The sequence below is a fragment of the Cottoperca gobio genome, chromosome 15, assembly GCF_900634415.1.
Source record: "Cottoperca gobio chromosome 15, fCotGob3.1, whole genome shotgun sequence".
In the NCBI taxonomy this organism is placed as follows: domain Eukaryota; kingdom Metazoa; phylum Chordata; class Actinopteri; order Perciformes; family Bovichtidae; genus Cottoperca; species Cottoperca gobio.
In genome coordinates this window covers 1,242,915-1,486,767 of record NC_041369.1, presented here as the reverse complement: position 1 = coordinate 1,486,767, position 243,853 = coordinate 1,242,915, and the positions used below count along the sequence as shown (strand labels likewise).

At 40.5% G+C, this 243,853-nt stretch overlaps 6 protein-coding genes and 1 pseudogene across 11 annotated transcripts in view; 4 read left to right on the top strand and 3 right to left on the bottom strand.

Annotated features, from left to right (window-relative positions):
- Positions 1–670: 670 nt before the first annotated feature.
- On the top strand, positions 671–4,570 carry vax1 (ventral anterior homeobox 1). Its single transcript, XM_029450170.1, has 2 exons — positions 671–682; positions 2,394–4,570. Exons 1-2 carry the CDS (start codon positions 671–673, stop codon positions 2,976–2,978), a joined length of 597 nt encoding a protein of 198 aa, XP_029306030.1. The 3' UTR covers positions 2,979–4,570.
- Positions 4,571–15,300: 10,730 nt separating this feature from the next.
- Positions 15,301–61,615, top strand: atp6v1ba (ATPase, H+ transporting, lysosomal, V1 subunit B, member a). Its single transcript, XM_029449472.1, has 14 exons — positions 15,301–15,519; positions 32,522–32,577; positions 32,834–32,932; positions 40,367–40,460; positions 40,869–40,946; positions 44,263–44,402; positions 47,644–47,745; positions 50,688–50,785; positions 54,224–54,347; positions 57,318–57,468; positions 58,150–58,232; positions 58,488–58,592; positions 58,795–58,924; positions 60,476–61,615. The coding sequence occupies exons 1-14, from the start codon at positions 15,411–15,413 to the stop codon at positions 60,616–60,618; spliced, it is 1,512 nt and encodes a 503-aa protein (XP_029305332.1). The 5' UTR covers positions 15,301–15,410; the 3' UTR covers positions 60,619–61,615.
- A 13,089-nt stretch (positions 61,616–74,704) lies between these two features.
- On the top strand, positions 74,705–111,365 carry shtn1 (shootin 1). The gene is made up of 13 exons (XM_029450167.1): positions 74,705–74,799; positions 83,115–83,286; positions 88,272–88,369; positions 89,541–89,622; positions 89,835–89,929; positions 90,290–90,436; positions 99,862–100,015; positions 100,244–100,361; positions 101,129–101,211; positions 103,113–103,216; positions 104,998–105,048; positions 105,518–105,638; positions 110,404–111,365. The coding sequence occupies exons 1-13, from the start codon at positions 74,713–74,715 to the stop codon at positions 110,433–110,435; spliced, it is 1,344 nt and encodes a 447-aa protein (XP_029306027.1). The 5' UTR covers positions 74,705–74,712; the 3' UTR covers positions 110,436–111,365.
- Positions 111,366–114,792: 3,427 nt separating this feature from the next.
- On the bottom strand, positions 114,793–133,468 carry eno4 (enolase 4). 3 transcript variants are annotated; one of them, XM_029450599.1, is made up of 13 exons: positions 133,450–133,468; positions 127,445–127,573; positions 125,944–126,128; positions 123,987–124,129; positions 121,622–121,791; positions 121,409–121,537; positions 121,128–121,196; positions 120,479–120,643; positions 120,167–120,292; positions 118,548–118,722; positions 116,589–116,650; positions 115,668–115,785; positions 114,793–115,178 (listed from the first exon to the last, which is right to left on the bottom strand). In XM_029450599.1, the coding sequence occupies exons 1-13, from the start codon at positions 133,450–133,452 to the stop codon at positions 115,108–115,110; spliced, it is 1,545 nt and encodes a 514-aa protein (XP_029306459.1). In that variant the 5' UTR covers positions 133,453–133,468; the 3' UTR covers positions 114,793–115,107. The 3 variants fall into 3 exon arrangements, with proteins under 3 accessions (XP_029306459.1, XP_029306458.1, XP_029306460.1); XM_029450598.1 differs by lacking the exon at positions 133,450–133,468 and adding an exon at positions 129,104–129,334; XM_029450600.1 differs by lacking the exon at positions 133,450–133,468 and adding an exon at positions 127,709–127,821.
- Positions 133,469–151,452: 17,984 nt separating this feature from the next.
- LOC115020213 (general transcription factor II-I repeat domain-containing protein 2-like) lies at positions 151,453–175,516 on the bottom strand (annotated as a pseudogene).
- A 1,788-nt stretch (positions 175,517–177,304) lies between these two features.
- On the top strand, positions 177,305–232,662 carry hspa12a (heat shock protein 12A). Of its 4 annotated transcripts, XM_029449825.1 has the most exons (14): positions 177,305–177,405; positions 177,494–177,605; positions 202,621–202,697; positions 203,463–203,590; positions 207,726–207,912; positions 214,833–214,937; positions 215,207–215,323; positions 220,795–220,966; positions 221,165–221,179; positions 223,048–223,134; positions 224,193–224,297; positions 224,385–224,643; positions 226,727–226,830; positions 227,926–232,662. In XM_029449825.1, exons 2-14 carry the CDS (start codon positions 177,563–177,565, stop codon positions 228,555–228,557), a joined length of 2,031 nt encoding a protein of 676 aa, XP_029305685.1. In that variant the 5' UTR covers positions 177,305–177,405; positions 177,494–177,562; the 3' UTR covers positions 228,558–232,662. The 4 variants fall into 4 exon arrangements, with proteins under 4 accessions (XP_029305685.1, XP_029305686.1, XP_029305687.1 ...); XM_029449826.1 differs by having other exon boundaries at positions 177,355–177,605; positions 203,466–203,590; XM_029449827.1 differs by lacking the exon at positions 221,165–221,179 and having other exon boundaries at positions 177,355–177,605; positions 203,466–203,590.
- Positions 232,663–238,894: 6,232 nt separating this feature from the next.
- Positions 238,895–243,853, bottom strand: part of LOC115020198 (inactive pancreatic lipase-related protein 1-like) — an 18,219-nt gene continuing 13,260 nt past the window's right edge. Inside the window, exons 10-12 of the mRNA XM_029450146.1 lie at positions 242,973–243,087; positions 240,654–240,821; positions 238,895–238,964 (exon numbers count right to left, since the gene is read on the bottom strand). Of these exons, the coding sequence (XP_029306006.1) occupies positions 238,895–238,964; positions 240,654–240,821; positions 242,973–243,087 (353 nt within the window). The remainder of the gene's footprint in view (positions 238,965–240,653; positions 240,822–242,972; positions 243,088–243,853) is intronic.

Genomic DNA, 243,853 nt, shown 5'->3' with positions numbered 1-243,853 from the left:
AATTGCTACTTTTCTTTTTTTACATAAATTCAATACAAGTTAATTAAGTGTCTGAAGATGTTATTTTGCTCACATAAAGGTAATATAGAAAACGATCTTTGCTCCCTACTTAGGCAGGACAAAAGCTTCAGGATTTTCTTCCAATGTCTGCTTCTTGTCCTTATGAAATGCCTTTTAACAACAACATGGTGAAATTAACATTTTGTTCCCTGGTACTCATGGTCTGTTACATTAAGGAGTGACAGCCATTTGCGGTGTGCACACCTAATCGTCTTTGTTTGAGCTACCAGCTTCACTTTTTTTTCTTTGCACTGACAATGTAACCTCTAAAATGAACAAGATGTTCCTTGTGAGCAGTCTTTGAGCGGCAGAGCTTCTTGATGTGAAATGGCTGTTAACATGGTGAAGAGTGGAAGTACCTACTGAAGTGTTTGGACTCACAGTAGGATGAGATGGTGGCTCGCTGCTGATGGGTACATACAGTTTACATGTAGTTCCATACGAAAGCCGTCAGGTGTGACAAATCACAGAAAACGTATTCAATTAAGATTATGTGAAATTGAACAATTAATAAATCAGAATAACTAAATTATCTGTTGAGTCTGATGAATTACTTAAGCCTAATCGATAAATGATCACTAATAGTGCATTATTTTTCTCATGCTTAGGTATGGGAATACAGGTAATCTTCTCGTTTATCTTGATACTACATTAACTGCTAGATGCACGTATACTGTACATACTTCCCACAAAATCTCCAAACTGTGAAAAACATTTGCAACATTTCTATAACAAATGGAGTAGAGGAACTTTGCTATCAGAAACTACAATCACATGTTGTCATTTTCCAAAACATAATTATGGCAGCCTTATTAATTCATTTAGGATTTCTCAGTTTCTGTTGAGGTTGAACCTCCATTTTAAGGGCCAGTAAATCCATTGGTGCGAAAAGAAGGTACAAGTCATTGAAGTTATGGTGGCCATTTTGAATTTGGAGTCAGAGATATTAGTGAACTTTTAGTAAAAGTGTTATTTAGGTTTTTCATGCCTTTAAAATGTATATTCTATCTTTGAACATCTACTGTAGAATAACAACATTAGGGCTGCAATTTACAATTAGTCATCTAGATTTCCAATTAAACAATTGATCGTTTAGTCTATAAAATGTCAGGAAATAGTAAGAAAAGGATTTTTCTTTAAAGCATAAAGTTCCCAGAACTCAAGGTAACATATTTATATTGGTTGTTTTCTTAAACCATAAAGCCTACTAAGATATTTAATTAACAATAATCTAAAACACAAACAAAAATGCAAATAACTAGTTAATATTTAGATTTTTTTTGTTTTGCTTAATATTTAATTTACACACTATCAAAACATAAAAATTATCTGCTTTAAATAAATAACACCATACTACAAATTTGCAACATGATCACAACAATCAATAAACAATAAATGTAATAAACAATAAAATAGTTGGATCTGATTTTTCTATTGGCAGATCCATGTAGGTTTCTAAAACAAAATTACCCATGAGAGCTGAGATTTGGATTTGGGTTCATGCTTGAACCTTTTGATGTGAAATAGGTTCAGAAAGTTTAGCGGTGTTTTACATATAAAAGGCTATCTCTGAGTTTTGATTGAATTAACCTCCTGCCTGCTAATGTATCACAGTGAGCCCTCGCCATGACTGAATTCAATCAGCTTTCGATCAATCACAGTCTGTGTGTGTGTGTGTGTGTGTGTGTGTGTGTGTGTGTGTGTGTGTGTATGTGTGTGTGTGTGTGTGTGTATGTGTGTGTGTGTGTGTGTGTGTGTGTGTGTGTGTGTGTGTGTGTGTGTGTGTGTGTGTGTGTGTGTGACCATCCCTGCATATAGCTCCAATGCATTAGTGAGCATCTGAAAGTGCATGTGGTTATTGAGTAGGGGATGGACAGGCGCTTTGCTACTTTTGATTTGTGAACAAAAGCTTTGGGTAACAGCGATCAACTCAATCTGTGAAAACACAATAATCTGATAATCTCAGTACTTGGGGCAATTATCTCCAAATAATCAGATTATCAGATTATTGCAACACTATGATCACTTTTAAAGATATGTGTTTGTAATGTTTGCCTTTATTGGACAGTTGACAGTGAAGAGGCAGACAGGAGAGAGGGGGGGGGGGGGGACAGAGGGAGGTATGGCATGCAACAAAGGTCCCCGGCCGGATCCGCTCTGACAATGTTGCGCTGTAAACACAAGGCACTACGTTCAAAAGTATTAATGAAAATGATTGCAATTTTCTGATTGCTCCACCACCAACATCAGAAAAAAAAACTGTAACCTAAAGGCAATGTATAATAATACATGAATTACACTCTAATGAGCTACATGCTACACATTATATTTAGCATGAGTCTCTAAAGGCTCTTTCTCTCATCTGTCTTCCTCTCCAGGTGAAGGTCTGGTTCCAGAACCGGCGCACTAAACAGAAGAAGGACCAGGGGAAGGACTCTGAGCTGCGTTCAGTGGTTTCAGAAACAGCAGCGACCTGCAGTGTCCTCAGACTGCTGGAGCAGGGTCGGCTGCTGACGCCTCCGGGCCTGTCAGGCCTCCTGCCCCACTGCGGCAGTGGCACACTGGGCTCTGCCCTGCGTCCTCCCTGCATGGCCATGGCCAGCAACAGCAGCAACAGCAGCAGCAGCGGCGGCAGTACTGGCACGGCGGGGGGCAGCCCTCCTCTACCAGCCGTCACCAGCTCAGGGACAGTGACTGGCCTGCAGAGCTCATCAGCGGCTCACGGCCTCTTCACCTTCCCCATGCCCTCCTTACTCAGCGGCGTCGCCAACCGCATTTCCTCCAACCCCCTGTCCATGGCTGGCTCATTGGCTGGCAACCTGCAGGAACTTTCCGCACGCTACCTGAGTTCCTCTGCCTTTGAGCCTTACTCTCGGACCAATGGCAAAGAATCCATGGATAAGAAAATTCTGGAATGATGCTTTTATAATTTTACATAGATGGATTCCTGTTTCCTCTGGACACATTTTGGTTGTTTTTCTTGGCTTTTACTGTCTTTGTTTGGTTTTGCTCATTCTCTTTCATCTGTCTGTGTCATGTACTGTAGCAGTTCATGTATTCCAGTTGCACATCTTGTCCAAGGAAGAAAACAAAGACCTACACAAACTCATCTAACAAAGAGAGGGTGGCTGTGGAAAGATTTTGCACAAAATGTTAATGTAGGACTTTGTTACAGAGGTTTAGAATGACACTCTGAGGAGATTACTGAGGGATCTTTCAGCTTTCTGGTAAACAAATGTTTAGTCCTATCTATTATTCCAAAAAGAACAATATACAGAGGGCCCCGGAGAATATGGCTGCTTCATACCACAAAAGTTCTATCGCCGCAAGAGAAGTGGTAAATAGTGTATAGCGGGAAGTATGGGATTGGTGACAGAAAGTGTAAAGTAATGGTACCTTTCTGAATTGTGTTTTATTATTTGATTGTGTTGGGTAGATGCATGTCACTGAAGTGAGTAGATGTAGAGAAAGAAAGCGGGTTGTCAAACACCTGAGCAGCGGTTTGGTAGATCCAATAAGCAAATAAATAAAAAAGTAAATTTAAAATGCAGCATTATGAATGAACAAGCAAGGCCAATTTCTCAAGATAGAATTGGGGGAGAAAAAAATGCCTCTGTTTGAAGGTCACTGCAAGGCCAGTGTCAGAACGGAACATGCATCTGACGTGTGAATGCAATTTGCTTATGCAGATGCCTCGCAAAAATTCATCTTACAAAAAGATCTTTTGTATATCCATTTGTATTAAGTTTGGACCAGACCAAAACATAATCCAGAGAAGGTGTTGTCATACAGTATGATGGTTCAATTGTTCAGTGTTGTTTTCTCTATGGTTTGGTGAGGATTTTAACATTTTACAAGAAAATCCTTCACTTTGTGGCATTTTTGTCTTCAAGATGCAGTACCTGACTTTTGTTTTTGTCTGTGATTTTAATACCACTGTGAGTTTTCAGAGTATTGGTGTACAGTTTCAAATCCATGCAGGAGCTAAGCACATGAATGAGTTGCTGAAAGGAGGAGTTCTGAAGAAAAGCTTTTCAGCATTAGTAAGCTGCTTGCTTTGTGGAACACTACAAGGTAACAGGATATTCAATTATTAAGACAATACAATAACCTTTCCTTCCTATGTGAACATTTCAAAATCCACAATACAAGACTTTAGGCAGACTGATGCATGTGGAGACTGAATGGAATTACTGTAGTATAAAAGTAATGGAAATGAGAAATGTACCTTAAAATTGTTATTTTATTGTAAATTATTAACTTCTGTATCTAATAGATTATTAGTATATCTGGAAAATAATGAATGAATGAATGTATTTGCGGGGTTGAGGAATCAATCAAAAGCTCTTTGGTGCTGTTGTTGTGAAATATCTTGAAATTTGTGTAACGTGTGGTACAAATGTGCATATATATTATGTATGGCTACAGACAAAGACAAGTGTTTTTCATTTTCTTTCATACATGTTACTGTGAATCAAGTTATGATAAAATTCATGACTGTTATACCTCATATACCGCTGCCTGATGTGTATGCTCCTGAAATGTATTTTTACTATATTTACTGTAGTATTGTAACTTACGATGTTATCACCAATAATCTTTGACTAGAATGGAACGATATGTAGACCTTTTGGTTAAAAATCACGCTTGTAATATCAGCAGCATTACACATTGGAGGTTAAAAAACAAAAAAAACAGGAGTACTAGCAGTCATGACATTGTGGTCAATGGGAAGTTTAAAATAGATTTCATTAGGAACGCAGCTAATTATTTGTATTCGTCAATTAATGCAGTCTATAAAATATCAGAATACCAATTTCCAGGGTGTCATCTTCAAATTCATTTTTTTTTTTTAGAGCAACAGTCCAAAACTCAAAGATTTTTCATTTAAAAAGATCACTAACAGAGAACAGCAGCAAACCCTCACATTGGATGAATTGGAATCTGAGAACGCTTTAAGAATAACTAATAATTATTAATAATTTATCTAAATAGTTTGTTGATGAATTCATTATTTGTATCACCTCTAGGTTTAATATTTGCCTGAAATGGAAGAGCCACTAGTGGAGAATAAATGTGACACTGGCATGGTATAAGTCCAATGGGAAAAAGTACCTTGATCTTGCATGTCTTAGGGTAAAGAAATGACACACTCTTTAATTGAACATCTTTCAAGATAAGGAAGTGTTCTTAGTAAGTATCAGGTCTCTGTCAATGAAACTAAATGTGATTTTAAGTTACAGCCTTTTACTCACATTTTTATTTTATGTTTTGTTGGACAGTCCTCCTGAGGGAAAGAACCAATTTCATCCTAAAGTGTAATTTATAAGATTGATATAAATTCATATAAATGCAAGAAACATTATTCACAAAGTTTGTCCAAATAAATAAATCATAACACAAGGTCCACTTTCCAGAGCTTTCAACCGCATCTCATGGTCACCGTGAGATGCGGTTCAAAGCTCTGAGGAGATTTCTTTTTTTCCGCAAAACTAATGTTTCCAAGGTCAACAATGAACTTTTGCACACAGCATGTGCATTTTTATTCAGCATTAGTTTACTACGCATACGTAATCATGTTGGACTGAGCGAGAGAACGTGACGTTTCAAAGTGTCTGGAAAGGTGCTGTCCCCTGGCCAAGGTATGCAGCAGGAAGCTTTACTGGTTCCATCATTAAGAACACCTCCAATGGACAAACATAAAACACACTGCATCTGAAAGCAACTCACTAAAAAAACTTTGTCAGGAATAAATGAAGAGCAACAATAGTGCTCATCAGCAGTGTACCGTGGTGTGTATCTGCTGCTTCCACTGGTGGAAGTTAAGCATCATTTTTAGGTACTTCACATTCAAGTTATGCTACTTTACTTTAATTCCACGACATTTCAGAGGCACATATTTATATATTGGTATGAATACATTTTATCCTTTACAACTATCAGATAACTATATTTCATTTTTAGACTAAGATTTGACATATAAGACACACAATTAGTTTATCTAACATGATGTACTGTTGAAGATTAAACTACATTAGTACACTTTATTTACATGTTGATGATAACACTTCAGTACGTTTACTAAAGTACAGGTTGTACAAGGGATTTCACTTGTACAGTAGTGTGACATTGCAAGTTTTACTTGAGTAAATAATCAAAGTATTTCCCACCGGCTGTTGCTTTGACATAAAAATGGACTTGCATTGTGGCACACAATGTTTTGCAAATATTCTACCAAAAGTTTAAACTTGTTCAGCATACAGAACATTTTCTTTCCTTTTTTAGTTTAGTTGAGCTTCTTCTGGCAGACTAATGACAGTAGAAATGTAGGGACTGTCCAGTAACAGAAAACTGCCGCTCTTTTGTGAGCAGACCCAAAGAAACCAATCCTCCCCACTGTGTCTTGGGAAGCTCCCCGGAGGAAAAAAAAAAAGGTCACATTTACGCCGCCTACCCCCTCTCAACCCCCACAGCCACCCCCACCCATTCACTCCCTTCACCCCAAGTCCAATTAGAAGGAAGGTCGGGGAGGTTTTTGTAAGTGGGGGGTTTCGGGGGGGTGAGTGTGTATGTCTGTGTGTGTATGCACGCGCAGGGCTGTCATAGCTGCAGACCACCAACACGTTTTCTCCCATCACATGCTCCGGTCTTTAAGCTCAGGTCTTAGGAGGGGAAAGAAAGGCTACTTCCTGTCAAGACAGGATATTTAGTGTCTGTTTTTTTGGCCTTGTCCTTTTTGTGCCATACTGTGGATTAACATGTCTTACTGAAGAAGCGACCCTCTTCTAGCTGACTGATCCAGCAACTTTAAGCTTCGCAGTGTTACAGATCTACAGGTTGTGTAAAACCTGCACAGTTTAGTCACTCTGCTCCTTCACAGAATAATTAATCCCAATAAGTAATCAAAGAGTGAGGGGAGTGGAAACCCCTCGAAACCAAGGGTTCCACTTGTGTATTTTATAAAACATTTAGCATAAAGCCATGAAATAACTGTAATTACCATATGTGTTGAAATACTACATTGTTTAACTACATTTGCAGCACCCTTGCTACTGTATTGTATTATTGCACGTAGTTAGCAATTTAGAATACCAAAATACTTTCATGTTGCTTTTACAATTTCACCAATGCTTACACAGAAGGAGCACAAAATCCTAGTACATAGCACAATAAGCTGTAATATTGTTTGCATTGGAAGTATGAAAGTAAAAATGAGCAAAGCCACTGTCATTTTGCCTTGTCTCTATTCTGTTGATTTATTATTTATTTACTGATTGCTTACTTACAGATGGACTTATGGTTGTATTTAACTACCAATCATTTTATATTAATAATGGATCAAATGACATGTGTAAAGATGAACCCAAAGTGAATTATCACCTGGCTGCAGTTCTCCCCAGAGCTATGGAGCGTTATAGCCGTTTTGAGTTCCATGTTTTTTTTTTTTCGTCCCGCAAATGTAGTGTTTGGTTCAATCTCACAACTCTGATAAGCACCGTTTCCAGCAGCACCATGATGCTGTTTTCAGTGGCAAAGTTCTAAGAACTACCTTCCCAGCACTAAACAGACAGAAAAAGTTAGTGACAAGCTTGTGAACATAATGGAGCATTTAGCTGATACAGATACAGATAGATTAAGAATATTTTTACTTCTAGATATTTTATGGAGGTGTTTGGAACAATTGTTGGTGAGGATAAATAAGATACATACACCATTGTTTTTTATAAGAACAGGTAACAGAAATAACAAATGACAAGATACTGTATGGCTGCAATCATCAAGTATAACATAGAAAATAATACCGAAATAACAAGGGATACTTTCTAACAATGGGGTATAGCCTGTGCTGTACTTAAAACAAAAAAGGTTAGTAGTGTAGCAGCGGTGGACTAGAACAAACGAGAAATCAATGTGGAGCTGGATGTCATTGGCGTAGCAGTGGAACTAGAGGCCATGGCTGCGTATGATGTTACCAAGGGGAAGCAGGTTTATCAAGGAGCTGAGTGTGTGAATGTGACTGTTTTGGTTTTAATGAGAGCAAGCTGATGAAGACAGGAGAGTGTGTCATTGTAATGTTGCAGTCTAAAACATGTACATCCCTTCTGCCTATAATCCCACAATAGAAGGCTTTGCCTTTCTTCCTGAAATGATAACATAAATGAAGATTATGTGTTAATGTCCAGTGGCTGGGTGTATGAAGCATGTTAATGTTAATAGCTAGTTTGTGGAACAAGACAAAGAAGAAGAAGAAGAAGAAGAAGAAGAAGAAGAAGAAGAAGAAGAAGAAGAAGAAGAAGAAGAAGAAGAAGAAGAAGAAGAAAAAGAAGAGGAAGATAACTAAATAAATGATTGTTAACCACATATAATAATACACAATATAATTTGTCTTTAAAGGAACATAGAACAGCCAAATGTAATTGAACTCCTGACAAACAACGTAACAACACCGTCAGATGGTTTGTCATTACCGCCAAATTGTGAGGACTATATTATGCATACTAAAGCTCTGCAAGGTAAATAGATTAGCTGTTTATTTTGAGATAATGAGGTAGAAGCATGCAGTAGCCATTAACCCTATTCCCCGGTCAATGGTAGGTCAAAAAAATAATCCAATAAATGTAAACTTAAAAGAGGCAAAGTCCATGATAGGCTTACACATTTCTATTAGTTGCATATTTCTGAAACAGTAAATTATTTTGACACAAACACTAAACATAGAATAAAAGGCAATTTAATTACTTATACTAATAACTGATTATTTAATAACTCTTCAATTCTATTAATAATCAAATTAATATTTCTCATAACATAAACTAATTGTTTATTGCTAATAAATAAATAATATATGTCCTGAGAACATCTATTAGTTATTTTTCTTTTATTCTTCCCCATGCACAACTGCAAGACTGATCGCACCAGCATTGACTGGTACTCTCATTTTATTATTTAAAAGGATGTTCTGCATATTCAAATGTATTTTTTCTATACTAGGATTTTCCCTCTGTAGCTCCACTTTCTTATTTAGAAGCAGCATTTCCACTATGCCAATGGTACATCCTGGCTCCTTGAACACACACACACACACACACACGCACACACACGCACACACACGTACGTTAGTAGGCTGGTGTCAGTCCCCTAGGAATAATAAATTACAGCTGGGCTGTACACCTTGGCATCATCATACTTTGTGATGAGAGAGGCTGGTGCAGAAACATGCAACATTATTTATTTACGTTCTCAATCTATTTCAACATTTGAAAGTCAGAGTTATCACATCTCTGATATTTTTGTAAATATCTTCGACAGTTTTGTAAGAATGACCGATTTGTAGCATTTTGTTCAAAATCACACCAGTTATATTTTAGTACAAAGTATCACTTCTGTAAAAACATTAAGGAACTCATTAACTGTCACATCTTCAAATCATATCCTGTTTGTACAAACACTAACTTTGTAACATCAGAGAGAGTGGAGATCACATCGGAACCTTTCTTCAAACAGTGTTTTCATTAACCATCATTGCACCTTTCAAGACCTCTCCGTCCGAAAAGGCTTCCTTGTACTTTATTTAAAATGTGCAGTTCTAAATGAAGCTCCCGATGCTTTTTGTGACTTGTTCACCGGCCTCGTGAAAAGAGATGCTGCTGCCAAAGCTTTAACTCCCGGCTGGTCCTGCCCGCAGTGCTGCAGGTGGGTAGTGTGGGGTTTTGAAGCCCAAAGGGCGCTGAGATATTCTTTCAATTGAATCCAGTAAACTTCTAGTTGATCAAGATACTTATTTATTTAAAGTGATGATGACAGCAATGTCAAAAAATACCCTCAGCCGAGGACACTTTCACACACCAAGTCCACATTCCGAATCAATGAAGAGCCAGTTAGCTGTCTGTTGGTACAAGTGAAAGTGGTACAAAAACATCAGAAACATTTTGCTATATTCTCTACAGAAGGGTGTCGTCGTCCCTCATTGGTCCATGTTGGCGCGGTTATGCCCCTTGGTGGGCCGTCTTGTTGTGGCGAGATGGAGGTAGACCTGAAACTCTTTGAAGAGAACCTACAGTGCTTCATTCATAACTAAATAGTGCTCATTATACATTTGTGCAGAAATACATGTTGTGCAATAATACATTTTGATTGAGGTGGACGAGTACATGTGATCATCATTAAATGTGACACAATACATAATACATTTTGATTGAGGTGTACGAGTACATGTGATAATCATTAAATGTGACACAATACAATCAGGAGTTTATTTACTTCACAGTAGTTAGTTAGTTATCATGGTAGCTTCTGTGACACGTACCGAAGTGTCTCCACAATGTTCCGCTTTGCCGTCGCCACGCAAATGAGACATACACACTTTTCTTTCATTGTTGTAAAAACCAATTCTTCCTCCCAATCATTGTGAAAATAGTTCGTTTTCTTTCACTTTTCTGCCATGTTTAGCGTAAAAAACGCACCTAGCGCCGCATCGTAGCTGCTCCCGCTAGCTTGTCTCAGCGAAAAGGGAAATGGAGATTTAGCTTACAGGGTCAGAGTTCATATATACATAAAACATTTTAATTTTTAAAATTCTATATTCAATATTGTCATTTTAAAACAAAGAATAATTCAAGTGTTATTGATTTTTTTTTAAACAGCAAAACAATTAAATACAAATTTTAGACTGAGACTAGTGCTATTTTTAGAACATGCTCTGCGGGCGACTCACGTAGTCCCTGCGGGCACCAAGTTGGCTAAAAAATAGAGAAAAAGTTCAAATGTTCCATTATAGTTAAAGACAATGCAAAAATAGTAGCCAGGCTAGCTAACAACATAACAAGCTTGCTTTATGTTAACATAGCGTTAGCTGACAATCAACTGTCATGTAGAAGATAACAGTTAATTGAATAACATTAACTTACTGACATACTATAAATTAACATTAGTTAGATAGCAACACTGCACAATTCAATCAAAATCCTCACCTTTTTTTTTCGCACGTCCTTCATGTGAGCGCTAATCTTTCTTGCCACGTTGTCACGGTGAGATTTCTTAAATTAATTTTTAACCGTTAATTCTTGCCACAGCCAGTTTCAGTCCTGATGTACATTTATGATCAAATGTACTTTTTAGAACATCTTTTCTCTTTGCATATTCATATTCAACTATTGTGAGCTTTTCTTCCTCAGTCCAATTTGGCCTTCTTTTCCTTTTATTTTCCGACATTATGAGCATATTTATTTAGTTTCATTTGGGTAAGCAAGCATCTCCATATTCATAAAACTCAACATTAATAAACTTGTATTTACTAAAATTAGATTAGCTTTTATTTGTGCAACAGAGCTATGCTATTCCTCATTTTAAACCTAGTTTTGCTAAACTTTGATCATAACTAATCTTACATTAAATGAAGTGTAGTTAGTACAACCCCGCCTAAGAATGACATATCCTTTTTAAACATTAGGCTATATTAATTGTCAAAACAAATAATGTTTAAAATGATACACATGCAACAATAAACAGTTCACTTATGCCTTTATGATCAGTCTGCAGATGTAATGTTATACTGAATGTATTGTTATAACTGCTGCCTCATTACTTTTCTCTAACCTGTTACATCCCTGTTATCTTTTGAACATATAAATTATCATTCAACGTAATTCTCCAGAAAGGGGGAACACCTTTGTATTCCCCGCACCTGGCCCACACGACCCATTTATGATTGTTATTGAGCACAAGGTGAGTGGTGTTGTTTGACTTATGTGGTGTCAAAACCTACCAGTTTTCAACCACATAGCACCACCCTATTTTATTTTAATTTAATAGCTTTGTTTGGACCACCACATTGTTTGACCTAAAACAACCCATTGGAAAGCCTCTTTCTATTTGGAAAAAGCATCTAATCTTTTCACTTTAAGTGAGAAACCCTTTTTCTTCTGAAAGTCACAAAGGCAGATTGGAATCCAATTTATTTTAGCAAGTCTGTGCAGCACAACCATCCCTTATGTTGGGAAATCTGATTACGTCCGCCAAGATAGATCTGATTTTGTCTATTTGTCAGTATGGAATAACTATTGGCCAGATTGACATTAAACTTGGTAGAAGGTGTAATATGGACCAAGGAAGAACCCATTACTTTTTGGAGCACATCCAGCTCACGGGGCGGATACACAAATCATTTTTCTTGTTCGTTAACGTTGGAGATAGGGTATTTGCAGTCTGCGTGGCCTGCATTGTTTGGTGCCCCTGTTGTCCTCTGGCCTTTCTCGTGCTTCTGCGCAGGGTTTCCCCGAGGCGTCGGGTTTCAACCAACTCCCATAGTCTATGCCTCGTCCCAACCGGACGCCCTGTAGAATGTGATCTTTACAATGTATTCCCAAGGGGAAAACCCTTGATTGTATTCAGTTTAAAAGAAAAAAATAAACATTTAATGTCACAGTTTAAGACCTACAACATAACTAATTATTATTTTATTGCAAAGTCTCATTCAACAATCATGCCTTAGTGGAATCACACACTGATAAAGTTGCTGACAAAACAGTATGTTGTTGCTTGACCTGTTACTCTACCGTTAATACAACGTTCTGTCTCAGTTAATCAATAATTCACTAAGTATTAGACAAGAAGCAGCCACATAACCGCTGGGACCAAATACTAAAACTTGCCTGCAGCCCGCCGATTCATAAATAAAGTAAGTTTACATCCCATTATCAAGTGCTGTGGATGTGAAGTTAACGTCAGCTGCTGCTCATGTTGCTACTGGAAGGAATGAATATATTAAGGTCAGCAGTCCACCATCTATCTTCCTCTAACGTTAGATGTTAGCTAAAGAAATATCACTACATCATGAAACGTTTTAGTTTCTGCTCTCAAGCTAAACCCAGAGAGGGAACAGTATTTTAGTGAACAGGTGAGTTGATGATTCGCTGCTCTGCAGTCGAGAGAACAGATGGCTGTGCTAATGCTAATGCTAGGTGAGCAAGAGCAACAGAGAGAGAGCGGCTCAGCTCAGACAGAGTTTGGAATTTACAACTTCCTACTGAGTCAGTCTGTTGTATTACAGAGCAGAGAAACATGACCTGTGTGTGTGTGTGAACAAGGTAACAGTGTCTCTGCCACTATCCTTGCCATAGACCAGAATGACACTGAGGCAAACTAGTTTGTTGATTATAATGACTAAAACTAACAAAAATCAGGTGCCAAAATGAACACTGGTACTTAACCGGTGCTTTCTCACTGAAAACAATTGCATGCTCCTGCTGGAAGCTCTGTGGAGTTCTGCGGTGCCTCGGAATGACGTTATGAACCCGGATACGACAGCGTTTGGTTTCTTGACATATCTGGGAATTCCACAACATGTACAAAGCGGCAAAAGTGGTTATCTCGGCCATGGTTGATGAAATGTTGTTGGCATGTACATGGAGATAATCTCATTAATATTTGAATTTGAATTTTTTTCATCCTGTTTCTTTGACTATTATATTATTATATGCACCAAACAGCAAGGCAAATTCCTTGAAAGTAAAAACCTAATCTAATAAACCCTATTCTGATTCTGGGTTTATACATCAGAACACTTTGTGAGTCCTTTAAGAACAGCAGCGACAGACACAATTAATGCATGAATATTATGATGCCTATTTGCCTCGAAGGGTGGATCTGAGGAGTTTGAGGGAAATCATATCCCTTTGAACTCATAATAAAAGACTCTGGATAAATCTGGTATTTTGAAAATGAGGGCACTGCTCCTTTAGGCAGAAGCCCTTCACTTACATTAATTTGCTATTTTTTGCATGCGGCCTGAAACGTTTGGATGAGCTCTCTAGAGGTTGCCGTCAGCCTCACCATGGCAGTGCTTACCACTTCAGTCTGTAGTGCTTTTCCACCATCAGAGAGCTGTGCGTGTCTGTATGTGATGTGTGACTGCCAGTGTGTTGGTTGTGCAGGGGGCATGGTTCAAAATTATCTTCAAACAGTCGATTACAAGCTATTGTGCAGAACATGCTGCGTCAAATGAGAATGGATCAGAGCTACAAAAACGAGAAAACAGCAAACTAAGAGTCTTTAAGGGGAAAATATGTGCAATCATGTCATTTTACCTGTCAATCAACAGTTTACTCACCAGGACATCGTGTTGGTGAATGTGTGAGCGTGTGTGTGTGTGTGAGAGAGAGGCAACGATGCAATTAGGCTACCGTGAATTCTCAAATAGTGGCTGTGGTCTTTGTTTACATCAACTGCAAAGAGAACCAGGCATTTATTTCTTTAATTTACATTTTATTAGTATATTTTATCATATTCTAGTGAGAAGACTCCGTTTCTCCCATTTTAATATGTGATGTGTTCATGCACATTTACTCTGTGTTTAGCCATCTTCATGAAAAATTCAGCATCATGTACATTTTCACTTATTATTTCCATAAGAATAGCAACAACGTCATTACATACTGACAGATCTGCTGTTGAGATTCTCTTTGAACAGAAACAATGTTCTCACTAATTATTTCCAATAAGTTCCGCTCCTATTTCTTTCTGTCACAGTCAGGGAATCTCAACGCTTCCTGCAGATGTTTCACATTAAAAGCCTTCCAGAGCAAATTTAGAGCAAGAGTGGGGAGTATGCATGATGGGGTGGAATTAATGTTGTGGAAATGTGGGATTTCTCACGACGGCTATTAGAATTTTAGGTTTTGCAGTAATATTTGCTACTGTGACAGTTTGAAAACATATAGGTACATGTATTATATCCCAATAACGACACCAAGGACTTTAATTTCAAATCTTCCAATGAAAATGAGTTTTTATTCAGCACCAACTGGCAACTTGTCATTAGTGATGACAAACGCATTCAAGCTGTGATGTTGACAAAAAATGAAAATGAATTGGTAATAAGTCAACAATGTTTGCTGTGAAGGCCTGTGTACCTTCCAAATGCAGCAAGCAAATCACGAAAATAAACTAAGACAAAATAATAACATCGTATTTCCTAAACAATCCAGCTCTCAAGAATACTATACTTGCTTTTCCCTTTTAATGCAGCAGAGCTGGCATCTAGATGTAATAACGTAATGCTATATGCAAATGCTTATATTTTTATGTATTGTTATATCGTCAAATGTTATACCTACATACTATGATTTTGCAACGTGTTATGATTAAAATGTAATGCCAAAAGCCCTGTTTACCCATATTTTGCACATGCGCGTCCATCGTTCGCGTGATCGTTCCGCTCCATCTTCTCTACATCAAACATCCGGTTCCTCCGTGTCATATGACCAGGGCTGTCATTTATGTCATTCAGCAACAGCTAGAAAAGCACATCGACCAACTTTAGCTTTCTGAGGCTTCCTGTTCTTTATCCAACGATGGCAACATTGGTGGCAAACAGGCCGATGGACGTCAATGGCTTGGCAGCAGCAGCGAGGACACACACCCAGGCTGTGACAAGAAATTACATCTCTCAACCTAGGCTAAGTATGTAACGTTAGCAGGCTGCTGGAGGTAGCTGCAGCTGTAGCTAGTGGCTAACAAGGTTGATGTGCTGCATTCAATGACAGGGGAACGGGGAGGAATCCTCATTTTGTCTCGAGACTTTATTAGTCAAATACACCGACAAAATATTATTCTTTTTACGATTCAGATAAAAAAAAAGTTAATATTTTATCCATGACAGCAGTGCATTGTATTAATATGTAGTATTTGGGAAATTACAGGGAAATTGAAATTGGGTGACCGCATTTGATTTAAATGGTTTATTTTTCTAGAAGTAATAACGTTAAATTCCAGTACTGGGAGTGTTTGTTTGTAAACGTATTCAAAAGGTGTGCTTAATGTGACAAGGTTGAAGAACAAAGTACAAATTCTCAGCCATTTTCATACAGAAGTGTGTTTTCCCAGTGACCGGAATGCAGCATACGGGGGCTGTGTTTGCTAGCTACCTATGAAGCTACAAATTGTGGATCACGACTATAAACAAGCGACCCTTGGCTGTTTTAACGCTGGCAATTAAGTGCAGTTTATGGTTGCAATTTGGAAGTATAACTGCTATCACAATTTTCTTTACGTGCTGTATTTATAAAACTAGCCACACGTACGTCATTCGTGACAAATAGCAAACCAGTTAAGCTAGCATGCTAGCTGTAGCTAACAGTGGCTAGTCAGGCGCAGAGTCGTCGTTAACGATTTTAGCTACACGTAACTCAAAACTGTACTCATCCGTTTTACTAAGCATATTGTATTTACAAATCAGGTTAATAGGTTAATTTCATATTGAGACAATCGCATAGTTGTCACTGATGTGATTACTGCGTACAAGCTCAGCGTTTCTACAACCCCACACAGCTAACGTTAGCTAAATGTCACTAGCACAATGAATTAGCCAGATCTGCAGACAAGTCAGCTGACTGGTGAAGCCACACAAATAAATGAGACACCGTGCTGTGTGTTTTTTTTATTGAATGTATTGAGTTGATTTTGGAACATGTAACGCAAACTTTACTGCCTTGTTTATAGCCTCCTTACTGCCGTATTGTTACTGTATGGCGCTATAATTGGTTTTCTTTAAATGTTGGTAGCCTTAGCATGTTTAAGAACAGACCGGTGATATATGGGATGATCTCTCATGTGACACGATCACATGAGTGGTGCAGCCTGCAGTGGTGTTGATGACACCTTCAGTTTCTGTCTCGATGGAAATAGAATCCCATTTTATTTTGTGAACATTACATTTGCTAAAAACACTTAGTAAAGCTTGCTAATTAAATACTACAGAAAATATAAAACCACACCTATTGGTTTACAGGCACATTGACCCACAGTTGTTTGCCAGATGGATATTTTAGTACAATAAAAATGTGCATGCTGTTAAATTGGAGTGTTGCTTTAAAGGTTTAACCATGCTGATGAGAACATAATTATTAGTTAACATTAGTTAAAAACATATATTTCTAAATGTGTTTGTATTATAACACTAACACTACTTTAATTTATCACCAAACCTTGTAGAAAGTGTCACATTTATAGTGTGGCTATTGTGTTGGGTGAATCAAAACTTAAATATTTTTAAGACAATAATGCAATGCTATTGGCATTTGTGATCTCATATTTTTTTTCTTGTATTATATTTATTAGATCATGGGAGATAAAGGAATGAAAGGTGATGTTGCCAGCTGATTAAGTAGTTGTTTGGTCCATACAATCCCAGTTACACAGTATTCTGTGTTGATAAGGTGTAAATAATTATTCCATTGTTTCCCTTCTCAAATGAAACAAAGGCATAATTTATTTAGCTTAATCTACCTTGGTTACCACTGTGATTTAGTTGAGTTCATGTAGTGGTCTTCTTGATCTTTTTATGGCCATGCTGATTACATTATTTCAATCAACACAGAGAGTTTCACAAATGTTGGTGTTGTTTGGCACTTTGCTCTGTGAGTCTGATGATGAGGCTTTACTGTGACTTTGATTATGCTGTTGAGCATGGCTCAAGCTATGAAGCCAGCAAGGTGATGTTTTTTTATTTTGTATAAGTGTCAGAGAGGCAAGCATGGACTAAAAGCCTCTTAGCAAACTAGTAGGAAATGACTTAATGGAGCTCAGGGAGTCTGAGAGGTAAGCAGAACATTCAACATGTGATAAAACCCTTGTCCTGAAACATCTAACCATCCTACTTCTGAAATTCTCTAATTTGCTGAATGGCTCACCTTTTCTCTCTCACAGCAACCACATTACTAAGCAGCAGCGGTCGATTGTCATGTTAAGGCAGCAATTTAGATCCAAATTATTATCTCACGTAACTGTTAAGAAACTTATGTGCTCCTCAAATACTGCAAGTGCTGCATTTACAATATGCTAAGCAAGACCCTGCTGGGAGCTAGAGGGAGTCCCTTATACTGCTTTTTATAGGGGAGAGGCATACACAGAGATCCCTGGTCTGCAGGTGTAGTTTTATTTACTTTACTGCAAAACCATAGAATTTACAATGGTAAAAGGTAATATATTACATGAGTGCCAGTGCTAATATAAATAATATATAATGGTGGGACTTTGAGTGTGCCGTTTTCGAAACACTGCATACATTGTATACATTGTAATGATGAAACAGGAGTGTGGTCTCATTGAACATAATTAAACCATCGAAAGTGACTTTGTTCGGCTATATTATTTGTTCTTAAAGCGCACTGAAGTAGCATATTGACATAGTTCAGCTATGTTTGACAGTAGAATATGATCACAAATATTGATGTATTAAATATCTTGTACAATTATTTGATTTTGCTGGCTAAATATTATTTGCGTATATCAATCAGAATCAGAAATCCTTTATTAGTCCCACAACGAGGAAATTGACCTTGTTACAGGAAAAATGACACAAAGTAAAGTGGCGAGTACACAGTAGTTAAATAGATTAAAAATAATATAAGTACAAAGTGGTTGATAAAAAGTTGTGAAAGTGAATATTGTACATGGCAGATAATTACAGAAGTTATACAAAGTGAATATTGTACATGGCAGAGATAATTACAGAAGTTATACAAAGTGAATATTGTACATGGCAGAGATAATTACAGAAGTTATACAAAGTTGTCCAATAGAGAGGACAGCTTGGCCGTCATTCTCCTGTCTCCCACCAGCTCCACAGTGTCCAGAGAGCTGGCCTTCTTCACCAGTCTGTTCAGTAGTTGTAGATCTCCTGCTTTTGAAGCATTACAAAATGCCCCCTCACACAAGACACTTTTATAAGTTGGTGTATCTTTTTATATTTATTTGATTAGTTTACTGCTTTTATCAGCATGTGGTGATGGCTGAGTGGTCTAGTGGTACGGCTTCCAAATTCAGTTAATTGGTTGTGAGTTCAATACCAGGGCTGCCACCATTGTGCCCCTGAGCAAGGTACTTAAACCGTAGTTGCTCCAGGGAGACTGTCCCTGTAGTTAGTTCGCGCTGAATGACCTCTAATGTAATTTAAGGTAATGTCATGTTCTCAGACTGGCACTTTACAGGCTATTGTAATGATGATCATTTACAGATGTGCTTTGAACCTTTGCGTGTCTTCAAAATCTTCAAACAACTGTATTTATTCAAGGATCTCTGCAAAAACTAAACTTTACAAGACTGCGATTGAACACATCAGAATAACGTTATGATTTACCTTCGCCCAGTGGTCATTTTTAGTGAATAGAGCTTGAACGCACCATAACGAAACTGTATGGAAATTTAATTTATGCCAATTTACAACACAGATTTGTTGACAATGTAGCATTATCAGGGGGAAAATATTGAGCGTCCCCTTGACGTGACCAAACCATATTAAAACAAACATACTAAATATACAACCATTTTTAAAGAAACCATTAATTCTCAAGTAAAATTATTTGAATAACTCCGTACAAACGCATAAAAGTCTGGTTAAAAAACAAACAAAAAAACATTCAGAGTGGATGGCATTACCTGTACAATAATGGTTCATATGGTGTGCTTGCCATTTGACTAACATAGTTCGCTTCCCTCCCTCAGGTCTCTTCTTCACGTCTTAGCTCTTCCCAGCAGGGATGCGAAAGAAAGACGCGAGGCATGAGGAATTTGATTTACTGCTCATTGTTTCATGCAGAGTTCAATCAGATCCTCGACTCTGAGGAGGAGCATAGCATCGAAGAGAAAGATAATGTTAACGTGGATCTCCTCTGCTATAAGAATGATGATGACAACAATTTGTTTAATTGCCCTGAGGGTTCTGAGCCAGTGTGTCAAACCCTATGAGAACTACGGGACTCAGGGTTTTTGCATAATTTCTCTTATGCACTCCCAGCTGTGAGGAGACGGAGAGAGATGCTGTTAGGCTGCCTTTTCGGCTTCAGTGTAAATCATGAGAGCGTTTTATATCTAGAATATTTGGGCCTCGAAATAATGGCTGTTTCTTTTCAAGATTTTCGATCACAAGATTCAATTGGAGAAATTTGTGTTAGAATGTCTTAGAATGAAGACCTGACAGCAGCTACAGATGACAAATGGCCTCAGAATCAGCCATGTCCCTGTTAGGTTAAAGCTCCCTGTCACCTCAGTGTGTAGTGTAGGAAACTTTGTTCTCTGAGACTTTGTTCAGTAAAGCCAGTTGCCAGGCATAAAACAGTCTATAAGATCACGATGTTGAGATGGTTTTTCACTACCTTATTGACTTGACAGAGCTCTAAGAGAGGCAGCTATTGAAAAGCCACACTGACGGAGCAAGAAAATAAACAAATAAAGAGATTTCTCATCAGACCAAGTCTTTTCTTTAAAGAGGCCTTTGTCTCTCTCATGTCAAATGCGACAAAAGCTATTAGCCTACGAAATGGCTGTTCTTTGTTTTAGTAGTGCATTCTGTCATTTAGTGCTATGAAAAGACATAGAGCAAGGCACTATACTTCTTTGTGAAGATTTAATTAATGGTAATAATGTAGTCACGATAAACAAATGTCTCATCTGTCACCATGAAAGTAATTTCTATAAAATCAATGTTATTTTTGTAACAGTTCTATAATCCACATTCTAATTAGGCTTAAGCAGCTAGCTTGTCAGTAGAAAAAAGACTCTCCCGTGGGCGTTTGCCATTCTTTTCATGAAAGAACATTAAAATGTAGGCTAAGGATTTGACACCATTTCTGTCTGTTGCATGAACAGAAACCAATCCACATGAGCAGCACGCTTGTTTTGCTGACCGCTCATCATTAATTTCCTGACATTCTTCTTCTTAAGAATGGGTGGGTCATTTAGAGAAGTAAGTGTGTATTGTCTAATAAAAAAAAAAAAAATCCCCATGACACTTTATAAGTCAAGTAATTTCCATAGCAGCAGTGATGATTAAATCTGTGCAGTGAGCTGAGTGTTGGGAAGGGTCTCTAAGTGGTTCAGCCTTTTTATGTGCTCACATATAAATTGGCACTAAGACACACAGAACATCTTTATCGTGTTTGTTCTTTATAAATTTCTTTCTTTTTTAATACAATACAATTTTCCTTACACCTCTTACACAACAACTATTCTATTCATGCCGATTGATATAGATCAATAAGTATGGATGCACCGATTGGGAATTTCTGAGCCGATACCGACGTTCTAAACAACAATTTGGCCGATAGCTCATAACATCGAAACAAAGACATCTTACAAAAAATTACTTTCAGCTCTTCGTCAAGGCCCTGTCACACAGTGCCGTAGGGCAGAAACGTATGCTGACGCATATGAAAATTAGCATATACAACGTATATGAACGTATACAGAGCCTATTGATAGTGTATCACGTATTTATACAAAACGTATCGGAGCGAATGGCCAACAGATTACATTACAGGTCATTTAGCAGACGCTCTTATCCTGAGAGACTTGCAGTGAACTAACTACGGGGATAGTCTCTCTGGAGAAGCTCAGGGTTAAGTACATTGCTCAGGGGCACAATAATAATAATACTAATAATACATTTTATTTGTAAAGCGCCTTTCAAAGCTAAAAGCAATCTCAAGGTGCTAAAATGCAGGACATGCATAATATTTTACGGAAAGGCTTTTTTGAAAAAGGTTTTTAGTTCCTTCTTGAAGGAGTCGGTGGCCTGTGGAGCCCTTAGGTGTTCTGGGAGGGAATTCCACAGGTAAGGAGCGGCTGAGCAGAAGGCCTGATCGCCCATGGTGCAGAGCTTGGTCCTGGGGGGGTGGAGCAAAGTTTTTTTTTTTTAGAGGAGCGGAGGTTGTGTGTAGGTTTGTTGAAGGAGGAGTTCCTTGAGGTACGGAGGAGCATTGCCATTTATGAATTGATGGGTGAGTAGGGAGATTTTGTACTCAATCCTGAATGAGACAGGAAGCCAGTGGAGGGAGTGGAGAATGGGTGTGATGTGATTATATTTTCGCACCCTCATCAGGATCCTAGCGGCGCTGTTTTGGATATATTGGAGCTTTTGAAGGCTCATGCTTGGGATCCCGATAAGGAGAGCTTTGCAGTAGTCCAACCTTGAGGAGACAAAGGCGTGAACGAGTTGTTCAGCATCTGACAGGGAGAGTGGGGTGCGGAGTTTTGCAATGTTCCTGAGGTGGTAGAAGGTCCAAGTTTTCACCGGAGCGTGGAGATCCAGGATATTGCTCAGTGTTCTATTGTAGAAATCCACTGATTCACTGACTGTTGTGAAGTTTGCAGAAGGGATTTGCTGGAGGTCCAACGTCATGATGTCTGTGTTGATGTTTTTAAGATTTATGAAGTGAATTTGGTGTTTGGGCTTGGTCTGGTGAGACAATTTCAACTCCATTGAGATGACCTTGTGATCAGACACTCCCAGATCGTACACCAACAGATTTGTAATGGGGAGTCAGTGATGACCAGGTCGAGCGTGTGCCCCCTGGTGTGTGTGGGGACATCAACGTGTTGTTTTAGGTTGAGAATGTCCAGTAGTTGTAAGAACTCAGCTGCAGGGTGGCGGGAGGGGGTGTTGACGTGAATGTTCAAATCCCCAAGTATGACAGTATTTGCAGATGTGGTACAGAGTGAAGTGAGAAGTTCATTTATCTCTGAGATGAAGGCTGCGTTTGGCTTGGGTGGGCGGTAGATGAGGAGACTGGTCATGGGGAAGGGGGGGTTTGCATTTAAATGCAAGGCATTCAAATGAGGACAGGTCAGGCAGAGAGACGGGGGTCAATTTCAGGTCACTGCGGTGTATTATGGCTAAGCCGCCACCGCAACCAGTATGGCGGGCTATCTCCAGGTACTTATAGCCAGGAGGACAGGCTTCATTTAGGGCAAAATAGGCCTCAGGCTGATGCCAGGTCTCCGTAAGACACATGAAGTCAATCCCCTTGTCTTGGATGTGATCATGTATGAGACAGGATTTATTTGTGAGAGATTGTGCGTTAAACAGTTCTATTTGGTGGCTTGACAGAGTGGTTGACTGTAGAGGCAGGAGTAGACTGAAATCCACTCCACGTTTTATGTCCCACTTGGTGTTTAGCGATCTCGCGGCGTTTCCTGTGCTACTAACACCGAGAGCGTCAGTCCTCTGATGACGCGGCAGACGTGCGACAGTGGTCCATATGGAAGGAATGGATGACACAGGCGGGCCAGGCTAGTGGTAAACAAACTTTCTACGGGAGCCTCTGTGGGTGTAACGAGGTCTGCATAGGAGTCCAAGTTGTTTAATGGCTGAGATGCACGTTGGAGTTGTGTAGTTGTTGAGACTCAGCAGTTGCGGGATGGAATACTTGGACATCATGCCGGTAGCCACAGGTTTTAGTCTGGGGCTAGCCGTTAGCCATGGACAGAGATGGAGAACTGTTAGGCAAGGCAAGATGGTTATCCGTAGCATGGCAGGAGGAGATGAAGCAGAGAGAAGCAGTCCGTTTCGAAGCAGTAGTTAAGCCAGCAAGCTAGTTGACGGCTAGCTGTGGAGGCAACGGTCCTAGCCAATAAGGGCTAATCGCACCGGGAGAGCTGAAGGGATGTCCAGGGGATACCTCACAGTAGCGGTGATGAAACAGTGGTGGACGTATTGTGGCCCACTGGCAACAGCAAGCTGACCGTAGGAGCTGACTGGCTCGTTGGAAGCCGACAGACTGCTAGCTAGCCAGCTAGCATTAATTGTCCGGGAGCTGTCGATAGCAGTGGAAAGCGCCAGTAACAGGTAGCAGCGGTTATCCAAACATGGTTTATAATTCAGTAGAATCCTAGTAGAACAGACTTAAACTAAAACTAGCAGGAGAAGCGGCGAACAAGCAGCGCCAGCGTCCTCTCCCCCGCCAGCGAACACAACGGTGGCAGCCCTGGTATTGAACTCACAACCATCTGGTGTTCTGTTTGGAAGGCGTACCACTAGTTTACTAGGCCACCCCCACCCCTGTCAAACGTTTTTGAACATGCTCAAAAAACGTTTCACGGCCTCAGCGTTCAACAACGTACACCAGCGTATTGCCGATATTCCGTATACACCGGCATACGTTTCCGCCATACGGCGAAGCAATACGCTAGGAATGCGTTATGCATCTGTTTGGAATTCATCAAATACGTTGTCCATTCGTTTTGTATAAGTACGTGATACGCTATCAATAGGCTCTGTATGTTCATATACGTTGTATTTGCTCATTTTCATATGCGCTATTATACGTTTCTGCCATACGGCACTGTGTGACAGGGCCTGTACCCTCAACAACCTTTAATATAACTTTCTTTGGTGTCTTTCAAACTGCTTGTTGCTAATCTTGCTCCGAAACAGTGCAATACTCTCACATGGCTGACATTTTATTTTTATTTGTAAAAGACGTGCACATGGCCCCTGCTGCGCTATAACGGTGCGCCAGAGTCGTGAGCAGCCAGTGGCTTCTGCTCCATAATCAGCCGTTGGGTATGCCAGCTTTGTCCTAGTCCAAACGCAAATAACTAAAACATTTAGTGGCCGCAAAATTGATAAGACTCCATGAATGAATATCGGCTGCAGCCATCGGCAAATGTCATCTGATTTGCCGACAGGCTGATGGCAGTCAACAAGGCGAATATCGGCCAATACCGAGGTTCAGCCGGTAAATTGGTGCATCACTAGATTTAAGATGAGTTAACCTGTAGAGCTGTGTCCATCTCCTCTACGCTGTTCGTCTTTTTTGTGACAATTTAACTGTTGCTATTTTTCATGGATTTGGATTTCTGTCTCTGGCACAAAGAAAAGATGACTTCTCCATTCTTATCCCTCCTACAAACTAGTCGCAGCCTTCCCCTTGCTTAAAGTCTTTCCAATGCTTTCAGAGGCACATATTGGAAGTGTTGATGTAGAGTAGTTTTACACATCACCTTTAGCTCAGCAAATAATTGGCGCAGTATAGACAACAATGGAGCTGTGGCTGTGCTGTTCGAGTGACAGAATAACTGTTGACAAGTTGTGATACAGAAGAAAATATTATTCAGAGGTATTTCCATAGTGCTGAAATGCAGGCATGCTAGGCTGCCACAAATGAATGAATAAGTATTTGGGTTAGGGTTAAGGTACCTCTCAAGTTTGCCATTAATTGACACTTTTACACACAGATTCCGCAACACTGGCATAAAGGAGGTCCGCCATTAGGCCGGCCTAGCTTTTTTTTTTTATACTGAACCAAACAATGCCGGGCCAGTGCGTGTTTTTTAGATTGCTAGTGACGCGTACAACAACAGCCTGTAGTGTCTGTGTACGTGTAGTCCTGCCGTGCCGGCTTGTCTCTTTTTACAGACTTAGCACTGGAGCAACAATGTCCCCCCTTTCTCTGTGTACCTTTTTTATATAGAACAGCGATGCAGAATAACTGCGCAACAATCCTACCTTGAACAGGCTGTGTGAAAGGTGCTAATGATAGTTGAGCCTCCTGGTTCCGGTTTCAATGTGAAACTAGAGCTAGTCTTGAACAGTTATGTGGTTTTAGGTGATATGCTCTAAATCAATAATTCTATGTGAAATTGAAGATCACTTATGTTTTAAAACATAAACTGTGTGTAAACCAGTTTGTGCAAATAGTGACAAAACCTATAACTTTGTACCTTGTCTTAATGAGGAAATGTAATACAAAGATTTGTGAAGTGAGCAAGTTATTTGGTATACCAAAATGTGCCTGAACCTCAGCAAATGACTGTAAACTGTTGCCCTGTCAAAGCCTGCGCTAATTACTATTGTAACCATAGCCACCTTTTGTAATGAAGCTGTTGTTAACCAGCTGCCTATTTCTAGCAGAAAGTCCCTGCAGACAAGAGGCTCCAATCTCGCCAATTTTTTGCATTTGCTCAAAATCAGTGCAGTAAGGTAGGGAGTCCTCTTTATATTGTGTACCTGCAAACCTACAGGGTTAAAAGCCAGTCTCATTTTATAGTGGTGTCAAAACAAAGATTGGTTGGAAAGAGGGGAGTCTGTCCTGGCTGCCTCTTATGACCCTCCATAATAAAAAAAATACTTTCTGCGTGTTAAAAAGCTATTCTTAGACGTGTTAACAAAACATGACGGTTTCTTTCACTACACAAATCAAATGGAGCAGATTGTCCTGTGTGGAACTCCCAAACAAATAATGATTGGTATTACTGTATCACTGTTTTTTAATTTCTGCAAATCTCAGGGATAAGTTCTTCATCTTATTTGTTATGTTTTCTTGTTGAAGGTTATCAGCATTATTGAAATGATAAAGATGTAGTAATGGAAAGAAAAGCATATTCTGTCTTCTAAGTGTTGGAGGATGCATTCAGGATAATGGACTGTATGTTTAAATAGGGAATACCTTAATTGCTTATAAATCACTATTAGAACAAGTAAAACAGGAAAGGGAGAACATTGGATGCAGATCTAGCTGATTGCCTTCTTTGGCATCTTAACAACATGTTGCCTTCAGGAACCATCTACTTCTACTGCGCTGGAATACTACCCGGCCCTAGGTTTTTAATTTGTAAGCTTAAGACGGGGCCTCTGGAGTGAGCTATAATTCAGCACCTATCCTTATGATTATTGTTGATATTGTGCTTTTGTGGTCCATATTTCCAGAAAAAAATGGCACGTAATCAGATTATCATAAGTTAAAGATTTACCCTTACTCTGTTAATGGAGTAGTATTTTCCCCGTTACAAGTAGTAACATACAAAATAGACACATCGGGTACTTAAACTCGTGTTTTCACTTGTCTGATTGTCAACTTGGTCCCCATTTTATTAATTTCATTGCTTTAAACAGGGTTTCGCAAGTTCTTAAAAAGTCTTGAAGTCTTAAATTCAGTTGTTTGAAATTTAAGCCTAATATGATTTCATAGGTATAAATAATGCTTTACTGTTGTGTTAACTGCAAATATGCAAAAGGCTTATCGGAATAAAAAAAGCCATTATCAATAAGATGGCAAGATTTATTTATTGACATTGTTTCCGAAAAAACTCAATATAAAATTCCAAGTCTCAAGACGTATGGTGCTGTTGTATTACACCGCACAGGAAGATGTGTATATACAGTTTAGAAGGGTAAAACACTCATACCGACCACAGAAGTGTGCATTACGCTACACATGTTTAAATTAATTCGAACAAATGACGTGTTAGTTCGATTTCATTGGAACTGGACTTTAGGAAAAAGCGACAGCCCTACTGTGGATTTTGTCCACCATCCTCCTCACCCCTTCATAGAGCGAATAAAACAATGTGCATGAAATCTCAACATATACTGTATATGGTAGACTTGGAAACAAATGAACCTATCCTTTTAATGATTAATGGTGATCTTAGCTGGCCTTGCTACTTACCCCAGCCAATGTTCTGAGAATTTTGCATTATGGTTTGTGTTTTATTCAACCACTGGAAGTGTGCATGAGAAGGTAAAAAACTAATCCTGACCTGCTGCATAACTACACAGATATGTTTGGGGCCTCGTGGTCGAGTAGTGTTATCCCATATCCCTTAGATAGTGTAATGCTACCTTAAACTATCAACGTTCAATGGAAAAGTGGCAGTGACAACAACATAGAAACAAAGGCTGTAGAATGAATCTGAGGATTATAAATAATTTTATCATGTTGGTTTATTGACTCACTGTTGCATGATTGTGTGTCTGTGTGGTGAGTGAGGGCTGGTTGTAGGTTTAAGGCAATTAGCATTCCCATGTCCCGCGGGACTGTGGGAATCCCTTGAAGTAGAGGCTAAGACGTGATTGTGAGGCTGCACATCACAGCAGCCACTGCTTTGTAGCGCTCATTTATTGTCAGAATGATGATGCGCCCCATCTCCATCCCAGCTCTGACCCCCCGCCTCCCCTCCAGTTCCCCCCTCTTTCAGCTTGGAAATTGAATTGTGTAGGAATGCTCTGTGCCTCTTTTCTCTGGAACTTGAATGGGCTCTTTAGTATTTCACACCAAGGTGTCCCTCAGGGTGCGAGGTCAGGCTACCAAAACAGCTTCTAGTGGCGGATTAGGACCAATTAACATCTTTGTACACAAAGGGCTCTGGCAGCTGAACAGGCTGCAGGGTGACCCACACTGCGGTTGCATGCCAAGCCAGGGGACTGCTGCACTTGAGCTGAAGTAGCGAAAGATGGGGTGGAGAAAGTTTTCCAAACCTAATGGGAAATGTTGCTACTTCACACCTCATGGCCGTATAGCCCATTGAGCAATCGTTATCTTGTGAAATGAGAGAGCAAACCACTTTTATTTTTTATCATCACAGTTATACGTAAGAGGGCACCATGAACATTTTTTCTTGCATACAATAATGGGCCACCATATAGGGCCGGGGTTGGGCCTTTAATCACTCTGGAACTACACAGTCAAATATTATACACACTTCATACATTTTCCTGATACATTTGCTTAAAGGAATCAATCATAAGAACAAAAACAATTTTAGGAAGTAGCAACTGATGTACTGAATGCTGCATTTGACATTTTCTCATTTCTTCTGGTAGTGAAGATGGCAATATTTGAGAGTTTAAAAAATCCAACAATTATATATTTGCCGATTTTTCATATATATTTTTGAATTTGTTTTTTAATGCCCAACATACAGTATTTACTGAAAAGGACATTTATGCAATGGCATCACTGTTTCTAAAACATGAAAGTCTTTGCCATTTCAGTACTGTAATTCCTAGTTACTTATTGGCCAACATGTACACAGACGGATATCAGCGTGTGCGATACATGTTTAACATGACGATAAATAAATGGTTTGGTGTTGAACATCTTGACTGGCCTGCACTCAACCCCATCCAACACATTAGTATTGGACCTCCCTAATGCAAATTAAGGGAACAATGTTTGATTGCAAAAATGTTCTTTTTCGTTTAATGTCATTTCTTTGTTCAAAGGGTAAACGGTTTGATCTTTTTATATTTTCTGTATCATTTTCTGTATGCATTTCTCAGACGTTTTGCTTTGTGGTTGTCAAATATAGCTTGATGGTCATGACAATTGAGGGAAAGCAGAGTTACTTTAAATGTCTTAAAATTACATTTACCTCGTCTTGTCACTGTTACAAATATCTGCGATTTAAGATGCAGTAGACTTATGGATTTTTAGGGTTCCTGTGTAATTATGTAGCCCGATTTTTCCCTGCATAATTTTTCTTATCGCCCTTCAGTTAATAGCCATATGTCTTTTGAGACTTACAGGCTAAGTGTAGATCTTAAGTCCTTTTTATAAACATGGCCAATTTACCATTTGTTGGTGGGGGAAAGGGATGGCCATAAAAAAAGAAAGTGAACATTTGATGGAATTTCATTAAAAGCAGTTTTTGTAAAGGGCATGTGGTTATGGTGAGCTGTCGCGGCCTAAAAAAAGCACCTTGTTTATGGTAGTTGAATGAACATTAAAGCAACACTCATGCATATTCTAGCTTAGTGCTGTCACAATGCTCAGACGTATCATTTTTATATATTTATACAGACGGGAACAGCTACAAACATTTCTATACAAGAAGCCTATATTTTTTTTTTTATCTATACAGATGTGAACAGATAATTTGAGTAAAACTCTATGTTGGCTATTGTAACATGACACAATATTAGTACAATTATTAAACCATGTTCTCATTCAATAACTTGCTTCCTGCAAGGTCTTGTAGAACAAACAAAGACGTGTGTAAGAACTTGAGTCATTCAGCAGAATGTGGGTCCTGAGGCAGGAACTGAGATAAAAGAAGGCTGTTTAGAGTAAAACTCATTTTATTTTGTAGAGGAAAATGTATTTTTTGTATTTATGGTGCCCTTGGTTTTCAAACTTGAACCATCTTTTCTCTTGCGCTCTCAATTGTCTCTGACACACACACACACACACACACACACACACACACACACACACACACACACACAAAATACGCACGCATATATACACACATACACACACAGAGCCTGTCTGGCTAACAGAGGATGAAATGCAGGTGTTTGTGTGTGGGAAATGGCTGCAATACTGTAGCGCATTGACAGGTTATTTTGTTGGCCTCTGCCTAATTAGTGGCATAGTGGATGCACCCCGCTAAGCTTTAGTGCTTTATGTTCTTACCAGCCTGCTCTAATTTCCTAACGCCTTTGATATTGGCCCTGAGATTGACGGTTCGCACATAAAGAGGAACACCAGACTATGATAGAAAACCCAGTGGAAACAATGGCGTGCTGCAGATGTGCACAGGGATCGTGATGGGGGGGTGTGTCGTCATCGTCATCGTTGTCAATGGATTTCTTGCAAACTCTATGTAAATTGGCTTCCATGTCAGCAGAGTGAATGTTACTGCTTCATTCAGAAAGAAACATGTTAGGTCCAGACCCTTTGCTCTTCCGTTTGTCTCTAACGAGGATCTTCTGATGCTTGTCAGTCAGTTAACACTCCAATAATCCATTATAGCTGTCTTTTTGTTTTGCAGTGAACCTTAAAGTAGCTCTGCTCTTTAAAAGAGATGGGACCTGTTGACATGTTAGCACAATTTCATTATTGCATGTTCTATGTTTGCTCACTTAGGTCAATGAGATGAAGGTCTGTTATGCTTCCTGCTCAAAGGAGGCATCTGAAGGAATGTAAAAACAGTTATAACATAGTAACAACATAATGTCTTTAAGGTTGCTGAAAAATGTAGTTTTGTTTGTAAATGTATGTATTTTCCTTCTAATTTAATTACAGGATAAACCCATTGAGATGCATCATCTGGCTTTCAAGTGTGTCCTTAGGCACAACAAATGGACGTTAACAAATATCGAAGCACATAAATAATAATTATGATAATAAATTACAACGACAACGCAAAACGATCAACACAGAAACATCAACAAGTAAGACGCACATAAGGGCTGTCCCTCCATCCCAAAGCACATAACAAACAAACACAACAAACAAAAACAATTCACATAATCAGGAAACATTATTATACATTTATTTACAGGTAACATTTATGTACTCTACACAAGCAACCTTGAGCTTTCAAAGATTCTCTAATGGTGAAGTATCAACAGGGTGCAGCGTAACTGACTTAAAGTGTATCAAGAAGTGGCAGACAACCTCTCGTATCACATTCTTTGAAAAGAAGAATAACAGAGAAATTGCTTGGTGGCTTGGAGCATGCCAGACACTGGATTTATTTAAGTCCATAGCGATAATACAATGATATATCAGCCGATAATATTATTTTCTTTCTTTTTTTTTAACAAAAAAGAGCACAAAATAAACCTGTTTGATTAAAAAAAATCTTCTAAATTCAGTTATTAAAGCTTTATGACCAAGATGTGTACTGAGCAGGACAATACACGCGTAGTAAAGTTGTCAGTGCCCTCAGGTGGTACAGAGACACTGTCTCTAACTTCTGCTCTTTAATATCTTGTTACTTATGGTCCAACATATACACATGCATGGATATATCTGTGATCAGCCCCTCTATTGTCCTGGTTGATGTTGTTAAGTGTGCTTCCATTGGTAAATAGCCTAAATAACCAGTATTCTAATATGCTACTGAGCTAGAAAACTCTGCATGCCTCAATAGGAAATTGTAAGGAGCCTTTTAGTAAAACTTGCTTTGGACAGACGTCTTTCTCAAACTCCACTTTAATCCGTTTAAAAAAAAATCCATTTTGGGTGTGCTTCTGGTTAAAGTATGTGTGTTTGTACAAGGGAGGGCAGGATTTTCCTACTAGCTTAGGCTATAAATGTTGTTTGGCATAAAAATAAACATTTAACACAAGAAATAATAATACAATTATTGCTAAATGTAACCTGAACCACTAGTTCCACTGGAAGTTACATCTCAACTGACAGTGTATCAGGAGGTAAATACACTTTTTAAATATGTCATTTAAAGTTTTCACATTGAATTGAACTTAAATTATTTCAGATGTTGATAGAAATACTGCCTTGCCTGCCCGTGTGTGTGTGAGAGAGAGTGTGAGATGGTGCTTTAATCACAAATGGAGAAGCAAATTGCTGTTAAATCTTATTGATGAATTGAATAAATACTCAGCTGCTGAAGTTCAGGGAAATGGCAATGTGTAATGTTTTCCGTGACATTTTTGATGTGTAGTTTTACTTTACATTTAACTTCTTTCTGTTACTTTTTGTACATTTTCTAGAGCCAATATGTTCTCTCAGTACATTGTGCTGCAGTTATTATGGTTTAATGTTTGGGAAGGCCACAGGCTATTTCCATTAACCTTCATCAATGATGACCCTTCAATTAGTGTTCTATTATTGCAAGGCTCAGAAGTAATCACATGCCCGTGTAATTGTACTCGCCATATGTGAATTTCATGCATTTTCTCCTGACATTTGCCTGCCTTTGACATTTGGGCCTTGAAGTGCATGAAGCGGTTTAAATCTCATCGTGAAAGGTCAGCTTGTGATTATTAACAGTGTTGGTTGTAAGGATGTCTACTTATTCTTAAGTGGATTGGGGGCTTTCAGCTGCACAAAGAAATGTGAATATTGTCAGTATTGGCTGCATTATTTTCCTGTCTTGTGGCCTGTTGAAATATATAGAAATGAATGAACTATGTAATCCTCCTCTCTTTCAGCCTACTCTACTGTGTCGGGTGTAAATGGACCTCTGGTGATCCTGGATAATGTGAAGGTGAGGCTACTAAAGACTGATATTTTTATTCATCTTTATATCCATGATTGAGTTATCATATTACTTCTACTGTACTAATACTATTGTAAAAATTCACTTTGAGAATGTATTAGTAAAGTTAAGATTGATAACACTCACCAAACTGTAAAATAAGTGTTTTCATGATATACTGTATTTGCAGATATACTCTTGTATTAATTATATTTGTGTAGATTTCAGGCAGCTGAAGTGAAACTGTTGAATCTCTTTGAACTAGTTCCCCAGATATGCTGAGATTGTTCACCTGACCCTGCCCGATGGCACCAAGAGGAGTGGGCAGGTCCTGGAGGTGATTGGAAGCAAGGCAGTTGTCCAGGTGAGAAACAGAATCCTAAATTGCTGGCAGGCTGGCATCTGCAGCACCTATTTTTTGAGAGTCCAGCTATACATACTTGCTAGAGCACTAAATTTATCCACAGTCCACATCAAATTCAAACTTTCTTTATCCTGAGGTAAAGTGCAATACAAAGTGGGAAGACAACAACAATAATGTGCAAATCCAAAATATATATATGATATATACAAAGCCAAAGTCAGGTTAACAGGATGGATCATAAAATATAAAAAGATCTATTTTGAGTAATAATTTCTGTTTTTCCACAAAAGAAAAACACACAGTTAAAACAGCTAGTTAACAATTATTTCTCATTACTCTTTCACATCTCAGTTTAACTGGTTGATGCAAGAAGTCTCCTACTCCACTGAAAAGTCCCTTCTTAGTCTAAGTGGCATCCCTGATCAAGTTGTTGCACCTGGCGTGCGGACTACGGGACAGAGTGGGGGAAGCGGGGTGTGGGGGAAGCGGGGTGTGGGGGCGTGGACTGTGTTTACAGCTCAAACATAGTCAAAGTTGATGGACATTGTTTCCCTGATGTAGAATTTGTAATGTTCAGATGCCGCCCATTTTATCTGCTTAGAACAGGGGTGTCAAACATACGGCCCGCAGGCCGGAACCGGCTCGCCAAAAGGGTCCAATCCGGCCCGCGGGATGATATTGCAAAGTGTAAAGATTACAGAAAAGGCATTAGCTGCAACTTTTCAATGAAAGTAACTTATTTCAAATGTGTCCACTGGGGGTCGCACACAACACTGTCAAGCAAGCAAACTGTTGATGCTGGAGCTGCCGGTAAAATAACTTCTGGAGCTGGCAGGTTCTGAAATAGCATTAGCATCAAAGCCAGATTGTGAGGGTGAGTTCGTGAAAACATGCATGCTGAAGGCTGCAGGACTCGTGTGCCCTGAGAAGCGACAGGCTTTTGCCAACATTAGCCTGACGAGAAACACTGACGGATAGGATTTCAGATCTTTCGGCAGAGTTAAACAGCCAGATGAAGCACAAAGTCAAGTCATTTGTTGCATTTTCGGTTGCAATTGATGAGAGCATGGACATTTCGGATGTTGCTCAACCAGCCATATTCATTCGTGGTGTTGAGACTTTGACCGTCACCGAGGAGTTCCTTGAGTTGGTGCCTATGACGGACACCACGACAGCAAATTACATTTTCAACTCTCTCGTTGGAGCGCTGGACCGGGTCGGAGTGGACTGGGCCCGTGCTGTTAGCGAGGCTACAGATGGTGCGCCATTAATGATCGGGGAAAAAGCAGGTGTTGTGACAAAATTCAGAGAGAATGTACAGGCTGCAAATGGAGGACATGGTTTTTGGACATTTCACTGTATTTTGCACCAGAAAGCATTGTGTTGCAAATCGTTAAAAATGGATCACGTCATGTCAGTGGTTGTCCGAACTGTTAATTTCATCCGAGCCAGAGGTCTGAATCACCGTCAGTTTGACAGCCTTCTCAGTGATAAAGACGTTACCTATAGCCTGCCATACTACACTTATTGCAAATGCTGCTTCAGACACTTTTGCACCATGAACAATATATTTCTGTGAAAATGAATACTTACTTTGGAAATATTTTAAGACATTGAACATTGTGACGTATAATGTCTGTCAGCAGCTTCAGTACAAAGAGCCACAACTTTTATGTATTTTTTATGTTTACATTTACAAGGCAGTGGGATAACTTAACCTTCTTCCTTAATAGTTGCCACTTTAGTTTATGTGGTGTGGTGTCAGTTCAGGTGATCAAATCAAATGTATTTATATAGCCCAATATCACAAATTATACATTTGTCTCGGTGTGCTTTACAGACTGTACAGGTTACGACACCCTCTGTCCTTAGACCCTCGCATCGCACAAGGAAAAACTTCCTAAAAGAAACCCCATAATTAAAGGATGAAAAATGGAAGAAACCTCAGGGAGAGCAACTGAGGAGGGATCCCTCTCCCAGGACGGACAGACGTGCAATAGATGTCGTGTGTACAGGATAAACAACATAGTACAAATACAACATTTGACAGAAAATTATGTTGTGTTGAAAAAGAGAAAGTTTGGATGAATCCAGGAAAATGTCAAAAAGGCTTCCTGGTGTCCAGCAGGACCAGGGCAGCAGGCGCAGCCACGATTCCTGATTCTGACGTAAACTTTATCAGTGGCAACCTGCCACATGAGACACAGAAACTCCGGGGATGATACCCCGGATGATGAGTTAGTAACATACATTTACATAAATGCATACAGATAGAGAGGGAGAAGAAGAGAGGGAGGAGAGCAGGGAGGTGTCCCCCGGCAGTCTAAGCCTATAGCAGCATAACTAGGGGCTGATCCAGGGCAAACCTGAGCCAGCCCTAACTATAAGCTTTATCAAAAAGGAAAGTCTTTAGCCTACTCTTAAATGTATAGAGTGTGTCTGCCTCCCAAACACGAACTGGAAGCTGGTTCCACTGGAGAGGAGCTTGATGGCTGAAGGCTCTGGATCCCATTGTACTCTTGGAAACTCTAGGAACCACAAGTAACCCTGCAGTCTGGGAGCGCAATGCTCTAGTTGGTTTATAAGGTACTATGAGATCTTTAAGATATGCTGGAGCCTGACCATTAATTGCTTTGTAAGTCAGGAGAAGGATTTTGAATTCTATTCTGTATTTTACCGGGAGCCAGTGCAGAGCAGCTAATACAGGAGTAATATGATCCCGTTTCCTTGTTCTAGTCAATACACGTGCCGCTGCATTTTGGATCAACTGAAGAGTCTTAAGTGACTTTTTGGGACAACCTGATAACAATGAGTTGCAGTAATCCAGCCTTGAAGTAACAAATGCATGGACTAGTTTTTCTGCATCATTTTGAGACAGGATGCGTCTTATTTTTGCAATGTTACGTAGATGAAAGAAGGCAGTCCTTGAGATTTGTTTTATGTGGGAGTTAAACGACAGATCTTGATCAAAGATGAAGCCAAGATTCCTTACAGTGGTGCTGGAGGCCAAATTAATGCCATCCAGAGCTTCTATGTCATTAGAAAATGTGTTTCGGAGGCATTTAGGGCCAAGTATAATAACTTCAGTTTTGTCTGTGTTTAACATCAAGAAGTTCATAGACATCCAAGTTTATATGTCCTTAAGGCATGCTTGAAGTTTAGCCAATTGATTGGTTTCATCTGGTTTAATTGATAGATATAATTGGGTATCATCCGCATAGCAATGAAAGTTTATAGAGTGGTTCCTTATAATATTGCCCAAATGAAGCATATATAAGGTGAATAGAATCGGTCCAAGTACAGAACCCTGTGGGACTCCAAGACTGACTTTGGCTGTCATGGAGGATTTATCGTTAACACATACAAATTGAGATCGCTCAGATAAATAGGACTTGAACCAGCTTAATGCGGTTCCTTTTATGCCAAAACAATGTTCCTCTGTCTCTGTAGTAGAATGTCATGATCAACAGTGTTGAAAGCAGCACTGAGGTCTAACAAGACTAGAACAGAGACAAGTCCTTTGTCTGATGCCAATAGAAGGTCATTGGTAACTTTCACCAGTGCCGTTTCTGTATATCGGCCTATAGTTGGCTAAAACCTCTGGATCAAGACTAGGCTTTTTAAGAAGTTGTTTTATTACAGCTACTTTAAAGGATTGTGGTACGTAGCCAGATAATAAAGACAGGTTGATCATATTTAATAACGAGGTGTTAATTAAGGGTAAAACTTCTTTAAACAGTTTAGTTGGAATCGGGTCTAAAAGACAGGTTGATGCTTAGACAAAGAGATTGTTGAAGTTAGTTGGTTAAGGTTGATTGGAGTAAAACAGTCTAGATATATTTCAGGAGTTACAGCTGTTTTTAAAATTCCGGAGGTTGTAGTTATGTCATTACCAATTGAGGTCAGGAGGAGATTAATTTTGTCTCTAATAATTATAATTTTATCGTTAAAGAAGCTCATGAAGTCGTCACTACTGAGAGATATAGGAATAGAAGGCTCTGTAGAGCTGTGGCTCTCTATCAGCCTGGCTACAGTGCTGAAAAGAAACTTGGGGTTGTTCTTATTTTCTTCTATTAAGGAAGAGTAATAAGCTGCTCTGGCATTACGGAGAGCCTTCTTTCTACGTTTTAAGATGATCTAACCAGACTAAACGAGATTCTTCCAAATTAGTGGAAAGGCATTTACTTTCAAGATTTCTCGACTTTTGTTTTAGTTTGTGGATTTGTAAATTAAGCCATAGAGCTTTCTTTTTCTGTTTTATGATCTTCTTCTTTAGAGGAGCGACAGAGTTTAGTGTTATTCGCAATGAGGCTGCAGCGCTATCAACAAGATGATTAATTTGGGAGGGACTAAAGTTAGCATTGAAGTCCTCCATTATATTGATATTGAGTCCTGGTATTGAATTAAGTGCTGATGGAATCACTTCCTTAAATTTAGTCATAGCACTTTCAGATAAACATTGAGCGTAGGATATTTTGCCTACTGGCTTGTAGTCCAGTAACAGGACTTCAAAAGTTATTAAAAAATGGTCTGATAAAAGAAGATTATGTGGACACACTGATAAACTTTCAATTTCAACACCATATCCCAGAACAAGGTCCAGAGTGTGGTTTAAACAGTGAGTTGGTTCATGTACATTTTGACTGAACCCAATTGAATCTAATATTGAGATAAATGCATTATTAAGGCTGTCACCATCAACATCCACATGAATATTAAAGTCACCTACAATAATTACTTTATCTATTTTAAGGACTAAAAATTCTGAGAATTCAGATAGAAATTCAGAATACGGACCAGGAGGGCAGTACACAGTAACAAATAAAACTGGATTTATTGTTTTCCATGTTGGGTTTGAGAGCGTAAGAACAAGGCTTTCAAAAGAGTTATAGTTTAGTTTAGGTTTAGGATTGATCAAGAGGTTTGAGTCAAATATGGCCGCAACTCCACCTCCTCGGCCAGTACCTCGAGGAATGTGAGTATTAATATGACCAGGTGGAGTGGATTCATTTAGACTGACATATTCTTCATGTCTCAGCCAGGTTCCAGTGAGACAAAATAAATCAATCTGATATTAAATCATTTACTAATCCAGCTTTCGTTGATAAAGATCTGATGTTTAAGAGCCCACGTTTAATTTTTCGATTTAGTTGCACTTTTGCAGCGGTGGTGTTTATTTTAATTAGGTTTTCATGTATAACTCCTCTTCTGTAACCATAGATTTGATTCATTTCCGTGGTCGTGGGGCAGACAGTCACTATGGGGATTTGAGTGGGTGACTGCCCGGAAAGAAGCACAGAGAAGTGTGTAAGACTGCAACTCTTTCTCCTGGTCTCAACTCTGGGTTGTCATGGATTAGGTCCACTAATAAACTTTGTAATATTATTCGATATGAGATCTGCTCCAGCCAAAGTAGGATGGATGCCGTCACTCCTAATCAGACCCGGTTTTCCCCAGAAAGTCCGCCAATTGTCTACGAAGCCCACATCATTATCCCGACACCACCATGAGAGCCAGCGACGGAATGATGACATGCGGCTAAACATGTCATCATTCAAAAGATTTGGCAGAGGACCAGAGAAAACTACGGAGTCCGACATTGTTTTGGCAAATGTACACACCGACTCCACATTAATTTTAGTACACTCCGATTGACGCAATCGCGTGTCATTACTGCCAACGTGAATAACAATCTTACTGTATTTACGTTTAGCCTTAGCCAGCAGTTTCAAATGTGCTTCTATGTCGCCAGCTCTGGGCCCCGGAATGCACGTGACTATCGTCGCCGGTGTCTCAAAATGAACGTATCTCAAAATTGAGCTACCAATAACCAGAGTTGGCTTCTCAGCTGGTGTGTCACTGAGTGGGGAGAATCTGTTAGAAACAGCAAGCGGTTGGTGGGGAACCGTGGGATTCTGATAACACTTCTTTCGGACAGTCACCCAGTCTCCAGGCTGCTCGGGCCCCGCCGGGGGACAGCTAACAGGAGATACCACTGGTTGGCCCGCACCGGCTATAGGGGGCTTGCTAACAGCTACACTTGCTAACCGCTGACTAGCCATGGTGCGGAGCCGCTCATCTATCCCTCTAAAACTCGCCTCCAACCCTGCGTATAAACTACATTTAATACACGTACCATTATCACTAAAGGAGGCAGAGCAATAGCTAAACATGAAACACACCGAGCAGGAGAGCATAACAGGAAGTGGAAGATTTCATCGCTAGCTGCCGAGCTACAGCAGCTAACGTTAGCAGAGCCGAAAGGAGCGTAAAGAATTGAGGATTTAGCGAGAGTCGCTAAGAGAAGGAGGATAAGGAGAGAGTTGTAAGTGCTTAGGAAGTACAAGTATAGGTTTAGATAGATGACAGGTAATTAGCCGATGTGATCAAGAATATAACAACATTAACTGGGTCAAGCTGGAGCTGCCGAAGTATGCTACCAGCAACACAGAAACATTAACAACCGGAAATGACGCGCTTACCGTAAACACGCCTACTGGCCAATGGTAAGTGTGAGGAAGCTGAAACTTCTGATCGGGATTACTACACAGATGTGGAAATGAATGTACATTTAAAAATAATTTCTATAGCTTGACGAGTTGTTTTGATCATAAAGTAAAATACTATATTGTTCAGTTCCAGATACCTGTGACTAAATGTGTTGTGCCTTTGTAGACACACTGTGATGTGTATGTTGTACACATGTGTAAATGATAAATTGAGGCATAATATTGTTGAATTTGCACTTATTTTTGTTAAGAATTTTCAGGTTGTTCATAATGTTTTGTAAAAATATAGTTAATTAAATGTGAATATTTTCAGAATGTACTTGTACTTTTTTGTACTAAAACAAAGGGGAACATTTGGAGTTGTCGTTATTTACAGATTATTATGATATGATTTTACTGGTCCGGCCCACTTGAGATCAAATTGGGCTGCATGTGGCACATGGCCTAATCTGAACTAAAATGAGTTTGACACCCCTGGCCTAGACAATTCACTAATATTTTTGTTTCTGCTGTTCACATTCCTCCTGATACAAATTCCCCTGCCGCAAATGAATTTGAAACCAGCCTTCTGCTTTCAAACAGAAAGCAAAACACATTTTTCAGTGGAGGGGGACTTTAAAATGTCTTCAGTAGGAACCAATGGGCTTGTAGCTGAGAGCCACAGGCGGTGTGTGGAAGTGAGAAAGTATTGAGACAGAGAGAAATGACAATAACTGATGTTTTTGTCTGAAATGTTCAATATAATCAGACTAAAGTAAATTTTAATCAGGACTAAGACTAAATAAAAAAAATAGATCCAACAAACATTTTGACTAATAAAGACTTTTTGTCGACTAAAAGTGGTAAAGTAATATCAAATACTAAAACTAATAAGTATTTTTGTTTAAATTGTTTTGTGTCTTAATGGCTTCTCATCATTGTTCAGGTGTTTGAGGGAACATCAGGCATTGATGCCAAGAAGACGGCCTGTGAGTTCACTGGCGATATCCTGCGTACCCCAGTGTCGGAGGACATGCTCGGTAAGTGGTCAAAGCAAAACAGCACTGAATCAAACCTGTTTGTTTGAATGTTCTTGAATGACTCAGTGTGATTATCTCAGTACAGCACAAGGTTACATGCATTTCAATAGCGGTAGAAAGTAAACCTGCCTTTGTTTTTGAAGTATCATTAATCATGTCCATGAATTTATAATTACTTGTACTTGTTACTTGTAGACTCGACAAGAGCCATCAGATCCACTCTTATCTGTTTAGAGTTTGATACAAAACAGAATAGATCAGATGTGGATGGAAGCGTCATCTAATGAATTTCATTTTATCTGTTTCTTAGTAATTATCCCTCAATTCAACTTCCTGATAAACCAAATAGTTATTTATCAAATAAAAGACTATATACTTGGCTCAAAGGAGAAATTCTTCCTCTTTCAGGGCGTGTGTTCAATGGCTCAGGCAAACCCATCGACCGCGGGCCCAATGTTCTGGCTGAGGACTACCTGGACATCATGGGTAGGACTTCCATAACCTGTTGTCGTCTTGTTTTCTATAATATGTTCTAAGCTAAATGGATGTCTTTAACAAGAATGCTGCACGTTCAATAATAGGGGGAAACAATGCTGACAGCACGTGTTCGCTCACCTGTTAATTGTCACACACAAGGTGTGCATACAGCACCAGGACTGATTATCAAAATGTGTCACTAACACTGACACATAAAAACTGTCAAGTAGTGGAATTTGGCAGCACTTTTTTGGCTACATCAATAATTTTTGTTTACTAGTTTTGTTTCCTGATTTTAAATGCAATGTTTGCCAATTTTATTCAGGCAGTTTTGATTTGATATAACATTTGAGAATGTTGGCTTCTTTTGTTGGATTGGGGGGGGGGAGGGGGAGTAAGTAAGTGAAGTACTGAGAAATCTTTTTGGTATCTGTGCTGAAGCGATATCCAGTTTTTCTAAACACACATAATTGGGACCTTGTTGGCCACAGTGAGCAAGCAAAGCCTATATGGCGCTGTATATATAGTCTGGTCCTTGAAGAGTAAAATTAGGTGCTACCTGGAAATAAATGGTATAAAGCTGGTTTTGGTGTCAAACGAAGCAGAATTCTGAGTAGAACAACATATCCAAAATCTGCAAAAATCCCCTTTGGGGAATTTCTTTTATATGTATTTGCAATCGCCTCTGGGCAGGAATATGGACGGACCTTACAATTGAACAGGTCATGATGCGATCCAACAAAAGCAGAGGAGGATTGACTAGAGGACGGGGTGTGACGGAGACTGTACGCCTTCAGTGGATCTACAGCATGCCCAAGTGTGCCGGGGTCCATGATGCTATGACATCCATGACAAATGTAAAGCATAAAACCAGTGAACAACACATGGAACTCAGGACTTCCAGGAGCAACCGGGATTTCGCTGACCTGCACAACATTCAAGAATGGTTCAACCAACACGAGCCATTTGATTTGAATGAGCCAAGACTACGGTCCTTATCTTCTGGTTTAACGGCATCTGATGGTGATGGCATAAACTGCGACAAGACAGAGGAGGTTGAGGCACACATCCAGAAGAAGCTTGACAATGTGAGCGTCGTCGAAGCATCTAATCAAAGAAGTGGTCAAGTTCGATCTTTAGATCATCTGTATCCAGGAATCCAGGTTGAAAAACAGAAAGTTCATATCCACCCAAATCATCTATTTTATCGCCTGCTAGCTATTGTACAGAGAGAGGAAGACATGGCTCCATACTTTGGCTATGAGCTTACAACAATGCCAACTTCACTATTCAAGGACAATTTAATGCGGCACAACTAGCAAAATCCTTAGGAAATGGTGTGCAACCGTGTGCGGAAAAAGTGCAAGCTATGCATGTTCTTGATGGCCGGGTTCTTATTCATAGAGTGAAATGTTCCCTTCAATTTGCAAGACAAGGAAGGGAAGTAAGTGTAGTAGCAGATGACACAGATGTATTTGTCGCCTTGATGTACCACTGGAACCAGAATATGGCTGATGTATACTTCCATTCAGAGGCAAAGAGATCAAAGAATAGTTTGAAGGTGTTGAAAATTCAAGACCTTGTTAACAAAGCTGGCAAAGTAGCTACATCCCATCTCCTGTTCATCCATGCATGGAGTGGTTGCGACATCACCTCTGCAACATATGGGCATGGCAAAACCAGTCTTTTGAAGAAGATAAAACAATCAGAAGAATTGCAGCAGATATCCTTCTTGATGACCAATCCTGAGGCGACAGTGGAACAGATTGGCAAAGCTGGTATCCGGTTATATGTTATCTTATATGGAGGCAGAGTAGATGATTCTTTGAACAGTCTAAGGTACGCTAAATACATGGAGATGGTGTCAACAAGCAAAACACCAATTGATCCACAGAAGCTTCCACCTACAGAAAGAGCAGCATATTTTCACAGTTTGTCATACTTTGGTTGAAGCTCACAATCAATGACCTGGTTCCGATGCAATGGGATTGGAAACTTGCTGATACCATACTAACACCAGTTCTGACAGACTTGGATGCAGCACCAGAGAGCTTACTGAAGTTTGTCAGATGTAAATGTAAACTTTCTGCCAGAAATCCATGTGGTTGCTCTTGTCGTAAACATGGACTGAAATGTGTAACAGCCTGTGGAGACTGCAGAGGAGAACGTTCTCAAAATGCTGAGTAGGTTACCCTTGACGATGAAGACAATGTTGACACTAATGAAGAAATCGTGTTTCACTAGTTAATCAAAAGTAAACTTACACCCTTTTTATTTAAATTTTTTGCCCTTGGCACACTTATACAATTTTGAGGGCACCATTGCTGGGGGGTAGGGGTGGGAGGATTGTGCTTATACCAGAGGTAATGACTTATAGTTCATAGTAAAGTAACAATTTTCAGCAAGTTAGACTTTGCATTTTCTACAATGAAGGTGAATGAACCGTCAAAAGTAGTCATAAAATCCTTACTTTTTTTACCTTTTCCATACAAAAACATGCAAAAATGACTAACTATCCGAATTTGATCAATTCAGTGTATTAACATTTGGAACGAGCCACACGATATATTTACTTTCTCCCCATTCAAGTTAGCATAGGGCTATACCGGAAGTCTCTGGTGCGCACTGGCGTTGACATTCTGTGAGTAGCCTGCAGCAGTGACATGGCAGAGCATCTCCAGTGGACACGCCCGCAGCGTTCCAGAGCAGAGACTATGGTTTGGTGTGACTCAGAACTCTGAACACCATTTTACTTACTATAACACTTATTTTGGCTTTACTCAGACTTTAAGTGCTCCTAACAACTGCTGCTGCATCTTCTGTGTCAGTCACTTCAGCTGTAATGCATATCTCTCTACAAAATACCATCACAACAGAAATGAGCTCTCATGAACATGTCATGCTTCAGGAATCAACTGAAACAAAATAGCACTTCAATCTTTTATCTATTTATATTTATTTATAGCTATTTAATCTCTGGCTTTGTGCTTCCAGTCCCAACACAACAACCAGCTGCAGCATTGCTTCATGGAATGTGAATTGGCATTTGCACACTGGGTGTACTTACAAAATGAAGATTGAAAAAGGCTACAGAGCTCCTTGAATCTTGGAGCCAGATTAGTGTGTTGGCTAATTAACTTCAGGTTTATGTTTGCAGTGTGATTTGTTCACTTTGTCAGAAATACTCTTTTTAAAACAAACGGCAGTAAGTAAGTAGATCAATAATAAATATATACAGTTTATAAATTGAACTGAAATCTCTTAATTACGAACAGGATTCCTGAAAGTGATTGGTGTAATCTAGCCGTTTCTGTGTTTTTTCCAGGTCAGCCCATCAATCCTCAGTGCCGTATCTACCCTGAGGAGATGATCCAGACTGGTATCTCAGCCATCGATGGCATGAACAGCATTGCCAGAGGACAGAAGATCCCAATTTTTTCTGCTGCTGGGCTGCCCCACAATGAGGTGAGACCACCAAACTAGTTTATTTCATCAGTTACAGGAACAATTCCACCAATACCTGATGAAAGAAAGTTAACTAGTAGCATTGGTTGTGGCTAGAGACTACAAGTTTGAAAAGTAAAAAACATGTGGCGGTGGGGAGTAAGAAATAATTGAGTTTACCAGACCTCTGTAGCTCCTCAGCTCTGCTGCAGGCTACATTAGACATTACTAGCATAACACACCTGAATCTCCAACTGACCTGTCAGCGGTTGAGTTGTACTGCACGTGTGTCCGTCCTGGGAGAGGGATCCCTCCTCCGTCTCTCTCTGAGGTTTCTAACATGTTTACCCTTTAATTGTGGAGTTTCATTTAGGAAGTTGTTCCTTGTGCGATGCGAGGGTCTAAGGACAGAGGGTGTCGTATCCTGTACAGTCTGTAAAGCACACTGAGACAAATGTGTCATTTGTGATATTGGGCTATATAAATACATTTGATTTGATTTGATTGAGGGTAATCTAGGCGCCCAGGCTTTGACAAAGAAGAATATGTGAGGAATTAAAAAGATGATTTTGCGGCATTGATTTGGACCCTTTTTTTTAACTGTCCATCACAATTGAGTATTCTATTAATGCAATCTTTGGCTGTGCCTTGCATTAGTCTGTGAATTCATCTTTGGATATTTTTAATACTGTGGATAACTGGCCAAATGTGGTGACATCACATCAAGATCGCTCAGCCACAACAGAGTTAAATTGACGGAAATGTTCAATGTCATTGTGCAGCAATATTCAACAGTGGAACAACTACAAACAGTAATCCATCATATCAAAGTCACATTTCCACTCACACTATGCTGAGTATGCATTATAGTTACAGGACATAAAGACAGCTGACACTACTGTACTTTGTCACAAAATGCAATGCTTTAATTTGCCAGATGTAAATAAAATGTAATCCTTTTTATGTTTTCTGTTGATAATGATTTCTTAAGCAAATGGCAAACTGACAGTAGACTAAGCTTCTTAGACATTCCTGAAACTAAGCAGGTATAAGTGTGCCCAAGGTCAAGAATGTTTTCCAAAATGTAAAGATAAAAGCATTCAGATCATTTAGTGTTTATTTCTGTGGCAGTCTCGCAATGGAAATATGTAACATTGGTGAGTCGGGTCGTTCATGCGAGTCGGCTGTTTTCCTTACTGTCACATGACAACTATTAGACTTCTGCTTTCTTTTTTTAAGGTTTTTCATGCCTCACAATGGAAATGCATGAAATATCAGACAATACTGTTACATACTAGAATATCTCATGTTGTATAACAGCTGTTTGGTTAAAGTAAAACAATCGACAGAAGTTCATTGGTAAGTGGCGTAGTTCTAGTTACTACAAGACTTGCCCACATTTAAAGAACTGCAACATTAAAAACACAAAAAGAAAAGGTTGTCTGTTTATGGGATTGGTACTTCAACCAAACTCATTGTGCTTTTATAGCATTCACTGAGCATGGGCTGTCTGTTTTAATCATCGTGAGAGACAGCTGTGCTGCGCACACAGCTTTATTGTGGCGTAGTAGAAAGCCAACGAGATCAGGTCGCACTTAAAGAAGGAGAGTGATTTGTTATTTCCAGCAAAATAGAGGTTTTTGTCACAATACACTAGTTTAAGTAGGACATTTTTGGAAATCTTTCCAAGGCAAAATAATTAAATAAACAATGGCCACAAAGACAACTCTATTGTATTTGGTGAAACAATATTGATTGATTAAATTCTGTTCTTGACGCGCTTCAGCTAAAAAAAGGAGGATTTGGAAAACAACGCACACAACGGTACACATCAATGCTCAGGGACAAAATGTAATGCTTTGCCAATGTCAGTCAGTAATAATTCTTTCTGTATTTTGGGAGCTGTTTTGATATGAAATCTTATTTTTAAGCTATGACAGCCAAATATAATGCACCTCGAACCAGGGTGCATGTTTACATACAGTTTCTAATATTATGTAAAAATATCTCTTATAAATTTTATAATGTTTCTTTGTAAGTATTGGACGCTCCTATGTTATGTTAACTATTCACAAACTCGGCATTAATGCAAAGTATATTTAAGATTTTACTGTTTTCTTCTGAGACAAATTTATATTTAAAATGTAGGGGAGCCTGAAAACATTTTGATGAGCTCTGGAGAAAGTAAAGATCACTGCTCTCATCAACATAATTTCCAGCAACAGCAGGCAGCTTTTTTTCAGTGTATAGCCACCTGCACTCTACCTGCTCCCGCAGACATCAGACAGGCACAGTATGCAGCCAGCCAGTAAACCTAGTGGGACATTTAACAACACATCAGTTAATGCACCTGTAATATCAGAGTGGTAGGCATAAACAATGAGGCTCCTATTGCTTGACTTGAACTAGTATTATAGTAAAAATGTACTGAGCAGATCTGTCATAGCATCAGTTTCTTTAATAAGTTATTGTGTTATGAGCATAAATACAGCAGTCAACCTCAATCCCATCCGCAGTCTGAAAATGAAGGAGCAAAAGGGTCCCACTGTGGAACTGGCCAAATAATCCAGGCGTCTGTTCTTCCACTAATGATGACCCGCCTGTCGTGCCATCGACGTGGTGTGAAAACATGGCTCATTCTTTCATTAAGCACATGTCACAGAGGTCATTCATGTGGTGGTGTCCTCTATGGGCCAGGTGCTGAACTCAGGGTGCATGAAGAGGTCAGGTCGGATCAACACCGCAGCCATGACATTATGTGATGAGCGTGAAATTCTTTTCATTCCACAAATTCATGAAGTATCGCACCTCCTCTTCACTCTGCTTGGTGTATTAGTTTCACTACAGAAAATGGTTGTGGTTAATTGTTTAGCAAATGTATTAAAGAATTGAACACTAGATACGTTGTAAGGTGTACACTTATTTTTCAGTGTGTATTTTGTTGCTCATGTAGTTTCCAGGTTGTAGCTACAGGTTGTGAACATGCATTAGGCTACCACTAAAAGCTTTAGTGCTATAGTGGAAATCGTTGGAAGCGATTCAAAAGGATTTTGGTTCGTACGTCTCATTACTAGATTCAGATTCAATGAAATGCTGTCGAATCCCAAACGTACTCCGCTTACACCCTCAGACAGAACTACAAATGTATTATTCACATTCCAACACAAATGCACGTTTTTTCATTAAGCTGACATTTGTTATGTTAAGGTCTGTGTGTTGACCTTGACTGTCTAAATCTTACTCTATGTTTTCTTGCTGCCAGATTGCTGCCCAGATCTGTCGCCAGGCCGGCTTGGTGCAGAAGTCCAAGGATGTGATGGACTACAGTTCTGATAACTTTGCCATTGTGTTCGCAGCCATGGGGGTAAGCAGACTAACTTCAGCTGATTTGTTCAAAGCCTCCCCTGCTCCCCCCATCTGTGTCTCTAATCCCCTTTTAACCCTGACGGACACCCTGTCCCTTCTCTCCCGCCCTTCTTTCTGTCTTTTATTCACCAGGTGATTTAACCTTTAAGTCCCTCTTGTTACTTCTGCACCTCTGAGCATATCCCCTGACCATGTAGACACGTTACTAATTCAACAGGCCCTTTAACGCTGTCAGCCTCGCAGTATCAAGTTCTCTTCTCCTCAGCTGCTCCTCCTGTCTGCTGTAATTCCCCCGATTGTGACATGTTGACCTCTCTCTCACACACACACACACACACACACACACACACACACACACACACACACACACACACACTGCTTCACTTTCCTAATACTAATCCGTTCCTCTTCCACTTCTCCATCAATTCACATCTCATTGTGGTAAGTCTAGCAGGAGAGTTGTAAAGCTGTGTTAATAGGGATTTATACAAGTCAACACATGGATATACATTTTTTTTAAAGGACAAATTGAAGGACATAGTGCACACAGTAATGGCAGTGCATCTGTTTAATGTAAAAATGTTTGCGTTTACCAAGACTCCTGATGGTCTTAATCCTGAGGGTAAAAATCAATGTGTTTAGTCATATTTCCTATTTTTAGTCAAAAATGACTATACTAACCAAGGAAAACCAAACCATTTACTGAGTAGTCTATCAAAATTATTATTTATTATTACTATTTTAATAATTAGAAGTAAGTTCCAGCTTCTCAGTTTTGAGAATGTACTGCTTTACTTAAGCCAATTCAGACATGTACCTGTTACAAAAACATGTGCTAATATGAGCCTTCAGCTGTCTGAGTTAGTTAAAAAAAAAAGTGGGGATCCAAGGTTACTGTCTTTTTAGGACACAATTGCACCTTTTTATTTCTAGCTGTCTTCACCGCACGGCTCTGCGCCCTACCGGGCCGCGAGCAAAAAGTACATTTCTTATCCTGTGAAGGCAGCGTAACATTTAAAATTCTATTGAGGTTTTCAAATGTCTGTCAGCATAATTTATTACATCATCCTAAAACAATTAGGGGGAAATACATTTTATTGTTATTGCAATTATATAAATGCAATTTGTGCTGCTGTACGTTAAAGGTTCTCTTTGTAACTTGCAAACAAATCACTGTTATTAATGACACTCTTGGCCGTTAAGTGAACAGCAGTCAGCATCCCCTTCTCATGCTCAAATCAAATCAAATTATTTATTTTATATAGCCCAATATCACAAATTATACATTTGTCTCAGTGTGCTTTACAGACTGTACAGGTTACGACACCCTCTGTCATTAGACCCTCGCATCGCACAAGGAAAAACTTCCTAAAAGAAACTCCATAATTAAAGGAGGAAAAATGGAAGAAACCTCTGGGAGAGCAACTGAGGAGGGATCCCTCTCCCAGGACGGACAGACGTGCAATAGATGTCGTGTGTACAGGATAAACAACATAGTACAAATACAACATTTGACAGAAATTATGTTGTGTTGAAAAAGAGAAAGTTTGGATGAATCCTCATACTTGTGCTTATACAGTATGAGACTGAATGGCATGTTGATAGAATGCTGGTAAATAAATGACTTGGATATATTTAGAATAACATTACCATCTGTAATGTTCCTATATTTTATTTGAATAATAGCCTTAAAGAACGATCAGAACCTATCAACACGTGAAATATATTGTGTATGTTGTATTTTAGCTGGCTACTGCTAATGTTACCTTGCTTGCTAATGCGGACACATTTCTAGCTAGCTAAGGTTAGAAAAATACGGTCTTGAGTGGATAACGTCATCTAGTTCATCATAAATTGTCAAGCTTGTCGTTTGCAAATCATTGTATCAGGTAATTCTTACAAAGCAACCAACTCCAAATCCATGCAGCATAGTTGCAGCTAGCTGGCTAAGTTACGTTGCAATCTTTTTACCCATTGGCAATAAATGTTGACTTTTTGACTTTATAATGTTCTGGAGTTATTGGAGATATTTGGATCAGACGAGTCTGAAACAATCCTATGCAGCCACCACTGGAATCTAATTCTACAAATATTATAATATTAGTGTTGCCTAATCCTTATATGCAAGGGTCCACAAATACCGGCACAGATGATGGCATTAAACTGAATTAATATGCAAAAAGAAAAAAAGCTGCGTAGCATTCAAATGTTGTTTTTTTTTTTATTTTTTTGTTTTTTTTATTAAATACCATGAGAGCACCTACAAACCTGTGAGAGAACAACTCCTCACTGTTCTCAGAAGTGACTGCTCCCTCTGTGCAGCACGCTCTTTTCCACATTAGTCGTGTCATTGTACAGGCCATCACCAGCATTTATGTAACAGACACCTATTCCTGAAAGCTGTGACTATAATGCAAGGGTTTACAAAGTCGGCCCCCCTCACTCAAAATTGGGACAACTGCTCAGGAATTGTAAGTTACACTGAAAACGTGTATCATATCTGTGTGCTCTGATTTGACTGAGTTATGACTCCCAAGAAGGAGTAAGATTTTGACGCAAATTGCTGCAATCAGGTAAAAGTACCTTAACTGCCTCCATAAACTGTGTAATAGCCTTTACTGCAGCTTAACTGTGTTGATAAGCTTGTCAAATCATCGCTACAATAACTAACATCAAGTTGCTTTCAGAACATTGGTATGCACCTGTCCCTTTCATCACACTGTCTTTGCCTCATGTCTCTCCCTCGGTGTTCCCCTTTCCACTGTCCCTATCCCCCATGGTGAAGATCGCATCATGAATACTTGTGCAGTAACAGCCAGTAATGTTGCATATTAGACATCTGAAAAGGTCTTCGGATTGATTTTTGTTTTTATGTAAATGGTCTAAGATGTGTTGCCTAAGGTGCCTCTGTATCATTTACTTGTATCATTTGTCTGTCAGGTCAACATGGAAACTGCCCGCTTCTTCAAGTCTGATTTTGAGGAGAATGGCTCCATGGACAACGTCTGCCTTTTCCTCAACTTGGCCAATGACCCCACGTAAGATTCATTCAGAAATTATCTCATCAATGAAAAACCGTTCAAAAACGACTTCATGAAAGAAAGGAAAAGGAAAGGAGAGACCCTGCCCGGAGGAAGCCCGGGGCCCCCGTCTGGAGCCAGGCCCAGAGGGAGGGCCCGACAGCGAGCGCCTGGTGGCCGGGTTTGCCACGGAGCCCGGTCGGGCACAGCCCGAAGAAGCTACGTGGTGCCTCCCATCCATCCATCCTGTGGGCCCACCACTCATGGGAAAAACCGCTGGGGTCGGGTGCGCTGTCACATGGGTGGCAGTGATGGTCAGGGACCTCGACGGACCAGACCCGGGCAGCAGAGGCTGGCTCTGGGGACGTGGAACGTCACCTCTCTGTGGGGGAAGGAGCCGGAACTAGTGCGGGAGGTGGAGCGCTACCAGTTGGATCTGGTGGGGCTTACCTCCACGCACAGTCTTGGCTCTGGAACCGTACTCCTGGATAGGGGTTGGACTCTATTCTTCTCCGGAGTTGCCCAAGGTGTGAGGCGTCGGGCCGGGGTGGGGATACTCACTAGCCCCCTGCTGAGCACCGCTATGTTGGAGTTTATCCCGGTGGACGAGAGGGTCGCCTCCCTACGCCTTCGGGTTATGGGGGGGAAAACTCTGACTGTTGTTTGTGCCTATGCCCCAAACCGCAGTTCTGAGTATTCGGCCTTCTTGGAGACCCTGAATGGAGCCCTGCAGGGGGCTCCAGTAGGGGACTCCGTAGTCTTGCTGGGAGACTTCAACGCACACGTGGGAAACGATGGAGACACCTGGAGAGGCGTGATTGGGAGGAAGGGCCTCCCTGATCTAAACCCGAACGGTCGTTTGTTATTGGACTTCTGTGCTAGCCATGGAATGGCCATAACAAACACCATGTTCGAACATAAGGATGCTCATAAGTGCACGTGGTACCAGAGCACCCTAGGCCAAAGGTCAATGATCGATTTCGTAATCGTATCATCTGACCTGAGGCCGCATGTTTTGGACACTCGGGTGAAGAGAGGGGCGGAGCTGTCGACTGATCACCATCTGGTGATGAGTTGGATCAAGGGGTGGGGGAAGACTCTGGACAGACCTGGTAAACCCAAACGGGTAGTGCGGGTGAACTGGGAACGTCTGGAGGAAGCCCCTGTCCTGGGGATCTTTAACTCACACCTCCGGCGGAGCTTTTCAGCCATCCCTGTGGATTTTGGGGGCATTGAACCTGAGTGGGCGATGTTCAAAACCTCTATTGCTGAAGCTGCGGTGATGAGCTGTGGTCTCAAGGTCTTAGGTGCCTCAAGGGGCGGTAACCCTCGAACATCGTGGTGGACCCCGGTGGTCAGGGAAGCCGTCCGACTGAAGAAGGAGTCCTTCCGGGTTATGTTATCCGGGAGGACTCCGGAAACAGTTGCAGGGTATCGAAGGACTAGAAGGGCGGCAGCTTCTGCCGTGTCAGAGGCAAAGCAGCGGGTGTGGGAGAAGTTCGGAGAAGCTATGGAGAAGGACTTTCGGTCGGCACCAAGGTGCTTCTGGAAAACCATCCGGCACCTCAGGAGGGGGAAGCGAGGAACCATCCAAGCTGTGTACAGCAAGGGTGGGACCCTGTTGACTTCAACTGAGAAGGTTATCGGCCGGTGGAAGGAGCACTTTGAGGAACTCCTGAATCCGACTAACACGCCCTCTATGGTTGAGGCAGAGCTGGAAGCTGATGGGGGATCATCGTCAATTTCCCTGATGGAAGTCACTGAGGTAGTCAAACAACTCCACAGTGGCAAAGCCGCAGGGGTTGATGAGATCCGTCCAGAAATGCTGAAGGCTTTGGGTGTTGAGGGGCTGTCTTGGTTGACACGCCTCGTCAACATTGCGTGGAAGTCTGGGACAGTGCCTAGGGGTTGGCAGACCGGGGTGGTGGTTCCCCTATTTAAAAAGGGGGACCAGAGAGTGTGTGCTAACTACAGGGGTATCACACTTCTCAGCCTCCCTGGTAAAGTCTACTCCAAGGTACTGGAAAGGAGGGTTCGGCCGGTAGTCGAACCTCTGATTGAAGAGGAACAATGCGGATTCCGTCCTGGTCGTGGAACAACGGACCAACTCTTCACTCTCGCAAGGATCCTGGAGGGGGCCTGGGAGTACGCCCATCCGGTCTACATGTGTTTTGTGGATTTGGAGAAGGCGTATGACCGGGTCCCCCGGGTGATACTGTGGGAGGTGCTGCGGGAGTATGGGGTGAGGGGGTCACTTTTGAGGGCCATCCAATCCCTGTACGCCCAAAGCGAGAGTTGTGTCCGGATACTCGGCAGTAAGTCGGACTCGTTTCCAGTGAATGTTGGCCTCCGCCAGGGCTGCGCTTTATCACCAATCCTGTTCGTGATTTTCATGGATAGGATATCGAGGCGTAGTCGTGGAGGAGAGGGGTTGCAGTTCGGTGACTTGATGATCTCATCGCTGCTTTTTGCAGATGATGTGGTCCTTATGGCATCATCGGTCTGTGACCTTCAACAGTCACTGGATCGGTTCGCAGCCGAGTGTGAAGCGGTTGGGATGAGGATCAGCACCTCCAAATCTGAGGCCATGGCTCTCAGCAGGAAACCGGTGGATTGCCTACTCCGGGTAGGGAATGAGCCATTACCCCAAGTGAAGGAGTTCAAGTACCTCGGGGTCTTGTTTGCGAGTGAGGGGACAATGGAGCGAGAGATTGGCCGGAGAATCGGAGCAGCGGGGGCGGTATTACAGTCACTTAAAGAAAAGAGAGCTGAGCCAGAAGGCAAAGCTCTCAATCTACCGGTCGATCTTCGTTCCTACCCTCACCTATGGTCATGAAGGCTGGGTCATGACCGAAAGAACGAGATCACGGGTACAAGCGGCCGAAATGGGTTTTCTCAGACGGGTGGCTGGCGTCTCCCTTAGAGATAGGGTGAGAAGCTCAGCCATCCGTGAGAGACTCGGAGTAGAGCCGCTGCTCCTTTACGTTGAAAGGAGCCAGTTGAGGTGGTTCGGGCATCTAGTAAGGATGCCACCTGGGCGCCTCCCTAGGGAGGTGTTCCAGGCACGTCCAGCTGGGAGGAGACCCCGGGGAAGACCCAGGACTCGGTGGAGAGATTATATCTCCTCTCTGGCCTGGGAACGCCTCAGGATCCCCCAGTCGGAGCTGGAGGATGTGGCCCGGAGAAGGGAAGATTGGGGTTCCTTACTGGAGCTGCTGCCCCCGCGACCCGATCCCGGATAAGCGGTAGACGATGGATGGATGGATGATGAAAAACCGTTATTGTACCAGCCAATCCTAGTGTTCTGCTTGGTCTGAATAATGTTGTGAATCATATTCTTCAATGTAAAATGTATTACCAGTCTCTAAAATAGAATATAGAGTTAAATTCAGACCTCATGTTATGTGTACAATACACAATAGAATAACTTAACTTTTTTTCTGTGATCAAAATCAGCATCGAGCGTATCATCACCCCTCGCCTGGCCCTCACTGCAGCGGAGTACCTGGCCTACCAGTGTGAGAAGCACGTGCTGGTCATTCTGACTGACATGAGTTCCTACGCTGAGGCTCTCAGAGAGGTACGACTACCAACTCCTCTGTCTTAGACATATTGGTTACACTCTTCAAAATGTTCACTCGCACTATCTGCACCAAGCAGTAAAACAACAGATTTGACTTCTGATTATACTTATTATACGTAGTGTGGTTAATGTAGGCTCTGCTGAAACTAAAACTCTAAAACTCCTCGAACACTTTAAATCTAATAAGCTATTGAAGTTCTGGTAGTCTTAAAGTTATAACAGATTCAAAGGTAGTTCACTGGAGAAGAACAAAGTCAGATACAATAGAGTTTATTCTTACATGAGAGTAAGAACTCACCCGAGGTTACAGCCGGCTGTAAACACTAAATTCTAACGTTCTGTGCTCTCCTTTATATAATGTTGTCCAACCCTTTATGACGGTACTGAAGCTAAAAGGTCACTCACTTCCCATCGTCTTTTTCACCCGAGTCAGCATTTTACAATAAATCAAGGGACTGTTTTTCCCCTTCCCTCATGATCTAACACCTGAGTCATGACACCCCCGGGCATAAGGCTTGTCTAGCTAACATCGCTATATGCCAACGGTCTCATAAATCTGTCCTTTCTGGGTTAACTTGGGGGTCTTCGTTTCCTTTTTTTAAATAACAAACCTGAAACTATATGCTCAGAGCTTTTACTATGACCTTCAAACCTGCTGTGTGTACAACGTGCTCATAAACCAGATCGAGTATATTGAAAATCACACGTCATTGAATATTACATATTCTTATCATATATGTTAGATACAAAGTACTTGCGAGATCAACATTTACTACAACAGTACCAATTGTGTTCCAGTTGTTGGTAAGTAGACACAGCTGAAGATGTGCTTATTATGTGCCGTTAAAAACTGCACCTTCAATCGCCAACGCTCTATATTTGGGACAGTCCTTCCATTCCTTTGCACAAAACTGTTGCTCAGCAAAAATAGAAAATTCTATCAAATTCTATATTGAAACTAGTATGAATAATAATTGTATAGAAATTGGGCTATGGAATAACATATCAATTATGAACCATTAATTTGCTCTGAGACTGTTAACGAGGCTCACTTTAAGCCACCGCATACTGACACAACTACTCTCTTCATCCTCTTCCTCTTCAAACACGTCAGTGACGAGCCTATTTGACACACCAATAAGGGGTGAAAAGTTGGGACATCTTGTGTCAATTCAAGGCATTTACAGGAACACCCTGACATACTGTATCAAGGTCTGAGCTGTTAGGTCCTCTCACTGTATCAATAGTTTAGCTACTTAAAATCATTTTTCCAATTCTGAAAAAATAAACAAGTTTCTTTAAATATTTCTCAGTTACTTTTCAAAATCCACGTGAACCAATCTTCACATCAGCATTAATTAGATGTATCGCGCAGCACTTACTTAAAAATAAAATCCTTTTAAAGCTGGTTCCGATGTTACTCCAGTTATTTTTGTTCTTCCAAAACAGTGGTGAACAACAGTAGGAGCAAAAGCCAGGAGTTCAGTTTTCATTCAAACACAATTATGACTGGTGTGTTAACTGCATTCCAATGGAGCTGGGTGCAGTGCTCACGCCACATAAATGGCACCGCTACATTACATCACTTCCAGCAGACTTCACCAAGAACAATGGGAGCAAAAAAGCATTTAACAGAATATTCTCTAGTCTAGCTCAACTAAAAACATCGAATCCACCAACACGTCTGTTTGAAACTGGTACTGACAACGTTATCTTTACTTCCGCCGTCTCTCCTCTGCTCCACTCCATTAATCCGGTAAAACACGAAAGCAGAGGATATTAATGATTCTCCAAAGACCAAATGTCCAGTTTATTGAGTATTCTCTTCAGGAGAGTAAATACTGAATCCTCTGTCGACTGCAGCTGAAGCACCATGTCAACATAACACACCAATGTAAATTCTCTGCAGCATTAGCACAAAGGTAATAGACTAAAGTCATGAAAGGGAGGATAATGTGTCCTTCATTCATAGCTTAACTTCATTATTGTCTGCTTGGCTTCTAAAGGAATTGCCCCCTGCCAATGTCCTCCTCTCTGCTTGTGGCGAGGAGTCAGGCCCCCTCCTCTCACTCTTTTGTGTCTGTGTAGTAATCCTTTTATGTTGTACAGTTTGCTGTCTCGATGTGCTAGCAGCACAATGCAGGTTTTTAAATGGTGCACGTGCATATGGGTTTTCCCTTCTTGCATTTGCTGTCCATAACCTTGGCAGATGTACGCTGCACCAATATATTCAGCTAAGACTACGGCAACTCGATGGGTATTTCAGCACCACTACAAAGAGCCAGGAGGACATTAACATTTAACTTCTGTTTCCATTCACGCATGCTAAGGTTGAGTTTTACATTGAATATACAGTTCACAAGTGCTAGCCTGCTCATCAACCTTTTGAATCCAAGGATGAATGGGACACATTTTCTTTCCCTGTTGCTTTTAATTCATTTGACTTTGGGAACAAGGACTTGCGGTCATTTTTGTAAAAGGTCTGAAGACAGAAGTCAACATTTTCCAACCAGCTGTTTCCTCTTGTGAAAGATACTGAAGGAGTTAGCATCACTTGACTCTGTAACAATAAATGCTTTTTAGTTGATTTTTTTTATTCAGTAAGATTAAGTCTGAATAAAGATATTTTCTTACATGAAACCGGTCCGTGCCGCAAAAAAGGTTGGAGACCGCTGCTCTAAATAAAAAACAACTGGGGGAAATGTGAAAGGTGTTCCTTCTAGCCTGAGCCTGCTGGATTTGTAGTCAGACAGTAGTTTGCTAACGTGTTTTCCACAGTAATTGTATAACGTGATCATTGCCTCCCTTATATTCCAGCTCGTTCTGCTGCTTCCAAGTTACAAAATAATGCAGCTTTAAAACGTTCTCAAACTTGATGATAATAAAATGTGAATGCATGCTAACAACCTTGTTCCCTTAGTTTATGCTTCTTACAGCTCTCCCTCACCTCCCACTCCTCACCTTTAGGTCTCTGCTGCCCGAGAGGAAGTGCCCGGCCGTCGAGGCTTTCCTGGCTACATGTACACCGATCTGGCCACCATCTACGAACGTGCCGGCCGAGTGGAGGGCAGAAATGGCTCCATCACCCAGATCCCTATTCTAACCATGCCCAATGATGGTGAGAGCAGCAGCAATTGAAGAAGTGCTATAAGTTGGACCAAAATTACATCCTCACAACTGTCAGCCTTGTAGGAGACGTGTACTGTAAATTCATTCTGAACATATGTCTTACATGAATTCAAAGCGGTGTTAATATATTTGTTTCTGCTTGTACACCTGTTGGATATCATTGTGGTCGTGTCGGTTATATTTTCTGTTCATAAATGCTGTCTCCTAAATCTATTGGCAAGTCCATGTTTGAATTACTGGAGTAGGCATCTCAAATGGACTGAGGAGACATTTTTGATGCCTGCAGTTACCATGGCAACATATGAAGAGCCTACTCCTATCTAGTTGAACAGGAGTCCCCCATTACAGCATCAGGGAGGTGATTGTGTCAGCTTTTACTAAACACTGCTGGTGTTCCCAAGAGCTCTCGGGCTCTTGATTTAGAGTAAAGGTCTTTAAAATGGGAAGCTAACAAAAATGTCTATTTCTGTCCTATGTGTGATTCCCATTATTTTAATGCCAGCAGTTCAGAGTGATTTGAATTGTCTTAATTTTAGATGTTCTTCACTGTAACTGTAAACTCAACTGAGGCCATTGTATGTAGTGTTGACATTGATGTACTGCAGTATGTAACGCATACACAATTATTTCTATGTGTTGTGATTTAAATACATTTGTGTGTCTCTAATAGACATCACCCATCCAATTCCTGATCTGACTGGCTACATCACAGAGGGCCAGGTCTACGTTGAGAGACAGCTGCACAACAGACAGGTATTCATCAGTTATTTTTAAAGTCATTTTTTTCCAAAACAACATTCATCCGACTTGGGGCTAAGAACTGGTACTTTAGGTAATCTTAGGTTAGATGGTTCATCTGTCCACATATTTGTGAAAAAGTAAATATGTCCCTATATAGCCCCTCCACACTGCCATTATATTGTTTGTCTTGGTAACTGTAGTTGCAATATAACTGTCTTTTTGCATTAACAGTACATGTAATCAGACAACCTCGTAATTGTCTTTCAGATCTACCCACCCATCAATGTGCTGCCCTCGCTTTCCCGTCTGATGAAGTCAGCCATTGGCGAGGGGATGACCAGGAAGGACCATGCTGACGTTTCAAACCAGCTGGTAACAAATCTTTCGTATTGTAACTAAATAATGCATCCTGTAACCGGGACATAAGGTTTTTCTCTTTGAACAAAAGTCAGATTTATAACTAAAAGTCAAATATAATCCATATAGAGAGGGAAGTGACGCTTGATGAGAAATCTGTTTTAACCATCTTATGAAGTGTCATCATTATAATATGAATGTCTGTCCTTGTCTCCAGTATGCCTGTTATGCCATTGGTAAGGACGTCCAGGCTATGAAGGCTGTGGTGGGAGAAGAAGCCCTCACCTCTGATGATCTGCTCTACCTTGAATTCCTACAGAAGTTTGAGAAGAACTTCATTGCTCAAGGTAAGAAGATGCTAAAGGAACCATTCACACATTTTCAAACTAATTTCCATATATTACACAGACGTATTATGTTTACATCATAATCATACATCATAATAGCGAGGGGCCAAGCAGTAGCTGGCAACTGCTGCCTCTTCACAAAGGCAGCCATTACTCACTTGTATTAGCCGATTAATCAATTGACAGATTGATTATCTATTTATATTATTGAAATTGTGAACCATTTCTATAGTTGAAGTCCTGTGTGGGTGTGATTCAGTTTGAGATAAGGACTAAGTGTTGCAGCACTGTCTGTGTGCACCCACATCACTACATTGAAGAGAAAAATACAAAATAGGCACAGAGCAGGGCACCAAGGCCACAGTTGCCTGTGGGCATACATACAGAGGGGGCCCCCGGGAAATTCCTTCTCTGGTTTACTGAAAATGTGTTTGCACTACATTTCTGTCATTTTTCTCTCAAGTATTCAATATTATTAACGACTAATGTAGGATCCGATCGGTGTAGTGTAGCAATAGGACTGGAAATAGTTTAATGTATTAGCATGCTAGCATTTGCCAATTTTCGTAAACACAAAGTACCTGCAAAAAGTACAGTTTTAGTTGTATTTTGTCACAAACCAAAGTATTTCACATATTTATTGTACAATTTATTGTATTGTTCAAATTTTGACTGGATGATGGTGCCAGTTTAAAAATTACAGGATCACCAAAGTTATTAGAATTTATCCTGAGGGGAACGTGAATGTCGGAACCAAATGTCTCAAATAACCACAAATGCAACCTTCACGATGGCGCTAAATAAAAAGCCCTTGGATCACCAAAGCCAGTAAGATTCATCCTCTGGTGATCCTGAATGTATGTTCACTTTGGAGCACCTTCTATGAGATCAATTGAACTGTTTAATGTCCCTTTTTATGTATTTTGAAGCTTTCTTGCACTGTAATTAAGTCATTGATATTTAGAGCAACCTAGAGATTCCAGCCCTATTATACTGAGCATTACATTCAGTAGGTAAAGTACAGGGTCTGCAAAGTGTCTTTCCACCTAATGTTGACAATTATAGAGGAGTTCTTGCTCACCAGATGGTAACCTGACCATGACAAAAAAGGAAAATGAAATTTAAAATCTCAAACTATGTCCTCGATCAGGGATTGTTGACGTCATGTCACAAACAATTTGAGAGCTTGCTATGGTCACAATAAAAGCTCTTGCTATGTTGCCCTTGAAAAGCAAGCTGAATTGACTGTCTTGTGATTTCTCAGTGTTTGACAAATAGCAGAACAACTACAGTGTGATGACTTGTACATCATATGTTTCTATTTTTGATGATTCCCCAAATATCGACAAAAGAAAACCAAATGGTTACTCTCATCAGACAGTATTCTAACCAATAATGGGCGACTTGTACGCAGCCTCTTCTCAGGTGTTTGGGGAATTATGATGAACATTTTTGCTTTATGTGATGTACAGTAGAGACGTGCATTAGACAGCCCCAGTAGATATTGTGTTTGGATTCTAACCCGTAGTGTTGTAATCTTGTCTCCCTCAGGCCCGTACGACAACAGGACCGTGTATGAAACCCTGGACATCGGCTGGCAGCTGCTGCGAATCTTCCCCAAGGAGATGCTGAAAAGGATTCCTCAGAGCACCCTGGCTGAATTTTACCCCAGGGAGTCTGCTGCCCGTCACTGAGGCACACTAAGGAATGCCCTGGTTCTAGTCCCATTCATCTTTTTACCCACCATCTTCCTCTCCCTCTGTTCATTTCTTTCATCTTACCCTACAGCCCTACACCTCAGGGGGCTCGGAGACCAAAGTTGTCGAGCCTTCCCCCATCCCAAACCTCACCTCTTTCTCCACTGTTCTTATTACCCCCAGTTCATCTTCTACTGAATCAACTCACCCCCACTTCCCTACGCTGAATGAGAACCGGGTAATAATATTTCTGTAGATGTACTGTAGTGTATACGTGTCCAGAAGTTGTGTATGGAAAGTGTCTGTGGTTGTAATGTCCATCCCCTTGATTGTGAAAAAAAAAATAGTGAACATATCCTTAAAATTATAGATGAGTCTTTATTTATTGGGGTGTGTTATTACTGCATCCCCCTCTTCTTCTTTTTAATAAATGATATGTAATATCCATATCCCACTCAAAACAAGAGGTTTCCATCTGAAGAAAGATGTGTGTTTACATACGGGGGATGGGGGTATACATAAGTTAGGTGAAGCTCATACAGACTGCCAGAGATGTTGCTGTAAGCCTGCAAGCTTCAAAAACTGAACATTATAAATGTCATCATATTGGTATTTACCTGAGGGGGATTTTATAGTGGACTACTTAATTTCTCTATGCCCTATGTCAGTGGCTTCAAGTTGGCTAATACTTTTTCTTTTTTTTTGCTGAGGAGAGCATCCTTAGTAAACAGACAAACTTCAGTTCAGATGTTTACTGTATGTTGCCCGAGTACTTTGACTCTTTCTTCCCTCTTACTCCCTCTACCTACTCTGGAAGGAATATTGTGGATGTTTACAAATATTTTGTGTTTTGTTGTTTGATTTGTGTTGCAAAGACAAGTATATATGATTATATTAAACATTCCCATCTGTCTGCAGAAACTAATTCTTTGTTGTGCAACAATAATGGTTTTGTGAGGTAACGTGTCCATGAATAAATTAAATTATACGAGTATGCTGTCTAATCTATATATACACCTATCATTCAACACCTTCTTATCCATCAGTAAGAAGACTGATACCTTATTAACCAGCTAGTCATGACACAGGTCACACATGTAACCAAGCCCCATCTAAACAAATGTCAACAGTAATTATATAGGAATAGAATATATTTATAAATGCATAATTATTCAATCAAGCTTTAAATTAAAAGATTCACAAATGTTAGTTTTTTTATTCCCAACTCCACAACATTATCTGGTGTACCCTGTAATGTTGGAAGTGCAGTCTAAAATTACTATGCAATTAATTCTTTGTATATTTTTCTAAACTTAATTTAACATACTTTGCTAAATTAGTAAATTAATTATTCATTAAAAATCATGTCTTGGTTTCCAAAAAAATAGGTTGTTGGTGCCTTCAAGAGCTGCTATCTCTCTTTCACACCTTTTCAAGAGTAACTGAGTGAATGTTGAGTTTTTGGAACAACATGATAGAAGAAAGAACAGTATGAAGCTTTACATGTTAGTATGTTCCTTATTTATTTCCTTCAAAATAAAAGACAACCTTTCACTCTCACAAACAGGAGACACGCATACTAAACAACCTATTAGATTATTTACAATTTACTCATTCCTGTCTCCTTTTGTCTTTTGATGTAACATTTCTGTTTTTGTAAACCTACATTAGAAGCATGTTTAATAGTACAGTATATTGTTGCATATTAGTGGGAACAAAAGGATATGGTACAAGATATGGTTTCAAAACATGATCAAACTTAATAGCCTATTATTACTGCCCCTTGTACTAAAGTATGTATTACCATTTAATTGCTGGGGTACATTCTGATCATATTTTTACTTTTGGAAATATAATTTATTTTATCTTTATACAATTGTATAGAAGTGCCATATCAACATACTTTAGCGGAAACAATTACAAAACCTCTAACAGTGTTGCAAAATCGTCAGGGCTGAATGGTCGTAGATGTCTGTTTTTATTTTTACAGCACTGTATGCGCGGAGCTCGCGCGCGAGGGAATCTACCTTTGAGGTGTGTCGCGAGGAAGCACTTCCTGTTGAATTTAAGTCAAAGATTTTCTCGCTATGGCTGCAGAAGAGCTGGATAAAATGAATGCTATTACAAACTTGTCAAACCAAGGTAAGTGTGCTTAGAGTCGTCACATATTAATACATAGTATTACTGGTGCAGTCACTTGCTCTTTGTTTAGGAGCAATTCACGCTATATAGCCCACATATTAAACATATTGATTTGTTCAGCGTTATTTGGTAAAAGTACACAGCTCGTGGAGCACTTCGAACGAATGTTTGATAAATAGACGAAGCAGTATTTACGTCAGTAAAAGATACACCTGCTGTTTGGGGTCAGGTGCTTTTGGGATATAAACAAAACTGGTGGAGGACAATGGGAATATTTTTTTAATAATGTAGGCTAATGTATTTTTAACTTTTTGACTGAGACTCATACTTCCATCTCAAGGTTGATGTTCACCAATTTCCGATGAATTTGTTCTTAACAGACGCTCTTTCCCAACTTCAAGGGGTGTTTGTTTCTAAGTTCAAAGTCCATTCAGCCTACAGTAGGTGGACTTGGCTTTTACTCCTTCCGGGCCAGGACCAGGTTAAATTGTTAGTGGGCCCAAGGGCAAAAGTGAACTGCTCGTCCCCCTAAACCCCTCTTTCTTCTCCCATGCTATGTGAACGGCAACATTCCTGTGCTGGGATATTACATCAAATCAAATCAAATGTATTTATATAGCCCAATATCACAAATTATATATTTGTCTTAGTGTGCTTTACAGACTGTACAGGATATGACACCCTCTGTCCTTAGACCCTCGCATCGCACAAGGAAAAACTTCCTAAAAGAAACCCCAAGCCCAAGAGGAGATTCATTTTGTCTCTAATAATTATAATTTTATCGTTAAAGAAGCTCATGAAGTCGTCACTACTGAGAGATATAGGAACAGAAGGCTCTGTAGAGCTGTGGCTCTCTGTCAGCCAGGCTACAGTGCTGAAAAGAAACCTTGGGTTGTTCTTATTTTCTTCTATTAAGGAAGAGTAATAAGCTGCTCTGGCATTACGGAGAGCCTTCTTATACGTTTTAAGATGATCTAACCAGACTAAATGAGATTCTTCCAATTTTTGGCCTCTGGTTTGCTGTGTGGTCATTTTATTAAACACAAATGCATTTAATTTGTGCTTCACGGTGTTGCAGTGGCTAGAACCCGCCGGCAGGCCTGGGCCCTTCTGTTTGGAGTCAGCATGTTTTCCCCGTGTCAGTGTGGATTCTCTCCTCCGGCTTCCTCCCACAGTCCAAAAACATGTAGGTTAGATTAAACAGGTTCATTGGTAACTTGGATGTGGAAAAAGACCAGTATGTACAGTATGTATGTATTCAGCATTAACCGTAAACACCAATAAAATTAGTATATATGAAAAAGTAGCCATTATGCTTGTGTCAGCTGACAGTAGGGTAGCAACTACCAATTATTTTCATAATCATTTAATCTGATAAATATTTTCTCGATAAGTTGTTGAAATCTCTGTATGATATTTGTCTTAATCACTAAGACACCCGAAACACCCCATGCCACAATCAATAACAATATGTCAACCCTGTATGGATCAAGTATTTCCATCCTTTTCGTACATAAAGTAGCACGACCACAATGCAAGGTAACTCCTGCATTCAAAATTCTAAAATACTAAAGTACAATTAAGAGTTCACAGTATTTGAGTAAATGTTTGTCACTTTTGTAGCACATATTTAACACCTATTTGCAGTAATGCAGCTTGTTCTATGGTGAGAAGTTCACACAAAAAGTCATTAGGTTCCGTCTTGCACCTGGAACAATATATCATTAGGTTAGCTGTGAAGAAACTGTTCAGCAGCATTTTTGTGAAATATGTTGGTTAAATGTGTTGGGTTGGCAGGTTTCTGCACCAGCACAAACACTTTTTAACGAGGTAAAAAGGAGAGAAAGATTTCACAGTTTCTCCCTGTTTTCAGTTATGTCTGTATGTATCGATATGTATGTGTATCAATCTTCTCATCTGTCTCAGGGTTTGCTTTCTAATTCTATATCCCAAAATGTCAGACTGTTCCTTTACCCTGCCCTTGATTCAGAGCTTACCTCACTGCAAGAAAATAACATCCTGAGCCAGCGTCCTGTTCTGTAATTCCTGAATGTCTCAAGGAGCAAGTAGAGATTGCATTTGGTTACTGATTAGCACTCGTTTCATGGAGAAAATAACTTCACCTCTTTACAGAAATCTGTTCAAACTGCTTTGTACAGTAATGACAGTTTAACATCAGTGTTGTGTGTTTGTCTTCTTTTAGCAGTATGTGTTTGTGTTGGAGGGTCACAATTGCTAGAAAAAACCGCACTGTTACACTAGAACCCCTGTAATAGTAGAAAACAGGAAAAGCCTCCCTATATCTCTGTTAGTACAGTCTTATTTTGTATAACAAAAAACATCAATATTTTACTTCAAAGACACATGTATCTGTTATTTTTTCTAATCTTGGCAGTGACCAGCCAGATAATCTGTTATTACAAATGTATGATAGAAGTCAGTTTCCTTTACTATTGTAGTTACACTCAAGGCAAACATTCAGTCAACCAGACTTATTATATTCAACATCCCCTGCTATAATAGTCAGGTGACACAGGACACAAGCTGCAGGAGTCACTGAATGAGAAGTCATCACATGCTGGAGAAGTTCCCACGTGTTGACTTATTTTAAACAGGATGATGTGAGTGTTTCTGTTCTTCACTGACATTTGCTTTATTGTGAGTTACTGTTGAACATGGCTTTCTGGTATCCTCTATTCCCTTCAGCCCTGCAGGAGTATGAGGGCCTGCAAAGGAAGCATGAGACAGCAGCCATGGAGGTAAGTGTTAATATCAGTCAGGGTGTATGTCTGACAATATATTGACTTGATGCCTGGTTCTGTTTTGACCATCTCTGTTAGGATGAATGTCATGGTGCGGTAGCAGCAGTAACAGTAGTAGTAGAAGCAGCAGTATTACAGGATTACTTTAATACTTATGCTTTGATAATTATTTTTTTGGAAGGCCATGACAAACTAGTGTATCAGAGGTGGAGCAGTAACAAAGTCTCAAAAAAGTCAGATCTTAACACTGGTCCAAAAAGTAATCCTTAACTTCAAGTTATTGGTATCAGCTTTCAGAAACACATATTAGGTAACCCTAGTTAAGTGTTGAAAGGTTTTTAGCACTCCAAAAATGGAGTCAATCCAAACACTCCAAAATGTAAGAACAAGTAACCACAAGAAAGGAAATATAAAAAATCCTTTATTATAGTTGCTAAATGATTTAAAAGGCAACATGTCCACTGCAGGTCTTCTTCAGGGCTAAAGGGAAGCAATCACATGACCGAGATGAGCTAACACAGAAAAAGGTTTTATATACATCATACATGGAAAATAGGTACCCATATATACATTTTAATATATTTATTTAATATAATAAATTATTAGCTACTGGTTGGGACCCTATAGTACAGAGAAAAGAATAACGTATATATTTTACAGCAAAAATGTGTAGTCTGTATCCTCACTGAAACCAGGATACTTTAACACATCCAGGCCCTAAGCGTGGGGGAGGCCCATACTGATGTGAACACAAACATAACATATAAACAAAGTGATATAAGTAATTGTAACACTACTTTGGTTATATACTGCCTGTCCATGTGTGGAAGCTTTTACTTAGGCCACACAAAAAAAACGCCTCAGGGATCGCTGAGCTGAGCATAAATATGCCATTAAAATTAGGAATCATGATTAAGCCATGGCTAGACACTTAAATAAAGTCCACAATGCTAATGATTCCTTATTGCACATAGAGTGCATTAAACCTTTGGTCAGGAGGGAGACAGAATACAGAAACTTAACCAAAGAGAAGCTTTTTGTATCAATTAACTGGATGCTTAAAGTATCCTGGTCTTAATGACTATATAGGCTGTTTTCTGTAAAATGTATATTTTTTCTTTTTTCTGTACTATAGGCTTCCCAGTTTCTTTTCTCACAGCCCATATTTAAATGTATATAGGTACCTATTTTCCATTTATGATGTATATAAACCTCCCAATTTATCCAATTTTTTCACCGTTTTCTAAGAGTACCCGACACATCCTTCATCTACGATTGAGTATCCAGAGCAACCAGCGATCTCTCTCTCCTGCCTTATTAGCACTGACTGAAATTTTTCATAAACTCAAGTTCCCCAAGCTGGTTTCAAATGTCTGGTCAGATTTGTACTCTTCTTTACTTACTGTTTTATTAAACAATATAATCCTCAATGTGAGGTAATAAATATATTCTTGGTCTTATTGATAGGTATTGTATTGTCTATTGATACTGAATTGTAACTGGTATTGGAAATGTTCAACTGACAGCACTTATATCCACTGTTAAAGAAAAAAAGAATTAAAGCACTCTGTGTACTATATGATATCCTTTAGCACTTCCTGACAGCAAACATTGCTTTGCCATATTTTATAAAACTACTTCCATTGAATCCATTAAATTCTTTGTATCAGTTGACCTTTGTATTAGGATCATGACTCAATAAACTGTAAAGCTGGATGAAGAATTTGGTAACACTTTCAATGTCTATAATGTGTTATAAACATCCTTATGATGTATTAAAATTCACTTATAGCACAATGTAATTATAGTTCTAAGCACTCATAAATATTCATAATGATTTATAGCAATAAACGTAATTATTATTATAAAGTATTTTATAAGGACTTATAAGGTCAAGTTTCATAATGGTTCTTTATTGTTGGTCACTCACCGGCTTTTCTAGTTGCAAGGATCATAGTGTGTTTGTCATGATCCTGGCTTTTAGTTTTTCTGTTTCTTGTTTTACTTTGTAAAGAACACTTGTCTTGTGTCTCGTCTTCTTTTATTTATTGTCTTTGTGTGTTTTCCCGCCTTTTGTGATTTGTTTGCCCTGCTTTGATTTCATCTTCCTGTGTCTTTGCCTGCCTCCTCCAGCTGTGTACTGTTCTTGTGAGTAGTTGTCTGTGTATGTCCTGTGTGTCCCATTGTTCCTTGTTGGCTCGTCGTCTATGTTTCCTGGTGTGGTCGTTTCTTCTGTGTTTATCCCTGCGTTGATCCTGGTGTTCCCTCGTGCCAACCTGGTTTGTCACGTTTTCTGTTACCTTAGCCTGCTCCATCAGTTTTGTTTTATACCAGTGTGTAGTATTCAGCTTTGTTTATTAAAGCTCACTTTTTGTTTGCAACGTACCTGTTGTGTGTACTGCGATTGGGTCCTCTTTTAACCGCACCGTGATAGAACGAACAGACCTAAAATGGACCGAGCAGATCTGTTTGAGGATGAACTTCATGAGCTTTCATATTTCCTCATATGTGTTTATGGAGAATGGAAAATAACCACTTGTAGGGAGGTCCAACAGGCTGCTCTTAGGATGGCATGCAGGAAAGTGGCTGATAAGCCCTGGCTGAGGAGTTTTTTGCCAGAGTGACGTAGAGACTTTTTAAACACCCGCGATTGCCAGCCTGATTTGCAGCCTGCCTGCCAGTCAGCTAGCCACCGGCCTGTTAGCAATCACCATGCTAACCACCACTTCATAAACATTGGGTTCCTGACTCTGCAGTCTGCTGATCTGCCGTCTCAGCCCCAAACACATTCCTGGGGACTTGGGAGGTCCTTGAAGTCTCCGTCGGTCTTCTAGGCTTCTGGGGAACAATCCCAGCCATTCCATTTGCCATCCTGACAGCTTCAAGTCTGCTCCTCAGCCTGAGTCTCCGCTGCTCAGTAACCCTGAATCTCCACTGCCGGGCTACAGCAGGTCCCTATGCCTCCTGCCAATCTGAGGGAGTCCCCTGTTCCGGTGTCCCCTTTCGAGCTGAAGCAGTCGCAAAATCGTCCTGCTGAATTGCGGTACCAACTTCCCCTTGCACTCTCCCGACTTTGTCGGTGGTCCCGCCTCGGCCTTCGTCCTTCAGAGGGGTCTTGTCACTTACTTCCAGAAGGGCTCCTTCGTCGTTGACCTCCTGTGCTGGACGTCTGGTTGCCCTCTAGTAAGCTTCCGCACGTCCGGTCGCCCTTTCCCCAGAGCGGCCCCGCTCGTCTAGTCATCCTACTGCCCTTTCCCCGAGCCCCACTCTCCTGGTCACCCTCAGATAAAACTTTTGGCCACCTCCTAAGCTGTCCCCCTGAGTTGCCCTGCTCCGCCTCTGCCCTGCCCCCTGACCATCTGCCTGGGGAATCTTGCTCCGCCCCTGTCCAGTTACCCTTTCTTGAATGTTAAATCTATGCAAAAACAACTTAAAATTAATATTTACTTTACCTAAAGCAAATAATCAGTTACTACCATTAAGAGTAACTGACATTCACATTATAATGCATTATAGAAATATTACAATGTAATACAACTATTAGAATTATGATGCATTATGATCCTTGCAAAAAAGGTCAGTGAGCGACCAGCAATTATGAAATATTATGATACTTGATATGATAAGTCATTATAAAAGTGTTATGATTATTGTTGTGAATTATTAATAATAATAGTGCTTATAACTATAGTTGTACAGTACTACAATCACATTATAATGCATTATAGACATGGGCGTCATAGAAAGTGTTACCAAAACCTTTTAGCAAATAATGATTAAGTTAATTAATGATAGCAGGAGGTGTGTGAGTTAGGAGTGATGACATGGAGAGAGGAAAACAAGTGTGGCTATTAAAGGGTATTATTAAAAGCTATACTGATTAGACATACAAATGGTTATACATGCATTGTTATCCAGAGTGGTTCATTTTCAAAGTGACTTAAACTAATTAAAGTGGCACAGCAACAAATTGCAAAGATTATGCTCATACATAGTGTCTTCTAAGATACATGTGAAAAAAGGCTTTTTAAAATATATTCACAATTTGCCAGAGGGTTCTAGTTCCTAAAGTATATATTTATACGGAAACATCAGGGTTCCTTTTCGGACAGTGATTATATTTGCTCACCTGCCCATCAGCAAAATAAGTAATTTATTTTTTGATACCGTAACAAATTTTCATTTAGTTAAATAAACTGCTTTTTCCAGCATTGTCTGAGTTGCTTTAGCACAGGCAAATAGGTAAAGGATGATTAAACGGTAATGATCCTGTGTCAAAGTTTGTTCTTTTGTTTTGTTCTCTGAAGTGCAAAAGGCTGGAGGAGGAGAGAGACGAGGCCGTGAAGAAGCTCAATGAGTTCCAGCATGGTGAGTTTATCTCCCCGGGGGTCCATACATGTTCAGTGACATGAGGCAGAAATGTTTTAATTCTTCAAACACGCTGTAATTTATGGATGTATTAATATAAATGGATACAATGTGTTAGAGTCAGCATTGCTGCCAATTTGTCCCAGAGGCAACAAAAAATGCAATCCCCTGCAGCTCTGTAATCATATCCACAGACTGATATTACAAAATATATATCTACAAAGGACCTTTTACATTACAGTCATTTAGCAGACGCTCTTATCCAGAGCAACTTACAGTGCACTAACTACAGGGACAGTCCCCCCAACTCAGGGTTAAGTACCTTGCTCAGGGATACAATGGTGGCAGCCCTGGTGTTGAACTCACAACCTTCTGGTGTTGTAATTGGAAGCCGTACCACTAGACCATCACCACCTTCTCAGTGCAAAGTCTATGAGATGAACATGGGCGAGGCTATGGATAGGGACACCAATGCACATGTGCAGTGGGCTGTTCATTGTGGGATCCGTACAACGTAGCATACCAACCATTTAACATTATTGTAAAAAGGGGCAGTCCATCCATTGTACCTGTCAAAGTCAGTGCTATATCCACAGGGAGTACTACCAAGACTGTGAAAACACTTGGAAAATGTTTTCTTGGGCTCTGACTCATTACTTGTGTGTCTCTGGTATCTTCCTTTGGACACAATTGTAATCCTTAAAAACTGGGGAGGTGGAGTTTTAAAGATGAGTGCATATAACTGGCAGTAACAGTGTAGCAAAAATGCTATTGAGTTGCTGTATGGGTGTTTTTAGTTTGCCTCTGCTGCTCCTAGTTTGAAAATTCTTAATAGTTGTCTGAAGTCCCCCAATTTTATGCAAGTGCAATACCAAATCACTGCAGTACCCATAAACTCAAGTTATGCAGCCAAAAGATATCCACTTGCAAGACAGCAATGCTCATTAGTGTTTAAAAAAGCAGGCTGAATGTAGTGATGTAAAAGTAAAGTTACATAACCATTATCATGCATGAAAAATAATGCAGCACAACATCTTGTGTAACTTCTATAAGATACACAAATTGATAAAGTGTCATTAGTCAAACGGGTTCATTATGCTTTGAATTGTTTGTGCTACGATAGTGGTGTAGAACTTATGATTAGTGGCATTGAATTAGCATTAGGCTAGTGTTAGTTTTGTATAAATAGACCTAATTGGACGTGATGATCTTTCTTGCATGCTTCAGTTAACTAAACTAAACGGTTACATATCAGCTCCCTCTTCGGTCACAATTTGCCTGTTTTGTCTTAGTTTAAAATGACTTTAAGGAACCACCCACTGAGGTTTAACCCAACCATTCAGATCAGTTCAGCCTCCTGAGTAGCTCCGTCCCCGAGAAATATTTGTATCAGGGCTGTCAAGCGATTAAAAAAAATAATCTAATTAATTACAAGCTTTGTGATTAATTCATCAATTAATTCTCGATTAATCGCATATATCAATATTTTCTGTGAGAGCTCCATGCAACGGGGGGGGGGGGCTGTCGGAGCTCCGTGCTTTGTGCTGTCGGAGCAGAAGTCAGGGGCATCTAAGAGCGTGATTGATCTGCGTTAATATTTGTGTCGCGTTATTTTTTCTGTGATTAATTAGTCGAAATTAACGCGTTAATTCGACAGCCCTAATTTGTATGGAACTTCCTTTGAAATAAAATATGAGCACACACAATGTCTGTTATACTTTATTGATGGTATTATTTTTACTCTGTGAATTCTGATCGAATGTCTAGAAAACATTGATAGACATATATTCAGCTTTGTGAGGGTCTTGGTCATCAGTTTTTCATGTTGTACTTGTCCTCTGTAACATAATCAGAATTAGAATTAATCAGACATTTCCATGTGAAGGAAATCAACCTTTGATGTCAATACACCTTAACAATACATATATAGTCATTTCTAATAGCTTAGAAATTGTGTTGAACATACAGTACATTCTCAAGAAGGCAGCATATGCATTGATAAGAGAACATGTGTTTGTTTTAATAAACATTTGTTTAGTTTGGAAATGATCTCAGCTATATGTTGATGATATCATAAATATATGAACCAGGACACAGATGATAGCATTGGAATAGCCATGTCGCTGCTTCAGCTTTTATCACAAACCAAACACTACAAATTTCAAATGTTTTGGCGAACCATTCAATTTTCCAAAATGATTTTCCTTACAGGTTGAATGTTTTGCTATGACCACTTTAGTGAAGACAGAATTTAAAATAGGGCTCCACATGTCAAAAGATAGAGCAAATAGTTTGTCTTTGTAACGGTGACAGTTGTGCGGATTTTCATCTGAATAAATCTGGCCCGTGCTCGTGTTTTCAGCAATTCTCCAGCCAAAACACATATTGTGTTTGACTTCCGCGTTAATAAAGGCTGCCTCACTGTGCCAAGCAGCTGCATATTAGGACCTATTACGTGATTTCATAGCTCTTAGAAAATTGCTCCTATTCACAAAGAAACGGCTGGGGGTGGGGCAGTAGGGTTGGTGGGGTGGGGTTGGGGGGTAGTGGGAGGACGGGAGAAAAAGCCCCCAACACACAATCATGCCTTTTCAATTGCCGATGGCAAGGTTGATGACAACATGACCATTGTGTTATAATGATAACACCACAAAGGCATCTGCCCCCCTCATCAAGGCTTCACAGCGGCTGCAGATACAATTTAATTCACTGCTCCGTTGGCGGCGCTGATACCATTATGCAGCTCGTCGGCACAGGGGTAATCACTGTCTTTCCTGAGAGGAGGATGAAAAAAGACAGACACAAAAAAGATGGGAGAAAAAAGAGTGATGATGATGGGGAGGCCGAAACTTACAATTAAGACTGCCAATTCTGACGTGTCAGAGCCCCCCGTTGACTCGTGCTCATACACTTTCAACACTGTTTATTTACCATGGCTACCAGTAATTATAATTAACATGTCATTTAGTTCAAGGCGTCCTTTCGTAGGTTGCTGAGTGTGGCCACGGCATTATGGAGACAGGCAGAGAGGAACGGAGAAGAGGCCGAGAATGAAAACTGCCAGCTAAGTGCTATTGAATGACTGATGTGGAGGGCGCTGGAGGAACGTGCATCTCGCCCGACGCTGGCGTTCATCAACTTCTTAATTAGGTGTCACTGGGGGAAGGAATTGCCCGCAGCAATGGCGCTAATGCTTAATTTCTTCCTTGCTCAACCACAATGTTTAATTAGCTAAGTGGTAGGGCATTCTTCAGGGGCGTTTTTTTTGTACTGAGGTGTGATTGCAGCTTAAACAATATTACGGTTTGTGATTTGGAATTTTGCCTGATTTTATACCCAGCTTTTCATGTCAACCATTGATCAAATGACTTTGTGCCATGTGAAAGGTGTCACTCATAATGAGTCCACTGAGAACTATCACTAACTCTGCAGTTCACTCTTTTAGTTCATTGTTTTGGATTTTGACTTGTAAACTTCGCTCTAATCAAACTGATTTCCAGCAGCAGCAGCTTTCAGTGAAAAGGCTCTGATAAACCCAGTATACACTACCTGCCCAGCTCCCAAACAGTAGACAGACAAAGTTAGCGACTAGATGATGAACATAGAAGAGCAATTATCAGCCAAAGAGCCAGATTTTTATCTCATGAGACCAAAATAGAGCCAAAAGGAGAGTGAATATATTGCACTTGCATTCAACAAGTCAACAGTTGGATGTGTAAATAGGCAATTGTTTGCTAAAGGAAAGCGGTCTTGCACACAATTATTTTTATACATGGACATGGCCAACGTCCAGATAGATACGAGTAAGTGGACCTCAAGGCGAGACTGCTTTGTCAAAATATGTGAGATGTTGTGTTTTCAGCTTGTCCTTCTGCCCTCCAAAGATGTAATGATAGTTTAACATAGATATGTGTCAAGGACCTAACATATCCAATAATCCTGTTGAAGATTATATTAGGATTAACTTTCAAACTGCTGTTTACTATATTATATTATTGTATAACAGGCCTTGTATACTTTTAGAAATATACCATTTTGGATATGAAATCAGCGCCTATATTCACTTGATTTACAAACATTCAGTATGTTATCAAATAATCTCGTAATATGCCTTTCTAGTGCAGCCCTGTTGCGCTAGATTGTTGTAGTTTAGCAAAGAATTAAGGCTTAAAAGCAAATGTTTCCATTCACCCTGGGTTAAGTGCAACATCACATGCATCATTCTTAACAAAGTGCCCACATACACTCTAAACTAGTATTCATAGTCATATGCTCTAAAGTTGTTTCCTGCATGTATTCAGTCTATACTCCATACACATTGGTCCTGGCTGATGAAAATAAAAAGGTAGAGAAAATGACCTGAATAAAAGATAACAACATTTAGTTCACTTTCTTTTGAATTCACATCATAATGATGTACATAGGTTAGTCACCATTCAGGCTACTCAGATGGCAAGCACAATAGCAAGCAGAAATATACTTCAGTGTCAAGTGTTACAGGGACTCTTATCTCGATTAACTGTGCAATGACGTGAGAAGTCCAAGGTATGCAGCCACTCATTTAGAACATCCTAACCATGTTCTTTGTTTCCTTGATGGCCTTTTGATCCAGTTGAATGGCCATGAGTTGACTTTTTAAGTTTGTATTGACATGAATTCAGTCATTCAGTAGAATTTTATATTATGCTTTTCATATTTCACTATCATTGTCACATAAGTGAAGGTTACCGACTTGTGGGCTTCTTTGCTAATGGGGACAATTTGTAAGATGAACATGCATTTCTTTGTTGTTAATTATTTTTTCTTCTTAGTTTCTCAGATGGTCATTGAAGAGGTCAATGCCATTCAGGAGAACCTGGAGATCGAGAGGACATGTAGAGAAAGTGCTGAAGCCCTAGCCTCCAAGGTAGAATTCATCTTTAGACAAATACTGTCAACAATACTGCATAAAGAAAATGAACCAGCGGTCTTTTATCCTATCTGTGCTATTTCTATGTTACTTACATTGTCTAAGTAAGCCTGGATTCAAGTTTGAATCAAGTCCAATAAAACATGCTCACAACCAAGAAGATGTTATCAATCATTTAAAACAAGGGAGGAATAATGTAATCAGAATTGTATGCTCTGTTGATTTAGAACAAGTCTGGCTAAACTACAGCATCAAATCAGCTTTTGAAGACACTGTGTTCGGTGTATTCCAGTAACCGTCACTTTGACACATTCAATTTGTATGTTGCAATCAAAAGCACTCTGTGGTCCTCCAGTTCTGCTTCTGTCCCCATATCTTAGTGTCTAAAATTGCATTGGATTCTTTTGATTCAGAGCACACTTTTTTGGAGTCCTTGCCAAAAATGTGAGTTGTGATTGAGTGGGGGAGCCTGGCACATAGTGATTTTGCAGCCCAATGGAGCTGAGCTTATCACTGTAATCATTTCTCATTCAATTTCTGGACAAAAGCCCTCACAGTCCACCTGGTTGGACCAGATTTTGGGCAATGGGAGGCTGAGGGAGAATTATGGTGAAGGCCGACTTTTAGGCCTTTTTTCTTACCACTCCTCGGCCTTCAGTCCTCCTCTTTGCTTTGGGTGTTTGTTATCCTCGTATTGCAGGGGTGGAAAGTAAGATTTCTACTGCTTCAAATGACCACAAGGTATCTGGGTAAATTGACTTTGTTGTTGATCAATGCTAATGGCTCCAAGCTTACTGGCTTTGAAAAACTGTATCTTTTGACTTTCAAGACACTCCCAATACCCGTCACGCATCTATTGTAGTTGTCTACTGCTCATTGCAATTCATTTTACATTTTTATAAAGGTTAAAAATGTTAGTCTTTAGAATAACAAATAATAAATGACAGTACTGTTATTATTAATCTAGTCATCACCATGGTGATGCTTCTGTTGAATCGCTGCTGAAATTGTGTAGTTTACTGTCTGCAGAAAAGTCCCCCCATGTATCATTTACAGTGACTGTTTTACAGACTACTGTAAATGATACATGGGATGGTGACTCTTAACTAATAATGACGGGCAAACAGTGCAAAATTTCTTAATTGACCATCATGCACACACGCACGCACATTTAATTTCTGTTACTCCCTTTAATCTAGTCCAGTTTGGACCTAATTATAGACAATGATAATATCAGTGTAAATGTGTTTTATGGTATTCACTCACCTACTGTATGTGAACATGTTTGTAAGTTTTAACAGTTCAAATGCCCCTGTGCCAGAGAGAATTATTGTTAACGGAGCATGAGTCAGTCTCTCCTTCCTAACTAAATGAGATTACTGCTGGGCATTGCCTAGCCGTATTACAAAGAGCTCATTGTTAATATCATGTCTGAAGCATTCATTTGCAATAACATTGACTAATTATAGGAGAGAAATAAAACTTCCCATATGGTAGAATATCTTGACTCGTATTCCAACATTCAATAATTCTCTGGTCAATAACTCATGACTCCAAAGGAGCAGAGATCAAGTTATAGGGGTATGACAGTTTACCAACATATCCATTCAAGATACTTGGATAAGGTTTGCTCAAACCAAACCAAGATAAGGCTTGCAGAAAATTATGTTTACATACCCTTCATCTCCTTCCACCATCTCCTGCCTTAGCGCCAGACATGGGAGTAAAATAGGTTTTTTAAGGTGCAATGTGTAAAATATGCTCACATAGGTAGTGTGCAAACACGTGACAAAACTGTGTGACGTATGCGTGCGACGCCATTTTGGATGGAAAACAAATCAACAATGTTGTCTAAAGCGAACAACAATACAACTCCGACTTCTTCAAAGTATTCTGACTCTCTGGAGTCCTCTGCAAAGGCAAGATTCAGAGAAAAGTCAAAATTTGCGGCCTTGACCCGTACACGCTAAAGCCGTCGGATTATATTGAGGATTTAGATTCATTACCGCCGATTGAATATCCTGATATTGTGAACTACCTTGTACTACAAACGTCGTGGGCAACCAACGCACAAATGAAGGCAGTACAGGCCATTGTGGCCCGCAAGTCAAAAAGTTTGCCCACCCCTGGCTTGGATGCTTATAATTTCTTTGTTTCTGGCTGGGTTGGTAGTCTTCTTACCAAACCTCTGAAAGATGACAGGGTGCTCGTCCATGCCCGTGTAAATCACTCTCAAAGAGCTCGAGATACACCGCTCAAGCCGTGGTTTGTGAGTGAGGAGAGGTCTTACAGTGTTCGGGTATATCATAAGCACAAATGTTTAACGTAAACATTGAAAACATAGCTTTAGCATGAGCTCTTACCAGATATAAAGTGGACGCCACACACACGGGTGAATTGTGCTTTTTCTTCTGTTAAATCCTCACGAGTTATGTTGCTAAACCACAGCTTAAAAATTTGACCAAACTGCAACAAATCTGAGAGCTGGACAAAAATAACACTGCTGTTTTATAATCTTCACGTGTGGTGTCGGCATATAGTTTACATTAGCCATCATGTGTGGGGACTGACCATGTACGTTTTGATGGTTTGTTTATTGGCGCTGGGTCTAACCAGAGTAAAGGCAGCAACAGAAAACAAAGTAGTCTCCCGACCGTGGGGAGGTCAGGAAAGCGTGCAAGTAGTTTTCTCGTTTCTTTGGATATAATCCAATAAACAAACTATCCAACCGCACACGGACCACGGATATAAGCACTCGGGCAGCTGTTCTTCTTCTCTCTGTAATGAGGGCAGACTGCAGCTACGCTGACTCACTATCACCTCTAGAGGAACAAGTGGTATTACAGGCTGGACGGAGCTCAGCTAGCTGTTAGCAAGCTAACTTCAGTAGATCTCTCTGCAACACAACATATAGACTTGACTTGACTTGACATGACGTCAACACTGTTACCTCTTCACATTCTGTTGATAATGTACATTTTTTGAATGTTTTAAACTTAAGATTCTGGCATATCTTACACATTGCACCTAGATAAGATAAATGAATAGAGAGAAGGGGATGGGTCAGAAGTGTAGAAGATGTAAACATCTGCCGAGTCTTGTTCTTGCTGGATTTGTGGCCATTGTTTCAAAATAAATATTCCAAGAATGAAATTAAACACAGATCTTCATTTCAAACACAATATAAAAACCGAAGACTTATAAAGCCCACAACACATTTTTGTCATTGTACTTTATGGAAGAAAATATCCAGGTTTGTAAGATTCAGGGTTTAGCAACCCTGAATATTTAGCAACTTATAACACAGAATCAAATGTGATGAATTGACATTGTCTTGAAATGTGTGAGAAAGATTATTTTGTGTGACATTTCACTGATTCTTGAGAATTTGGATAAAACAGGTTTTAAATTAAAAAAAAAAAGATTTATTGTTAAGAAATCTAAACATATGTGTTTATAGAACAAGGTCTTCAGCAATCGAGCAATATTTCTGGGCAACCTCCTGATTTTGTCATTTTTTCATAAATGATGTGTTTTTCCTGTCATTGCTTAGTATCATGCAACCTTCATCATTAGCATTAAATATACCAAATAATAATTGTGGACATAAAAAAAATTGCATTTTCGATTTGAAATAGACATTTACTTCAATACACCAACTACATTGGAGGAACATATTGTAGTCGTATTAATTTAAAACAAAGAAAGTTCCGTCTGACGGTGGTGACAGTGGGCTAATTACAACAAACTATTTGTTATGTACATGTTATCCTTCTGTAAATATTAACGGCAAAGGGCAAGATAAAAACTACAGTACAACTGCAATGTTTTAAGCATGAATAAGACAGAAAACCTGACGGTGTTGAATTCTGACGGTGTTGACAAAAACTCACGTTTTGACATGTCATACATGAGTTGTATATAGAAGCCATCTTGTTTTCTCTCTGTTGCTAGCTGCCTCTAGCCTTTACTTAAAATGCATACATTTATGTCATAATATAAAATAATTATTTCTTTACAAAAGAGACAGTGTTGACACATCATGGTTGTGACAGTAGCAACATAAATAAATATGTAGAAATTCTTGAAAGAATAGCAAACTTACAGGAGCCTGAACGCTCTTGTAGCATTGAGCAGATGTGGAGGGTGGACAGCGAGTCCTCAGGAGTACAGTTCATCATGTGGTCGCCTGATTTTATTGCTTTTTTATAAATATTTGACGGTGTTGACAAAAACCTTGGACACATTTTGAGCAACCATAAAATAAAGTGAATATATTTGAACATTCATTGCTTTTAGTTTTAAAGAAATATTGGACTCTACTGTTTCATTTGGTATATATATTATACATTTTAAATGAGTTGTTCACAATTTTGTATCGAATTGAAATGACAATCTCTTGTCTGGGGACAACTGATTTTCTGGGCTATCATATAATCATATAATTTATAAAATTAAAGACAAACATATGAAAAAATGTGTGCATTTGTGCAAAAGACCCTCAGATGATCAACCCTGATTATTTTAAATGAGAAAATGTTATTTCTTTTCAACGGAATCAGCACTTTCCTTAGTGGGACATGTTTTCGCCAAAGTCTCAAGAATCAGTGATTTATTTTCCTACTGTCAAGAATTGGCTTCAGAAAAGACATAATGTAACAGGCGATGTCTGAGTAGCCCACTACTGGTCTGACAGCAGGAATTCATCTATTTCTTCTTAAGAATATACTAGCTAAAAGCTGCTAAAATGGCAGTCTAAGTTCTAATCTTATTCAAGCTCTTCCTCCTCTTCTTCCTTGAAATAAAATTGTTTCCATAACTAGACCCTTCCCTGCCTGCCTTGCTAATGTAGCAGGGTGTATGAACACTCACTGTGGGGGGCAGGTAGACTGATAGTCCTTAATTAGCCATAACGAGAACGTATCCATACATCAACTATTCACTTAGTTAAAAGCAACACATTTATTCACCATTAATCCAAGTGCTGTGAATAGAATAAGGTTGGAATAAGTGACATCACCTTTTTGAACAGTGTTGACCTTGCAATAGCATTTCAGCAACATTGTAAAGTCAAAATTGCTGCACTATGAGGGTGTTAACATCAGTTTATTACTAATTTACATTTAAATCAAATCCAAAATACATAAGGAGGTGTTCCCAGAGGAGGACTGACAAATTGAACCCTGTATTCATTTCTTTGTACCTAATGATGGTAATTTTGCATACCAACTATTCCCGAGCCCACTCCGAAAAGAAGCAATTCCTTAACTCCTCAACATTTTTAATTAAAAAGGCAACTGGATAGAGCTAGCAATTTACATCCAGTCAAATCAGAATGGGATTTTTGTGTTGATGTTAGATCAAAGGTTAGAGTAAGGGGCCGTGACTTTGTATCAGTGACTTCCGGGAAAGCCTGATGCTCTGTCATCCTTGATTTGTATGAGTATGTAATTTTATATGTACATCTCTTGCGAATTGTAGATTATTATCAAAAGGACGTGATTCCATGTTATGTAGTGTTGATTGCATTTCAGAAAAAAAAGATGCAGTCTGAAGGGCATCAGCAAAAGATGGAATTGCTCCCACCAGGATTCCATTAATAAATGTTTCTTTTATGGCTCGCCTTTTCTATTTCTCCTTTTGTCTCCTCTCTAGACACATTTCTACTTTCAGAGGACATGAGGAAACATGCATAATTGGCACCCATCTCCTTCCTTAGGGTTCATTCATGTTTTACTTAGTGATGGTCTCCTTATGGCCGCCCTGATGATTGAACTTTAAGAAGTGGATTGGGCATTGTAGCAGTTTAGTGTGTATGCTTCATGTAGAACGGATCAATTTGCAAATCATTTTAAAGGCAACATCACATAAGAAGACGTGTTAGAAGTGATCATAACACAGAAAGACATGATGCACAGAAATGCAAGATGCAAATACACATTGCATCAAAAACTGTGATTACATTTAAAAGGAGGGATATTCGCTGCCTTATTCATGGTCTGCTTGTGCTTCTTGTGCGTCTGTTTTTCCACACCTTGTCATTGCTTTTGCATGCGTCCTGCCATTATGACTGATTGCAGGGCCAAAGAAAAAAGGAAATCAACAACATCTCATCTGCCCTGTCTGTCGCTCTGCTACCTTATTTCTTTGCCTGTTTTCCACTATCTTAATACAAAGCATACTTATCACTCTATTCAGATCTGAGAAATGAAGGCACTGTAATCCAATCTTGCATTGGGGTATGTTGAGTGTATTCATTCATTTCAGTGAAACTATTTACACTTTAGTGTTATTGTCAACAACTGTAGCTACTGTTGAGCACATTATCTGTGAAATTATTTTCCATTCAAAAGTAATCTTTGAAAAGTTCAATGTTACTGCTTGTTTGTACCACCTTTCCTACTTGATCATGTCCAACAGATTCAGAAGAAAGCTGTTCCCTGCTCTTAAGTGATTCATTGTTTAAATATATACAGTACATACTATATATATATATATATATACAAGTACTACTATATACTAGGCTATTATATGAATTTGCGTAAAATTTGAAATGCAAAGGGAACAGATGGTAGGCTACAATGTTTCTTAGGTTTTATTGTTTAAAAGTGGATATTAGCTCAGGGCTTGAATTGGAATAAAAAAGATGGCAGTACTCAACGGTTTTGAAGGAGCAAGCAGAGATCTCAGATGTTATCCAGCAGCTTAACTAAAACACATACTGTAGCTGCACTGCAGCACATCTTTGACTCACTTCATGTCTTGTTTGAGCAGGAACAACACAACCCTGTGCACCTGCAAGTATTAGACAGTGGCAGTACTGTAAACTAAGTTGAAATACTACTCAGTTGGACATAAATGTATGTGCACATACTTCAGTTCATTTAATTTCAAACCTTTATATAAGTCTCTTATAAGAAATCTCTTATAAGTCTCTTATAAGAAATCAATTGAGGGAGACCCTCATTTTCAATGATGATGCTTTAAAAGAAAGTTGCAGGTTCTCTATGGCCAGTTGTACAGAATCAGCAATACAATACACAATATTATTGTCAGCATAAAGATACCAACCATTCAAAGAAAAGACAATATCAGTGAGGACAATGGTGAAGAGGACTGGACCCAGAGTGAAACTTGCGGCACACCCTTTGTTACCACCAAAAACTCCGATTGTGCATTTCCTGACTTCACACACTGATGCCTCTCAGATCATTCAGAAACCAGTTGCAAGCCTTTTTACACAAATCAATGTAACATATTTTTTGTAAAAGCAACGGATGATCAACAGGATCCAAAGCTTTTGACAGATCCACAAAAAGAGCAGCACATTGTTAGATATAAACCTGGGTGACTTGCAAGAAAAGACTTAAATTGGTTGTTTACCAAAGACTCCAGGATGTTTGCTGAGCAGGGTGATTTGGAGATTGGGCAGTCATTATTTAAACCATGCTTATCACCACCTTTAAGTAAAGATTTAGGTACAGATTAATTCTATGCATTAGTTGCTCAGTAATAATTGGAGCTGACAGTTTGAGAAAATTAAGTCCGATTCATCCCCTCCAGTTAAACTCCTGGTATCAATAGTTTGCAAAGCTTCAGGTACATAATTAGGAGAGAAGGGATGAAGGTCAAACTGAAACACATGGTTCATAGTGCACACATGATCATCATGAATGCTCTTTTTTCAAATAGATGCCCTGCATCAGCAAAGTGTTTGTTGAAGGCTAGGTAAAGCTCATACTGTTCAGTAATCATAGTCAGGGAAGGGAATTTGTTTTTATTTGAGTTTACTGCTATCCAAAATTGTGTAGGGTCCGAGTAGGACTCCACATTGGAGAGTAGTGTCCCACTTGAAGCAATGGAGCACTATTCTTCTTTGGTTCTTTGAAAAATAATTACGTTTTCTGTAGAAAGAAAATGACAAGAAAGACAATTTCTCAGCTTATCACAGATCATGCCTTTCTTCTTTTTTCCTGTTTATAATTGTAAGCCGAGTATGATGCCAATGGCCAGAAGTTAGTTTAGCATGTTTGGAGTTTACATTTATAACTATTTAGATAGAGTTAGTGCGTTTTAAATTGCTTTATACATCAATTGAACACTATTTTATTATTTTTTAATTGTTATCACCTTAAAAATAAATGAGATTGACCGTGTATTTAACATTTTAATGTGCATGTAATGTGGACAGCGCACAACAGCACTTGTTGAAAAAGTGACTTAATTTGTTTAAATAGCTTCTTTAACATTGTTTGCCATAGAATGCCAGTGACAATCACATGTGTATGTTTCTCTTTGTACCTCCTCACTAGTTGAACCGTCAGAACCGGTCTCTGAAGAGGAAAAGCATGATGATGCTGCCCCACCTCAGCCCAGAGACCATCACTGAGATCAACCTTAAGGACGAAGAGGAGGAGGAGAGTGAAGAGATACATGCAGCAAGCATGGTCTGCCCCTCTCCCCAGTGCCAGAACACCATCTCAGGTACAAGAAGTCTCCAGCAAGTCTACATAGCCAGAGCCACGTAGAAAAAGCCCAAATAGTTGTGGCATTGTTCAAGTAGTTCAAGGTTTTGGTAGGTAGCAGCCTTCAATGAATCTTACCGTTTATTAATACAGCGCCACACATGGCAGATCATTACACGTCACAGGAGTAGTACTCAACCTATGAAAGCAGCTGTGTAATGTGTTCTGCTATGTATACTTTATTAAAGTTACAGCAGTGATTTAAAATGTCTTGGAAGCTAAACATTCATTAGAGAAACCCTGTGTTACAAACATTAATTGCATGTCTGTGACAGGACACAAAGTGGAGTGCATACTGCATACTTGGTCACTTGTATATGTTTATTAACCCACATTTCGGGCCTTAGACCTTCATCTGATAAATTCAATTTCTATATAAAATCTGAATCATCATTTTATCCAATGAAGGTCTAATAAAGTTATTGATAAATAAGTCCATCAATGACCATCAGTGTGCAGGATTCTTTGGTCATTTGAATAGAAGTGCAATCCTCCCACTCCGTCTGTAACCCAGTAGGCTCAGTTCATAATTTTTCAATCAAAGTAAAGATTGCTAAACTAGTCATTTTGCATTGCATATACATAAAGTAAGTAACCAATAACTACATACAGTAGGTTCAGTGAGTCTAATGTACTACTTTACTACACATCCAGCTGTCTCTAGGAAATGTCATGGTCAGTTCTTTTAGTCAATCAGTAATTATACCTCAGGTGATAATGGCTTCATACTCCATGATGTTTTTCCCATCATGTTGTTCAAGGCTGTTGGCATTATAAGAGAGATAATCATTCCATTTGCAAATGATGTACTCTGATGCAGGAGACGATTGAATACAGAAATAAGATTGTGGGCTTATTTTGTTGGAACATTCATAATTTCATGTTAATGGACGGCTAGTCAAGTCACTTTCCTACCAGGGAACACACAGGACACTTTCACTCTACAAGTTTACACTTCTACTGTATAAAGGTTTAAACTGAGTATAATTCTAGAACAGCTGTTGTCATTTCTGAGCTGAGCACATCACAGGTGGAGTCCAAAGAAAAGTCTCACCCTTGTGAAAACTGCTTGTCTGTTCAGACATTCTTTAGCATTTTCATTTAATGAGAGATTTTTATCCATGAGAATACTTGTCTTACTTAGCAAAGGGCACTCCATCCCTCACCAGAAACAATTTTAAGTGTCAGCAACCTTTTTCTGCTTAAGTACTCTCATAAATGTCTCAGCCTGGTCCTGCTGTGAGCTGCTTTGTAGTAACAGATTTAATCTTTGTGTAATTTCAGAAAAGATTTCAGAACCAAAGTGTTCCTCAAATCTCCTCGGCTGAGAAATTCCTGAATATATATGTATATATATATACATATATATGTATATATATATATACATATATATATATATATATGTATATATATACATATATATATACATATATATGTATATATATATGTATATATATATACATATATATGTATATATATATATATATATTATATGTATATATATATGTATATATATATACATATATATGTATATATATATACATATATATGTATATATATATATACTTATATGTATATATAGTATATATATATATATATATACATATATATATATATATATATATATATATATACTTATATGTATATGTATATACATATATATACATACATATACATATGTATATACACACATATATATATATATATACTGTATATATTTTACACTATATTTATACACATTACATTTAGCTTTGCAAACACATGACAAAAAAATAAATGAATGACTAGTGCCGTATATTCTCCTGTGTTCTTCTCAGTGTTTTACTGCTGTTCTGGAGTACATATTATGTATTAAAAAAGCAACTCAAATCTTGTATTTTAATTACATTCTGTGTATTTTGGCCTCTGGTAATCGGTCTCCATAATATAACCAGTACTTCCCCAAAATTACACTAAGCTCACACTAACCTTGGTTGTACCAACAGATTCATAAGTAAGTAAGTAAGATTTTGTTTATAATTACCTGTCTGCAAAAGTAAAGTTCTTTACATGGAAAAACATACATTTACAGTTATAAACAGACACATATACAAATACAAATACAGAGGACACAAATAAATTACAGCCCCGATACAGGAAAGGCAAGTTGGTAGAGATTAGTTTTGAGAAAAATGTTTAGTTCAAGTTCAAGTTCTGGTCAAAGATAATACCCAGGTTTCTTGTGGAGGGTTTAACATTGGGGGCCAGAGGGCCGAAGTAGGATTTTATGTCTGGGAAAAAGTTTTCAAGACCGATAAGAAGGACCTTGGTTTTGTTTGAGTTTAGATGAAGGAAGTTAAGAGATATCCATTCCTTGATAGCAGCCAGGCAGTTATGGAGGGTGCTAACATTACCTATGTTGTTCTGTTTCACTGAAATATAAATCTGCGTCTCGTCAGCGTAACAGCAGTGAGCGATATAGTTGGACTAGCTAAGAAGGTTGTCGAGTGACATGTATAGGGGGAAAAGGATGAGGCCAAGGATTGAACCCTGAGGAACTCCATAGTGTAAAGGGGCAGATGAGGATACAGAATTGTGTATAGTAACCTCAAACTGCCTATTTGACAGATAGGACGACAACCAGTTGAGAGCAGAGCCTGAGATACCAACCCACTTATTGAGCCGTTCCTGAACCTAAATGGGGTGATCAATGGTGTCAAATGCAGCCGTTCAGTCAAGAAGGATCAGGATAGAATGTTCACCATTGTCAGCCTGCATGAGGATGTCATTTGTCACTCTTTGTGGTGCTGTTTCTGTGCTATGTTGGTGATGAAAGCCGAATATTAAAAATATTGTGACACCTTACGAGATAGGTCAATAGTTCTGTTGATTTGGATCAAGGGCGGGTTTTTTTAAGATAGAATGGACGCTTGCCATCTCAACAACATCAGGAACACAGCCAGAGGTGAGAGAGAGATTAATAATCGAGAGTAGGCTGGGGCCCCGTGTAGGCAGGACGTCTTTAAGGAATTTAAAGGGGATTACATCTAAAGGACATATGAGATACAATTTCAATTAAATTGTGCAAAGAAATAGGGGTGAACTCAGACAAGAGAGTAGGACAGTAGACTGGTGGGTCAGAAGAAACAGTAGCATTGTCACAATTAGACTGAATTATATTGATTAATAACATCAAAGAACAACATTTTTATTTATTTACAGTCAACAGGGAAGAAGGCAGATACAGCAGTATGGGCAGGGTTAACAAGCCAGTCAATAGTGTTGAACAGGAACCTAGGACTATGTTTGTTGTCACTGATTAGACCTGCAAAGTTGGCAGCTCTTGCCTCTTTGGTTGAGTTGAGACAATAATTCCTTCAGACGGAGGAGATGGACCCTGAGGTTTGTTTTCTTCCATCTACGCTCTACTCTTCTAGATTCCCTTTTCAGTTGACGAATGATGTCATTAATCCAGGGGCAATAGTTAGCTGCAGAGAATGACCTGGTAGTGCAAAAGCAATGCAATTGTGGTCAGAGACAAAATCGAACATAGAGAGAGCGTTCAAAGATGAGTCGAGGTTAAAAACAAGGTCAAGAGTGTGACCATGTACATGCGTAGAGCCTGACACCTGTTGAACAAGGTTAAAAGACTTGGTAATATTTACAAAGTTAGTTGCAAACGAGTTTGAGAGGTTGTCAATATGCACATTAAAATCTCAAGCCATTATAATTCGATCATACTTAAGAAACACTGAGGTTAACAGTTCAGAGAATTCATTTTCAAAAGCATTATTTGGTTTGGGTGGCCCGTAAACAACCAAACATTTGAAAGAAAATATGTAATGAAATCTGATTACAGGTAATAAAATTGTATTAATTTTTTCAAACAGCTGCAATACTCCCATCACGACCTGTGGGCATTTGGAGATTGAGAGTCAGGTAATTGGGAGGAGAGAGTTCCACTAGGGGGCAGCAGTCCCCAGGTTTAAGCCAAGTTTCAATTAAAAGTAAGAAATCCAAGTTGTGAGCTACAATAAGATTGTTAAGAATAAAAGTCTTGTTTAGGAGAGATCGTGTGTTGCACAACACAAACACTGCCGAAGCGAAAGGCTTGGCTGAGTGTGAACTATTGATGGAGAGCTGAGTGACATTGTTGGTGTTAAGTGCAGGCTGACAGTGTTTGACACTTGTTGGTGGTTTGTTGTTAATTATAACAGAGATAGGATGGACAGGACGAGGACCAGGCTCAGCCAGAGAAGTAGAGGGTGTTATCCTGGCTGAGGGAGAGCCAGAAAGATGTGGAATAGGTGCATGGTTTAAAGTATAGTCTCCACGTGCAGCTAAGTGTCAGGCTGAAAAAACAACGCAATTAATGAGGTTTGATGTCAGTTGCTCTTTCACCATTTGGATGGATACCGTCTTTTTTGTAAAAATCTCTCCTGTGTCTGAAGGAGTCAAAGTTGTTATAATGTGTTGTTATTATAACCTATATCAGTGCAGAAGTTCATTAACCAGCAGTGCAGACTGAAAAGGTGGATAAAGTGCTCTAAGCCCTTACCTAGAGATGGGATGGGGCCAGACAGGATACACTTTTTAACAAGACGAGGGGCTCAAAGTCAGACTGAAGCTTAGTTGATTGCCTTGACAAAATGTCATTATTGCCAACATGCAAGATGACAGTATGGACAGTTGGATGGCAGTCAAGTAAGGCTGAAATGTGTAAGGAGAGGTCGGAGACTTTACATCCAGAGAAACAGTAGGTAATGCCACAAGGGAGCTTGACAAACCTGGAGAAATCCATGGGTTTACCCTTTAGTTTAATGGATTTGGTTTTGGTGAGGTGACAACAATGTCATCCAAAGGTAACATAATTTAGCATAGTCTTCGACCAGGGGAACTGTGATGGAAATGCAACTCAGGAAACTTGATAAGTGTTTAACATTGCTTTGATTTTCTTTGTGTCAGAGCTACAGCATAAGTTGGAGGTAGCACTAAAGGAGAAACACCAAGCAGTTACTGATCTTGATGCAGTAAGAGAACAACTGAGTGAAACCAGGGAAGAAGTAAGTTTAAGATTTTGTGTTTCTGTTACTTAGAATACACAATACATTTTTCCTCATAATAAATCCATGTCAACGGCAAGGCTACCAAATTGGTAAAGGCCTCTTCTCTTCCTTTGTTGCGGTTTTTAGTCTTGTACCTAACTTAGGTAGGGTGTGCACACTGTCCATCTTTTTTGACTAAACCAGCAGCAGCATTCAGATTAATTGCAATTATTGCTGGTATGTGCAACATTTAACCTTGGTATGATTTTAGCCTTGCGTCACTATAACTCATCAGTAACAACAACAGAGTGACATTAGCATGGAAAGGGAACTACAATCTATCTATTAACATTCAGCCTTGCAGCTAAACCAGCCACTAAAAGGCCATAACGTATACTGAATGGCATTGGTTGCCAACTACCAAGAAAGGATGTGGGCCTCCCTGAACCCTGGTGGAGCTTCACTCCCGTCCTGCACTCTCGACTTACTCAAGCTACATGGATAGCTAGTCTGGTGTCCTCTTGTGTTGCCAACTGCTCACTGACGGCCCACGGCTCTGCTTCATCTTCAGTTCATGTGGGTTAACAAATGGATGCAGACAGAAATGATCCAACATTTCTCATATCTCCTTCTTCCACCTCTCTCTCCCTTCTTCCTCTCACTTCCTTCTTGACCAATCAGAAGGACAAGTGACCATGTGACCATGATAGTTTTCTCTGCACTTTGCCAGACTGTCATTATGTTAGGTTGGGAGAGCACCACTCATGTAAGACAGTGAATTCTTCCTTATACCTCCCAGTTTCCATGTGCTGCCCCAACTGAGCTGTGCAAGGCTACATTTTGTGCTTCTTTCTTTCTTTCCAGCTTTTTAAAAGACCAGACCAGTGTCTTTATCTCTACAAGTCATGCATACTTTGCATAAGTGCTAGCCATTTTCCATGGCATACCTGTATAGTTTTTCTTGGTGACTTCTCTTCCCCTGCAGGCCGCTGTTGGTTCTCATTGATTTCAGCATGACCCTGTAGAAAGTCTTGCTCATCAGTTTCACTTACAGTAAAAAGAGTGACTCTAAATGTTATATGTAAAAACCTTCTTTGTCATCTCCATTTAAACAATGACATTGCTTACTTTAAAACAAAACTCCTAAAATCTTTCTGTATTGTTTCTCTATTCTGTCCCTCCTTTGCAGCTGCTGAAAGAGAAACACGATAACACTGTTTTAATCGCTGAGACAATGGGACAAAAGAAGCTCCTGGGAAAATATAACAGAGGTTAGTGGGGGGTGCACTGCACATGGTTCATTTGGTTGACATCTTTAGAAACACTATCACTAATAATACAACATAAAAAAGAATGCAAATAATGAACATGGTTTTACTTGGTTATACCAGGGTATTACAATTAATAGATTGTTAATATAGACTACATGTTGTACTTTACTGGTAAAAGGCATGAATGACCCATCGTGGAAATCTTTGTGTAGTGTCTCAATTTGCTGTGGAGGAATATGAGGCCTTACAGGACACTTTGAACCTGGAGAAGGACCTGAGGACAGAGGCAGAGACCTTTGCCAGAGCGGTACGTTTTTAGAGGAGAGGAGATGAATCGAGGATGTACAAACTGAGATGAACTGATTAGAATTTAGTGGTCAAAAGTCAAGGTCATTCTGACCTCAAAAGACACATTTGGCCATAGCTCAAGAATGAATAAGCTAGTTATAACAATTTTACACAAAGGTCTTAAAGGATAAAATGATGACATTTTGGATCGACATGGATGTAAACTGCAACTTGATTGGTTGATGGATAATTCTAGCCATCCATATTCCTCCCTTATTCTGCGCATCATGAGTTTCATTATGCTATTTTGTCCCTTGCAACAATCCTGACTATCTTCCATACGGGGGAATATCCATCTTCCATGTGGTCCTCTCTTCAGATGGTGGTCGAGCAAAGGAAGCTGAAGAGACAGAGTCAGATCCTGATGCAGAGCTCCTTGCCCAGTCAGGCTCTGCAGGAAGCCCTCTGCCAGGTCAGCAGACTGAGCCAGGACCTGGAGACACAGAGGCTGGAGCAGCACAACCAGGTCTGTGACCACAACTCATGCACAAACTGTGTAACATAACACATGGAGTTGTGCTTCTTTGGTTCTAGGTTGAGTATGATGGACATGGAAGAGTTAGGAAATGGTGAATACAACATCTGTACAGAATGCAAGCTCCTGTGCATGTGAAAGTTAAGCCTCGTTTTGAGACTTCCACATTTGTGTCCTCATAAATAACTTATAAGTATTTGTAATTTAGGGACTTTTATTCTAGTTGTTTTAAATTAATGTGCAGAAGGAACCATTGATCTACTACTACTGTGCTCGTGACAGTGGATGATGTAACCATTGATGGCGTCCTCCTCAGCTGAGCTCTAACGTTAGGTAGCTCAAGTGAGCTAGCAAATATAAGAAATACATTATATATATAACCCATTCCTGTGTTTTTCCCTCTAGTTTATATGCATCAAAACAAGAATTATATAGCTGGTTAATTACACAGGGATGCCTGGTGAATGATCACAGGACATGGCAGGAAAACTTAGGCGCTGTGATCTGCCAGATTAATAATTAAAAGCAGCAGAACAGCTTCCTCTGGCACTGATGGAAGACAATTAGAGCTGAGTGGGATCACTGATCTCTTCTGGTGCCGGGGTGGAGGTGAGCCATACCCTTCATTTGAGGAACAATTAAAACACTGGTTAAGGAACTGGGGTTGGGGAGTGGTTGACTGAATGTCAACTGGCAGCTTTCCATTGATGCCCATCATGAATCATCAGAATTCTGCAGAGCTGCTCTTTTTAGTTTTATTAAAATATTTAGCATATATATGTTAAAATGTATCACATTTTCTGTGTGAATAGTGAATAGTGTGAAAGTGAATGAGAAGGAAATGTCATTTAAAGGGCCTACAAAATGATATTTCGTCAGTGTTATTGGGCTTGGTATATGATAGAGGTTGCATATCTATTGTGAAATGTGGCATATATATATTTTTAATATTAATGTATTCGTAATAAATCACAATCATAACAGCATAAAAATGACTTCCGCTAACAACAATCGATCGCTGCGCCGAAAGCATCCACTTCGGCAATGTTCGGGTGATGACATCACAAGTAGAATACAGCCGCTGCCAGTGTTCGTCTGCGTTACAGCCACCGCTCGTCTGCGTTGAAGCGTCCAGCAAAGACTGTTATTACGAGAAAGAACGGACAACAATCGATCGTCAAGGATAATTGTGAAGCGATGTGTTGTATGGGGATGTGGGGCTGTCTCCAAATCTAGCTTTCTGTGGTCAAAAGATGATAAAATGTCGCGTTTATGGACAAGACAAGTGCGTCGATGAAACCGACGATTTGTGGGCAGCACTTTGAGAGATCGTATTTCGAATAAACTATGCTCGCCAAGGAAATTAGATTCAAAAAGAATTTAAAACTGAACGCAGATGCTGTGCCTACAATACTGCCGAGACCCCAGCCAGCACAAGCCAGCACGCCGACTCAAACACGTCCACCGGTGCAGAGTCCTCCACCAAAGAGACGACGAAATGCATTCGCCAAAAGGGAGAGAGCAAAGGTAAGCCGTGCTGCTTGTTTACTGTATTTATTGTTTCAAGCATAAAGCCATAATCGGTCTAGGCCTACTGTATGTAACGAGTTTACATACAAATGTAAACTGTAATGTAAATGTTTCCTAAATTTCCGTCGGGATGAATAAAGTATCTATCTATCTATCTACACCAAGCCCTAGCCAAATATCTGTGAGTTATTGTTTGTAGTATTAATAACTTTAGCTAATTACACTTCATTAGCTTAATTAAGTATAGATTCAATGTTTATAACAGGCTTCCCCATTTTATTCTGTAGTTTGAGTAAAAGCGTGAGTCTATTTAACTTTTAACTATCACCATATTATTACAGAATCTCACCGGCGGTATGCCACATGGCGATACATTCTGTAACATACAAGATAATACATGTCAATGGTAATCACTTCAACCTTATTTGCTTATTTATCTATGTATTCTGTAACTTTGCCAGAGTGACCATTCGACTTCCCAAAAGTGTTACGCCTCAGACACAGGGAAGGAAGACTCAATTGCACGACTCCAGACACAAGGGTAAAGTGTAGAATAAACCAAAACTTTACTTCCAAAAAACAACAAAATAACAACTCAAAACGCTCACAAGGAGGATATACAAATTTCTCTGAAAAGCACACTTCATGGAACACTGGTAGTTGCACATGATCTCACAAGGATATGACAAGACGAACTGACCCACGACAAGGGGAGACAGGACAATTTATACAAGAGGTGAGTGGGAACAATCAGGGGCGGGGCAGACGCTGACGATGGTGGGAAACCACACAAAGACAGGAAGTAAACACAACTCTACAAAATAAAACAGGAACACAAATCCAGAGTCATGACAAAAAGTACATCAAAGGTTTCTGAGCTCTATACATTTGTGCACACAAGTAATTTACTCATTACGTGGCTGATCACCTGCTTGCTGTCTGTCCCTCTTCGAATACCTTTGGTAGGCTGTCTGCAACACCCAAACATCCAGACACTTTGATTTGAATCCTGGGTGATCTGTTATGCAGGTTGTTTGCACCATGTCCCTCATATTCATTGAATTCCTCCATGACATCCTTTTCTTGGCAGCAGCTCTTCAATTGCTTCCATAATTGTACAGTTTTCATATGTACACCTAAATGTACAAAAGAAGAGTGGTAAGGACATGTACACAATATGCAATATCCAGAAAAAGGCCAATATTAACGTCATCTTAATGTCATACTATGTATATGACTGTGTTTCACGACAGGCTCGTAAGCAGCTCAAAAGCCTGTTATGGTCGTACGGAGGTCGGATCTATCTAGTAGCAACTTGTTACCTGTTTCACGTAAGTCTCGTAAAGTTACAAATCAAATCAAATCAAATCAAATTTATTTGTATAGCCCAATATCACAAATTATACATTTGTCTCAGTGTGCTTTACAGACTGTACAGGTTACAACATCCTCTGTCCTTAGACCCTCGCATCGCACAAGGAAAAACTTCCTAAAAGAAACCCCAAAATTAAAGGGGAAAAAATGGAAGAAACCTCAGGGAGAGCAACTGAGGAGGGATCCCTCTCCCAGGACGGACAGACGTGCAATAGATGTCGTGTGTACAGGATAAACAACATAGTACAAATACAACATTTGACAGAAATTATGTTGTGTTGGAAAAAAAAAAAAAGAAATAGAAAGTTTGGATGAATCCAGGAAAATGTCAATAAGGCTTCCCGGTGTCCAGCAGGACCAGGTCAGCAGGCGCTGTCACGATTCATGATCCTGACGTAAACTTTATCAGTGGCAACCTGCCACATGAGAGACAGACACTCCGGGGATGATACCCCGGATGGTGAGTTAGTAACATACATTTACATAAATGCATACAGATAGAGAGGGAGAAGAAGAGAGGGAGAAGAAGAGAGAGGGAGAGAAGGAAGAGAGCAGGGAGGTGTCCCCCGGCAGTCTAAGCCTATAGCAGCATAACTAGGGGCTGATCCAGGGCAAACCTGAGCCAGCCCTAACTATAAGCTTTATCAAAAAGGAAAGTCTTTAGCCTACTCTTAAATGTGGAGAGTGTGTCTGCCTCCCGAACACAAACTGGAAGCTGGTTCCACTGGAGAGGAGCTTGATAGCTGAAGGCTCTGGCTCCCATTGTACTCTTAGAGACTCTAGGAACCACAAGTAACCCTGCAGTCTGGGAGCGTAATGCTCTAGTTGGTTTATAAGGTACTATGAGATCTTTAAGATATGCTGGAGCCTGACCTTTAATTGATTTGTAAGTCAGGAGAAGGATTTTGAATTCTATTCTGTATTTTACCGGGAGCCAGTGCAGAGCAGCTAATACAGGAGTAATATGATCCCATTTCCTTGTTCTAGTCAATACACGTGCCGCTGCATTTTGGATCAACTGAAGAGTCTTAACCGACTTTTTTGGACAACCTGATAACAATGAGTTGCAGTAATCCAGCCTTGAAGTAACAAATGCATGGACTAGTTTTTCTGCATCATTTTGAGACAGGATGTGTCTTATTTTTGCAATGTTACGTAGATGAAAGAAGGCAGTCCTTGAGATTTGTTTTATGTGGGAGTTAAACGACAGATCTTGATCAAAGATGACGCCAAGATTCCTTACAGTGGTGCTGGAGGCCAAGTTAATGCCATCCAGAGCTTCTATGTCATTAGAAAATGCGTTTCGGAGGCGTTTAGGGCCAAGTATAATAACTTCAGTTTTGTCTGTGTTTAACATCAAAAAGTTGCTAGACATCCAAGTTTTTATGTCCTTAAGGCATGCTTGAAGTTTAGCCAATTGATTGGTTTCATCTGGTTTAATTGATAGATATAATTGGGTATCATCCGCATAACAATGAAAGTTTATAGAGTGGTTCCTTATAATATTGCCCAAAGGAAGCATATATAAGGTGAATAGAATCGGTCCAAGTACAGAACCCTGCGGAACTCCAAGACTGACTTTGGCTGTCATGGAGGATTTATCGTTAACAAGTACAAATTGAGATCGCTCAGATAAATAGGACTTGAACCAGCTTAGTGCGGTTCCTTTTATGCCAACACAATGTTCCAGTCTCTGTAGTAGAATGTCATGATCAACAGTGTCGAAAGCAGCACTGAGGTCTAACAAGACAAGAACAGAGACGAGTCCTTTGTCTGAAGCCAATAGAAGGTCATTGGTAACTTTCACCAGTGCCGTCTCTGTGCTATGATGAACTCTAAATCCAGATTGAAAAACCTCAAATAAACTATTATTATGTAAAAAGTCACACAACTGTTTTGCGACTGCTTTCTCAAGGATTTTAGCGAGAAAGGGAAGGTTAGATATCGGCCTATAGTTGGCTAAAACCTCTGGATCAAGACCAGGCTTTTTAAGAAGTGGTTTTATTACAGCTACTTTAAAGGATTTTGGTACGTAGCCAGATAATAGAGACAGGTTGATCATATTTAATAACGAAGTGTTAATTAAGGGTAAAACTTCTTTAAACAGTTTAGTTGGAATCGGGTCTAAAAGACAGGTTGATGGTTTAGACGATGAGATTGTTGAAGTTAGTTGGTTAAGGTTGATTGGAGTAAAACAGTCTAGATATATTTCAGGAGTTACAGATGTTTTTAAAATTCCAACAGTTGAAGTTAAGTCATTACCAATTGAGGTCAGGAGGAGATTAATTTTGTCTCTAATAATTATAATTTTATCGTTAAAGAAACTCATAAAGTCGTCACTACTGAGAGATATAGGAACAGAAGGCTCTGTAGAGCTGTGGCTCTCTGTCAGCCTGGCTACAGTGCTGAAAAGAAACCTGGGGTTGTTCTTATTTTCTTCTATTAAGGAAGAGTAATAAGCTGCTCTGGCATTACGGAGAGCCTTCTTATACGTTTTAAGATGATCTAACCAGACTAAACGAGATTCTTCCAATTTAGTGGAACGCCATTTACTTTCAAGATTTCTCGACTTTTGTTTTAGTTTGCGGATTTGTAAATTAAGCCATGGAGCTTTCTTTTTCTGTTTTATGATCTTCTTCTTAAGAGGAGCGACAGAGTCGAGTGTTATTCGCAGTGAGGCTGCAGCGCTCTCAACAAGATGATTAATTTGGGAGGGACTAAAGTTAGCATTGGAGTCCTCTGTTATATTGATATTGAGTCCTGGTATTGAATCAAGTGCTGATGGAATCACTTCCTTAAATTTAGTCACAGCACTTTCAGATAAACATCGAGCGTAGGATATTTTGCCTACTGGCTTGTAGTCCAGTAACAGGACTTCAAAAGTTATTAAAAAATGGTCTGATAAAAGAGGATTATGTGGACACACTGATAAACTTTCAATTTCAACACCATATCCCAGAACAAGGTCCAGAGTGTGGTTTAAACAGTGAGTTGGTTCATGTACATTTTGACTGAACCCAATTGAATCTAATATTGAGATAAATGCATTATTAAGGCTGTCACTATCAACATCCACATGAATATTAAAGTCACCTACAATAATTACTTTATCTGTTTTAAGGACTAAATTTGATAAAAATTCTGAGAATTCAGATAGAAATTCAGAGTACGGACCAGGAGGGCGGTACACAGTAACAAATAAAACTGGCTTTATTGTTTTCCATGTTGGGTTTGAGAGCGTAAGAACAAGGCTTTCAAAAGAGTTATATTTTAGTTTAGGCTTAGGATTGATCAAGAGGTTTGAGTCAAATATGGCCCCAACTCCACCTCCTCGGCCAGTACCTCGAGGAATGTGAGTATTAATATGACCAGGTGGAGTAGATTCATTTAGACTGACATATTCTTCATGTCTCAGCCAGGTTTCAGTGAGACAAAATAAATCAATCTTATTATCTGATATTAAATCATTTACCAATCCAGCTTTCGTTGATAAAGATCTGATGTTTAAGAGCCCACATTTAATTTTTTGATTTAGTTGCACTTTTGCAGTGGTGGTGTTTATTTTAATTAGGTTTTCATGTATAACTCCTCTTCTGTTAACCATAGACTTGATTAGTTTCAGTGGTCGTGGGGCAGACACAGTCACTATGGGGATTTGAGTCGGTGACTGCCCGGAAAGAAGCACAGAGAAGTGTGTAAGACTACAACTCTTTGTCCTGGTCTCAACTCTGGGTTGTCATGGATTAGGTCCACTAATAGACTGTGTAATATTATTGGATATGAGATCTGCTCCAGCCAAAGTAGGATGGATGCCGTCACTCCTAATCAGACCAGGCCTTCCCCAGAAAGTCCGCCAATTGTCTACGAAGCCCACATCATTATCTGGACACCACCGTGAGAGCCAGCGACGGAATGATGACATGCGGCTAAACATGTCATCATTCAAAAGATTTGGCAGAGGACCAGAGAAAACTACGGAGTCCGACATTGTTTTGGCAAATGTACACACCGACTCCACATTAACTTTAGTACACTCCGATTGACGCAATCGCGTGTCATTACCGCCGACGTGAATAACAATCTTACTGTATTTACGTTTAGCCTTAGCCAGCAGTTTCAAATGTGCTTCTATGTCGCCCGCTCTGGCCCCCGGAATGCACGTGACTGTCGTCGCTGGTGTCTCAAAATGAACGTATCTCAAAATTGAGCTACCGATAACCAGAGTTGGCTTCTCAGCTGGTGTGTCACTGAGTGGGGAGAATCTGTTAGAAACAGCAAGCGGTTGGTGGTGAACCGTGGGCTTCTGATAACACTTCTTTCGGACAGTCACCCAGTCTCCCGGCTGCTCGGGTCCCGCCGGGGGACGGCTAACAGGAGATACCACTGGTCGACCCGCACCGACTATAGGGGGCTTGCTAACAGCTACACTTGCTAACCGCTGACTAGCCATGGTGCGGAGCCGCTCATCTATCCCTCTAAAACTCGCCTCCAACCCTGCGTATAAACTACATTTAATACACGTACCATTATCACTAAAGGAGGCCGAGCAATAGCTAAACATGAAACACACCGAGCAGGAGAGAGCAGAAGAGGGAGATGCCATCGCTAGCTGCCGAGCTGCAGCAGCTAACGTTAGCAGAGCCGAACAGAGCGTAAATAATTGAGGATTTAGCGAGAGTCGCTAAGAGAAGGAGGATAAGGAGAGAGTTGTAAGTGCTTAGGAAGTACAAGTATAGGTTTAGATAGATGACAGGTAATTAGCCGATGTGATCAAGAATATAACAACATTAACTGGGTCAAACTGGAGCTGCCGAAGTATGCTACCAACAACACAGAAACATTAACAACCGGAAATGACGCGCTTACCGTAACCATACACGATCTTAGTTACAACATCGTAACTAACATGAACATCTGGTAAGTGTTCCGGCTATTATAGGCTATAATGACCTTCTATATATATATATATATATATATATATATAGACGGTCACTATAGGTGAGACGGTCAGTATACAGACTATACTTTATAGGACCTGCGCTGTCCTCCGGTCTGTTTGTTAGCTAATGCTTTATATACAGCCTCGTAATAAATGACGTTTGACATCAGACACAACGATTCAACCAACGACTCAACTGCAGAAACTTCAAGAAAGAATCAAGTTATCATACTTTACAGACGTCGATGTGTCCAAGTAGAGAAGTAATTGAATATTTAGCGATCGAGCAATTTGCGGACAACTAGTCGGGTTCATAACAATTCAAGGAAACCAAGCTATCGACTCGCTAGCAAGCTATCGATAGCTTGCGATCTATTTACGATCGAGGATAATGTTACGTTTTATTATGATGTATTTACTATATATTGAGAAGTTTTATGAACTATAGTCAAATGTATATACCTGTCTGTGTTCTGTTGTTGCACAGGATCTCTGTGTCTCGAGCTGCTCTGTTTCCACCACGTTAAACTCGCCCCCATGATCTAAATTCACGACACCGGCATCCTCTTCAATAAACAACTCTTCTTGAAGGTGCAACGAGTCTATTGACGACTCATTGTCACTCAATTCTGTTGAAATATCCGAGCCAAAGTCCGACATCGCCACGTCTGCCACTTCTGCCGTGCTGTCTGTGTATTCAACTGGTGGACTGTGTTCTACTTGTGACGTCAGAACACGGCGTCGGGTGTTTCCGGTAGCGGCAATGTAAACATACTAAAGGTCGACATACTAAATCATGATTTATTAAATACTGCGATCATTGTGTCATAAATAACACATCATTTTACACCACAAAAAGTCCTGCACCATGGAAACATTACAATCCTGGCTAGAATTCGAGTCAACTCAAAAATGTCTGTTGTGCAATCTACTTCCAACCTGTCGTGTCCTCTCTCCTCTGTGTCAACAGATTTGGTTATTTTTCCTGACTGACGCATTTGTCACACGTGATTCGTTCAAGAACAATGTGTGACGAACCAACAATATTTTGTTTTTCAGTTTCTGGCTATGCTGAATGGTTTCATTTTGGTGATTTTTTAAAGAAAACATGCTTTTCAAACCGGCCGGCAGTTTGTAGGGTTCAGAGGGTTTCAAAGGTTAAGGAATATGCAATATATATATATATATATATATATATACTATATATAAATGTATATAGTATATATATATTTATATAGTATATATATATATATATATTGTATATATATATATATATATATATATATACATACAATATATATTGTATGTATATATATATATTGTATATATATATATATATATAATATATATATATATGTATACTATATATATATATACTATATATATATATATATATATATATATAATATATATATATACAATATATATAATATATATGTATACTATATATATATATATACTATATACACTATATGGAAGTTTGTTAAGTTAACAATTCGCCAGTTCAGGATCAAAACTGTACATGCCCTTTGTGATAAACAATGCATGTGTGTTGTGGTTCATAAATTCTCAGATAAAGCAGGCGGAGGAAAGGCTGAGGAGCTGTGAGGCTCAGAGGGAGCTGACAGCATTGAGGCGTAAACTGGAGCTTGTAGAGGAGGAGAAGAGGGAGTACAGTGGAAAATGCTCCAAGGCTGAAGTGGAGGTCAAGGATCTGCGCTCTACAGGTGAAGGCATATTTAGAACAGTAAGGACAGGATGCTCTGTGGGGCATTACACTGTAGCTATAGACAACAATGCAGAAATGAGGACTATAGAGTGACCTCTATAGTGTGTGGGCGGCAGCAATGACAACAGGCCCCATTTGATTTATAGTATGAGCATGAGATTCTGGAAGAGCGTTAGCTGTTCTTCATATTTTTATTTTCTGTTCTTGGTGCTGTTGCTGTGTCCAGTTGAGGAGCTCTATAAGAAGCTGCAGGCAGCTACAAACCCACCCCCTCCCCCAGCTCCAGCACCTCCACCTCCCCCACCACCTCCTCCAGCCCCAGCTCCAACATCTAACCCGCTCAGGTTTGATCACACACAATATGTTCTGAACATCATCAATCTGTTTTACTGAATACATTTTTGATGCACCTTTCATACTATGAAAGGACTGTAAAAGAGTAAACTTGTGTAAACTCATATGGGGCATGCACAATATAAACAAGGGGTGAGTATAATTGGACAGTGGGAAGATTAAAAGATTCCAAAACATTCAAAGCTACAGTGTCTCAGGCTCCTCCAACATTTCAACATACAGTATATTAAAGACATAAAGAAATAAAATAGTGCAAGAGACTTAATCATGCAAGTAAAATGCAGGAATAAGCCACATATATACATTAAATAATTAATAATAGTCAGATAACACAGAATGTAATCTTAAATAATGTACAGTAAAATAAAATACTGTATATTGTAATAATCTATAAATATGTGATATAAGATATAAAATATAATAAATCTGAATATTGTTTTAGTTCAAACAGCTGTGTGACACTTTTGGGCTGCTATGAAGGCTCACTGAGAGAGGGAGCTGTCTGGCTGGCTGCTAAACCACAAACCAAAAATCTGGTTATTACAACAGTATTATGTGAGAAATAAAGTTTGAAATGATGACACTGGTGTGCATGCAAAAATAAATGTATGGTTAAATGATGAGTGAACCTGGAAGCCTTACAAGAATGTTGGTTGATTAAGTTGACTAAATCAATACTAGTAAGCACTTTTGGTATCCTGGGAAAGCAGCTGCCTCAATAACAACCAGTAGATTTTCATTAATGTCTTCCCTGTAGTTCGCTGTTGTCGTTGATCCGGAAAAGAAGAGATATCAGTACTGACATCCCACTGGTGGTCCAGGACTCAGCCAAGACACCAGGTACACATCACACATCTACAAAATGTGCATATAATATATTATTTGATGCAGGGCTTTGAATGTTGTGCTTAAGTAATATACCAGTAATAATACAATATATGCATTTAAGCCTTCAGCAGCAGCAGTTTCAGAGTTGTATTGCAGTTAACTATTTCTACAACAGCACATAAACATAAAGCTACTCCTAAAAAAAACAAAGAAAGAACAATCAGTGCTCTTGCCAAATACACAAGTTTTGACCATGATGATGATATTGAGCAAGAACTGGAATAAACACAGCTGCTCAGCTGCAGCGTGGAGTGATGCTCTGCTGTGTTTGGCCCCGACAGAAACAGACCTGTCCTGTTCTTCTTTCTCAGGGAATCAATATGAAAGTGGCTCAAATATGGTATCACGCTGAGGTCACAGGGTCACATGATCCAGGCATCAATATATAGAATATATTTTTGTAACCTCTGGGCTTTTATGTTTGCGCTATGCCCAAATATCTGTTAAACGTTTTTTTAAATCTACATCCAAGACACAAGCCCTAGTGGAGTTTGCTCATATGTGTAAGCATGGTGTGATATATTTTTAAATATATTTGATATTATTTAAAATATATAATACATTTGACTACATCTAACCTGTTAATGTACAGTTTGTAGTACTCCATCACCATGCGATAATCTATCTGTATACACTATAAAAAGGAGGATTTAAGATGGTCATTATTGCTCAAACTGAAATTATTATTCTGCAAATATTTTGTTCATTTTGTATTTTACTCTCTTCAGGGCTGCTATTTCTCATGCATGTCAGTGTAGGAAAACTGGGCTTGAATCCTATTTTTGCCTTTTAGATTTCATCCTTTTCGCTCTTTTCTTTGCAAGTCACTTTTGTGTAGAAGGACAAATGTTGAAGCAAGTGGTGCATGAGAAATTCAAACTCAAATCGCCATCATTGGCCTATTAGGTCAACATGATAAATTCTTCAATTTGTGCAAACAAAAGGGAAGCCTTGACTTGTTAGAGCAGGTAGGATGTCCATGTTAACTGAACAGGCTATACTGTGTCCTCATTTCGTTAAATGAATATATGAGGCCTGAATTGGTTATTACAGGTTATTTGTTGGAATTAAAAACAGGGCTGAATAGGTGCCACCCAAAGATCTTCTACTCTGACACCTGAATAATAGACTCTTTCTGAGCACTTTGAAGGAAAATATTTTACTATTACTTTAACACGAAACACTTTTTGTGTGACATTTTAAAGACATCTTACTGACAATTGTTCCATTCTGTATACCATTGAATGTTCTACGGTAGAAAATTAAATATTCACATTCTCTGCATCATGGCAAAATAAGATATTTTGTTCCCATCTTTTGTGAACTTAAGAAACTCTCTTAGCCTCACAGAACATTTTGATTAAAAACATAGCTGAATATTGATTGTGTTTTTACACAGTATGTCAAAATTATTCCAGAATAGTTTTGATAACCTCCCACACTACAAATGCTCTGAACTCTACAGGTTTACTTTGAATACTCCAAAATTAGTGGGCACAGCAATGATTATTAATTTTTCCATGACGACAGTCAAATCTACCCAAAAACAGGATTCACAGTAATATAGTTCAGTCAGTATTTATGGCTTAATTAAGAGGAAAAAGCTGGAGTTTCTCCAACAAGAACTTCATTGACTAGTCCTGTGGGCTCGTATCACTTTGAAGCTTTTACATCCAAATGAGCTATATTTCAAGTGCATTGCTAATAATGCCTGTAAATTACAAAGTGCCTCGTACCTCTCACTTCATTTAAACTCACTTTAGTTCTTGGCACTGTTTCGCACTGAGGCAGACTACTGTTTAGTATCAGTGAAGTTGATTTCTCTCTCTCTTGTGTGTGTCTGTCACTCCCAGAAGTGGATATCAGGCATCAGGCCGTGGAGGAAATGATGCATAGGATCAAGAAAGGCGTTCAACTTCGACCTGTCAGACAGACACCCAACAGAACCAGGAGACAGGTACCTTCAATAACCCTCTTAAATGGTGTGTTAACCTGAAAATATCTGCGACCTGCTGTGTTTTTGACATTTAAAGCCAGTTCATTAAAGCTTTTAACCTTCAGGCTGATGCCAGTAAACTGCCAGTAAGGACCAATAACACTGCAGCGCTGTGTGTTCGCCCATTCCTCTGGCACACACCTCCATGTGCTGGGTGTGGTGACCTTGATGTGGGTGTGTTATGAATATTCCACTTTTCCACTATTGCTCTCACATATAAAAAAAATGGAATTTTCTGTAAATTAATTTGAACGCAATGCATGTAGAGTAAACTATGATCAAGGTCTACCTGAGGTTTCCCATCAGTTGGACGTGCCTGGAAGACCTCTAGTCTAAAAAGCGTCCAGGAGGAATCCTGATCAGATACCTGAACCACCTAAACTCTGATCTTTGACAATTGAACAGAGCCTCATTTCCTGAAAACTTTCCCAGGGAGGCTGAGCAGTCTGATAGTTGGATCACACCCTCCGGTCCACTTTTTTTCTCAGGCCAAATCTCATCCACAGCTGGTACCTTGCCGCAGAGGAGCTTTTTAACTACCACTGAGATCTCTTCCAGGGATATGGGTGAGGCTTCCCCTTAATCTTCAAACTCTGCCTACTCCACAGAGGATGTGCTGTTTGGGTTCAGGACTTCCTCAAAGTGCTCTTTCCATCACTCGACAATATCCCCAGCCCGGGCAGCAGTTCTCCTCCCTTGTTGAACACAGCCTGTATCAAGCCTTGCTTTCCCTTCCAAAGTCGTCTAAGGGTTTGCCAGAAATTCCTTGAGGCCAACTAAAAGTGCTTCTCCAAAGCCTCCCTGTACTCCTGCTTTGGTGACCACCACAGCCGCAGCGCTTCTGGCCAACCGATACCAGTCTGCCGTTTCAGGAGACACCTGGGCCAACCAAGCCAAAAGGGCCTCATTCTTCAAGTTGATGGCCTCCTTCACTTCTGGTGTCTGTCCACCAGCGGGTTCTTAGGTTGCTGCCAAAACAGGGATTGACGACATTCTAACCACAACTCCCTGTGCTCGCCTCCACAATGGAGGTTTTCAATATGGTCCACTCAGATTCCATGTCCCCAGCCTCTCCCAGGATGCAGAAGAAATGCTTCAGGAGGTGGAAGTAGAAGACCTCGCGGACAGGGGCCTCAGTTCACCCTCACTCCACGTTTGGGTTTACCAGGTCTGTCCAGCAGCTCTTCTCTTCACCCGAGTGTAAGGCTAATGCATTTTACAAGTCAGCGGACAGCTTTACCTTTGTTTTATTGAAACTAAACACAACATAATGAAGACATTAGAACATGAAAATGGGGAGTCATTAAAGGAAGTGCATGTGTGTGATTTTGTGTCGTGATTGTGATGTGTCATCTTTGTTAAAATCACCAAATTAAACCTAACTGCTCTTAAATCCATCAGTGTGTGGGATTATCTAAGAGCTGCTTGTTTTGATAAAACATGACATATGGCCAAGACATCTTTTAGTCTGCATGTTCCTCAACTCTGCAAAATTAGATAGCATTAGGACCTGCTCTACCAGGTAATTATAAATAATGAGGATGGGAAAATTGACGTGACTCAAGATGATTGTGTTTACACATTTGCTTCTTGTAGAAAGCATACGTCCTCATGCTTGCCTACAGTGTCTCGGCTCTGTGGTAAGAGGTGCAGTTTAGCCTCTAAGTGCTGAATGAGGAAAAATAAGTATAATGTGTTTATTTACCAAACCCATCTTTTTCCTCCTATTTTCCTTTTATCAGATGGAGAGGCTGCCTTCTAATTCTGCCATTCAGGAACTTAAAGGAATCATGGTAATGTGACTTTGAAACAATCCAATGTCCTCACAAACCATATTTTACTAGTTGAACTTTCACTGTGTTTAAATACAGGGAGAGGCTTTGTTTTCTTCATGTGTTCACACCACAATTACATGTTCAAATATAATCAAATTTAACAAAGGTTGGAAAAGTATTCAGACATTTTAACTAAGAGAAAGTGCTACTGCAACATTTTAATAGCTGCAGTCTATATTTACAGATACTACAAGAAGAAGAATAGCGGATACAAAATGTTGATTCACACCAATAAGCATATATTATTTTATTGTTGATTATTCATCCACTCCAGTTAAAGTCAGACAAGTAGCAGTTCAAGGTACTGGAGTTTCTTTGTAAATCTACTCATTTTAAGCAGTTTTAAGCAGTTATTTTATTTTGCAGCTCTGCTGGTACTGAACTGGCCGTCTGTCTGTATGTGTGTGTTTTTCTTGAAACTGTCAAGAACAATTTCAGTAGAACCTCCCCCCAACCAAAGGCAGTGTCTCCGTCAACAAGCGCAGATGAGCAGCTGCAGAGCATCCTGCTGAGACGGCGTGATGTGCTGGAGTCCCAACACGATGCCGGTATGTTTCATCTCATCACTTCAAACTGCCTTTAACGCATCTATCAGGGCTTTCTTCATCCTGATGAGTCGTCTGTTTACTCTATCAACAGTTTCTGATCTTATGTGTGTGTTCATCACAGCTTTCTTCTGGAAGAACACAAGACTGTCTTATTAGCCCAAAGAAATATGAATCACTCTGAACAATAGCACTGTTCTGTTGTGAAACACAACATTTTAAACATCGGTTAGAGTTCTCTCAAAAGTTTTGCCTTTGTTGAAAAGGTGGTGCACATGTGATTTTGTGGATTTCTTTGACTGAGGTTGAAGTGAATATAACAGAGCTCACATTGAAGCCAAACCGTACTTCTCTGGTGAGCTTGTTCTCTATAATGTGTACTTGTATACAGACAGTATGCACCTCTGCTCTGCTCCCTGCTGCTCCTTCACTACTTTCAAAGTAGCTGGCATCTTTTTTAAACAGACAAAGTACAACATGTTGGGAAATTATTTTGTGCCTAGCTCCAGAAAGCAACTAACAAATATAAAACATAAAATAGGATAAAATACTATAGAATAAAATAAAATAATAAAAAGTATTAAACTAATATATAAGTACGATTCATAGAAATTAAACCGTAAACATTACATTAGTATGACCTCGAGTGTGTTTCAGAAGAATTGAAACAATATAACTGGTTTATATAACATATGCAATGTAAGGCAGGTGGATTAATTATAATTATGTTATAGTTGTTATTAGTATGTTATTAGTTCATGTGTAGTGAGTTATAGATTGTGAAAGTCACTGATTCGGGAGCCGTGTTGTCATTTAAAGAAATGGTAGAAGACAAGTTCATCACTTTTTGTATTATTATTTACAGATTACAAGAAATACATCAAGACAAAAGCAGTTTTACTTCCTATGCCGTCCACAGGTTTTTTCGAAATGTGGTAACTTTGCACATTTTGGGAGAGTTATGAATTTAAAACCATCCTGTGGGCCCACCACTCACAGGAAGAACCGCTGGGGTCGGGTGCGCTGTCACACGGGTGGCAGTTATGGTCAGGGACCTTGACGGACCAGACCCGGGCAGCAGAGGCTGGCTCTGGGGACGTGGAACGTCACCTCTCTGTGGGGGAAGGAGCCGGAATTAGTGCGGGAGGTGGAGCGCTACCAGTTGGATCTGGTGGGGCTTACCTCTACGCATAGTCTTGGCTCTGGAACCGTACTCCTGCATAGGGGTTGGACTCTATTCTTCTCCGGAGTTGCCCAAGGTGTGAGGCGTCGGGCGGGTGTGGGGATACTCACAAGCCCACGGCTGAGCGCCGCTGCGTTGGAGTTCACCCCAGTGGACGAGAGGGTCGCCTCCCTACGCCTTCGGGTTATGGGGGGGAAAACTCTGACTGTTGTTTGTGCCTATGCCCCAAACCGCAGTTCGGAGTATTCGGCCTTCTTGGAGACCCTGAATGGAGCCCTGCAGGGGGCTCCAGTAGGGGACTCCGTAGTCTTGCTGGGAGACATTAACGCGCACGTGGGAAACGATGGAGACACCTTGAGAGGCGTGATTGGGAGGAACGGCCTCCCTGATCTAAACCCGAATGGTCATTTGTTGTTGAACTTCTGTGCTAGTCATGGAATGGCCATAACAAACACCATGTTCGAACATAAGGATGCTCATAAGTGTACGTGGTACCAGAGCACCCTAGGCCAAAGGTCAATGATCGATTTTGTGATTGTATCATCTGATCTGAGGCCGCATGTTTTGGACACTCGGGTGAAGAGAGGGGCGGAGCTGTCAACTCATCACCATCTGGTGGTGAGTTGGATCAAGGGGTGGGGGAAGACTCTGGACAGACCTGGTAAGCCCAAACGGGTAGCGCGGGTGAACTGGGAACGTCTGGAGGAAGACCCTGTCCGGGAGATCTTCAACTCACACCTCCGGCAGAGCTTTTCAGACATCCCTGTGGAGGTTGGGGGCATTGAACCTGAGTGGGCGATGTTCAAAACCTCTATTGCTGAAGCTGCGGTGAGGAGCTGTGGTCTCAAGGTCTTAGGTGCCTCAATGGGCGGTAACCCTCGAACACCGTGGTGGACCCCGGTGGTCAGGGAAGCCGTCCGACTGAAGAAGGAGTCCTTCCGGGTTATGTTATCCGGGAGGACTCTAGAAACAGTTGCAGGGTACCAACGGACTCAAAGGGCGGCAGCCTCTGCCGTGGCAGAGGCAAAGCAACAGGTGTGGGAGAAGTTTGGAGAAGCTATGGAGAAGGATTTTTGGTCGGCACCAAGGTGCTTCTGGAAAACCGTCCGGAACCTCAGGAGGGTGTACAGCAAGGGTGGGACCCTGCTGACTTTGACTGAGAAGGTTATCGGGCGGTGGAAGGAGCACTTTGAGGAACTCCTGAATCCGACTGGTAGAGGCAGAGCTGGAAGCTGATCGTCAATTTCCCTGTTGGAAGTCACTGAGGTAGTCAATTAACTCCACAGTGGCAAAGCCGCATGGGTTGATGAGATCCGTCCAGAAATGCTGAAGGCTTTGGGTGTTGAGGGTCTGTCTTGGTTGACACGCCTCGTCAACATTGCGTGGAAGTCTGGGACAGTGCCTAGGGGGTGGCAGACTGAGGTGGTGGATCCCCTATTCAAAAAGGGGGACCAGAGAGTGTGTGCCAACTACAGGGGTATCACACTTCTCAGCCTCCCCGGTAAAGTCTACTCCAAGGTACTGGAAAGGAGGGTTCGGCCGATAGTCGAACCTCTGATTGAAGAGGAACAATGCATATTCCGTCCTGGTCGTGGAACAACGGACCAACTCTTCACTCTCGCAAGGAACCTCGAGGGGGCCTGGGAGTACGCCCAACCGGTCTACATGTGTTTTGTGGATCTGGAGAAGGCGTATGACCGGGTCCCCCGGGTGATACTGTGGGAGGTGCTGCGGGAGTATGGGGTGAGGGGATCACTTCTGAGGGCCATCCAATCCCTGTACGCCCAGTTGCGAGAGTTGTGTCTGGATACTCGGCAGTAAGTCGGACTCGTTCCCAGTGAATGTTGGCCTCCGCCAGGGCTGCGCTTTATCACCAATCCTGTTTGTAATTTTCATGGACAGGATATCGAGGCATAGTTGTGGAGGAGAGGGGTTGCAGTTCGGTGGCCTGAGGATCTCATCGCTGCTCTTTGCAGATGATGTGGTCCTGATGGCGTCATCGGTCTGTGACCTTCAGCAGTCACTGGATCGGTTCGCAGCCGAGTGTGAAGCGGTTGGGATGAGGATCAGCACCTCCAAATCTGAGGCCATGGCTCTCAGCAGGAAACCGGTGGATTGCCTACTCCGGGTAGGGAATGAGCCATTATCCCAAGTGAAGGAGTTCAAGTACCTCGGGGTCTTGTTCGCAAGTTGAGGGCACGATGGAGTGAGAGATTGGCCGGAGAATCGGAGCAGCGGGGGCGGTATTACATTCGCTTTACAGCACCGTTGTGACGAAAAGAGAGCTGAGCCAGAAGGCAAAGCTCTCGATCTTCCGGGCGATCTTCGTTCCTACCCTCCCCTATGGTCATGAAGGCTGGGTCATGACCAAAAGAACAAGATCACGGGTACAAGCGGCCGAAATGGGTTTTCTCAGACGGGTAGCTGGCGTCTCCCTTAGAGATAGGGTGAGAAGCTCAGCCATCCGTGAGAGACTCCGAGTAGAGCCGCTGCTCCTTTGCGTTGAAAGGAGCCAGTTGAGGTGGTTCGGGCATCTAGTAAGGATGCCACCTGGCTGCCTGCCTAGGGATGTGTTCCAGGCACGTCCAGCTGGGAAGAGGCCCCCGGGGAAGACCCAGGACTCGGTGGAGAGATTATATCTCCTCACTGGCCTGGGAACACCTCGGGATCCCCCAGTTGGAGCTGGTGGATGTGGCCCGGAGTAGGGAAGTTTGGGGTTCCTTACTGGAGCTGCTGCCCCCACGACCCGACCCCGGATAAGCGGTAGACGATGGATGGATGGATGATTTAAAAATGTCAGGGGGAGACTTTAGTAAAAAAACTAATATAAATAAATTAGGTTTGCTAGAATACAAACAACATAACAAGGAAATAATATATAGTATAATATATTTATATACATATTTATATATATATTTATTTATATAAATATAAAAATATATATATATTTGAACCACTTCATCTAGAGTTTAATAAACACATTTTTCTGAAGACAGAACGAAAAAGTAACATTTTCCATTACATAAATGTCAATTACTATATGCAGGAGTAGATCTTCTGTATTGTGGGGGGTTTCGGGAGGTAACCAGCATCTTGTGATATAATTCAGATATATTCATCAGGATGCTTTACTTGGAAATCAACATTTCCTAAAAAATAATGTGGACATTGCAGGGCATATCAGTGTTAAGTATGCTTTTAACTCAGTCTACAAAGGCCTTGTCACTGGACTTTTCCAAAATACCTGCCAGTGATTGGCTTCCCAAAACCCACACTGTCTCTAACATTCTGCATCCCCTCCAGCAAAATGTGCTTTCTGCGTTGGTGTAATATAAACATGAATAAGACACTTGCACCTAAACTCCTGCCACACAAGAGACTTGATGCAATTGGCATGAACACACATCTAGCCAGTCATCATTTGATACTTTTTCCATTTCCCGCTAATGTATTCTGTAGTGTGGGATTTTTGAGCAATCTGTGATTTGTCTTAATTCTTCAGAATTTCTGCACAGTCATTGTTTTCTGTCTGAGTAAGAGGTGACAACACGGATTGCTTCAGTGAGTGTTTGTCTCTTTGTGCAGGTCTCCGTCCCGTCCTCTCCCCTGATGTGTGAAGGAGCCACCAGGCTGAGCTCGGCCCTGAGTAACCACCCGTATATTGATGGAAGATTACATGACCCAAAATCAATGGCTAGCATTTAATTGTACTGTGTATGCATTTCAAATAATCTTTTCAGAATTTATAATATGGATTTAGTAATACAGTCAGATGGGCCCTCAGTGGATTTCCACATGAGAAAAAAGAAAAGTCAGATCAGTCATCCTGGTTGTGAACCAACAAAGAGGTCACATAGCACCTAAACTAAGAGCACAAGTGTGTGGGTGATTTACTTTCAGTGAAATGAAAGATGTGTATCCCACAACACCTTTTCAGGGTTCATTCAGTTCTTTTTTTAATACTGAAGGGAAAGCCTCATTTATTGTTTGCACTGCGAGGAACAGTAGAGCGGGTTTTGCTGTCTTGACCTTTTGCTCAAAGCAAAGTTTGTCTCTGAATTGTTTCCGTGTTAACCTTGTTGCCTCCCAGTGAACAATTACAGGCCACTGTGGCACACTTTGTTTCCAATGTTCCCCTCACTCGCTCACACTTGCTTCATCCTTGCTGCAGTGTGTTCTGTCAACATGGACTGCATTGGTGTTGGCATGTAGGTAACAATAAGGCCAGTTTGAATATAGATTCATTAGTTTTGAGGATTTCAGAATTCCAAGACACCAAATGACTTCAATGGAAAAAATTGAAGAAAGATGCTACACCTCTGGAAAGTTATTACTGAATAAATAACTTTTCTCCTTTATCAATAGGTAATCATTAGAATGACACTGTTCACATTACTCAGACATCTATGAGTAATTTGTCCTCACACTTATTTGATTGACAACACAGTGTGTTAAGTAGAACAGGGATTTCTGGCACAACTACAATTATATCCAAGGTGCTCAAAGAAGGGAAAATACACAGAAGCTAATAGTATAAAGGATATGATCTGTATACTACAAGTGTCGCTGGAGTTTATTGAAAGATAATGGGAATGCCGTTATTGCAAACGTCAAGCCAGGTTCAACCCATTGAAATGAAAGAGGGGACTGTGCTGTAATTTTGATTTAAATATGGCCTTATATGTCAATATGTGATGTTAATGTTTAATGAAGTAACAAAAGTGATTAATTTTAATGAAGAGTGACATTATTTTTGCTGCTATAAAAAAAACTGAAAGAAAAGTAGTCTTGGTAAAACATCCATACCTCCGTTCCTGCTGTAGTCAAACTTTGTTTGTCCATTTTGTCGACGATCTTGTTTGTATGGAACCAAGAGTGACCCGAGAGGTGGAGCTAAGCAGACCGTACGCTGAACAAGATATTTTTACGCAACCAAAATATTACATTTTCCTTTCATGAAGTAAAATGTAATATTAACATAATATAATAACAATATATTTAAATAATGTTCTAAGACAAAAACACGGACAACACCCAAACCAGAAAACACTGGTAGGGAACTGTCAATCACAAGGCATAACTGCCCTAAAGCATACGCTGCTTTATCGTCTATTTTACTCTGAATGGGACCATCGTTTACTAAATAAACATCATGCTGTGTTGAATAAGACTTGAAACTAAAGATTGAGACATAAACTCACTGCTCGAAGTATTGTATTTTTATCATAGACTTCTATACAAGCAGACTTTTTTTTGCATCCAGTGGACCCCTGCTGGATATTAAAGAGAATGCAGGTTTAAGCCACTTCCATAATAACTGCACTTTTCAGAGCCGAGGTTGCCGCTTGGTTACAGATGAGGGATGGATGATTCTGTTTAGGCAACTCAAAGCTCATGGTTAAGATTCAAGAAAAATATGGCGTTCTTGGTTCGGTAATACTGAAAATGTCAAGAGTGAGTAAGAGCCAAAGTCTTAGCTTGGCTCCAGCTGTAACTTCTCTGTAGATAAAATGGAAACTCTGTAATTATTGATGTGGATTTGACAAAAGTTTGTAGTTTTAGACTTTATATTTTGTTGTTCTTGTAGTTTGTAAAAATGCAAAACACTTAGCCTCTAGCTGTTTTGTAACAGTGTTAAAGTGTCCCTTTAAGCCTGCATCAGAGGAGGGTGTTAGTCAGGTATAGAGCGGAGGATCAGCCATGTGCCCTTTGAAAATCACAATGACTGTGCTGATGATTTAACCACAATGGTGGGCTGCTTGTGTCTTGTTTTGTTTTCCCTCGACACCTGCCCATATTTCCCAGACACTTCCTTGAGAGAGGGATTGAAACATGAGAGCTGTGAGCTGTGGGCGATGTCCGTCACCTATTGTGTGCTGCTGTTAATTAAAGCTTAGGCTTCATTTAGCACTGAGGTGCAATTTCCAGCTCCCAATCCCCCTGAACAGAGTGTGGAGGAAATGTCATTGTGGCTCTTTCTCTAACCAGATTCATCAGCAGAGGCTTCAAACACTTCACTCCGTCTTCCACACATCCATTCATCCCTAACTCCAGGAAGTCACACTCTAATTGTATTTACAGCACATTTAGTCACAGCAGTGGAGATGGTCGAAGCAGGAAATTATCTGTGAGGAGATTCTATAAACTAATCAGTTGTGCAGAGAGCACATTTGGCTGTTCCTGCCTTATTTTCCCATGACACAAGTAGCATGAGGATGTGTGAATTATCTTGGATAACATGTTGGAGGATAGAGTGTCTAAGTGGTCGACCTGCTGGAGTAGGGAACAAAATGAAAAAAGAGAAGGCCTTTGTATTGATTTATATCCTGCCTCCTCATATCCTCCATATCTAATGAGGTTCTTCTAGTCGAGGCCGCCCTGACACAACTCGATAGTATGCCAACATGCAATATAGTCTTTGATTCAGAGGAGTGGATGTGTCGTCTCCGTCTTCCTTCCCTCAGCAGAGACAAAGTCAATGACCAGCTCAATTCCTTCCTCCGCCATCTGCTCCAGCCTCCCAATTCGCTGATGTTGATTGACGGATTGTACACACACTCTGATCGAGGTAAAACATGTAATTACACAAACCATGCAGTGTCCTTTTCTTCTCCCACAGCCCATTCTCTGCTCTCCGTCTCTGCCCTCGTCATCGGCTGATACAATATAATGTTTTGTTGTTTTTGTATTCTTGTCGCTTCAGGGACCAGCAATTAGGGAGGTCCTTTTAGTGTGTCTGGGAAACACTTCATTTGACCTATTTTGTTAGTCATTTCAGATATTTTCCCAAACATTGTAATTGCCTGCTGGGAAGCCTCAGTTGAGAGTGTGTGTCTGGCCTCAGTTTGTGTCTGCACGTTTCATTGATTAGAGGTTGTCAGTTACAGCAACAACAAAAAAGATCAGTTAGAGAACATTTCTTATTTATTCTATTTGCCTGACAAATTAAGAAATTGTTTAATCAAGGGATATTGTAGAAAATAGAGCTCCCTGTAAACCACAAATACATCAAATAAAAAATTCAAAAAGAAACATTTTATTTAGCATTAAGCAGGCCTATTGTAACGTCAGCCAGATACGGCGTGAATGAGTCGTGACTGAGGGAGAACTCACTCGACAGGCTCATTGATGCAGCGGTTTGTGGCTGGTTCACAAAGCACTACAAAGCTCCTCCATATACCACTGTATAAAAGCAGCCTTTTTTTCCTGAGCTACAGGCCGGGCGTATGCTCCTCCTGTTTTTACACACTGGCCGAATCATTTCCTTCAGGAACTGAGGAGCAATGAGAGGGGACAGAGAGGGTGCTGCTGACCAGTTATGAAGGGGCCTTTACCCCACACACCCCAAACAGACAGGAGGCAGGCTTTGTTGGACAACACTGACACAACTCTGTGTGTGTGTGTGTGTGTGTGTGTGTGTGTATTCTGTGGCATTTATCCTCCCACAGCTTTTTACAGCCTTTTCTTATCCAGTTCTGTTAAATCACAGAGCTCTATGGCCAAAAGAACACAATGAATCAAGATATCTATTTCTAAGGGTGTTGGTAATCACTGATTTAGATACTGTTTCAGAGTGACACCAATGAAGGCTGGCAAATCGGTAACAAATTAAATGTTAAAAATAGACGAGTGAGAGAAGGTATTCTGTATTTAACTACCTTGACAAAAATACAAATTTGAAACTGAATTTGGTTGTTTTGGCAATAAATAAATAACTAAACGATACAAACATTATTCATAAAGAATTGTGTTTTAAATAGCAGCAGTGGTCACATGAAATAATGACCTTCACCAGTGGTTCTGTTTCCATTGTAGCGAATACTGAAGGCTCGTGTTGCTGTGTTATGACTCATGAGTGCTGCAATGTTTAGATATTTTTGTGGAGATGATTGATTGTGACCTGAAAGCAGACGCTGTGTTTGTGTGAGGAGGTACAGTGAACAGCACCTGCTAATATGGTTTGTATTTACCTGAAGTAGCACAGAAGATGTTTGGGGTTTGAAAAAAATGTTTTTATTGAAGGTTATGTTTACCCACTTAGCCTCTCTCTGAATAGCTTCATATTGATTTTTTTTACCCATTTTTTAATAAACCAGACTGGTAACACTAGATTAATGCACTTAGTTTAAAATCAACTCAACAGGTTTTATAAGTGAAATCCTGACAGGCATTAAGCATTAACAGCAGAATTAAATTCTGAAAGTAAAACATAATGTTTAACACTGACACAGATTTGAAGAATTGTCAGTCAAATTCTCTTGATCAAACAGAAGCTGTGATCAGGCCGTGTCAGTCTGCAGTAGCGGACTGCTCCTGTGGTTTTTCAGTGAACAGTGGAGGGGGGTGCTTCTCGTTGGAGGCTGTGGATGAGACAAAATAATGAAATGAAGTGAACGGACAAAAGCTGGACCGCAGATGTCCCAGATAACTGGACTGAAATGATGTTTCTGCAGCTGAAGCACACTGAGCCTTTTACTCCACCTCGGTCCACTCCAGGCTGCAGCATGTAGTATCAACACGGACATTAAATACCAATAAACATCACTTTTTTGATGGGAATTTATTCATCTCTCATTTACCCTCCAGTGTCCCTGACTGTTTGCTGAACTGGTGGATGGGAAAGTATTTGTCTCTGTGAGTAATTAGGTGGCCAATTAACAGATCCAAGGGAGGGGGGGGGGGTCAATCTTCCACTCTCACACACACACACAAGTACACATTTGTATGATTCCTCACAGTTTCCTTTCACATCCAACAGAGAGAGAGATGTGTTCTCAAGCTGAGCGATTACTCTCTCTCTGTCTCTCTAAAAAAGAAAAAGAGTAGGAGGGAGGAGTATAAAGACCTACCCAGGATTCCCTGTTGGGCAAGCTCTTCCTCTATAGAAATCAGCCGGTTGTATTTAGTCATCCTCTCAGCACCGCTTAGACCTCCCAGTTTGACATAGTCCAGGCCCAGACCCACAGCCTGAGGGAGGAGAAGAACAAAGTGGTGCTGAGGAAAGTGTGTGATGCCACCAAAGGGAGGGAGACAGAAACAGGACACGGTCTCTGGAGTTACACTGATGAGTCTGCTGTTGTGTTTTACACACACTTTCTTTTTTTTTTTTTTACAATGAAACTGAGTGCAAGTAGGAGGAATAAGTATGGTCCAATCACAGTGGAGAAGGATGCCCCAAGGGTGGAGGGGATAGGAGCCTGTGAGTCAGTCAATGCAGCTAAAGGTTTCAGTGGGATTACAAAGTTCCTCACACATCGGGCCCCCATAAATATACAGGGATTTACATTCCTGCAATTTATGAATACTTTCATAGGCATCTAATCTATATATTATGTTCTTATTGAGAACTTCTCAATTATGTTTTGAGAATATTATATAATATGGAAAAATGTCCATCACAATTTTCCAGAGCCTACATTGACATATTTTCATTCTTGATAATCCATATACAGTAGATATTCAGTTTACCATCATAGAAGACTATATATTTGGATTATTGCAGGAATTCACAGACAAGGAATTTGCCTTGGTGCATAACAATACATATAGTACAGAAGAGAAAATGGAAAAACAAAACAAGTAAATAAAAATGTAATAAATATATGAAAAATATGTCCGTTTTTAAAATAAAAACGGCTGTACAGAGTAAATCAACCAAAGAATTGCAAATATTCAAAGAGATATATTTTAAGGGTTAAGGTTAATAGATATTCTCCAATCAGACAAATGAGGCTGGAAACACAAAATAAAAGCGAGGGAATAAGACTTACTATATCTGACAAAGAGTCATCACTGCAGGGCTCACTGCATGTTGTTCCCATTAACACGGAACCTGACACACCAACAGGTAAAGAGACACACACAGCATTGACAGCAATCCTCCATAGAAGCAATTTCTGACAGATGAAAAAGTTCAGCATGCATGAGCTGCTTCATTCATGTGTCACAATCAGCTGTTTGGCAACCAGCTGACTAATATGTCCCATCAAACAAATAGGTTAAAAACAACAAATAAAATTAACAGTAAACATATAGCAAACTCTCAATATACAAATGATCATAAACAAGATAAATACATATTTCACGTTTACATGAAAAGGTTTAGAAAGAAGTATACTTACGGTATATGGTGCTAAGAGATTGAGCACCACATGTGACCACATATGAGCCGCCTGGTTGCTCATGGAATGGAAAAGACTTACCTTTCCAACACGTCTCACAAAGGAAGCATCTAAAGCAGGGGTGGGGAACCTTTTTTCTATCAAGGGCCATTTTATTTGTAACAACATCCTTTGAGAGCCACCTTTATTTTATGCTGTGCAAAAAAGTAACTTTTTTTTATCCATGTATCTTTCTGTTTTATCAGAAATCCTTTATTAGTCCCACAACGGGGAAATGTATCTTGTCACAGCAAAAGAACATATGAAGTAAAAAGGCAGTACACAATAATTGCATAGAATAAAAAATAATATAAGTACCAAGTGGTTGATAGAAAATAAAGTGAGTATTGCACATGGCAGTGATAATTGCACAGCAGTGGTGGAATACACTGTATTGTATTGTACTGTAATACACTGTATTCCACCACTGCTGTGCAATTTGGAGGTTCCCCACCCCTGATCTAAAGCATGTGATGTACATTCACTATGTTCTGAATTTAAATGAATTTGTTAGAAATTATCTAGCAACTATTCTGTATTTCATCCATAAACTGTCAGCACTGGGTGTTGACATGATGTTTTATTTTACAAACAATTTCGGCCTGAGACATCACCAGACTAATTATTGCAATGGAGTGGGGGCAAGTAGCTGAATTCTTGCCCGATAGCCAGAGTTACTTGTCTGAAATGGAAATTGTAGCAAGACTCAAGACTCATTTTTATCAACATCCATTGAATTGTCCCAAAACATAATTTCAACCGTGCCAAAGTAAAATGTAAAAACATTCCAAATGCTATCCTTTTACGCTATTCTATAGTGGTTATTTGCATAAAACACACAATTCAAATGATAAAGAAATCAATTATTGTGTTTTCATTTAAATATTTGCTCTGATGAAAATAATTCTTGGCATTAGGAGTTTTAAGGATGTATTATAAGCTGCTTAGAGCTTTTGTTAGGAAGTGGAACAGTTCATTATTCCCTCTCTAATATCTATTTTATATTGCTGTGAAAACTTCTCCCTCGAACAACTGCATGTATTCAAGTTTCTTTCTAAAAACAACATTTTACAAGATTAGATTTGAACTCATCATGATAAAGTTATAATTTACCTTTGCCCAATAATATTTTTTTGTGAATAAAGCATGACTGCATCATTATGCTAATCTATGGCACCTCTCTATAGCACAATACAGCCGATACCGATCAGTTAAAAAATGCCTTGATCAGCCCAGATAAAAGATCTTTGAGATCGGATTGGGACATCCCTCCTGAAAAATGGATAAAGTTTACATTTACATATGTTTCACTTGAACGATTGCATGAACTGCATGAGGCATTCCACTTGCTGTACAAAGAGTTTAGGGGCAAGTAAATGTTAATGTTAAGCCCTCAACTAACACCGAGTGTTTTTTTAAACTGGTGTTTCCCAACACCTCTACCTGCTCCGGTGAGGATTTGAGTCAAAAGAAGCAAATGTGTTTCTTAAATAGAGTTGAGCAGTAGCGCTGCTATCTTTTCAAGCCAGCATTACATTTTTCTCTACCCCACCTCAGTGGATTCATTACCTTGGAGATTTGATGTGATGCGGATCAGATCACTGACTGTTGTCTCATGAATGTGCTTTAAGATGTGACCCCTGACTCCCGGAAGGGACGGGGCCTTTGACTTGTAGGTGATGTCAGAGAGCAGCGAACATGAGTCTCCAAGCACATTGTTCAGCTTCTCCCACTGGTCTATGTCCTTACAGAGCACAAACACAAGAACAAGGATACACATTTCAGCATGGCTGTACAAATGGTCATTCATATGCATTCAAACACATACCTCACAAACACACATAAACAAGAGTACACACAGAAGAATTATTACTCAAACCAAATTGCTATTGGAGTTTCCATGGCTCTACATAGAGCCCTGCTTATAATGGACATTCATAAAGGTTTGAAGTACACTGCACACATGTTTAGTGGTAGCTGACAGACAGACGGACGGACAGACAGACGGAAAGACGGACAGACAGACGGACAGACAGACAGACGGACAGACGGACGGACAGACATACGGACAGACAGACGGACAGACAGACGGAAAGACGGACAGACAGACGGACAGACAGACAGACGGACAGACGGGCGGACAGACATACGGACAGACAGACGGACAGACAGACGGACAGTTAATTCTTGACCTTTACAGTAGCTGCCTGTTGATCTCACCCTCCATTCTACCCTCTTAAGGTCCTGGTGCCCCATACTCCTGCAGTAACCCACACAGGACTCCCCTCGGACCATGATAGTAAGCCTTCTCCAAGTCCACAAAACATTGCTCCTCCTGGATCTCAGATTCGACAATCGGTCAGATCATCCTTTTCAGCACCCTGACATGTCAGGAGTTTGGTTCCAGAATCAGTGCCATGAGTAGAGTTGAGCCCAACTGTATCTAATTGATAGTGCTCCACCTCCACCTCCTGCACTAGCTCAGGTTCCTTCTGAGAGTGAGGTCCCTACAGCCAGCCTGCCAGTGGTAGCATGTCCAGGTCCCTTACTTTGCCTGTCAACAACCTGACATTGCACCTGACCCCAATGTGTGTCCCTGCAGGTGGTGCGTTGAGAGGAGTGAATACATGTTGTTTACATTAAATCAGAGGTGAACGCCATTAAGGAAGACCGTCAAGTCAACATCTGTAACTATGGTAACTTGTCATGACAGCCTGTCAACAGGTTATCTCAATGTTAACTCTCGCAAGCTACATTTCAGGTTTCAGCTGTCCACCACAGGGTTCACCTGGTACATCACCACTTAGTGAGCAGAAACATGCCCTTCTCTTCAAACTTCGGTCCCTACATCCATCCATTAACATTTACATGTTCAGTAGGAACCCAAAGGGATTGGTCTGAGAGCTGTATTAAAATGGACATTCAAGGAATTTATCAGAATTGTTTCTACTATATATATATATATATATATATATATATATATATATATATATATATATATATATATATATATATATATATATATATATATATATATATATATATATATATATATATATACAGAAACTAAAGAGAAAAAGACATTTACAATGAATAAAACATATTGTATATAAACCATTTTGTCTACAATATATGAAAAATATTGTCTTGGATATACTGACAAAAGAATAATAATGTTTTAGACTTACTTCTCTCCTAAATGGATCGATTAAGGCCACAACTGCTGGGTATCTGCTGATGAGGGTTTGGTACATATCAAGTAATTCATCCGGAGACTTTAAAACTCCTGTTGCAACTTCATACTTTCCTTTAGACTGAGGAGAAAAGAAGAAGAAAACAAATGTGATTCTCTACACTGCTTGTTGTCTCTCTCAGCTGTGCCTATACTGTATTTGCATACATTAGCTGACCTCTTTAGCAGCTGTATGCATATACACCTACACAAGGACTCCAAACACCTTGGCTCACATAAAGCCAGCAACTACCTTTCATTTACTTACATAGTCCATTAGTTCAGGGGCAGCACAGTTTACTGCTAGATGGATCTCTGTTCCCAGTGTCAGTCCAAAGTTAGCGCAGGCTTCAGTGATCAGATCTAGAGGTTGCTCGGGTCGCTCATAGGTCACAGCCAGCACTCCACTGTCGCACAGCATTGCCTGGGAGGCCTTGCAGCAAAAATATAGTTCACCTTGTCAACATCTATGTATTGCGCTTAGCTGAAGCTGCATGTGAATGACAATAGATATGTTTTTATTCACAGGTTTGAATAAGACGGTTGTTACATGTATTAGAAGACAAGTGTGTGCACACCCTCTTCACTGTTCATGGTATGAATGTTAGGGCTACGGGTCATTGAACAATGCAGGAGATAACTGTGTTTACAGTACACATGCTGCATAAGGGAAAAGGTAAACAGTAGAAGTATTGAATGCTTTTTAAGCATTTCGACACAACTCCAGACCTGCATACCTCAGTTAATTTGAAGATAAGCCATGAAAATGAAAATGTCCCTTTTTTGTATGTAACTTTGAGGAAAGCTCAGTAACAGAAAATACCTTGAATCCTTCCTCCTTTACATGATGAGCTCTCATAAAGCCTGTGTTAACTGAGGTTCTATTCTTACAGTGAATAAATCGCAAAGTCCCTCACCCCGGCTTTTGTTGAAGTGTTCATTATTCTCATCATCTCCTTCTGTAACTCAAGGGTCATTGTGATGATCTGTTGAAGAAGTTCAGTTCAGTGTGTTTAAAAAAAGATATAGTGAAAATGGAATATAGAAGAACTGTCTTACCAATAATATACTACATCATACATCAACAAAGGAACATGCACAAAGAACACTAACTTTATACAGTGAACAGGTTATTACCAACTACCAACAGATAGAACATGTAACAACTACACAGAGACATTTGAAGAGTGGTAAATACTTGTTTCACTCGTTGTCCAGCTTGGGGGATCAGGATGACTTCCTCCAGTAAACTCAATTTTCCAAGAGAAGCTTTCCCACAGCTCAGCAAAGTTACCAAAGACACTGGGATGTGAAACTGTTTCGGAGCCTGAATAAAATCGTTTAAGACATCATTACATTTAGCTCCCAGTGTAGTGTTTGTGAACGTATACGTATGTTTGTGTAGTCTAACCTTTCTGTTCTTCAAAGCTGCTATGTATTTGTAGAGAGGGATACCCTGTATCTTTGCCCCAGTTTTGGCCACAGCCAGAGACACTGAGCCAATAGCCGAGCACCCAGGCAAAACTGGTTCTGGTGGCTCTGCAGGAGAAAATTGCTTCTCTGCAGTGATGCTCTTTTTGCCTGTGCAAAAAAAAAGGGCAAACTAGGACACAGTCATTCAAGCAGTCTGAATGCACATTTGGGGATTTCAGGTGATGCCCTTTATAGAGCAACAGAAAATAAGACCAGATACATTTTGGCTTCATGCGCCACTGAGCAACTTTCATAGAACGGGGCCCGATCATATCACATCACAACAGTCACAGATCTTTGATCAATGTCGTTTATAACCGTCTGTAGACCTCTTACTTATTGATTGAAGCAAATATAAAGGAACAATTACTAAATCAACTAAATCTGTAAGTTGCCGAACCAGAAGAAGCCATGAGAGGGAATGAGCCAACTGAATTGGTGTACCAGTGGTGAGTTGACAAGGGTCCGACAGAGACCCTCTCCAAGTTACCCTGTAGGTGGGGTCCTTTATGCAAGATTTGAGCAGGGAGAGAGCAGAGCCTGAGACTCCCAGTTCTTAGAGGGTGTAGAGGAGGATCTGGTGGTTTACTGTGTTGACCGCCACGGAAAGGTCCAGAAGGATGACAACAGAGGAGAGGGAGGCTGCTCTAGCAGTGTGAAGTTCCTCAGTAACAGCGATTGGTGTGGATCGAGAAGGTTGTTCTGCTGAAGGTAACGAGAGGTGATTTAAAACAGCACGCTCGAGTGTTTTATAAAGAAATGAAAGAAGAGAGGCAGGTCTGTAGTTGTTCACTTCAGAAGGGTTCTTTCTTTGAGAGAGGGTTCATTATTGCTTCTTTAGGAGTGTTTGGAAAGCAACCAGTTGTTAAGGAAGTGTTGTTGAGATGGGTGAGAAAAGGAAGGAGGTCAGGAGCAATAGACTGGAGAAGGTGAGGGGGGATATGGTCCAAAGGGCAGGTGGTAGGACGGGCAGAGGTAACGAGAGATAGAACTTCATTTGAAGAAAGGGGTCGAGAAAGAAGTTAGAGTGGGGGGTCGATGTCAGCGGGTAAATAAAGAGGAAATGTTGTCCATCTTTTTTACAAAGCAGTTAACAAAGTGGCAAGGTAGAAGGGAAGAAGGAGGTGGAGGACTGGGGGGGGGGGGGGGGGGGGGGGTTGAGGAGGATGGAGAAGATAGAAAATAGTTTTTTGGGGTTGGAGAAGGGGGGTTGAATTTTAGATTGAAAGAAAGCGCTTTTTCCTTCAGAAAAATAGGAAGAGAAAGAGGAGGTAAGGAGGTCTTCAGGGTGTTTTGATTTCAGCCATTTTCTTTCAGCTGACCGTAGGATTGTTCAGTCAGCACCAACCATGGAGCTGGAGGGGACTGGCAAACCTTCAAGTGTTGATATATTTACTGTGTATTATTTACTTCCGTGTAATGTCGGTCGGTCAGTCAGTGGGCAAGAATAGACAAAATTTGACCAAACTGCTGAAACTCTGAGAGCCGGTCAAAATAACACTGGTTTCTTATTATCTTGGATGCTGGTGGTTTTCTTGTTTCTGCCACATGTAACCCAATAAATAAACAGACCATGTCTGTAATATTGACACGCCTGTCTGGGTGGCTGTACTTCTTCTCTCTGTACTGAGGCAGACTGCAGCTACACTGACTCACTATCACCTCTAGAGGAACAAGTGGTATTACAGGCTGGAGGGCGCGGTGCTAGCTGTTAGCATGCTAACTTCAGGAGATATCTCTGCAACACAACATATAGAGACGTGTTTGACATAACGTCATCACTGTTACCTCTTCACACTGTTGATAATCTTAGTTCTTTTTTATGTTTAAATTCTGGCATATCTTACACATTGAACCTTTAATGGGCCAGCCCCTATACAGAAAATACTTGTTTGATCTCTACAAAGTTACTATGCTGTTAATGCTCAAACTTTACTTACTTTACTTTAGTTGTTTGGAGTATTGGCTTAACGCTATGAAAGCATAGCATTTGCAATGGTAAGAGGCTCATGTTGAGTGAAACCAAACATTATTTTGTATGTCCATTTAAGCAAACAATTAAAACATGAATGAGGATGCATATTCCACTGAGGAAGCAGAAGAGTATAAACTGCAATATGATTAATCAGTACAAAATAAATCTTACACTTATCAATAAATTAGTTTTATGGAAAAACTGTTTTTTTCTCCATTAGAGAGCTCTAGGATCCCATATCTGGGACAAATACACAAGCTTGTTATGGTATGTGGCTGATGTTTTGATATTGATACCAAACATTAAGCCCAACTAGTTGCTAACCTACCTTTATCAACACTCTTCTTGTCTTTAGTCTGTGCATTTAGTGGAGAAGATAGCACCACCACGGGCTCGCAGGGCGAACGACTCTCCTCCTTCTGCTTGTTACAGATGTCTTTGTCCTCCAGGTGGCGGGCCATGAAGAAATTGCTGAAAAGTTACAGAACACAAAATTACATTTTGGGTCACAAATACAGCGAGCTCTCAAGAAGGCTGATCTGTAATGAAGGCTCTTCATGAGCCGAAATGAAATAAGATACCAAATGAATGTGTGTAAGTACTGAGCCCACCGCACCATGGCTGCCACCATTGTGCCCCTGAGCAAGGCACTTAACCCTGAGTTGCTCCAGGGACACTGTCCCTGTACTTAGTTCACTGTAAGTCTCTCTGGATAAGAGCATCTGCTAAATGACCTGTAATGTAATGTCATAATTTTATCCTATTAGACATTTGTGTCATATGAAAATGTCATAATTAGCGTATGAATTATTATGGCCAAAAAATGTATTTTGTGAGGTCACAGGGACCTTAACATTGGTTCTAATAAATTCATTCTTGAGTCCAAGTTTACGTTTGTGCCAAATTTGAGGCGTTCATGAGATATTGCGTTGACAAGAATTGGACGGACAGACAGACGGACCGGACGGACGGACAGACGGACGGACGGACAGACGGACAGACAGACAGACAGACAGACGGACGGACGGACGGACGGACGGACGGACGAACAGACAGCTGGACAGACAGACGGACGGACAGACAGACGGACGGACGGACGGACAGACAGACGGACAGACAGACGGACGGACAGACAGACGGACAGACAGACAGACGGACAGACGGACGGACGGACAGACAGACGGACAGACAGACAGACGGACAGACAGACGGACAGACGGACAGACGGACAGACGGACGGACAGACGGACAGACAGACGGACGGACGGACAGACAGACGGACGGACGGACAGACAGACGGACGGACGGACAGACAGACGGACAGACAGACGGACAGACAGACGGACAGTTAATTCTTGACCTTTTTAGAGATGCGTGTGATTGTTTCTGAAGCCGTTTGTACATGCTTGTTGATGTAGCTTATCTCTATTCTATTTCTCCTGCTGTTCTCAGGTCTCTCTTGCGAAACAGATTAATAAAGTACTCTATCAATCTATCCAGACTAATGTACTACACATAATGTAAGTGATGATGTACTTGTTATACCTGAAATATATCCACTGCTTCTAGTTCCAAATTTGAATCCATTACAAGGCAGGCAGCGCAATAGAAATATAGCATTGTCCACCCCCAGCCCTAAACCACCTAGTAACTCATTAAGCTTTTCTATTGGGTCATGAGACATAATGCCAAAGCAACCAATACAAATAACTCAGTGCATCATGATGATATGATAATCTGTGACAATAGGCAAACAAGTGCAAAGCATTAACCTCAGCATGACCCCATTCCAGGAGGTCAATACACAGGGAACTATATGTGACCCTATTGGATCATAATGCATCACAAATGGCACTTATTTATTAATGTTTGTTAGTTTACCTTGTAGTTTATGATTAAGATAATTACATTCCAGATTAATGTGAATAACTATCAGTTAGAGTTGCTAAATTCATGAATTTTGGAATTCCAACAATTCTAATGTAAATCAATGGTTAATGAGATTCTTAGTGATGTGACACTGGGCTGCTCAGGAATGGAAGCTCACAGTTTCATCCTGGAACCAGGTAAGTACTGCATGCATTTCTTTCTGTACTGCTAGGCCTAACCATTAAGGGCCTAGCAGTAATATTTGTGTGGACAAATATAAAAAGAAAAATAATAATTACAAAAAACCAGAACAAAAATCTCAATTTGATCAGAGGAGTATCTGGAAACAGATGAGAAATTCCATTTTACTCTAGGGATGAAATCATCCACAGTAACTTGAACAACATTTGAACTACCTGAGTATATGGTCAACTTCGGACTGGTAACAGGGGTTTTGGCCCTTCAGCATGTTGTTCAGAGGTTCATTGATCCACTGGGCAGCAGTCATCACATCGTCAGCCCTCTCCTGACTCTTTGCTTTCCAATCCAGTAAAGCCTTCTTAGGCCCAAAGTGGCCAGAGACAGCAGCTGAGGACATGCTCTGAACACCGAGGCAGGGGAAAAGTTGTTTAAAAGGATAACAAGCATTTTGCCATAAAATTCTTTGAGTTTATGAATGACATGGTTGCTAATTCTCAACAGCCTCCCAACATCCACACAAGTACTCCACACACACACGTATGCTTCAGAAACAAATCCTAACAATATATCAACTTGGTGCGTGTTTGTGCTGAAGCATATTAGAATTAACATTTTTTGACATACTCAAATAAATAAAATAAACCTGGAGCTCAGACTTTGATAAGCAGTGTGATTGGAAGGGGCGCACATGAGTTATTATCTGCTACCTCCGCATCATCTCTCCTCATCCGCAGCATCCGTTTCTCTCCACCCCCTTCTTCTCACAGACCACTTGCACTGCTTTTTCCTGTCATTACACATTAATGTTAACGCTTCAGACTGAAAATGAGTACAGCTGTGTCCAGTTCACTTGATAAAAACTTAAATTTCAGGATTTCAGGCAAACTTTGTTTAAAAAGACCCTACCCTACACATTATTTTAGAACAACTTTCTCCAAAATAGTTTTTTAATTTGTGCATTTATGTTATAAAATGTATTTATATTTGAAGACACTATCCAATACAAATGCTATATAGAGGGCCTTAGGACAGTGAGTGTCGTTGCTCTACAACATTGGAAAGCCCCTAGAGGCAAATTTGCAATTTGTGATATTGGGCTATGTAAGTAGATTTAACTTGACCTGACTAGGTTATTATAATTATAATTATCTATATTTGGCACTGAGGAACTGGCCTCCTCCCCCTGACAATGGTGTTAAAGCACTGAGTAATACTGTTGCGTAAAAGCGTTGATGCATGCCTATTGGCTCGGCCCTAGTTGTGTGACCTCAGAGTGACCTCGGTTCATGGTGTCACATCTCATCTTTCTGGCTTTTGTGATCATGTAAAAACCGAAATGGCAAGGGTCAAGGGTCATAGTCTGTTTTCTGATTGCTACCGTCTTTGCTCGCTTCTTGCCTCTCGCTGCCTCTTCACATCAAAGTCTACTGCATGTTTGAAGAGTCCCCTTACCGTCATTTCAAACCATCAGCACATTACTAATGAATCACCTATCAATCTCTTTTGTTAAACCTTTATTTTTTCAGTCTTTGCGCTTAATGCATACACTGAACTGAATATCCAGAATCTGCCACATGAGCGATCGTCAGCCACAGTCCAAGCAGAAGCTATAATTTCACAGTTGATCTGATTACATTTTATTGGACTAGCACTGATTTTTACAAGGAAAGGTTGTGTCTGTAGACAAAAAGGCAAAAAGTGACTCATGAGTTTTACCTTTTCCTTGTTGCAGACGATGCAGAGGACCTCTGCCTCAATGGATAGTTGCCCTCTTGCATCATAAACCTCCCTTCCCTTCAGTCTGCTGATCCTTGGTGGTGCACATAGGTTTGTAAAGTAATTTGCCTAAAGTGACAGTTAAGGCAGAGTTTCTGGTTTCAGAACTCATAATTTAGGTCAATCACATGGAGTTGTGTTCAACACTGCTACAAATACAAACATTTACCTTATAAATATAAGCATATTAAGTTATAGCAATACCTTTCACTAGTTTCCTTTCACCTTTCACATTCAAGTACAACATGCAAAACGTTGATTCTTTAACACAATGTTGACAATGTTTTTTCACATTCGATTTTTATCATTATTTTTCATGTTCAATATTGTGTCAACATTGAACCGAAACAACTAAATATACAGTATGTCTAAAACCTACATCTGAAAAGAATTGCTGCTTGGGTGATCTAAGTTGCATTTGAAGCAAAACAGAGTTTGACAAAGTCAAAAATGAAGGAAACGCTTACAAGAGGTAAAACTCTTGTACTTGGTGAATAAAGGTAATTTATGCGATTTATAAAGATTTTACAGTCACAGAGCTTTTTGACTCAATTCTATTTTTGCTCAAACCCTGAATATCCCATTACAGAAAGTTTGGTATATTAGAATAGCAGCCTCTTCCAGCCGATGTGGTACACCTGCTGATTCACTAATTACATTTTCCTGGGGTAATGTAAGGAACTTTCTTATAGGCTAATTGTCCCACTTGTAGGAATAAATATAATATATCTGACAAAAAGTTGTTAAACAGAGGGTCACTAAATTTGCAGATTACATTTGCCTATTTGCTTCATATCTCTTTGCTGACATGTTTCACACGTGTGCCTTCACTTGCTTTGCTAAAAAGAGCCAACTTTTAGGTGTTTGTCATAACTTTACTGCATTAAACACTTTCATAGGAGACATCTCATAGCAGGAAAAATAAAGGTTGAAGTAAAAAAATAATACATTAGTATAGCCTGTTTAGGTTATCCATCATTGTCATTAATTACACCTGCTCTTGTTCAGTTAGGACTAGTCAGCATGTCTGACGTGAAAAAGGGTTATTGGACATGGGCTTTTATGTTTCAAGTCTTCATTTCTGTCTCCTCTACTTCCCTTCCCTTCCTTTATTTGCTCACTTCCTCGACGTTAAGTGTGACAGGTAAAGTGAGAGCAGAAGAAACGGAATACAGCCTCTTATCGGTGGAATTGCTGACCCAGCTAACTAAACTAATCTAGCTAGTAAAATCTATTTAGATGCGGGTTGAAATAGGCTGGAAAACATAGCATGCAACCATGATGGTAAATAGAGAGAAGTAGAAAGCCATTTTGCCGATTTGTTTTATTTTATTTGGTGGTTCATGCATTTGAATTTTAAAAATTAAGACATTATTGAAACACAGGAAAGCAGCACTAGCGGCTACCAGTAGAGCAGGTAACCACCATTAGCTATAACTGCAATAGGCCTATGTAGACTAGTCTGAGCCTAGTTAGCGAAGTAGCCAGCAACCTAACTTAACTTTGCTGTTGTCGGTCAATTTCGCTAACGTCAGCATTAGCATAGCTTAACGTGCAGCTGTTCAGGCTGTGCAATTCAGCAGGAAAACAAAGTCCTACCAGGTAACCGTGAACGTCTTCGGGCTTGTGGAAGAAGAGCTCGTTCATAGCCCTCTCTATCTCCTGGGGGACTCTGTTAACCCGGTAAAACTCTGCAGCTGCATTTTTTATATCGTACAGGTCCTGCTCCTCCTTAGAAAGACTGCTCATAAAAACTTGGTGAGACATTGTTCAGGTGTCTCCACTGTCCCCGTAGGCCTACTCTTTATGTTGTGTGTTGCCATGGAAACAACCTATTCAAGCGACAGTAGGAAATCAGAGTGACGTCGCGCGCTGCTTCCGTCTTTCATCGATGCTTGTGTATTTGCCTTCTCATAAAAACTGAATATCTAGAATGGATAATGCATTCGTTTCATTTATGTATTGACCATGACAGGTAAGTCGTGCCATGTTCGCTGCCATGTCCTGTATGTGACCCTCTGCTTTGTAAAACATTGCAAAGTAAAAATTAATTATGGAATTATAATTGTTAGCTGCCCATTATCAACAGTAAAATATGATTTATAACAAACTATATTTGTGGGTGTGGTAATTGAAATAAGTGGTTGTCGGGACGGGAGAAACATATCTGAGAGAAACACACGCGCACACACATTCTAGTGAGGTCGAAACATTGATTCATGAGTAAAACATTGCTGAAGTGTTAAGAGGGCTGCTGTCTGGTCAGCAGTGATGTACAGTAAATGGGATTTGAAGAGTAGCTTAAACATGTAAAAACTGTGGTATGGTCCTTTTAACGCAGGAAATTATTTGTAATAAAAAACAGGAATTCCCTTGAAAGTGTATAATTTAGTTTTTTTTTAATATGCAGAGATGTGTGTATGTATAAGATCCACGTATCTGCATCATACATTATGGGCGATGTTATTCGCAGTCTGTCCTCTTTTTGTTTTTGTGCCTTTGTTTTGTTCTCTGTTAGTTTAAATATAGGCTACAATAAATAATTGATTAAAAAAAAAGAGTTAAAAAACTAAAACAGATATTTGAATACTGTCACATGTTTGTTGAGCTAATGAGTGATATATAAGGCTAAAACGGGGAATTGTGGTAACTCTTAGAGGTTTAGAGCGTTATTATGATGATAAGAGGCCGATATTTGGCCTTATATTCACCAGTCACCGGTTTTCCTCTACAGCAGGAAACAGACGTTATTGTGATATAAAGCACATATTTTCATATATTTTATGAATTATTGCTCAATTGCCTGTTTTCATTATTATTACTTTATCTAAAAGACAGCCTCTTGTAATTGTTTCCTGATACTAAATATGTATGGCTGTCTCCTTTTATAAATGAACACACGCGTTCTTTACAGTATATTGCATATTCACTATAAAAAAAAGTATATTTGCACTATAATGAAATGGTCAAATGTAACACACTGTCCGTCAGCTGTAAGCAACTATAGGAACATATCAATACAAGTTTTGGCAACCAGAGTCTATTGATTGAACAAACTTCCACTACACGCACAAACACTCACCGCGCTTCCGCCCTCGGAGGTTGCATTATTTGGAAGGCCTTAACCCCGGCGCGCATTACTATAACAGTGTCGAGTTTTTAGAATACTGTGAATTGGACTCAAACATTCAATCTACCCTGATACCCACAAGGTCATACGGGACTGGCTGAATTCCTACCTATAAGTATTTGTCAATAAAAATAGGCAAGAACAAATGAAAGAACATGTTCACAATGGCACGAGAACGCGATTTTCGGAAAAATCTTCCCGTTTTCTTACCTTTGTAATTCAAGGCGCTATTCTTTATTTTTTAAAGGGCAGCACTAAGATAATAATACCAATGATAATAATAATAACAACAATAATGATAATAATAATATATATAACAATAACAGTAACAATTTTGGCCCCATCAGAATGTTTTCAAGCCATAGAATATAATTGCGAGACTTTATCCTTTACATTTTTGACACATATAGTAATTTCCTCCGACCGTTTCTGCCTGATTCACCAACACTTAATGTGAAAATACACGAGCTGAACCCTTGAACTGTTTGTTCCCTTAATCACCCAAGGGAGACCAATAGACACCCACAATGAACTCTTGACTTTCAAATGCTATTGGAGAGATAATGGACAATTCTCTCTCACACACACTTACACCTATTTAAGTCACAAACAGCATGTGGCAGCAGGGATGAGAGTATGGCTCATACAACGGCCGTTTATTGTTTCTGGCAATAATGAAGTTCAACTAGGACTTTTTAAGTCATTTATTGATTTATTAGTTTACCATATTTTTTATCCGAAAAAAGTAAACTTACGTGTGCCTGCAGGAAACATTTCTTGTAAAATTAACCACGTTTGAATGTCAATTATTTTTGCCTGAGATGAATCTTCCTGATGTGATTGAAAAACTGGAGTGGCTTCTGTTTATATTTTGTTCTTTTCATTGATAGTCATTTATGATACTTATTCACCATTATATTTGGTCAAAGTGAAGACTGGACAAGCACTTCGACTGTACATGTAGTCTGTAGTTCCATATGGATGTTTACTGTGGTCGGGTTTGTGAGGCAGCAGCGGGCTGACATGAGATTCACAGCAACATGAACGCAGAGCAGCGCGGATCTCTTCCCCATAAATATCGAAAGATCAGTGAGTCAATGGCTCCTTAATGAAGACAGAATAAGGCCTGTGGGTGAACTGTGCAGATTGTAGCCTAAACATAAACACACACCTGTCGCTGGCTCTCACAGTGAGCACAAAGTTCTGTCCAGTCACAGTGTCCGTTTCTCACTTACAAATATTCTCAATTTACCTCCAAATGTAGCCGTTTTTATAAACCCAGTCTGGCGTATTCTGCGAGTCCACATTTAATTTTTCCAGTGTCATTCTGATGTCAGAATTCTTGACATAGGCTAGGTAAGTGTAGTCACTTTAGGCTTAATATAGCCTAAAATTAGTTTCTTAAAAAAGTTCGTTTATTGAAATAATTATAAAAAGAATGTTTTAAATGTGATTTCAAGAAGTGTTGAATTATTTTCCGAGGTGTAGCCTTGCATTTGTCACAGGCTATATACTAGGGATTTCTGACCTATACCGCATGTGCCTTGGCATCGGCGTGTCCCTAATTATTATTATTATTATTATTATTATTATTATTATTATTATTATTATTATTATTATTAGTATTATTAGTATTATTAGTATTATTATTATTCATTAATTCTGATTAAACCCTATATTCTGTAATACAGCAGATCTTGTTCTCATTTGAAATTTAATTTAATATCGAAAATGTATGGCCTACAAAAAAGTATTAGTTGGTTAAAATTAAAATGGTAGGCTACCTGCGCATAAAACTAAGCATCGCTATAACATGACGATTTATATTTTTTGTATTATAATAGAGTCAAATAATGTAATCGCTTTGTCATGTGGCTGTGCTAGTGACCCCCGGGGTCGACCAAAGGATCACTTAGCTCCCAGACAGGAAGTGAAGCAGGCAGAGGGACATGTCTACCAAACGGCTCAAATCCGGCGGGCAACGCCGTAGTGACACATGGTTTCTGCCACACAGCACAACGAGCATTATGGAGAGTGAGTCTTTTCCCTCATAGCTCATGCACCGTGCAGATGTCCACAGCCACGTTTGATGAAACCACACATTACTTTTCATCAAAACCTGCCCATCCTCAGCGGGAATCACTTCCTTTAGAAAGCCAGTCCGAGGCCATTTAACTCCAAAATCACACAGTTCTGCTGACAACGTGCGCTACAGCACACTTGAGGATGGACACGAAATCATTTAGGCAGCTCAGACAATACCTTAAAAAGCAAACATTTCAGAGAATCCCTCCTGACAGCTATCCTCTCAAAACGAACTCAGTCTTTGCTCTCAAAACTCAATTTTAACATTTTTAAATGTAGTTCTAGTGTGATACGTGATCATATCTAATAAATTACCTTGATAAGAAAGTTTCATTTTGCTTAATAAAATAAATATTTAGGCGTGTCTGGACAAATAGACAAAAATACAAAAGACATCAATGATGACAGAAAATGTTTGTTATTTTCACTTCAGTACATGCATTCTATCATCATTTCAAATATTCAAAGATTCAAGATTCAAAGGCTTTATTGTCATATGCACAAAAGCTGCAGTTTAGTTGTTGACAATGAAACTCTTATGTCCCAGGCTCCTCCAACAAAGCAACATACTTAAAACATAAAAAGAAATAAGGAAATAAAATTGTGCAATAAAATAGAAAAACAGAATATAAAATGAAACAGTGGAATAATTTAAATAATAAATTAATACTTTGCTAAAAACACCTATGCACCTATACAATATGTAATATTGTGTTTACATCTGCATTACCATTACTGTAGGTTAGGCCAGGTCACTCTGAAAGTTATTGCCGCCAACGCCTGGATGCAGAGGATAAAAAAACCATCCCTTTGTTATCAGGATCTTCTGTCTCTTTGCTAAATCCAGAGCAAGTTCACTTCTTCAGAAACTCAGAAACTCTTTTCACACAGAAATAACAACAATTCTAACAACTATATTCCCATGGATCCTAGATATTACAGACCTTACCTACCAGAGCAGCGCTAGCAGGCCTGGAGCAACAGTTTGAGCCGAAGCCTCAAGAAACATATTAAAAGAAGGTAAAACCCATTCACGCCTGTCAAAAAGGGACACATATTTTAAGACGCTGAATCCTCAAAAGGTGCAGCTTCAGCCAATGAAGCTGAGCCCCAGCCTCCTCCTGGACACTCTCCTCTCACATCTGAGGCTATAATAGGGCCATCATTCCATTCTTTGTGTTGTTTTTTCCTCCAGAGGATGGTAGGCCTCAACAGCAGGGTGCCCACAGGCTTTTAAAAAAATACTGCAGCAGCTGCCAAGAAAATGATTCATGTGTGATAGCCAGTTTGGTCTAAGTGACACAAATGGCACATGAAATTGGGCTGTATGAAAAGTGTTGATAGCTAATTTGTCACAGGAAGAAGAACTCTGAATGCCTTTTTAAAAGCGTTGTTGCCCATTGTGGAGGTCCAAGAGGAGTCTTTGAGGGAGTTCTGGAGGTCCTTGAACGGGCTTCGTTTGGTCCCCAGGCAAAATAAGGAATAGATTACATGAGACTGTTTGAACGTTTAAGAATGGACGTTTTGGCCAGAGGCATCCTAGAAAGACACCTGAGCCAAAGTTTGGTGTGTTTTAAATATGAAGCCGGCAAAATAATGTAAAATACCCATATACTCACTGCTGTGTCCAATGTTGAGTAAAGGAATATGTAACAGAAAAATTCTGTCACACAACATTTTTTATTAACGTGGATCATTGGCCTAATATTTATCTATATAAGTACTACGCATGGGCTAGTGTTTAAAGAAACATGCTGCGGTTTTATCCACCTCCTCCTCTGCTGGTCACCTGTTGCTGTTTGTTCAACTAATCCCAATGCAGTGAATGTAATGGTGTCTGTTTATGTCAACATGCACAGCTCATTCAAAGGAAGTCCCATTTTAATTGTCAGAGCGGTGACGTTAAAGAGCTTGCGGGAGGTCTCCACAGGTCACATGAATAAAAGTAGCCTCCAGCCTAATTAGAGCATCCTTTTTCTTCAGTCTAAAAAGCAGGGGGCGCATCCAGCTGTCCGCTTGGTCGCCACCTCTAATTGCATCTAATTAAAATGCCCTAGTCATGTTTTCAAACTTGACCAGGTGTGGTTTGAATGGGAGCATTGGTTGGCTTTAAATGTCTGGAAAAGACTTGCTTGTGATGGTGCTACAGAGCGCTGAGGCAGAGCTAGAGACGTCTGCGTGTTACTGCTGACCTGTGTGTGTGTGTGTGTGGTCTGGTTAGTGGTTCTGGAGGCACTTCTACTAACATTATCAGCGTTGTTCTTGTGAATAAAAGTAGGGGAAAACAAGAGTAAGTTGTATCTACTTACTGTTTACTTCGATCTCACATCCCATTTCTGTGCTGTGAAAACCATATACATTCCAAAATGGCAACTCTTCATGATCTAAGAAAATTAGCCCTGTTGTTAGCTTTGTGGCAATGTATTTTTGCGTCCTGTATGTATATCCTATGTATGTATGAACTTGGGTCAGAATCTTTGTATCTTTTAGCAGATAAACACAGCTTTGTTTTGTTTTCATGTGCATGAGCTGCAACGTGACACTGCTTAGTGAGATGATTTGGAGTCATACAGATTGATATCAAGCCTAAAATGATGAGTAAATTATATTCTTTGATCAGCTTTTCTTGATTTTGTATTTGCCTGTAGAGAAAGGCTTGTGCTGTTAAGTTAGTAAAGTGTTAGTTGCAGAACGAGCTGAGGGCAGATCAGATAATCAGCACAGATGCTCAGTTAGCTCAGCACTGTTTTGAATCATAGACAGCTCTTTGTTTTCGCTCAAGAATATGCCGACCTGTCGGAGAACTCGTTCCCAACATGCTTAGAAGGATGACTTAATCAAAATTTGTTCTGACCGTAGGAGTGTGGTTTAGAAAAACACAAATCTTCTTATTTTAGACATGCCAAGTGCAACTGTCGTGTACATCTGTACTGCTGATATCTATCAGCCGACTGAGTAACACTTTCTTACGGCAACCTTCTTTTTACATACAGTGCCACATTTAAATTCATATTCTTGAGCAAACTGTAAATGTCTGTTTGTGTCAGATGGAACATTTCACATAGCCTGTTATGACCTCATTTGGAAATATTGTAACATTGCTTTTATAGACAGACTGAAAAAGCAAATTTTTTGCAACCAATTTTGCTGAACAAACTTAATTGGGACTTTTATTATGCAGCAAAAAATACTACTACAAACACATAGTTTATAAGTTTAAATTCTTATTATTAATATTATATGTCACAGGATATTGTTATTACTATCCATGTTGAATTAGTAATATTATGCAGTTTCAACAGTTAACACAATACATATATTATATTGTACAAAGGCAATTCTTAAGGACTCTTGCACATCCTCTGATCACTATCTTTGTACATTCTGCACAAAATACAGTTATATTGTACATAGTTGTGTTATAATATTTTTTATAATATTTAAAAATATATATTTGAATCTTTTATTCTAAAATTACGTTTCTTGACTATTGCCGTTTTTTGCCATTTTTATTTTCTCTCAATATCCTTATTGTATGCATCTAACGCTAAGGCAAATTCCTTGTAAGTGAATAACCTACTTGGCAATACACTGTTATTCTGATTCCGATTCTTTAAAGAAGCAAAACACCTCATAATTTTACATTTAACAGTATATCAACAATGCAAATATGCAGATGATATTGAATGATATTACTATTTTTTACTATTTCAGTTTGATAAGTAATTTTAACAGCCAGCTAATTCGAGATCTCTTTGTCCAAGTCGTAATCTCCTATTTCCATGATGGAAGACTGCAGGCCTGCCATCTGCTTCCAATTTCTACACTTGTACTACCCTCTAGTGATGCATGCTGAATACTGCAGATTACTTTCCATCACATAACATACTGAGAAAACTGGGCAAACAAGTGTAGTGTAAGAAAGAAGATTTGAGTTGTCATTATTGGGTTTAAATTTAGCATAGAAAATACAGCATGCCTCTCCCACCATGCTATTACAGTAGTATATACATTTACCTGTATTGAGGCATGTTTCATTTATCTACACTCATGCTATGGCAAATGATAAGGCAGACTGTGAGCAGCATAAAGCAAACACATACAAACAGAAATGTAAATGTACTTAAATATATACTTCACCAATTTAGCATTGCACTTCCAGAAAGTTGGGGGACTTGCAACAGACGGATTAAAAAAAGAATGGTGAGGGATATCCTGACTTTGATTCCCATCCAGTCTATGATCCCGTGTAGCCTAAGGGTCAAGCTATAAAACACTGGATCTACTTTTCACATAATGCAACTAATGTTTCCATTATACCCTCTCTGCATCGAAAACACCAGTTTCTACTAAACTCCAAACAGGCACACAGGCTCTCTGTTATAAATGTGTTGATGACATCATGGTTATTTTCTCTTGACTTGCAAAGCTTTAGAGCCTCAGCATATATATATATATATATATATATATATATATATATATATATATACAGTATATCTCAAAAGTGAGTACACCCTTTAGATTTTTGCAAATATTCTGTTATATCCTTTCAGGGGATAACATTATCCTACTGAAACTTTGATATAACTTAAAGTAGTCAGTGTGCTGCTTGAATAACAGTATAGATTTATTGTCCTTTGAAAATTACTCAGTACACAGCTGTTAATGTCTAAACAGCTGGCAACAAAAGTGAGTACACCCCATAGTGAACATGTCCTAATTGTGCCCAATGATGTTGTTTTCCCGCCCTGGTGTCATGTGACTCGTTAGTGTTACAAGGATTCAGGTGTAAATGATAAGCAGGGCTGTTAAATTTGGTGTTTTGGGCACAATTCTCTCTGAATGCTGGACAACATGGCACCTCATGGCAAGGAACTCTCTGAGCGGCTGAAAAAAAGGATTATTGCGCTTCACAAAGATGGCCTTGGCTATAAGAAGATTGCCAACACCATGAAAATGAGTTGCAGCACAGTGGCTAAGATCATACAGCGGTTTTCCAGGACAGGTTCCACTCGGAACAGGCCTCGCCAGGGTCGACCAAAGAAGTTGAGTCCACGTGCTCAGCGTCATATCCAGAGGTTGGTTTCCAAAAATAGACGTGCGAGTGCTTCCAGCATTGCTGCAGAGGTTGCAGAAGTGGGATGTCAGCCTGTCAGTGCCCAGACCATACGCCGCACACTGCATCAAATCGGTTTGTATGGCCGTCGCCCCAGACAGAAGCCCCTTCTGAAACCGATGCATAAGAAAGCCCGCAAACAGTTTGCTGAAGACAATGAATCCAAGAACATGAGTTACTGGAACCATGTCCTGTGGTCTGATGAGACCAAAATAAACCTGTTTGGGTCAGATGGTGTCCGGCGTGTGTGGCGGCACCCTGGTGAGGAGTACCAAGACAAATGTGTTTTGCCTACAGTCAAGCATGGTGGTGGCAGCATCATGGTCTGGGGCTGCATGAGTGCTGCCGGCACTGGGGAGCTGCATTTCATTGAGGGACACATGAATTCCAATATATACTGTGACATCCTGCAGCAGAGCATGATCCCCTCTCTTCGGAAACTGGGCCGTAGGGCAGTTTTCCAACATGATAATGACCCTAAACACACCTCCAAGATGACAACGGCCTTGCTGAAGAAGCTGAAGGTTAAGGTGATGGACTGGCCAAGTATGTCTCCAGACCTAAACCCAATTGAGCACATGTGGGGCATCCTCAAGAGGAAGGTGGAGGAGTGCAAGGTGTCCAACATCCGTGCGCTCCGTGATGTCGTCGTGGAGGAGTGGAAGAAGATTCCAGAAGCAACCTGTGCAGCTCTGGTGAATTCCATGCCCAGGAGGGTTAAAGCAGTGCTAGATAACAATGGTGGTCACACAAAATATTGACACTTTGGGCACAATTTAGACATGTTCACTATGGGGTGTACTCACTTTTGTTGCCAGCTGTTTAGACATTAACAGCTGTGTACTGAGTAATTTTCAAAGGACAATAAATCTATACTGTTATTCAAGCAGCACACTGACTACTTTAAGTTATATCAAAGTTTCAGTAGGATAATGTTATCCCCTGAAAGGATATAACAGAATATTTGCAAAAATCTAAAGGGTGTACTCACTTTTGAGATATACTGTATATATATTACACGACTGTTTTCACAATAGTAGTGGAGTGAACAGTAGCGTACTGCCTCTTTATGTGTAGACATTGGAGTAGAGGTGTGTTAAATCATACACATTCATGACAAGCTTAGTAGATGTTAAAAAGTAGTCAACTGAGCTTTCAAGCCAACAAAGTCAAGAGTATTAACATGACATACTCCACCCTAAACAGCGGTTGATACTTATTTTACTAATATGTAAACACATAAAATATCTGAAAACCTGTTTGTGAATCTGTTTGCAGACTTTCCCAAAATAATTAATTTTAGATAATGCATTTGTATGATGCATCAAACATCTGAATGAAGTACATAGAGCACAATAATTATTGAGTATATATTTCCACTCAGAACTGTCTCGTTCTGTGCTCTCAAAGCTACATTTAATGACACATACTCATATTGAAACTTCTGAATCACAATCACACACATTCAACACAAATCCATAGGCATATTTAACGATCTAAGAAGTATACAAATGCAATTATAACTCAAAAAGCTTTTGAAGCTAATGTACTTGTAAGATTCTTGCTGTTCAGAGTTGTATCCTCATGATTGTTTGCACTTATTGTAAGTCGCTTTAGACAAAAGCGTCAGCTAAATGAACTGTAATGTAATGTGATGTAAAACATTCCTAACAAAGCTTGGGCTGAAATGTAATTATTAAAGTTTGGCCATCACAAAAAAAAATACACCAAACAAACAAACCAAGTCTTTATTATTATTATTATTATTATTATTATTATTATTATTATTATTATTATTATTATTATTATTATTATTATTATTATTATTATTATTATTATTATTATTATGCCACCAGGTTGCAGCCTCCATATCATATATATATATATATATATACACTGTATATATATATAAACACACCTATAGGGCCTATATATACGTATAAGCAGTGTGCAGTGTGTTTCTTTCGGTACTCAGTGTGGAAGGCCTAATACTGAAAGACCACTAGATGGGGTAAGATGCTGCTCATTATGCTGGAAAGACACAAAATGAGCTTACATCCTCACCAAATGGCAAAATCACATTTATAGTCCTCCACATTGCAAACACTCTTCTTTTTTACAGCTGTAACTCAAATCAAATCAAATCAAATCATCCCAGCAGAATTTTGTCACTATATTCAGTCATGGAGAAACTTTGTTTGAGCATTTTGTTAACTGTCAACAGTATTCTAATGTGGCAACACATCTGTTTATTTGTGTTGTACTCAGGACCAGACTTACAGTGTGTACTTTTATTGTTAACCCCCATGTTCACAACCTATGCTTCACAAGAGGAATAAACAAATGTTCAGCTAACTTTCAGCTGTGTGCCCTTTATATTATGTATTCATTTATTTATTGAGCATCCTTTAAATATAATTACAGCAACATCCATTTTCCGTGACTTATAAAGGAGAAGATGCTTCTCACTGGAGCAATAATTATGTTTATTCAACAAGAATATGTATTTGTTGACGGTAGAAATACATGGCATTGAAACACAAATTTCATTGTTAGCCTCAAAGGAATATCATAATTAGTTGGACAAGAAGGTCGCTGGCAGAACTCTAAATACAATTACAGAAACACACATTTGCATTGATTTATAGAGGGCAAATGTAATCTCACTGAAGCTAGAACTATGTGTATTCAATAATAATATATTTGTTTGCTGAAGGGAAATACATGACATTGAAACATAAATTTCATTGTAAATCTTGTCTAAACTAGAAAACCGTAGTTCAAAACCAGCGGTCAAAATTCATTTACATTTTCAAAGTCAAACACCTGACGACACCAGTGACCTTCTGGCCTTTATACCTGATCCCAGGATAATACTACAGCACCACCCAATGTGCACACACAGAATAACATTTCATGTTAATCCAACATCATATTTGACTTTTACAAGAACTGTATCGTCTACATTTCTCAATCGATCGGCATCAAACCACTGACTGTCGCTTTAACAAGACCTATGAGCAAACCAAAACAGTCTGATCATAAATGCTTTGTTTACATGTGATGAACCAACATCTTTCATAGTGACAATTAACTCTTTTTCTGTCTTTTTCATTGATGATGAAACTCCATTTGGAAATGTGTTATTTGTTAACAACTGCTGTTAATTGATGTTAGATCACCACAGGGTGGCTATAGGTAACTGATGTGAAAATGTGGGTGTGAGCGGCATTTTTGGCCAACTTGGATTACTTAAATTCTTCCTTCAGTCCATGAAGAGGATCCACAGAGACATGAAATAATTATGCATCTGTTGTGAAAAAAAACACAGTATTTTGATAAAGGCCATAACAAACACCATGTTCGAACATAAGGATGCTCATAAGTGCACATGGTACCAGAGCACCCTAGACCAAAGGTCAATGATCGATTTTGTAATCGTATCATCTGATCTGAGGCCGCATGTTTTGGACACTCGGGTGAAGAGAGGGGCGAAGCTGTCGACTGATCACCATCTGGTGGTGAGTTGGATCAAGGGGTGGGGGAAGACTCTGGACAGACCTGGTAAACCCAAACGGGTAGTGCGGGTGAACTGGGAACGTCTAGAGGAAGCCCCTGTCCTGGGGATCTTTAACTCACACCTCCAGCGGAGCTTTTCAGACATCCCTGTGGAGGTTGGGGGCATTGAACCTGAGTGGGCGATGTTCAAAACCTCTATTGCTGAAGCTGCGGTGATGAGCTGTGGTCTCAAGGTCTTAGGTGCCTCAAGGGGCGGTAACCCTCGAACACCGCGGTGGACCCCGGTGGTCAGGGAAGCCGTCCGACTGAAGAAGTCCTTCCGGGTTATGTTATCCTGGAGGACTCTGGAAACAGTTTCAGGGTATCGAAGGACTAGAAGGGCGGCAGCTTCTGCCGTGTTAGAGGCAAAGCAGCGGGTGTGGGAAAAGTTTGAAGTTCGGATCATCGTCAATTTCCCTGATGGAAGTCACTGAGGTAGTCAAACAACTCCACAGTGGCAAAGCCACAGGGGTTGATGAGATCCGTCCAGAAATGCTGAAGGCTTTGGGTGTTGAGGGGCTGTCTTGGTTGACACGCCTCGTCAGTGCCTAGGGGTTGGCAGACCGGGGTGGTGGTTCCCCTATTTAAAAAGGGGGACCAGAGAGTGTGTGCCAACTACAGGGGTATCACACTTCTCAGCCTCCCTGGTAAAGTCTACTCCAAGGTACTGGAAAGGAGGGTTCGGCCGGTAGTCGAACCTCTGATTGAAGAGGAACAATACGGATTCCGTCCTGGTCGTGGAACAACAGACCAACTCTTTACTCTTGCAAGGATCCAGGAGGGGGCCTGGGAGTACGCCCATCCGGTCTACATGTGTTTTGTGGATCTGGAGAAGGCGTATGACCGGTCCCCCTGGTGATACTGTGGGAGGTGCTGCGGGAGTATGGGGTGAGTTGGTCACTTTTGAGGGCCATCCAATCCCTGTACGCCCAAAGCGAGAGTTGTGTCCGGATACTCGGCAGTAAGTCGGACTCGTTTCCAGTGAATGTTGGCCTCCGCCAGGGCTGCGCTTTATCACCAATCCTATTTGTGATTTTCATGGACAGGATATCGCGGCGTAGTCGTGGAGGAGAGGGGTTGCAGTTCGGTGACCTGAGGATCTCATCGCTGCTCTTTGCAGATGATGTGGTCCTTATGGCATCATCGGTCTGTGACCTTCAACAGTCACTGGATCAGTTTGCACCTGAGTGTGCAGCATTTGGGATGAGGATCAGCACCTCTAAATCTGAGGCCATGGCTCTCAGCAGGAAACCGATGGATTGCCTACTCCGGGTAGGGAATGAGCCATTACCCCAAGTGAAGGAGTTCAAGTACCTCGGGGTCTTGTTCGCGAGTGAGGGGACGATGGAGCGAGAGATCGGCCGAAGAATCGGAGCAGCGGGGGCGGTATTACAGTCACTTTACCGCACTGTTGTGACAAAAAGAGAGCTGAGCCAGAAGGCAAAGCTCTCAATATACCGGCCGATCTTCGTTCCTACCCTCACCTATGGTCATGAAGGCTGGGTCATGACCGAAAGAACGAGATCACGGGTACAAGCGGCCGAAATGGGTTTTCTCAGACGGGTGGCTGGCGTCTCCCTTAGAGATAGGGTGAGAAGCGCAACCATCCGTGAGAGACTCGGAGTAGAGCCGCTGCTCCTTTACGTTGAAAGGAGCCAGTTGAGGTGGTTCGGGCATCTAGTAAGGATGCCACCTGGGCGCCTCCCTAGGGAGGTGTTCCAGGCATGTCCAGCCGGGAGGAGACCCCAGGGAAGACCCAGGACTCGGTGGAGAGATTATATCTCCTCACTGGCCTGGGAACGCCTCAGGATTCCCCAGTCGGAGCTGGAGGATGTGGCCCGGAGAAGGGAAGATTGGGGTTCCTTACTGGAGCTGCTGCCCCTGCGACCCGATCCCGGATAAGCGTTAGATGATGGATGGATGGATTTTGATAAAGTAATTTTTTCACCGTGTGTGAGATCCTTACTTACTTTGTAGTGAGGAGCTTTACCACTAGTGAGTTGGAAAACCTGTTTTTTGTGTGTCTTCTGCTGATATATACGCTACATATTTATGGCACAATCCCAGCATTTCTTAATCTTTTTTAAGAATCTAAGCACTGATGTCAGAAAGGTTCAACTTCGGAATTGGTTATTAACTAAGTTTACGTAAGTAGATCAAAACCCTGTTGGTGGGTGTCTAATAAATTAATATGGCATTAAATATACCAAAAAATAATATTAAAAATAAATATAGGCAATAATTAATTGAGAAAATGTGACACAAATTGATATTTTAATTTGCTTTACCTTCGTATTTATTATATAATTAGAAATAATGAATACATGTTTATTATTTATTCATGTCTTTATTTATTCCTGCATTATTTTCCCTTCACATTTCTCCCCCTATATATTTCCACAAACTTCTTTATTTCATTTTACATTTCCTTTTATATTTCTTTATTCAGTTCTGCTTGACCCCAGGGACCAATATATTCAAGTTTCAGCTTCCAAATCAAAAGCCTGTGGAAGTTACGACCCTGACCACTTCCAATACCCTGGGCTTTATATTAAGGTAAGGGAAGTGGACAAAGTCTGTTTAATTCACGTACCTTACCTTATTGGAAGTGGACAGGGTCATAGCTCCACAATGCCTTTGGCTAAGAGGCTGGGATTTGGACTGTACTATCCCCCCATGCCCAGGATTAAGATGTGTGGGAACAATTAGATGATAGGACAACCTTTAATGTTTGGCTTAAATGTAATTTACTCCGATTCACTTTTAAACTAGCATACTTGGAGAACTGTCCCCAGGGATTAGAATTACAAAGTTGTAGGGGTATAGCTCTTAGCATTGTAGAGATGTGACCTTGTCCACTTCCGATACCCTGGGCCCTGCACTATGTGAAGTGGACAGACTTTGTCCACTTCCCATACCTTACCATAGATCCCAGGGTATTGGAAGTGGACAGGGTCATATCTCCACAATGCCTTGGGCGAAGAGGCTGAAGCTTACAAGGTTTGCTCCTGGGGCCCCATATTACTCACGTTTCAGATCCCAAATCACATGCCTGTGGGAGATACTACCTTATCCACTTCCAATATCCTGGGACCTGCACTTAGATATTTGAAGTGGACAAAGTCTGTGGAAATCGAATCAAATTTATTTATATAGCCCAATATCACGAATTACACATTTATCTCAGTGGGCTTTACAGACTGTACAGCATACAACACCCTCTGTCCTTTGACCCTCGCACCACACAAGGAAAAACTCCCTAAAAGAAACCCAACAATTAAAGGGGGGAAAATGGAAGAAACCTCAGGGAGAGCAACTGAGGAGGGATCCCTCTCCCAGGACGGACAGACGTGCAATAGATGTTGTGTGTACAGGATAAACAACATAGTAAAAATACAACATCCATGTGACAGAACTGATGGTGTGATCGAAAAAAGATGAATCCAGGATAATGTCAAAAAGGCTTCCCGGTGTCTCTAAAAACCAGGATAGCAGGCGCAGCCACAATTCATGATCCAAACGTAAACTTTAACAGTGGCAACCTGCCACATGAGATACACAGAAGCTCCGGGTATGATGCCCCGGATGCTGAGATAGTAACACACATTTACATAAATGCATTACGGAGAGCAAGAGATGGAGGAGAGCAAGAGATGGAGGAGAGCAGAGAGGTGTCCCCCGGCAGTCTAAGCCTATAGCAGCATAACTAGGGGCTGGTCCAAGGCAAGCCATAGCCAGCCCGTTAGCCTGCTCTTAAATGTGGAGAGGGTGTCTGCCTCCCGAACACAAACTGGGAGATGGTTCCACAGGAGAGGGGCTTGATAGCTGAAGGCTCCGGCTCCCATTGTAACATCAAACCCTCTCCCATAATTGTAGTTTCATTTGATCTGTTTCCTGTTTTGTTTTGTCACTCACCTCTCCTCCCCATTGCTGCCAACTTCACTTCCTGCCCTGATTATATTCACCTGTTCAATCAGTCCTACAGTCACCTCATCTGTTGTCACTCCCTTCATTAGTCTCTCCCTTTTTATATAGCACTCCAGTTCCTTTGTCTGTTGCCAGTTCGTCTTTGTGTTTTCATGACCAAATGTCCCAGCATTTTCCAAACGTCTCCATGGTCTTGATTATTCCTGATCTCCGCCTGTGTTTTGGAGAACGCCTTTTTACCTGCCTCCTGTAGGATTTGTTTGCCTCTCTCCCATTGATCACCCGTGTACCGAACCTGTTTCTGGTAAGTAAAGATTGGTATATTGGATATTCCCCTGTGTCTGAGTCGTGCTTTTGAGTCCTATTCTGTCAACTGGCGTTACACCCATTGTACTTTTAGAGACTCTAGGACAGGGGTAGCCAACGCGGTGACCGCAGGCACTTGGTCGCCCGCAGGCACTTGGTCGCCCGCAGGCACTTGGTCACCCGCAGGCACTTGGTCGCCCGCAGGGACTACGTGAGTCGCCCCCAGGGCATGTTCTAGAAATAGCACTAGTCACCATGAAGCTCTGTCTAAAAAAATTGTTTTGCTGTTAAAAAAAAAAGAAAAATCAATAACACTTGAATTATTCTTTATTTTAAAATGACAATACTGAATATAGAATAAAAAAAACAAATGTTTTATGTATATATGAACTCTGACCCTGTCTCGGGCCGTGCACTTTACACCTAGGCCTTCAGTGATGTCCTACACAGTCCTACCTGAATTATTCCACCTCTTAATACCATCATTATGACGCCATGGCTCTAGAAACTATACATTTAGACAGAAACGCAGTATAACCGGGCATTGCATCACCCTAACAACAGAGTTATATTAATATTTCCGAAACATTTAGTTATAAATAACAGGCATTCCCAGCAGTACAATGTGCAGTGCCTCTCGGAGGCTGTGAGCCGGGGGTACCGCTCGTAGTTAGTGATTTAAAAGTGGCGGACAAACCCTTTTCCCAGCTGTGATAGGCTCACTAGTGTTGGGGTTGGCCGTTCTCTTCTCACGATGTCTATCTTTTCTTGAAACCTTCGTCTTGAAAATGGCGTTGTAATTATATCTATAGGCGACCAAATCGATCTCTTCTCCTTCTTCAGCCATTGTGGGTTAAAAAAAAACAGCTTGTAGAAATCTACACAAATTAGCTTGTTCAAAGTTTGCTAGCTCTGCATAGCTCTGCCTCTCAATAGTGCGTATCCAATCAAAAGACGTGGACGTGCTGACGTTATCGTACGCCTGCTAGCTGGCCCCAGTGTCCCCAACTCAAAATCTGATTGGTTAACACAGTTTTGTCTCCGTTCACTTTAAGCGACAGGTGCCCACACTGTTGATTCTGAAGGCCTAAGGGCAGATTTCTTGGACCCTGGCAACACATTATGGCTGAAATATGATTGGATAAAAGCTCTAACATAAAGGCCAGACCTCCAAATGTCGATCTGAGGCTGGAAGCAGCGCAACCAAGAGGAAAGCTATGAAATGAAGAGAATAGACTATGGGGAATAATTTAATACATATTTGTGAAAAAATAAATAAATAATTAAATGTATATTCTGATGAGCAGAGAAGGCCTTGCTGGCCCTGACGGCCCACTACTGCAAGCTAGCGGTAGCAGCTATGATGGGGCGCTAGGTGCATTTTTTTTACACTAAACAACGCTAAACAAACAATTTTCACAATGATTGGGAGGAAGAATTATTTTTTTCAAAAAAAGTGAAAGAAAAGTGTGTATGTCCCATTTGCGGGGCAACAGAAAAGCGGCATATTGTGGAGACACTTCGGTACGTGTCACAAAAGCTACCATGCTGTCGATAACGTTGTGCTTTGCCTCATAGTGGTGTTTCACATCATCACTTTTAATGAGCACCACGGTCTCTGAGCATATGAGACACTGGTGTTGTGCTCCCAGTGGGAAGGATGAACATGAATGAGTCCATTCTGGGTTGAAAGCTCTGTTGACTTCTCTCTTCTTAGAGAGCGCCATGAGTAGTTATTTTTCTCTCCCTGTCTGCCGCTCACTCGTCTCTTCATCTGTGTTTCTCTCCCTTTCTCCGTCTTCTCTCCCTGTATCGCTAACTCGTCTTTCCGTCTGTCACTCACCTCTCGCCTCTCATCTGTCTGTATTCACTTCAGAGTCGCAATGTTTGCCGGTTGGAATGAACATATTTGATTGGCGGCGTAGCATCACGTGGGACAGCTTAACTTGCATGTAATTGGTCTGTGAGTTTCCTGAACCTCTAAACCAGTGCGGTCATTCTCTGGTCCTTTCCTCCCCTCTGTTTGTGTGTGTAGGTGTGTGCGAGCTGAATGTGAATGCGCAAAGCTAAAAAATTATCCGGGTCCGTATAGGTCGGCGTCTGGGTCCGGACTCGGACCGCGGTCCGCCTGTTAGTGACCCCTGGCTTAGATGAAGAAATTGTTGAAGTTAGTTGGTTAAGGTGGGTTGGAGTAAAACAATCTAGATATTTTTCAGGAGTTACAGCTGTTTTTATGGTTCTGGAGGTTGAAGTTAAGTCATTACCGATTGAGGGCAGGAGGAGATTAATTGTGTCTGTAATAATTATAATTTTATCGTTAAAAAAAGCTCATTAAGTCGTCACTACTGAGCGATATAGGAATAAAAGATATTTCGCCAAATCCTTTCAATGGCTACAATGGCTTGTAGTCCAGTAACAGAACTTCTAAAGTTATACAAATATGGTCTGACAGAAGAGGATTATGTGGACAGACATTCAATTTCAACACCATATGCCAGCACAAGATCCAGAGTTTAAACAGAGAGTTGGTTCACGTACATTCTGACTGAACCCAATTGAATCGAATAATGTAATAAATGCAGTATTAAGGCTGTCACTATCAAAATCCACATGAATATTAAAGCAACCTACAATAATTACTTTATCTATTTTAAGGACTAAACTTGATAAGAATCCTGAGTATTCAGACAGAAATTCAGAATACGGACCAGGACTATAAAACATAAAATTGCCTTTATTGTTTTGCATGTTGGGTTTGAAAGCGTAAGAACAAGGCTTTCAAAAGAGTCATAGTTTAGTTTAGGTTTATGTTTGATTAATAGGTTTGAGTCGAATATGGCTGCAACTCCACCTCATCGGCCTGTGCCTCGAGGAACGTCAGTATTAATATGACTAGGCGGAGTAGAATCATTTAGACTGACATATTCTTCATGTCTATTTATTTGCACTTTTGCAGCGGTGGTGTTAATTTTTATTAGGTTTTTATGTATAACTCCTCTTCTTTTTACCATTGATTTTATTAATTTCAGTGGTCGTGTGGCAGACACAGTCACTATGGGGATTTGAGTGGGTGACTGCCTGGATGAAAGCACAGAGAAGTGTGTAAGACTGCAACTTTGCCTCCTGGTCTCAACCCCGGGTTGACATGTATTAGGTCCACTAATAAACTTGTAATATTAGTAGATTTGAGATCCGTTCCTTCCAAAGTCTGATGGATGCCGTCACTCCTGATCAGACCAGAAGGTCTCCCAATTATCTACTAATCAAATCAAATTTATTTGTATAGCCCAATATCACAAATTATACATTCGTCTCAGTGTGCTTTACAGACTGTACAGGTTACGACACCCTCTGTCCTTAGGTCCTCGCATTGCACAAGGAAAAACTTCCTAAAAGAAACCCCATAATTAAAGGGGGAAAAATGGAAGAAACCTCAGGGAGAACAACTGAGGAGGGATCCATCTCCCAGGATGGACAGACGTGCAATAAATGTCATGTGTACAGAATAAACAACATAGTACAAATACAACATTTGACAGAAATTATGTTGTGAATCCAGGAAAATGTCAAAAAGGCTTCCTGGTGTCCAGCAGGACCAGGGCAGCAGGCGCAGCCACGATTCCTGATCCTGACGTAAACTTTATCAGTGGCAACCCGCCACATGAGACACAGAAACTCTGGGGATGATACCCCAGATGATGAGTTAGTAACATACATTTACATAAATGCATACAGATAGAGAGGGAGAAGAAGAGAGGGAGGGGAGGAGAGAGGAAGAGAGCAGGGAGGTGTCCCCCGGCAGTCTAAGCCTATAGCAGCATAACTAGGGGCTGATCCAAGGCAATCCTGAGCAAGCCCAAACTATAAGCTTTATCAAAAATGAAAGTCTTTAGCCTGCTCTTAAATGTGGAGAGGGGGTCTGCCTCCCGAACACAAACTGGAAGCTGGTTCCACTGGAGAGGAGCTTGATGGCTGAAGGCTCTGGCTCCATTGTGCTCTTAGAGACTCTAGGAACTACAAGTAATCCTGCAGTCTGGGAGCGCAATGCTCTAGTCGGTTTATAAGGTACTATGAGATCTTTAAGATGTGCTGGAGCCTGACCATTAATTGCTTTGTAAGTCAGGAGAAGGATTTTGAATTCTATTCTGTATTGTACCGGGAGCCAGTGCAGAGCAGCTAATACAGGAGTAATATGATCCCGTTTCCTTGTTCTTGTCAATACACGTGCCGCTGCATTTTGGATCAACTGAAGAGTCTTAAGCAGCTTTTTGGGACAACCTGATCACAATGAGTTGCAGTAATCCAGCCTTGAAGTAACAAATGCATGGACTAGTTTTTCTGCATCATTTTGAGACAGGATGTGTCTTATTTTTGCAATGTTACGTAGATGAAAGAAGGCAGTCCTTGAGATTTGTTTTATGTGGGAGTTAAAAGACAGTTCCTGATCAAAGATGACGCCAAGATTCCTTACAGTGGTGCTATAAGAATATAAGAATCTATGTCATTAGAAAATGTGATTCGGAGGCGTTTAGGGCCAAGTATAATAACTTCAGTTTTGTCTGTGTTTAACATCAAAAAGTTGCTAGACATTCAAGTTTTTATGTCCTTAAGGCATGCTTGAAGTTTAGCCAATTGATTGGTTTCATCTGGTTTAATTGATAGATATAATTGGGTATCGTCCGCATAACAATGAAAGTTTATGTGGTTCCTATTGTGAGTGGTTCCTTATAATATTGTCCAAAGGAAGCATATATAAGGTGACTAGAATCGGTCCAAGTACAGAACCCTGCGGGACTCCAAGACTGACTTTAGCTGTCATGGAGGATTTATCGTTAACGTGTAAAAATTGAGATCGCTCAGATAAATAGGACTTGAACCAGCTTAGTGCGGTTCCTTTTATGCCAACACAATGTTCCAGTCTCTGTAGTAGAATATCATGATCAACAGTGTCGTAGGCAGCACTGAGGTCTAACAAGACAAGAACAGAGACAAGTCCTTGTATGTTGTCCTTGGATTGTGGTACGTAGCCAGATAATAGAGACAGGTTGATCATATTTAATAACGAGGTGTTAATTAAGGGTAAAACTTCTTTAAACAGTTTAGTTGGAATCGGGTCTAAAAGACAGGTTGATGGCTTAGACCAGGGGTGTCAAACTCAAATACAGACTGGGCCAAAATGTTAAACTGAACAAAGCCGTGGGCCAAGGTTGAACAAATGAACCTTTTAATAGGGACCCAAACAAGTTTTGCATTGAATATTGAACAAGCAAGGCTTATATAACTTTATAGTGACATGCAAGATCGACTTTCTAATAATAATAATAATAATAATAATAATTAAAAAATATCAATGGCATATCAAATAAAATTTAAATAAAAATTGAATGCCTCTTTTCTATTTGCAGCCTTCTGAGGTAAATATCAAAATAAACTTTTTCCACAGGCTAATAATACATTTGAAAATAAAATAACAATAATGAATGAATCAAACATTCAAGCCTTGAAGTAGCAAGAGAAAGTGCATGAATAAAACGTTAATTATTGCTCAGTTTGCTACACTAATTTGCTTTAACACTAAATATGGAACAAGCAACGCTTATATAACTTAATAGTGCAAAATCAACTTTCAAAAAACGAACGAAAAAACATCAATGGTATATTAAATCAAATTTAAATAAAAAATGGAATGCCTCTTTTCTATTTGCAGCCTTCTGAGGTAAATATCAACATTAACTTTTTCCACAGGCTAATACATTTGTAAACAAAATAACAATGAATAAATCAACCATTCAGGCCTTTTTACTGCTCAGTTTGCAACACACTGATCTAATCTGATGTGCCCAAGCCAGATACCTGGCATCTTTTCTTGGATACTAGTTCATTAATGTCGGGGTTCAGGCTTTGAGCTGAGGCAACCTTCATTATCGAACGAAGGTGTTCATCAGTCAGACGTATCCTGTGACACGTTTTCGTCATCTTCATTGAGGAGAAAAGTTGCTCACACAGATAAGTGCTGCCGAACATGGAGAGCAATTGAGCAGCTTGGGTGCGGAGCTGAGGCATTGTGTCAGGGATGAATTGTGGAAACTGTGCGGCGCCAACAGCATCATACTTTGACTTCAGCGTGTCATCACACTGGAGTTCAATCAGCTCCATTTGGAGGTTAGTTGGTGCTTTTTCCACATCAACTGCGAAGGGATTACTAAGCAGTTCAAATCTACATTTCTGACCATCAAAGTCGCCAAATCGCCGGATAAACTCAGCGCCGAGTACACTGAGTTGTTCAGCAAACTGTGCGCACACGGCAGTAGAGATCTGCGTTGTTATGGTTTGGCAGCAGGGGAAATGGCCAAGGTTTCCTTGCAGCAGCTGATTCTCCCACAGGCAGAGTTTAGTTTTAAAAGCTCTCACTGACGAGTACATATCTGTGATGATGCGGCCTCGCCCCTGTAGCTGCAGGTTCAGCGCATCAAGATGGCTTGAGATGTCACACAGAAAGGCCAGCTCACACAGAAACCTTTGCTCCCAGAGCTCTGCTGTGTCCTTCCCTTTGCTTTGCAGAAACTGACATATTTCTTCACGCAGCTCGAAAAATCTGTTCAGTACTTTTCCGCGGCTTAACCATCTCACCTCTGTGTGATACGGCACGTCTGTGTGTTCCGAACCAAACTCGTCCAGAAAAGACTTAAACTGGCGGTGATTCAGACCTTTGGCTCTTATAAAGTTAACAACTTGTGTTACTGTGGTCATAACATGTTCCATCGTTAGGGCTTTAGCACACAGTGACTCTTGATGTATGATGCAGTGATAAACAGATAGCTCACCTGCACAGTTCTCTTCCCGCATCTTTTCACGAATCCTGCCCACCAGTCCATTCTTTTTACCACTCATCGCTGGCGCACCATCAGTGGTTAATCCCACGAGTTTATCCCACGGCAGGTTTATTTCACTTACACATTTGCAAACCTCCTCAAAGATGTCCTTCCCTGTGGTTGTGCCATGCATGGATTTAAATCCCAAAAGCTCCTCCGTAACACACAAATTTGAGTCGACACCGCGGATGAAGACTGACAGCTGCGCAGTATCAGACGCGTCAGTGCTCTCGTCCACAGCAAGGGAAAAAGAAACAAAATCTTTTCCCTCTTCCATCAGCTGGTCATGCAGATTGGTGGCAAGATCACATGTGCGCTCAGCTATTGTGTTCCTGCTCAGGCTTACGTTTGAAAAGGCCTGCTTTTTCTCTGGGCACACTTGGTCACAAACTTTCAGCATGCACTTTTTAACAAACTCTCCCTCATTAAAGGGTCGGGTTGATTTGGTGATTTCTTCTGCCACGATATAACTTGCCTTTACAGCAGCCTCATTTTGTGCTGTGACTTTTTTGAACATATTCTGTTGTGAAACCAAACCTCTTTTCATCTCCTCTACTTTCTGGCTCCTTTGAGTCGTGTCCAGGTCCTTGTACTTGTCCTGGTGTTTCGTTTCATAGTGTCGCCTAATGTTGTACTCCTTAGTTACTGTTGGGTTTTGAGGCCCAAAGGGCGCTGAGGTAGTCTTTCAATTGAATCCAGTAAACTTCTAGTTGATCAAGATACTTATTTATTTAAAGTGATGATGACAGCAATATCAAAAAATACCCTCAGCCGAGGACACTTTCACACACCAAGTCCACAGTCCGAATCAATAAAGAGCCAGTTAGCTGTCTGTTGGTACAAGTGAAAGTGTTACAAAAACATCATAATCATTTTGCTATATTCTCTACAGAAGGGTGTCGTCGTCCCTCATTGGTCCATGTTGGCGCGGTTATGCCCCTTGGTGGGCCGTCTTGTAGATGGCGAGATGGAGGTGGACCTGAAACACTTTGAAGAGAACCTACAGTGCTTCATTCATAATTAGTATAGTGCTCATTATACATTTGTGCAGAAATACATGTTGTGCAATAATACATTTAGATTGAGGTGGACGAGTGCATGTGATAATCATTAAATGTGACACAATACATAATACATTTTGATTGAGGTGTACGAGTACATGTGATAATCATTAAATGTGACACAATACAATCAGGAGTTTATTTACTTCACAAATTCCCTCCGTACACACCATTTATGGTGTGTATATCATTCAGTAAATATAAAGCACCAATTGGTGCAAGAATACAGCATATGGTATGAAATAATACATTCTTAGTTGTTTGGTTTTTATTTCAATCAAAAACATACCAGAATTAGAGAACAATGACTATAAAATAGGGAATACCTCAATCAAATAACATATCTGAATTTAGAGAACAGTGACTTATAAAAATAAGTATAAAAAATACCTTCGGTAATGTGACTTTGTCTTTGATAAAAAATACCTTTAGTAGCAGCTTTGTCTTTAATAAAGAATACCTTTAGTAACAGCTTTGTATTCTAGTATAAAAATCTCTTTTAGCTTCACCTTTTATTCCAGTGTAAAAATCCCTTTTAGCTTCATTTTCTATAAAAACACTTTTGGTATAAGACTGTAAATTTCAGCACACAGATAACATCAATAAAAAACAGTAGAAAAACAGTAAATCTCAGTATACCTGGAACATCAGTAAAAGACTGTAAATATAGGTAACTTGCAATGTCTATGTAAGACTGAGGTAGCTGTATTAGACTGTACCTACAGTGTGAGACTAACTACAGTAATATCAGTAGCTGAGGCATGGCAGGAGTGATCATTTAGTGGAATTTATTCACACGAAAACATCTACCTGCAGGCTTTGTCTTTCCTCCTCTAAGAGGAACTCGCCTTCTCCGTGCATCAAAAACTGACCTGCTTCAGCTCTCTCTTTGGTCAGGGCGGTGGTGATCAGCTTAGTGGTTAGGGTGCGGATGCATGGGATGCAGCAACATCCACACAGGATTAGTATACCTATCGGTATGATCAACAGAACGCTCAACACCATCATCTTATACTGACCAAACCAACGCTCCATGGAGCTTGTGAAGTAATTCTCTACCCCACTGTTTGAGGCTAGCTCTTTGCTGAGTGCGCTGAGTCCTTCCAAGGCTTTGGTAATGGATCCATCAGGGGCTGTGTTATTTGGGATGAAAGTACAACACATAGATCCAAACAATTTGCAGACACCCCCTGTTTAAGCCAACAACATGTCCAATGCAATTCTGTTCTGATATGACATCAGGCTAGTCTGCCCTAATTGCTCATGCACTCCAGTCAAAGCATCTACGGTGTTGTTTGCTAATCTCTGCTGGTTGTAATAAAGGTAATTAATCCAAGCTACATTTTTGTTGGCAGTCACTCGAACGAAAATGGACTCCAAACCCGCTGCAATTTCATTTCTAGCTTTGAATTCGTCAGGGACACCACGTGGTACTCCTATGGAGTCTATGTAAATTGTGGAGCAGAAACTTCCACTGGGAATAGAACGTTTACCTCGACTCAGGAGCTCATTTCCACTATACCGACCGGAGAGTTCTTCAGCAGAGATTGGCAGGATGTAGAAAGGCATTACCAACTGTATCAATGCACAGGTACCTACCCAATCTGGCGGTAGGGCTGGATACAAAGTGTTCGTACCACAGTACCACCATACGTCAGCTCTGGCAAATTTCATGACAGACATCTTTGCTCCAAACAACATCCCTCCGTGGGAAACTAACGTTCTGCTAACGTTAGCTGCTGCAGCTCGGCAGCTAGCGATGGCATCTCCCTCTTCTGCTCTCTCCTGCTCGGTGTGTTTCATGTTTAGCTATTGCTCTGCCTCCTTTAGTGATAATGGTACGTGTATTAAATGTAGTTTATACGCAGGGTTGGAGGCGAGTTTTAGAGGGATAGATGAGCGGCTCCGCACCATGGCTAGTCAGCGGTTAGCAAGTGTAGCTGTTAGCAAGCCCCCTATAGTCGGTGCGGGTCGACCAGTGGTATCTCCTGTTAGCCGTCCCCCGGCGGGACCCGAGCAGCCGGGAGACTGGGTGACTGTCCGAAAGAAGTGTTATCAGAAGCCCACGGTTCACCACCAACCGCTTGCTGTTTCTAACAGATTCTCCCCACTCAGTGACACACCAGCTGAGAAGCCAACTCTGGTTATCGGTAGCTCAATTTTGAGATACGTTCATTTTGAGACACCAGCGACGACAGTCACGTGCATTCCGGGGGCCAGAGCGGGCGACATAGAAGCACATTTGAAACTGCTGGCTAAGGCTAAACGTAAATACAGTAAGATTGTTATTCACGTCGGCGGTAATGACACGCGATTGCGTCAATCGGAGTGTACTAAAGTTAATGTGGAGTCGGTGTGTACATTTGCCAAAACAATGTCGGACTCCGTAGTTTTCTCTGGTCCTCTGCCAAATCTTTTGAATGATGACATGTTTAGCCGCATGTCATCATTCCGTCGCTGGCTCTCACGGTGGTGTCCAGATAATGATGTGGGCTTCGTAGACAATTGGCGGACTTTCTGGGGAAGGCCTGGTCTGATTAGGAGTGACGGCATCCATCCTACTTTGGCTGGAGCAGATCTCATATCCAATAATATTACACAGTCTATTAGTGGACCTAATCCATGACAACCCAGAGTTGAGACCAGGACAAAGAGTTGTAGTCTTACACACTTCTCTGTGCTTCTTTCCGGGCAGTCACCCACTCAAATCCCCATAGTGACTGTGTCTGCCCCACGACCACTGAAACTAATCAAGTCTATGGTTAACAGAAGAGGAGTTATACATGAAAACCTAATTAAAATAAACACCACCACTGCAAAAGTGCAACTAAATCAAAAAATTAAATGTGGGCTCTTAAACATCAGATCTTTATCAACGAAAGCTGGATTGGTAAATGATTTAATATCAGATAATAAGATTGATTTATTTTGTCTCACTGAAACCTGGCTGAGACATGAAGAATATGTCAGTCTAAATGAATCTACTCCACCTGGTCATATTAATACTCACATTCCTCGAGGTACTGGCCGAGGAGGTGGAGTTGGGGCCATATTTGACTCAAACCTCTTGATCAATCCTAAGCCTAAACTAAAATATAACTCTTTTGAAAGCCTTGTTCTTACGCTCTCAAACCCAACATGGAAAACAATAAAGCCAATTTTATTTGTTACTGTGTACCGCCCTCCTGGTCCGTACTCTGAATTTCTATCTGAATTCTCAGAATTTTTATCAAATTTAGTCCTTAAAACAGATAAAGTAATTATTGTAGGTGACTTTAATATTCATGTGGATGTTGATAGTGACAGCCTTAATAATGCATTTATCTCAATATTAGATTCAATTGGGTTCAGTCAGAATGTACATGAACCAACTCACTGTTTAAACCACACTCTGGACCTTGTTCTGGGATATGGTGTTGAAATTGAAAGTTTATCAGTGTGTCCACATAATCCTCTTTTATCAGACCATTTTTTAATAACTTTTGAAGTCCTGTTACTGGACTACAAGCCAGTAGGCAAAATATCCTACGCTCGATGTTTATCTGAAAGTGCTGTGACTAAATTTAAGGAAGTGATTCCATCAGCACTTGATTCAATACCAGGACTCAATATCAATATAACAGAGGACTCCAATGCTAACTTTAGTCCCTCCCAAATTAATCATCTTGTTGATAGCGCTGCAGCCTCACTGCGAATAACACTCGACTCTGTCGCTCCTCTTAAGAAGAAGATCATAAAACAGAAAAAGAAAGCTCCATGGCTTAATTTACAAATCCGCAAACTAAAACAAAAGTCGAGAAATCTTGAAAGTAAATGGCGTTCCACTAAATTGGAAGAATCTCGTTTAGTCTGGTTAGATCATCTTAAAACGTATAAGAAGGCTCTCCGTAATGCCAGAGCAGCTTATTACTCTTCCTTAATAGAAGAAAATAAGAACAACCCCAGGTTTCTTTTCAGCACTGTAGCCAGGCTGACAGAGAGCCACAGCTCTACAGAGCCTTCTGTTCCTATATCTCTCAGTAGTGACGACTTTATGAGTTTCTTTAACGATAAAATTATAATTATTAGAGACAAAATTAATCTCCTCCTGACCTCAATTGGTAATGACTTAACTTCAACTGTTGGAATTTTAAAAACATCTGTAACTCCTGAAATATATCTAGACTGTTTTACTCCAATCAACCTTAACCAACTAACTTCAACAATCTCATCGTCTAAGCCATCAACCTGTCTTTTAGACCCGATTCCAACTAAACTGTTTAAAGAAGTTTTACCCTTAATTAACACTTCGTTATTAAATATGATCAACCTGTCTTTATTATCTGGCTACGTACCAAAATCCTTTAAAGTAGCTGTAATAAAACCACTTCTTAAAAAGCCTGGTCTTGATCCAGAGATTTTAGCCAACTATAGGCCGATATCTAATCTTCCCTTTCTCGCTAAAATCCTTGAGAAAGCAGTCGCAAAACAGTTGTGTGACTTTTTACATAATAATAGTTTATTTGAGGTTTTTCAATCTGGATTTAGAGTTCATCATAGCACAGAGACGGCACTGGTGAAAGTTACCAATGACCTTCTATTGGCTTCAGACAAAGGACTCGTCTCTGTTCTTGTCTTGTTAGACCTCAGTGCTGCTTTCGACACTGTTGATCATGACATTCTACTACAGAGACTGGAACATTGTGTTGGCATAAGAGGAACCGCACTAAGCTGGTTCAAGTCCTATTTATCTGAGCGATCTCAATTTGTACTTGTTAACGATAAATCCTCCATGACAGCCAAAGTCAGTCTCGGAGTTCCGCAGGGTTCTGTACTTGGACCGATTCTATTCACCTTATATATGCTTCCTTTGGGCAATATTATAAGGAACCACTCTATAAACTTTCATTGTTATGCGGATGATACCCAATTATATCTATCAATTAAACCAGATGAAACCAATCAATTGGCTAAACTTCAAGCATGCCTTAAGGACATAAAAACTTGGATGTCTAGCAACTTTTTGATGTTAAACACAGACAAAACTGAAGTTATTATACTTGGCCCTAAACGCCTCCGAAACGCATTTTCTAATGACATAGAAGCTCTGGATGGCATTAACTTGGCCTCCAGCACCACTGTAAGGAATCTTGGCGTCATCTTTGATCAAGATCTGTCGTTTAACTCCCACATAAAACAAATCTCAAGGACTGCCTTCTTTCATCTACGTAACATTGCAAAAATAAGACACATCCTGTCTCAAAATGATGCAGAAAAACTAGTCCATGCATTTGTTACTTCAAGGCTGGATTACTGCAACTCATTGTTATCAGGTTGTCCAAAAAAGTCGGTTAAGACTCTTCAGTTGATCCAAAATGCAGCGGCACGTGTATTGACTAGAACAAGGAAATGGGATCATATTACTCCTGTATTAGCTGCTCTGCACTGGCTCCCGGTAAAATACAGAATAGAATTCAAAATCCTTCTCCTGACTTACAAATCAATTAAAGGTCAGGCTCCAGCATATCTTAAAGATCTCATAGTACCTTATAAACCAACTAGAGCATTACGCTCCCAGACTGCAGGGTTACTTGTGGTTCCTAGAGTCTCTAAGAGTACAATGGGAGCCAGAGCCTTCAGCTATCAAGCTCCTCTCCAGTGGAACCAGCTTCCAGTTTGTGTTCGGGAGGCAGACACACTCTCCACATTTAAGAGTAGGCTAAAGACTTTCCTTTTTGATAAAGCTTATAGTTAGGGCTGGCTCAGGTTTGCCCTGGATCAGCCCCTAGTTATGCTGCTATAGGCTTAGACTGCCGGGGGACACCTCCCTGCTCTCTTCCTTCTCTCCCTCTCTCTTCTTCTCCCTCTCTTCTTCTCCCTCTCTATCTGTATGCATTTATGTAAATATATGTTACTAACTCACCATCCGGGGTATCATCCCCGGAGTGTCTGTCTCTCATGTGGCAGGTTGCCACTGATAAAGTTTACGTCAGGATCATGAATCGTGACAGCGCCTGCTGACCTGGTCCTGCTGGACACCGGGAAGCCTTATTGACATTTTCCTGGATTCATCCAAACTTTCTATTTCTTTTTTTTTTTTTTTTTCCAACACAACATAATTTCTGTCAAATGTTGTATTTGTACTATGTTGTTTATCCTGTACACACGACATCTATTGCACGTCTGTCCGTCCTGGGAGAGGGATCCCTCCTCAGTTGCTCTCCCTGAGGTTTCTTCCATTTTTTCCCCTTTAATTTTGGGGTTTCTTTTAGGAAGTTTTTCCTTGTGCGATGCGAGGGTCTAAGGACAGAGGATGTTGTAACCTGTACAGTCTGTAAAGCACACTGAGACAAATGTATAATTTGTGATATTGGGCTATACAAATAAATTTGATTTGATTTGATTTGATTTGAAACCCTTAGAGTGGAATTACACCATTTCAAATGTCCTACCTGAGTGCCTGCGCCACTGGTCTTGGTGATACACTCATAATCGCCGTCATAGGCAAAAAAATGAGGTGGAATGAAGTCAATTCTGGTCACTGGATACAACAGGGCCAGAGAGGTGCATCCTGCGGGACTGACAAGAGTGTACAAAGCATACATACACTGGAGACCTGCTGTGTCATTACTCAGATTCAATGGAAATGGAATAGTAGCTAAACTAGGTCTAGCAGCGGCGCATGCAACACAGTTTGATTGACCACTCTGTTCAACGGAGTATCTCACCCAATCTAGCCATGCATTACTGTCCTGATATCCTGTCTCCACTGCCATTGTTTCTTTAAGATTAGTGATGTTCAGATAAATCACACTCATTTTCTTCTTTGCTAGTCCGGTGTACGTTTTCTGGGTCTTTTTCTCAACAGGGATGAAGCTTTGCTCTATTACCTTCAACCAAAACATGAACAGTGGGTCTTTGGCATCCTTTGATATCCCTAAATAGTACAGGCCAGAATCAGAGAGTTCAGGGTGGAAAACTGTGATGACCACAGGGTTACAATTTGTCGGATGCCCATTGCCGAGCAGAGTTCTTGGATCAGGATTAGAATTAGGTGGTTCTCTTTCACCACATTCACATGGGCTTCGTTTAATGATTCTCCATTTTTCAACCAAGGGGTGGTCTAGATTAATCCATCCCCCGTTTGAGTGTGCAAACACATCGGAATAATGACAGGGACGCTTACACAGATACTTGGCTTTGTTGGAATCGCATTGTGTGCTCCATTTGAGGCCATTAACAGACATCATGGTGTTTACATCAAATTCAAACGAGGTGATCTTGTCTCTCTCTACTGTAACGGTAATCCCACCGTCTTTAATATCTACGGCTTCGTTGTTTTTCATGCTTCTCATGCGTCTCACTCGTCGCGTTAGTATTGTGTTAGGGGGTGCAATCTCATTAGGGGATCGTTCAGTCACATCTTGGATTTGTTTAGTTGTCAGATTGTCTGGTGTGTAGTAAGCTTCATTTGGGCAAAGATTAGCTAATCTATTGCTTGGTTCCTTACTTCCTACTCTCAGGCAAAACTCCCACCATGTCAAGGGGAGCACTATAACAATTGTGAGCAGTGCTAACCCAGCTATCACCCGAGGGTCTCCCCATGGAGAGATTTTCTGGTACACTATTACCTCCGCTTTTTTGTCTTTTATTGGTGGCATTTTTAACTGGTTTTATCTGCTATCTGCTCACTTAGACAAACACAAACAAACAAACTTACACAAACAAATAATTGTGACAAGTGAAATTTAGATTAATCTAAGGACAATTTATCCTCTGGTGCTGATTCTAGATTCACAAATCAATTAGTCAGTACTGTTTTGTTCCAGCAGGTTCAAATCTTGACTAACTTCTGCTAAACAGCGAGAAGGCGCCAGTGCAGGTACACAATGTGTGAGGTGGTGCCAATTAGCTCCTGTTTTACCTTTTACCCGGAGCACGTGTGAAGTACGTTCTGTCACCTCCCACGGTCCAGTCCACCTAGGTTCAGACCACTTTCTTTTGTGGACCTTGACCCTTACCCAATCACCTGGTCCAACAGGAGTCTCTGGTGGTTCGTCAGGTTTTTCTGCTGCTGCTTCCACCTGTGTAGACAAAACTTCGATGATTTTAGCCAAAGCCTTGACATATTCATCTGCCTCAATCTGCCATAGATCTAATACAGGACCGTGCCCTCCTTCACGTGGAGGGCCAGGCATTGGTCTACCGGTTAACAGTTCATGTGGAGACACATGTGTTTGACTGCTTTGTGAGGATCTCATTGACATGAGTGCCAAAGGTAGGGCATCTACCCACTTTAACTTGTTACCATAACATGCTTTAGCAAGTTTTCTTTTGAGTGTTTGATTAGCTCGTTCTACCAAACCCTGTGATGCCGGATGATATACTGACCCAAATTTGTGTGTTATGCCAAAATACTTTTCTACTTCTTTAAGCTTATGGCTCGTGAAGTGTGTCCCATTATCTGATCGTATGCAACGTGGAACTCCATACCTTGGTATGAGTTCATTTTTTAACCATTTGATTACAGAATTGGCATCTTCTTTTTTGCAGGGAATTGCTTCAATCCACTTAGTGAAACGATCGACCATTACCAAAACATATCTGTACCCTCTTACCACATTTTCTGCTCCCATGTCTGTATAGTCAATACATATCTCTTTGAATGGTGCATCTGGCACTGGAAAACGACCCATAGGACACTTGTATGTTCTTTTATTGTTAAATTTACAACAGGTATCACATTCTGTTACAAAGTTTTCAACCATCTCTTTCATAAATGGGTACCACCATTCTACCTCTATGTCCCTTGTTGTTCTTAGTTTTCCAACATGCGTGGGGCCATGGGCTTGTTTGATCAACAGGTGACATAGTTTAGCTGGTGCCACGAGTCTGCCATCATGAGCTCTCCAGATTCCTTCAGTCTAGGTGGCTCCCTTATGAGCCCATTGATTATGCTCATAGACTCCTGCTTGTGCTTGCATTTCTTTGATGCTCTCCAAAGTGAGTTGCTCTTGATTTTCACTGTTCAAACAAATCATTTGCTGAGTGTAGCCGCCTGCTACTTTAGCTGCCTTGTCTGCTGCATCATTTCCTTTTGCCACTGCTGTATCAGTTTTCTGATGACCTTTGCATTTCATTATAGCAACATGTGATGGCAGCAGTGCCGCTTTCAGTAGGGCTCTTAATGCTTCAGCATGTTTGACAGGTTTTTTGGATGAAGTCAGGAAACCTCTTCTCATCCACTGGGGGCCGTCAATATGGACAGCGCCATATGCATAAGCAGAGTCTGTGTATACATTTATTCTCTGGCCTTCTCCGTGTTTCAATGCTTGTGTTAACGCGACTATTTCTGCAAGTTGTGCAGAGGCTGGCTGTGGAATGATGTGTGCTTCCAAAGTTTGTGTGTTTTCTCCACTTTGTTGCACTACAGCATAGGAAGCTACATTTCCTTCATCTCCTTTGTACAGCCATCACTGTATAGAATTTTATCTGGATTATTCAATGGTTCGGTTTCCAAATCTGATCTAATTTTAAGATCTTGTTGTGAGACAAATGCACAGTCATGTGGGTCATGGTTTTCTGAATTCAGTCCTGTTGCCATGTTGATTGTCCCTGCCACATATGTGATGTGGGGCTTAGTTAGTGTTTCTTCTATCTTTACTTTTCTAACTGGAGAAAAAGTGAACGCTTGTGAGTTTAGAAACGCCACTACACCATGTGTAGTGTTTACTTTGAGAGGGTGGCACATCACTACGTGTGCAGTCTTTTGAATTGTCTTTGCTAGAGCAGCCAGGTGTCTTGTACAACCTGTTTGTCCTTGTTCAACATTGTCCAATTTTGAGCTGTGGTACATCAGTACATGTCTTTCTCCCCCTTTTTTCTGAAACAGGACTCCATTTACCATCCCTCCTGTTTCAGAAACATCCAAATGAAAATCATCATTGTAGTCTGGGGAGCATAGATGTGCAGCTTGTCCCAAGGCTTGTTTAGTCTTAGTGAAAGCTTCTTCGCCTTCTGTAGTCCAGATGAGCTCAGCAGTGAGGTTTCTGTTTCCTGCTTCTGAGAGCATGTCTCTGAGTGGTTGAGTCAGATTTCCATAATCTGGTACATGAGTCCTACTGTAACCCGTCAATCCAAGAAATGCCAACATGTGTTGTACTGTCTTTGGTTTTCCATGTGATAGGATTGAGGTCCTTTGTGCATTGGTTAGAGTCAGGCTGTTTGCAGAAATGAGTCTTCCCAAGAAAGTGACTGATCTTCTTGCAACTTGAGTTTTTTCTTTCTTGACTTTGTATCCTGCTTCTGCAAGTAGTGTAAGGAGATTTGCTGTGGCTTCCAGGCAGGATTCAGCACTGGTGCCTGCGAGCAGCAAATCATCAACGTACTGTATCAGAGTTACACCTGGTGGCAGTTGTAAGCTGCTTAAGTCTTTTTTCAGAGCTTGATTGAACAGTCCTGGGCTGTCTTTGTAGCATTGTGGCATTCTGTTGTAGGTGTATTTCTGTCCGTTATATGTGAAAGAAAATATGTTTTGTACTTCAGGGTCCAATGGTAGACAAAAGAAAGCATTAGCCAGATCTATGACTGTGAAGTATTTGTGTTCAGGATTGAGATTTTGAAGCGCCACATATGGGTCTGGAACAGGTATATTTTGTGACACTGTAGCAGAGTTGATTTTTCTTAGATCATGAACCATTCTCCAGCCTTTGTTGCCAGCTTTTGGGACTGGTAAAATGGGTGTGTTCCAGATGGAGTTTGAGTGTCTGATTACGCCAGCTTCTAGGAGTCCATTGATTGTTGCTCCTATTCCTTCAATCTGCTCTCTTTTTAGGTTATATTGCGGTAACCAACATGATTGTTCTGTTTTGAGAGTCACTGAGACCTCATGATGAGGCACAAAACCTACATCATAGTCTCCAGTTGTCCACAAATATGATGGGATATCTTTGAGTGTTTCTTCCGTGTCAGGATGGTTGGTGTGTTCTCTTCCATGGTCTCTTTCCAATTCTTGTTCTTCCAAGATGCCAACATCCATACTGTGATGAGTGATTTTCCACATCGTCTCATCTTCTGCTCTCCATACGCAGGCAATACTGGTTGGGAGCCAGTTGATTGACATGGCTCTCTTTATCATGGGACCTAAGGACCTTGCTTCAGATCCTACTGCCAATGCCAGTGTGATATGTGGCACTGCTTCAGCTGATAATGCATACCATTGCAGTTGTTCTTTAGTGAGAGCACATAATGCAGCTACACCTTGAGGTCCCACGTAGATGTCCTTGACTTCTATTTGCTCCTTTGTCATGTTTCTTTCTTCCTCCCAGGCTTGTTGATACTCTTCGTCAGGTTGACACAAGTAGTTATAGGTGCAGTGTAAAGGATCAAGTGGAGGTCCATATGGAGCTAATGTGTTGATCCAAGGCTTCCATCCCATGTAAGTCTTCTGGACTCCTGGAGTGTCTTGACCTTCTGTCAACAGGCGGCTCCAATACACTGTTGTGGTAGTTTCTTCAATGTCTTGGGTAGGGCTTGATGTCATCACCAAGATCCTTTGATCTGTTTGATACTGTCCATGCAGAGGTATTTGTCCAGGAAACTGTAGAGTCAGTCCATCACTGGAACATAGAATTCGTGCTCCAGTTTTAACCAGCAGGTCTCTACCCATCAGGTTTACAGGACACTTTGGGGAGAAGAGGAAAGGGTGTAGCAGGGATTGTCTACCAAGTACAGTGACCAATGGCATGGTATACTTTTGTTCTTCTGTTCTTCCCGAGTATCCAACGGTTCGAAGGGTCTTTGTAGAGAGAGGTGGTGTTTTTCCTTTCAAGGAAGTTATACAGGACGCTGTTGCTCCTGTGTCCACCATCAGTTCCATTTTTTCTCCTTCTATCGTACAGGTGACCATTGGTTCATTCTGAGCTGGAATAGCTTCACCTGCAGTTGGATCCTCTGGGCATCTTCATTGTGAGGAACCATCCCATTCCTGGGAATGTTCCCATGCAGCGAGTGGCATTTGGTGAGTGTTGGGAGGATTTCTTCCTCTTCCTCTACCAAAACTTTGCTGTCCTCTCCCTCCTGCAGGACCGTGCTGTCCTCTTCCTCCTCTTCCATAGGTGGGATGTCCTCCTCCTCTACTGTTAGGGAATCCTCCTCTTCCTTGATAGGAGTTTCCTCCTTGGTAGGGGTTTCCTCCTCCTTGTTGCCCATACTGGTGGCAATCTTTGATCCAGTGAGATGCGCTTCCACAATTAAAGCATCCCTGTGGCGGAGCTCTTTCATAATTTCTGTAGCGGTTGTTACCCCCCTCTCCATGCTCCTCTGTTTGGCACTTGCCATGGAGGTCCATTCTGAGGAACTTGTTGCTGTGTATGAGTCTGTATTGTAGTTTCTGGGAATTCTCCAGTATCGTACTGTCCCATTAACATCTGTCTCTTATCTTTCTTATTTCTTGAAGCCTCAGTGTCTTTCTCAGCCATTTGAGCCTTTGCCAATCTTCTGGTGATTGTCAGATGTTCTTCTTCCTTCTGCACTTCTGTCTGCCTGTGTTGCTCGTCATGATGCACAAGGTGCTCTCTCCAAAGTGCATTAGACATTGAGTCTAGTCCCACCACACTCTTCAGACAGTTTTGGACATGAGTAGATAGGGCCTTTATCACTGCATGTCTCCAGAACATGGTACATGATGGAGAGAGGTCATGTCTTTCTCCAGTGCTGTCTAACCAGACGCCTTCGCTTCTTTTCAGGAAAGCATGCATGTCTTCATCATTTCCTTTCTTTAGGCCTGTCACTGCTGTTATGCTGCGGGTGGTGGGAAAAGCGTCTCTCATAGCATCCCAGTAATGATTCCTGTGAGGATTGAAGGATTTTTCATCGTCCTCGTTATTGCATCCAGCGATGAGATCCATGTCTAGCATCGTCTTTTTTCCTTCCAGTCTGCCCATGAGAGTCCTCAAGTCTCCCACACACACGATCTCCTGCTGTGTATTTCTCAAATTCATTAATCCATTTCTGTGCTCCTGAGGTGAGGGGAGGCAATTTGGCCGCCAAACTCTCCAAATCACGATGACTCCAGGCGTGGTATATCATGGGTCCTCCTGGTGTTGCCATGAGTGGCATCTGTTGTGCTGCTCTTTGCTCTTCCATCTTATTGCTGGTCCTAGTTGAAATTGACTGTTCTTTCATCTTCAGTCGTCCTTCTACAAAGTATGTCTTGAAGTCACTCTTTTCTTCTGGGGAAATCGTGCTGAGACTCCTTTCAGAATTCCTTGAGCTTCTTTCAGCTTGTTCAAATTCTTCTTCATCCTCATCAGTTTTATCTTCTTCATACTCAGGTCCCTCCTTGCTTGTTGCTTCTTCCTCCAGTTTTTCCAGGCTGTCATAGCCCGTTCTTTGGCGTGTAACTGAGTATGAATCTGGGGTGCGTAGTACCTCTTTATGTGGATTTGGAGCAGGGCGAGCAACAAAATGAGAGGGAGAGTGGGCGTTGAGTAGCTTTTCCTCTAATTTTACCTCGAGTAGTTGGACATGTTTCATCAGGTGCTCTAGTCGTTTCTCTGTTTCTCCCTCCTCTACTTCCAGACATCCTCCCTTTATGCCCATCATGGGTGCCTGTATTGGAGTGGGATTAACAGGATTGTGACTGGGTGCATATGCTGGAGGGGCGGAGACTTGTGTCAAATCTGGGTAGAGTTGAGATGTAGGCTGGACAGGTGTAGTTTCTTCATGTTTGGTGCCTTTTTCTTCTTCTTTTGCTTCCCTGATTACACAAATTGTCTCAGGTGCGGTCTGAGGTATGTTCTTGAAGAGTAGAAGGAGATGCATAGCTCTGGATTTTCTGTTTGCAGCTTTCAATGCGGCTTTCTTTACAGCTCCAAATCTTCGTTTTTCTCCTGTCTTCTCCCATGCTGTCATCTTTTGTTGATATTCGCCATTTTCAAATTCGTAAACTGCCCTTCTTTGGTCCTCACTTGGACCTGGTTGATCATCAGTTGGAAACAATCCTCTTTCTTGCCATGCGAGTAGTAGCTTTTCTGTCTTTGCTCGAACCTTCTTTCTTTCACTCGGTTTGGTGCAGGCATCCAATCGTTGGTACATTTGTTCTTTGTACTGTGCTGTGGACACAACCTTGACTTGCTTTGAGCTTTCAGATGGATCCATCATGTTGAAAATTTGAAATTCCTCAAATGTTGTTCAGTCAGTGGAGATACTCAAAATTCAAATAAATTGAGCGCAAAATGAAAATAAAAATTAGAAATAAAAAATGTTTAAAGTTCAAAAATGAATTGAGCGAGAAATAAAATTAAAAGCAAAAAATGTTTACGTTTTAAATCTAAAATAGAAATGAAATTAAAAAATGTTTACGTTTTAAATCTAAAATAAAAATGAAATAAAATTGTTTATGTTTTAAATCTAAAATAGAAATGAAATAAAAAAATGTTTATGTTTAAATCTGAAATAGAAAATAAAAATTGGAAGTGTAAATTTCCTAAGTTTAAATCTGGAATCAGAAATAAAAAGGAAACATGTAAATCAAAACCATAAAATGTAAATCTGAAATATAAGTATAATCAAAGGTAAATCAAAGGCAGGACTTATTCAAACTTTTTCTCTAATGGGCAATTCGTGACAATTATTATAATTATAACTCTTAGTAGTTATTTGAATTTGGGTGTAAATTCAATTTTGTCCACCAGATGGAGGCATATGTCCACAACAAGAGGGTCAAAGTTCAACTTGAGTGTACTCGGTCAAAGGTCAATGGTACCGAAAACCCAAAAAAATAAAACTTTTTAACTTACGGAAATATAAAAACAGGAAATGGACTACAAGTCGAATCAATGAAACTACAAATTCTTTTTCACTCCTTGTGGAGGATTTACAGAATTACAGAAACAGGAAATGGACTACAAGTCGAATCAATGAAACTACAAATTCTTTTTCACTCCTTGTGGAGGATTTACAGAATTACAGAAACAGGAAATGGACTACAAGTCAAGTCAATGAAACTACAAATTTTCTTGCGGCTTTGTCCCTTTGGAACTCCTGGTGGAGAACTTACTGTATTACAAAAACAGGAAATGGAATCGAATCAATGGAGCTACTGTTACAGCGAGCACACTCCGTGTAGGAGTACATCCCCTGGAGCCGGAGCCTTGTATTCGTTACTTTTTATCAATACACAAACTCTTCGTTGTAATGCCCAACCCCAAATGTTATCAGCGTGAGACTCAAGGTTCTGTTTGTTCCGAGGTGCTTTCGAAAGTCGAACAACTTCTTGGCGTTTGTATACGCTCGAGTTGCCGGCCCTGTTAAACACTCGTACCAACTAGTTCCTTCTGGTGAGACTTTTTTCAACTTTTAATAACCCCAACACCTTCCCGTGATTCCCCTTTATCTATTGATAGTCAAACAGTCAGTTTGCACGGTTAAATCTTCCGCTACAAACGTAAATGTAACCCCAAACAAGCGTTAGCTCCACGTTAGCTTCAGGCGGGCGCCTGGAGCTGTATAGACGTTAGCTCTAAAATAGCTTGACTTTGACGCCTCAATTCATTCACTTACAAACAACATTGCTTTTCAACAACTCACACACACATTCATCAACATATAGTTTCCAAACCACACTGCATTGATACTCGTTCTATGCCGTTATTATTGGAATAAATAGGGTTTTTATAGCCCCCGCTAGGAATAAATAGGGTTTTTATAGCCCCCGCTAGGAATAAATAGGGTTTTGATTAGCCCCCGCTAGGAATAAATAGGGTTTTTTATTTAGCCCCCGCTAGGATTAGATAGGGTTTTGATTAGCCCCCGCTAAAGAGAAGGTCACTCTTCTCTCACACAGCCGAATTCCGTGATCTTTTAAACCACTTCAAAATGCTTACTTACTTTAAACTATGTGTCTATGGTCGTCTACGGAAGATGAATAAATATATAGTGAGACAATGGGGAATTCGTCAACCTCCTCCACGCAGTCACATCAAAATATTCACTGTTAAGGTTTTCTCTTTTTAACCAGAACAGGCCGCGTTGGCCTTTTCCTCCTGCAGACACCACCAGTCACTCAGACTGCGCTTTCTTCCCAAAGACTTGATATTTTAACTTTACACTATCAAATCGAGCGCTACTCGAAAACCTTATTTCTTAACCTTATTTCTTACACCGGTGTCACTTTTTAAAACCTTTTCTGTGCACAGTTTCATATGGTATTTTTCAAAACTTTGTCACCATCACTTCATCAATATGCAAACAGCATGGATAGTATATTTTATGAGACAGCGTTCAGAGTGTGTTCTTTGACATTTACAAGTACTATTGTTTTACAATAAACTATTGCAATTTCGTTTGTAACAGGTTTGCTCACCTTATCGTTTGTCAGGCCTGTTGTAAATGTCATTGAACGCACTCCTCTGGCTTCTCATCCAGTCGCCCTCGTGTCCAGAACTTTCAGATCATCACGTCGGGGTCACCAGGTTTTGTTGGGTTTTGAGGCCCAAAGGGCGCTGAGGTAGTCTTTCAATTGAATCCAGTAAACTTCTAGTTGATCAAGATACTTATTTATTTAAAGTGATGATGACAGCAATATCAAAAAATACCCCCAGCCGAGGACACTTTCACACACCAAGTCCACAGTCCGAATCAATAAAGAGCCAGTTAGCTGTCTGTTGGTACAAGTGAAAGTGTTACAAAAACATCATAATCATTTTGCTATATTCTCTACAGAAGGGTGTCGTCGTCCCTCATTGGTCCATGTTGGCGCGGTTATGCCCCTTGGTGGGCCGTCTTGTAGATGGCGAGATGGAGGTGGACCTGAAACACTTTGAAGAGAACCTACAGTGCTTCATTCATAATTAGTATAGTGCTCATTATACATTTGTGCAGAAATACATGTTGTGCAATAATACATTTAGATTGAGGTGGACGAGTGCATGTGATAATCATTAAATGTGACACAATACAATCAGGAGTTTATTTACTTCACATTACCGACACGTTGGCTCCACAAACGAGACAAACAGGTCTGTCTTTTACATATATAAACAGATATTCTGTCTCCCACCTGTCCAGAAAAGTTCTGTTTTCTGCCTTCCTTTTCGCCATTGTTGGTAGGGGTAACACAGTGACACTGACAGTTGTAGAATGAGGCCGCAGCACGTCTGGGAGAGAGGCACGGGGAGGCGGGGTGAGCCGGCCGGCTTTCAGCAGAAGCGTTGCGCAAGAACACGGATCGCTACTGACACATAGGAGAGAGCATGGCTGGCGCGCCAAAACAACAGCAGAGCATTATTGGATTTGTAGTATTAGCGGTGAATGCGGTGTTACAGCGGCATCGCCGCTGTATAATACCAGCGGGCCAGCTCTAATGTTAATTTAATATTGCCTCAAGGGCCAAATGAAATTACACGGCGGGCCAAATTTGGCCCGCGGGCCAGAGTTTGACACCCATGGCTTAGACGATTAGATTGTTGAAGTTAGTTGGTTAAGGTTGATTGGAGTAAAACAGTCTAGCTATATTTCAGGAGTTACTAATGTTTTTGAAATTCCAGAGGTTGAAGTTAAGTCATTACCAATTGAGTTCAGGAGGAGATTAATTTTGTCTCTAATAATTATAATTTTATCGTTAAAGAAGCTCATGAAGTCGTCACTACTGAGAGATATAGGAATAGAAGGCTCTGTAGAGCTGTGGCTCTCTGTCAGCCTGGCTACAGTGCTGAAAAGAAACCTGGGGTTCTTCTTATTTTCTTCTATTAAGGAAGAGTAATAAGCTGCTCTGGCATTATGGAGAGCCTTCTTATACGTTTTAAGATGATCTAACCGGACTAAACGAGATTTACTTTCAAGATTTCTCGACTTTTGTTTTAGTTTGCGGATTTGTAAATTAAGCCATGGAGCTTTCTTTTTCTGTTTTATGATCTTCTTCTTTAGAGGAGCGACAGAGTCGAGTGTTATTCGCAGTGAGGCTGCAGCGCTATCAACAAGATGATTAATTTGGGAGGGACTAAAGCTAGCATTGGAGTCCTTCATTATATTGATATTGAGTCCTGGTATTGAATTAAGTGCTGGTGGATTCACTTCCTTAAATTTAGTCGCAGCACTTTCAGATAGACATTGAGCGTAGGATATTTTTCTAATATCCTGGCCCCAGGAATGCACGTGACTGTCGCCGCTGGTGTCTGAAAATGAACCTATCTCAAAATTAAGCTACCAATAACCAGAGTTGGCTTCTAAGCTGGTGTGTCACTGAGTGGGGAGAACCTGTTAGAAACAGCAAGCGGTTGGGGGTGAACCGTGGGCTGTCAATGGAAACTGTCAATCCATTACAGAAAAGCGGAGGCAGTGGATATTTCTGAACATTTGGTCAATGGACACCTGGGAATAACATCGGTTATACGTCACTACTTTGGTCACAAAGTTTGCCATAAAGCAAAAGAAAGTTGCTGAGGGATCGAGGCGCAATTCATAATTTTCCTACCAACTGAAACTTCAGGACGGAACAAGTCTTAAAGTGTGCGAGACACTTTTTTTTCTACACTTGGTCTCCCTGAAAGAACCATTACACATTGGCTGAACAAAGACACCATCAACCATAACGAATAAGGGGCAGACCCGCCAACTACATCTGGTCCTAAGAGTGGCAAGAATGCAAAGCTGGAAACTGCTGTCACGGATTTCCTTAAGGACTGGTTGAAGGATCAGCCCACTGTTGATTCGCACTACTGCAGAAGCACAGCGACCTACAAAGACAAGAAGTTCCTTTACCCAGGCACAACCATCTCCCAACTACATTGGGAATATCAACAGGCAGCTGCAACTGCTGGAGTGAGGGCTGTTGGGATACAACATTTCACGCGTGTTTCATGAAGGAAAGTATTCCGTATTCATTCCGCAAAAACATCAGTGTGATGTTTGTGTTTCATTCAAGCATGGGAATATCAGGCCAAATAAGATGCACATGTGAACCAGAAAGATGAAGTGAGGCAAGAGAAATCCCGCGACAATGATTCTGCGAACAATGAGAAGTCAGTTTGGACAATGGACTTGCAAGCCGTGCTGCTGTGTCCAAAAACCTAAGCCAGCTGCCTGTATTACAAAACAAGACTGCAGGTCCATAACTTTACCCTCTTTGACTTGAAATCAAAGGAAGGGTACTGCTATATTTGGGAAGAGTTGGAGGGTGACCCCAGTAGCGAGGTATTCGTACACCTTAAATATCGTCATTTTGAAGGTGTGATCAAAGACCATCCAGACTGTGTGCTCTGCTAGCATTTTAAACTGTTTGCGGTTGACCCTTTCCCATGGTCTGTCACAGTAGTGGGAATAAAATAAGTGCACTGTTTTGCCTAAGTCACTTACTCCAGAAGTAATTAGGCCAGGTTTATAATTGCCTAAAACGCAACGGCATGTTCTTAAATTGGCCTAAGTAATTTAATCCTCTTATGATACATAATTCAGAGATAGTCAAATATTGTCATAACCTTTTTGTGTTAAATATATTCTATATTTGGTTCAGTTTTTTCTGTTTTCTGAAAAACGTTAAAATGTGACATAGGCCATTCATTTAAGAAGATGACGATATGTAGCTTATATGCAGGGTTGGAGACAAATTTTACAGGGATAGAAGCACGGCTCCGCACCATGGAAAGTCAGTGGTTAGCAACTGTAGCTGTTAGCAAGCCCCTTGTAGCCGGTGCGGGCCGACCAGTGGTATCTCCTGTTAGCTGTCCCTCAGTTGGGCCCGAGCAGCCGGGAGACTCAGTGACAGTCCGAAATAAGTGTAAGCAGAAGCCCACTGCTCACCACCAACCGCTTGCTGTTTCTAACAGGATCTCCCCACTCAGCGACACACCCGCTGAGAAGCCAACTCTGGTTATCCGTAGCTCAATTCTGAGATACGTGAAGTTTGAGAATCCAGCAACAATAGTCATGTGCATTCCTGCGGACAGAGCGTAAATACAGTAAGATTGTTATTCACGTCGGCGGTAATGACACCCGATTACGTCAATCGGAGTGCAGTAAAATTAACGTGGAGTCGGTGTGTAGATGTGCAAAGACGATGTTGTTTTCTCTGATCCCCTGCCAAATCTAACCAAATGTCCTCATTCCGTCGCTGGCTCTCATGGTGGTGTCCAGATAATGATGTGGGCTTCATCAGCCAGAGCCTTCAGCTATCAAGCTCCTCTCCAGTGGAACCAGCTTCCAGTTTGTGTTCGGGAGGCAGACCCCCTCTCCACATTTAAGAGCAGGCTAAAGACTTTCCTTTTTGATAAAGCTTATAGTTAGGGCTTGCTCAGGATTGCCTTGGATCAGCCCCTAGTTATGCTGCTATAGGCTTAGACTGCCGGGGGACACCTCCCTGCTCTCTTCCTCTCTCCTCCCCTCCCTCTCTTCTTCTCCCTCTCTATCTGTATGCATTTATGTAAATGTATGTTACTAACTCATCATCTGGGGTATCATCCCCGGAGTTTCTGTGTCTCATGTGACGGGTTGCCACTGATAAAGTTTACGTCAGGATCAGGAATCATGGCTGCGCCTGCTACCCTGGTCCTACTGGACACCAGGAAGCCTTTTTAACATTTTCCTGGATTCACAACATCATTTCTGTCAAATGTTGTATTTGTACTATGTTGTTTATTCTGTACACACGATATCTATTGCACGTCTGTCCATCCTGGGAGAGGGATCCCTCCTCAGTTGCTCTCCCTGAGGTTTCTTCCATTTTCCCCCTTTAATTGTGGGGTTTCTTTTAGGAAGTTTTTCCTTGTGCGATGCGAGGGTCTAAGGACAGAGGGTGTCGTAACCTGTACAGTCTGTAAAGCACACTGAGACAAATGTATAATTTGTCATATTGGGCTATACAAATACATTTGATTTGATTTGGCTGGTACAAGCTGCTCCACCTCTTTAATGACGGTTTTATTGTCATTTTCATTGGATGACGCCTGATCGTTGTCGGAATAGTCTACCAAAAAGGAGTAGGCGTACGGTCACAAATGTGTGGTCACTTGTATTAATTCATTATAGCTATTTTTAGGAATATTCTTTAGCCAAATTCAATTCAAAACTATTAAATCTTTGCTAATTAGATGGAAATTTAATGTGGATAAAAGGAGACAATAAGTGTAGATGAAATATTGTTTGAAGAGACAAAATATTAGGAATTGAAGCCGACAAACGCAAAAGTTACTTTTCCTAGTAGCTAATTACTTTTTATAATTATACAGTAATTGTAAAGTAACTGTTACTCTTGAAAGATTAGAGTAGTCTTTATTGTCCTATAGGGAAATTTGTTTATGCTTGATGGAGCTATAGTAGCTATTTCGTGTCTGTAACCTACTGGGAGGCTTCATAATTTAACTATAACTTGTGAAAGTAAAACACTAAATAACTACACAACATTTATAGCCTGGCCTATATTACAGTAAACATTATCTCTTACCAATAGGGGACAAGCCCTGAATCATGGAAATAACCATTTATCTGGTAGTTTTTCTAAACTACCAGATTTATAAATACCAGACTACTTGCCAACTTGTAAAGCTTGTAAAATTGCCTAAGTCACAAGACAATGTGACTTAGGCCATTCTTTATTGCTTGAGTCACACTCTTGACATAGGCCATTATACTACCAGGGTAGGAACAGCATTATCTTTTCAGTAAGGAGCTGGGCAATTTTATCAGAGGTAGACGAGCATCATGAAGAGATGTTTTAGGCAAAAAAAACATTAAAATTAGTTTTAGTCTTATAATGTGAGTAACAGGGTTGCGTTTGTGTGAGTGCCACACTCCATCAAGAGTGAAAAGATTGGAAATATATTAAAAGTAAAAGGGAGGACTTACCTTTGGTCTACCCATGGTAGTAGCACATGACTTGCTGATGTCATTTCCTCTGTCATGTGACTAACAGTTTTTTCACTTCCTCTGCCAAGTTAAAAAGGTTTCGGTAACAGCATGTTGTGGGAAACACTTTCAGTGTAAAATGACTGTTATTTAAAATATGTTTATGATTTAAAAAATTAATTTTACCATTACAAGAGACATATATCAATAGAATAATACCAAAAAAAGTAAATAAAAACCCTATGTTAAATGTTACATTTGACACGAATGTTGGTCACCAAGAAGCTGGGACAAGAGAAAAATGCTATTTTAGGGGTGTTTGAGAGCCATTTGATATTTTAAATAATATTTAGAAAGAACTTTTTCTCTTTACGTCACCGACGCGTCGCGGCCACAGCAGCCTAGTCAACAAGATGAAGCGGATGAGAAAACGTTACTTGGCCCAGTGAATGGAAAGTTTACATTTAATAAACTCCTGGATGTAACTGTTGATGCTCCGTTCTGTTCTCCTACCTGAGACACATTAACAACTCCATCGCCAAATGTATTGCAATGGACTGCAGGTGGGAGAGGACAGGGGGTTAGCGGAGGCTTTACACATGGCGTCAAATAACACAACTTTTAAAGATATTGTTTATTGTGCAATGAAATATGTAATGCCCGATTTGAAATTGCACTTTATGTCAAACTGTTGGTCTGTGTTGTCTTAGATAATTGTGGCAAACAAGATATTGGAGAAATAGTATTGAAATAAAAGACATGTTGACCTTTAAGTTTATAATGCCTACTCATTGATTCACTCATCTTCCAAAACCATTTGAATATTTTGAAATGCTTCTCATAGCATATATTATAATTATGTAATTAATTATATTTTTGAATGGCTTGACGGCTCTAATAATAACACTAATAGTCATTAGCACAAACCAATTGACAAACAGAAAGACTTGAGCTTTCACAGAGTTCGGCAGTAATAATAATTGCCCAATAATTGTCAGAAAAGCCTTGATTCTTTGATGGTTGAAGATTATCAGATTGTGCTGTAACATGTACAGTCCTTGTTCACGTTGTCTCCAATACTTCATCCAAGTACAAAGTTGTGGAAAAACTAATGCTAGTAATTCATCTGCTATACGTGTTTACACTAAAATCAAGTTTGATCGTGAGAGATTTTGCAAGATTCATACACTATAGGAATAAAACTCTTGAATGTATCATAAGATGTCGTTTGTGTGGGGTCTCTCACATTTTCAACATATGTTAAAATTTGAAAAATCTTTTATTGTGAGCCAGCCTTAAATTGTGTTAACTACCACCACCATTCAATGTGGGATCTACATAAGTTACTGATGAAAATAGACAAATAAAAACTTTAAATAGATGAATACTAGAAATGAATCAATCAAGTGTGATTAAAAATGTGCGCCAAAAATATCCCACTTGGACAATCCAAATGGGACTTAAATCCCTGGTTGATCACTGGAGGATTTGGCCCAATGGGTTCCAGCTGAATCTATATTTCACATTTCTCTTTACAAAAAATGTTTATTACTTTTGAATGACAGTGTTTCGCAATCCTATCCTGCATATGGCTTGTTATCACACTTGTTATGAGTAAACTAATTAAAGTGTATGAACTAAACCATGTGGTTGGGGCTTTAAAAAAAAGACCTTTTGGTCAAATCTCACCAAGAAGCACAAAAGCGGCCCATACATTCAGTCTGCATCGGTTTCCCAATACTAACGTCTATTAACAAAGTGTGTCTTTCAAATCTACATGAAATCTGGACTCACTCAGGTGTGGTTAGTGGAGGTCACAGCATCCCTACCGGCTGATTTGAGCAGAGCTGCTGAATTCCTGGCCAGGACAGCCGTGAATGTGGTGGGAGGGGCGGACAGAGCAACAGCAGTCTGGGGTCCAACATCCTCTCTGAGAAGGCACTGCCCCCCTACTTCAAAAACCTCCATACCACATATCTCCTCCATGTGCTTTTTAACGGCTTGTCCATTAAACAAGAAGCGGCAAGGTGAAGTAAAATTGAATGGGACATCGAATCAGCAGATTGGAGGCTGTTTTTGTTGAAGTTTCTTTCTTATTTGTCCCGGTATTTCCAGTAAACCAGGAAAATTGCTTGGTGTAGCTGTATCGGTGAGAAGGCTCGGGAGGAGGTGAAACTGCGGGATATGATGACTGAAAAAGAAACTGCGACAGAGAAGATAATAACAGGTAAATACGACTGTGTAAGCTTCAAACGGTCTTTTTTTGTAGTTTTAAGCAGTGGTCATCTCAGATAGCAATCATTGCGCGCGTGCAGTGTGCAGTTTGTGCTTCGGTGTGGTCGTCTGCGGGACGAACTGTGAAATTGTTGAGGTTAGTAAAAGCTGATGATACAACATATTGTTGAACTACATTGTTATGTGTACATGTGTCTTTCTGACATATCAACGGCCGTGCAGGGAGGCTGTATAAGCTATGAAGCAATGCCCTGGCTTTCCAAGGGCAGCCGCAGTGTAACGTTACAAGACCTCGCCTACTGGCCTGCACGGAGCAGCACTCCAGAAAAACATGGCGATATTACAAGTTTATTACTCCGGCTTGTTTCTTTTTCGATTGCAAGGCTGAGCTTTGTGTTTGAGGTTGTTATCAGCTGGCTGGTGAACAGATGCGGCTCAGTTTCGTCCTCCATAACGGTGCAGAGTTTGGTCACATGACCCGTCCCACCGGAGTTGTGACTCAATGCAGCAAAAGAGTCTGCACCATGTCCTCAGGTAACGCAGTGTTCATCACCCGCCCAGACTGGTGTGGTGCTGCTGTCTGGCCACAGTAACGTGAGGTGCTTTTCAAATCAACATCACAAACGGTTTTATAAGTCCAACATGTTTTTGTCTGCTGGATGGATAGATGGCAGATAAGTTTGGCTTTCTTCTTCTGCCATAGGTACATACATACAAACTTCTGTGGAATATCTCTAATTTTCGTGTTGCTCGCTTGTCTGAAAGCACAGCTAGTTATTCCTTATCATTATATAAGATCCGTTGCAAATACTTATGCCGTACAATTCGGTGGACAATTTGACTCAATACAACAAGGAGCATCTATGTTTATGTTATGTATGTTGTTTTTTTCAATAATTTAGTGATTTGTATGACATCATATGTTCGAGCTTTAAAAACATGATTTGAATTAGGAAAAAATAAATGGAGTTTGGTTGGTTTGAAGTTCTTTCCCCTCGAGATACTAGGACTAACCTTTCTGGGGGCTTGGCACTACTCCAGTGTTATGTAATGTAACTGATTGAGTGCCATAGAGACTGCACCCCGATGATGTCCTTCAGGGATGAGAGCTAAATACCAGACTTTTTGTAACTTGAACTCCTAAAGCTAAACAACGTTTGCTTGAGTTGTTGAAAGGTAAACTTCTAACTTGTGAGTTAATTAAGTCATACTGGAAAGATTGCAGACACCAGCACTGTATTCTGTTGTCAGCCACAAGCTGTTACCTGGATGTTACTATCACCTAGTTGTGAAGGCAGACTTTTATACATGGTGTAAATAAAGTGAGAGTGAGTGAGTGAGAGTGAGTGAGAGTGAGTGAGAGAATTAGCACCCTATAGTCAGTTACCAAGTCTAATCTATAGATTTGAGTTATATATATTTTTTTGTGTGGTTTGGTTCTGCCTCTGCAATGCTGTCTGTTCTTCAAGCATCTTTGTTTAGCATGCAAAATATATTTGTTTAAGCCTAAACGGAAGGCCAAGGTTTACAATAAACATACTTTACACCTTTTTAAGAGTTTAGACTCTTGATGCAATTTATTGGCATGAAGGCAGCATCATTCTGATGATCCTCACTGTGGCCCATCTCCCCTGCAGTGAAACCAAACTGCATTAACTTGCAGCAGGATGTTGCACAATCATGATAAATGACAACACTGACAGCCAGATGTCATAATATGGGGTGGGACGCTGAGCTTGACTGATCACATTAGGCTTAGCATCTCTAAGTCTCCGTGTCTAATATTATTTACTTGAGAAGTCAACAACTTGATTTGTGTGTGTCTTGTATTTTCACTAGACCGCCACCACAGCAATACAGACTCAAGATAAAGCAAGTATGCTTTTAGATAATGATTTTCTTTGTACACTTGTCCACTGAACAATATGTTTGTAGTCTGTAGGTGATAGAAGATCAACATTTCAGGTACTTTCAGGGATTGCTAGCAGTGATCAGATCAGTGCAACTAATACTTTAAAGGAATAGTTTGGCATTTAGTGAAATACTTTTATGTGCTGTCTTACCAAGGGTGCAGTTCCAAGAGTTGGTTCAAAGCACTGGACACTGTTTTGGGGCCCAGCAGGGCCCTGGATTCAGTGCCAATTAGTTTCCTGTCCAACATCCCCTTACTTCACCTGCACAGTAAACAGTGTGCGACTGGGTAAAAGCGACTGCTGAGTGGCTGCCCATAAAGTCCTGAGTCAGGTCACCTGTAAGCTTTAACTCTTCTATATCTCTTCCTTCATCGTGCTCATCCATCCAGTAAAAGAAAAGGCGCGGTCTTAAACTCAACATTTTGTGCACTGGTCTCTTGATATATGTGATTTCATCAAAGTAAATTGCAGGCCATACATTTCAATGTCATGTTAAATTGAGTAATTTTGTTTGTAATGCCAAGGCCAGTTGCTCAGTGCTTATTGCCATAGTAATATAACTTCCACACCTTCCTTTTTTATGTTCTGAAATGAAGCTGACAGAAGAGTAAGAGAAAATATAAGCACTTATGTGACTCATGCAAAGAGATATAACATAATATATGTTCATTTTATGATTATCCATGAGTGGGAGGTCAGTTAGATGTGACTCTGCTGAATCATCAATCGGCAGTGAAGGTGGAGTCAAATTGCAACATCTGCTTTTTAGACAACTGTCCTGAATGTCCAGTGACTAAGCATTAATTTTGCTTTAGGTAATAGCCATCCAACTCAGGGATAGCTCCGAATTTCATTAGTATTCAAATGTTGTCTCATTTCATCACTGGTTTCAGTAAGGTGTGGCTCTTAGCTGACTAAGGTCTTTAGTCACTAGTCCTTCTCAGATTATTGATAGAACTTTCTGCTCCCTCTGCAGTATATAGCAGTGCAGTGAGTCAGCGTGGTAAATTGACAACAATTGGAACACCGCTCAGCTAACCTAGACAATAAAGAGCCTTTCTACATGAAATATAGCCCAGGAAGGCTGGTTTGAGTAATAGATGCATGAGGTTTGAGACTTCAGAAGTTTAGCACTGCATAGACATTTATAATACTCTTGAGTGAGAATTTTACAGCTCTGTAAAGTTATCACCGTGACAATCGTTTTATTCTTTCTGTCAATGGTAGTGAGGCAAACATGGCTCAGGAGGTAGTTGGTTCGATCCCCAGCCCCTTCAGGCAGCATGTCGAAGTGTCCTTGAGCAAAATACTGAACCCCATATTGCTCCTGATGCCAACAGTGTGTGAATGTTTATCCCTACTGACGAGCTGATGTGCACCTTGCGTCTGACCTCTGAGTCTGTGTGAAGGGGTGAATGATGACATGTGTTGTAACGTGCTCTGAGTGATTGCAAAGATTGGAAAAGTGCTATATGTAATGCGCGGTTTGTGTAGTCTGATCAAATAGTTCGATACAGGACGTTCGTTTCGGTAATGGTCATCCTTTTGGTGCGACCTGTAGCAGCTGTTTATGTCTACTACTTGCACAAGCGGAATATAAATTCTGAAGCGAAACAAACAAAATCGAACTGCACGGGCGCAACCTTTACAACGCTCAGGCAGCCTACCACTGCAGAATCTCTACATACTTAGTTGGGTGTCTACATACAGACACGCTCCTCATGTGCAGTCGGTGCACATGTAGCACAGTCACAGTCTGTGACCTGAGCTCTGGGGTTCATGGGAACAGATAACAGTGATGCACTGATGTTGTAATCACTATGATCAGGAATCACTTATTGATCGTGTGCATGTGACGTCACGCTTATTTCCCAACCCGGAATTCAGCCATGTTGGATGATATACACAACCAAGATGGCGGCCGTTCACGTGTGAGTTGCTGCAACGCTTCGTAATTTTCTTTGTATTTAAACGTCTAATATTGAAAGAAAATGCCAATCGTGTGCGCAGTGTATAATTGTGGTCATAACGCTACTCGTGACCCAGAGAAACGGTTCTTTAGATTTCCTACAATCATCAAAAACAATTAATTACTGTCTATCGAACGCCGTAAGCTGTGGTTTAGCAACATAACTCGTGAGGATTTAACAGAAGAAAAAGCACAATTCACCCGTGTGTGTGGTGTCCACTTTATATCTGGTAAGAGTTCATGCTAAAGCTACGTTCACAAACCACGGCTTGAGCGGTGTATCTCGAGCTCTTTGAGAGTGATTTACACGGGCATGGACGAGCACCCTGTCATCTTTCACTGGTTTGGTAAGAAGACTACCAACCCAGCCAGAAACAAAGAAATTATAAGCATCTAAGCTCTTGTATGCCTTCATTTGTGCGTTGGTTGCCCACGACGTTTGTAGTACAAGGTAGTTCACAATATCAGGATATTCAATCGGCGGTAATGAATCTAAATCCTCAATATAATCCGACGGCTTTAGCGTGTACGGGTCAAGGCCGTTTGTATAACATCCAACATGGCGTCGCACGCATACGTTACAGTTTTGTCACGTGATTGCACACGAAGAATTGTGAGCATAACAAGTGATTCTGTATTTTAGTTGAGTCCGTTTTTTAATGACGTTTCACTTGTATTAATGTTGAAAATATCTCTTTTACTCTCTGCTGCTGCAATTTAAGTTCAGCTGCAACTAAAAGAGTTGAAGCTCTCAGTAAACCAAAAGGTACTTCATTTACACAACTATTCAGTAAGTGTCTTCTGCATGGTGTTGACATGTGTGTGTGAATTGTGTGGGGGAAGGGGAGGGTGTCAGACAGGGGATGGTTAGTGGGTTGGGTGATTTAAAACACTGGCTAAACTTCTTAATTTAGTTGCCAAGTCTTAAGTATTATAAGCAACTTTGTTTTCTATACTACAAAGGTAATAAAATAACACGCATGCTCCGCATGCAATAACACCATAACATCACCTTTGCTTTCATATAAAAGACGATGATGGCATGAGTGACCAGGAGGTTACAGGATGGGGGAGGTGCTGCCCACTGGCCATCAGATAGGAGCTGGTAAAGAGGGAGGAAGCACACTCATTTGGAAACAAAAACAATTTGGAGAATCTGTTCTGTGACACATTTCTAAATATTATCTCTGTAGAGATATTGTGGATAAGTCTCTGCCTCTGTGGATGCAATTAAACAATGTTTTACTACTTCACATTTTATCTGAAATGCACATCATAAGCATCAAGAGTTCAAAAGTGGCAAAAAATAAATCCAATATTTGAACAGATTTCTCCTGACGGCCATAGTTAGCCTGCAAAGAAGCAGAGTAGAGTGGAGCGGCACAGTCTGTGGAGATACAGACATACAGTAGTTATCTGTACAGTCACAACATATTGAAGATGCAAACCACTGTTGGATAACAGGTCAAATGTTTTGATTGTTCCCAAATATCTGCGTAGTGAAAGCTACGTGACCAAATCAACCTACAGAGTGCTGAGGTCATAAATCACAATTTACAGATGAGATCGATGTCTTGTGCTCTGCACTATACATTGTTAGTCATAGCTTGGTCTTGACTTTTTGCACCTGTACTGCAATGAACTTGGACTTGACCATGTTCAAACTAAATATTGGCATTTTCCATGATAAGGGACAATGTGTTATAAACATTACACTGAAAATTGGGCAAAAGCCAGGCTAGATCTGGACAGATCACCAGTCTATAACACCTATAGCCAATTTAGAATATCCAGTCCCTGTGACCTACATGTCTTTGTACTACGGGATGAAATCAATGCACAGGGTAAACATTTAGATTTGCATTCTTCAGCTTGTCTGCATCTTGCAGATTTTGTACTGTATTGGAAAAAAGCTAAATGCATCGCTAACTAATTACCCTCCAATGTGAAGCATACACATTCTCCCTGCATGTGGGAGTCTTAACTACAGCCCTGTCAGTACAAAACCTCTGTATAATCTATAGTTGGTATGTGTTAATATATCCCGTTGAGTTATTAGTGAATATGAAGCAGAATTAAATGCTTTAAAAAATTTGTATAAACTGCAAGTCAGCTTGGACAGATATGTATCCTTAATTAAAATGTGATGCTGCCCTGGCTAAGCCGTGAATTCTTACTCACTGTTAAATAATTCATAGGCTGTTTAAATATGCACACACCCCAAGAAAACCATGGCTGCAGAATCAGATCTGAAACATGAAGGTATGTGATACTATGAAAGAACACTGGACACATCAAATACTAAAACTCATTCCATATGTGTGTTGTTCAAGCTTACTACAGATAATGAAATACTGTCGGCACAATATCAATTTTTGTCGAGTTTGGGTTAAGAGAATTGTCTTCAGTAATCAGGGACTGTTTGAGCTATTGCTATTTCAATTATCATCAGTTTTTCCATTTCAGACAGGCAGGAAGGAAAGCCATTGTTCAGTTTAAAGCATTTCCTTAGAGTGTGACCAAAACGCTCTGCCCTCTCTAGGAACTCGCACTCTTTCTTTCCGACGGCTCTGCACCAATTGGGGAAACATATGTTTCACTAAAAGTAACACTTTGCCTGGCTACTTTGATGTAGAAATGTGAAGCAGGTAGTTTGTATGAGGAAATTAATGTTCCAAAAGTGAACAGGTGGGACTTTTGATTCCAAGCTAACAACCTCTAAACTAGCTAAAGAGAAGGAGCTCTGGTCTGAGGGATTTTTTTTCTTTTCATGTCATAAAATTCATGATCTTGCCGAGCTTTAGGGTTTTGGGTATTTTGAACTTCATTGTATTAGCAGATCTTCCCTTAACCATGTGTGCTCAGCTACCAACCAAGCTCCAGCTGCTCATGAATCCACTGTTCTCCGCCCGATGGGGGAACGTTCCTCGAACTGAATTTCAGCACAATAACCAACAATTTAATATTAAATCAAGACAAATACTTAGAAATTAAGAACAATGAAGAACTCTTGTTTGGACAAGCAAAGATGTACAGGCTAGCGTTTCAACATCAACATTGCAATGTACGTATGTGCAATAGTCACATTCCAGGACTTGCGATGTCGGCAAATGAACTCAAACACGTCATGCAACAACTTTTTTGCTGCATAATACAAAAGGAAAACTTCTCAACGGGCCTTTCAATGTGGCCCAGGGCCCATTTGCAAACACACTGCTAAAGGAATGTGGCCTTATGTGGCCCAGACCATCTCCGAATGTGGTCTGATCAATCAGATCTCAGGCGTCTTTGAGTTTTTAGAAAAGCGCTAAACAAATCTAATGTATTATTATTATTATTATTATTATTATTATTATTATTATTATTATTATTATTATTATTATTATTATTATCTATCCATCCATCCATTGTCTACCGCTTATCCGGGATTGGGTCGCGGGGGCAGCAGCTCCAGTAAGGAACCCCAATCTTCCCTTCTCCGGGCCACATCCTCCAGCTCCGACTGGGGGATCCTGAGGCGTTCCCAGGCCAGTGAGGAGATATAATCTCTCCACCGAGTCCTGGGTCTTCCCCGGGGTCTCCTCCCAGCTGGACGTGCCTGGAACACCTCCCTAGGGAGGCGCCCAGGTGGCATCCTTACTAGATGCCCGAACCACCTCAACTGGCTCCTTTCAACGTAAAGGAGCAGCGGCTCTACTCCGAGTCTCTCACGGATGGCTGAGCTTCTCACCCTATCTCTAAGGGAGACGCCAGCCACCCGTCTGAGAAAACCCATTTCGGCCGCTTGTACCCGTGATCTCGTTCTTTCGGTCATGACCATAGGTGAGGGTAGGAACGAAGATCGACCGGTATATTGAGAGCTTTGCCTTCTGGCTCAGCTCTCTTTTCGTCACAACGGTGCGGTAAAGTGACTGTAATACCGCCCCCGCTGCTCCAATCTCTCGCTCCATTGTCCCCTCACTCGCGAACAAGACCCCGAGGTACTTGAACTCCTTCACTTGGGGTAATGGCTCATTCCCTACCCGGAGTAGGCAATCCACTGGTTTCCTGCTGAGAGTCATGGCCTCAGATTTGGAGGTGCTAATCCTCATCCCAACCGCTGCACACTCGGCTGCAAACCGATCCAGTGATTGTTGAAGGTCACAGACCGATGATGCCATAAGGACCACATCATCTGCAAAGAGCAGCGATGAGATCCTCAGGTCACCGAACTGCAACCCCTCTCCTCCACGACTACGCCTCGATATCCTATCCATGAAAATCATGAACAGGATTGGTGATAAAGCGCAGCCCTGTCGGAGGCCAACATTCACGGGAAACGAGTCCGACTTACTGCCGAGTATCCGGACACAACTGTCGCTTTGGGCGTACAGGGATTGGATGGTCCTCAAAAGTGACCCCATACTCCCGCAGCACCTCCCACAGTATCACCCGGGGGACCCGGTCATACGCCTTCTCCAGATCCACAAAACACATGTAGACCGGATGGGCGTACTCCCAGGCCCCCTCCAGGATCCTTGCAAGAGTAAAGAGTTGGTCTGTTGTTCCACGACCAGGACGGAATCCGCATTGTTCCTCTTCAATCAGAGGTTCGGCTACCGGCCGAACCCTCCTTTCCAGTACCTTGGAGTAGACTTTACCAGGGAGGCTGAGAAGTGTGATACCCCTGTCATTGGCACACACTCTCTGGTCCCCCTTTTTAAATAGGGGAACCACCACCCCGGTCTGCCAACCCCTAGACACTGTCCCAGATTTCCATGCAATTTCTGGACGGATCAACCCCTGCGGCTTTGCCACTGTGGAGTTGTTTGACTACCTCAGTGACTTCCATCAGGGAAATTGACGATGATCCCCCATCAGCTTCCAGCTCTGCCTCAACCATAGAGGGCGTGTTAGTCGGATTCAGGAGTTCCTCAAAGTGCTCCTTCCAGCGGCCGATAACCTTCTCAGTTGAAGTCAGCAGGGTCCCACCCTTGCTGTACACAGCTTGGATGGTTCCTCGCTTCCCCCTCCTGAGGTGCCGGATGGTTTTCCAGAAGCACCTTGGTGCCGACCGAAAGTCCTTCTCCATAGCTTCTCCGAACTTCTCCCACACCCGCTGCTTTGCCTCTGACACGGCAGAAGCTGCCGCCCTTCTAGTCCTTCGATACCCTGCAACTGTTTCCGGAGTCCTCCCGGATAACATAACCCGGAAGGACTTCTTCAGTCGGACGGCTTCCCTGACCACCGGGGTCCACCGCGGTGTTCGAGGGTTACCGCCCCTTGAGGCACCTAAGACCTTGAGACCACAGCTCATCACCGCAGCTTCAGCAATAGAGGTTTTGAACATCGCCCACTCAGGTTCAATGCCCCCAACCTCCACAGGGATAGCTGAAAAGCTCCGCCGGAGGTGTGAGTTAAAGATCCCCAGGACAGGGGCTTCCACCAGACGTTCCCAGTTCACCCGCACTACCCGTTTGGGTTTACCAGGTCTGTCCAGAGTCTTCTCCCACCCCTTGATCCAACTCAACACCAGTTGGTGATCAGTCGACAGCTCCGCCTCTCTCTTCACCCGAGTGTCCAAAACACGCGGCCTCAGATCAGATGATACGATTACGAAATCGATCATTGACCTTTGGCCTAGGGTGCTCTGGTACCACGTGCACTTATGAGCATCCTTATGTTCGAACATGGTGTTTGTTATGGCCATTCCATGACTAGCACAGAAGTCCAACAACAAACGACCGTTCGGGTTTAGATCAGGGAGGCCCTTCCTCCCAATCACGCCTCTCCAGGTGTCTCCATCGTTTCCCACGTGTGCGTTGAAGTCTCCCAGCAAGACTACGGAGTCCCCTACTGGAGCCCCCTGCAGGGCTCCATTCAGGGTCTCCAAGAAGGCCGAATACTCAGAACTGCGGTTTGGGGCATAGGCACAAACAACAGTCAGAGTTTTCCCCCCCCATAACCCGAAGGCGTAGGGAGGCGACCCTCTCGTCCACCGGGATAAACTCCAACGTAGCGGCGCTCAGCCGGGGGCTAGTGAGTATCCCCACCCCGGCCCGACGCCTCACACCTTGGGCAACTCCGGAGAAGAATAGAGTCCAACCCCTATCCAGGAGTACGGTTCCAGAGCCAAGACTGTGCGTGGAGGTAAGCCCCACCAGATCCAACTGGTAGCGATCCACCTCCCGCACTAGTTCTGGCTCCTTCCCCCACAGAGAGGTGACGTTCCACGTCCCCAGAGCCAGCCTCTGCTGCCCGGGTCTGGTCCGTCGAGGTCCCTGACCATCACTGCCACCCATGTGACAGCGCACCCGACCCCAGCTGTTTTTCCCATGAGTGGTGGGCCCACAGGATGGATGGATGGATGGGAGGTACCACGTAGCTTCTTCGGGCTGTGCCCGACCGGGCTCCGTGGCAAACCCGGCCACCAGGCGCTCGCTGTCGGGCCCTCCCTCCAGACGGGGGCCCCGGGCTTCCTCCGGGCAGGGTCTCTCCTTTCCTTTCCCTTTCTTTCATGAAGTCGTTTTTGAACCATTCTTAGTCTGGCCCCTCACCTGAGACCAATTTGCCTTGGGAGACCCTACCAGGAGCACTAGGCTCCAGACTACACAGCTCTCAGGTTCATAGGGACACACAAACCTCTCCACCACGATAAGGTGATGGTTTCCAGAGAGGATTATTATATTATTATTATTATTATTATTATTATTATTATTATTATTATTGCGCCTTTAGTGCTTTCAAACCTCTACTTAGAGCTGTGTACTTGTGATCGGATCACAAAAGACGCATGTTAATACCAGGTCTGTGTGTTTTCCAACATGCAAGTGGGTTGTCCTCTTTGTCTATAGAAGGTGTTAGTTAATTGTTTAACTCCCAACTTAAGAATCAGAAGAATCACCCTTTGCTGCAGCTACGCTCTGTTTAAAGAACCTTCCCAAGGACTTCTTGGGTTTTCTTTTCCAGGGACAGCAACTTTGGGCTTCACTTCAATACTTCTGTTTTCCATCATCTCGGATGTCACTCTGGCCTTGACTTGGGGCTTGTTGTGTTCACTAAGTCCATCTTGAACCGGGGGTCCAAACAAGAGGCCACATCCAGCAGCTTCTGAGTACCTTCATCTTCATATTTCTAGTCGATGCAGTCCAACATCTCGTTCTTCAAGGTCTTTGTTAGGTTTGTGTCTTCCTCTTTCATTAGCAGCATTGTAGTGTTGAAGATGTGAAGAACTGGCTTCACATAGAAGACACTAATGTAGTCCCCTGAGAGTTTATCTGTGAAGTCCAGCACTGGGCCCAGTGACTTGCTGACAGATTCCAGGAGCTCTTTTCCAGTCTTTGCGAATACTGAAATCTTTTACAACACATGTCAGCATTCACCCATTCCCACACACACTCATACAAGATGGCGCCTGATCATCAGGAGCGATAAACATTCACACACACTCACACACCGTTGGCTATGCCACTGGTAGCTGTTTGGGGTTGAGTATAATGCCCAAAACTTCAACATGTTGACCACAGGAGACAGGGGCCTTCTGCTTCTCGAGTTTCTTTACTGATCATCATCTGTCTGAAAATCCATCTTGTTTGGCATTCTGATAAAAGGGAATGTGATTGTAGGTTGCACCCCTGACCTTCCAGCTGTGAGTGACCGACCACTGTTTTAACGCAAGGCAATACAAAAAAACAAAGCGTAAAGTACATATTAAATAATATATACACTTTTATATTTTGAAAAATAAAGTGCTCATTTGCTGTTTTTTCCACTGCTTAAACAGTCAGGGTCAGGGGTGCCAAACTCATTTTAGTTCAGGGGCCACATACAGCAAAATTTGATCTCAAGTGGGCCGGACCAGTAAAATCAGAGCATAATAACCTATAAATAACGACAACTCCAAATTTTTCCCTTCGTTTTAGTGCAAGAAAGTACAAGTACATTCTGAAAATGTTCAAATTCTAAATGAATATAACTTGTGTCTCATGTGTTTGGCATTAACTAACTCCTTTATGTCATCATAACCCAAAATATAAGAATATTTCACTTCATTGTTTGTTTTTTACATTTTGCATTTGAAATAATATTAGCGTACAGAAATGCTTTTAAAACCCTCTTTGGTAACTGTGTAAATTGTTACCATGTCTTTTGCGTGGTTAAAAGTTATCTCAAAAATGATTTCTCTCATTGGAACCTCGCTCATATGGTGTAACACTGGCAAAGGCAGCCAAAAAGTAGTTTTTTGCTTTGGATGGTATTCAGGTATTCAGTATCCTGTCTTTGCTCTGGTCTTACAGAGCTTTTTGCACCAATTTAAATGACCAAACTAATTATTCTTTTTACCTAGTATTGTAGCAATAATTGCAAGGCACTGATAAAGCAGCTGCTTTTCGTCAACATCATCCTTTACTTTCCATACAACTGCAGTTGAGTTTATTTCTGCAACCAAATCTTCCTTTTGCAGCGTTTTTGTCCGGTTCCTTTCCGGCTCATTTTCATGTTGTGGTTGACAACTCGCTGGGCCTGCTTTAGTTGTTTAACAAAAATGAATGTTAGTGGTGGTTTGCTGTGTATGCAAAGCCTTCATGTCACTCGCTAGAAACAAACTCTGTGTATCCAAGATAACCCTTAAAATCAGAGTAAATTACGTTATGTCGGACAGAATTCTCTTGTAGATTAGTCATGGAAAATGAAAACCGTGCCATTTTTACTTTTGTATTAAGCATCAAAAAAAGTGTAGTATGACGTGTATGAGTTAATTTTCTGAGCCAACATCACACGACCTGCGATGTAGTTATTGTGCATACACACATCAAAACATCGACATGTTGTAAACACATCCTCAGTGCTTGTTGCTAGTCCCATCTGAGCTCCACCAACGCTCTATTCTCCCCCCCCCCCCTTTTTTCTTCTTGCTCAAGTAACTGCCAAAATGGCCACGAGTAGCAAACTCAAATCCAGGCTTCAAAACATTGATTAATTGTCTAATATGTATTGCCTTCCATGGATGAGAAGATGCAATATTATGTAATTCTTACAATAGTCAGACATTACAGAACACTACTTCACATTACAAGGTGCACATCCACATATAGCAGCTTATGTTTAAAGCCTACTTAGGACACTGATATCCTGCTGCCCTAATTTATTTCAGTGTGACTTGAGCAGTCCAGAGAGAGGCACGCCCGACTTGCAGTTAAGATGTTTGCATCAGTCACAGTTCACTGGACAGCCTGAATGTGTGAGCTTTCAATCATATTCATCATCGAAGTCATAATAATAATAATACATTATACTTTTCTAATAACTCAAAGACTCTTAACAGAGTGAATAATACAAAAATAAATGAATATATAAACAAACAAAAAGGGAGGACAAGGAGAAGAGATGGTCAGAGTGCAGTGTTGAACAGGTGAGTCTTAAGTGATGTTTTGAATGTGGTGAGTGAGGAGAAGTCTGAGGGTTTGAGGTAGAGAGTTCCAGAGGGTGGGAGCAGCGATGGAGAAGCCCCACCCCGGTCTTAACCAGGAGGTTAGCAGCAGCAGAGCGGAGGGTGGAGCTTGTAAAGGATGGGGGTGATGTGGTCACGGATCCGGGAGTGGGTGAGAAGACAGGAGTTCTGGATGTATTGGAGTTTGTTGATGATTTTTGAGGGTGAACCATAGAGGAGGCTGTTACAGTAGTCCAGACGGGAGGTGAGGAAGGCGTGGGTGAGGGTTTCTGCAGCTGTGAAGGAGAGGGATGGACTGAGACGGGCGATGATGTTGAGATAGAAGAAGGCTGTCTTGGTGATCTGTTTAGTGTGTTGGTCAAAGGAGAGGGTTTGATCAAAGATGATGCCAAGATACCAGATGTGAGGGGAGGTGAAAACTGAGGAAGCGTCGATGTTGAGGGTGAGGTTGTGGGTGGATTTGGTGAGCGTTTTTGGTCCAATGAAGATGATTTCAGATATATCACAGTTTAGTTTGAAGAAATCGATTTGAAGCCAGGATTATATTTCAGTGATGCAGTTTGTCTGGATAGGGTAGCAGTGAAGATTGACTTGGTGGAGATGAGGAGCTGGATATCATCGGCAAAGCAGTGGAATTGGAGACCATGATGGCGGATTAAGTGACCAAGGGAGAAACAGGTACAGGATGAAGATGAGGGGGCTGAGAACTGAACCTTGGAGGACACCTTGGGAGAGGGGAGCGGTGGGGGATTTGGAGTTATTAATGGAGATGAACTGGTGCCTGTCAGAGAGGTATGATTTGAACCAAGAGAGGGCAGTGCCGGTGATGTTGAAGGTGGTTTCAAGTCAGGTGAGGAGGATGGAGTGATTGATGGTGTCAAAGGGCGCTGAGGTCGAGGAGGACGATAATGTTGAGGTTACCGGCGTCAGAGGAGAGGAGAAGGTCGTCGGTAATTTTGAGGAGTGCAGTTTCAGTACTGTGGATGGTGGGACATTGCCAGTTGACAGGGAGGAGTTTAATGTTGCAGTGATGGAGCAGGAAGGCAGACCTTGACAAAGCTTGAGGGGATGGCGTCCAGAGTGCAGGTGGCTTTCACACTTGATGGTGTTCTTTGTCATTCAGCAGTTACACTTTACTCACAATTGTGAATGTGATAAACTCATTTGATCCACAACTTATACTACCAGGAGATGTGTTTTCTGAATGCTGTGCAGATTCTCTGTTCACATATCTATTGATCTGCCAAGCCTCTGCCGAACTGTTCATGCTCAGAATTGTCTTTATTCTAGTCATAGAATATGGAATGAGATTCAGAGAATTGGAATGAATGTCAGAATGTGTATTGGAAGTTAGGGCTACTTGATTATGGCAAAAATCATAATCACTATTATTTTTGGTCAATATTGGAATCTCGATTATTCAACAAGATTAGGCTACTCATCATGCATTTACAATTTTCTTTTTCTTCTACATTCTAAAGTAAAATGCATCTGATGCACTTAGGAGGAGGATCAATCTATGAATAACTTTGTGCTGTTGATACAATTTAATCATAAACACATTGGTTGTATAGAAATGAATGGTGATGACATGGCAAAAAAGTCACACCCACAAAGAATATGGAAGAAAGGTCTGACAATATACATCTTCAAATATGGAATTTAAGGCTTCAAATATGGAATGGAAATCATTAAATATATAATGAAAATCTCAGAATATTGAATTAAAGTCTGAGAATATGGAATCAAATCTTAGAACGGAATTAAAGTATGAGAATAGGAAACAAAAGTATTAGAAAATGGAATTAAAGTTGTAGAATATAGAATGAAAGTCAGTGAATGGAAGTATAAAAAAATGAAATGAAAGTGTGAGCGTTCCCTGCTCACGATCAGGACAAAGACCACACGGAGGAGGGATGAGATGCTGTCATCAGCTTTATTGCGATTCTCGTTTAGCCTTTTCAGGCACTCCAGCTTCCGAGATCGCACGAGATCAGGCGTGTTCAATGTGGTATCGCCGTCAGGTCCACGTTGACGGTCCGTGCTGCAAGAAGAACAGAACCAGGCCATCACCATGCTTTTATAATGTGACTAATTACCTGATTCCGTTCAGCTGTCTGGCCTCCAGCTGGGACACTCCCGTCTCCCCCCAGCAGCCGGAGCCCTGACCACACCCTACTGCCACACACCCCCACAGCCCGACTCAGGCCGGGAGCCCGCCGACCGCAAGCTAACCCCCCCCCATCCGCTGAGCGAGAGAGGAAGTCAGCCACGACCATCCGGTTACCCAGCCTGTGGATCACCTTGAAGTTGAATGGCTGTAACGCCAGATACCAACGGGTGATCCGGGCGTTGGCATCCTTCATGCGGTGGAGCCACTGGAACGGAGCATGGTCCGACCAGAGGGTGAAAGAGGGCCCCAGGATGGCGAAGCACACCTTTTCCACCGTACTGTAGTTCACCTCCTGCTGAGTATGTTCAGTATGGGGCAGTCGACCCCCTCCACCTCCTAGTACAAAACGGCCCCCACCCCACTGTTTGAGGTGTCGGTCGGGAGAGCAAAGTTAGGAGAGAACAGTAGTGGCTCCACACAGAGGGCTTTCTTCACCCTCTCAAACGCCCGCTGACACAGCTCCGTCCACTGGACCGGATCTGAAGCACCCTTTCTGGTCAGGTCGATCAAGGGGCTGGTCAGCTCCGAGAACCCCGGAATGAACCGACGATAGTAGCCAACCAGCCCCATAAACCTCCTGACCTCTCTTTTCGTCTTCCAATTGATCACGTCATCTAAGTAGGCGGCAGCATATGCCGTGTGCAGACACAGCACCCGGCATATGACAGCACATGAGCCGCTGAAAGGTGGCTGGGGCTCCAAACAACCCGAACGGAAGACTTAGGAACTGGTACAAGCCGTACGGAGTGGAGAAGGCCGTTTTTTCACGGGACTCTGGAGACAGGAGAATTTGGCAGTAACCCTTGGTTAAATTCAGTGTCGTATAAAAATTAGTCGTGCCCAGTCGGTCCATGAGTTCATCGACCCGGGGCATTGGGTATGCGTCAAATTTGGACACCTCATTAACCCTGCGATAGTCCACACAGAACCGAATTGACTCGTCAGACTTGCGGATCAGCACGACGGGGCAACACCCGTCACTGCTGGACTCTTCTATTACTCCCATCTCCAGCATGGCCTGAAGCTCCGCATGAACAATTTTCCTCTTGTGTTCAGGCAGCCGGTAAGGCCGTGACCGCACCGTCACGCCCGGGGCTGTCTCTGTGGTGGTGTGTGAGAGTAGTGTGCCCGGGCAGGGTTGGGAGAACACATCAACAAAAATCCTTTGCAACGCGGCAACGTCTGCTCTCTGACCCGGTGAAAGCTGACTGTCACAAAAGACTGGGGATGATTTGACAGTTTTTATTACTTCCGGCCCCAGCTCATCTTTCTCCATCACCGTAGTAGCCAGGGAGGCATACAAGCACTTTATATCCCGGTGTAAATTGCCTCAGTCGTGACCCTCTGTTATACAGGCGCTGCTGACGCCCCATCGTAGCTGCTCCCGCTAGCTTGTCTCAACGAAAAGGGAAATGGAGATTTAGCTTGCGCAAGGTCAGAGTTCATATACATAAAACATTTTAGTTTTTTAATTCTATATTAAATATTGTCATTTTAAAATAAAGAATAATTCAAGTGTTATTGATTTAAAAAAAAAAAACAGCAAAACAATTAAATACAAATTTTAGACGGAGCTTCATGGTGACTAGTGCTATTTATATAACATGCCCTGCGGGCGACTCACGTAGTCCATGCGGGCGACCAAATCAAATCAAATCAAATCAAATCAAATGACCAAGTGCCCGCGTGCGACCAAGTGCCCATGCACCGCGTTGGCTACCCCTGAGTTAGACTTATAAATATTTAAAGAAACTTTAAAGAGTTACATTTGAGAACGGAATGTAGTGTGATGTAATTGTGGTGTAACAAACTATTTGAAGATTAATTGATACCGTTGTGATCACATTGTTTTGATGAGCAGCAGAAATCACAGCATGGATTTAGGTCTAGTTGTAAAGCCAAAAACAATGGTTCTGCTGTATGGAATTCAATGAACATGAGTAGAAAACAAAATCATAAAGAAGAAGAACAACTTTATCGGACTGCGTTTCGGCTTGTATCAGGGTCATCATATAACACAATACAAAGAAGGAATGAGCGTGAAGCGAAATTTTTAAAGATGTCAAAACAAATCCATGGTGGTCCTGATTTCTGATAACAAAGAGAAGGCCTCCCTAGAGGAACTGGCTCACCTGGAGAACTATTAGAACGGTGGACAGCTGCACACACTTTAGTGTGCACAGAGGATTGTGTGCTCTCACGTCGACACTTTAAGTGAAGAAAGGCCATCAGCGTCTTAGGGACTTCAGTCTGCCCCTCAAGGTGGCAAAGTTTGCTGCTTGTGATTACACCCTTAAACAAACAGCTTAAAAATACATTTACTAAAAGAATATCCCTGATGCTTAGGCCCGGAAGGGAGTCAACTTAGGTTTACGCCAATACACTGATGGAAAACTTGCCATACATTGTATATGATGTATGTGCCGGTTTCTATTTTCTGAAACTCATACATGGTTGTACTGTTTCAGTTATCTGGAATGTATTGTTATATTGTTCAATGTTTCTTTTGTAAAATATTTGATTTGACAATTTATTCTTTTTCTTCTATTTGTTAGTTGCTCTCTGGAGTATGGCACAAACATATTTTCACTACATGTTGTACAGTGTATGATTAAGCATTTGACAAATAAATATATATATACATATACATTTATATATAAGATAAAATACAATAAAATAAATAAATAAAAAGAGGGAGAGTAATGAGGTATATCATAAAACCAAATTCATGGAATTTGGAAATATTTAAGAACTCCTGAAATATCACTTTTAAAAACACGACCACTGTAAATAAAGTTGTAAATACTATAATTGTTTGACCTCTGTCTGGCAAGAGACAGATAGGTAAGTCATTATTAAACCTGCCTCTGCCAGCCCTAAGAAGTGTGTAACCTATCTGAAACAAGTGCATTAGTATGGCACAGTACCTTCAGTATGAGTTTAAGTATACTGCTGTGTTCTACAGGCTTCATCCACCATGACAACAATACAAAAGTTGGCGTAGAAATGATCAGATATAAGGTATTGTGTATCTGCAAGCTCTTAGCAGCTTCATTCTAAAAAATATGTTGCCATTCATCTTTGAAAACCCATATCATTGTATGTAATAGTGTTTGTGCAGATCTGTGTACTTTACATGTGACACAGTGCGTGTGGATTTGTACGTGTGTTAGTGGATGCAGCTGTTAGCAGGCTGTTTCTCCACACTGTGTGTCTGGGCCGATGGCCAAGTGGATGCAGTCAGCCGGCGAGAGAGGAGTGTGTGTGTGTGTGTATGTGGGCGGGGGGTGGGGGGGGGGGGGCACAAATGAATGGGAGCTCACATGGGAAAAGAAATGGCACATTCTCTCCTCAAACTCATTTTGCAGTCGCCCTTATGAATGTGGCTCTTTGATCGTCTATTTAGTTGTGTTTGTTCCTCTCAGTTTGTGGCAGTGAATTTAATGAGGCTCCTCTTCTGCTATTGTAGGTAACAGTTGGTGCTTTGCTTTGTATCTGTCCCTGTGTTCCAGCACAGCCTTAGACACAACTGTCACTATTGTCTTCTATGATTTCCCAAGATTCTCTACAGCTTTTTTAAACAAGTTTATGAACATTTTAAATATTTAAAGTAGATACAGTTTGCCAGGCCTTGGGCCAAATTTAGGGTAACTTGTAGAACAGTGGTTCTCAACCTTTTTTGGGCCAGCGCCCCCCTATCCATTATCCAGGTCCCTTACCGCCCCCCATCAAATACAATGTAGGCAAATTGTCTCCCCTGAATTTTAATGTTGATTATTATTCTTAGTATTTATTATTTATATTACATATTGATTATATTAATTTAGTCTGTAAATTCAAATGTTTTGTTTTTACCTTCAATTACCCTAATACACCATGTACTCGGGGAGCAAACAAAGACATTTTATTGAGAAGTGTTAAACAAATGCAACGGTAAGAAGTTTGAGATTCAAACTTTAATTGGTATCATAACAGTTTAAAAAAAAAATATATATAAATATATAGCGCTAAATCACAACTCACTTTTCACATTGAACAGGTGCTCTTTTATTATTAAAGAAACTAAATAATAAACGTTTCCGTGTTTACTGCGTTGCTTTGCGCGTTCACATTCTCGCCTTTGCTCTGTTTCGCGAACACCTCCAGTCAGAGACAAAGCGGAGGAAAGGACAGAAGAGAACTACAAAATGCAAAAAAGTAAAAAATCCAACGCATTCATTATAAATGGAGCGATGTCAACCTCAACGTTCAGAAACTCAGGCGAAAATATCCGCGTTTTTTAAAGGTACGCAGCCTGAATCGGCAGCAGTGATGCAGATGTTAGCGCTGCAGGTGTTAGCTCTGCAGGTGTTAGCTCTGCTGATGTTAGCTCTGCTGGTGTTAGTTCTGCTACTACGAGCAGCAAGAGTACAGCTCGTCTGCTGCTGGTCCAAGTCCCGACCAGAGCGGTAGTTTTTTAATTCATTCAGATTAGTTTTATTCATGGTGTATCCTGGGAATAACATTAATGCTTTCGAGCAGTGGCGGCTGAGGGGAGGCAGCGCTTGTTTTGCTTTTTTCAAGCAGCACTTTATTGCTCAGAAAAATAAAAATAAAAACCCACAACGTTAACTTTATCCAAACACACTCGTCCTTTCAGCTCGCCCAGTTTGGCATTTTCATGCTGTTATGATGCAAGAGAGCCTACCGCCCCCGTTGAGAACCCCTGTTGTAGAATGTCATTTTGAACCGAGTTTGTTCAACTGTTTGACAACCAATCCACAACAATGAGTTGTACTCTTATTGTAAATAATTGATAAATAAAAATCCTAATTTGCATACACAAAAGTGTATAGTTGGCTTTCTAATATCAAGTTTACGATGCTTTTTACATGACTTCTTGGTGGTATGATGGCTGTAGGATTGTGTACCGCGAGCTCTTAGTACTGATTCACGTTAAATCAATCTGCCAAATGTTGGTACCTGAGAGCGCATCTGGATAAGAGTGTATCTTAGAGTAGAGAGACAAAGAGAGAGAGAGAGCAAGACTACAACACCCCTGCAGCTTGTTCAAGTCACAAAAGCGTGGGGTTACACTTTCGAAATTTGACGCAGACAACGCTTGCTGCAATATTTGTAATGCAAAATGCAAAGTTGGCCAGGGCAACAGGTCTCACATGTGCCCCTCCAACTTTTATTTATTTTATCATTTATTTTCTGTGTAAAATGTTCTAAATATATAACACTATTAAAATTGAGAAAATTATTTGGACTTAGTTTTTACAACTGAAGTTCCAAGTTTTGTACCGTTGGGTACTGGTATCCGTTCCCATGTGAGCGTGACCCAACCTTAGACGGCTGCTGTCTGGGTTAGGGTTTACGGGATTACTGAAGAGTTGCTGGTGACGTACTCTCCCTTGAGTGCAGGCTAAAAGCATGTATTGGATTAGCTGCTCTTTTCATCAGGCAGACCCTTGGTGAGGGTGACCTTAGACCAACAGATCAAATGATGCAACAATGCCATCAGAAAATTGAAGACTGCCCTTTTTTATTGATGTGGGCCTTTTAAACTCCAAGGAACCGGTTTTCAGTTGTACTTAGACTAATTGATTTATTTTAGTCAAGTGCCTGATCATTTTACTAACATGCTCTTGTGGCTCGGGCCTCTGAGTAACAGTCGTTTGGGGAGTAGATGGAATGCGAGGCCAACAGGAAGTCACTGCTCCTGCTGAAAGGAGAGAAAATAAGAGTATTCACATCCTTTTCAGCTGCACAGGCAGTGTTGTAATGTCAACTTGAGTTCAGCAGGCTTTCAAAGGAATACAAAATTTCCTGTTTAATATTACTAATGCCTCGCCACTTTGTGGAACATGGGTGTTCTTCAGCCCATCAGGACCCTGGATGCCCTCATCTATGCTGTGAAGTATAAGCTAATGATGAAACACTGCAATCAGGATACTGTACAAAGGCTTTTAATAGAACTAGAGCATAATAGGTCGGAGGTCATGAGGAATACACAGGCCTTTATGTTGATGACATTTTTTTTTACTGCAAATGTAACAACCAATGTAATGCATGTGTCTTGAACTATTTTATTAAAAAGTTAAAGCATTGAGTGAAATGGAAATTGACACCAATATTAATGGTTTCTAGCCTGCAGTGATAAGTATGTACATGTTGTTAGGCTCTTTTTTACATAGTGTTTTACCTTCTAGAGTTAAGTTAACAGGTTAGGTTCACCCTTACTCAAACAAAAAAAGCCTTGACCTACTTGACCTTGAAAAAGTTTTGACCTACATACAACATAATGAAGCCAGGTCAAATTTATTCTGCTATATGTTTTGTAGATTGTAAATGCTATACACACAGCTTCAAGTGACTGAAAGAATCAAAAACTTGTGAATAAACAGTTTCCATTTACAATACACAGCTACCTGTTTAGAGACATGGTAATTAAATCTGTTATTGCATGGAGGTAAACAAACTGAGCTAGCACAATAGCAGAGAACGCCTCAGCCAAACCTCAGTAATACAGCACATGAGATATTATTTGCTACAAGAGCAATCACTTTACTTCTCTAATCGTGATTAGATTTTTCTGCCAATTGTTAGGAATAAAAAAGGAGGTTGTAAAGGTGGTTTTAGGAGTGGGCTACTGGGGCTGCAGAGAAACGAGCGGCATGGTGGCTAGATGGAGTCTAGCCACAGGTGGTCTGTAATTCTGCACTGTAATTGCCTGGCAAAGTGTATTATGGGTCTTCAGTCCACTCATCCACTCTGTAGGGGTGGACAAGAGAAAAGGGTGATCGAGGCGGAAAAATAGGATGGATAACATGATGTCCCGTGGTGAGACAATTTTGCCAGACACTTACAATATGTCAAGGGAGTATTATTATTGTGTGCGTTCAAAGAACATTTTGTGTGAAGGCTATTACGGCAGACTAATGAAAATGATGGCAGCAAATGGGGAGACAATCTTCAATTCAATTGAAATGTCATTGTGTTTTAACGACAGGTGCAACTCACAGGCACAACCTCTGGGTTTCTGAGCCTCCTCAGTTACCATGACTGTTTGATTATAAAAGCTCATTAGAAAATCTCCCCTACCAGCTACAGGGATCAAACCAGCCAACGTACCAATCAGCCTCGATAGCAACTCGTTCTGCTCTGTTTCATTCGCAACTACTAAGTGTGTTTATAGCATTATGCGGAAAGTCACTGATTACAGTTTTGTTCAATTGCTAACACACTAAAATCACACATATTATTGTCTCAGAAAGCTAAATATATTTTCAAAGTACATGAATATAAATTACAACACACACGCTTGTGTGTGTGATTGTGTGAATAGTGTGTAAAAACACTGTAACTTAAAGGTTAAATGACCTCATTCACTTTGACTAATCATTCCAGCTTTAGTCCAATCAACAAAAATTGACGTGGAAGCTATCGATGATGATTGATTCAGTCAATTTAAAAACAAGAATGTCTAATATTATCTTGATTCAACCTTCCAAATAAGATGATTCGGTGCTCTGTGTCAGATATTAAAAATGAAATGAATAATTTGGGTTTTTGGATTGATGGTCTAGTCAAAAAAGGGATTTAATAATAATAATAATAATAATAATAATAATAAGCTTTATTTGTATTGCACCTTTCATACAAGAATTCAAATCAAATTTCATCAAATGTATTTGTATAGCCCAATATCACAAATTATACATTTGTCTCAGTGTGCTTTACAGACTGTACAGGTTACGACATCCTCTGTCCTTAGACCCTCGCATCGCACAAGGAAAAACTTCCTAAAAAGAATTGCAGCCCAAAGTGCTTCACAGCAAAAACATAACAATTAGTACAAGAATAGACAGAATAAGAGCATTTACAGTACAATAATCACAGTGTTGATGTAAATGAGTCTGAAGTACCATTATAAAAATAGCAGATTAAATAGCAGAATTAAATAGCAGAATTAAAATAGCAGAATTAAAATAGCAGATAAAATAGCAGAATTAAAATAGTATAAAATAACATTGGAAATCATTCCTAGTTTCCCTATCTGTGCCGTACTTAACGACCTTACTGCTGGGAAATCACATTCATCACAACATTCTTGTAAATGTTTTAAACTATCAGAGACCCGACCCCCGATAAGCGGTAGACGATGGATGAATGGATGGAGAGCCATATTTTGAAAGCATGAGATCAACAATGCGCCCCTGTGGCCTTTCAACTGGTTTACTCCCTACAGTTAAAGCCATTTTTTCTCCAATACACATTTATCTGAGAAACTTCCTCTTGTTCCTGTGGTAACACAGTCTATTTGATCTCAGGTTTTTCAAAAATACACACTCTGAAATCTATCTGTTACCTTTACACATTCAATGTTAAACCAGATATAGCTACAATTAATGAAATCATTTAAATTAGTTTAAAGTGGCACCTTTAAAAGGCTAAAGTAAAAAGATATAAAATATCACCATTAAAAGGCTAAAGTAAAGAGATATGAAATATCACCATTAAAAGGCACAGTGGTTGCTCAGTTATGACAGTTGGTTCAGTTGTCATCACCTACTTAAGTCACCTGATAACGTGGTTGTTAATTGGGGAGACCCCCTATCTCTGTCTGCCCCCCTCATGTGAATGTCCTTCTTGATCTTTCTCCGACTGTCCACTGACTCCTGGTACATGACCTTTGACCTCTTCCCAGTGGTTGCTGTGAGCGGTTTTGGTCTTGTGTTCACAGGTAGCTGATATTTTCTGCTTCTGATGTTTATTCAGTCTCTAGTTAATAAATGGACATTAAATAAAGATTATATTTCATAAAGATATTCCCATGGTCAAGAATGAACTTTAGCACTAAAATATGTATTGTGTGTATTGTACAGCTTAATTACACAACATATTTATTTATACTTAATAAATTAGTTGAATAAATTCAGTAACCATGGTTTCAGGTGTATGGTTTTCACATATGCAAGCTGGTAGTTCCTCATGATTTAAAGCCAAACATAACTAAATAAGCAAGAGCAAACAGAAGAGACTCATACTCATAATATTCAACTATTTGTTCATTGTACTTCTTAACTAGACTGTGTTGTATTATATTGACAACAGTGTTACAGTGACAGTCTTGCTTATTCCAGAACAAGAGTCTGATCAGATTTGTTTTGATGCATTGTCATCAAATAACACGTCATAAACAAGCTACAAGTGAGGCCCTGTGGTCTTGCTTGTGGGTGAAGTATGTTTTTTCTTTGTATGTTGCACTTATAATGGTTTGGCTTATTTGTAGCTAATAGAGGAATTTGTATTCTATTGTTTCTGTTTGTTTGTCTTATTTGAAGATCTTGTTCTGCACTAAAATGATTTCACCTATTTGAAGCTAATGTACTTGCAAGATTCTTGCTGTTCGGAGTTGTGTCCTCATGATTGTTTGCACTTATTGTAAGTTGCTTCGGACAAAAGCGTCAGCTAAATTAATTGCAATGTAATGTAATGAACTGTAATGTAATGTAATCTTTCTGTCTTCCTCTACAGATTCAATGGCTAATCCGTCTCCAGCTAAGAGCATGGGGGAGCCTGGAATCACCCCACTGTCTCCTTCACATACTCAGGTGACTCAATTCTCATGCACATGTACTCATTGCCGTATTGTTACTCTGTACCTGTTATGTTTCATGTGTGTGTGTGTGTATATGTGTGTATAATGAACTGAGGTGTGACGGTACCCAGAAGGCAAGGTGTGGTCTCGGAGTCACGGTATGGTGCAACTTTGGTACGGCAGAAAGATAACAAATGCATAAGGATATATTTATTTTCATTTATTGTGAACAAACAAACAAACAAACAAACAAAGTCCAAGTGACTGTGACCCCAGACTGTGACCCCACACTGTGACGCTTAGGCATGAATACACTGTTACAACCCTATAGTACATGTATTATATGCTAACATCATTGTTCTGCTTTTAGCATGGGTCTCTCACAGGTTTCCTTGATATTAATCTGTTCATCTTTTGACAAAATATTGTTTGTTCAAGTACTGTTTGACTTATACAATATCTGTCTTTGGAAGGACATATTATATTTTATGAATACAGCTAAAGTACTTGCTTTCCTTCCATGTCATAAACAAGATCAGTTTCTGGACTGTCTGCTCTTTTCACTCACTCATGTATCTTGTATAACAATGTTAGTGTGGGGGGGGGGGGACCAGCGACTCCTCCGCCACTATGCAGCTCTTCATCTCTGCATGCACGAATGAGTTGTAAATATTTTAGTGCTACTGTGTGTGTTCATGTGTGTGTTAATTAGTGATGCTGGTTTGCTATTTTGAAATGAACGCCCTAACCCTGTCAACTGTATATTCTCTGTGTACAGCAGAACGACACAGACCAGGTACCGTCAGGGCCGTCCTTTGTGGTGGTGGTTGCCATTGACTTTGGCACCACGTCCAGTGGTTATGCTTACGCCTTCACTAAGGAGCCAGAGTGCATTCACACTATGAGGTAGGCCATCACTGCAATGCAGACACTCACCGTGTGGGGATGGGCTGGAGCAACATCAATAATTTTTTCTCTTGAGAGATACTGTATCTGTATTTTTTATTTTCCTTGGTGTAATGTACATCTAGGTAATCAACCAATCAGGATTCAGCAACATTTGAATGAAAAACTGATGGCAGTTGGTGAGTTTGGTTTCAATTTAATCTGACCAAACCACAAGAACACATGCATAATGAAGCAGACAGCAGAGTCTTCTAAACCTCTAAAAAGTAGACTAACATAAGCTTACGGACTGATGAAGCAGATAAGGGTCAAAAACGGGAAAGCAGTCCAAGCAAGTAAATAAATCCAAACAAACAGACAGTCAGGTAATCAGATGTTGTACCCATCCAGGACTTCCAAAACCTGGGGGGTCCGGGAGGCATGCCCCCCCATTACCGGCCTCAGAATCTGTACCTCATTTAGAAAAAAACATCATCCTGTTGACCCTGCATTAAATGATCAATTCTTCTCAAACTGTCTTCATCACTCTGAAACCATAACACAACACATGTTGAGGGTGACTCATGTTCACCTCTGCCACCTAAAACGTTACATAGCAATGTTAGAGTATTACAAATCTTGCAACCTATTTTGTTTTATACTTTATAAAACATGCTTATATACCTAATCGTAACCAACAGAAGAACATCTACAATTTTTTCATATACAAATTATATTCCGGAATACCTCTAAGGAGAACAATGTCCAACACAGGCCTTGGGGCATTGCCTCAGCAAATCTCTCTCACAACGGTCATTAATTCTTGACCATCAGATACAATTGAATCAGATATTTTTACTCAGTGCTTCTAGATTTGCAGTGAAAACAGCTCCAGATCCCCCTGATTATTTAGATTTGGGGGAGTCCCTCCTCTGCTGGAATCCTTACCCAAACAAAGGCTGGACAGAGGCTTCCTGTGTCGTGTCAGTGAGAAGGTTTTTAGATTCTAGCAAGGAATTCTTGAAAGCTGCATCATAGGGGTGGGGAGTGTTCTGGTGTTCTAGTACGAGACATTCCTCGCCCTATAGGCTGAACATTAGCATTCAGCAGCTGTCCTCACTTGTTGTGAGGGAAACAAATGGAGCAGGAACCTGATTGCCGACGTAACAACTCCTCATCAGTTCAAATCTTCACAGATATCTTCCAAATATTAAACTTTACCCACATAAGAGGAAATAGTGTATTTGTTGTAGACATTTTGTGCTGAGTGTGGGCCGCAGCCCTACCTGAAAGACCTTGTTGCATAAAGTTTACAGTTTGGTTATTTTCAAATGTAGTGTATATGCATTCATTTATTACATAATCATCTGCAATCATATGTATTACATCAGCTATCGGTTTCCTTACTATATTCTTTTAGTGTTATTTTAAAATATTTCCAGGGTTCCGGTGTAGCCAGAGGATATCCGGTCCAAGACTTCCTTTTCTGTGTGCTGCTTATTGCTCATGGTCCGATTATTTTACTTCCTGGTAAAATGTGTCTGGTTAAGCAGTTGCATATTACATGTATGAAGTTAATTTAAATAAAAAATACAAAAGAATAAATGAAAGAACCATATAGTTTATGTTAGCAGTGATACTCATATTTACTGAAAATACATAAAAACAATGGGACATACAGAAACACACACTGCACCAACAGAAAGCTTAAGGCAGATTACAATCACAAAACAGAACAGTAAAGAATACAGCAGTCACGACAACAGCAGCATAACAATTGTTATTTCAGTTGAAAACATAAGATATCCCAGAAACCCCAAATTTCTTAATAGCTAATAGCAGTTCCATCCAGTTTTTCATGGATCTCCCAAATTAGTTTCTCTGCACATCAGGTGCTCTTAGCGAGATTCCCTCCACAATCCCATCATGCACTTCTCCCAAGCAATAGAGATAGCACTAATAATAGCTGAGCTCCTTTTATCCCGAAATACTGTGGTACCTCAATTAGCCTACAAGAGAAGTTCATGTGGCTTTTCTGACATAATTGAATGACTGATTTGAACCAAATAGAAGTGTTTACAAGTTAACTGTGAATGTTATGAAAAGCATGAACTGAAATTACTTTTCCCAAGCATGTAACTTGTAATAGTTCTCTCCATTCATACTGGTCGGTGTTTCCATTTCACTGCAGGCCAATGTGCAGGAGGCACAGCGCACGTTAACAAACAAACCCGGACTGCTTAATTATTATCGTTGCTGACTTTAACAAATACAACCTCAGGCATGGACTCCCCAAATACAGACAGTTAATGAAATACCCGACCATAGAGGAGAATATTTCAGATCACTGTTACAGTACTATCAGTAAACATGCTGTTAGGACATCTAAGAAGTGGACGAGTGAAGCTATGTAGGATCTTCAGGCGTGCTTGGACTGTACTGACTGGGATGTTTTCAGGACTAATACCAACAGTCTGGATGATTACACACAGACTGTGACATCATATGTCAGCTTCTGTGAAGACAGCTGTGTACCATCAGCCACCAGGGTGAGTTATAACAACAACAAACCCTGGTTCACAGCTAAACTCAGACAGCTAAGGTTGCAAAAGGAAGAGGCCTTAAGGAGTGGGGACAAGGACAGGTTTAAAGAGGCAAAGTACAGGTTTAAGGTTTAGCAATGCGGTGAGAGATGCTCAACCACTGTACTCTGAGAAACTCCAACAACAGTTCTCAGCTAATGACTCTGGTTCTGTCTGGAGGGGCCTCAGACAGATCTCCAACTACAAGCCTAAAGCCCCCGGCATTACTAATGATCTGAGCCTAGCAAACAGACTCTGTCCCACCACTGTGCCGATCAGCTGTCTCCAGTATTTACAGACATTTTCAACACCTCATTGGAGACTTGCCACATACCAGCCTGCTTCAAAAACCTCCACCATCATCCCCGTCCCTAAAAAAAAAACAAGGATCACAGTAATTGACAACTACAGACCCGTTGCCCTGACTTTGTCTCTTGAAAGCCTTGCAGTCAACACGGTCCTTCACTTCATCCTCCAGCACCTGGACTCAGCAGGAACCTACACCAGCATCCTGTTTGTGAACTTAATTTCTGCCTTCAATACTATAATCCTGGCCCTGCTACAGGACAAGCTCTCCCAGCTGCATGTGCCCTCCTCCAACTGCAGGTGGACACAGACTTCCTTTCTGACAGGAATCAACACTTGAAGCTTAGGAAAGAAGTCTCAGACTCCCAGACCATCAGGACTATTGGTTACCCTCAAGGCTGCGTTTTTTCCTCTCGGCTCTTCTCCCTGTGCACCAACAGCTGCACCTCCAGTCACCGGTCCGTCAAGCTCCTGAAGTTTGCGGACGACACCACCCTCATTGGACTCACCACTGGTGGGGACGAGTCCACCTACAGGTGGGATATTGACCATCTGGTGACTTGATGCAGTCAGAACAACTTAGAGCTTAACGCTCTAAAAACAGCGGAGATGATAGTGGATTCTCAGAAAAACGGAGCAGAACATCAGCTCCCTCATCAAACAAGCACAGCAGAGGACGTTCTTTCAGCGGCAGCTGAAGAAGTTCAACCTGCCAAAGACAATGATGTTGAACTTCTACACTGCCACCATCGAGTCCATCCTCACCTCCTCCATGACCATCTGGAATGCTGCAGCTACAGCCAAGGACAAGGATAGGGCAGGTGTATCGCTTGTTCTTTGTAGAGCGTGATTGGCTTCAATCTGCCATCCCTCTAGGACACAAACTGTTTGAATCTCTCCCCTCTGGCAGGAGGCTGCGTTCCAACCTTACGCCACAAAAACTTTCTTCCCACCAGCTACTGACCTCATCAAGTTCTATATTTGCTCTTATATTACATTTTAGTTTCTCTTACTGTGCATGCACTATTATACACCAAAGCAAATTCTTTGTATGTGAAAACCTATTTGGCAATAAATCAAATTCTGATTCTGATTCTTGTTCTAACTCTAACTGCATTTGATGGAAAGTCAGAAAAGTTGGGTGGTTTCACCGGCGAACTGATTGTTCACATGACATTTTCAAGCAGTTCAAAAATTATTTATTTGATTAATAGAAAAGCAGAAATACAGATTTATGGTATATATATTAATAATGGACTTCTTCCCAGGCGTTGGGAAGGCGGGGACCCGGGTGTGTCCAATCAGAAGACGCCAACCACGATCCTGCTGACTCCAGACAGGAAGTTCCACAGTTTTGGCTATGCGGCACGTGACTTCTACCATGACCTGGACCCCAGTGAGTCCAAACAATGGCTCTATCTGGAAAAATTCAAAATGAAGCTCCACACCACTGCAGTAAGGATACAAACATACTGTATACACACACTGAATACATGCATAGCAGTTCTCCAGGTTACTCTTCCTGCAAGTATATCAAGCAGCAGTACAAGCACACTCCATCATCATCACTCTGTAGCTGTGTCTCATCTTGTCCCATGTTATGTATTGTGAAGCTGATACTGCACTGCTGACTTTTTATATTTCTTGCCATTTGGGAGGCATTTCTGCTGCTGGCTGTTGGCCCAGTGTCCTTGCCTCTGTGTCTGCTGCGGTGTTTTAATAGATAGACAGATGTATTGTATGTATTTTACCAGAAGTTACAGAGGACGGTTAGTCCTCCAGAAGTCCACAATTTGCCCCGTCATCTTGCTAATGTTTAGCTGCAGGTGGTTCAGTCTGCACCACCCAACAAAGAGGCCCTGAACTTATCTCCCAACAGCAAAGGCTGTATGGTGTTAAAAGCAATGGAAAAGAAGAACATGACGCTGACTGTGCTCCCAGCCTTGTTCTGGTGGGAATGAGCTCAATGTTTCAGGTATATGATGGCGCCGTCAACTCCAATGTTCTCCTGGTAGGCGAACTGCTGGATCCAGAGGTGGGAGAGTATCAGTCTCTCAATGAACTTCATCATGTGGGATGTCAGGGCCATGGGTCTGAAGTCATTTAAGACTTTACGGTGCCCCTTCTTAGGTACGGGGACCAGGCATAACGTCTTCCACAGTGTCTGGACCTTTTTCAGTCTGAGGCTCAGGTTGAAGTCAGTGATCACATTATCAGATCCTTGCCGTAGCATCTCCTCAGTTAAGTGTTTGCAGTCCTAGGAGTGGAGGGTGGTTGTAGGATGAGGTTGAGAAGTATGGGGGTTAGGGGTCCACCCTGTCAAGAAAAAACATAGAGAATCCCTGAGCATTCAATATATAAGAGGAGAATGACAAGGTTAATAACATAAAGCCCGCTATCAGCCCCTACATGCTGCAGTGTTCATAACAACCCATAATATGAGCATGTTGGAAAGAGTCAACTGCTGCATATACTGGCAGTTATGCTATCATAGAAATGGAACAAATAAATGTAAGACTTTTCTTGAAGGTAATGCAAGTGAAAAAGTTATGGGGTCATTGTATCCCTGTGAGCATAAATGTTGCCAGCAACTCTGAAAGGTTAGGATGCCACTATTCAATATACATATATATATATATATATATATATATATATATATATATATATATGTTATTGTCAACAAACCCCATGTACACACCCGACAAACCATTAATTGATCTTACTAACATGTATTGCGTGTGTGTATCCAAAGCCTGATGGATACACAGTTTATTCCATGTTCCTTCATTACCATGAAGATACACTGTAGTTTATTCATACTCAATCTCACATACATTGTCCTGCTGCCACAAATACTTACTAGATCACCAAATGTGGACAAGCAATAAATGCACCATTTACTGTTACATTAACAGTAACATGTAACATTTGCTAAACACTACAGTTGTCAGCTGTCCTATATATTTGTGAGCTGATTTAAAGATTTACATATTCAGTAATAACATTGGAACTGAGTTTCACAGACGAGGTAGATAAGTCATTGAGAGACGCAGTAACACATAGTTGGTTTTGGTCTTGGATTTGTTAATAATGAGAAAAATATAGAATAACACAAGACATAATGACTTCCTGAAAGAGGAAAGGTCACTGGGTCACCAAATCCATTAAGAATCATCCTCTAGAGACCATGACTATTTTATGGCAGTCTGGCTGCTGGCTGTTAAAATACACTGTTTGTTTTAAAACTATTGGATCGATGACTCGGCTTAATGCAGTGTATGGTTACGGTAAGCGCGTCATTTCCGGTTGTTAATGTTTCTGTGTTGTTGGTAGCATACTTCGGCAGCTCCAGTTTGACCCAGTTAATGTTGTTATATTCTTGATCACATCGGCTAATTACCTGTCATCTATCTAAACCTATACTTGTACTTCCTAAGCACTTACAACTCTCTCCTTATCCTCCTTCTCTTAGCGACTCTCGCTAAATCCTCAATTCTTTACGCTCCTTTCGGCTCTGCTAACGTTAGCTGCTGCAGCTCGGCAGCTAGCGATGGCATCTCCCTCTTCTGCTCTCTCCTGCTCGGTGTGTTTCATGTTTAGCTATTGCTCGGCCTCCTTTAGTGATAATGGTACGTGTATTAAATGTAGTTTATACGCAGGGTTGGAGGCGAGTTTTAGAGGGATAGATGAGCGGCTCCGCACCATGGCTAGTCAGCGGTTAGCAAGTGTAGCTGTTAGCAAGCCCCCTATAGTCGGTGCGGGTCGACCAGTGGTATCTCCTGTTAGCCGTCCCCCGGCGGGACCCGAGCAGCCGGGAGACTGGGTGACTGTCCGAAAGAAGTGTTATCAGAAGCCCACGGTTCACCACCAACCGCTTGCTGTTTCTAACAGATTCTCCCCACTCAGTGACACACCAGCTGAGAAGCCAACTCTGGTTATCGGTAGCTCAATTTTGAGATACGTTCATTTTGAGACACCAGCGACGACAGTCACGTGCATTCCGGGGGCCAGAGCGGGCGACATAGAAGCACATTTGAAACTGCTGGCTAAGGCTAAACGTAAATACAGTAAGATTGTTATTCACGTCGGCGGTAATGACACGAGATTGCGTCAATCGGAGTGTACTAAAGTTAATGTGGAGTCGGTGTGTACATTTGCCAAAACAATGTCGGACTCCGTAGTTTTCTCTGGTCCTCTGCCAAATCTTTTGAATGATGACATGTTTAGCCGCATGTCATCATTCCGTCGCTGGCTCTCACGGTGGTGTCCAGATAATGATGTGGGCTTCGTAGACAATTGGCGGACTTTCTGGGGAAGGCCTGGTCTGATTAGGAGTGACGGCATCCATCCTACTTTGGCTGGAGCAGATCTCATATCCAATAATATTACACAGTCTATTAGTGGACCTAATCCATGACAACCCAGAGTTGAGACCAGGACAAAGAGTTGTAGTCTTACACACTTCTCTGTGCTTCTTTCCGGGCAGTCACCCACTCAAATCCCCATAGTGACTGTGTCTGCCCCACGACCACTGAAACTAATCAAGTCTATGGTTAACAGAAGAGGAGTTATACATGAAAACCTAATTAAAATAAACACCACCACTGCAAAAGTGCAACTAAATCAAAAAATTAAATGTGGGCTCTTAAACATCAGATCTTTATCAACGAAAGCTGGATTGGTAAATGATTTAATATCAGATAATAAGATTGATTTATTTTGTCTCACTGAAACCTGGCTGAGACATGAAGAATATGTCAGTCTAAATGAATCTACTCCACCTGGTCATATTAATACTCACATTCCTCGAGGTACTGGCCGAGGAGGTGGAGTTGGGGCCATATTTGACTCAAACCTCTTGATCAATCCTAAGCCTAAACTAAAATATAACTCTTTTGAAAGCCTTGTTCTTACGCTCTCAAACCCAACATGGAAAACAATAAAGCCAATTTTATTTGTTACTGTGTACCGCCCTCCTGGTCCGTACTCTGAATTTCTATCTGAATTCTCAGAATTTTTATCAAATTTAGTCCTTAAAACAGATAAAGTAATTATTGTAGGTGACTTTAATATTCATGTGGATGTTGATAGTGACAGCCTTAATAATGCATTTATCTCAATATTAGATTCAATTGGGTTCAGTCAAAATGTACATGAACCAACTCACTGTTTAAACCACACTCTGGACCTTGTTCTGGGATATGGTGTTGAAATTGAAAGTTTATCAGTGTGTCCACATAATCCTCTTTTATCAGACCATTTTTTAATAACTTTTGAAGTCCTGTTACTGGACTACAAGCCAGTAGGCAAAATATCCTACGCTCGATGTTTATCTGAAAGTGCTGTGACTAAATTTAAGGAAGTGATTCCATCAGCACTTGATTCAATACCAGGACTCAATATCAATATAACAGAGGACTCCAATGCTAACTTTAGTCCCTCCCAAATTAATCATCTTGTTGATAGCGCTGCAGCCTCACTGCGAATAACACTCGACTCTGTCGCTCCTCTTAAGAAGAAGATCATAAAACAGAAAAAGAAAGCTCCATGGCTTAATTTACAAATCCGCAAACTAAAACAAAAGTCGAGAAATCTTGAAAGTAAATGGCGTTCCACTAAATTGGAAGAATCTCGTTTAGTCTGGTTAGATCATCTTAAAACGTATAAGAAGGCTCTCCGTAATGCCAGAGCAGCTTATTACTCTTCCTTAATAGAAGAAAATAAGAACAACCCCAGGTTTCTTTTCAGCACTGTAGCCAGGCTGACAGAGAGCCACAGCTCTACAGAGCCTTCTGTTCCTATATCTCTCAGTAGTGACGACTTTATGAGTTTCTTTAACGATAAAATTATAATTATTAGAGACAAAATTAATCTCCTCCTGACCTCAATTGGTAATGACTTAACTTCAACTGTTGGAATTTTAAAAACATCTGTAACTCCTGAAATATATCTAGACTGTTTTACTCCAATCAACCTTAACCAACTAACTTCAACAATCTCATCGTCTAAACCATCAACCTGTCTTTTAGACCCGATTCCAACTAAACTGTTTAAAGAAGTTTTACCCTTAATTAACACTTCGTTATTAAATATGATCAACCTGTCTTTATTATCTGGCTACGTACCAAAATCCTTTAAAGTAGCTGTAATAAAACCACTTCTTAAAAAGCCTGGTCTTGATCCAGAGATTTTAGCCAACTATAGGCCGATATCTAACCTTCCCTTTCTCGCTAAAATCCTTGAGAAAGCAGTCGCAAAACAGTTGTGTGACTTTTTACATAATAATAGTTTATTTGAGGTTTTTCAATCTGGATTTAGAGTTCATCATAGCACAGAGACGGCACTGGTGAAAGTTACCAATGACCTTCTATTGGCTTCAGACAAAGGACTCGTCTCTGTTCTTGTCTTGTTAGACCTCAGTGCTGCTTTCGACACTGTTGATCATGACATTCTACTACAGAGACTGGAACATTGTGTTGGCATAAGAGGAACCGCACTAAGCTGGTTCAAGTCCTATTTATCTGAGCGATCTCAATTTGTACTTGTTAACGATAAATCCTCCATGACAGCCAAAGTCAGTCTCGGAGTTCCGCAGGGTTCTGTACTTGGACCGATTCTATTCACCTTATATATGCTTCCTTTGGGCAATATTATAAGGAACCACTCTATAAACTTTCATTGTTATGCGGATGATACCCAATTATATCTATCAATTAAACCAGATGAAACCAATCAATTGGCTAAACTTCAAGCATGCCTTAAGGACATAAAAACTTGGATGTCTAGCAACTTTTTGATGTTAAACACAGACAAAACTGAAGTTATTATACTTGGCCCTAAACGCCTCCGAAACGCATTTTCTAATGACATAGAAGCTCTGGATGGCATTAACTTGGCCTCCAGCACCACTGTAAGGAATCTTGGCGTCATCTTTGATCAAGATCTGTCGTTTAACTCCCACATAAAACAAATCTCAAGGACTGCCTTCTTTCATCTACGTAACATTGCAAAAATAAGACACATCCTGTCTCAAAATGATGCAGAAAAACTAGTCCATGCATTTGTTACTTCAAGGCTGGATTACTGCAACTCATTGTTATCAGGTTGTCCAAAAAAGTCGGTTAAGACTCTTCAGTTGATCCAAAATGCAGCGGCACGTGTATTGACTAGAACAAGGAAATGGGATCATATTACTCCTGTATTAGCTGCTCTGCACTGGCTCCCGGTAAAATACAGAATAGAATTCAAAATCCTTCTCCTGACTTACAAATCAATTAAAGGTCAGGCTCCAGCATATCTTAAAGATCTCATAGTACCTTATAAACCAACTAGAGCATTACGCTCCCAGACTGCAGGGTTACTTGTGGTTCCTAGAGTCTCTAAGAGTACAATGGGAGCCAGAGCCTTCAGCTATCAAGCTCCTCTCCAGTGGAACCAGCTTCCAGTTTGTGTTCGGGAGGCAGACACACTCTCCACATTTAAGAGTAGGCTAAAGACTTTCCTTTTTGATAAAGCTTATAGTTAGGGCTGGCTCAGGTTTGCCCTGGATCAGCCCCTAGTTATGCTGCTATAGGCTTAGACTGCCGGGGGACACCTCCCTGCTCTCTTCCTTCTCTCCCTCTCTCTTCTTCTCCCTCTCTTCTTCTCCCTCTCTATCTGTATGCATTTATGTAAATGTATGTTACTAACTCACCATCCGGGGTATCATCCCCGGAGTGTCTGTCTCTCATGTGGCAGGTTGCCACTGATAAAGTTTACGTCAGGATCATGAATCGTGACAGCGCCTGCTGACCTGGTCCTGCTGGACACCGGGAAGCCTTATTGACATTTTCCTGGATTCATCCAAACTTTCTATTTCTTTTTTTTTTTTTCCAACACAACATAATTTCTGTCAAATGTTGTATTTGTACTATGTTGTTTATCCTGTACACACGACATCTATTGCACGTCTGTCCGTCCTGGGAGAGGGATCCCTCCTCAGTTGCTCTCCCTGAGGTTTCTTCCATTTTTTCCCCTTTAATTTTGGGGTTTCTTTTAGGAAGTTTTTCCTTGTGCGATGCGAGGGTCTAAGGACAGAGGATGTTGTAACCTGTACAGTCTGTAAAGCACACTGAGACAAATGTATAATTTGTGATATTGGGCTATACAAATAAATTTGATTTGATTTTGATTTGATTTGACTTCATTGATGAGCAACTGGCTTCACATATCAGCAATACATTAGATCCTCACAGAAGATAGCTGAAGACGTTATTCCAGACCTCATAATATGAGGATATTCCCTCTTCATATGATGAATGAGTCTGTATTCTTATTCTGCAGTGTTTGGATTGTATGTCCTTTTTTAAACTTTGACCTCTTCTACCCACAATCAGAATCTGTCCATAGACACAGACCTCCACGCAGCCAATGGGAAGCGAGTGAAAGCTCTGGATATCTTTGCATATGCATTGGCCTTCTTTAAGGAGCAAGCACTAAAGGTAACATACCTCTGTCTTCACTACTGTAACTTTTATTGTATTATATACACAACACATTTTTTATTTGGGTGATTGTATATCACATTTTGTAGAATTTAGGCTCAATCCCAGCATAAACCCTGTAGTTAATGTTCCAATTTCTCATTTTCAATATACTACTATTCAAAAATACCTAATCTGACTAGTGCAGGTGTTACTTTGTGACACAATGAATGAACTAAGCCTTAGTTTTCTGACCTGTTTGCTGTGTTTTACTTTTCCTCTTGCAGGAGCTGAGTGATCAGACAGGCGGTGATTTTGACAACAATGATGTGAGATGGGTGATCACTGTTCCTGCCATCTGGAAAATGCCTGCAAAGCAGTTCATGAGGGAAGCTGCTTATAAGGTAGGCAGAGAAGCTTTATATACATTTGTACACTTGACATTTGTTTCCATACTTTGCATATGACCAAAATTCCAAATCTTGAAGGAAATTGTAACAATATACTGAGATTGGCTGTAGACAGGATCTGACAAGATGGCTATCTAAAATGATGTGTGTAAGAACATTCACTGTAGAGAGAGGTGGATGCTCAGAGTTGCTACATAGACCTAATCTCATGTGTAACACACATTCACAGTGACCTACAGACTGTGGTAGAGGACACAGGGAGGGAGTCAGACAGTCATCAATATATGAAGGATATAGGAAGGAAGGAGGGAGGAATATCAAGAGAAAAACACAATAACTAACCTTCCACCAATACGGCAGGTAACCTCAGGGCCATCAAGGTAACACATCTTACACATTTAAACAATTTGAAAGGAGTCTGTAATATAACAAGTGTAAGTAGAATCTTCAGATGTACTCCAACTGGAAGCCAGCGCAGATACTTAAGAACAGGAATTACTCATTGATTTTATCAAATGATAGAATGTTGTTCTCTATGCATCTAGTTTTGTTTCTTAGATGCATGAAAGTTAGTTCAGTGTCCATAACGGCCAGATGTATTGCTTGAGATATAGTTGACATAGTGTATTCAATTGTAGTCAGTGGTTCACTTTGTTCTTCTAGACCAGTGTTTCTCAAACTTTTTCAGACCAAGGACAACTTAACCAATAAAAACCACTTACCACTCCAACAATGTATTACAAATGACAGCCTAATAATGACAGCTTTATGTGACCTTCTCTATATCGTTCGTTCACACTTTAACTCAACAATACAAATACAACTACGGATTCTACAAGCATTTTGTTTATATGTGATTTAAACGGTGAATGCTGATAGATTTTACACATCATATGAAACGTAGACTACATTTATTACTAAATTTATGTTCGTACATGCCAGGTATGCCACTTTTCAGAGCATGCATTGCAGTTGCACCATTTGTGCAAATACCAACACATCGAGTCCAGTATTATTCTGCACGATGAAATTGTTGACTGCGTCAAAAATGGCTTCCCCTCTGGTGTTGGTCAGCAGGGAACTACAAAAAAGAAATTGAGAACAATACATTAGACAACTGCTATAAATCTGCAATGAATGGATATGAATACTACCTGTTCATGAGGATGTAAATCAGGGGTATTCAGGGGGGGTGCTGTCCGAATTCCGTGCGACGGTAGTGGGATTTTTTTGTTCTCTCCTCTCCTTTCCTCCACTCTGTTTCTGACTGTAGGTGTGTGCGTGTCGGGTGCGAAGCTCCGCCCTTCGTGAAACACAGTGGAGTGAAGCTGCGCCGGTTAAAATAGAAGCGCCTCGTCAAAATTGAAAACCTCTTAATAAGTTATTGATTACAGGTCCGGGTCCTTATAAGACGGCATCTGGGTCCGGACTCGGACCGGGTTCCGCCTGTTAGTGAGCCCTGATGTAAATGATCAATACTGAAACACTGCATTTCAAAGGTGTCCTGCCCCATGTCCTGCCTGTAAATGGTCTGCAGCAGCGTGACTAAGACTCAATATTGCTTTCAAATATAAGCTAGTCCTAATGCTAAATCCATAAATAACAGTGCCAAGGAATGTGAAAAACAGCAGTGTTGTCATCATAGTAATTTTGACGGTTTTCACTTTAATTGTAGTATTGTTGTGGTATTTCTATACTTGCACATGAAGGTTTACCTAAGTGTTTTGCCAGTTGGAGTGACAGGCATGCGAGTCAAATATCCAGCTACCTTTGCATTTGTGCACTTTAAGTGTCTCCCTCATTTCACCATGCGTGCGGCTCAGAGATGTGAGTGCATTATTATTTACCTCAGCCACAAATGGCTTGAAGGACAACTTAGCAGATGTGTATGTGTAGGTCCGAGCCAGCTGCTCCAAAGAAATAACAGGGAGTATTTAATCTCTAAACTGGGTCCATACAATCTCTCATGTTTATTTTTATATATATATATATATATATATATATATATATATATATATATATATATATAGTAGTAGGCATATGTATTGTATTCTTTACAATACATATGCCTACTACTATATATATATATATATATATATATATATATATATATAGTAGTAGGCATATGTATTGTATTCTTTATACACAATATAAAGAATACAATACATATGCCTACTACTATATATATATATATATATATATATCTATATATATATATATATATATATATATATATATATATATATATATATATATCTATATATATATATATAGTAGTAGGCATATGTATTGTATTCTTTATATTGTGTATTGCATTTACTCCTGTGTAATGCCAGTCAGTCAGCAGGGCAGATCAGAAAACTGCTGTTTTATAATCTTCTGGTTGATCGTCTGTGTTTACTGAGCACTGATGTTAACCGGGGCTGTAGTCCGTGTAACGTTATGTTACTTTGTTTATTGGACTAAATCCAAGAAGAAACTAGAAAACAACCCGCATATTCGTCACGTCTTCCCGGTGGCGGCGCAGCCAGGAGAGCAGCCTGCTGGGGAGGAGAGAGGTCGGCAGAGCGCTCTGCCGGAGCTCCAGTCAGCGGCCGGAGAGACTTGAGCTCACCAGCTCCAGCCCTGCAGTCACAGCGGGCTGCTGGACCTGTGGAACGGTAGTAACAGGAAGTCTGCAGTTCCCCGGTGCTGTGGCTGAACTCCAGCTAACTGCTAACTGAAGCTACGCTGTTTCCCGGGGGTTCAGACAGATATACACTCAGAGAAACAGCCTCCTGGCAGCTGGGAGGACGAGGAGAGGTGGTGCAGGGGGTTTTTCCTTTCTGCCACTTTGAATGTAATCTAATAAACAAACTATAAAACAGGAACAAGTCTGTAATATTTACAAGAGAGTCAGCAGCTGTACTTCTTCTCTCTGTACTGAGGCAGACTGCAGCTACACTGACTCACTATCACCTCTAGAGGAACAAGTGGTATTACAGGCTGGACGGAGCTCAGCTAGCTGTTAGCATGCTAACTTGAGGAGATCTCTCTGCAACACAACACATAGACGTGTTTGACATAACTTCAACACTGTTACCTCTTCACACTCTGTTGGTAACGTTAGTTCAATTTTATAGCCTACAAAATGTTCACCTTCTATCTTTGAGCTCCCATGTCTGTATATTAAAGCAACATTATGTAGTTTCAGAGTGCAATCCAGTTATCCATGTTGTAAAAAATGGACAACTGTAACACTCCTCGTGCATATATGATGATAACATTATTTATCATGATCAAAAATTAGCGGGTCGAAAACTTTGCTAACACAGCCAAACATCAATCAAATGCAACAACAAAGGACATAACAAGCCAGCTAATATTACTAACCCAGTTCTTTTGCCCGGTTGCCCAGCTCCGGTTCTGGCATGACACTGAGTCGTTCCCCGCAATCATTCCCCCTGCCACAGGCCTGAAAACCTCCTGCTCGATGCAGTCCAAAGCTCCTGTGCAAGCAGTGTAAACACCAACACTTCCCGGTGCTCCGAGCTCCCAGTCCTGGCAGCACTGTTAACTGAGCTAACTAGCTCGCAGCAGCTTCTGTTATTAGCAGCAGTTAGCCTTACTTTAGCAACAAGTAAAGCTTTCTGTCCATCAGGAAACTACGTAGGCTAAATCACAGATAGTCGAGTTACATAATGTTGCTCTAAGTACGGAAATGGCTCAGGACATGGTTAGCCTAGCTAACAGCGGGCTCTGTTCAAAAGTTAAACAAATACACCTACACCTAGCTAAGGTATTTATCATGTAATGTATCTTGAGTTATATCAATAGCCTACATGAGCAGAAATGTAAAAATGACAAATTCTGGTGCTATATTTGACACACAACATTTTATGCTGTGAGCTCAGGTTTTGGTTTTGGTCTGGATGGTACCAAACCTGTCAATTGTTACTGCAGATTGTTATATGACCCATTAATTATGTAAACAATATTGATTATAGGCAGAATATTGATACCAATCCTCTTATCTAACTCTTAGAAAGAAATAAGTGAAAATGTTGAACAAGAAATTGTAAGTATCATCAAAAATCTTACTGTAATAAGTGTTAAATTCTGCTTTGTGAAACCACATTAACACATTCTGATTTTCGAGCACTGGTTTCTGCTGCTGTCTTTCCCAATGATATCATCCTTTCATCCTGATCACACCCCAGTTGAAAGAGGAGGAAGAGAGGAGGGGGAATGTAGATGAGGGCAGAAACAGAAAAAGAGGAGAGCTTTTAGCTACTCTGCACTGGGGCTGGAGGCAGGGATGAGCTGACAGAGAGGATGTGAGTAAAACACAGAGGTAGAGAGAAGAGAGCAGAGTGGAGGCTGGGCGTCTGCAGTGACTCAGCATCAGGCAGTGCAGAGCGTTTGCGCATGGAGGACAGATGGAGAGAGAAAGCGAGCAGTCCAGCGCAACCTCCTCTGATCACGTCATCCATTAGCTCTCCTGGGGCCATTACACAAACCACAACTCTTTCTCCCTTGCAGTTTAATCACCCATTCTCGCTTTTGAACCACAGCGTTTCCTCAATTCTTATATCTTACGAAATATTATTCTTTATTTTCCGTGCGCTCTCCTACAAATGTCCAGCAACTTTAGGTTTAGGAAAATATCATGTTTTGGGTTAAAATAACTACGGAGGGGGAAAAGTTATCTGACAAATAACTCAACCTCATTCCTCAATAGCATCCATTACTCAGAACACTGAATTATGGCTACTTTATATCATCGCTAATGTTAACATCACTTTTCATACCACACAACCCTAAACATGGAACATCCTTGTTATGTTCCTCGATAATCCAGGGGATGAGGGGAGGAACAATAAAACAACCCAGCGAAAAGGAATAGAGTGAAAAGAGTACAACCAAAAAAAACGCAATTTATTAACAAATCTAATTCGCAACCAAAACAGACCGGGTAGCTAAAACCTAATCTTAAACAGAAAATTGCCTCACCGAAATCACAGCCACAACCAGAGCTATCACATAAACACGGATCACACAGATCACAAATCCCGGCTCGAGACCCACTGGGACATGCTGCAGCTCTCCCCAGTCCTTTATCTCCCGACCCTGATGAGGAATCGAGATCACCTGAGAGGGAAACAATTAGAGGGAGAGACAGAGACACAGACACCACAGCACGTAACAGTCCCAAACAACATGATCATGTTTCAGAAGTAAACTGGTGACCTCTTAAACAGCTGTTTGAGTCCAGAAATGGTCAAACACAATAAACATGTGTTAGACAACTAGTGTGTGTTGTGGTTGCAGTAGAGACCGACCAGCGTAAAGAAGTGTAAAACAAAGCCACACTTTCAGACGTAGACTGCTAAAGTATTGTTGGCATTTGAAACATGCCACCATTATGAATGTGTATATTTGGAATTTGAAAGTGTTTTTCCTGTCTGTATTCTTCCCTTGTGTAGTCTGGTCTGGTGTCCCGTGAAAACCCGGAGCAGCTGATCATTGCTTTAGAACCTGAGGCAGCATCCATCTATTGCCGCAAGCTCCGCCTCCACCAGATGGTTGACCTGGGCACCCATACCACCCAGAACGGCTGCAGCCCCACTGAAAACGTGGGGAGCGGAATGACCCAAGGTACATCAAGTGGTGCTGAATGTTCAAATACATGATGCTTCCATACAGTATTTATCCCCTCTGACTCCACGCTTCATAGATCATTAAACATACTCACCCCTGTGCTGTTGAGCAGATTTTTCTGAGTGTGTGTGTGTATTCACAGTTTGGCAGCATTAGTACTGACGCACAGTTTTTCTCCTGTTGTTTCTTCCATAGTTTCTCCAGGTCATGGTAAACATGCTTTCCTTTTAAATTCAGTCACAAAATGCATGACATTTTATTTATCTTAACCATCATATTTCAACATGATTTTGCTTCTTTTCCAAGTTTCTGTCCTATACAAAAAGTGTATCTTACATTTTTAATGAATTATTCACATGTCTGGCTTTGTTATTGGCCAAAATGTCTGACCAACTCACAGTTGATGTTTTGAGCTGCTTGTGTTTGAAGTCATCACTTGTCAGCTAGGAGGAAATGTGGGTACTGTCACAAAATGTGTAAGCTAGTAGCGCCCAAACCTACGGATGTAGCTAAAAACATTACCATTATAGTAGTGTGCACTTATTAGTGTAATAAACATCATACAGTGTGTGTTTGTTATGCCTCCACGCTGGCGACTGCACAGGACGGAGACATTATGTTTTTGAGATTGTCGGTCCGTACATCCTATTCTGGTGAATGCGATATCTCAGGAACACCTTCAGGGAACTTCTTAAAATTGGGCACAAACGTCACCTTGGACTCAAAGCATGAACTGCTTGGATTGTTGAGGTCAAAGGTCAAGGTCACTGTGACCTCACAAAACATGTTTTTGTCCGTAACTTGAGAATTTATATGCTAATTAAGATAATTTCACACATGTCTAAAAGGATAAAAATGCGATAAAACAAAGTGTAAAGAAGAGTTTAGTGACAGTGTTGTTGCTGTTGCTAAACTGAGAGAAACATTACATAAAGTTCCATAAAAGCTTTTCTTTGACTACCATAGTGTTCTATATAGAAGAGAAGTGCACTAAGTGCTATTATCATCCCCTGTAAGTCCCCTAAAATAGTTACTTTACTATATTCACACGTTCCCAAATGTTTTCGGCTTGAGACCCCAACTTTAGATCGGAACATTCTATCTAACAAATCTAACAAAGAATGCTATATATTTTGCCTTTGGTCTATGTGTTAAAATGCTAAAATGCAGTCCCTAAAGTGCTTTACTCCATATTTAATGACGTATCAGGATATTATAAGAGTTTTTCAGTGAACAGTCTACTTTGAACCTGAAACGTTCTCTACCCAACAAGTTTCTCTGCAAATGTTACATCTGTCATTTAATGTTTTGTACTGTATAAATAAATAGTGGTAGATTTGCAGTGACATGCGTTATCATTAGAATATTACTAAATTAAGATTTAACATTTTGTAATAAAACTGCTCTATTGTAAATCTGTCTTTAAATCAGCTTGAGGGAATGCTGTTGTTGGAATGTTAGGCGTCTATAATGTTAACTCTAGACCTCTCTCATGCCCTCAGCAAAGCTACTGAGCGTTTCAGACTCGTCCTTCATTCTCTGTATTGTCTCCTCTGTGTAGGAGAACATGCACTTCTGCCAGGTCTTCCTGCTACTCCCACTCAGCCTCATGCCACATATCTTCCCTGTGCTGCAGGTTGAGCAGTCTGCAGTAGTAGACTGGTTGTTTGACATAAATCCTAAATGTTTGTAGTAGTTGATGAGTTAAATGTTTGACCACCTAAAGAGAAGATTTTAGTTTTATTTCACTTTTATTTTATGTTTAATTTGATCTTTGTCACGTCACTTTCAATGCATGTGATCAACAATGTTGGTGTGACAGACATGTTTATACTCCATCCATATATATGTGTTGAACAGGCCAATCATCTATTTATAATTTAAAGTCATCTGATTGAAAGAATATATAATAGATTGGATAAGTTATTCTAGGAATCAGACTTGCGGATAAATGTGCATCTCAGCTTGCTGCTTGCCTCACACACCACTTTGAGCCGTATGAGCCACACAGCTTCTCACAGCAGAGCTTCATGGCTTCACCACACTCACCAGAACATTCTCTCTCTGTTAACAACCAGCAAAGGAGAATGTCCGGCGCAACCGGCAGAGCCGCACCTTTTTGGTGGAAAATGTCATAGGGGAGCTTTGGGCGGAGCTGGAAGAAGGTAGAGTCTTCCTCTTCTTTTACTCATCTTTCCCTCCTCCTCTTCCTCTTCATCTTTCTCTAGGGTAAAAGCTCTTGCTGTTTCCTGTGCTGCCAATCTGTCATACGGTACTAACTTTAAATATTAGACTTTGATAGAAATAGAGCATGCTGTTTTTGGGGAAATGTAACAATCTGAAGATTTATAGAAAATATAATTCTTACAGAAAGCCATCAAAGGTTATAATTTAAATAGCTTTTATTTCATTTTATGAGTGCGTTCCACTTACCTCTACCTTTTACTTTAAGCTTACTTCTAAAGTCCTGGATGGAAAACTAGAGTGTAATACAACTTGGGTTTTATCTTCATAGTGCTTGCCATTGGTTCTGTCTGTTAAGATGACATTGTACTGGCCTGTGACTGTCAACATTAGTCTGAGAAGCGACTCTTCACACTGATTATCATGACTTAAGCTCCAGTTACTAGCTAAACGTTAACTTTGCCATATCACAGCCTGTCAGTCAAACACGTTCAATGACATGCCCACTTTGAAGCGGACGGAAAGGGAACATTTGTCATACATGCCCAAAGACCTTTTTTATTCTTTATAGTAATACAAATAATATTCACTAAACATCTTAGATCATTTAATTTGGAAAAATATTTTGAGTAAAATACAAATGTAACTAGTACCTTTTGAATGCCATAAGTAGATCTACCACCCTCCAGCTTAAGTGCTGTGACATGTAGTAATAAATAAATGCCTAAAATGTGACCTTGAATCTGTTTCACTGTGTGAGTCATCTGAGTCCCACTCTCTACCTCCTGCAGTTTAACTTCTTTCATCCCCTCACCCCTGGGCAGCTGACACTACAGCCACAGAAATGTCTGGTTCAAGAAGCTGAAAAGTCACGAAGAGTCACGTCCAACATTCCCTGAGAATGTTCCTAAAAACAGCGTGTAGTTAAGAGGCAGTGGCTGCATGTCAGAGCAATAAGTGTGGTCAGGAAGGATGCTGTTAAATAAGAAGCATTAGAGATGCCTTTCACCTGAGCTTACTGCACACCTTCTCTGTGCAGGTGACCGTTATGTGGTGGTGGACTGTGGCGGAGGAACCGTGGACCTTACTGTTCATCAGATCCGTCTTCCAGAGGGACATCTAAAGGAGCTCTACAAGGCCTCAGGTAAAAGAGCATAACATCTCTGCATTATGCAGCTGCGGTTTCATCTTGTTTTTATTTGGAGCAGTCACAGCCCCCTCTTTTCCCCAGGTGGTCCCTATGGCTCTATTGGGATTGACTATGAATTTGAGAAGCTGCTGTGTAAGATCTTTGGCCAGGATTTCATCGACCAATTTAAGATCAAAAGGCCGGCAGCCTGGGTGGACCTGATGATTGCGTTTGAGTCTCGGAAGAGGGCAGCAGCCCCTGAAAGAACCAACCCCCTCAATATTAACCTGCCCTTCTCCTTCATTGACTACTACAAGAAGTTTAGGGGCCATAGCGTGGAACATGCCCTGCGCAAAAGCAAGTGAGTACAAACAGAAAATCAGAGACCAATCTCTGACATGTTGGACAAGATCAGTATAATGTGACTTGGAGGGTAGATTTTCTTTCAAAGCTGCTCTATTTTTATTTAAAAAATACAGCTGTTTTTGTCTGCATCATAAAGAAAACCTGGAGCAGAGAGAAACATTCACTTTCTATTTATTTAGCTGTATAAAAGTCCCAGGCTCCTCCAACTATGCAACTTACAGTAAACTTAAGACATAACAAAAAAATAAAAATAATGAAAGAGACATAATGGTGCAAGTAAAATGCAGGAATAATTTAAATATATAAAATGATATAAGATAAAACAGAATATAGAATAAATGCTGTATACTGTAATAATATATAACTATGTGGATGTGTGTAATAAACAGGTATATGAAGTACAAACGTGTAGTGACACTTCACAGAGTTCAGGAGTTCAACAGTCTTATGACCTGTGGGATAAAACTGTCCCTGAGTCTGCTGCTCTTGGCCCGGAGGCTGCGGTACCGTCTGCTAGCCGGCAGCAGACTCAGGGACAGTTTGTTGCTGAGGTGATGGGAGTCTTTAATGGTGATGGGGTCTTTAATTATCTTGTGTGATTATGTTATGTGTGATGTTTTCACTTCATCAAAGTTAATTGTAACATTTTGGTCGCCTAAAAATGATTCAGCATTCAGTTGTACTTAGCTCCACCCTCTCGTGTTACTTCTGTTTCCTAAAAAACGTTCTTTTTGAGGCTTCAAAACCGTAGTCCACAAACCAATGGGTGACGTCACAGTGACTATGTTCACTTCTTATGTACATTCTATGGTTGGTGGAGAGATGAATTGAAAAAGCAAGGCTGATGCACCACTTTTTAAAAACAGATTTTCATGCCTCCACTGCCGACATCAGCCGAGGCCAGAGGCATTATGTTTCCAGGTTGTCTTGTGAACAAAAATCGCACAAACCCCCCCCATGGACTCAAGGATGAACTGATTATGTTTTGGGGGTCAAAGATCAAAGGTCATGCTCACTATAACTTCACATCCGCACCATCCTTGATGATATCTCAGCAACTTTATGAAAATCTGAATTTCTTCAGATTTGCTAAAGGAGGTGTCTCCAGGGGCATATTGCGTATGGTGACACACAGACTCACAAGGGGAAAACAATACCAGCGTCACCGCTGGTATGATGAAGTGATGATATTTTGGACAGACATAAATCTAAACTGCGACTTGACAGGTTGGCATACAGTTTTTTCTTAACCTGACTTGATAAAGAACACACCATTAGAACTCAGTGTTAGACAGAGAACATATAAATGGTGATCAAACCTTTGACTTCCAGGTAGTAGAGTACTATAATGACTTCTGGGACCACCATGGAGTCTTGATTTCCAGTGACGCCTAACTGGAAGTACTTAGTCTGTCTCATTGTGCTGAAAATATTGGGAGGAGTCAACATTAACTCTGTAACACAAATACTTGTGCACAGACTGCACATGAATCACACACATGGGATAACAGCAGATGGATACAATGGATTTATAATTGAACAGACAGACTGCATCACGCACAGAGAGATATGTTTGTAGGCCTCCAGAGACAGGACTGAGGGAAATAGCACACAAAATATCGATAATACTGCTCCACAGAGAGCCCAGGCTGTCAGTGACTTCTGTCACTTTGTGAATGCATTTGAAACTCTGCAGTTGTAGCATCATGCTTAATTTGTGAATCAATACATTGCATGGAGCGTGCAACCCCTTAAAACATGCAGTTAAAGCTGCACATATCAATATTTTGACATATATGTGGAAGGTGTTCCTTGTTGAGATGAACTCTAATTATCACCCAAAAATTACATTTTTCTTTTTAGCATCTTTTCGATACAGTGTTGGGTTTTCAATGTGTTCAGCAGCAGCTGTACCTATGTGTTACCAGATTTCTTTATTTGATATATAATTATGGCAAACGTTTGCCATATTGCGACATATTGGTATTTGAAATGTGTTGTACTTAATATTGTAATACAGCCCTAACTGCACATGAACTGTATGCTCATTCATCATATACTCTCACATCCTCTCATAGTGTGGATTTTGTAAAATGGTCGTCTCAGGGGATGCTGAGGATGAGTCCAGATGCCATGAATTCCCTCTTCAAGCCCACCATAGACCACATCATCCAACATCTCAGTAAGCGCACACACACACACACACACACACACACACACACACACACACACACACACACACAGCTCTCACCTGTGTGGTCAAAAAAGTCTTTAATAAATACAATGTGAAATAACCGCATGGTAAAGCTTATTTTTGTATAGTCCTGTGTGAATTAAATACTTGACACATAAAAACTACAGAGTATTTTCTCATTTTAGAAACTGAAGCGCAAAATGAACATGACAAAAAATAAGTAAATACTGTACCGAGCCTATATTGTGATAGAAACAACACAGAAAATGATATACGGAAAACATTTTTCTATTGTTTTCAACAATATATATCGTCATATCACCCAGTCCTACTATACACTGTATACCATGTAATTACTGTCACAAGTGACTGTAGATAGTTCAGGGAGTGAAGTAACCTGCAGTGAGGACCTACGTCCAAGTTTGTCTGCAAACAGTAACAGTGAAAAGCTTCAGGAAATATTTGTGGAAGTGGAAACCTCCTGGTGTTACACATGTATTAAGCGACAGAGAGAAAATTGGGCAATCGTTTAAATACTCACATGAACTAAAGTAAAATCCACAAATAAAAATAATGCAAGCAATGACAGTAGCAACATTAAGCCACTGTAGTCAGTTTGATTCAAATGAAGCGAATGTCTCTACCTTTTTAGAATAGGAGTGTAGCAGAATGTACGTGCACAAGCTACATATGTTTAATATGTTTACAATGTACCGAAGCTTCGTCACTGAATATGAAGGAGAGACAAAGCAACATCTTAAAACTTAGTTTTCTTTGGCAATGAGGGATTATTAGTGAAATTTCAGGTGCCCGTCACCAACAAATAAAGAGCTTCAAATTATTCGGCTAAATTATTTACAAACTACAAAAAAAGATCCAAGTCATAATCCTGCTTGTTCTTCCACACAGTGGTGGTGACAACAGGCTTTTCCCACTCTGTGTGGGTGTGGTCACAAGGACAACAGAGACAGCTGTGATGCTGGCCAACTTAAATACATCACTAGTACTCACTCACAGTACATGTGGTTCTTCCTGTAACAGTCAGTTGTTTTCTTCATTGAGATTCTGTTTTTCCTCCTCCAGCTGAGCTGTTTGAGAAGCCAGAGGTGAGCGACATTAAGTTCCTGTTCTTAGTGGGAGGTTTTGCTGAGTCTCTCCTGCTGCAACAAGCTGTCCAGGACATGCTCCAGGGCCGCAGCCGCATCATCATACCCCATGACGTTGGCCTCACCATTCTGAAAGGTGCTGTACTGTTCGGCCTGGACCCCAGCATCATTAAAGTGCGCCGCTCGCCCCTCACATACGGGGTGGGTGTCCTCAATCGCTTCGTGGAGGGCAAACACCCGCCGGAGAAGCTGCTGGTGAAGGACGGCACTCGCTGGTGCACCGATGTTCTTGACATCTTCATCGCCGCCGACCAGTCTGTGGCGCTGGGTGAGATGGTGAAGCGGAGCTACACACCAGCCAAGCCCTCTCAGCAGGTTATCGTCATCCACGTCTACTGCTCTGAGAAGGAGAAAGCGGGGTTCATTAGCGAGCCCGGCGTCAGGAAGTGTGGGACACTTCGCTTGGATGTGAGCGGAACAGAAAGCACGGCACCGCGGCGTGAGATCCAGACGCACATGCAGTTTGGTGACACAGAGATTCGGGCCATGGCAGTTGATGTGTCCACTGGACGCACTGTTAAAGCTAGCATTGACTTCCTAAGCCATTAAGAAGGGAACGAGAGCTCATGTTCCAAAATTGTTAGGAAATGGAAACATAAACCATACACACACAGACACACACAACTGAGGATACTTACTGGTGGTCAATAATAATGAATCTCAAGGCTCAGTCACTCTCAGTTTAAGTGTGGGTGACGCTTTGAATGAAAGGGTTGAAATCACCTTGATGATATAACGAGGAAAAGAAAAGGACAGTGTGGATGAGTTCAGTGGGCTTTAGGTCTGTCACCTCACTCCAATCCTGTACTCTGTGTGCTGAGCAGCTTATATACCCCATATACCCCATATACCCCCGTGCTGAGGCGACAGCGTTGTTGAGTCAGTATGAAAGGGAAAGATAAAGGCTTATTCACTTCTCCGCCATGATGTATTACAGGGCAGCTTTTCAAATCTTCTCTCTGTACATTCTGGAGGAAAGGCTCTCAAAGCCAGACAGACACGACATACATATGATATTCCAACACTAACATGGTGGAGACACATTCAGAATGCCTCTTTACATGCTTCAGATTACAGCAGATCATTGTATACTACAAAACATTTTGTGTATAAAAAGGACATAATAACATGTAACATGTAACTTGGATGGAAGGTCTTAATACTCATCCTGTGCTCCAGAAATGGCTATGATCTGAAGGCAATGCCAGTGGTTTTGCACGATTCAGCCCTTTAAACATACTGTAAACTGTTAATGTCACAGTGCCATTTTCCAATACATTTTATTTTACATAGATTTTCTTCATTCCAGAAAGCCATGAGTAACAGTAATCTACTGCAGTGAAGATGGAGTCAGTTGGATTTAAAGTCGCCAAAACAAAACATATGGCCACAATATATGGCCATTTAGGCTAAGCAGTTAGCTTCCATTGTTAGCTTGTTTGTAATGAGGAACTGCGAGCCCAACAAACTGTATGGCTGTGTAAAACAAATGGGCCGTGGATAAAGAAGGGACCAAGAGTTGTGGGGCCTTAATGGCAACTTGTGTGCAGCAAAAACAAGCTGTAAAAATTAAAAGGTGATGGTTTATTTTAGCAAGGTTACTATTCACATCCAGGAGACTTGGAGCAACATTGGCATCTTTGGGAGTTGTGTTTGTGCTTAACATTTACTTACAGATAGATTTAGTTGGTGTCCTAACTAGTTCCATATGGCTGTTTGAAACCCACCAGCTGTGGATATAGATGGCACTGGGATTTGAAGATGTCACATTTCTTCAAATGGTATTATGGTTGTTCAACCGATAAACAGCTTGTACAGCTTCCCTTTTACACTGTTGCCTTTTTTCTTTTGCACTTATTGCAACTAGCATTGCAGGAAAATAAATAAATAAATACATTCTTATAAATATGTTGGGTTTTTTTAATTACAAAATTAGAGACTTTGGAGAATCACTAACAATATCAAGTATATCTGAATTTAATCAATAAGCCAAATCATGCAAAACCACCAGTATGTTCCTTTAGAATGATCCACAGTGAAACCTGAAACCTAGAATGTGAAGCGTGTTGCAAGCTCAATCTGAAAAGCAAGTACAGCCATCAAATGCGCTTTATTGTTGCCTATATTTGTTTATGCCTCCAACTATTATATGTGGACAAAATGCCACTTGCCCACAAATACTTTGATTCCATTGTAATTCTGCACAAGGATGCAGGCCAGTTAAGACAAGCAATGAAGTATGTTTATTTCTGTGTAAATACAGTATTTAAATATTGTACAGATTTTTAGCGTTGTTTCTGCAGCTTTAGAACCAAGAGTGTGTGTGTGTGTGTGTGTGTGTGTGTGTGTGTGTGTGTGTGTGTGAGAGAGAGAGTGAGAGTGAGTGTGTGATTTGGTTTGTGTACTTGTGCTTTCACATGGACATCTCAACATTTTTTTCTCACCAGCCATAGCATGAGAGGCCAAGGCAGGTTGGATTGCTCCGTTCATTCAAAGGGAGAGATTGGATGTGTCGCCTGATAAACTTTTTTTTCGCAATCACAAAAGAAACTTGAATACCTCCGTCCTTAAACAGTAGCAGAATCTAAATGTGTCCGGTCCCCCTTTCCACCCCACCTGCAGTACTGTAGGGTAGTAGGAATTTCATAATGAGTTATTACATTCTTCATGTATTACAATAATTCCACCTTGAGCCATTTAATTTAAATTTCTTTGTTGAAGACTAAGGCATAGTCTGCAATAATCAAGTAAAAAGCCACATTTTCAGGTGATTATGAAAGATTTACATTTTAAAGTCTTAAGTAAAAGAGTGCCTAGTATGAAGTAAATGTGATGTAACATTCATTCACCCTATCAGAGCATACACTGCATTCCTTCGCCCTCCTAATATTATTCTTTATATATGTGTGACTTCAGATGTAATCCCTGAGCATCAGAGACCTAATATCATAGCTTCCTCCATTTTGGTCATCACTTTCAAATCAACAATAACTCTTTTGTTGGCCTTTGTTTTCTGAATGCAGTGCAATCATTTGTACTTTCAGGGACCGCCTCGGCTGACAGTCTCTCCCTAAAGTCCTCCCTGGTGTGACCAAAGTAACGTTACTAATTGCTGCGTAAAGTAGGCATGACTGTCAGGAAAGTTACACAAAATGCTTTTGTACTATACGAAGAGCAGACCTTCAGAGTTCAAGATGAACTTGACACGAGAGTGCTCCCAAATGCCTCCATGAGTGAATGATTGCACTGATTTCATTGAAATTGAAAGATTTTGGTCTGAAAATATAATTTCTGGTATGACAGGGCCCTTACACCTGCTACAGCGCGTTAGCTTGCCTAGTTGTATTTAATCCGTACAGAATGCTGCATGTCCTTCCTGCTGTGGCAGTTACAGTCGGATACTTCCAGTTCGATGCGTATACCTGACCATGAGTGTCACCAGATCTTAACACAATGCAAGGAGGCAGATGCTGTTTACAAGACAAGGCGTGGAGCTAGACACAAAACATCCAGTAAAGAGGCAACATCTCACCGTGATAAATACTGGAAGAAGAATAAACCTGTAGATGCTTTTTCTTGTTTGGCTATTGACTAGCAGCCCCCACAGTTCTATTGGTACTTCTGTGCTATAGTGTTTCCAGGATCTTGGTATTGAAATAATACAATCTAATAGACGGTTTTTAAAGCCGTTTTCTTAGATTCTTTATTTGAACTATGAATCAAGGCTTGTCTCGCTTTTCAGTGTCAATGTACAAAGTCACACAAGATGCAGTCTCCGGCCCTGTTTCTGCATGCATGTGTCGCATGTGTCTCATAGGAATGTCTAAACAACAAGCAACAAATAAGTTGATTGCTATTACTAATACACAACATCAAGGTTTACCACTGATGATCATGATCATGGTAGTTTTTTCTGAAATATGCGCGTATCACAGCTGAGTGCAGAGTGGCAGTGCTGTGTATAATACCCTGCTGCTTTGTGAGCTGATGTAGTTGATGCTAATGCTCTGAGCAGCACTTCACATACTTTACTGATAACTAACCTAATAACCTTTTATTCCTTCTAGACATATCTGTACTCACAAAGGATAGATATCAAGTTGAAGGATTTATTAACACCTTGATTCTATTGTTTCTTTGGTTAGATCATTACAATGTATTGTGTGCAACCTTGAGTATTATGTGGTGCACAGGATACTGTTATGTAGCAGCTTCATACTTAAAACTATGATACAATGATATGAAGACATGTTTAGCTGACATTAGCATTCTATTCTCTGTGTCAGGCAGCATTTGACATTTCGGCTGAGATGTCACATTTTTCAGTCAGTCTGAAATCGAGTGGTTCAGTGGATGGGGTTTGAGGTAGCAGTCTAGCCAGCTTGCTTCATGAACAAGTATCTGCTAAACACTATCTAAAATATACAATCATTAAGAAAATTATTGAGCTTATAGTTAGGATCATCTCAGCCACTCTGAAACGCAAAACAATGTACACTTTGTTCGTTTAGTTCTTTATTTAATTTTTTATCTTGAGTTACTAAAATGTCTTGTTCTCTTGCAATTTCCACACAGTAATGAGTGTATTCTGATCAATGCCATGTAGTCACTGTCGGACTGTCACCAATAAAATGTATGTGTATTTCAAAAAACATTCCTTTGTGTAGTGTTTTCTGCTCATTTCATCTGGGTTTTTACCTTTATTGCAATTCCAAGCCATGTCCAAACCAAAGTGTTCACTAATTTAGGCAAGAAGGAACATTTAGTGATCTTTTCATACACGGCTACAATTTTACAAATGACTCCAACTGATCAGTTATATTGTATACATTTGACGGAATAAAGGTCCCAAAAAACTATTTTTATTTGCAAAGCAGTCCAGTTTTCAGCTTTGTGACAAGGCAATTTGTATATCATTGTGAATAGTTAATTTGGCCTAAGAAATAGGAGAATGTTCTTGACCCATAAAGAAACTCAAAAATCCTAAAATATGAGGATACATGGTTTTTATTGTGACTGCACACTGCCAGGAATATCTTTCTGGTGAGGTAATAATGAATCCTTTATTCCTTTGTTATCTAACACGTTGACACAATTGCATATATTGAGTAAAAATATGGGATGAAATTGTTTACACTTTACACAAAATGCAGAATAAACTCCCTTCAGCTACCTAAAACCTGAAACCCCAGAAAGATACAGACAACATGACCTCAGTGGAAGTTATAGTAATGTTTACATCAATTATTTCTACATTAAAATCCAAAAAGAAATGGTATTTTTTTGTTGGGGTGGTTGGTCATCAGTGAAGTGGATCAATTTGAGCTTTCCAGTCTTGGAACAGTCTGAGTTGGAAAACCAAAGAGAAAGCCAGTTTGACATCATATATCCATTAATCCTGGATTACACAATCATTCCATTTTAGCATCAGGTTTCTTAGAGACTGAAGTCCTAGTGAGGCAACACTGCCACCAAGTGGATCCAGAGAGGAACGACATTCACAGATGAGCACAAAATGTTACTCATTTGTAATTCATGAAAGTCTAAGAGTGGGCCTTATATGGGTTAGAAGTGATAGTGTACTCTATCTACTATACATTTTTTAGAAATAAGGCAGCACACTGACATGTATAAAAGTGTCAAAAATGTAACCAATATGTTTTTATCAGAAATCATGTTACTTATTTGAACGAGAATAGGAACATTATGAATTCTGAACAGAAACATTAACATATTAGATAACAGATATGATTGTTATGCATGTAATAAATTCAGTCCATTTTCATTATCATTACATTTCAGGAGATCTTCTTTGTCCTTTTGGCAGCCATATTGGAAACTTCCCTTTTGGACAACAGATGTGTCGAACAAGAGTGCGGAAACCAATAACTGCAGTGTTAAACTGATCCGTACAACATCTCAACAGAACTGAATACACTATTTTAATGATTTGTCCTCTTTGTTGGTTATCAAAGAACACTTTCTGAATAAATGGCAGTCTTGTTAACAACTTTGATTGTCAAACAACTCTATTTAAATATCTATCATTAGTAGTGGCTAGCAGTGTGTTGACAAACAGTACATATGTTAGTAGCTAAATGAAGCTAAAAACCTGCTGCTTGTTTGGAATTAACGGTCAAGCTAAAACTGACAAGTATTCTGGACTAGAAAACAATTTACCATGTAGGATTACAGGTACTCTGGTCCTCCTTTTTCAAAAGAAAAAAAAAATTCCCTTAGTTGTTTCTACTGTGTTTTGTAGGTTACAAAAGCTCCCATATAGGAACACCTTTCCATTAAACCCAGTTTTTTTCAGTTAGTTCCCTGAAAACACTCCCACCAGTGATTCACCCAGTGGAGTATGAAACTAAACACAGGCACTTATTCAGTAACCAGAATACATTTACGCAGTGAGTGTATTATTCTTACAGAAGTGGCAGTAGAGAGCCACTCAACCCTTTACAGGGCAAGGTTGTTTTTAGCTTGGATGTGCTGTGTGTGTGTGTGTGTGTGTGTGTGTGTGTGTGTGTGTGTGTGTGTGTGTGTGTGTGTGTGTGTGTGTGTGTCTGTAGGGGTAGGGGTAGGGGACAGTGGAGACAGGGTGAGAGGGTGAGAGGGTTGAATAGGTGTGGCTGATTTCCCTCAAATAGCTATGAAGTAGAATAGTTGCTACGGCAATCTGGAGGGACCCAAACTCTCCAAGTGGCACTTTAGTTGCCAGCTCGGCTGCCCTCCCCCATGTGTGCTCTCTTCCAGTTAATGGCAGGGTTCAGAGCTACATGACTAACCAATGAAATCATGGGACGATAACAGGGGGCTTGACACACTTTGTGGTTGTTAAAGCTTCACTTGGTTGAAAACAGACAGAATGTAAGTTCATCAGAATTTGTTTGTTTGAATTGAATATTTGTGTAACCTTCTTAAGTGTTCAGGTGTAAAGGTACGCCTGAACACTTAACATGTACACACACACCCTCACCCACACACACACACCCTCACCCACCCACACACACACACATTACATTACACTACATTACTTTACATTACATTACATTACATTACAGTTCATTACTTTACATTACATTACATTACATTACATTACAGTTCATTACATTACATTACATTACATTACAGTTCATTACATTACTTTACATTACAGTTCATTACATTACAGTTCATTTCATTACATTACATTACATTACTTTACATTACATTACAGTTCATTAAATTACATTACATTACTTACATTACTTTACATTACATTACAGTTCATTACATTACATTACATTACATTACATTACTTTACATTACATTATATTACATTACAGTTCATTACATTACATTAAATTACTTTACATTACAGTTCATTACATTACTTTACATTACATTGTATTACATTACAGTTCATTACATTACATTAAATTACTTTACATTACAGTTCATTACATTACATTACATTACATTACATTAAATTACTTTACATTACAGTTCATTACATTACATTAAATTACTTTACATTACAGTTCATTACATTACATTAAATTACTTTACATTACATTACAGTTCATTTAGCTGACACATAATTATTTTTAGATGTCAAAATTGAACATTAAGAAACATTGTAATATAATGTTATTTGGGGTTTGTGGTGGTTCACACTAGCCAAACGCTATTAATGGGACTCTATAGTAGGCCTTCCTCTGCTAGGCACCTTACAGAACGTGGGCCAGGTATGAGCTGCTTCGTGATCACCTCCTGACTAAGCACTTCCAAACACTGAGCGATATACCCAAGATGTTCAGTAATTCAATAAATAAATAGTCCATATAAAATAACCACTGTTTGAATTTAATCATTATTCTTTCAAAAAAGAAAAGTACTCAGCATTTTCTCATTTTAAGAACTGCATTGGAAAATGAACATTTAAAAAAGTAAAATGTTACGATATATATATTTACGATAGACATATTGTCGAATCCTGTTTTGTGTGTTCAAGTGTTTCCCAGCTGTGACACAGAGCTGCTTCCTTTAGCTTTTTAGTGGGAAGCATCCCGGACTGTCCTCAAAGCAGAACATGAGACATTCCCAAACGGAGCTAAAATAGTTCTGTTTCCAAACTACAGCACTTGCCTCTACTAATGAATTGATAGTTGCTCTCCCTGAGGTTTCTAACATTTCCCCCTTTAATTATAGGGTTTCTTTTAGGACGTTTTTCCTTGTGCGATGCGAGGGTCTAAGGACAGAGGGTGTCGTATCCTGTACAGTCTGTGAAGCACACTGAGACAAATGTGTCATTTGTGATATTGGGCTATATAAATAAATTTGATTTGACTTGTTTCTCTGAATTTAGGCAAAATAAGGCACATTCCTCAAATGCATGTGGAGAGACTTGTTCTAATGTCTAATGACAGATATTTGATGTTGAAAATTTGGAATTTGGACATAGATAAAAACTGGGTAGCTGGCGTGATCAACTACAATAATTGGCTTACTCAAAAAATACCTAAAACTCCAAGAATGTATGGAATCACAAACCAAATATCATCTGTGAATGCAAAGCAAAAACATCTCTTGATCTAGTTAAATTGTTAAATAACAGCAAAACAGCCCAAACGAGTCGCATGTGCAATAAAAAGCCTGTACTGAACCCTGAGCCTCCATCCAACCTTCCTCTTGTTCACTAGAATACATTCCTTTTTGTACTCTCACATTACTGCTGAATCAATTTATTATGAAGGTCAAACAATATTGTGGTATTCAAAATAGTTTTACTATGGAGGTCAAATAGACTTAACCTTCTTCTTCTTCAGCTTCAGAAAGACACTGAACAATTGAAATCCTCCAAACCCTTTGGCAGTTCACTGTTTCTCTCTGCTCCTTTCAGCATTGTCTTTTGTATTATAACATAATGTAACATTTGTGTTACGTCCTTGTTATTGGACATTCATTTATTGCTTTTGCCTCAATTTTGCAACAACATGCATGTAAATCCTTTACCTCTCTGTTCATGCAGAACTATTCTTGACAACAGTACAATGTAGCTAACGGCCAGGGGTTAAGTTTGTTGTGCAAGCTTCCCCAAGAGGAGCTATTTTTCTCTTGCCACCTACATCTATACCTCACTAATTCATGACCTGTCTTTAAATGCGTTGTTAGTAACAATGCCACCCCCGAAGCTACTGGCTTAAAGATCAGAAAAAGAAGAGGCGCTGTCATTTGCAAATTTCCTTTGACAAACACACATAATTACAGGAATTAGTCCGCTATTTTGTCATTAGCCTTCACTTTCAATGAGCCAATAATGAAAAGAGAAACAAGAGTCAGAGACAAAGATGGCTGTCTTTAGAGGATTTCAAGACACTTTCTCCCCCCACCTTTTAGCCCACACATTCAATTTTCTGTTTTATTAATATTATTAATGCAGTCAAGCTTGAAGCTTTGAAGCCGAGAGTTTTTTCTTCTGATTGGTATTGTGTGAGCACTGATGGCTCAGCTCAGAGGAAGTCAGAGCGATTTCAAATGCACTTTGTTAGTGCCTTGATGAAAATGGCAGCTCGTCTTTTTAAAGCCATATATTTGCGAGCGTGATTACAGGGTGTGTGTTCTAATAAATGAAGCCAAAACAATGACACATAATCAGGACTTCATAAGCCAACGAAAGGCCACGGACAGATTAATAAGTGCTTTGCGGGCACACACGGGGCACACACACACACACACACACACACACACACACACATATTTGGAATTACAGATATATGTGACATATTAGACAGGATTTTGTCCGGGACCATTCTGTATCCAGGAGCAGGAGAAAGCGTTGATCTCACCATGTAATTTACTGTTGATTTGTGTTTGCACAAATGGAGCCTGATGTCTTTCATCATTAATAAGGGTAATATTTACCCTCTCCTTGTCCTGTCAGGCCCTGGCAGTGAGGAACAGTTAGCTTTGTGAAGAGAGAGAAAGACAAGGACGCTAACAGTTGGACATGTGAACTATCCCTCTACTGCTGCTTTTGTTGAGCCTGTTAAAGTGACAGTAATAACACTGCAGTAATGGGGGGCTATAAATAGAAATGAAGTTGTCAGGGATGGTTTTATGTGAATTTATGTGAATTCTCAGTCTACAAAGACTGATAAATAATGAAAGGAGATTGTAAGCATATACTTAAAGATGCACTCCCTGATTTTGTCCCAGCTCACAGATCTCTTTTGGTCATTTTGCATCTCATTGCGATAGTTTTACGTTACTCTGTGGTGATTATGGGTCTCTTTGTATTAGTTTTGTGTCTCTTTGTAATAGTTTTGTGTCTCTTTGTGTTGGTTTTGCATCTTTTTGTGGTCATGTTTAGTCTCTTTATAGTCATTCTACATCTTTAGATTAACATGTGCTTGTCTAAAGGTAGATGACCTCTTATTTGTTACAGTATAGGTGCAAATGTAACTGGTGTTTGCCAGTTGACTTTTGTCCATCTTGGCATCTCACTCACGTGTTGGTGCTGATGGAGGGAAAGAGCCACCTTATACCCTGCACTTCATAGACAGTATATTATCTGCATAAAGGTCAGAACTTGTGACTTTAAATGTTTCCTTTTTCTATAATACCTAACCTCTTATGTCAATACAAACATGCTGTAGGAAAGATAGTCCAGTTTGGGTTTCACATCAGTTCATCACCACCTGCTTTTCTGTTTCTATTTTATTCTCTTTATTTAAGATCTGCACCTTCCTCTGCCATTTTTCCGCGTTCGCTTTAGTGTCTGATCTTTACAGAACACTATTACATCGTGCACAACAGCACAAAGGATGCAATGAGAGATCTGAAGAGGTCTGAATGCAAAATCTTTATTGAAAGACCCTGAGTAACATGGTGATTGTGGCTGGTTAAACTCGGCATGGAAGCACATGCTGAATCACATTCTCTTTCACGTTCTCTGTTCCGCAAAAGAAGACGCTGTGAATGAAGAAGAGGAGAAGAAAGAGAAAGAGACTGAGTGAAACATTATAAAAGACAATGTGGATGGATATTTTGGGTTAAGTATCAATTTTAATCTACTATGTGTCTAAACAGCAGAGTCTCCTATAACTCATTTAAATTATTACTGGAGAATAAATCCTAGTATGTAGTGATTGTTGGAAATCTGTGTGGGCCAAAAAAAGCCAAAATGCATTGACATAAATAATTCCAAAAATAATAAATAAATCTGGAATCAAAATGTAATTGTTTTTGTACAGTTATATCAATTTTGGCTCCAGCACGAGTGAAATATTTTCCCCATCACTATATTGTTATTTATCATTTGAATGATAAAAATAACCCCTCCCCCCACCACCACTAGCGAGCACTAAGGGCAGTCTCATGCTGCCCTCTAGTGGCTAAAGCCAGTCCATGACATGTGCTGTAGTACAGCAGGGAACTGCTCCACACAGCCGACTCACAGCTAAACTCTGATCATCACTTCTTATAAACTCTGATGTTCTGTTTGTGGTCCTGCAGACCAAGGCCCCGAAAAACATATTTAACCTTCATGTTCTTAACACTTCATGACTTTTCCTGATTTTAGACTTTATACTTAACAACAACAATGACTGTTTGGGATATCAGAGACCCCAGATGTAAAAGAAACATGGATAAATACAATGGATGTTCATCTGTGATTTGTGCTGGCAGTTCTAACGCAACACTAATCCAAATCAGTGTAATCCAATGTGAACTTCTCCCCTGCAGTTAATGGGGAGTCTAATGAGCTGTGGCTCAGGAAGTAGAGCGGTCGTCCACTAATCACAGGCTCCATGGTTTGATTCTGAACCCCAAATTGCTCCCTCTGTGCCCCCAGTGTGTGAGTGTGTGTGTGAATGTTTATCTCTCCTGATGAGCAGGTGGCACCTTGTATGGCAGCCTCTGCCCCCAGTGTGTGAGTGTGTGTGGGAATGGGTGAATGCTGGCTTGTGTTGGAGTGGTTGATGGATTTTTGTGATGTTCTATAAACAACTGCTGACCTAAATAAAGCTTCAGATTATTTTCTGTACACTTTAAATTTCACCGCCTTTGTTGACTTATTAATACCAGTATCATTTATCAGCAGCATCCAGAATTGACCTAATTGTCACTGTATTTTCATTGGAAACATCAAATAAATATAAAAATAAAAAACCCTACCTTTACCATTACATCTCTACTGAGAAATTATATATATATATATATATATATATATATATATATATATATATATATATATATATATATATATATATATATATATATATATATATATATATATATATAAAATCAACATATTATAATCAACATAAGCAGACCACATGCCAAGAGCAGTTATTCTATTACTTATTTTGCTGAAAGAGGGCCACCTGATTTTGAAAACCTCACCGCGCCCTGGGAATTATTTTGGACCTAACACTTCATCAGAGTAGCAGAGATGTAATCAGGAACACATTATATATAATTGTAATCATTGTATTAGATACAGCCTATATAACTATCTCCTTATATCCACAAATTGTCTTGGTGAGTATGGCCGATCCTCAACAAGATATTATTGTGTAGGTTTGCTTGATTTTCACTCGTTCTCATCTCACATTAAAGAGTGAGTGCTGCCTGAAAGTAATGTTTACAGAAACTTACATCATCTTGTCTTTTCCTCTCTGCAGCCCCACATCGGATGCACCATACTTGGGTTTTAGGGGGTTAAAGATGTGGTTGTTCCACCGAAACATCACCTCTGTCACATCACCCACGTCCACCTCAGCGTCGATCAGCGCCTCATAGGTCCTTCCAGGCTTCATTACACCCCTAAAGAAATGTCACAACAGATCACAATCAAAACACACTTCAAAAATCTTTCTCCTGGGAAGGCTTTGAAAGGACACTTTGAGCACCATCACTATTGTTCACTCGTTACATACACATTCAATATGTTGCAGTAATATAATACTTCATACTTCAGTTACCATATACACACACACTATACAGTAACAATGCAACTTTTCCTTTGTGATCAGCCACTTCAGCAGACCAAATTCAGTCTCATATTATATATTTTTTATTGGTTTCATCTGGTTTGTGTATCACTCTTACTGTGAAATTTGATCGGTGTGAACAAAAGGCCACAAGGCAAAAGGCACGTTACGGAACTGGATATGGAGTTTTCAATTTCTTTTAAAGTTGAGATTATTCAGTTATATGTGACCTTAAGAAGCAAGCCATCACATCAGAGTGCTTTGTCAATCAGCTGCTCCCTCCTCCACATTACATGGCCAGTGCCATCTTAGTGTGGTCAGCCGTCATTTCTTCAGGCAAAAGGTGTCCATTTCATTTTGTAAAATCTACATGTGGTCAATCAGGAGGAAGCCTTTAAACAAATGTGCTGCATACTGTATTTCTGTTTCACCAGTCTCTCCCAGTCACAGAGGGGTTTACAGCCCTTCCACCTTACTCTCTCCTCCTCAACTACACAGATACATTGTTTTCCTCATGGAGGTAGTAAACTTAGGACCAACGTCCACATGATCAGATGTCCCTTTCTGGATGTGTATCTGCAGAAGATTGCCAGGCAGGATCAGGCATGCAGGTGTGTTGCAGGAGAGGACATAAGGTGACAGTCTTGCTATATCAGTTGTTCTATACACGAAGGTATAGTGAATATGCATAGTTTTGTATTGCATCAATGGAATTAATTTAGTTACATTTTGTGCAATTGGAATTATTATATACAAAAAGCCTATTGAAGCATATCAGAGCATTACTGATTCATTTCTGCGACATACTATAAGGCAGCACAAGCCATGCAATAAAGAAGAGTCCTTCTTAATTGGGCAAAGTCATTGTGTTCTGAGCGTAGTAGTATAGAGATTTGTATAAAAAAAGTGGACATAGTCAACATGACGTCACCCATTGGTTTGTGGACTATAGTTTTGAAGCCTCAAGTTTCTCATTGCCATCTTGGTTTTTAGGAAACAGAAGTGACATGAGAGGGTGGAGCTAAGTACAACTGAACGCTGACTAAGATATATTTTTAGGCGACCATAATATTAATTATTCATGAAAGTTACTGAACTTTGAAGACACAAACTGTGAAAGAGTTAAAGTTCTAAGACGAAAACCTGGACAAAACCCAAACTGGACAACACTGTGTTAGTGACCTGTCAATCACAAGGCAGCCCCTGCTTTATCATCTTTATCACCATAATTTATTAAATTAACTTCATGTTGTGTTGAAGAAAACTTGAAGATTGAGAACATAAATCCATTAAGAAAATGTTTACTGAAGGAATAAATCAAGTCAGGGTCATTTTCTCATAGACTTCTATACAAACAGACTACTGTGCAACCAGCAGAGTCTCCCCCTGCTGGCTCAAGGAGATAAAGCAGCTTTAAGGCACTTCAGCATTGGATTCACTTTTCAGACGCGGAGGTTTGAGTTCTGAGCGTAAAAGTGTTTCTGTTGGTAGGTAGACGTTGTCAGTGTTCTGGACCAAGAGCTGATCCTTACATGCATATCAAGTGTTTTGTTTGCTGTAGTGTATTATGGATGAGAGGATAACTTTTGTGCTGAGCTGCATTTTGATAAAGAGAGCTGTCTGAACAGTGTTTAAAAAGTATAGAGAAATGTGTGTTGCCAATTGAAAAAAGAAAAGTCATATCCACTGCCTCTGCTCTTGCCAAGCAGAGATACTGTGAAAGAGGTGAAAGGTACTCCAGTGGCTGAGCTGTAAAATGACACAATCAGTGATGATCTTTAACTGACCAGATGTCATTTTGGAAGCATGGAGTCACGTGGTCAGATAAGAGAAGCTACAGCTGTTCAAGCTCCCAGGCCTGTTCAACAAACAGAAGCACAACATCCCAGACGAACGAGGCAGGTCCACTTTACCACCATCAGGGATGTCCCATGCACTAAAACCCCTTAGTGTGTTCCACAGAACAATGTTATAATGTTCTTACACATAAAGCTTGTGCTCCTTGGTGCTTTCCTTGTTTCCAGAGAGTGCCACATACATGAAGCCTGGGTTAGGCCAGCTGGGACCATCCAGGGTCACCATCACTCTGTAGCTGTAACCTAGAAATGAAAAGACATCGTCACATTATTTCACCATAGCTCTGGCATAATGTCATTCGTGATACATGCATCCTTTTCAAAAAACACAGAGAGAAGATATCTTCATATGAACAAACAATTATTTTCTACTTAAGTTGCTCAAGTTAGATGGTATATAGTATGCACCGTGTCTGCACTGGTACAAACAGCTATTGGATATTACAACACTTTTCCAAACTCACTTGAGTGTTGTGTGACAAAGTTTAGTGTTATGATCTTGGTTTCTGTTTCCTGTTTTATTTTAGTTTTGGTGCTATGGTGAGATAGGTGTTATTTTTCATTTCAATCAGTTGCTTTCAGCTATCCTAACTAACTGGAAATGGAAAGTAAAAACAGTGGATACAGACAGCTGATGTGTGCACCTATTACCAGGTGTCAGAAATGGTGATCCAAAACAAAAATAAATAGAATCATTTATCATTTCAGTTTACAGAGCAGAGGCCTTACTGATAGCTCATACAGTCTGTTCCTACTGGGAAGATTCATTTAATATTTGAATACCTTGGAAACTGTTTTTCAGAAAAAGTTACAAAACAACAGATTCCTACTCCAGAATCTTTTAATTAAAGTTAGTCTACAAGACAATTTAACCACATGTTCAGCAGCTGCACTGCTCCGATGTGTAAACCTTTCAGGGCGTTAGATTAATGGTTTTGTTTCATGGAGGACAATGCATTTTCACTCTGCCAAAATGTGATGAAAAAGGATTTGTTAAGCCTACTGGAGT

Bases quoted from the DNA above. Each gene is read 5' to 3' on its own strand.
- atp6v1ba (XM_029449472.1), top strand. From the start codon at position 15,411: ATGGCAACATTGGTGGCAAACAGGCCGATGGACGTCAATGGCTTGGCA. The intron at 44,403-47,643 runs GTGAGACCACCA...TCTTGCTGCCAG, and splicing joins CTGGGCTGCCCCACAATGAG to ATTGCTGCCCAGATCTGTCG. The intron at 57,469-58,149 runs GTGAGAGCAGCA...TGTCTCTAATAG, and splicing joins TCTAACCATGCCCAATGATG to ACATCACCCATCCAATTCCT.
- shtn1 (XM_029450167.1), top strand. From the start codon at position 74,713: ATGGTCATTGAAGAGGTCAATGCCATTCAGGAGAACCTGGAGATCGAG. The intron at 83,287-88,271 runs GTACAAGAAGTC...TCTTTGTGTCAG, and splicing joins GTGCCAGAACACCATCTCAG to AGCTACAGCATAAGTTGGAG. The intron at 103,217-104,997 runs GTACCTTCAATA...TCCTTTTATCAG, and splicing joins CCAACAGAACCAGGAGACAG to ATGGAGAGGCTGCCTTCTAA.
- eno4 (XM_029450598.1), bottom strand. From the start codon at position 129,271: ATGTCTCACCAAGTTTTTATGAGCAGTCTTTCTAAGGAGGAGCAGGAC. The intron at 127,574-129,103 runs GTAGGACTTTGT...CTGTCACTTTAG, and splicing joins AAGACGTTCACGGTTACCTG to GCAAATTACTTTACAAACCT. The intron at 121,792-123,986 runs GTAGGTTAGCAA...TTTTTTGCACAG, and splicing joins CAAGAAGAGTGTTGATAAAG to GCAAAAAGAGCATCACTGCA.
- hspa12a (XM_029449825.1), top strand. From the start codon at position 177,563: ATGATGACTGAAAAAGAAACTGCGACAGAGAAGATAATAACAG. The intron at 202,698-203,462 runs GTGACTCAATTC...CTCTGTGTACAG, and splicing joins TGTCTCCTTCACATACTCAG to CAGAACGACACAGACCAGGT. The intron at 224,298-224,384 runs GTAAAAGAGCAT...TCTTTTCCCCAG, and splicing joins GGAGCTCTACAAGGCCTCAG to GTGGTCCCTATGGCTCTATT.